Genomic DNA, 265,000 nt, shown 5'->3' with positions numbered 1-265,000 from the left:
ATATATATATATATATATATATATATATATATATATATCGGTATAATCTGTCCATATCACTCCATCAGTCGATTTATATTATTGAGTAACTACTTAATTTCAATCGAATTTTATATCGTAAACACTGTAGAACACGAATAAGAAGACAAGACGATAGTTTAGCTCTGAGTTTGGCAAATTGTGCTGAATCTCATTTGGAGCGTGCACGCGCACACAGTACGGTAATTGATTCAGTTTGTCTGTCTGGGGTCAAAACTACAATCTGAAAATCGTTCCGAACAGGAAACTTACTGTTTTTCGAGACGTAATGCAGGATATATCAAGATATCTGAAAAAGTTGTGGACGAGTGATGATAAAATGAGGTGTTTGAGTTGGTTCGGTGACAAGAACAAGCAGATTCTATCTTGGTTCAGATCCGGCTCATCATGGGGATACAAATCGTAAACTGTTCAACCTGGTGGAGGTATGCACTCTTGAACCCCCCCCCTCCCCCTCCATACTCTTGAACAGAGCATTGGAACTGCCAAAGCAATTTTTTCCTTGCCGATTTGGCACATCTTGGACGGGTCACCACTCCAACCATTTCTTGAAGCGCAGCTGTGTCACTGACGCTGTGCCCCTCTGCCAGTACACTGGTACACATTTCATCAACATCAGGAGAATAACAGGCTGAGTCAACCCCACCTGGTGTTAATTCAGCAGCCAGAAAGCAGGGCTCAAACTCAGGACCCCAGGATCCCTAACCACGAAGCCAACACCAGGCTTGGTATCCTGCTCTACCGAGTGCCGTTCTATTTTGTGCTGTTCTTGCAAGTCTCACTGTATGAGCATTTTTTTTTCTTGTTATCTCCTCCACTGAAGGTGAAGGAGGCTACGTTTTCACCCCTTTCTGTCTGTCTGTCTGTCTGTCTGTTTCTTTGTTTGTCCGCACAGAACTTTCGTGTTTTTCTCCACAAATGCTTGACGGATTGAGACGAAATTTTCACCATTGGTGCGGCGACTCATGTAGAATGTTTAAATGATAATTATGACGTCATAGGTTACGTGGTGTGGTAGCCATATTGGAAAAACGGAAAAACTTTGGACCTCTGTATCTCTGAAACCAAACCAAGGAAAAAAAATTGAAACGACACACGGCAAGTACTCATCATGTGGAATGTTGATTTTTATGACGTCATAGGTGCCCTCGTTATGACCTCATAATTGCATATGTTGAATGCCGCATCCGATCAGTATGAACATTTTTGAGGGTCATCGAGGGATAAAATGGTCCACAGAAAAAAAAATCATGATGTCATCGGTCATGTGATTCGGTAGCCATATTGTTTTTTTGGTTTTTTTTAAACCTTCAAAAATCTTCTCTGAAGTGGCTGAACAGATCGAGGCAAAACTCTACACGTATGACTGCCTGTCCATGAGGAAGAAAATGTTCACACATATGATGTCATTGGTCACATGGTTTGGCAGCCATATTGGATTTACCCTGAAACTTCACAGAAGTGTTCCCCAGGCCATAGGTGTACAAGTGGCACATAGCAAGTACTCATGGGGAATGAGTGTGGTAATTTTATGACGTCATCAGTGCCTTCATTATGACGTCATAATTGCATATGTAGAACGCTACATCCGATCGAACTTCCGGTTCTGGGTTTGGAGCGTCGGCAGGTCTCCCTCAGGGCTCTCTGCTGACGATCTCAAAGTTAAGTTTCCAGTCGTTATCTGTCCCATTTTAACTGTTTATTTTCTCACCTGCATGTCACTGTGTGTTTCTAGTTCGGTTTTGTTTCAAAAATCGTGCTATTTTGTGAGATTTCATCGACCTTGTCTTACCGGGTGCTTGAGGCCTACCCTTTGTTCCCCTCGGTGTACGATAGTGTTTATTTGTTTTTTCTCCCCATTACCTTCAATGGCTATCTTCCCCACTTTCCTGACATCCCCCATCCCTCCCAACTAATCACTCCATTTCTTGTCTTAAATAAAAAACAAACAAACAAAAAAAAACACTACCTTTCTCCTTGCACACTCACGAGTCTCGATTCTTCTTATTATTATTCTTCTTCATCCTCCTCTTCTTCTTCCTCCTGCCAGCACACCATCTTTGTTCTACTGAGCTCACCCTCTCTCGCCATTACCTTTACGATTTCTTCCGATCTACGACCTTCCATTCCCGAATCTTACCTGTTCTTCAAAAATACATCAAAAAATAATAATCTTGTGTCTAACTTGTAATCATAACCACGTGATCCGTTTATACCCCCTGCGTTTACCATTCACCATTCACCCCCTGCGTTTACCATAAATTCACCAATCACCTCACAATTTTTTCTACAACACTTCCATGACCTAATCTGTTGAAAACTCTCTCAAACAATAATAATAATAAAAAACTATCTCTTATAATGCTTCATCTTCCTCTTTCACACATGTGGTACTCTTTACTGTATCATAATGCACGACTCTTCTGCTATTTAAACAGACTGCTCTCAATTTGACCTTTTCTTCATTCCTTGCCTAAAAAATCCAACTGTTACAGCATTTCTTCTCTCCATTCTCTGAATTCGCCTTTATTGCATCCCTCAAGAAATGTGTATAATCGCATCTCTGACCGAAAACTTAAAAAAACCCCAGTTTGTTATGAATGTTCACTTTCCATCAACCATTCTTTTTTTCCAACTTCAATGCGAACTCACCCCTCTCACCCCTCACTCTCAAAGCAACCATCCCACTCTTCTCCCTCCAAGCCTCCCTCTCACCTCTCTCAAAAACTCCCCCCTCACCTTTCTCACACCATTCATCCCCTCACTCATCCTTCTCAAAGTTGCCCCTCCTCTCATCCACAAAGCTGCCTCCTTTCCACTGCCCTCTCACCTCCATCTCTTCACTGCACCTCCTCAAATCCTCAACTGCCTTCTTCCTTGTCTCTTGTCCCCCCCCTCTCCCCCAGCACCACAAAGCCTTTTCTCCTCCTCATCTGGCCCCTCCCCGAGCTATTCTGCAATCCCCCACACTCTTTCAATAATCCTCCTTACCTCCCCCCTCGTCCCTTGTCCTACCCTGCCCCTCCCCCCTGCACCCAAAGCCTCCTCCCCTCCCTCTTCATTAACAGTGTGGACCTCAAATATCCGGGGCCTTCACTCAAACCTTTCAGATCTTTCCATACAGGTTGCCACTGACAAACCAGACATAATCTGCCGAATAGAAACTTTCCTCCCCCAAGACGTGTGTGACTCCCAAGTATCTCTCCCCGGTTACTCCCTCCTCTGGTATGACAGACCTGAGCCTCGTTCTGGTGGAGGAGTTGCTCTCTTCATGAAAGACTCCATTCCTCACTCTCTGCCCTCACTCACTGTCCTCACTCCCCCACACCCTCAGGAATACCTCTGGAGCCTACGGATTCCCCTCCACTCCCACCTCATGTTTATATGTGTACTGTACCGTCCACCTAACAGTGATGACTCCATCTACACCTCACTATCCGAAAACATGGACCAACTTCTATCTTCTCATCCAAACTCTCTCTTCCTCATATATGGCAACTTCAATTGTCATCATCCCAGTTGGCTAGGTGTGCGTACCTCTCTCACCTGTCATGGCACTTCAGCAAAAGCTTTCTGTGACTCATTGGGACTGACTCAATCAGTCAACTTCCCGACCCGGACCTCAACCAATGGTACTCCATCTCTTCTGGATCTGATTTTGACAAATTTCCCTGACAATATCTGCTGCTCTTCCTCCACTCCAATCGGTTCTTCTGACCACGTCCTTGTCAAAGTGGACATCTCTATGGCTATTATCAGAGAACCACCTCACCGCCGTTGAGTCTGGCATTTCACTCAAGCCGACTGGCAGGGTCTCCAAGCAGCCCTCAAACTTATAGACTGGTCTCCTATCGCTACTTTCTCCAACATCAACTCCTCATGGGAATTCTTTCAAAGAAACTTGCTCTCCCTCATGCACACATTTATCCCCTCTCATCTTCAGTTGTCCAACCCTTCCTCCCGCCCTTGGTTCACTGAAGCTTTTGGGGAGGCAGTTGTCCTGAAACAACTTGCCTTTGCCTCATGGAAAGCAAACCAAACTGAGGGTTATCTCAGTTCCTTCCATAAAGCTCAGAACAAGTGTGTATCTACCCTCAGGAGAGCCAGAAAACAACATCTTTCTAATCTCAAGTCTGAACTCTCAAACCTCTGTCCCTCCTCAAATTCCTGGTGGCATCTAATCAAATCTGTTTCTGGTGTATGTTCCCCCTCCATCCCCTCCCTTACCTCAGATGGCCGCACTGCTGATACCGCACGTGATAAAGCTGAATGCCTAAACTCAGTGTTTGCAGCTAAATCTTGTGTCCAAAACCCATCACTTTCTCTACCCACCTTACCCAGTCGCACCCAACTGTCCCTGGACTCTGTGTCCTTTTCTCCTGATAAGGTGGAGAGTTTGCTGTCAAACCTCGACTCACATTCTGCAACTGGTCCACACGGCATCGGCCCACGTGTCCTAAAAACCTGCTCTTCTGCTCTTGCTCGCCCTCTCTCTGTTCTATTCACCCTCTCATTTGCCCAAGGCCATCTGCCATCTGCTTGGAAATCTGCTAACATCACTGCCCTGCATAAAAAATGTGCAAAAACAGATCCCTGCAACTACAGACCAACCAGCCTTCTCCCAATCATCAGCAAGGTTATGGAATCCATCATCGCTTCAGACATTAAATCCTTCCTCTTCTCCAATGGCTTGATTTCCGATCATCAATTTGGTTTCAGACCAGGTCACTCCACCCTGGATATGCTGCTTCTGCTCTCTCAACAATGGATGGAGGTCCTCAATGCCAGACAGGAAATCGGAGCCGTATCCCTGGACATATCACGTGCTTTTGACACACTCTGGCACCCTGCCCGGCTCACCAAACTCTCTTCCTATGGTATCCAAGGCCATCTCCACTCATGGCTCGCAGACTTCCTCTCCTGTCGCAGTCAACGTGTGGCCGTAAATGGAGTTCTTTCATCCCCTCTTCATGTCCAGGCTGGAGTTCCTCAAGGTAGCGTTCTGGGCCCTGTTCTTTTTCTGGTTTTCATCAATGATCTCTCTGACTCTCTGGAAAATCCTCTTTATCTCTTTGCTGATGACTCCACCCTCTGCTGTACCATCGGTCACCCTCAGACCAGCAAGCAGCAGCTTCTCTGCTCACTGCAGATCTGGATAAAATCAAAAACTGGTCCAACACGTGGAACATGTCTTTCAATCCGGACAAATCTCACACTCTCTCTATATCTCTCCGAAAGGACCGTTTAGAAAAACCCCCATCCACTTTCTCAACAATCCTCTGGAAGAAGTCCTTTCTTTCAAGCTTCTGGGTCTCACTATCTGCCATGACCTTTCCTGAGAAAGCCACATTTCAAACTTGCCTCCAAAGCCAGTCGCCGACTGGGAATCCTCTGTCATGCAAAGTCCTTCCTCGGCCCACCTGAGCTCCTGACCACTTACAAAGCTTTTGTCCGTAGCCTGATGGAGTACTGCTCTCCCCTCTGGGCTGGTGCTCCCGCCTCCCACCTTTCTCGGCTTCACGCTGTGGGAATCAAGGCATTTTGGATCATTGGCATCTCCCGCAATGAGGCTGAGTCTTTGGGCCTCTCACTTGATCACCGCAGGCTGGTCGGTGGTCTTTCTCTCTTCGACCATCTCCTCTCCAGGCCGCCCCCCCCCTGCTCTCTCTGCGATTTGTCCCCACTACATTTCCGCAGGGCGCTCAAGGTCCGCCAACAACCCCCTTCTGGCAAAACTACCAAAATCACGAATCACTGCTCACCTTCACTCTTTCATTCCACTTTTTTCCCACCTTTGGAATAAACTTCCTCACTCTATTCAATCCCATTTTTCCCTCCAGGCCTTCAAAACAGCTGTTCACCACCACCTCTTATCATCCCCCATCCAAATCCTCGATCTTTTCTACCCCCGATAATCCACCCAAGCCCACCTCCTTCAAATTCCCTGCTTTCCTTCCTGAAAGTCCCTGTAATGTCCATCTTCTATTCCCCATGTTCCCTGTCCCATCCCTCTCCCTTCCACAGATCTCCTCACGTCTCTGTTCCCCACTGTTTTGTCCTTCCCACTCCCACCCCTCTTGTCTCATGCCCCCCTTGCTGTGCGTTGTGTGTTAGCTCTCACATGAGCCTCAACAAGGTATACAAAAAAAATAAAAAAATTGAGGGTCATCTTGGAATAAATTGGTCCACAAAAATGTTTTGGATGACATCATCAGTCACGTGATTCGGCAGCCAGATTATTTTTTTAACCATCAAAAACATTCTCTGAAATTGCTGAAAAGATCGAGGCGAAACTTTACATATATGGCAGCCTATCCATGAGGGACAAAAGGGTCACACATCTGACATCATCGGTCACATGGTTTGGCAGCCATATTGGATTTACCCTAAAACTTATAAAAATACACCACTCAAAAAAAATCCTACCGAGGGTTTGCAATCTCTGATTGCTCTTTTTCTTGTTTCTTCATTTGTTACTTAGCAAAAAATTTTTTTGCCAAGTATGTTCTTCTGTTCCGTTAGTTTGTTTATCGGTCCACTCACCTACAGCCCAAACCGCTCAGCCGGTTATTCTAAATCTTTCACAGATTGGAGGCACCGTCCCTGCGACCGTCAATCCACAAAGTTTGGTGAGGTCAACATCGGCCAAAAGGTCAATATATGCCAAATTTCTGAAATTGTCAATTTTCATCCGATTGACTTGAAATTTGAAGAGGAGTTGAATATTTGGTCATTGAATTCAACCACCAATTATTTTTGAGGTCAAAATCGGCAAAAAGGTCAACATAGCTCAAAGTTCAACAACTTTGGTCAGGTCAGGTATGGGAGCATGCGCCAGAGCAGCGCGTCGCTGCATCCACTTTCCGCCGGCACTCCAGGGGCCTCCATCTGGCCATCCCCCAGGCAGATGCCTGGCCCATCCCCATCTCCTTGAGATGCCGGTCAACCTGCTGCAACCACGAGGCACGTTGTCGGCCCATTGGCCTCCTCCACTCAGGAGACTCTCGCTGAGAGAATCTGGTGAGCAGGATCAGCATCAGGAAAACGAGCCACATGTCCATACAGCCGCAGCTGATGCTTACGGACTATGCAGGTAACGCATCACGTCTGAGTCTCAGCAACCGCTCGTTGGACAAAAAGTCCGACCAGCGATAGCCAAGGATTCTCCGAAGAAACATGGTACCAAAGGAATTAAGTATCCGTCTCAGATCCTTGGTCAGAGTCCAAGTCTCGCATCCATAGAGAAAGACTGGAAACACCAAGGTCCGGAAGACTCGGACTTTCGTCCTCCCGCACAGGTACCGGCAGCGCCACACCCCATTATCCAGTGAATCCACGACTCCCCAGGCCCGACCCAGATGTCTATTGACCTCTGACTCACAGCCAGCAGAGACATGAATATCACTGCCAAGGTAATTGAATCTCTCCATTACCTCAACATCCTCACCACAAACATGCACAGACAGGACAGCAGCATCCAAGATGTCATTGAAAGCCTGGATCTTAGTTTTGATCCAGGATACCCGTAATCCCAGTGGCTCCGACTCCTCATTCAGGACCTCAAGGGCCTCCAAAAGGTTATCTAAAGTCTCCGCAAAGATGACTGCATCATCTGCGAAATCAAGGTCAGAGATCTTGACATTCCCAAACGATGCATCGCAGCTTGATCTCTCTGACATCCTCCCTAGAATCCAGTCCATACAAGTGCTGAAAAGTGTGGGGGCAAGTACACACCCCCGACAAACTCCAGTAACAACTGAAAATAAGTCAGAGATGGTACCACCACATCTCACAGCACTCTCAGTACCAGAGTAGAGTTCAAACATCAGATCGACTAGTTTTGGTGGCACCCCACGAAGACCTAGAATCCCCCAGAGGGCATCCTGATTCACTGAAACAAACGCTTTACAGAGATCAACATAAACTGCAAGCAGCCCCTGCCGAAACTCTCGTCTGCGTTCGGTGAGGACACGAATAGCAAGGATACAGTCAATCCTTGACTTCTTTGGTGTAAAGCCTGACTGCTCTGGACGCTGGTGCTCAAGCAGATGGTGGCGAACCCTATCAAGAATTATCTGAGCAAAGACCTTGCCCGGCAATGAGCGCAGCATCACCCCTCGGTAGTTGTTGCAGTCTTGGCGATCACCCTTCCCTTTCCAGAGAGGGACAACAAGGCCCCTCTTCCAGTCAGTTGGGATGATGCCTGTGTTCCAGGCAGAGCACAGAACTGCAGGCAATGACACGAGTGCAGCATTTACACCAGCCTTGAGAAGTTCAGCATGGATGCCACAGATCCCTGGAGCTTTACGCTATTTCAACTGGTTCACCGCAGCCCGTGTTTCCACAAACGAAGGTGCACCACAGTTGATTGGAGGGTCAACAACAGGGATTGTAACACCCCTGACGTCCAACTCGACAGCTGGTGGATCAGCCTGGTACAACCGCTCAAAGTAACCAGCCCAGCGGGCCTATACTTTGGACTGCTCTGTCAAGAGCCTACCACCCTCTGCTCTAACTGCAGTACACCGAGGGATGGGCTTCGATGAATGCAATGCGCGAATTCCCCTGTAAGCAGGACGAGAATCACTTGACTACAGGTGATGCTCTACCCCCTCACAGATTCCTCGCACATAGGCCTCCTTGTCTACCCTCAGTGCACGTACAGTTTTACGCCTCAGCTCCCTGAACAGCTCAGCTCTGCCATTCAGCCTAGCCCTCTGACTCTGGTCAATGGTATCCAGTCTCCCTTGAGAGACAAAATTCTTCTTTGCCCTCCGGTGAGTTCCAAGACATCCACCGACCACTTCAAGGACGGTGGTCTTGAAAGCACTCCAAAACTCTTCAGGACCTCCAAAAGCACGCAGACTCCCCAAATCTCCACTCGGCTTGTTCGCAAACTTCTCAGCTACCCTCTCATCCTTGAGCTTGCCAACATCCAGCCTAGGCTGGGATGGTACCATTCTCCTGGATTTAAGGTGCAGCTTTAGAGTTGCTACAACAAGCCGGTGGCCAGTATTGAGGAACTGAGCACTCCGGTCGACGCTACAGTTCTGGATCATCCTCCAGCGACCATAAACGAGGACATGGTCAATCTCCTTTGCCATACCACCAGCGTTGGAATACCAAGTCCAGTGATGAGCCTGTGGGCGCTGAAACCATGAACCGGCCCCCCCAAAGTCCATGACTTCTTGCAAAGTCAAGGAACTTGGTGCTATTCTGGTTCATAGTTCCTGACCCATGGGGACCAACACACACCTCATAACCGTCCCTATCAGTTCCAGTCGATGCATTGAAATCCCCCAAGACTAGAAGTGTATCTCGTCTGGGGCACTGATCAACCACAGACTTGAGCGTGGCATAGAATGTGTCCTTCACGGTAAGATCACTCGCCTCAGTCGGAGCATAAACAGAGACCAGGGAAATGACACCTCAGGAGTGACGAATCCTTAATCTCATAATACCCTCGTTGACCGGTGTTACCTCAATTATCTTTGGAGTTAGCTTCTTGGACACAGCTACAGCAACTTCTTGGGAATGGTAACTATCAGAGCGACCAGACCTATAGTAGGTGTTACCACCCACATGAATTCGCCGCAATCCGGTCTCCGAACCTCAGAGAGAGCTGCAATACCGATGTCCAAACGCTTGAGCTCAGATGATAACAGAGACAGGTGATCATCCTGTCTTAGGGATAGGACATTCCAGGCACCCACCCGAAGGGACCGCCTCAGGTTAACCCATGGAGACTGCCATCTGGTGGACGACACCTCAGCACCACTCTGACACACTTTTCCGCAATCTGACCTGGGGATGTTACCCCATGGTTTCCCTCCTATCATCAAAGATTGGGGGGTCCCAAAGTCTTTGCCCCAATCCCATCATCCGGTGAGCTGCCCTGCGAAGGGAAGCCGCACAGGAGGTACTCCCCACGGATTGGGTTTTCAGATTTCTTTGCGTTTTTGTGTTTTGCAGAATGAAGGGTTTTATGGTGGCCGGAGTGCAAATCCTGCCACCAACCTCCTGATGAGAAGTAACCCAACTGCAGGAGGACGTCCGCAGACACAGTTGGGCACTAGATATGGATGGCCGTTGACTCACAAGGAGCTCCTTCAACCTTTGACAGGTTTTGTTTTTAATCCTGCTGGGTGTCCATGTCCAAACACCCTCCTCACCAGAAAACCTGGTGGGGGAGACGGTTTAGTCGCCGACAACCCGACCATGGAACAGGTTAGTACAGGTTTACATGATACCTGTAGCAAGTCACAGATCTAATCTGGCCTGACCTGACTGACGCTTTGGTGGAGTTTCTAAAATCCTCCATTTTCATCCCATTGACTTGAAATTTGAACAGGATTTGCATATCAGGTCACTGAATTCAATGCACAAGTATTTTTGAGGTTGGCATTGGCAAAAAAGTTCACATCGGCCAAATTTCTAAAATTGTCAATTTTCATCTGATTGACTTGAAATTTATGCTTGGTGTTTGCTTAATGGTTCAGGTGGCGGGCTTGGGATCCTAGGATCCTGAGTTAAAATCCCACTCAGCTGTTGAATTAATACCAGGTGGGGTTAACTCGACCTGTCATCCTTCCGAGGTCGGAAAAATGAGTGCCAGCATGCTGGTATCCTGTGTCGGAGTGGCGACCCGTCCAGGATTGTGCCCAATAGTCAAGGAGACTGCTTCGGCAGCACCAACGCTCTGCACAGAGTATTGTCCCAATGGATGGAATGGATGGACTTGAAATTTGAAGAGGATTTGTGTATTTGGTCATTGAATTCAACCACTAATTATTTTTTAAGGTCAAATTTGTTTCATGGATTTCGCAAATAATCGTGCTATGTATGACATCTTTCTTGTTTGTTTGGTTGTCCGTCCTCTCGCCTGCAGCCCAAACCACTCAGCTGATCGTTCTGAAACTTTCGCAGATTGTAGGCACTGTCCCTGCGATGGCCCGTGACAAAGGTTCATAAAAAAAAATCAGTCGACGCGTTTTGACATGACGTTGCAAAAACATAAAACACCTTATGGGTGATAACTCCAGGACCGAAAGTTGTATTGACTTCCAGTTGATGCCAAAAATGTTCCTCGTTCAATTTCCAGCAACTTTCTAATTTGAACTTGTGACCTAAACCGAACAGATTTCCTAAGCGTATGGACTTGATAGTTTGCCTGTCAACGTCATAACGTTGAAAACACATTATCTCGGCAACTAAGGGTTTCTGGAGCAAAAATGACGACATTTTCGACCCTCGAGATTGGTTTGGTACTGTGAAGAGATGATTTTATGTCCCCTTGCTATTATCTGTTTGTCACACGATTTTTGTAGGGAACAGAGACATCAGGAGATCTGTGGAAGGGAGAGGGATGGAGCGGGGAACACGGGGTATACAAGATGGACATTACAGGGACTTTCAGGAAGGAAAGCAGGGAATGTGAAGGAGGTGGGTTTGGGGTGGATTAACGGGGGTAGAAAAGATTGAGGATTTGGATGGGGGATGAAAAGAGGTGGTGGTGAACAGCTGTTTTGAAGGCCTGGAGGGAAGAATAATGGGGGAAGAACAGCAGGAAAAAGGGGAAACACAAATAGCAGGGTTGAGGGAGAAGGTAGACGGAGACAGACAAACAAAGTATGCAGGTAATGATGAGGGTTGGAGAATGCAAACGGTGGACAAGATGGATAAATAAGCAAAATTTTGGGAGGGGGGGGGGTGGTTTAACTGGTGGAGAAAATATCATGGTTTCGATGGGAGATGACCTGACGTGGTGGTGAACAGCTGTTTTGAAGACCGGGAGAGAATAATGGGATTGAAGAGAGTGTAAAAAGAGAGGACTAAATAAGTGGAGGTGAGCAGTGATGCTGGATTTAGGCAGTTTCACTAGGAGGGGGTTGCTGATGGACTCTGTGCATCCTGTAGATACTTGGTGGGGAGGTGGGGGGGGTGGACAGAGTACAGAGAGGGCAGAGGGTGCAAGACCAGAAATGAGGCGGAAGAAGACAGAAAGACCAGCGACCTGTCGGTGATGGCGTAGTGATAAGCCCATAGACTCATCTTCATCGTGAGAGATTCGAATGATCTTGAAAGCCTTGGTTTCCACGGTGTGAAGCTGAGCAAAATGTGAGGCAGGGGAGCCAGCCCAGAGGGGAGAGCAGTACTCCATACAGTTGTGGATGAAAGCCTTGTGGGTGGATAGGAGCTCAGGTGTGCCAAGGAAGGACTTTGCACGATGAAAGATGCCCATTCGGCTGGAGGCCAACTTTGAAATGTGGCTTGCCCAAGAGAGATCATGGCCGAGAGTAAGACCGAAGAGTTTGAGTGACTGAACCTCTTTGAAAGGGTTGTTGAAAGTAGATGGGGGAGGGGGGTTTGCGGAACGGTCTTTTTGGGGGGAGGGGGGAGAGAGAGAGAGAGAGAGAGAGAGAGAGAGAGAGAGAGAGAGAGAGAGAGAGAGAGAGAGAGAGAGAGACAGACAGACAGACAGACAGACAGACAGACAGACAGACAGACAGACAGACAGACAGACAGACAGACAGACAGACAGACAGACAGACAGACAGACAGACAGACAGACAGACAGACTTCTCAGGATTGAAAGACATGTTCCAAGTGTTTGACCAGATTGTGATTTTGTCAAGATCTGAGGAGAGGGAAGAGGCTGCTGTCTGTCTGTCAGAAGGTTGAGAGATGTCACGGCAGAGAGTGGAGTCATCAGCAAAGAGATATAAGGCTTTTCCAGAGAGTCAGTGAGATCACTGATGAAGATTAGGAATAATATGGGGACTAGAACATTACCTTGGGTTATTCGAGCCTTGACAGGGAGAGAAGAAAGGTTTCCATTGAGATGCACATGCTGGCTACGAGACTGGAGGAGGTCAGGAATCTAAGAGTGGAGTTGGCCTTGGATTCCACATCCAGACAGTTTGAAGAGCAAGGCAGGATGCCAGATTGTGTTGAAAGCTCAAGATATGTCCACAGAGACGGCCCTGACCTCATGACTGATGTTGAGGGCCTCCATCCATTGTTGCCTGGTGTTGGCTTAATGGTTAGGATGATGGGCATGGGATCCCAGGATCCTGAGTTCAAATCACACTCAGCTGTTGGATGAATACCAGGTGGGGGTTGACTCTGCCTGTCATCCTGCTGAGGTCGGCAAAATGAGTGTCAGATTGCTAATATCCTGTGTCGGAGTGGTGACCCATCCAGGATTGTGCCCAAGAGCCCAGGAGACTGCTTAGGCAGTCACCAACGCTCCGCACAGAGTATGGTCCCAATGGATGGATGGATCCATTGTTGGGAGAGTAGAAGCAGTATGTCCAAGGTAGAGTGACAAGGTCTGACTCTAAATTGATGATCTGAAACGAGGTTGTTGGAGAAAAGGAATGATTTTATGTCAACCGTGATGATGGATTTCAAGACCTTGCTGATGATTGGAAGTAAGCTAATTGGTCTGTAGTTTAGGTGGATCCATTTTTGCACCTCTTTTATGTAATGCTGTGACGTTGGCCGATTTCGAAGGGGATGGAAAATGGCCTACGGTAAATGACAGGCTGAAAAGGGCAGAGAGAGGAAGTGCAAGAGCAGCAGAGCAGATTTTTAGGACACGTGAGCTGATGCCATCCTGTCCAGTTGCAGCGTCAGAGTCGAGGGTTGCCACAAGCTTTTCTACCTTCTCAGGTTTAAAAGACACAGAATCCAGGAGCAGTTGGGTACAATTGAGACGGGCGGGGACAGAGAGAGGGGTTCGGGATTCAAGATTTTGAAGCAAACACAGAATTGAGGCATTCGGCCTCCTCATGAGCAGAGTCAGCTGCGGTGCCATTTGAAGTGAGGGAAGGGATGGAAGGGGAGAATGCTCTGGAGACAGACTTGACAAGGCACCACCAGGTTTTAGAGGAGGGAGACAAGTTTGAAAGTTCATTCTTGAGGTTGGACAGATGTTGTTTTCTGGCTCTCCTGAGGGTAGACACACACTTGTTGTGGGCTTGGGGAATGATCTGAAGTTGCCTTCGGTTGGATTTGCCTTCCAGGAGGAGGATGCAAGTTGTTTTATGGCAACTCCGTCAGCACAGGATTCAGAGTACCAAAAGCGGGAGGATGGGTAAGTTAACTGAAGACGAGAGGGGATGAATCTGTGCATAAGAGAGAATAGGTTTGTGAATAAGAATTCCCAGGCTGAATCAATATCAGAGGCCTTCAATATAGGAGACCAGTCCTGAAGTGTGATGGCTGCTGGTAGTCCGTAACAGTTTGCCTGAGTGAGCTGCCAGACTCGCCAGCACTGAGGATGCCCACTGAGAATATTCAGAGAGATGTTGACCTTCACGAGCACATGATCAGATCAGCCAATTGTGGCAGGGGATGAACAAGATGCATTGGCAGGGAAGTTGGTCATCACCAAATCCAGAAGGGAAGCTTTTCCATTGGGAAAATTTACGGATTGAGTCAGTTCCATGGAGTCAAAGAAGTCTTTTGCAGAAGTACCATCATTGGTGAGAGATACTAACACCCAGCCAATTAGAACCCTAACACCCTTTAATACCCCTATGACCCTCTTGACCCCAAAGACTCTTTTAGCCAATTTTGACCCTTCAGACCCCTAATAGCCTTTAAGACCCCTAAAACCTTTGAAGACCCTCAAGACTTTTTAATCCCTTCATACCCCTAACACTCTTTAAGATCCTTAAGACCTCTAAGACCCTTTCAAACCCTAAGACCCTCAAGACCCTTAAGACCCCCTAAGACACTTTAGAACCCCGCTACGCTCTTTAGAATCCCTGGACCTCTTAGACCCTTTAGAACCCCGAAGAGGTTAGACTCCTTTCTACCCTTTAGACCTTCACACCTTTCAGACCTTTTAATACCATGTAGACCCCTTTGACCTTTAGACCCTTTTTATATGTTTTAAGGACCCTGTACACCACATCAGACAATTCCAACCATTTAGACTGACCTTAAGTTACACCCTAGAGACCGTACTGGCACCTTTTCCCTCTGTTCTTGCTCTGGTTCTAATTACCTCTGCCACCGAAGGTGGAGAGAGGTTAAGTTTTCATCCCTGTTTGTCTGTTTGTCTGTTTGTCTAGAATTTAAGTGATTCTTCACCATTGAGAGATGGGGCCAAAAACAATATACAGCAACATATCCCAAAAGGTTGTGGACGGCTTCAGATGAAACTAGGTAGACAGGTCAGGTGTGTGACGAGGAGGAATTGGTTAGATTTTGGTGAAGATCCAAATCCGGATCTGGATCCAATAAACTATTTTAAAAACTATTTTTTATTAATTTATTTATACCAAGTCGAGGTTCGTGTAAGCGCTATTACACAGAAACATATAACAAGGCAGGAAGCAAGAGGGGTGGAGGAGGGAAGCACAAAATAGTGCGGAACAGAGACAATGGGATATCTGTGGAAGGGAGAGGGATGGCGCGGGGTACACGAGGTAACAAGATGGTACTACAGGGACTTTCAGGAAGGAAAACAGGGAATTTGAAGGAGATGGGTTTGGGGTGGATGAACGGGGGTAGTAAAGATCAAGATTTGGGATGGGATAAGATATGAGATAGTGGTGAACAGCTGTTTTGAACGCCTGGAGGGAGGAGGGCGGAGGAGCTCCTTGTGAGTCAACGTCCATCCATATCTAGTGCCCAACTGTGTCTATGGGTGTCCTATAATTGGGTTACTTTTTTTTTTTAGGAGGTTGGTGGCAGGATTTGCACTCTCGCCACTGTAAATCCCTACACTCCACAAAACACAAGAAAAATGCAAAGAAAATTAAAAACCCACTCTTTAGAAGTATCTCCTGTGCAGCTACCCTCTGCAGGGCAGCTCACCAGATGACAGGATTGGAGCAAAGCCTTTGAGACCCCCAATCTTTGATGATAGGAGGAAAAACTGGGGTAACCTTCAAGGGTCAGATTGCAGGAGTGTGTGCAGGGGTGGTGCTCAGGTGTCATCCACCAGACGGCGATCTTCTTGGGTTAACCTGAGGCGGTCCCATCGGGTGGGTGCCTAGAATGTCCTGTTCCTAAGAGAGGATGATCATCTGTCTCTGCTATCACCTGAGCTCAAGCCTTTGAACATTGCAGCACTCTCTGAGGTTCGGAGACCGGATTGCAGCGAGATCTTGGCGGGTGGTTACACCTATTATTGGTCTGGTCACTCTGATGGTTACCATACCCAAGGAGTTCTTGTAGCTGTGTCCAAGAAGCTGACTCCAATGAGAATTAGGTAACACCGGTCAACGAGCGTATTATGAGACGAAGGATTCGTCACTCCTTGGGTGTTGTTTATCTGGTCCCTGTATATGCTCCAATTGAGGCGAGTGATCTCACTATGAAGGACGCATTCTGTGCCACGCTGAAATATGTGGTTGATCAGTGCCTCAGGTGAGATACTCTTCTCGTCTTGGGGGATTTCAATGCATCGACTGGAATTGATGGGGATGGCTATGAGACATGTGTTGGTCCCCATGGGTCTAGAACTATGAACTAGAATAGCACTAAGTTCCTTGACTTTGCAAGAAGTCACAGATTTGGGTGGCTGGTTCATGGTTTCAGCACCCACAGGCTCATCGCTGGACTTGGTATTCCAACGCTGGCGGTGTGGCAAAGGAGATTGACCATGTGCTCATTGATGGTCACTGGAGGATGATCCAGAACTGCAGGATCTACCGGAGTGCTCAGTTCCTCAATACTGACCGGCTTGTTGTAGCAACTCTGAAGTTGCAGCTAAAATCCAGGAGAATGGCACCATCCTAGGCTGGATGTTGGCAAGCTCAAGGATGAGAAGGTAGCTGAGGAGTTTGTGAACATGCTGAGTGGAGATTTGGGGGGTCTGGGTGCTTTGGGGAATCCTGAAGAGTTGTGGAGCGCCTTCAAGTCCACCATCCTTGATGTTGCCGGTGGCTGTCATGGAACTCAATGTGGGGTGAAGACGAATTTTGTTTTTTTCTCAAGGGACACTGGATACCATTGACCGGAGTCACAGGGCCAGGCTGAATGTCAGAGCTGAGCTGTTCAGGGAGTTGAGGCGTAAAACTGTATGTGCGCTGAGGGTGGACAAGGAGGCCTATGTGTGGGGAATCTGTGAGGGGGTAGAGCATCACCTGTGGTAAAGTGATTTTCGTCCTGCTTACAAGGGAATTCACGCATTACGTTCCTCCAAGCCCATCCCTCAGTGTACTCCAGTTAGAGCAGAGTGTGGTGGGCTCTTGACAGAGGAGACCGAAGTGAAGGCCTGGGCCGGTTACTTTGAGCGGTTGTACCATGCTGATCCACCAGCTGTTGAGTTGGATGTCCGAGGTGTTACTGCGCCTATTGCTGACCGTCCAATCAACTGTGATCCACCTTCGTTTGTGGAAACACAGGCTGCGGTGAACCGTTTAAATGGAGTAAAGCTCGTGGGATCTGTGGTATCCACGCTGAACTTAAGGCTGGTGGAAATTCTGTACTCATGTTGTTGCATGTAAGACCCCTAAGACCATGTAAGACCATGTAAGATCAGTTCTGTGCTCTGCCTGGAACACAGGAATCACCCCAACTGACTGGAAGAGGGACCTTGTTGTCCCTCTCTGGAAAGGGAAGGGTGATCGCCAAGACTGCAACAACTACTACTGCTCTCAGTGCCAGACAAGGTCTTTGCTCGGATAAATCTTTATGGGGTTTGCCACCATCTGCTTGAGCACCAGCGTCCAGAGCAGTCAGGCTTTACACCAAAGAGGTCAACAATAGATGGTATCCTTGCCCTCCGGGTCCTCACCGAACACAGACAAGAGTTTCGGCAGGGGCTCACGGCCCCCCCCTCCCCCACCTTCCTTCGTGTACAGCCTTTTTCGCTGCTGGTTGCAGCATTGGTGAGGGGCACTGCAATGCCGCTGATGCATTACTAGTACACTAGTGCTTATTTTGCCAACCTCAGAAGGATGACAGGCTAAGTTAACCCCCTGGTGTTAATCCAGCAGACAACAGCGCTCAAACTCGGGACCCTAGCATCGCAAGCGACCACCCTAACCGCTAAGCCAATGCCAGGCTGGCAGGGGCTGCTTGCAGCCCATGTTAATCTCTGCAAAGTGTTCAATTCAGTGAATCGGGATGCCATGTGGAGGATTCTTGTTCTTCGTGGGGTGCCAACAAAACTGATCAATGTGATGTCTGAACTATACTCTGGTACTGTGAGTGCTGTGAGATGTGGTGGTACCATCTCTGACTTATTTCGTTGTTACTGGAGTTCGTCAGGGGTGTGTACTTGTTCCCACACTTTTCAGCACCTGTATGGACTGGATTCTGGGGAGGACGTCAGAGAGATCAAGCTGCGATGCATCGTTTGGGAATGTCAAGATCTCTGACCTTGATTTTGCAGATGATGCAGTCATCTTTGTGGAAACTGGATATCCTTTTGGGGGCCATTGAGGTGCTGAATGAGGAGTCGGAGCCACTGGGACTACAGGTTCGCTGGCTCAAAACTAAGATCCAGGCTTTCATTGACATCTTGGATGCTGCTATCTTGTCTGTATCTGTTTGTGGTGAGGATGTTGAAGTCAGGGAGAGATTCACTTACCTTGGCAGTGATATTCATGTCTCTGCTGGCTGTGAGTCAGAGGTCAACAGACATCTGCATCGGGCCTGGGGAGTCATGGATTCACTGTATCATGGGGTGTGGCGCTGCCGGTACCTGTGCGGGAGGACGAAAGTCCGAGTCTTCATGTCCTTGATGCTTCTAGTCTTGCTCTATGGATGTGAGACTTTAACTCTGATCAGGGATTTGAGATGCAGACTTAATTCCTTTGGTGCCAGGTCTCTTCGGAGAATCCTTGGCTATCGCTGGTCGGATTTTGTGTCCAACGAGCGGTTGCTGAGAGACTCAAATGAGATTTGTTACCTGTATAGTCCGTGAGCATCAGCTGCGGCTTTATGGACATGTGGCTCGTTTTCCTGATGCTGATACTGCTCACCTGATTCTCTCAGCGATGGAGCTCTGTGATTGGAGGAGGCCAATGGGTTGACCTTGTGCCTCATGGTTGCAGCAGGTTGATCAGCACCTCAAGGAGATGGGCATGGGCCAGGCATCTGCAGGTTGATCAGCATCTCAAGGAGATGGGCATGGGCCACGGCATCTGCCTGGGGGATGGTGAAACGGAGGCACCTGGAGTACCGACGTGAAGTGGATGCAGAGACGTGCTGCTGCAGCGCATGCTTCCATACCTGACCTGACCTGAGGGAGGAGTGGGATTGAAGAGTATGGGAGTTTGGTCCAGAGGTGGGGAAAAAGAGGAATGAAAGAGTGAAAGTGAGCAGCAATTCCTAATTTTGGCAGTTTCACGAGAAGGGGGTTTTTGGCGGACCTTGAGCACCCTGAGGAAATTTAAGGGAGACAGATCACAGACAGAGCAGTGGGGGGGGGGGGGCAAGGCTGATGAGGAGACAGGAGAAGACAGATTCTTCACCATTTAGAGATGGAGCCAAAATTATAAATAGCATGATATTTCAAAAGTTTGTGGACGAACTGTGACAAAACTAGGTGGATGAGTTGGTTAGGTGACAACAATAAGCCGATTAGATTTTGGTTTACGTCTGGATCCAGATCCGGCCGATCAATGGGATACAAAACCAAAACTGTTCAGCCTGACGGAGGTATGCCCTCTACCGAGTGTCATTCGAGTTTTCTCTTTGCTTCTGTCTCCCTCTCTGTTTTACCCCTGGCTTTGATCACCATTTTCCGCACTGCGCCCTGCACGCCTGCGAGATTGGTCCTCATGATTTTCATTCTGGCCATCAGTCCGGTGTTTCTTGCATCAATTTTTGTCAGCAGCTCCGTTCACATTTTGTCCGCCTTGGCCTGGCTTGCATTAATTTTGTTGCCTAGCTTAGCCACCAGCTTTGCTTGGCTCGCACTCATGTCCTGTCTCAGCCTGTCACCACAAACCCTCATTTCTGCTATAATCTGTGCCACGATAGCGATTATATCAGGGCTATCCGTCTGCGGCTGCAGTGACCGTGGCCTACTTCATGTGGGAGTTTCCGGATTACCAGGTGCCTTGGAAGACTCCACCGCACCCTCTCATGGTCTTTCCACCTCAATGTCAATTTGTGTTGCGATGGTGTCTTGCCAGCTTTGCCCCTCCTCGTTCTGCTCATCCTGGCTCAGCATTGTGGTGGTTGGTTATAAAAAAACAAAAATTCTAACATGCAGCTCTGCAATTTTGGTTTGAGGTGCAAGAATTTGCATCTGAGGTTCAAATCCCACTCCTGACACCAATTGTAACAGCCGCGGCCGGTTCCGGTTACCCAGCTCGAGTTCCGCAGATCATGTTAAAATGACCACAACCGTCAGCAAATTCCACAGCCCCGAGCAAGTTCCCGTACCCGTTTGTCACGTTACAATACTCGTTGGGACCGTGTAATTAACCAAGTGATGTGACCTTCCTAATCTGGCCAAGCAATTGCATGCTGTGAACACCCTGAGCTGGATTGAGATGGCTTATCTAACGACACTGAAATCACCAAATGAAAACAATTGAGATCATCTCAACAAGCAGAATCCAACCGTGAGACCTGGTTCATTTGTTTAACAATTAAATGGCATGGGAGAAGGATTACGTGAATCAACTAGAATGGCACTCGGTCGAGCGCGTACTTCCACCAGGCTGAACAGTTTACATTTTGTATCCCACTGATAAGCGAGATCTGGATCCGGACCTCCAAATCTAATCGGCTTGTCACCTGCCCAACTCATCCACCAAATTTCATCCGAATCCGTCTACAAATTTTTGAGATATCATGTTACATATCATTTTTGGCGCTATCTCACAATGGTGAAGAATCACTTGTGTAATTACAAAAAACTCTCATATCCGGATTTGGATCCTCACCAAGATCGAATTAATGAGTCCTCGTCATACACCCAACGTGTCCACCAAGTTTCGTTTGAATCCGTGCATAACTTTTTGAGATATCATGTATCGTTTTTGGCCTTATCTCTCAATGGTGAAGAATCACTTAAAAAAAATTATAGGATTCGGATCTTCACCAAAATCTCATCATTTCAACCTTGTATCACACCAAACTGGTATTCCAAATTTGCCGGAATCCATCCACAACTTTGAAATATCCTGCATACAGACAAACAGATAGACAGGGGTGAAAACATAACCTCCACCCACCTTAAGTGGCAGAGGTAATACCAAGCAGTATGCAATAAACAAATATAAATTAATCAGTAAATTGTAGACCCGTTATAACCCTGACTTACCGCCCTCAAATAAATCAAACGTTGCAGATTTCTTAACGGTTCTTATCTTACGGCCCATTCGTGCACTCAAGAAGAATACAGTGCAGGGAAACCAGGACAGTAGTGCACAAACGACAATGCCGAAAGGTTGCTTTAAACCCAGAGGCAAGCTGTGCAGGAGTCCTGGAGCAGTGTTCAACGTATCGGTCAATCTCACAAGTAAACATCTCTCTCTCTCTCTCTCTCTCTCTCTCTCTCTCTCTCTCTCTCTCTTTCTCTCTCTCTCTCTCTCTCTCTCTCTCTCTCTCTCTCTCTCTCTCTCTCTCTCTCTCGTGCAGCGGCAAACGAACAACTGCACGCGAGGTCACTACCGATCTGGCCTTGTGCTGGGCTAGGTATGCTTCTGTGGTGAGGCTAATGCCAGCTGTTTCGATGCAGATTCGCCACACTTGCACATTATTATGGCTTGAGCTGCAAAGCTCTCGTGTGCACTTTGTAAAGACATGTAAATGGAGGAAAAGAACATTAGAAACGCACAGCCAGAGGTTTGAATAGGGGAGGTCAAATCAGTTGGATAGGAAAAACAAACATCTCACTTTACATACGCAACACATATCTATTGCACAAATAATATTGATATGGTTCTGCGAACTGTCACTCCCCCAGCAATGGCAACCACCAAACAGCAGATCCCGAGGGAGATTATTTCTTATTGAGAGTTCCAGAGAGTCCTTTCCTTATGTTACAAAGGGGATATGCATTCTGTGGGATTAGTGAGGTTTTTCCCCACTTTCTCACCATTTTTCTATATTTTAATTTAACACCATATTCAAACGGCGAACCACCTCATTAGCATATGCCGCCAAAACCCCATTCAAATTGCGTGCCAGAACTCAACCACCATTCCACTTTCAACCATGCTGTCAGCACAAGACAACAATTACCTCCACACCAGAAAACCAACTACCTGGCATTGCCAAGTTTTCCTCACACGCCATCTACTTCAGCATCAACCATCGCTCTACCACTGTGGTGACATTCTAAAAACACCACTCCAACCACCATCTCAACCATTCGCCTTTGATAGATGACATCAACCACCATCGCGCGTGCTCGGGGTGCCGCTTTGCCCCCGCTCGGAGCACCACGATGAACCAAGCTTGCTGCCGTCTAGCGCAAGTTTGCGCTGGCATTTCTGTTCCTCCCTGTTGGTGGCAACCATCGCGTTGCCCTGGGAACCATCCGCGACCCTGCATGTTTATTCGGGAGATCGTCCCCGTGGCTTATTTCAAAGACGAATGGAGCCATTTCCGGTCCGACGGCTTTGCAGAGCGGGTGACCTTAACACACAGGCTAAGTCTGGGCCACTGAACACAGCGCGCTCGGAACATGGGGAGCAGACAATGGTTGCCATGCGGCACGGTTACGTCTGCCTGGGGACACTGGGCTCCGCCCCGCTCGGAGCATATAAAAGAGTGTTCCAGGAGGATTCAAACAGTTATTTCAGACATTTCAGAGAAGGTTTCATGAGGTTCATTCAGGAGATATTTCAGAGGTTTTCTTTGAAGTTCTTTTCGGCCTGATTATGGGTGCACTTTCTGATGGTGGGTTCAAGGTGAAGCGCCACGGGACGAAGTGGAACAATAACCCGGCCAAACACCGACACCCTTTTATCCCAGTCCCCTCTCCCTTACCTTTCCTCAGCATAGGAAAGCGTCGGGCTCGCTCGCCCGTGCTGCATGAGCGTGGAGGAAGCCAAAGCCTCAAACTTTCTCTTATCTCTAAATCTACCCTTCTGTAGAGTGATTCTGATAGTGCCTATTTTGTTAGCATAATTAACATTGTTTGTTAGTATTAGTATCGGGTTATCTCTGCACTGTCTTCTTTTGCTTACTGTATATCTTTTGCCGCAACTCAACAATTTTGCATGTCCCTGCTGTACGAATGGCTGTTCATAAACCCCTGTTTTAAATGTACCACATGCTTTTCCTTGTCCTTTCTTTAAATAAATGTCTTTTGTTATTGAAAGTCAAGTAGTTCGTCACGTCTTTTCCTTCATTGGTTCGACACAGTGTACAAGTATAGTTAGACGGGAAGTTGTACCCCATTTGATTTGCTCTCTTAGCCGGTGCTGCACCCATTTGTTCCACTTGGCAGAAGTTCACCAGGTGTGGTGCCGAGGGTGTGGCCTCTAGTTAGGTTGTCGTGCCAATATAAAGGTATTGCAGAAACATTGAAGCATAATCCTGCTAGGCCAGTAGTCCAAGTCAAGCAGCTATGGCTGTGGAAGAACTACAGCCCTTTGGACCGTGGAGTTGTCTGTGGTCAACGGCCTCAGGGCTGGGTGTTCAGGAGAAACTCGAGTGCTTCCCCTCGTGGAGAACCACAAACTCTGGGCCATAACAGTACGTTACGATTATCTAAACAATACTAAGAAATAACCATCGTTGTACTAAAAAGCTTTATTAACGCCTCAAGACCATTTCCACAACACAAGCACTCCAACAGCATGGATTACTCGGCACTGCTTAACAACATGGCGGTAAGCAATGCGATCGTGGTGCCCGAGCAAATGCTCTCCGTGTCCGAGCCATCGTTTTTGGTTTTATCTATCCTCTTCTGACAACTTTCCCAAACTAATTTATTGTGTCCGCAGCGACTACAGAGTACAAGGAGGAGGGAAAGAAAGAGAAATAAATGGGAAGTCAGTAGGAGGAACCCTCTTCCAAGCTTATCTATGGACCCTATGCTGTGAGTTTTGGGGAGGGAGGGGGGTTAAAAAAATTTTGTCGGGGTGTTAATTTCGCTCTAAATTCGTTTTCTCTGCAACCGCTTGAGCGATTGACATGAAACTTTCAACTTAGGAGTTCCTACCAATGGATAATTTTTTTAAACAAAGTTACATGATGGCAGGAGGGGAAACGTGGCTGGTGTTCCAAAAAGTCTGTTTTCTGCAGGCATGGGTTGCAAGGTGTTTCACATATCAGCAATAAACTGCCTCGACCTCGTTTCACTCAACCTTAGACAAATTAAAAGTTCAAATGCAAACCTTTAAAAAAAAACTGCAAAGTAGGTCATTCCAGGCCATCATTCCAGGTGTCGGTTCATGGAGGTAAGCAACTGTGGGAATCGAACCAACACTTTCAACAAAGAAAGAAAGAAGCAAGTCCTTTACACCAAAACAATCAGCTCGTTCAAATTCTCTGCCACTGGACTAATTGATGGAACCCCCATCTGCATTCAAATTGGGTTTTTCGATCTGCACAAATGTTTAAATCCGGACATTATCCATGACCCGGTGTCTCCACGTCGGTTGGAAAGAGGATCGTTTCATGTCCATAATAAATCGGTATCATGTCATAAATAAATCGTGTCCATAAAACATTTCCCATTGAATCCGCACATGTCGATCACGTTTCATCTTATCTGTATTGTATGCTCCATATTTCACGCAGTTGATGATGATGAACATTTTCTCGCAGATCAATTTGTGAAATCTCCTTTACAGCCGACGACTACTTCTTTATACGTCCGCTGATAAAGTCGCCGGAGGCGTTATGTTTACGGGTGGCCGTACGTACATGCGTCCGTCCGCACGAATTTTTTTTCCCGTTTTCTCTGTAACCGCTTAACCGATTGACACGAAATTTTCACCATCGGTGCGACTACTCATGTAAAATGTTTCAATGATAGTCATCATGTCATAAGTCACGCGGTGTGGCAGCCATGTTGAAAAATATACCCATCAAAGATGGGGAATCCCCCACCATTGAAACATTTTTTTCAAGATGGCCGCCCCAGTCGGCCATCTTGGATTCGGCCACGCCCAAAATCAATAGGGTTCTTCCTTTTCAGGTGGTACATGTGTAACCCAAATTTCAAATCGATATGGCGAACAGTTTATGAGTTATCGCACTCACAGCTATAAATGTTGACGCTCAGCCAGCCAGCCGGACGGACGGACGGACGGACGACCCGGGTGACAACAATATCCCCCTTCCGCCACGTGGCGGGGGATAAAAAAGGAAAAACTTTGGACCTCTGTATCACTTGGCACGTGTGATGTACTCCCCATGGGAAACAAGTGTGATTTTTTTTCAAAATTTTTTTGAAGAGAGAGTGAGAGATGGAGAAAGAGATGGAGGAAGAAATGGAGAAAGAGTGAGAGATGAAGAAAGAGAAAGAGTGAGAGAGTTAGAGAAAGAGAAAGAGAAAGAGTGAGAAAGATGGAGAGTGGGAGAGTGAGAGTGAGAGATGGAGAAAGAGATGGAGGAAGAAATGGAGAAAGAGTGAGAGTGAGAGTGAGAGATGAAGAAAGAGAAAGAGTGAGAGATGAAGAAAGAGAAAGAGTGAGAGAGTGAGAGTGAGAGATGAAGAAAGAGAAAGAGTGAGAGAGTTAGAGAAAGAGAAAGAGAAAGAGTGAGAAAGAGATGGAGAGTGGGAGAGTGAGAGTGAGAGATGGAGAAACTTTTGACTTTCCTGTCCTTTTATTACAAAAGTATAAAAAAAAAACATTTTATAAAGGAGAAACATTTTTCATCAGGACACAAAGGTTACATTTTCAAAAATACAAGGTTACATAATGTGTAAACAAAAGTGATCAGTCTGTTATCAAAAGACCATTTTGAACAGTACAATGTGCATCATTTAAAGCCCACACACTTTTAAAAACGCACATTTTGTTTATGGATGTGTAGAAAGAAAATTTCATTTTAATACGGCCAAAAACAAGTCCGTTAAACAAAGCCAGAAGGTTATCAGCTCACCCTGAAATATTTTCAATTTTCGTTTTCCTTGTGCAATATATTGACTTCTTTGCTGTGACGATGAGAAAATTGGCCAAAATCACTTCCAGTGGATGTGTTTTGGTGTCGAAGCCAAAAATAAAAACTTTTAAAGTGAAGTTCAGAGAAAGCTTGGAGCACAATTCACAAAGCAAACCAAACAAAGGGATCGAGCGTGCACGTTCAAAATAAGCATGTGACAAGGTCTCGAGAGTTCCACAGCAGGGACATTGGTCGGGTAGAAAAAACATGCAGGAGTTTGTTGGTAGGTAATACCCAATGTGCCAACCTCCAAGACAGGTCGGCAGTTTTCTTTGAGAGAGAGACAGACAGAGACAGAGAGAGAGAGAGAGAGAGAGAGAGAGAGAGAGAGAGAGAGAGAGAGAGAGAGAGAGAGAGAGAGAGAGAGAGAGTGAGAGGGAGTGAGAGAGAGTGAGAGAGAGTGAGAGACAGTGAGAGAGAGTGAGAGAGAGAGAGAGAGACAGAGAGAGAGAGAGAGAGACAGAGAGACAGAGGAGAGACAGAGAGACAGAGAGACAGAGAGACAGAGAGACAGAGAGACACAGAGACAGAGAGAGAGAGAGAGAGAGACAGAGAGAGACAGAGAGAGAGACAGAGACAGAGACAGAGAGAGAGAGAGAGAGACAGAGAGAGAGAGAGAGAGAGAGAGAGAGAGAGAGAGAGAGAGAGAGAGAGAGAGAGAGAGAGAGAGAGAGAGAGAGAGAGAGAGAGAGAGAGAGAGAGATAAGGGGGGTGGAAAACATCACGCTTTCGATGATCTGAGATGGTGGTGGACAGTTGCGGTGAAGACCTGGAGGGAAGAATAAGGTTTAAGAGAATGTGGAAGTTGTTTTCAGAGGTGGGAAAATAAACAAGCCGTGATTGTGGATTTTTGGGAGTTTGATCGTAGACCGTGTGAACCCTGCAAAAACCTGGGAGGGACAAAGCACGGAAAGAGCAGAGGGTGCAAGACCAGAAAAGAGGTGTTCGAAGACAGAGAGACCACCGACCTGTCTGCGATGGCGTCGTGATGGACCCATAGACTCAGCTTCAGCGCGGGAGATTCCAATGATCTTGAAAAGCCTAGTTTCCATGGCGTCAAGCTGAGCAAGATGTGAGGCGGGGGAGCCAGCCCAGAGGGGAGAGCAGTACTCCATCGAGTTGCGGATGAAGGCTTTGTCAGTGGATGAGGGTTCAGGTGTGCTAAGGAAGGACTTTGTACGACGGAGGATGTCCGGTCGGTGACTAGCTTTGGAGCCAAACTTAGAAATGTATTTTTCCCAAGGGGGAGACCCAAAAGTTTGAATGACTGAACTTCCTCAAGAGGATTGCAGAGAGAGAGTAGATAGGTGTGGGAGGGTTTTCCCTGACTGACCGACCTTTCCACTGCTCATAACGGCCCTCATTGTTCTCACCTTCTCGAAGGGTCGGCGAGGAACGTTTTTGACCCGAGTCTTTCACGAAGCGGCTGGTCAGGCCTGAAGTTTGATTGAAGATGATTGCGGAGGGAATTTGTAAAAAAAAATTTCATTGTGCGGGATAGCTCAACTGCACTTAACAAAAGACACCATGGGATCTTTAACGTCCACCAACTAATAGCTAGCAGACGGGACACCTGTCTTAATACGTCCGTCTGTCCGAGGCGATGGTACACTTTGCATAGCAAAGCAAAACAGCAATCCGATTACCTTCGAGTCGCCACTCAGGAATCGAACCCAGGACTCAGTCAAAGCGAAGAATGCACGACCTCTCCGCCGGACCCCCTTCCAGCTGATTCTCTACTTTATAGGTGTAATCTCGGGGAACAGAAACATTTTTGGGGATAATTAACGGTTTCCTATGGTTCTGGATATGACCGGTCTTCGTAGCCAACCTATTGTTCTTTACAACAAGGAATTTATTAATTTATTAATTTATTTATTTTGAAAGAAGCATTTCATGAATTCCTGGCAGGTTTCACTTGCAATTTAGATTCCCTAAAAAGCTACAGTTCATGGAGTAGCGGCGGTTGTACGTTGCACAAACTGAACATCATCCCTTAAGTTCTTGACCCGGTTACCTGGCGTATACACTCCACTTCAGCATGACTTCGGTCACCTGGCGTATTACATGAATAATAATCACATCAAGTTGACATATTACTAATTGCATACTAAGCCTTGCCAGGGAATTTCCCATTCGTTATTGACCACCGAAAGGTGTCCCGTATTGAGCTTGCACCTTGACTGTCATCGTCACAAATAAACGGCGACAACACACAATCACCAACGTCATAGTGAAGCCACTTCGTCAATACACGAGTAAGAAAAATAAACGGTTTTCTCAAACGTTCACCCTCTTTCCGCTCTACATTCTGGCTCTGCCCATCCCTCCCGTCAAAGCAGCTACATAAAAAGGGCTGGCTGCAGAGACCCGAACATACGAGGATCTCCACGGGCCACGACTACCGGGGAAACACTCGACAAGGAACGTACCACTGACGACCGGAGAACCCCTTTCTGGAGCAAGTGCAAAGCGTCAAGTGCGCCAGGTATGTCTGTGTGTTCATAATTTGGGGGGGGGAGGGGGGGCACAGGTGGATAAAAATGTGTGCCAAAGCATTGCATCGTTGTCTGTTGTGAATATCGATTCGAAGTAGACGGAGTAGTGGATGTAAAAACTTTTTTCCAAATATTGCAAACAGGTAGCGAGGTACACCGGTAAATCGGAATCCGCCAGGTTTTGCAACTTGTGCCCAATTAACCTTGCGAGTCCGGTACAGGGTGGTGCACAAGTTGCGCGCTTGTACCTTTCGAGTGGTCCACCTGACTCGAAACTGCAGGATTGCTGCTTCGCAGGTAGGGAGGGTATTTACCGTTGCACCATCCAGAAGGTACGCCGTACCCGTCGCGGTGTACGTTAAGCCTCCTCTACCGGCGTTAGTTGGTGGATGTTAAATATCCCACGGTCTCCATCGTAATGAGTGAGCGAGTTATCACCGGCACACTGAACGAATTGCAATACCTGCGAAGGACGTCGGTCCTAGGGCCATCCAGTTCGTGAAAGGCTTGGACCAAAAGCTTTCTCCGACCGACTCCGCACTGTGCTGTGTGCGATTAATTGGAGCCATGAAAGTAGTAGTAGTAGTAGTAGTAGTAGTAGTAGTAGTAGTAGTAGTAGTAGTAGTAGTAGTCCAAAATCACCTTGGCTAGGCAAACAGTGACTCGGGCAAAAAAAAGTCATGTGCACGTACAAGTCAGGTAATCCGAATGTAGGAAGCAGGAGATACATTTCCACATTGAAATAAATATTAAACTTGCATCGAATGTGTGATGATAATTACCTCCTCTACTGAAGATGGAGGAGGTGATGTTTTCACCCCCTCTCTGTCTGTCTGTCTGTCTGTTTGTGTACAGGATATCTCAAAAAGTTTTGAACGGATCCGGATGAAATTTTGTGGACAGGTTGTGTGTGCGACAAGGACGAACTGATTCGATTTTGATCCGGATCCGACTACTAGAATATTTTTTAAGTGACTGGTCACCGTTGAGAGATAGCGGTCAAAAAACGATATATAGCACGATATGTCAACAAGTTGTGGACGGATTCGGACGAAACTCGGTGGACACGTTGGGTGTGTGACAAGGAACTAATGGATTCAATTTTGGTGAAGATCCGAATCCGGATCTGATAATTGCTTAATTTTCTAAGTGATTCGTCACCATTGAGAGGTTGGCCTTAAACCGATGTATGGCATGATATCTCAAAAATGTATTGGGTCTGACTTGTTCTCGTGGATCAGGCATTGTGGGGTAGAGGTATGCGCTCTACCGCGTAACCTTCTAGTTACAATTGCATTTGTCCATTCAGACACACAGGTAGGTAGGTATAGGTATCCGAAGTAGAAATTCCTTGTCTTATAATGCATTTTTAAAACAACATATTGCATATTTAAGAGCAATCTATTTATTATGTACGCAGAATTCCTCACTCGCCCTGCCCCCCCCCTTACCACTACACTCCAATAACCTTTCTTTTTATCTCTCCTCTCCTCCTCCTTTTCACAATTTTATTTTTCAACATTCTATCCCTCTAACCTCAATGGAGTCCATCATGAATAGATGCCACCCCAACAAGTTGGTGCATAAAATTGATCCTGAATTAACCTCATATTATTAAATTAATTTGAACCTTTCTAAATTGCTGGGAGGTTTTTTTTTGTGCACGTGGTCGAGGTTCATGGCATTTCACACTTCTTTTTTTTCTCTTGGTAGTTTCCCATTATATTGATTGACTAACCTTGTTGCTTCCCGGTCCACAGGTTACACTGAAATGACGACCCTTTTGCTGTCTTCCTCTCTCGCTTTCTTCATCCTCGTCTCTCCGATTTTTGCTCGACCTCCAGCATCCGTGGGTTTGACCTCTGAGCTCGCCATGACCTCTTCACGGGAAGCTAGTGGAGCTGGTGACCTTGAAAAGGAGTTGCTGGCCACCATGTTGTTTCACCCAAGTTACCGCAGGAGCCATTTTGTGAGGTGTGTTTCATGTACCTTTCGGTTTCTCCGTTTCTCTCTATCCATGGCGATGATGATATTTGCCCGTTTTCAATCTTGATTGCGAGATAGAGGAAGACTCCAATGTGAGGCGTATTCGCTAGCATGTCGAAGGGTTGAAGAATAACATTTGTAAAGAGAGATGCATTGTCCATGGTCCATGGAACGTTTGTTGAGTGAGTAAAGGGAGATGCATTGTCCATGGTCCATGGAACGTTTGTTGAGTGAGTAAAGGGAGATGAATTGTCCATGGTCCATGGAACGTTTGTTGAGTGAGTAAAGGGGGATGAATTGTCCATGGTCCATGGAACGTTTGTTGAGTGAGTAAAGGGAGATGCATTGTCCATGGTCCATGGAACGTTTGTTGAGTGAGTAAAGGGAGATGCATTGTCCATGTTCCATGGAACGTTTGTTGAGTGAGTAAAGGGAGATGCATTGTCCATGGTCCATGGAACGTTTGTTGAGTGAGTAAAGGGGGATGAATTGTCCATGGTCCATGGAACGTTTGTTGAGTGAGTAAAGGGAGATGAATTGTCCATGTTCCATGGAACGTTTGTTGAGTGAGTAAAGGGAGATGCATTGTCCATGGTCCATGGAACGTTTGTTGAGTGAGTAAAGGGAGATGCATTGTCCATGGTCCATGGAACGTTTGTTGAGTGAGTAAAGGGAGATGCATTGTCCATGTTCCATGGAACGTTTGTTGAGTGAATAAAGGGAGATGAATTGTCCATGGTCCATGGAACGTTTGTTGAGTGAGTAAAGGGAGATGCATTGTCCATGGTCCATGGAACGTTTGTTGAGTGAGTAAAGGGAGATGCATTGTCCATGTTCCATGAACGTTTGTTGAGTGAGTAAAGGGAGATGCATTGTCCATGTTCCATGGAACGTTTGTTGAGTGAGTAAAGGGAGATGCATTGTCCATGGTCCATGGAACGTTTGTTGAGTGAGTAAAGGGAGATGAATTGTCCATGGTCCACGGGTGCTGACCCGGTGCCTGATCTCATCACCCAGGAGGCGTGCTGTTGCGGAGCCACATCTCCTGCGCGCTCGTACCCGAGCAATGCATGATCATGCGAGGAGGCTCTGGCTGCAAGAGATGATGCGGAAAATCCACACCGGATCTCGGTTTCCCGTCTTCACGACTCCCAGCTCTTAACCTTTTATATGTTTTTTTAATCACCCCATCTCTGACTGATACCCATCCCTTTGGTCCAATCTCTCCCAGATTTCCCAAACTCAACATTTCCTGCGATATATACATACACACACAGTCGAGGCTCATGGAAGAGAATGAAGGAAGGGGGTGACAAACAACTTGGAGGGGCGTTAAGTGGGATAATTATATGAACATTGGACTTGTATTGAAAGGAGGAGGTTGGTGCAGCCACGGGGAGGAACAGAAGTCTACATGAGATGGTGTTCTGTAACCCCAAAGCACTGGACGTGGGGAGAAGAGAGAGTGTTGTTGGACAGACACAGCGAGGTGATTCCATGAGTGTGATCATAAAAATGAACGGGTGGTGGAGGGAGGGGGACAAAGAGATGCAGGACTTTGGAAGGTTGACCAGGAGGGGATTGTTGGATGGGATGCGTTCCTTCTGGAAAATTTGGGCACGGGAAGAGGACCGCAGCAAAGGGCAGAGTGAGGAGCGATAGAATGACGACTGGTCCACTCTGAATGACATCTACCAACTTGGGTTATTTTGGGGGGTTTTTTGGTCCCTTGTATGGTGGCACGTTTTTCATGTACCACTGCAGACACGTCGCTGGAAGACGTATGCACTCTTGAGTTATGCACTTCACTCCGTTCCGAACAGAGTTCTGCACTGCTAAAGTTTACTTATCACACGGAGTACTATTATTTATTGTATTATTTATTTAAATATTTAATGCTTTCTGGGTTGTTATTTTTTTTTCCTTATTATTTATTTGCTGTCCTTTAAAACGGCCAACCACTTGGCCTGCTGGCCAGTATGATGTAACGGTCGAAGTACCATGATGGTGAGAAGAGAAGATTTTCATCTGGGTTCAATACTCAGGAAGAAAGTTGTTACAAGGTGAATTGTTGTCTGAATTATTTATTACTGATTCTATTATTTCTATTTGTGGAATGAGTGAAATAAAAGTTCAAAACTCTGAGAACTCCCGTTGCGTCAATCGGTCTGGATGAAGACTTTTTGACCTCCATCCATGGTCTTCAAACTGAAAATTTAGCCGAGCGGTTCTCAAACTCACCTGAACTGTTTACATTTCAGTGAACAGCTGAAAATGAGAGCACTCCGAGAAAAGTCCAAGGAAACTTGGAAGAAAAGGCAATTTGGCCCACCGTTCTTGTGCCGTATTCACCTGCAAGCACTCCGATAAAATGCAGACATTCCAGTGACGGCATGCTTTGAGATGCGCCACCACCTTCTTGCACTGAGTAAAACGCCAGTGGTTTTTATTTATTTTAAGTGCGGAGTCGTTGGGTTGAACTTGAACCCACACTGTTCAGGTGAATTGTGAACAAGCTACCAACAGAGATATTAGAAACTGATTTTTTTTTTCTCTTCAAGAGTCAGGCTCATGGAAGAGGAAGCTTGAACTGCCAGGCGAATAGCAGAGCAACAATTTGGCACAACCAGCAAGTGAATAAACGGACAGGAAAAGAAGAGAGGGAGGAGAGAGGAAACACTGAAACCAACAAGTAAGGGATTTGAGTGAAATATAAGGTTAGGATTGGTTAATGGGGGTAATAAGGATCATGGTTAAGGATGGGAGATGAGGTGGTGGTGCGTTGCCTGGTTGAAGCCCTGGGTGGGGGGGGGGGGGAGAAGGAACTACCTTCCAGGGGTGTTCTCTCGACGGGAGAAGCAAAGAATAAAAAAGAAAAGAGTTAAGGTGTGCACTCAGCCAGGATTTTTGGAGTTTAACCAGGATGGGGCTATTGGAAGAATGCGTGAATCCTGTAGTCGTTGAAGGGTCGGAGTACGGAGAGAGCAGAGGGAACAATATTGGAGAATAGAGAGTTAAAAAGAGAGAGACCACCGACCTGCCTGCGATGACGAAGCAACAGATCTTGTGCTTTGGCCTCATCATGAGACATTCCAATAATTTTGAAAGTTTCAGAGTTCACAGAATCTAGCAGAGACGGATGCGATGCTGGTGTGCCAGCCTGTAGGGGAGAGCAGTACTCCATTGAGCTATGGACAAAGGTCTTGTAAACAGTGATTAGGTTTGATGTTCCAAGGAAAGTGTTGGATTGCAGGAGGATGCCCAGTCTGTGGCTCACTTTAGAGGCCATTTTTGTTTTGTGGTTGGCCTAGGAAAGGTTATGATAGATGGTGAGGCCAACGGGTTCAAGGAGTCATTGGGGGCAAACAAAACAAGCATCCAATTATAACCACCCATGACCCATGTGGGCTTTCACTGACGATGATGACACAACAACGATAAGGGAGTTACAAATTCAAGACGGCAAAGACCATCCAGGCAGTGTAGTTTACACGTCGCATGAAGAGGTCTTTGTCATTCAACAAATTCAATCACGTGGGACAACCAAAAGGTTAACTCCATGATGCAAAACCTCAGTTCCTATCAAGCGACTTGGTTTAATTACAGTTGTAAATGAGACTTAAAGCTACCAGGGAAATGGAACACATGACGATGATTTTCCTGAAAGAAAGACCACGGTTTTGGATGGTGGAGATTTAAGATGTCTTGTGTTGTGTGTTAAAGGTTAGCGTCACGTGATGCGGAGAGACAAGTCGCTGTGCAGGGAAAATTCTCTGCTGAAAAACTGTTCACGAGCAGGTCGTGGATATCATGACGTCCCACTACTTGAGGTCAGTGATAAATTATAATGATGAATGTATCGTTAACTGCTGCAGCGAATATTGTTTCATGCAGTCTTTGTCGCTGGTACATTTTCCTTCCTTATTTCATCCCCCACTACACCCAATGAGGCAGTGGAGGTCTAAGAGTCCTCTGCATCAATGGCATCTCTGGAAAGGAGACCGAGTCTCAGGGTCTGCTTCTCGTTCAACATGGGGGCAGGTTGGTGATGGGCTTGCAAGATAGCCTAGAGGTGCACACACTTGCCTCTGAGTTGTCTCGCCTTGGTTTGAATCCCAATGCAGCTATAAAACATCATCTGGATGTATTGCAGACAGCGCAAGGTATCAATGTATGTGCTGTTCCTCAAAAGGACGTTAAACTGGGTGTTGTCTGCCAGCATTTGTTGGTGGATGTTAAAGATTCCAGGTTGTCCTTTTCTCAGTGTAGATGAGTTATTGCCTACACCTTGAACAAATTACAAATTATTGCTCTAACTTACAGGGGGCACTGCATCAGAGGCGATTACAACCAAAGGCCTGCGCCGCCAATGAAAGAAGAGGAAGGGTGCAGGGTGCAGGGTGACCTTGCAGTTTTTAACCAGCTCTATTCTGCTCTTGCTTCTGTGTCACTTCTCTGCCTCTTTTATGACCAGCTCGATCTTTAACGTCCACCAACGAATGGTGGCAGATCATCACCAACCTGCAGAGCACGATACTTGCAAAATCCAAAAAACACATTTAACCTCAAAAATAATTGGTGGTTGAATTCAATGACCAAATATGCAACTCCTCTTCAAATTTCAATTGAATTGGATGAAAACTGACAATTTTAGAAATTCGGCCTATATTGACCTTTTGGTCCATGTTGACCTCAAAAATAATTGGTTGATTGAATTCGGTGACCTGAAATTTAAATCCTCTTCAAATTTACAGTCAATCAGATTAAAATTGAGGATTTTAGAAATACCGCCTAAATTGTTGACCATGGGCCTATGTTGACCTTTTGACCTCAAAAACAATAGGCTTCTTCCTTATGACAAACCCTTCCATGTGGTGAAGTTTCGTGAAGATCAATTTAACATTGTGACCTGTAGGCGATAAACAGACAGACAGACAAGCCGGTAGGCGGCAATGGGTCGCCGAGCATGGAAACTATAAGATATAGAGCAAAATGGATGTCATATAGCGGATAGGGAATCACCTTAAGATTATGCATATCAAATCTCATCCAGTTCCATCCACTGATAACGACTCGGTATCCATTTGAATGAAAAGTACGGAAAATGCAGTTTTAAATCGGAAATCCCCAAAGTTCGAGGGGGTGCTGTGGGTGAACAAAAATCCGGCTTGATCGTTTGTGCAAAATGTATTCCAGACGATTAGTGTGTATTTTCATGACCATCAGACCATAACCCTAGGAGGAGTAGCATTTGGCGCGAAGGCACCTCCAGCTCTCGCATATTATTGATTTTTGCACTAATTGACCTTAGACCCCTGACATAAGCGAAATCGGTCAATATGTCCTGAGGCAAAGTTGTGGTACTCATTGAGTACCATGAACCTGCAAAGTTTCATTCGTATCGATGCACTCACCTGATCGCTAGGGGGCCTTCAATTTTCGCCAATTTTCGCGCATACCCTAATTGTAGGGGGCGCTGCGGGTAAAGTATTCCATATATCACAAAAACCGGAATATATTTGATAGAGCATCACCTGTAGATCATTCGTGCCAAATTTCATAACCCTACGTGGGATAATGGCTTTTGGAATTGATTTCACGTGAACGGTACCGATTTTGAAGGTTTTTCGGTTGTTGCTAGGGAACCAAAGTGGCCAGAGCAACCATCACAATTCCCGAAGCACTAGGTCATAAGATGTACCTACCACCCGAGTTTGGTCAAAATCGGCCCAAGTTTACTACCAATTATGCTGATGACAAACAAACAAACATCCAAACAAGCCGGTAGGCGGACATGGGTAGTCGACTACCCAATAGAACCTGACGCGGTGGGCCCGTTCGATGGGGAATGATCTGAGGATTAAGCACAAGAAAATTCATGATTCTAGCTTCAAGGGTTAATGCTGCAGATTGTTTTTTTCGTGAAAATACCCCCACATTTAGAGGTCTTTTGGCCGTTGCTAGGCAACGGAGGGGTCCATAGCAACGGTTCTTTCTCACACATAACTAGGACATACCATGAACCTACCATACCAGTTTCATGTATATCTGACTCAGTTTCTGAGATATAACGAACTTCGTTTTTTATTGTTTTCGACCAGGGTTCATTCAAAGTCTATCTTCGCTGACAGTTTTCATAGGATCCGGCTGGAAATTTTTGACAATATGGCTGAATGTACTGCCCACAGTTGCTCGTGGCCTGATTTTTGATTTTCGAAAAAATTAATTTTTTATGATTTTTCAAAAATTTCAAAGTCCCGTTGCTAGGCAACGGTGGTGTCCATAGCAACAGTTCTCATTTGCACACAACGAGGTCATGGTATGAACCTACCAACCAAGTTTCATCGAAATCGCCATTGTATTAACGGAGCACTGGACCAAACAGACATACAGACAAGCCGGTAGGTGGACATGGGTAGTCGCCTACCCAATAAAACCTGACGCGATGGGCCCATTCGATGGGGAATGACCTGAGGATTAAGCACAAGAAAATTCATGATTCTAGCTACAAGGGTTAATGCTGCAGATTGTTTTTTCGTTAAAATACCCCCACATTTAGAGGTTTTTTGGCCGTTGCTAGGCAACGGAGGGGTCCATAGCAACGGTTCTTTCTCACACATAACTTGGACATACCATGAACCTATCATACTAGTTTCATGTATATCTGACTCATAGTCTCTGAGATATAACGAACTTCGTTTTTTTATTGTTTTCGACCAGGGTTCATTCAAAGTCTATCTTCTCTGACAGTTTTCATAAGATCCGGCTGGAAATTTTTGACAATATGGCTGAATGTCCTGCCCACAGTTTCTCGTGGCCCGATTTTTGAAAAAAAATTTTTTTTTTGTGATTCTTCAAAAATTTCAAAGTCCCGTTGCTTGGCAACGGTGGTGTCCATATCAACGGTTCTCATTTGCACACAACGAGGTCATGGTATGAACGTACCAACCAAGTTTCATCGAAATCGCCATTGTATTAACTGAAATCGCCATTTTAAATACTGATAATAAGGGTGGTACAAATCTCAAAAAAAAAATTAGATCGACTACCCAACAAACATATTTGACGGAAAGATTGATAAGGGTAGAACAAATTTCAAAAATTAAAAAAAAAACTTTTTTATTCGACTGGATCGACAACCCAACATATCGACGGAAATACTGATAAGGGTAGATCAAAAAAAATTTCGACTGGATCGACTACCCAACAAACATATCGACGGAAATACTGATAATAAGGGGAGAACAAATCTCAAAAAAAAAAAAAAAAAATTTTTCGAGAGAGACGACCCAACAAACATCCAAACAAACAGACAAGCCGGTAGGCGGACATGGGTAGTCGACTACCCAATAGAACCTGACGCGATGGGCCCGTTCGATGGGGAATGACCTGAGGATTAAGCACAAGAAAATTCATGATTCCAGCTTCAAGGGTTAATGCTGCAAATTGTTTTTTCGTTAAAATACCCCCACATTTAGAGGTTCTTCGGCCGTTGCTAGGCAAAGGAGGGGTCCATAGCAACGGTTCTTTCTCACACATAACTCGGACATACAATGAACCAACCATACCAGTTTCTTGTATATCTGACTCATAGTCTCTGAGATATAACGAACTTCGTTTTTTCATTATTTTCGACCAGGGTTCTTTCAAAGTCTATCTTCTCCGACAGTTTTCATAGGATCCAGCTGGAAATTTTTGACAATATTGCTGAATGTACTGCCCACAGTTGCTCATGGCCCGATTTTTGATTTTCGAAAAAATAATTTTTTTCATGATTTTTCAAAAATTTCAAAGTCCCGTTGCTAGGCAACAGTGGTGTCCATAGCAACAGTTCTCATTTGCACACAACACGGTCATGGTATGAACCGACCAACAAAGTTTCATCGAAATCGCCATTGTATTAACGGAGCACTGGATCGAACAGAGGGACAGACAAACATAGACGCAAAAAGTGATAATAAGGGTAGAACAAATTTCAAAAAAATTTTTTTTTTTTCGACTGGATCGACTACCCAACAGACAAACAAGCCGGTAGGCAGACATGGGTAGTCGCCTACCCTATAGAACCTGACGCGATGGGCCCGTTCGATGGGGGAATGACCTGAGGATTATGCACAAGAAAATTCATGATTCTGGCTTCAAGGGTTAATGCTGCAGATTGTTTTTTCGTTAAAATACCCCCACATTTTGAGGTTTTTTGACCGTGCGCTAGGCAACGGAGGGTCCATAGCAACGGTTCTTTCTCACACATAACTAGGACATACCATGAACCTACCATTCCAGTTTCATGTATATCTGACTCATCGTTTCTGAGATATAACGAACTTCGTTTTTTTTATTGTTTTCGACCAGGGTTCATTCAAAGTCTATCTTCTCCGACAATTTTCATCGGATCCGGCTGGAAATCTTTGACAATATGGCTGAATGTACTGCCCACAGTCGCACGTGGCCCGATTTTTGATTTTCGAAAAAATTAATTTTTTTATGATTTTTCAAAAATTTCAAAGTCCCGTTGCTAGGCAACGGTGGTGTCCATAGCAACGGGTCTCATTTGCACACAACTCGGTCATGGTATGAACCAACCAACCAAGTATCATCGAAATCGCCATTGTATTAATGGAGCACTGGACCAAACAGAGGGACAGACAGACAGACAAACATATCGACGGAAATACTGATAATAAGGGTAGAACAAATTTCAAGAATTTTTTTTTTTGAAAAAAAAACATTTTTTTGGACGAGATCGACATCCCAACAGACAGACAGACAGACAAAAAAAATTCAAAGTCCCGTTGCTAGGCAACGGTGGTGTCCATAGCAACGGTTCTCATTTGCAAACAACTAGGTCATGGTCTGAACCTACCAAGAAAGTTTCATCGAAATCGCCATTGTATTAACGGAACACTGGGTCGAACAGAGGGACAGACAAACATATCGACGGAAAAAGTGATAATAAGGGTATAACAAACTTCAAAAAAAATTTTTTTTGAAAAGAATGTTTTTTCGACAACATCGACTACCCAACAGACAAGCTGGTTGGCGGACGTGGGTAGTCGGCCGTTGCTAGGCAAGGGAGGGGTCCATAGCAACGGTTCTTTCTCACACATAACTAGGACATACCCTGAACCTATCATACCAGTTTCATGTATATCTGACTCATCGTCTCTGAGATATAACGAACTTCGTTTTTTTATTGTTTTCGACCAGGGTTCATTCAAAGTTTATCTTCTCCGACAGTTTTCATCGGATCCGGCTGGAAATTTTTGACAATATGGCTGAATGTACTGCCCACAGTCGATCGTGGCCCGATTTTTGATTTTCGAAAAAATTAATTTTTTATGATTTTTCAAAAATTTCAAAGTCCCGTTGCTAGGCAACGGTGGTGTCCATAGCAACGGGTCTCATTTGCACACAACTCGGTCATGGTATGAACCCACCAACCAAGTATCATCGAAATCGCCATTGTATTAATGGAGCACTGGACCAAACAGAGGGGCAGACAGACAGAAAAACATATCGACGGAAATACTGATAATAAGGGTAGAACAAATTTCAAGAATTTTTTTTTTGACGAGATCGACTACCCAACAGACAGACAGACAGACAAAAAAATTTCAAAGTCCCGTTGCTAGGCAACGGTGGTGTCCATAGCAACGGTTCTGATTTGCATACAACTAGGTCATGGTATAAACCTACCAACCAAGTTTCATCGAAATCGCCATTGTATTAACTGAAATCGCCATTTTAAATACTGATAATAAGGGTAGAACAAATCTCAAAAAAAATAATTATCGACTCAATCGACTACCCAACAGACAGACAGACAGACAAACATATCGATGGAAATACTGATAATAAGGGTAGATAAAAAAAAAATTTTGACTCGATCGACTACCCAACAGAATTACTGACAATAAGGGTCACCTATTTCGACGACCCAACAGAAAGGGGTGAAAACATAACCTCCTTCACCTTTGGTGGCAGAGGTAATAAGGCAGCTCAGCTTATGTGTCTTTCCTATAAACCAAATGATTATAAAATATGTAGAACAGGTTTGATAAAGTACAGGTTACATAAACAGTTGCTAATGTGCACCCTGCTTAAAATAACTGTGCAGGAAGTAATATTTTGTGGGAAATAAAGAGAAGAGTTACGTGAAAGAGCAACAGGTAGTTGTAGTTGGTGAGCAAGCCTAGTGTTGGCCTCAAGGTTAAGGTGGCTGGTTTAAGATATGAGGGTCTTGAGTTCAAGTCCCTGTTAACCGTTGAATTAACACCAGCTGGGGTTGACTCAGCTTGTCATCCTTCTGAGGTTGGCAAAATGAGTACAGTACCAGTGTTCCTTCCCAAGGAACCTTGGGAGGGGGATTGGGTACGAATTTGGCAATGGGGTTAGTGGGATATAGGAGACGAGACGTAGCGACGAATTGTAAAAAGAGGGGGGCTGGGGTAGTGCATATGTGAAAGACGAATGGGTGCGGACGAGTAGAGCCAACCTCGAGCTCTCTCTCCCGCACCACCACCACTGCCCCAGGTATGTGCACACCAGGGCGGCTGACCATGTTGGTCGGACCTGGTGTTTGGCATTACCTGGATTACTTTTTTTTCTTTTCGTACTCTTGCTGTTTGCCTCTTCCGCTTTGTCTCGCCACTGCCCCAGGACCATCAAGACTGTTCTACGTCAAGACATCACTCACCTCACTTCACCATTTGCTCAGAGACTGTGTTCCACCCACACCTGTTGTGTGGACTGCTACTCGCTGCAGCCTCATGCCAGGTGACACCGTTCCAGTTATCATGATGGTTTTGTTTGTTTTGTTTTGTTGAATTGCATTTACTGTAACAGCATGCCACCACACTTATGGACTTCCCCTTTGTTGCAGCCCCTTTGCACCAGCTCATACCAGCACATTCCAGCTTTATACCAGCTCATACCAGTCACATACCAGGCTCATGCCAGTTTGCTTCACTTGTTTTGCCACGTATCCCCATGGCCATGAACTGCACAAACACAGCTCTGTGGAGGAAGTGGCTCAATCCTTGTTGCTGCTTCTTGGTCATTTTTGTTTAGAAGGCCACAACGTTTATGGCGGTATGCCGGTCACTGGCCTGCCGGTTTATTTTGTTCGGTGTACTGGTGAAGAGCATGAAGGTGGCAAGAATCGGCAGGTGTTCTCCCCCCCCCTCTACAATTTTTCTTCTGCATTTCTCCAGGTCCTGGGTCAGAAATTGTATATAGTTGTATAGTGTCAATTATTAAAGCCCACCGGTTGTGTGTTGTAGTTTCAAAATTTCCGGCAATTTCGGTGTAGCATAAGGTTGTCTGTGTGAGTCAGTTAGGGAGTTCCCAACACTTCAGGTGGGACATATCTAGTTTAAATTGTCGCACACACTGAAGGGTAGAGTTAAAACGTACGAGGTAGGGAGTAACTTCACCTGCATGTCACACGGTAGTGCTAATTGCAATGTTGTAATTAAAAAAAAAAAATTGAACCGATGGCGCCAGCTGATGGACGACTCGGGATGAGTCTGGGATAGGGAAAGGGGTAGTGTTACGGATTTCAGAATCCGGTCTGATGAATGCATCCACACATCCAGGTCCTCAGACAGTTATTTCCTTAAATGCATGTTCAGATTAGCCCCATCCCCATGTCTAATGGGATCTTAAATTTGATGCGTTGAGAAGGGTAAAGGATAGATCCCCTCTCTTATGGGAAGCTTTTTTTCTTTACGACAGACACGTTCACACACATTTCTTTCACGAGCTCTGAAGCCCGCCCTCATTTTTCCTCAGCAACATTTCTTTCACGAGCTCCGACGCCCGCCTTTTTGGAGAGCGCACGGGTCGTCATGGTAACCGTGCCCCAGTGGGGTGGGGTGAGCTTTGGGCGGACGGCACCCTGTGGAGACGGGCCGGGGATATAAAAACGAGCGAGAGAAAGCGTGAGGTACGTTCTGTGAGGAGAGACATTCTGAGATATAAAAAAGTGAGGAAAAAGCGAAAGAGGGACGTTCTGTGAGGAGAGACGTTCTGAGATATAAAAAAACGAGTGAAAGAGGGACGTTCTCTGAGGAGAAAAAGTCCAGAGAGGAAAAAGCAAAGGGTGAGAGAAGCGACCAATAAGCGGGTGTTGAACCAGCGCCGGAGAGACAATTCGCCCTTCCCGTGCTTCGGCAAGTGAGCGTGTGGCGCGCGTGTGGGTGTGAGCAGCGCCGCCAACAAGTGAGGCTCCGGTCGATCACCAACAACACCAGGGTCTAAACCCGCAACGGATGATCTCGGTGCCCTCCAGACATCGACTGGTGTTCAAGGCTGCCCCGCGAGAGGGTGCACGGCCAAGCTGGGTGCTGGCGACGGACGTGACACACACGCACCCATTTTCAGGACGTTTTCACTTCACGGACGATTTTCTGGTGAGCGAGACGATTTTCTCCCCCTCTCCTCCCCCTGAATAATCTGTTGGGTACCCTTGTCTGTGTTTAGCTGTAAGTAATTCAACCCCTGATAAGCATCTGCTCTTTGTCTGTTTCCTGACATTTTTATTGATTTTGCTTTGAAATTCTTTATTTACCTCAGCAAGTAAAAAGTTCTTTTTATTTATTTATTTTATTATTAATAAATTATATTTATCGATTTCCAACCTGTCCGTGTTTGTCCTTTCCTTCTATTGGTCTAGCATTGTTCGAACCGAGATAGACTGGGAGGTAATTACCACAGATTTGACCAAAAAATCGTCGGCACACACCAGCGGTTAAAACGTTCGGCCGCCCTAATTAAAATCTAATCAGATAATATTGGTGCTTTGCCGAGGTCGCGCTCCCCACTCTGGTAACCACGTGACCTCCAGTTAAATGGAATAATTAGATGGCGGACACTGGAACTCGTGGTTGACTGGGTGGCGTTCGTGGTTTTAAAACAACCCACCGTAATATAACGTAAATTGTGAGCGGTGGCCCCAGGTCCGGCTCTACCGAGGACAACCGGGGATTAATCACCCTGAGTGACAAGCTGGTGTCTCGATATCCGTGGCGGCAACAATATATATATATATATATATATATATATATATATATATATATATATATATTGTTGTGGGCTGGGGGTTGGTGGCGAGAACGACCACTCAGTGAGGAAAGCTTGCGTCGTCTCCCACCAAACTCCCCAGAATTGTCGGCCGTCGCTGGGATAACTCCGCAAGCCGGCGGGTCGTTTAACCGACCGTGGACGCCAGTATCTCAACCGCGTAGCGTAGGGTTTATTTGTCTATAACCAATTTACCTAATTAACTACGTGATTTTGACTACCAGGGAAACCACGCCCTCGGCATGTCTTGCTCGAACCCGGTCACTCTACCGACTGCGGTAGAGTTCCAACTACCGACTACCAATTCCGGTTCGGGTGCAGCTGAGCAGAAACTGCCAAAGCCGTGCTGGCTGGAATGAACGGATGACCTGGGATAAAACCCCGCCTAAACTCATCCGAACCATGCTGGACCAATTCAAGGGGGGATGGAAACGAACTGGGAACATTTATAACAAGTTTTATTTACAGTAAATGAAGACACAAAGCAAGACTTAACGTGAATATGCAAGAAGTATTCACAATGATCCAAAAAGACTTATTCAGTTATACTTAAAGACGGGCCCACACGCAGACAAACACACAAATGAAAAGAAACTCAGAGTTCTTTATTGAACCCTCGCAGCTGAGGAGAGAGACAAGCTGGGGGTCAGAGTTCGGTGGTGTACCTGACCATCGTAGGAAGGGCGTGCTCCGCGATGCAGCACCTGACAAAGGTCGTTGGTCTGGTCCCCAGTCGCACGTAAGGACTCGTGGTTTGTGGCGGAGCTCGGGTGGTGAACAACTGGGGTCCACGGAGGGAGGTCTGGGTCGCTCTGTCCTTCCTTAAAACTCCCCGTAGCAGCCACCATGAAACAAAACTGACTGCTTAGAGCCACCGTGAAAGCAAACTCGACCGGACCCTTTTTCAGAGAGTCTCGGAGATTTATTGGCCTCTCTCCACGGGGAGGGGCTCTTAGCGAAAACGCACCTCGCTGTCCGCCTCTGATTGGACAGGGTCCTCCGGCCCACCTTGCCGGGGCGGGGCCTCTGCCCCTGCCAGGAGACCCCAGTTACTCCTCCACGTGGCTTCGCTCTCGACGAGTAACAGTGTCAGCGCCGCCGCGAAGATCATCATACAAGAGTTACAAGGTCCGTGGGAGCCGAGAACTGGAACCGCGAGACCCCCTCTCGGCAGGTCAAGGCACGAGCAGCCAGCGGATGGTGATGGAGCGTGATGGGCCGAAGGAGTCATGCAAATGTGATGGTTTATTAGATGTAATAACCTAACTAAAAGAAATCGCAATGCATGCCTTTGATTCTCCCACGAGACAAAAGGAAGGGGACCTGACTACACACATACTTAACGACATAACTGACTTTTGGGACATCTGTATGTTGAATGCTTATGGTTTCCAGATCCATAACAATATAAACATATATATATATATATATATATATATATATATATATATATATATATATATATATATATATATATATATATATATATATATATATATATATATATATATATACATAAATACGGTACATACATATGTGTGTATACATATACATAAATGTAACTCCTATTTATATACATAAATGTATACATATATACATATGTATAATACCTGGTGTTAGCGCAGTGGTTAGGGCAGCGGCTTGGGACCCAAAAGGTCCTGAGTTCAAGCCCCGTTGGGCCACTGAATTAATATACACCGGGGGGTTGACTCAGCCTGTCATCCTTCCGAGGTTGGCGAAATGAGTACCAGTGTACTGGGCCCGGTGTATGCCCCGGTTAGAATAGGTGTACCATATCCCTGTGTGACGTATGAGGCGATCAGGGTTGCGTCAGGAAGGGCCTCCGGCATAAAAACCTATGCCAAATCATTATGCGGACAATAAAACGGATTTCCATACCACATCGGTCGAGGCTTGGGTTACCAACGACCACCACCGGTACCGTTGGTCAGCAGGGTACTGGTGGAAATTGTGCTACTGCTGGGCGAAGGAGGAGAAGGAGATGGGGAAGGCAGGTCCAGAGGCAGTGGGAGAGGGGGAAGGGTAGAAGTGTGAAGGTGAGAGTTGGAACTCTGAATGTTGGGACGATGACTGGCAAAGGGCGAGAGTTGGCTGATATGATGGAGAGAAGAAAGGTGGACATACTGTGTGTACAAGAGACCAAGTGGATGGGGAGTAAGGCGAGGAGCATTGGAGGTGGTTTCAAACTGTTCTACCATGGTGTGGATGGGAGGAGAAATGGTGTCGGGGTAATCCTGAAGGAGGATTATGTCAAGAGGGTATTGGAGGTGAGGAGAATGTCGGACCGAGTGATGAGTGTGAAGTTGGAAATTGAAGGGGTGATGATGAATGTCATCAGTGCATATGCCCCACATATGGGGTGTGAGATGGAGTATAAAGAAGATTTCTGGATTGAGTTAGATGAAGTGGTGGAGAGTGTATCCAAGGATGAAAGAGTGGTGATTGGAGCAGATTTCAATGGGCATGTTGGGGAAGGGAATAAAGAGGATGAGGAGGTGATGGGTAGGTACGGTCTCAACGAGAGGAATGTGGAAGGGCAAATGTTGGTAGATTTTGCAAAAAGAATGGAAATGGCAGTGGTAAATATGTATTTCAAGAAGAAGGAGGAACACAAGGTGACATACAAGAGTGGAGGAAAGTGCACACAGGTGGATTACATCTTAAGCAGGAGATGCAACCTGAAAGAGATTAGAGACTGTAAGGTGGTGGCAGGGGAGAGTGTAGCTCGACAGCATCGATTGGTGGTCTGTAGGATGATTTTGGAGGTGAGGTTGAGGAAGAGAGTGAGGGCTGAACCAAGGACCAGATGGTGGAAGCTGAAGGAGGAAGACTGTTGCGTGGAATTTAGGGAGGAGGTGAGACAGGTGTTGGATGGTGGTAAAGATGGGTGGGATGATTGGGCAACTACAGCAGAAGTGGTGAGGGAGATTGTCCAGATGTCACACCAAGTACCTTCCGAGCTGAGGAAGGAAGATAAGGAGACTTTGTGGTGGAACGAGGAAGTACAGGAAAGTATAAGGAAGAAGGGGTTGGCAAAAAAGAAGTGGGATAGCCAGAGAGATGAAGACAGTAGGCAGGAGTACAAGGAGTGGTGTCGAAAGGCAAAGAGAGAGGTGGCAAAGGCCAAGGAAAAGGCATATGACGAGCTGTATGAGAAGTTGGATACAAAAGAAGGGGAAAAGGATTTATACCGATTGGCAAGACAGAGGGACCGAGCTGGGAAGGATGTGCTGCAGGTTAGGGTGATAAAGGACGCAAATGGGAATGTGCTGACGAGCGAGGAGAGTGTGTTGAGAAGGTGGATGGAGTACTTTGAGGAGCTGATGAATGAAGAAAATGAGAGAGAGAAGGTTGGAAGAGGTGGAGATAGTGAATCAGGAAGTGGGGTGGATCAGTCAGGATGAAGTGAGGACTGCTATGAAGAGGATGAAAAGTGGAAAGGCGGTTGGCCCAGATGGTATACTAGTGGAGGCATGGAAGTGCTTAGGAGAGATGGCAGTGGAGTTTTTAACCAGATTGGTTAATAAAATCTTCGAAAGTGAGAGGATGCCGGAGGAGTGGAGATTAAGTGTACTGGTTCCGATTTTTAAGAACAAGGGTGATGTGCAGAGCTGTGGAAATTACAGAGGGATAAAGTTGTTAAGCCACACCATGAAGTTGTGGGAAAGAGTAGTGGAAGCTCGGTTGAGAGGAGAGGTGACGATTTGTGAGCAGCAATATGGGTTTATGCCAGGAAAGAGCACCACTGATGCGATGTTTGCTTTGAGAATGTTGATGGAGAAGTATAGGGAAGGCCAGAAGGAGTTACATTGTGTGTTTGTGGATTTAGAGAAAGCTTATGATAGGGTGCCAAGAGAGGAGTTGTGGTATTGTATGAGGAAGTCGGGAGTGGTGGAGAAGTATGTGAGGATAGTGCAGGATATGTATGAGGACAGTGTGACAGCGGTGAGGTGTGCGGTAGGAATGACGGACCGGTTTAAGGTTAAAGTGGGATTGCACCAAGGATCGACTCTGAGCCCTTTCCTGTTTGCAATGGTGATGGACAGGTTGACGGACGAGATCAGACTGGAGTCTCCATGGACTATGATGTTCGTGGATGACATCATGATCTGTATGGAGAGTAGGGAGCAGGCTGAGGCGAGCCTCGAGAGGTGGAGGTACGCACTGGAGAGAAGGGGAATGATAGTCAGTAGGAGTAAGATGGAGTACATGTGCGTAAATGAGAGGGAGGGTGGTGGTATGGTGCGGTTGCCAGGAGTTGAGGTGGGGAAGGTGGATGGGTTTAAACACTTGGGATCAACTGTCCAAAGTAACGGAGAGTGTGGTAGAGAAGTGAAAAAGAGAGTGCAGGCAGGATGGAGTGGGTGGAGAAGAGTTGCAGGAGTGATTTGTGACAGAAGGGTAGCTGCAAGAGTGAAGGGGAAAGTATATAAGACGGTAGTGAGACCAGCTATGTTGTATGGTTTGGAGGTGGTGGCACTAACAATAAGACAGGAAGTGGAGCTGGAGGTGGCAGAGTTAAAGATGCTGCGATTCTCGTTGGGAGTGACGAGGATGGACAGGATAAGGAATGAGTATATTAGAGGGACAGCGCAGGAAGGATGGTTTGGAGACAAAGTGAGAGAGGCGAGATTGAGATGGTTTGGACATGTGCACAGGAGGGAAGCGGAGGATATCGGGAGAAGGATGCTGAGGATGGAGCCGCCAGGTAGGAGGAGAAGAGGAAGGCCAAAGAAGAGGTTCATGGATGCGGTGAGGGCGGACATGCGGGTGGTTGGAGTGTCAATGGAAGATGTGGAGGAAAGAGTGAAATGGAGACGGATGATCCGCTGTGGCGACGCCTAACGGGAGCAGCCGAAAGAAGAAGAAGAAGAAATATATATATATATATATATATATATATATATATATATATATATATATATATATATATATATATATATATATATATATATATATATATATATATATATATATATATATATATATGTATATATACATTTACATATATATCCATAAAAACATATATATGTACATATCTTCTTCTTCTTCTTCTTCTTCTTTCGGCTGCTCCCGTTTGGGGTCGCCACAGCGGATCATCCATATGATCCGCATAGTGATTTGGCACATGTTTTACGCCGGATGCCCTTCCTGACAACCCTGGTCACCTCTTACGACACAGGGATATGGTACACCTATTTTTAACCGAGGTATACACCGGCCCAGTACAATGGTACTCATTTTGCCAACCTCGGAAGGAAGACAGGATGAGTCAACCCCCTGGTGTATTAATTCAGTGGCCGAACGGGGCTTGAACTCAGGACCTTTTGGATACCAAGCCGCTGCCCAAGCCACTGTGCCAACACCAGGATATATATATATGTACATATATAAATACATAAATACAGAAATATAGACATATATATATATATATATATATATATATATATATATATATATATATATACATACACATATATTGTTGTGGTTTCCGCCGCGTTCGGCGTGCGGATGACCGTTCTTGCCAAATCGCGGTCGCGCGCCCACCGAAGGCCGCAATCCAGTCGTGACGTTCCGGACTAACCCCGAAATCCAGTCATGGATGCCTTAACGCATCATAAACTAGCCAATTATTCTGTCCACGTGCTACAGGGTCGATCGCCGAATTATCGATGTACCTAATTATTCACGCGGACAGAAATACCGGGAGTTTATACTTCGACGGGACCTGCACGAAAACGAGCCGCTTAAGCGGCTCGTTCCGTATGCAAAGCCGAGCGGTTATAAATCGCCAAATCCTGTCGGACAAAATGATCACTTTTATCGGCCTTAAAAGCCAGTTAATATCCCGAGCGCACCATGGCAGTCAATACAGGAAGGGACGCAACGAGCAGGTTCACGTTCAACAATGGCGGATTTATTTTTTACACTCAGCACGTAAGCAGTCAATGGGGGAATGGGGACAAGACACGAGCAAAGGTCTACAGCCAAGTTCTATTCGGAATGTACAAGCATGTACTTACTCACAATTCTACTTAAAGACAAGGCACCACAGACTTTAATACAAAAACCCAAGAAAGAAAAGACATGAGCTCGTAAGCCTTTAATAATCTTCAGAGCTGGGATGACCGAAAGGCTCCGAGAGGCCGGGCAGGTTACCTCGCCACCCTGGTGGCGACTCGATGGGCTTTTGTTCGGCGACCCTGGGTATTTGTTTCTTGCTGGCTCGTTGCCAACGCAGCAGCGGTTGTAATGGTGGCTTGGTTGGTCCAGGGCCTGGCAGCGCGCCCGAGTTTCCACGGCCGTCTCCCCGACTTGGTTGGTCAAGGGCCTGCCAGCACGCCCGACTTTCCACGGCCGCCTTCCTAATGACTCCAACGAACTCAACTCCACCGACCAACAACTCTGACCAACTACTCTCCCCAACTCAACTGCTCTCCAACCACCAACCGACTGCCCTTAGCTCAACTGCTCTGCCACCAACTGCTCTGCCACCAACTGCTCGACAGTTTCACCACCAACTGCGTTCTTGGCGTCCCAACGCGGCTTTTTATCGGGTCCGGGGCGATCGCCCTCCCTTCCCGGCGCGCGGGGGAAAATCCTAGGAGTGATCGTGGTTGCATCTTTTTTAGTAACCGCCATCCTTGTTTTCGCCGTTCTGAGAGACCCGCCCCAACCGTCCATCCTGTTTTGTCCCAGAAAATCGGGGCGGGAGTTGTCGAGTTGTTCTTTTTGTTTGTAGAGGAAGGTCGTTCTTCTGGTTATGTTTGTGGAGATTCCGTGGTTGTAGACTTTGTGGCGTTGTGGTGGAGGTGGTGTGGTTGTGGAGATGTTGTTTGTTTGAAATAAAAGATAGAACAGAATAACGGCTAACTCAAAGATTCACAGCCCGGCACACGAATAAATCCCTTTATACATCGGTGGGGAAATCTAACCTGGAACACATACTTATCGAAATAACTGATCTCTGGGGAACCTGAATGGTGGTTTGCGAATTTCCACAACCGTAACAATATATACATATACACACACACACACACACACACACACACACACACACACACACACACACACACACACACACACACACACGTATACATGTATATATGTTGCGAGGCTGGGACGTCGGCCGCGGTCCATCCGCTGGATGGAGCTGCAAGTCGGCTCGACCGATCGCACGGAATTCAGATCGTTGCCCCGGATAAGTCCGGAGTCGACGGGTCCTTGTTTTGGACCGTGAAGGGTCAATGTCTCCACCACGTGGTACAGGATTATTTGCCAAATCTTCAAAATACCTAGAGACCACGTGGCGATGTACCGAGTCTTCACACCCTCGACAGAACTTGTACAGAAACGAGCCGCTTAGCGCGCTCGTTCCGTGTGCGATTCCGAGCGGTTTAATCGCCGAGAACCGTCGGTCCGATCATCCTGTTACAACGGCAATGGCCTGGCTAATTTTCCAACATGCAGCACGCGAAACCAATGAAGGAATGGACACGAACGAGCTGAAACATTCAACAATCGGGGATGAGGGGAGCACAAAAGGGCAGAGCTAAACCGAATATTAATAAGCACGTATGTACAGCAAGGCACTTAACAATTCATTACTTACTATTCTGGCACCACACACACACACACGCACACACCCAAAAGAATCGGACCCACAGTGGTCTTTATTAAGGCCTCCAGCTCGGATGGAGAGGCGAACTGAAGACCAGGACCTGCCTCGGACCTGTCCACCTCGTGTGGTCTTCGAGCTGACGAGCGACCCGGTCCAGCGTCATGAAGCGGTCCGCAGAACCAGGCGTCAGCGAGACGCCTCCGATCCATGCGATGCAGTCAGCACTAAAAACCAGACTGTACGTGCTTCGAGCCCACTGACGCAAGCATTCGTTGCTCCTTTTTCGTTTTCGGGCGCGCCCTGTCTCCGCGTGGCCTGTGCCTATTGGTCGAGAGCCACCGCGATGCTCCTCCCCGCACTCCGCCCACCATGACGTCAGCCAGAGCGAGGTGAAGGAAGTGAAGTGAAGGCGAGGGCGATGCGGTGTGGTCGGCGTTGATGGGGGTGGTGTAAAAAATAAACGAAAAGAAAACCTGACTATTAAGTAACTCCACAGCGCATGAACATTTCTTCACCCATTAGACCAGGGACGGGAGCTATCTATAAAACACGAACTTACAAATATAACTGATCTAAAGGACCTGAATGCTGAGTTTGATCATTGCTTCCAGATTCGCAACATATACACACGTTTTATTTATATTTATATATGTAGTTATAGATATATTTACACGTACATAATTTATATATTTGGATGCGGACACTCACACACAGACAGGGGCATTGTAATAATCTCGCATCCCCTTCAGGGCAAGACTAACAATCTACTGTACGTGATGCATTTGTCTTCCGATTTTCGGCTCCGATTTACCGGATCTCATCATATCTCAAAAGAGAGACCCGGGAAATTCTGATTGTTGAAGGATGGGTCCGAGTTTTGAGCATAGTCTCTGAGCTATCTGATCCGGGATCTGCTCTGTTGTGGAAATGAATGAGACTGAAATTAATTAAATCTTAAATTAATCAATTAATTAATTTAATTACTCAGATTTAAAACAGCAGAGGTGCTGTACGTACGTAGGAGCTGCTGTCCCTTTGATGCGGTTGAAACACCACCTCGAACATGTTGTGCATTAGGGTGCCTCATAATAGGGGGTAAAAAAAAAAAAGTATGAATATTCATGCTCCCTGGGTGTGCTTTTGTTCCATTTGACAGTAGAAACATACACACCAAATATGAAGCAGATTGGAGGATGTTTAGGGGTTCCTCAAGTTGGCACAATATTGTTGAAATTTGCCAAACTGTAACTGACAACTTGCCGTCGAATATGCACAACGCAGTACACTTCACAATTAATATGGTTGTTTGATATTTTCAAAAGCCACAGCAGTCATATCGGATGAAAGAACAGTTTTTCCAAGGAGACCCAGATGAGATTTTTGACATTGCAATGCAAAATGCCCTCTCCATAATGGACATAATTGTGCCAACTTGAGGAACCCCTAAATATCATGGAATTTTGTTCATTTTTGACCTATAAGTTCTTATGGGATATTGGAACAAAGGCAAAATCAGGGAGCAGCAAAAATCAAACTTTCATTTTTTTTGGAACACCCTAATGTGCATTCATTACCCGAAGTGAAAAGCGGGTTTAAGCAATTGCTTCACTTTGTCTGTCTGTCTGTCTGTCTGTCTGTCTGTCCACAAACTTGAGTTTATTTATGATCGAGAAAAAAATTAATTTCAATTCAATGTTATATTTTATTTTGAACACAAACCAAACATGAATCGGAAAACAAACCAGTTGTTTATCAATACGTACTTTGGTTCCGAATTCGTCCCGATCGCACATGCATAGAGAGGAGTGAGTTTTTTATATCCTCGTGGAGGATCTCTAAATCTTACTCACGTTGTTGTTCTTCATCTTCTTCTTGTGGACTTTTTTGTTTCACAGCCCACAATTTTCATCGAAACTTCCTGAAACTTGGCACATATATGTAAAAATACCCTGCGCAGACAGTAACCATCTCCGATTTTGAAAATTCCTCCTAGAAAAAAAAGTTATGACGTCAAAATATCTCCGCTAATGGAAATCGCCTAAAAATTATCTCCGAAACTAGGCAAGCTTTTTGAATTCTGTTTGCGGGAATCGAACAGAGCGTTAGTAGAGATGAATTACCGCACATATGATACATCACTATGACGTCATATCAATTTTTATGACGTCATTCCTATTTTTTTACATTTTTTGTTTCACAACCCAGAGTTTTCATCGGATCTTCGTGAAACTTGCCATGTATATTCAGAAAGCCCACGCGCAGGCAGTAACCATCTCCGATTTTGGAAATTCTTCCTAGAAAAAAAGTTGACGTCATAATACCGCCGCTAATGGAAATCGCCTTTACCATTATCTCCGAAACTGGGCAAGCTGTTTGAATTTTGTTTGCGGGAATCAAGCCGGGCATTAGCACAGATAATTTATCGCAAACTTGATTCATCACAATGGCGTCATATTCGTTTCATGACGTCATCATTAAGAGGACGAGGATCTTAGCTCATTTGAGCTTGTTTTTTCTCAAGACTGCGTGCGGAGAGGTGTTTATAAACTCTCTAGTTTGATGGATGTTCATGATCCCATGGTACCTCTTCTTTATGTAAAACAAAAAAAGATAACGCCATTGTACACACTGGAACCCTGAATCAGGGTCCCTGATACAATTCCCTCCAAATAGACAAAATGTTACTTAATTACTACAATTGATATGCAGATGCTGCAGTACTTTTAGTTCATGGTTAACAGTGGGATTTCATTGCACGGAGAAGATGAAACTGATGGATTTTTTTGCATCGTGTGTGGATACAGCACAGGCATGAATGGGCCAAACGACCTCCTAGTGTGCTCAAGTTTATTTGCACTTCATTGTATTCCTTTTGTAGTTTCGGGAGGTCACAACCCAATAAATAAACAAACCACAATTTGAAAACAGCTCACTCCAAGTTACCCAAGTGTCACACCCAAAGGATACAAAGAGAAACCTAGAGTGGGTTTTTATGAAAAGGAAAAGCCCCGTGCGGAGAGGCATGTAGCAGAGCAAAGACATTGATCTTTTGGCGAGATGTAGTGGTGTTGTCAGACTGTTGGAAGGAGAGGTTAAAGGCAACAAAGCTCGAGGTAGACCAATCATCACTTGGATGGATGATATAAAACTAAACTTTGCGGAATGCTTGAGTTTGAACGGCTGCAGGTCCGTGGCAGAACAACCTCCTCGATGGTGATGACACCTGACCTGACTTGACCTGACCTGAGTCATCAGAATCAAGTTAGATGATAGAAACCCCAAAAAAATGTTATCTTCGGTGTGAATGCCGTCAATGCACAGACATGTAGTATTAGATAAATTTACGTGATGTATAATTTGAAGAATGAATGACAGTATAATTCATGATACAATGCCCAATATTACCTCAACCTGCTCATATTCCCCCACTTTATCCCACACAAGGTGTGATTCAAACAAATATGTCAAAGGCCATATTATAGAAAACATGGTGTTACGTGCACAGCGAGGGCTGGGAACCTTCTCTGTGTAATTTTGTGCATAAATGTTTATAAAGACAAAATGTCACGTCCTGCATACCGTCTGTGTGTTAGGAGGTTGGGTTTTCTTTATTTATTTAACTGGAAGGGCCATGGTGTCCCGTGAACCTAGAATTCCCTCACCTCCCTGTCCCTTCATTTCCTGATTATGGATGTCTTCCAATTCTTCCCCACTCGAGATGGGCGGTGTCCCAGAGGCCAAAACCCCACGGGTTGGGTATCGGCATGGGTCTATGGGTGAAACATTTTGCAGCACACGATGCTGCGGGGCATGATGCAGCTGGGGGCTTTGAAGGGCTGAGTGGGGGAAGGTGTTCACTTTCTTCCTCGGGTCCCTCATACAGGAGGGAGTCCAGAATGCAGCACCACTTGAAGTTAAAGTCACTGGATTTGACTGATGTGGCAGTAGTAAGGCACAGGGAGCATTAGGAACCCTCTATGTGTAATTTTGTGCGTAACTGTTTATAGGCGAGATTAAAAAGGCCGGATCATCATCTCCCATCAGCATCATCAACAACAAGATGGCATTACCTTCTTCACCAAGACCTCCTTTATCATTCTCACTCACTCACATATCACTTCTCCTCACTCACAGGCTCGTTTGTTCTTTTGCTTCCCACAATCCCCCAAAAAACCCAGTTTTGTTCACACTTATGGCAATATCTGGGGTTTCATTACGAGTCACCATTAACCCTTTCAACCCTAGCAGCCGTTTTACCGGCCGCTAGTCAAACCTCCGTACACCTGACCAGCCCGATTTTTCTCCAGGGAGTCCAAGGTAGAAGAGCCGAAAGTTCAAGGAGCTCAGGGTTTAGACTATTAGAGGGTTAAGTATGTGTTTTGTGTCGTCTGTCAGTTAGTCCCGTTGTCATCTATGCATCATGTCGATACATCTAGTGCAGGGGTTCTTAACCTTTTGATGATTCCAGACCCCCAATGGATTGCCCAACATGGTCCCATACCCCCTTCGCTTGACTGTCGAAATCATCATCATCACCAGTCCTATTAGTTGACAGTATGAATTCTAAAGATGTCAATAGCTTGAATTTATTTTAGATATGGATAGCTCGGAATAGAACATGAAAGGCAATCATAAGCATTTATCATATATATTTACAAAAAAATATTTTGTTCAAAAAAACCTGTTCAGCAACATTTAAAACATGTGAAACGTGTTTCCACAACCCTTCCGTGGATCAATGGACTGGTGTAGGTATTGCTACACAAAACGGCATTTTCACAGAGCATTCTGTGTGAGATTCGTTCAAAAAAAACGAGATCCGCTTTTCCAGTGACTCGAGTTGTGCTAAGGCCTAAGTCACATTTGCCACGGCGGCCGTGGGGTCTCCAAAATCTGCGGCCACTCCACGGTCACACAATGTAGCAGTCACATGTTTTTATTTTTCGGAGAGCCGCTCGGGGTATTTAGAAATTGTGGAGACCGAAAACGTGGGGGTGCCATACGGTCTTTGATTTGATGTCGCACGGTGACCTTAGGGTGTCCCTGCGGCGGCCATAGAATTTTCAAGGCAGACGCAAGGTGGCCTCAAGGTGCCCGAAAGGCGACCGCAGGGGGGCCCAAAGGCGAACGTGCAGCCAGACGGACGGTAACGAGTGGGTATATATACCAGTTCTTTTTTTACTGAAATAAAAATATAACAGTTCGGAATATACCAGTACAGTCGTGCCCCCAGAATCCGAATTTAATTCGTTCCAGGAGGCTGTTCGGATTGCAAAAAGTTCGATTCCCAAACTTTTCCTAATAAGAAATAATGGAGTGAATTAATCTGTTCCTGGACCCCAAGAAAACCCACTTTCAACTGAAATTCCCCATGTTTAAGGTAAAATAACATGAGTAAATGACCTTCGGTGGCGGTGTATTGTATGGAAACTGGTACAATCACCAATGCAAAGGTCCACACAGGCTCGAGCTCCGGCCTGGGTTCCGATCGCTCGCGCACTCTGCGAGCGCGCTGCCCCCAGGGCAGCTCATCAAACATGATGCCCCCAGAACCACAATCACTTTCATCAAACGCATCGGGCTGAGGTAATCATGGATAATCCAAATTACAACCGGTTTTTCTGTGAAATTAAATCCTTGCCCGACAGTCCGTCACACCACGTGATCGGATTGCTTTTTTGTTATTAATTAAAACACAAGATGAGTAAAAAAAACAAAAAAACAGCACAAATCAAGGTGAAAACACGAGGTAAAGTAGCGATCGACACAAGAGAGATGCTTTCACGAGGACTTCCACCGACGAACTGAATGAACAAAACGCGAAGATGCGGCTCGAACAGGTGGGGGAGACACGTGAACAAACATGAACGCTTCGTTGTGTTCGGATTTTTAAAATGTATTCGGTTTTAGGGGCAAAATTTATTTTTCATTGATAAGAGACGACGGCAGCCGCACGAATAACGCAAGCCCACCGTACGCCCTATGTACGGTCGACGTGGACACAACTACGTCACAACTACGGCATGTCGAATTGCTACGGCCAACGTAGAAATGAAAAAAGTTATAACTCCGCGTTATAATTCCACGGAGACCCCTACGGCCTGTACAAGATAGCCATACGCCCAAGAGCCACCTCAGAAACTCTGCGGCCGCCGCACGTTTCTGTCAATTCAGAGGGCGTACGGCCGCCGTATCCTCGCCGTAGAGCAAATGTGACTTAGGCCTAACCAAGATGGCGGCCCGGCGGCGACTCGTCACACGGCTTGTGCTTCTTCGATTTCTTTTACAATTCATGAAAACGAATCGTGATTAGAAGTAAACTGATCAAATACTCCATTCTGCAGTTGTACATTTATATTCGCCTCGATCCACATCACATCGACCGTACCTTGGTAACTGTTGCTTGGTAACCGTTGCGCGTGCTTAATGGGCCTCAGGCTTCTGACGTTGAAGTTCGTTGGAAGGAAACTGGTGTTTCATTTAATTTAATTTTTACCTTCCCGGATGTTCCATGGATAATTATTTAATCGAAAGGATAATTCCCGAAGGATTAATGACATAATTTAAATACTCTCCAGAAATAACATTTAATGGAGGTGAGTTGTGACATCACCACAACCAACGAATTAAAATGTATTAATTATGGACAAGTAATTAGTTTAAGAATGTGGGAACCTTGTAGTGTCGTGGCCGAGGTGCGAGCAGGCAGAAACGAGCTGGAGGGTAACACAACTCCGCTTTATTGTCTCGAACGAGAGGGTGGGCGTAGGATGCTCGTAGCTCCGCTTTATTACACACTCGATGCACTTTACAGGCACACGACCTACAAGACACTACTAATGATACCACATGCTGCTACGGACGCTACTGGTGCTGCAAGTCCCTAGTGGGCGCGAACAGCTATATGCATTGCAGACACGTGACCACCATCACAACTCCTCCACGCCCCCACAACGCTCTACGCATTGTGCTTTGCACGCGTATGCCAATCCGCCACACTCCTCCCTCCTAAAAGTATGATTATAAAATGACAATTATAATGAGAAGCATAATTGGCAAAGCATACTACGACATAAAAAGCAAAGAGGAACAAAACGACATCAACCATGTAAAATCCTCCCAGTACCACCGAACCCTGGGGTGATGGACGGCCGTGAATCAAACCCAGACAAGACGGCCCAAAAGAAAAAACGTGCTTCATCCGCACGGTGCGAGTGAGTTGCACTCAAAATGCAGTAGACTGTAGAAGCGCCCCCAGGCGGCCCATGCTTACACGCCTCCCGGCGAGGTCGAGGTGACACCCGAAGCGAACCTCCCCCGGCACCATCAAATGCCCCCGGTCGACATGTTGGCACATCTCCCTCAGACAGGACCGAATCAGGTAAACACCCCGAGTCTGCAAGCCCCGCAGGCACCAGCGCGGCTGACCTTGGCGATATCAGGGGTGGGGGTGACGCTGAACAGCGAACCGGCTCCGGCTCCCCGCCATCAACTCGAACCAGGCAATTAGCCGGCTCTATTACCAGCCGTCCCACACCAAACCCGCGCAACATCGCCCCTGCCACCGACCCCTTAGGTCGCGGCAACTCCAGCCGAGACCTCAACGCACGTCCATACAGACGAACAGCGTTGACTGGATACATATCAGGGTTATACAACAGCAAAAACATCGTCTGCGCAGAGGCAAACTTCTCTTTACATACAGCGCGTTCCCACAGTATAATGTTAACACATGAGAGTGCAGCGAACTGCGGACTGTCATCGAAAACTGAGATCTGGAAAATCTCTTTATTCGCAACGATTGTCCGCGAGCTCTTCACATCATAGACAGCATTGATCCCAATCAAACACATTATGCTCACACGCGGACTGTCGGTATTTGCTTTCATAACGCCAAGCTGAATCACTCGTGCCGCGAGAATCAAACACACAACAATTAACAATTTATGAACCACGCTGCGCGCACGCCTCCTGGTTGTCACGACGTTGAGGCGATTTGCGTGCAGGTCCCCATCTGAACGTCGAAGAGGACACCATCGATGGTCGCGTTCCGCGAACTTCTTGAATGCGACCGGTTCGCTCCAATCCCCCGTTGAAATCACCTGAACGACACGGGCGTGCACTGTATCATGAGCGCAACGCAAGAGCGAGAGTGCGTCGCAGCTGGCATGGTCCCCGTTGCTGCGGAACCGTATACCGTAGTTGCAGGAAGCAATGAACGGAAACCCATGTTGCATCGCCGCGGCCCCTGCCGCCGGGACCTTGCCCTCGGGTCTCGAGGGAGGCCCGGGCCCAAACGGAGGTATGGGGCCCGAAGGAGACACAGGTGCACCTGGAGGTACGAACTCCGAAAAAGGAACCTCCCCCCACTGACACTCTAATCGGCTCAGCACTGGACGTCCAAGGCCACTGGCTGGCGCCGTCCCGTCTAGTTGAATGCGGGCCAACAAGCTCCGACCCAAAAGGGCGAGCCCTCCCCTCGCACCACGAACAGCGAGAACTTGACCCGCTGACCTTGATGGGCGACCAAGACGTGTGCCCTGCCAACTGCTGGCAGCGCTTCACTGGTATACGTGTGCAATACGAGGGTAGACCCGAAAAAGGCGTAGACCGGGGAGTGCACGAGCAGTGCGCTCGCTTATGATCGACACCGCCGCTCCGGTGTCAACATGAAACACGATCGGCGTTCCATCCACAAAACCTTGCCCAGGCTGCAGGACTCGACCCGGGGCGTAAAAGTGTACGTCATGCACAAAACACCGTACCGGCAGTAGGTCTCGACCCGGGACGTAGGGGTCACTTCGCACACCGCCATCGATGACCGTTATGATGGCCATTGACTCTTGGCACACACACCGTAGATGTCCCTGAGTGTTCAGACCGCCGTCCGACTGACCGCGTTGCAACGTTCGGTCACGACCCGCACTGAAGACTGTGCATGCGGCCGTGGGCGCTTGGTACACCAAGCGGACCTCCGGATCACCTGTCGTGCTCTGGCCATCGAGGCTACGGACATCCCTCAGAGTCTGTGCGATGGCCGATGCCGCTTCTGAGTTGAATGTAATGTCCTCGTCCTTTAGCCGTGGCATTGCAGAAACCATTTCCGAGGCTTGCAAATCAGAAATAAAACGATCTCCGAGCCCGGCCCGCCGTTCACGCGACGTGAATTCGCAGGCGACGGCGAGATGTCTCACCCGTGCAGCGAAACTCGCGATGCGCTTCCCTGGGCTCCTCGCCAGGTGATCGAACTCGTACCGCGCGAGCTGCGCTGATTCTCCCGGTTCTTCGTGCGCCCGACAATCTAATTGTCCCAGCAACGACTCAAAGTCAATGCCGAGGAAAACAGGCACTCCGCACACGTCGATCCGAAACATCCTCGTCACCAAATGTAGTGTCGTGGCAGAGGTGCGAGCAGGCAGACACGAGCTGGAGGGTAACACAACTCTGCTTTATTGTCTCGAGCGAGAGTGTGGGCGTAGGATGCCCGTAGCTCCGCTTTATTCCGCACTCGATGCGGATGCACTCTACAGGCACACGACCTACAAGACACTACTAATGATACCACATGCTGCTACGGACGCTACTGGTGCTACAAGTCCCTAGTGGGCGCGAACAGCTATATGCATTGCAGACACGTGACTACCATCACAACTCCTCCACACCCCCACAACGCTCCCCGCATTGTGCTTTGCACGCGTATGCCAATACGCCACAAACCTCACCGTGGGGAGTGTGTAGGCTTATGTGTTACAACTGGACAATCATCCATCCACAAGGCCGAGATCCACGGTTCCTCATGTACAACAGCCATAAGTAACGGGGGGATCGAGACCCACACGTGACCACACCCGCTTCTCTAGAATCTGCCCGCTCAGACCACTCGGCCACCCATCCCCACAGATTTAAACCGAGTGTTTTATCCCTCTTCACCCTCAGGGAACGGAGATTCCACTCGCACACCATCGTCACGACATATAACCATATTGTTGTGGTTTCTCACCACTCCGGCGTGGGAGTGACCGCTTTTAACTAATTCGCGGCCGCGCGCGCCGCCCACCGGACGGGCAAACCGAGTTGCAGCTTTCGGATCAACGCCGAAATCCAGCGACGGGTGTGTTTTTAACCACACCGTAAATCGGCCAACTCTTCTGTCCACGCGCGACGGGGTCCGATTGCCGAATTGTCGATGTACCGAAGTATGCGCGCAGACAGAAATGCCGGGGATTAAATAATTTACCTGATTAAACACCTCAACGGGACCTGCTTGGAAATGAGCCGCTTAAACAGCTCGCTGCGTTTGCGATTTGCCGAGCGGTGTATTATCACGAGGGCCCGTTGGACCCGATTATCTTATCGGCTATAAACAGCCAGCTAATATTCCGTACGTAATTACAGCAGCTCAATGGAGGAAGGGGACACGAGCAGGTGACATTCAAACAAGGACATTTATTTGTCACACGCATGCAGTCATGCAGTCAACGAAGCAATGCAGGTATTCCAAGCACGTATGCAATGCAATGGATGGGGGGTAGGGACAAGACACGAGTAAACAAAGACCTACAGCCGTTTGGATATTTATTATTTACATGCACTTAACAGTTCTACTTAGTGGACACGGCGCCACAACTTTCATACAAAGAAAAACCCAGGAAAGGAAAGGGCAGAACAGGACCCGTAGGCATTTAATGTTCGCGGAGCTGTGGAGACCGCAAGAGCTCCGAGAGGCCGTGCTGGTTACCTGCCACCCCTCGTGGTGACTCGCTGAGCGACCCTCGATGTTTCGCCGTAAACACGGCAGCTCGGTTGGTCCAGGCCCCGCCGTTCGGCCTGATCGATCGGGCCTATCCGACGACGCTTCAGAGGAACGAACAGGCCTTGCTCTTTTACGAGTTGATACTCTTTTAAAAGCCCGCCCGCTCCTCAGCATTGCTCGGACCGTCTCGGGGCCGGCTGGTGACTTCTCTCTGGCTGTGTCCACCGACCAACAGTTTGGCAAGGTACTGCAGGCTTGGCTGCTCCAACGACCCCGACTGCCCTCCACTGGACTCGAACCTTGGCGCTCTCCACCCCGACTCCAGACAGACTGCTCACAGACTGCTCGCTGGCGTTCCACGCGCCTTTTTTATGGGGTCCGTGGGTGGGGTTGATCTTTCACCTCTCACCCCTCACCCCCCGCTGGCTCCGCCCCTTTTGGTATTTTGATCCGATCTCGTCGCGAAATGCGGAGAAAGCGGACGTGGCAGAGATCATCAGCTCCCGCCCCAACGAGGGAGTCCCCGCATCGGTCGGCGGAGATGCCGCTCATCCGCGGGATGCCGTTGCTGGCAAAAAGATGGTGGCGTTTGTGGAGATGAAGGTGAGGCGATGTTGTTCGTTTGTGGAGATTTTGTTGAGGAGATGTCGTGGTTGGCGCTGTGGTGGGGATGGCGTGGTTGTTGAGATGCGGTTGTGGTTGTTGAAGTAGTGGTTGTGGTTGTTTAAGTAGTGGTTGTGGTTGTTGAGATGCGGTTGTTCCAAAATAAAGATAGCAAAAGAATAATGGCTGACTCAAAGATCACAGCCCGGTTACACGAATAATTTCCTTTAGACATCGGTGGGGAATCTTATCTGAACACACACTTATCAAGATAACTGATCTCTGGGAAACCTGAATGGTGTTCTGTGAATTTCCACAACCATAACAATATTTTTTTAACACTTTTAACCCCCATGGGACGTGGATTTCACACTCATACACCACTCATCACATCATATAACCACATTTTAAACACCAAGGAACGTGGATTTCACTCAAATACCACTCATCATGTCATATAACCACATTTTAAACACCAAGGAACGTGGATTTCACTTAAATACCACTCAACACGTCATATAACCACATTTGAACCCTTTAAGCCCTCAGGGAACGTGGTTTTCAGTCGGCCACCACTCATGACATCATTTAACCACATTTTTCACCATTTTATCCATGAGGGGATGTGGATTTCATTCGTACACCACTCATCACGTCATATAACCACATATTTAACCATTTTAACCCCCATGGGATGTGGATAATTTCAAAAGCTGAAGTCCGTTTATTTAAAGTTTATTCAAAAGTAATAAACTGCAGCAATAAAGACAGGTAATAGTAATATATCCTCCGATCTAAACCAAAACCTGGTGAGATGATGCTCAGGAAGGCGATTGGTTTGGGTTTAACCTTCCTCTGTTAAACATCACAGTGGGTCCCCGAGGGCAAAGCCCCGGATTATGGGGAGTGTTGTACAAGGGTTGGTGAGTTCACTGTCATATTCTGTGAAGCTACCGCTACGTGCATGCGCAGTGTGCGCCTCCCTGGATAATAAACGTGGAGCTTCGACTTTTGTGGTGTCTGGCCTTTCACCCCGCAATCCTTCGGATACGCCACAATTGGCGATGAGTTTACTGCTTTGCCAAGTCGGCTTTGCTCACTATGGCATCCGTGAGGATTCTGGTGGAGTACCAGCCGGATGAGGACTGGGAAGTCTTTGCTGATCGATTGGGACAATAATTCATCGGTAACAAGATGGCGGCGGCAGAAGATGCTGATCGTCGCCGGGCCGTTCTGCTCACAGTGTGTGGTAAAACAACATATGCCTTGATGAAGGATCTGGTTACTCCCGATAAACCGAAGGACAAAACATTCAATGAACTGATCGAGATTGTGGCCAAACACCACAAGCCGAAACCTGGAAAAATCGTGTCCCGGTACAAGTTATACACTCATGGAAGGAAGGGAGGTCAGTCAGTGTCCGAGTTTGTTGCTGACCTTCGCAGATTGGCTGAACATTGTAAATTCGGTGCCACGTTGGATGAGATGTTGAGAGATGTTTTCATTATTGGCATCAATAACGAGACGATCCTCCAGAAATTGTTGGTTGTTCCCGATCTCGATCTGACTAAAGCTGTGTCAATCGCAACTACCTGCATGACTGCGGATGAGGGGCTGCGTGTTATCAGCGGCAGAGAGCGAGACTCCCAGCCGAGTTCATACAATGATGTGAACAAACTGAACTCATCATCATCATCAGCTGTGAAACCCAGCGATCCTCAATTTCACAGATCTGCTCAACACATCACCTCGTTTCGTAATGTGAGCTCATCTGTGCCAAAGCAGAGCAGTGGATCGTCGGGTTCTCCAACAGGTAAACCGTGTTGGCGTTGTGGGTGCAGGCATTTACCCCACCTGTATCGTTTCAAACATTGCTCCTGTTCGAACTGTGGGAAACTTGGCCATCTATGCAAGATGTGTCGCCAGACATCCCAACACGGTACGAATCGCCACATGATCGGTTTGGCCACGCCAGTGACCGGTGGTGAAGCAATACCTCCTACTTCAAAGGAGCATGATTTGCTCAGTTTGTCGGATAAAAGCAAACCCCTTGTGGTGGATGTCAGAGTGAATGACATTGCCGTGGAGATGGAGCTGGACACCGGGACCAGCCAGTCAATCACGAGTTCTGAAATTTTCAATAGGCTGTTCAGCCAGGAGACAGTGAGACCGGTACTCAGACCGGTGAACGCCGTTGCGAACTTCCACCAATGAACTGATACCTGTGATTGGTAGTGCGGAGGTGAAGGTCACCTACAATGATTTGTCACGGAAACTACCCTTGTGGATCATTCAGGGAAATGGGCCGACATTGTTTGGGCATAATTGGCTTGAATTCATCAAACTTGATTGGCCTGTGATCAAATTCATGGCTTGTGATGTTAATCACAATACCATTTTTGACAAATACCCCTCATTGTTTGGAGGTGGTGGTGTCGGCACCTTTAAAGGTGTTAAAGCCAAAATCTATGTGGATGAGAGTGCTAAGCCAATCTTTTGTAAAGCGAGGTCTGTACCTCACATGATGCGTCCAAAGATCGAGGCAGAGCTCCACCGCCTGCAGATGGAAGGGGTTATCAGTCCTGTTGAGCTCAGTGATTGGGCATGTCCAATTGTTCCTGTATTAAAGTCAGGTGGTAGTGTTCGGATTTGTGGTGATTACAAAACAACAATCAACAGGTATTCCAAACAGGAACATTATCCTCTGTCCAAGGCAGATGATTTGTTCGCTACGCTTTCTGGTGGAAAGAAGTTTAGCCGCCTGGATTTGGAATCTGCTAATACTCAGATATTGCTTGATGTGGACTCCAAGAAGTATACATGTTGTAACACTCACAAGGGGTTGTTTGTTTATAACCGCTGTCCTTTCGGAATCAAATTAGCAGCTGCTCTATTTCAACGCAATATGGAGAATCTGCTGAAAGCAATTCCAAATGTAGTCGTGTATCAAGATGATGTGTTGATCACCTGCCGCAATGATGCTGAACATTTGTGTAACCTTGAGGCAGTTCTCAAACGTCTTGTTGAAGCCGGTGTTAAGGTGAAACGTGACAAATGTCGATTTATGTTTCCCCAAGTGGAATTTCTCAGTCGTATTGTCAGTGCTGATGGCATCAGGCCGAGCACATCCAAGACGGAAGCAATCAAGGATGCTCGGACTCCTGCGAATACGACCGAGCTCAAAGCTTTCCTGGGTATGTTGAACTATTACTGTAACTTTATTCCGAATCTGAGCACCGTCCTTGAGCCTCTCCACAAACTCCTTCGTAAAGGTGTTGAATGGCGATGGTGTACGCAGTGTAGTAAGGCGTTTGCTGAGGTAAAACGGTTGCTGTGTTCATCTAAAGTGTTGGTGTACTACGGTACTGCTAAACCATTGGTTCTCAGCTGTGATGCCTCGTCTTATGGCATTGGCTGTGTGTTACAGCAACGTAATGACGGTATACTACGGCCTGTAGCCTATGCATCACGCACTTTGTCAGCAGCGGAGCCGAACTTCTCCATGGTTGAAAAAGAAGCTCTCGCATGAATTTTTGGTGTAACAAAGATGCATCAGTATCTCTTCTGTCGACAATTTGAACTTGTAACCGACCACAAACCATTGCAATCCCTGTTCAATGAGAGTAAGGGAATTAACCCACAGGCCTCTGCACGCATTCAGCATTGGGCTGAGAAGTTTGCAGCCTATGACTATTCTCTAGTGCAGGGGTTCTTAACCTTTTGATGATTCCAGACCCCCAATGGATTGCCCAACATGGTCCCATACCCCCTTCGCTTGACTGTCGAAATCATCATCATCACCAGTCCTATTAGTTGACAGTATGGATTCCAAAGATGTCAATAGCTTGAATTTATTTTAGATATGGATAGCTCGGAATAGAACATGAAAGGCAATCATAAGCATTTATCATATATATTTACAAAAAAATTAATAAAAAATAACTGAGAAATTACAAATATACAAACAGCTACAAGTATTTTACAATATAACTTTGATTCACCTATTTCAGATTATAAATCAGCAACTTTACTTCTAATAGTTGAGTTTTATTACACAAAAGAAAAAAACAAACTTGAATGTGCAAGTTTTTCAATATCTCGACTACATAACACACACTCTTACTAATCTAGTGAGATATTTGATGTTGTTTTTGTGCAATCAAAATATGGAATCGGGGTACAGTTACTGACAATGCTACTCGCATGTCATCTGATACATCAAGTCGATTTCTCCATTTTGATTTCAGATTTAATAATGCAGAGAATCCTGTTTCACAAAGGTACGTAGTTGTGAAGGGAACCAAAACATTCATTGCCCTCATAGCCAAGTTTGGGTAAGCTGCGATTTGCTCACACAAAAACTGCTTGACATCCATCCCAGCCCTTTCAAAATCAGCTTTCTTTCTTGGGTCTTCTTGGAAGTCAATGAAATCATCCTTTGCTGAATCGTTGTCACTCAATCTCGATATATCAAACGAGAAAGGGTTTTGGATCCAAACAGATTCGATGCTAAGATCATCAATATCTGAGAAGTAACCTTCAAAATTTGTTCATAGGACTTCCAAATGGTTCTTGACTTCTTGAAGTATTTCTGCAGGCAATGATTTACCATCTCCAATAAGAATATTGTCAAGGATTGGAAAGTTTGCCAGGTTTCCGCTTTCAACACGGCGACTCCAAATAGGTAATTTCCTTGTAAATGCGACAACTTTTCCCCTGGCTTGAATAATGTCCACATGCCTTCCTTGCATTGACATGTTCAATTCATTGAGGAGACTAAAAATATCAGCCAAATATCCCAGGCTAACAATAAAATGTTCATCTTCAAAATGATTTGCTAGTGGGGGATTGTTGATGCTTGAGGAATTCGAAAATTTCATCCCGAATTTCCACTACACGTTTGATACAATAATACAATCCACTACACTACAATACACATTTCCACTACATTATTTATTTCCACTACAATAATACACCATGTTCCGCTCCAATCTCATCACAGAATTTTTGAAATAGCCGATGATTCAATGCACGTCCACGAATAAAGTTGACTGTTTGCACAACTATTCCCATCACTTCTTTAAGTTTCTTTGGCAATGTTTTGGATGCCAAAGCTTGGCGATGCAGAACACAGTGTGTGGTGAGCACATGTGGAGCTTTCTCCTTGACCATTGCAACAAATCCAGATTTTTTGCCAATCATGGCAGGAGCTCCATCCGTACAAATAGACCCAATCAAATCCCATCCTAACTCATGGCGATCCAAGAACGATTGGATCAGCTTGAATACATCAACTTCTTTGGTTGTTGTTTCGAGTCGTTCACAAAATAAAAACTTTTCCTTTTATGTTCTTTTCCTGTGCGTAGCGTACAAATACAAGCAATTGACTGTGGTTTGAAACGTCAGTTGATTCATCAATCTGCATGCTGATTTTTGCAGGACCCTGTTTAATGTCGCTGACAACTTGGGTTGTTTTGTCCAGACTCATGTCTTTAATTCTCTGGCGTACAGTGTCGTTGGACAAGGGCACCTGACTCAATTGCTTCACGGCATCCTCTCCCAGCACAATTTTAGCCATCTCCAGTGCACAGGGCTTCACTGGGGTCTCTCCGATCGTTTGGGGCTTCTTTTCTTTGGCAATCATGTGCGAAACTTTGTAGGAGGCTTCCAGAAGAGGTTTCCCAGGAGCAGCAAACCCATATGATGAAAGAGTTGCTTTCTGATCATAACAAACTCTTTTCAACTTAAAAGTATCAATCGATGTGCCAACATGATTACTGTGCTTGCTTTCGAGATGTTCTCTCAGTCCTGATTGCTTCAAATTTCCATTGCTCATTACCAAATTGCAAATCATGCATTGGGGTCTTTCAGTTCCATCTCGTTCTGTCATACAGGTGAAGCCAAAACCAACATATGAATCATTCCACTTCCGTTTTTTGACAGACATTTTGCAACAAATCTGTGAAAGAAAAATACAAAAACTGTTAAACGCAAACCGGTAATAAAAATTCAAATAATACATGATTTTCTTATGGAACAACAGTATCCGAGAAATATTATTTTTTTTAAATAGTATTAAAAATAAGTAATACATTTGTGTCATTCCTAAAACAGTTAATTGGTACCAGAACCATGTCACGTTAGGAAAACCAGTGCTAGCAGCATCATTAATTAAAATGGGCTTCAATGAGAAAAATGCAAAATGATATTAAGACCCCCATGAAAATCACCTCCCCTTGCCACCAATAAGCCTACCAACCCATAGCCATGTTATACTTACCACATCTTATAATCATAATTATGCTTATGATAAATATAGCCTACACTTAAAATGGCTAAATATGCATCCAAATATGTACTATAAACTGCAAAAATTATGCATTTAAAAATAAATATATATTGGATTAAGTACCAGTACAAGTAACTTAGGAAAATAAGTATTTGAGCTAAGAAAAAACAAAGGCTAAAGGCCAATCATTTGCACATAAGGGAATGCATAATTATCCTATGCCTAATAATATTTAAACATCTAATACTCAATCTTAGGCATAGAAGAGACAATGCATGCAGAAGAAATATAAAGACACTCACGAGAAAAATGTGAAGAAGGGATGGACGGAGAGAGAGCAGTCTAACCCCGACCACGCCTACAGCTCTACTGTCAAATTCAAAACACGGGGAAGAGTCGAAAGACGTTCGTGTCAGGGTTGCCAAATATCATTTACTTTTAGAAAGATAATTATTTGTTTCTGCTTATTTCGTTCATGAAAATTAAGAGCAGATCTTAATGTGTGGTTTTAAAATATTTAATAACAGTGCTAGTTATAATCTAACATTCTAACCAACTATAAATTAATAAATCAAATATATACAAATATTCAGAGATCGAGTCCCATACCCCCAGCATTTAGTTCCCAGTACCCCCAAGGGGTATGGATACCCCGGGTTAAGAACCCCTGATCTAGTGGTATATTAAGTGGCGTTGAGTAATTGATTATTCCCATCATAAGTTATTTTGAATACATCTGTCAATTTATCAACACAGGGATATCATCTTGTTTGCCAGAGGCAGAAACTAGTTAGGTAACATAACAGTGAGCTGGGTGCGATGTCATGCCTGGTGTTGGCTCAATGGTTAGGGTGGCGGGCTTGGGATCCTATGATCCCGAGTTCAAACCCCACTTGGCTGTTGAATTAATACCAGGTGGGGTTGACACGGCCTGTCATCCTTCCGAGGTCGGCAAAATGAGTGCCAGCATGCTGGTCTACTGTGTTGGAGTGGCGACCCGTCCAGGATTGTGTCCAATAGCCAAGGAGTCTGCTTCGGCAGCACCAACACTGCACAGAGTATGGTCGCAGTGGCTGGATGGATGGATGGGTGCGATGTCACACCCAGTGGTCTCATTGGCAAATCACCATTCAGCTGTTCCTTGGGCTATGGGGGAGGTGGAGCTTCTGTGGGTACCTGAGAGTGTGTGGGACAAGCACCATACGTGCCTTTTTTCGTGCGAGCCCCGTAGCCATGACAATATTGCCTTGTTTCCTGAAAAATCGATACACTTGCTCCATTTACCTTGTAATGAATGATTGGATTCATGGAAATATCACAATAAGGTTGCATTTAGTGAAGGGTGTACAATTTTTTTTTTACCTTTTTGTGCTGTATTCATAAATAATCTAGGTTAAAGAGAGGGGACCAGTTTAACTCTCGATGCAGATGACATTAAGCCTAGACCTTAAGCAAAGAGCTTGCGAAAAGAAAGGTAAAGAGGTGCAAGAAAGTTTGGACTCTTCAGGGGAATGGGCCAATAAGTAGCAGGTAAACTGTAAGGTAATTAGGTGTCATGTAGTTTTATATGGTTCCACATGTAGGGTGATTCATCAATGTGTGTGCCACCCCTTGAATGGATGTTAAACAGGCGTGCCATCTGCCGGCATTAGTTTTTGTACGTTTAAGATCCCACGGTGTCCTTCCCGAAGAGTAGGTAAGCTATCACCAGTCAGGCAAACACCATGAGCAAATTACAAATTCCTTCCACAACTACTGCTGTTAAGGCAACGGCAAACCACCCGGTATAACCCTTGCAAGAAATTGCTGCGGCACAACCGACACTCTGTAACAGAATCGGAAAATAAAAATGTGATATCGATAATTATCTTAATCAATACATTTTGCACCTGGTGTTTTTTTAGTTGTGAAGGTGAAGGTGAAGGTGGTGGGTTGGAGATTTTAGGGCATTGAGTTCAAGCCCCGTCAGCCACTGGATTAACACCAGGTGGGGTTGACTCAGCCTGTCATCCTTCTGAGGACGATGAAATGAGTACCGGTGAACTGGTAATCGGGGCATTGCATCAGTGGTGCCCCCAACAGTGGCGATGCACTGTTGATCATTGCCAGTTGAAAGCATGAAATCATGCCACTACAATAAGTGGAAGTATATAAAATATATATATATATATATATATATATATATATATATATATATATATTCCTTTTGTGGCACAGAGAGAACATGTCCAGAACGATTTAGGAGTTAGGTACAGAAAAGAAAATTAATTATTGAAGTTGTCAGTTTCATGCCAATCTCCAATGTAATCTTAAAACATTTCTTCACATCCCTACAAAACCTCCATTCAAATGTACAAATCTTCACAGAACAGAATCCTGCATGTAGTTCCAGCTTTTACCATGAAAGGTATTAATTTATGACATATTTATGATGAGAATGGAGGATAGAAATTAGAAAGTAATGCAGGGTAGTTGAGGAAGATTGAGCACACAAGAAAAATATGATTGGCATGAGATGGGAGTAAGGAAGAGAAAAGGGTATATGTATGTACGTCGTATGTATGCCATTGGCACCCTCTGGCTGTAATGGAGAGCATCAGCTGCAGATTATGTCTCACATGGTAAAACCGTATTAATCTTCAGAGAACAACTATCCATCTTCCATCCGGACGATTGTTCTGGCCAATACAAACCAAACAAGAAAAAGAACAATCAGAGATTACAGACCCTCGCCAGGACTTGTTGTGTGTTATGTTTTTGTGTGGTGTTTGTGTACTGGTGTGTTATGTAATTAATAAGAGACATAACTAGAACTGCCACTTTGTAACTGCTGGCAGCGATGACCACGTATCAAGACGTCCCGCTTTGATGCAACCCTGCTTTAATCGGACACCTGACACCGACCCATGATGTTCATTATTATTCAATTGAATTCAGAATGGGATTAAAATAAATTCAATTCAAATCAAATGGAAGATCAAATAGGAACAGTCCTGCATTGGAGTAATCATAAGGAACCCGAACAAGCAAAAAGCAAAGATGAAGTCATCAGGAGGAACCTGGATAGGATTCACATTTCAGCTGCTACTCTTCTACCCTCAAACCCATCCAGGTACAGCCAAGTGAGCCTTCTTCAATTTTTTTTTTAAATATATATCAAATAATTCTGGCTGCCAGACCATGCATCCGATCAGGTTGAAATAAAAAAATATATTCCCATCACCACGACATCATAATTGTGGTTTCATGTCAATTGATGAAGCGGTTCAAGAGAAAATTTTTTTTTAAGAGTTTCGCTCAATCCAATATGGCTGCCAGACCATGTGATTTAATTATTCGTGAATACCCTGGTATCCCCAAGGCTTGGGGAACATTTGTTTGAAGTTTCCCTTCAATCTGTCCAGCAATTCTGGAGAAGAAGATTTTATAGATTTTAGGGTAAATCCACTCTGGCTGCCAAACCATGTGACCTATGACATCATATGTGTAAACCTTTTGTTCCTCATGGATAGGCAGTCATACGTGTAAAGTTTCACCTCGATCTGTTCAGCCACTTCAGAGAAGATTTTTGAAGGTTTAAAAAAAAAAAAAAATTAAAAAAGGCTGCCGAATCACGTGACGATGACGTCATCAATTGTTTTTTCTTTGGACCATTTTATCCCTCGATGACCCTCAAAATTTTTCATACTGAGCATATGCAGCATTCTACATCAGCAATTATGACGTCATAATTAAGGCACCTTTGACGTCATTTTTTTTTTAAAATCACATTTAATCGCCATGAAAAGTACTTGCCATGTGCCAAGTTTCAATTTTTTCGTTCATGCGGTTTCAGAGATACAGAGATCCAAATTTTTCCCGTTTTTCCAGCATGGCTGCCACACCACGTGACCTATGATGTCATATTAAGCAATAAAATATTCTACATGAGTAGTCGCGACAAACTATGCTGAAAATTTCATCTCAATCCGACACTTGGCAAAACCGAACAAAGTCGAATGGCACTTGGTGGAGCGCACACTTCTGCCAGGCTGAACAGCTGATGTTTTGAACCCCACTGATGAGCTGCATCTGAAACAAGATCTAATCAGCTTGTTCTTGTTACTGAACCAACTCATCCATCTCGTTTTGTCATAACTCATCCACAGCTTTATCATATATATATATATATATATATATATATATATATATATATATATATATATATATATACATACACATATACATACTCAGTGTACTGGTCCCGGTGTATGCCCCAGTTAGAATAGGTGTACCATATCCCTGTGTGTCGTAAGAGGCGACCCGGGTTGGCATCAGGAAGGGCATCTGGCCATAAAACATTGCCTCAAGAAAAAGCCAAACCCCTGCACAGCAGGGAAAAATGGCTGTAAAAACGGTCATTTTTTTTTTACACATATACATACTCACACAAATAGCCTGGTGTTGGCGCAGTGGTTAGGGCAGCGGCTTGGGATCCAAAAGGTCCTGAGTTCAAGCCCCGTTGGGCCACTGAATTAATACACCAGGGGGTTGACTCAGCCTGTCATCCTTCCGAGGTCGGCGAAATGAGTACCAGTGTACTGGGCCGGTGCATACCCCGGTTAAAATAGGTGTACCATATCCCTGTGTCGTAAGAGGCGACCAGGGTTGCGTCAGGAAGGGCATCCGGCGTAAAACATGTGCCAAATCACTATGCGGATCATATGGATAATCCGCTGTGGCGACCCCGAACGGGAGCAGCCGAAAGAAGAAGAAGAAGACATACTCACACAAGTTTTTGGGCCTGTCTATCAATCTTAGAAATTAGGCCTGTGTTGAACTTTTGACCTTAAAAATAATTGGTGGTTGAATCCATTGACCTGATGTGCAAATCTTCAAATTTCAAGTCAATCAAATGAAAATTGAGGATTTTAAAAAGTGCACCTAAGTTGTTAACCTTTGATCGATGTTGACCTTTTGGCACATGCTGACCTCAAAAATAATTGGTGATTGTATTCAGTGAGCCGATATGAAAATCCTGTTCAAATTGAGTCAATCGGATGAAAATTGACAGTTATTGAAACTTTGGCCGATGTTGACCTTTTGGTCTATATATTGACGTCAAAAATAGTTGGTGGTTGAATTCAGTGACCTGAAATATAAATCCTCTTTAAATTTCAAGTCAATCATATGGAAATTAACAATTTTAGAAATTTGGCCCACGTTGACCTTTTGGCCTATGTTGACCTTTTGACTGATATTGACCTCAAAATAATAGGTGGTTGAATTTAGTGACCTGATGTGTAAGTCCTCTTCAAATTTCAAGTCAGTTGGCTGAAAATTGACAATTTTAGAAATTAGGCCTATGTTGACCTTTTGACCGATGTTGACCTCAAAAATATTTGTTGCTTGAATTCAGGAAGCCGATATGCAAATGATCTTCAAATTTCAAGTCAATTGGATGGAAATTGACAATTTTAGAAACAATTTTAGAATTTTGGTCCATCCTGACCTTTTGGCCCATGTTGACCTTTTTTTTTTTTACCTACGTTGACCTCAAAAATTATGGTTGAATTCAAATTATGGCTCTTCAAATTTGAAGTCAATCGGATTAAAATTGAAGTTAAAAAAAAATTGAAAAAGCACTTGACCTTTGGCCTATGAAGACCTTTTGATCTTTTGACCTCAAAAATAAATATGATTCTGTCCGACCACCAACTCCACCATTTGGTTAAGTTTCGAGAAGATCCGTTTTAAATTGTGACCTGTCGGTAATTAAAGGTGAGTGAAGAGACAAACAAACAAATGAAACTGATCAACATACTTGTCAAATTTTTTTTTTTGACAAGTAACAGACAGACAGACAAACAGACCCAAATGCAATACCCTCCACTTCGGTGAGGGTAAAAAAACAAACAGAAGGCATGTGCCATCGGGTGAAGATGAAGATCAAAATGTGTGGAACATGACGAAACACTCCCGATCTTGGCTACCCGATCTTCAACGGAAGCGAATCCTGCATATGTGGAGTACATCTCCACCCGATGGCACTTGCCTTCAGGTTTTTTGGTTTGCATTGGCAGGAACAATCGTCTGGGTGGCAGACAGGCTTTTGGTCTTTACAGATTATGCCGTTTTACTGTGCAAGACATAATCTGCGGCTGATGCTCTCCATCACAACCAGAGGGTACTAATGGCATTTAAACGATAACTGTGCTGGGGCGTCGCCAGGCTGAGGCAGACGAGGCAGTTTCATCGTCACTCATTTCCTGAAATATGATCTGGCCTGAGCCCTCTGGCCATCTGAGCTCCCTGGGGAGTTAACTATCAAAGCTACCTGGCAGTCCTCTGAATACTCATCTCCACTCCTATCACAATACCTAATTAGGAAAATATCCCCCTAATATTACACAGTATAATAAAATTATCCGTATGTTTACTTTGTTATTGCGCTATGCGCACCATCACATCAACCAAGTTCACCTCTTTTCGCCTCATCGCTTTTGGACCTCTGGCTACGCCCTTGCTGTGGTCGTCACTGGTTTGATATTTATGAGGTGTGCCATTCTGACGAGGGAAAAATAAGCCAGAAATCCAGAAAGGCATCCGTTTGATGTTTAACCAATGATGACCTTAAATATCTGTCTTTTGACATGAATGGCCAGGCATTTTGGGGGCCTTGAGGTGCTGAATGAGGAGTTGGAGCCACTGGGATTACGGGTTTCCTCGGTCAAAACTAAAATCTAGGCTTTCAATGACATCTAGGATGTTGCTATCCTGTCTGGACATGTTTGTGGCGAGGATGTTGAGGTCAAGGAGAGATTCACTTCCCTTGGCAGTGATATTCATGTCTCTGCTGACTGTGAACCAGAGGCCAACAGACGTCTGGATCAGGCCTGGGGAGTCATGGATTCACTGGATCATGGGGTGTGGTGCTGTCGGTACCTGTGCAGGAGGATGAAAGTCTGAGTCCTCAGGTCCTTGGTGCTTCCAGTCTTGCTCTACGGATGTGAGACTTGGACTCTGACCAGGGATCTGAGATGGAGATTTCATTCCTTTGGTACCAGATCTCTTCGGAGAATTCTTGGCTATCGCCGGTCAGACTTTGTGTCCAACGAGCGGTTGCTGAGAGAGACTCAAATGAGATTTGTTACCTGCATAGTCTGTGAGCATCAGCTGCGGCTGTATGGACATGTGGCTCATTTTCCTGACACTGATTCTGCTCAACAGATTCTCTCAGTGAGGGAGCCTCGTGAGAGAAGGAGGCCAATGGGCCGACCACGTGCGTCGTGGATGCAGCAGGTTGATCAGCATCTCAAGGAGATGGGGATGGGCCAGGCATCTGCCTGGAGGATGGTGAGACGGAGGCACCTGGAGTACTGGCGGAAAGTGGATGCAGCAACGCGCTGCTCCGGCACATGTTCTCACACCTGATATGACCTGGCCAGGCTGAAGCCTCCGATTTGGAGGCGACGCTTTGTTCTGTTCATGTATGGACTCATGCCCATTGGAGATCGGGTGGGAGCACTTCGTTATGCTCCATACCTTTTGACTGTGTATATGTCTGGAGGGGTGGGGGGAATTGGGGTCAGGGGTCATGGCAAGTTAAAAAAATGAGTAGATTCCTTATTGTGTCACGATATGCAAAACACACCTTCCATGTAACCTGGATTTTAATGGACACTAGATGACCCGTGAACCCGTTGGGTTCCAGTTGTGACAGCGGCTGATAATAAAATCATTTCAAAAAAATGAAAGAAAAAAAAGATAGCTCCAGCGAACTATACCGTGGAGGTTGTTTCCATTGATCAAATTCTCCCGAAGAGTACTTGACTGAATCAGGAATTGATTTTTTAATAATTTTTTCGTTGCCCGATTTGAATGAAACTTGATACTGCGCAACGCAAGTGAATGGTGAGTAAAGTGGGCTGAAAATTTTTGCGCTATCGTGTACCGTTTTGGCTGTATTTCGGGAACATACATACATACATTCATACATATACAAGATGAGAGGTTTAGTAATATATAGAAGATATATCAGTGTAAAACAACAGGATGGTGCGGAGGTAGTGTATCTACTTTTGAGATTAGTCTGCATTTTGATTCCCGATCTGAGTATAAACTGTCAAATTGGTGCTTCGCAAGCAGGAAGTTGCATCTCAAAGTTTTCCTTCTGTTGGATGGACGTTATCCGTCTGCTGGATATCCTGCCACCTCCCCCCTCCCCTCCTGCCCCCGAATTACAAATTCCCACCCAAATAGCCTTCAATCAAACGTCAGGGCTAACCAGCCTGTTCCTGAAAGACTTGGGCACAAAAGTCTCCCCCAGCCGACCACACAATAATCTTGGCATTCGGATCATTAATGAAGGAGTATTAGGACCAGAGTAGGAGATCATGGCACACATTTGATCATCTATTATCAAGCAATAGTAGAAACATTGAGAGAGAAAAAATATTCTTCTTCTTAAATTGCACAGGTGTGTCTCATAGGGTCACCAAATCAAGGATCCAGTCTGGTTTCAAATGAAGGTTCTTTCAGTACAGTAATTCAGCCAAGAACGATTCGTTTATTGAACTCTCTGAAATGTTGATCTGGAGATGCATAATAACTACAACATCTGATAAAACAAGACAGCAAAGGACAACATTTGTTGAGTTTAAACTTAATCGAGCCAACGGCAACAGTCACAGGTAATGTTACCTCGGTGAAACGACAACAGTCACAGGTAATGTTACCTCGGTGAAACGACAACAGTCACAGGTAATGTTACCGAGGTGAAACGACAACAGTCACAGGTAATGTTACCTCGGTGAAACAACAACAGTCACAGGTAATGTTACCTCGGTGAAACGACAACAGTCACAGGTAATGTTACCTCGGTGAAACGACAACAGTCACAGGTAATGTTACCTCGGTGAAACGACAACAGTCACAGGTAATGTTACCTCGGTGAAACGACAACAGTCACAGGTAATGTTACCTCGGTGAAACGACAACAGTCACAGGTAATGTTACCTCGGTGAAACGGTAACAGTCACAGGTAATGTTACCTCGGTGAAACGACAACAGTCACAGGTAATGTTACCTCGGTGAAACGACAACAGTCACAGGTAATGTTACCTCGGTGAAACGGCAACAGTCACAGGTAATGTTACCTCGGTGAAACGACAACAGTTACAGGTAATGTTACCTCGGTGAAACGACAACAGTCACAGGTAATGTTACCTCGGTGAAACGACAACAGTCACAGGTAATGTTACCTCGGTGAAACGACAACAGTCACAGGTAATGTTACCTCGGTGAAACGACAACAGTCTAGGGGAATGTTACCGAGGTGAAACTACAACAGTCACAGGTAATGTTACCTCGGTGAAACGACAACAGTTACAGGTAATGTTACCTCGGTGAAACGACAACAGTCACAGGTAATGTTACCGAGGTGAAACGACAACAGTCACAAGTAATGTTACCTCAGTGAAACGACAACAGTCACAAGTAATGTTACCTCGGTGAAACGACAACAGTTACAGGTAATGTTACCTCGGTGAAACGACAACAGTCACAGGTAATGTTACCTCGGTGAAACGACAACAGTCACAGGTAATGTTACCGAGGTGAAACGACAACAGTTACATGTAATGTTACCTCGGTGAAACGACAACAGTTACAGGTAATGTTACCTTGGTGAAACGACAACAGTCACAGGTAATGTTACCGAGGTGAAACTACAACAGTCACAGGTAATGTTACCTTGGTGAAACGACAACAGTCACAGGTAATGTTACCGAGGTGAAACGACAACAGTCACAGGTAATGTTACCTTGGTGAAATGACAACAGTCACAGGTAATGTTACCTTGGTGAAATGACAACAGTCACAGGTAATGTTACCTCAGTGAAACGACAACAGTCACAGGTAATGTTACCTCGGTGAAACGACAACAGTCACAGGTAATGTTACCTCGGTGAAACGGCAACAGTCACAGGTAATGTTACCTTGGTGAAACGACAACAGCTACAGGTAATGTTACCTCGGTGAAACGACAACAGTCACAGGTAATGTTACCTCGGTGAAACGACAACAGTCACAGGTAATGTTACCTCGGTGAAACGACAACAGTCACAAGTAATGTTACCGAGGTGAAACGACAACAGTCACATGTAATGTTACCGAGGTGAAACGACAACAGTTACAGGTAATGTTACCGAGGTGAAACGACAACAGTCACAGGTAATGTTACCTTGGTGAAACGACAACAGTTACAGGTAATGTTACCGAGGTGAAAGGACAACAGTCACAGGTAATGTTACCGAGGTGAAACGACAACAGTCACAAGTAATGTTACCGAGGTGAAACGACAACAGTCACATGTAATGTTACCGAGGTGAAACGACAACAGTTACAGGTAATGTTACCTCGGTGAAACGACAACAGTCACAGGTAATGTTACCTCGGTGAAACGACAACAGTCACATGTAATGTTACCTCGGTGAAACGACAACAGTCACAGGTAATGTTACCTCGGTGAAACGACAACAGTCACAAGTAATGTTACCTCGGTGAAACGACAACAGTCACAAGTAATGTTACCGAGGTGAAACGACAACAGTCGCAAGTAATGTTACCGAGGTGAAACGACAACAGTCACAAGTAATGTTACCTCGGTGAAACGACAACAGTCACAAGTAATGTTACCGAGGTGAAACGACAACAGTCGCAAGTAATGTTACCGAGGTGAAACGACAACAGTCACAAGTAATGTTACCGAGGTGAAACGACAACAGTCACATGTAATGTTGCCGAGGTGAAACGACAACAGTCACAGGTAATGTTACCGAGGTGAAACGACAACAGTCACAGGTAATGCTACCTCGGTGAAACGACAACAGTCACAGGTAATGTTACCGAGGTGAAACGACAACAGTCACAGGTAATGTTACCTCGGTGAAACGGCAACAGTCACAGGTAATGTTACCTCGGTGAAACGACAACAGTCACAGGTAATGTTACCTCAGTGAAACGACAACAGTCACAGGTAATGTTACCTCGGTGAAACGACAACAGTCACAGGTAATGTTACCTCGGTGAAACGGCAACAGTCACAGGTAATGTTACCTTGGTGAAACGACAACAGCTACAGGTAATGTTACCTCGGTGAAACGACAACAGTCACAGGTAATGTTACCTCGGTGAAACGACAACAGTCACAGGTAATGTTACCTCGGTGAAACGACAACAGTCACAGGTAATGCTACCTCGGTGAAACGACAACAGTCACAAGTAATGTTACCGAGGTGAAACGACAACAGTTACAGGTAATGTTACCGAGGTGAAACGACAACAGTCACAGGTAATGTTACCTTGGTGAAACGACAACAGTTACAGGTAATGTTACCGAGGTGAAACGACAACAGTCACAGGTAATGTTACCGAGGTGAAACGACAACAGTCACAAGTAATGTTACCGAGGTGAAACGACAACAGTCACATGTAATGTTACCGAGGTGAAACGACAACAGTTACAGGTAATGTTACCTCGGTGAAACGACAACAGTCACAGGTAATGTTACCTCGGTGAAACGACAACAGTCACATGTAATGTTACCTCGGTGAAACGACAACAGTCACAGGTAATGTTACCTCGGTGAAACGACAACAGTCACAAGTAATGTTACCTCGGTGAAACGACAACAGTCACAAGTAATGTTACCGAGGTGAAACGACAACAGTCGCAAGTAATGTTACCGAGGTGAAACGACAACAGTCACAAGTAATGTTACCTCGGTGAAACGACAACAGTCACAAGTAATGTTACCGAGGTGAAACGACAACAGTCGCAAGTAATGTTACCGAGGTGAAACGACAACAGTCACAAGTAATGTTACCGAGGTGAAACGACAACAGTCACATGTAATGTTGCCGAGGTGAAACGACAACAGTCACAGGTAATGTTACCGAGGTGAAACGACAACAGTCACAGGTAATGTTACCGAGGTGAAACGACAACAGTCACAAGTAATGTTACCGAGGTGAAACGACAACAGTCACATGTAATGTTGCCGAGGTGAAACGACAACAGTCACAGGTAATGTTACCGAGGTGAAACGACAACAGTCACAGGTAATGTTACCGAGGTGAAACGACAACAGTCGCAAGTAATGTTACCGAGGTGAAACGACAACAGTCACAAGTAATGTTACCGAGGTGAAACGACAACAGTCACAGGTAATGTTACCGAGGTGAAACGACAACAGTCACAGGTAATGTTACCGAGGTGAAACGACAACAGTCACAGGTAATGTTACTGAGGTGAAACGACAACAGTCACAAGTAATGTTACCGAGGTGAAACGACAACAGTCACATGTAATGTTGCCGAGGTGAAACGACAACAGTCACAGGTAATGTTACCGAGGTGAAACGACAACAGTCACAGGTAATGTTACCGAGGTGAAACGACAACAGTCACAAGTAATGTTACCGAGGTGAAACGACAACAGTCACATGTAATGTTGCCGAGGTGAAACGACAACAGTCACAGGTAATGTTACCGAGGTGAAACGACAACAGTCACAGGTAATGTTACTGAGGTGAAACGACAACAGTCACAAGTAATGTTACCGAGGTGAAACGACAACAGTCACATGTAATGTTGCCGAGGTGAAACGACAACAGTCACAGGTAATGTTACCGAGGTGAAACGACAACAGTCACAGGTAATGTTACCGAGGTGAAACGACAACAGTCACAAGTAATGTTACCGAGGTGAAACGACAACAGTCACATGTAATGTTGCCGAGGTGAAACGACAACAGTCACAGGTAATGTTACCGAGGTGAAACGACAACAGTCACAGGTAATGTTACTGAGGTGAAACGACAACAGTCACAAGTAATGTTACCGAGGTGAAACGACAACAGTCACATGTAATGTTGCCGAGGTGAAACGACAACAGTCACAGGTAATGTTACCGAGGTGAAACGACAACAGTCACAGGTAATGTTACCGAGGTGAAACGACAACAGTCGCAAGTAATGTTACCGAGGTGAAACGACAACAGTCACAAGTAATGTTACCGAGGTGAAACGACAACAGTCACATGTAATGTTGCCGAGGTGAAACGACAACAGTCACAAGTAATGTTACCGAGGTGAAACGACAACAGTCACAAGTAATGTTACCGAGGTGAAACGACAACAGTCACATGTAATGTTGCCGAGGTGAAACGACAACAGTCACAAGTAATGTTACCGAGGTGAAACGACAACAGTCACAAGTAATGTTACCGAGGTGAAACGACAACAGTCACATGTAATGTTACCGAGGTGAAACGACAACAGTCACAAGTAATGTTACCGAGGTGAAACGACAACAGTCACAAGTAATGTTACCGAGGTGAAACGACAACAGTCACAGGTAATGTTACCGAGGTGAAACGACAACAGTCGCAAGTAATGTTACCGAGGTGAAACGACAACAGTCACAAGTAATGTTACCGAGGTGAAACAACAACAGTCACATGTGATGTTGCCGAGGTGAAACGACAACAGTCACAGGTAATGTTACCGAGGTGAAACGACAACAGTCGCAAGTAATGTTACCGAGGTGAAACGACAACAGTCACAGGTAATGTTACCGAGGTGAAACGACAACAGTCACAGGTAATGTTACCGAGGTGAAACGACAACAGTCGCAAGTAATGTTACCGAGGTGAAACGACAACAGTCACAGGTAATGCTACCTCAGTGAAACGACAACAGTCACAAGTAATGTTACCGAGGTGAAACGACAACAGTCACAAGTAATGTTACCGAGGTGAAACGACAACAGTCACATGTAATGTTACCGAGGTGAAAGACCATCGAGGATCATGAATACAATCTCATAAGCCAATCATTTATTTAGAAAGAAAGATCTCTCCAGGCCATTACTACCAAAAACAATGTAGTGTCAAGGTGGCGTCAACAACATTCATGGACAATACAATTTCCCTGTTGAGAAACATCCTTTTTTTTTTTTCTTCCTCTTTTTAATTTTTTTTAAAGAAAATGTTTTTTAAAAATCTAAACCTTATGACGAAGCTAAACAAGTGCACTTTAACCTCAGGAGCACATGGTAAAGCTTGTCGAAACAATACATGTGCACCTTGACCTCCCAAGACCAAAATGCTTGGTAGTGTTACCACTAATTATCACAACGTTAAACACATGTATTTCCATCCGAAAGACCAAAGGACACGATCATACAGAGTGTGTCAAACCAGTACACCTGTGATCTTGGCCATTAGAGCCAAAACTCATGGTCACACAACAGGTGCTTGTCGTTTCCACCCGAATATTTCATCATCAGGACAGAAACGGTGACCTTGGAAAGTTTATTTTTAAAAAATACCCTTAACCACAAATCAAAAATATTTTAAAAATTCTGATAAAGACAGAAATAACTAGAAGGGTATTCGGTGGAGCGCATACCTCTGCCACGTAATGCCTGATCCACGAGAACATATTGGGCCCAATACATTTTTGAAATATCGTGCCATACAGTAAGTACGACGTCGTTTTCGGCCCTATCCATCAATGGTGAAAAATCACTTTAAAAATTAAATAATTATAGTATCCAGATCTGGATTCGGATATTCGCCACAATCGATTCAATTCTTCCTAGCTACACACCCAACATGTCCACCAAGTTTCATCCAAATCTGTCAACAACTTTTTGAGATACCGTGCTATATATCATTTTTGGCCCTATCTCTCATTGGTGAAGAATCACTAAAAAATTCTAGTAATCGGATCCAGATCTGGATTTTCACCAAAATCTAATCAGTTCTTCCTTGTTACATCCAACCTGTCCCCAAAATTTCATCCGGATCCGTCCACAACTTTTTGAGATACCGTGCTATATATCATTTTTGGCCCTATCTCTCATTGGTGAAGAATCACTAAAAAATTCTAGTAATCGGATCCAGATCTGGATTTTCACCAAAATCTAATCAGTTCTTCCTTGTTACATCCAACCTGTCCCCAAAATTTCATCCGGATCCATCCACAACTTTTTGAGATATCCTGCACACAAACAAACAGACAGACAAATAAACAGACAGAAAGGGGGTGAAAACATAACCTCCTTCACCTTCGGTGGCGGAGGTAATAATATAGAAAGAAAAGGGAAGTTGGCAAATTATTAGTGGAATGGAAGAATAAGAAGAGGAAGAATAATAATAATATTTTTAATAAAGAGGAAGAACCAGCAAATAAAAAATGTTTTATGGTTCGTGTTTCGAATAACAAGCGAATTAACAAGAGAGGTCGATTTACATATTCCCAGCGTTACCAACTGCAGATTGCTGAAGATTACGTCCAAGGTACCACGAGTACGTGGAAACTGGGAAGTCCATGGGATTCAGTGCAGGCACACCTAAAGTGGCCAAGGTAAATCACTGAAGTCCACCGGTCCACCAAGGCCTGCGTCAGCCTCCAACAGGCTCATGATGACTGCCATGGCTGCCTCATCACTGCTTGGACTGCTTGCTCCACCGGCTATGAGGTCTTCTAAAGGAGGACGATCAGGGCCTAATGGATAGATCGGGGGCAACAAAGAGTGGTTTGGGATGTAAAGGTAGAGAAGAAAAAAATGGTGGGTAATGGATAAAGAGAGTCTGGGGGGGGGAGTTCAAGCAAAGGGAAAAGGTGACAAAGAGGAGGAACATGAACGATGACGTGACAGAAAGAGAGAAATTTGAAACAAACTTACTCAGGCTGCTGTGGTATGCCTCCGTGTTGGGGCTTTGGGCAAGTTGGGACAACGAGTCGAGTGTCACTGTGCTTCCCTGAAATGAAAAGAAAACAGAAGGTGATAAAACAGGGAAACGGTGAAAGAAAAAGAAAATTTCGTCTCCTCTCCTGCATTCCATTCAGTGCTCATTCTTCCCTCGAGCTTCTGTCGTTTTACAATTTTTAGCTCACCTGGACTTTAGTCAGGTGAGCTTGTGCGATTGGGCAGTGTCCGTCGGTGAGTGAGTGCGTGAGTCAGTCTGTAAACACTTCAGTCGTTAATTATCGCTTGAACCAAACACATGATTTTGATGAAACTTGGCCACAAGCTTCATATCTGATGCCGAATGAAGGTTTATTGACCGCATCAAAATCTGCACTCATTATGGGGATTTATGAGGGTGGGGATTGAACCCCCAAAATAGGTATTTGCTCTCTTCTCCGAAACTACACATATGATTTTGATGAAACTTGACCACAACCTCAATCACCTGTGATGTACCAAAGTTTATCGACCGCATCAAAATCTGTGCTTATTGAAGGGGTCTACAGGGGGCTGGGAGTGGGGGGTGGTTTGACCCTCCAAAATAGGTATTTGCTCTCTTCTCCGAAACTACACATACGATTTTGATGAAACTTGACCACAACCTTCATCACCCGTGATGTACCAAAGTTTGTTCACGGCATTAAAACAAAAAAAAAAAAATCAGGATGTTTGGGGGTTTGAGTGACTGTTGCTGTTGATCCAGGTGAGCTTCAGGATGGTTCTATTTTTAATCGTGACAATGGATTTTGGGTGTTATAATTTACGATTCTTACCTGAACTCCTCACTCTGTCTGATTGGCTTAATGAATAATAATCCAATTGTGGACAAGCTGGCAAAATGGCCGAGAGGTATGCCCACTCGCCTCTAAGCTATCTCGCCTGGGTTCGAATCTTGGCCCAGCTACAAACTGTCATCCCAGTGCCTCACACATAGGGTGATTCATCAATATGTGTTGTCCCTTCGGACGGACGTTAAATCGCCTGGGCGTCCTGTCTGCTGGCATTATTTGGTGGACAATAAAGATCAAATTCACCAGACCATGCAAAAATTCCAAATTCCCACCATAACCAGCAGAGGGCATCAGCAGCACAGCCATGCCCTCAGCCAATAATGCTGCCCTACAGCCTTGTGCTGCATTTGAATGAAGAAGTTGGTGGATGTTGAAGATCCCATGGTGTCCCTCAACAAGAGTAAGGGAGTCATCCTGAATAAATTTAAACAGACTCGGTGGTGTCATGGTTAGAGCGTCTGCTCCAATCTTGGCTGAGCTATACCAAAGAGTAAAAAAAAAATATGGCGCGAGTCGCTTCCTTGCTTGAGGGTCAGCATTTAAAAGGATAGAATATGGACAAACAAACATTGGTCGGCATTCGTAGCACTGGCTTTGATGGTCCTTGTCCTCATGGCCTCCTCTTGCATTGAAGTTCCTTGTACTTGTATTATATTTATAAATTACCAATTCCTGCCTGGACGGTGACCTGGTCTTCCTGTACTCTGCAGGACACCACCTCCACTGTCTTGTAGTTTGGTTGTTGTCAGGTTCCTCGACTCAGATTTTGTATCCTTTGTAGCATTGGACTACACTCAGACTCAGATGGCTGAGGGCTCAGACTCTCAGAGTACTGGAAGGTAAGACTAAGTGAAAGAAACAAACAAAGGACATCCAGACACACCTCAGTGAGAGTACAGAGGTTTTGGGGAGGTAAACAATGGAGAGAATTAGTGTAACAATACAGAACTCATGGATAAAGAAGGGAGTTGGGCATTAGTGAGGAGAACGTCTCATGGCTAGGTGTGGGAGAGGACATTACGTGTCAATGGGCCATCATTTGTAAAGAACGAATAGAAGGTGACAAGAGGACACACTCAGGAAACTGATTTCACAGATGGGGAAAGAGGGGAATACAAAAATAGTGGAGGTGAGTCCAAAGCTTCGACCCGGGGAGGGTAACAAGATATTGGTTTCTGGTTGAAAGTTTGCAAGTTAAAGGAGTTGGTTGTGGTAAAACCCCCCAACCCTAACTGCCAAGAAGACGGCTTGGAAATAAATAAATAAACAAATGCTGGACTGCCTTCTACAGACTGCGTAGAGCAAAAATGACAAAAAGAACATTAACAAATTAAAATATGAGCCAAATCGGTGATTTCTTTGTTTTCATTAACTTCAGGATGCACACTTGTCCCACCTTGTGAGGTTCCGATGGTGTCACTTCTGGAGGAGGAGTCAACTGCAAGGGTGAGGAACCACAACTCGATGGCGAAGAGCGATTCCTGGAAATCGATAAAATGGAAGAAAAAAAATGTTTTTTTGAAAAATTATCCACAAAATTATCCACACAATACCTGTAAATGCAGCAGGACAACACCTGGTGGTCGGGTACCACCATCTCAGCAGCTGAATTAAGAATTTCAGATGTGGGAACACCACGGGCAGGTTCCTTCGCAAGAGAATAAATGGGATAGGTAGGTGTAGGTTTCGGAATGGGGATGTTAAGTTGGATCAAGTCAACATGGAGAATTGGAGTCAGTAGGCTGGCAGGATAGCCTTGAGGTGTGCCCAATCAACTTTAAGCTGTCTAGCCTAGGTTTGAATCCCGATTCGGCTATGAACTGTCATCCTGGTGTTTCACATGCAGGGCGATTCATCAACGTGTGTGCCATTCTTCAGATGGACGTTAAACCGGGTGTCCCATCTGCCACCGTTAGTTGATGTTAAGGATCTCACGCTGTCCTTCATTAAGAGCGGGGCCAGTTACCACCGGCTCCCTGAACAAATTACAAATTCCTACCCTGACTACTACTGGGAAAGCAAAGGCAAACCACCCAGTGTAATCCTTGCTGTGAGGCTGTGGTGGATTGGAGCTCCAGAGGGAGTAGTAGCAGCACGAGTAGTAAAAGTAGTAGTAGTATTGGGGTCAGTATATGCAGAATATCACTTGATCGATAAGAGTAAGTTAATGTGGTGTGGATTTGCTGAGGTGTGAATTACATTCTCGACATTTCGGACCAGCTCGCCTGCGGGGTTGGTGGAGCATCGGACGTGCATACATGTTTCAGACTGATTGGCCATTATCAGCACAGAGCGGATGCACCAATACCCTGAGGAGTGGTATCTGCTTTGTCAAGCCAAAATGAAGCTGGAAGAGCAATGACGCTCTTTAGTGTAAAATTATTGGTAGTTTGATGGAGTGTGTATTGTTAACAAAGTATGTACTCCACCACTCCGAAGGTAATGTCTACTTTGTCGGTTGTTTGCTTTATCCTCCAGTTGCTAAGGCTCATGGAAGAGCTGTCGCTTAAACACAAATCATACACTCATGTGCAGACAACACAGGACAAACAAAGCCCTTGACCTTAGGGGAAGGTACTTCCCACAACACACTGGGTGCTAGCGACACCGTGTAGAGGTGATACCTCTCTCCGCAAGGCACTTTTAGGAAGAAATCTCCCTCACCAAGGGATGACAGCCCACAGGGTTTGCGCGTACTCTATCCCCTAAATGCTGCAAAACCTATCTTTGATTAATTGAAATGTTTCTCAAATCATTACCTTATAAACACAGCAGTTTCCATCAGGTTTGTCCTTTCATGTCCATTGTTTTGTGAATACAAATACCGGTATATGTGTCACCGCGTGTCAGGTGCTCCCCTACTCAATACTTGAAGGGTCATTCAAATTGATAAACGTATCTCACACCACCAACACTGCGGCAGATGCTTTGCTCGAGATTTGTTTTCACAATTCCTATCCATGGTTTGTGTGCATCGTTACTATCATTGGGCACGAGAATATGCTAAGGTGACCATCGAGATACTTGTCCAACACACACAAAAAAAAACTTTGATCAGTCAATTGTTTTCTCCTTCTTTAGAACATGTCCCAAAGTATGCGATCAGCAGCTCGTCGAGTATGTAAAGTTGGTCCGAGTCTTTCATGAACTGGTTGACCAGGCCCGATGCTGGACTAGAACTGGTTGGGTGCAGTAATTTGGAACTCGTTCAGGGTACCGGTAGCAACTTGTCCACGATTCATCAAAATACTTTACTGTCCACCAACTAATAGCAGAAGAGACAGTTTTAACCTCCCATCTGACAAATTCATACATTAAGGCCTTGCCTGAAAAGTACCAACCCGAGAGTTTATAGTCGGGTCGAGAATCAAACCCTCAGCTCAAAGGAAAGTTGAATATCTCTGCACCTTCCTGAAAGGATGATCAGACCTTTGTCTGGTGGCTGGGGGTTAAGGGGGAGGGTGTGTGGGAGACTTGAGTCTCAACTTTGGGTGATTGGAATTTTTGAGCACTGGTAAGGATCAAGGCGGGGAGTGGTTGAGGTAGAGTTCGAGCTATTACCGTTGTGTTGTTTCCAAAAACTCTTCTGCAATGATTCGTCCAATCTTTCCAGCTCCCAGGCGTGTACCAGCAGCTCCGCTGGGCACCCCGACTGAACCACGGCGGCAAGTCGTTCCTGCTCCACACAATACGCAGTAACATATATCTCACATCAGCACTCTCCTTTGATTGTCAGACCTAAACCTGAAGGCTGCAGGCATTTATTTATTCTGGTGTTCTGCTTGAAGGAAGGTTCAGTACTGCTGAAGCAGTTTCTTGGCAACAGTTATCCTGGATCATTTGCCATTGCCTTCCACCAGAAGTTAGGGCAGGAATTTGTAATTTGCTATGGTGCCGGTGATAGCTCACCGACTCTTCGCGAAGGACACCGTGAAATCTTTAACGTTCACCAACTCATGTCGGCAGATGGGACATCCAGGTTAACGTCCATCCGAGGAACGGCACAGACATTGATAAATTCTCCTGCCTGTGAAACACCATGATGACAGTTTATAGCTGGGTCGGGATTCTAACCCAGGCTTGAAGGCTGAGAGGCGAGTGTGCGTACCTCAAGGTCACCCTGCCAGCCCCTATAGGCACTGTGGCTTCTCAAACTACAACAAGGTCAAAATGGTGTTGCAACTCCTCCAGCCTTCACGATTCCTCCAGGATCCAACACCGTTAGGATATCAGGCTTGTACTCCAAACAACTGTCTTAGATACATGCTTTCATTCAAATTCTACACAACTCCTGCGGCTTCCGGTTCTAAGGCACTTCTGGTTCCCCTAAGTTCCCTACTGCCCCCCCCCCCAACTTACCTGGGGCGATCTTTGCTGCCACTGTACGACTGCCAGCTGTTCCCTGATAACACAAAAAAAAAAACATTTCAATCAGGTGACCTGCTATTTTTACAATTCAATTTGAGCACAAAAGAGCTTAGCTCCTTAGGTGAACAAAAGATGATTCTCCAGAATGTCCAAGACAAGGAAGCTTTGTGCCACGTTTACCTGCTGGTTTGGAAGCGGACCCGAAATGAATGCCATCAACGCTGAAAAGTACACGGCAATGTAAACTCGTCCTCAAAGTCGAATTATTATCATTTTTTTTGAAAATCCTCGTCAGTGATTATGTTTCAAAATCATATCGGGGTTGATGAATCTTTGAAAACTTTGTGGCAAAATGGTGTTTTGGATGTTTTTGTTTTATTTATTTATTTATTTATAAAACATCGAGGCTCATGGAGTAGCGAGAACGAAGAATGGATGAGGATTTCATAGAACAAAAGGAAGAGTAGAAAGAGAGGGGGCAAACACACCAACAGTGTGGTTGAGGGACAAAGTAGAGGGAGACTTGGACAAATAAGGGGTGTGGGTAAGAATGAGGGGTAGAGGAGGTTGCATGGGGTGCACAAGAATGATACAGAGAGAAGCAAACTCTCAGCAAGGAAAAATTGGAAACTTGGAAAGAGGCTGGCTTGGGAAGGGTTAACGGGGGGGGGGGGGGGAGAAAAGATCATGGTTTTGGATTGGGGATCATCTGATATGGTGGTGAACAGCTGTCGAGAAGACCTGGAGGGAAGAATGAGATTGAAGAGAATGTGGAAGTTGGTACAACAGATGGGAAAAAAGAGGAATGAATGACGAGAGGTGAGCAGTGATTATGGATTCTGGAAGTTTCACCAGAAGAGCTGCTGGTGGATCACATGCACCCTGCCGAAACTTCGGTTTGGGGGGGAGGGGAGGTAGAGCACGGAGAGAGCAGAGGGTGCAAGACCAGAAAGGAGGTGGTTGAAGACAGATAGACCACCGATCTAACTGTGATGTGAAAGTAAATCAGGTTCTTCTTTGGTTTCTTGGCCTGGCAGGATGGCCAAGGCCGAGGTACACACACTCACTTCTAACCTGTTGAGTGCAGGTTCAAATCCTGTCCCAGCTATAAAGTCTCATCCTGGTGTTTCACAGGCAGGGAGATTCATCAATGTAAGTGTGTGTGTGTGTGTGTGTGTGTGTGTGTGTGTGTGTGTGTGTGTGTGTGTGTGTGTGTGTGTGTGTGTGTGTGTGTGTGTGTGTGTGTGTGTGTGTGTGTCATCCCTTGGATGGAAATTAAACTGGATGTCTCACCTGCCAGCATTATTTGGTGGACGCTAAAGAGTAGGTGACCTACCACCGGTAACATGAACAAATTCCAAATTCAATGGGAAGGCAATGGCAAACCACCGAGTATAACCCTTGCTCAGGAAGCTGTTTCTGTGGCCACGATGCTCTGTGAAGAGTGTGGTACATGAGAGAGAGAGAGAGAGAGAGAGAGAGAGAGAGAGAGAGAGAGAGAGAGAGAGAGAGAGAGAGAGAGAGAGAGAGAGAGAGAGAGAGAGAGAGAGAGAGAGACAGAGAGAGAGAGAGAGACAGAGAGAGAGAGACAGAGACACAGAGACAGACAGAGAGAGAGACAGACACAGAGACAGAGACAGAGAGAGACAGAGACAGAGACAGAGACAGAGACAGAGACAGAGACAGAGACAGAGACAGAGAGAGAGAGAGAGAGAGAGAGAGAGAGAGAGAGAGAGAGAGAGAGAGAGAGAGAGAGATAGAGATAGAGATAGAGATAGAGATAGAGATAGAGATAGAGATAGAGATAGAGATAGAGATAGAGATAGAGATAGAGATAGAGATAGAGATAGAGATAGAGATGGAGATAGAGTGAGAGATAGAGTGAGAGATAGAGTGAGAGATAGAGTGAGAGATAGAGTGAGAGATAGAGTGAGAGATAGAGAGATAAAGAGAGAGAGAGAGAGAGAGAGAGAGAGAGAGAGAGAGAGAGAGAGAGAGAGAGAGAGAGAGAGAGCTCATTAACACGAATGCCAATGATAAAAAGCAAGTTTGGTTTCGTCTCTACATTATTGACTGAAGATCCATGTTTGAACTTCACTGCAGTACGATCACAAATGACGTGGAGAAGCATGAGGGTGACGAACACAATTATCTCATTTAATATTTTGTTTGAGTGTTCTATATTTTTCGACAGTTCATTTACAAACCCAAACTCTCCTCCGTGAGCAAGTGATGTCACCTCGTATTTTCCGGATCATAAAATAATCCATTTTATCGTTAACAAAGCTCGACAACAATGACAATCATTGTATTCCGCAGAACGCTGAATCATCTGCTGGCAGGCTACTTCCTTTGTCCAAACATCGATACATTCGTGTGTGTTTTTCCTGATTTGTTTGAAAATCCCTCGGTGTCGCTAGCTACCCCCGATAACTGCCGACTCTGAATTTGTTTCCACCGATTGTGATGATTTAAACACGTAGGACATCAAAACATTCTGATCCTCATCCGTTCTTCCTCCAACTGTCCCTCTGTCATGTTCCTCCACCCTGCTGTTGCTATGTTTGCCTTACACCTCCTCCTTCGGGTTCTGTTTTGTGTTCTTGCTCCGAGCATTTCATGAGCCTCGACTTTGCAAACAAGTTTTTTTTTTTTTAAATGAAGGTCCTTAACTACTCTGCTAATTCTGAAAAGTTCGATGGACCAATTCTGTCAATCTCTGTTCAATGTACTGTACACTGATGTCTTCCAGAAATGAACTCCTAAATTATTATCCAAATTATTGTTGCTTCTAGATAATGAAAAAGAAGATGAAGGCAGTTATACTCTTCATGAAACAAATGAAGTTGAATGAACTTGCAAACAACTCATAAGGTTGGAGTATCAAGGAAGTGATTTTCGTTTCACCTGAAAAACCCTCATTCCCTAAACACCAAGAAAACGTCTCGCAGTCTAAAATGGACGATTACGCGAAGAAGACCTCAACCTTGAGGAAAGTGTCTCAACAGGTGTAAGTGTGTTGGGCACGGGTTCATCACCCAACTCTCACACAAGGTAGATCCACATCCACATACAATGCGAGCAACACCAAGCCTGGTGTTGGCTTAGTGGCTCGGGTGGCTGGCTTGGGATCTTGGGGTCCTGAGTTTGAGTCCCAGTCTTTTTACCAGTTCAATTAACAACAGGGTGGGGTTGACTCAGCCTGTCATCCTTCTGAGGTCGGCAAAATGAGTAACAATGTATCGTAATCGGGGCACTGCATCATCGGCATAGCCGTGCCCTCAGCCAATGATGCTACCTGCAGCCATGTGCTGCATACGAAGGAGGAGGGAGGAGGAGCAATACCTATATCAATTTCCAGGCATATACAGTATATCATCATCATCATCATCATCATCATGAGTTTCACTGCTCCACAGCAAGTCTCCTAGCATCCCCTGATGAGGGTAGCACTGCCAAAGCAGCTTCCTACGCAATGAAATACAATTGGTGGTTTGCCATTGCATTCTTTCGTGGAATTCCAGCTTACAATAAACAGATTATAATGTCGAGGCTCAGCAAGTTGAGCCAGGCCAGAACTGGTACCTCCCTTTATACAAAATAAATCCCTGTATCCAATATCAATCCATCGGTATAAATAAAATAAACAAGTATACATTGACATCGGTTGGTATCTACATTGACTGTAAGATTCGGTACGGAGTATTAAACGCATATAATAGATGCGTTCAGGGCAGATTTGGCCTTTAGGGCAGATTTGGTTGTTCTTTGGTGGTCAGCTGCTTGATTCTCACCTGTGGAGATGAAGTTGTGGGTTGTTCCACAGGTAGAGGGATGGGCCCAGATTGAGGTGTGATAGAGGAAGAGACCTCAGATGGGCTGGGCAAGTAAAAGGAGAGGAAAGACATCGAAGCAAAAGTGGGTGAATGAATAAGTGAGGGAATGAAAACATGAACGAGCAAATGAATACAAGTAAAGTAATCTGAGATGAGGCAAAGAGTGAAAGCAAGATGAAGAAAACAATTGCGGATCATTTGAGGAAACCGAGTATTCGAAAGGTAAGAGTAATGTAGTTACCCAATGAGAGTATGCGTACACACAAGATACTCCACTTCTTTGGTCCAAGGATTAACAAAACTGAGCCATGTCCCCCTGAGAGTCCGGAAGCCTCCGTCCCTTGCGCGCAACCTCACAGGCTTTCCGACGACCTTCTCTCTTGACTGCAGCACTAAAAGGGAAGAGTGGATGAGGGACGGAGGTCTGGATAATTCATTCAGCTTCCACGGAAAGTAAAACAACAACTCTAATTTTTTTTAAAAACGTAAACACATATAAACTTGTTCACACAGCCACGCCTGACAATACGTGCCTTTCTCTCCAACATGAGAGCCAACTGAATGAGTACAGGTGAGTGATACCAAAGTATATTTGAACAGACTAGTTGAGATTCAGTGATTTATTTTGTCCGCGTTGATAGAATTAATCCACGTCAAGATAATTGTTACACGGGTTGGAAAAATTGCTGTTTCTGAATCTATTTACAAATGGTGAGTGTATCGATGGATGGGTTGGAGGATCGCTTGAGGACGGGCGCTTTGCGCTGTGCCGCGCTTTGAGAGGGTGTAGGGCAGCCCGGAATCATGGCGGAACCCAATCCTTATCCCTGTGTCGTAAGAGGCGACCAGGGTTGCGTCAGGAAGGGCATCCGGCGTAAAACCTGTGCCAAATCAGTATGCGGATCATAACGGATGATCCGCTGTGGCGACCCCTAACGGGAGCAGCCGAAAGAAGAACAACAACAGTGTATCGATGGATGGCCCACCAAATGATGATGGCTTGATCTTCTTTGCAGCTTGGTATGCATTCTGCAAGTGATTGTTATGCCCTATATAGCCTCACATCGATACATCAAGAGAATCTTGTACTAAAACTAGTCCATGCATTTTGTTCAGACTGCTGTGTTTCAACAACCAGACTTGGTGGGGTAAATTGTTGGAGTGTCTGCTCTGGGTTTGAGAGGTCGATGGTTCAAACCTGGCCGAGTAATACAAAATCGTTGCTTTGTGGGCCACCATGTACTGTATAGATGAATAAAAAGTGGGCACATGACCCAAATGATGCACTGCCTTCACAAAGCTGTTCCTTCAACAATTCTAGCAGATTCCAGCAACAGATGAGATTCTGAATCTTCGACTGATAAGATATTAGACTGATTCGATTAGAATAGATTCTGCTAGAAACAAAAATCAGGTGATGAATCAAGCCAGGAATCAGGTGTCTGGAAACACCACCACCATCACCACAAACAACAACAACACAGAATAGGAGTCAGTCAGTGTGCCGCTTAGCCACAGATTACCATCTATCTTCTAATCTCTATCTCTATCTCTATCTCTATCTCTATCTCTATCTCTATCTCTATCTCTATCTCTATCTCTATCTCTATCTCTCTCTCTCTCTCTCTCTCTCCTGTTCATTCATCCAACCTCTTAATTTTCCTCCCCTTTGTTTATACACCATCCCACAGTCACTCTGTTACCCTTATACCGTCCATCCTGATGTCTTTCCACGAGTCAAGGTTTTGCATACAACAAAAGCTTGAAGGTACATTCTGGAATTGCAGAGCAGTCACTCGGGTCCTTTGAGCTCAGCAAATCACTCCGTAGTTTTAAATTCATGTCAATGGCTCACCTTGGCGATGAATATCGGTCAACAAACTCAAATCATCTTGGTGGCAAAATTCATAGCATGACGAACCAAGTAGTTCCTGAGGAAGATAACCCAGGAGTGCTGTCGACCTGAGGAATTACACATATGGACGAATGAGACAGGAAGGAGGAAGAGAGGAACAAACACCATACAGAAAGAGCTGAAAACAATCTACTGGAATATAAGTGCGAGAACATTTCTCATGAAGAGTAATAAAAAGGTGAACACATTGCACTCTTGGTGGCTCGGTATTCGAGCAAATTCACTATCAATCAGAGATAGATCTGAGCTGTCCAGCGGAGATATTCGAGAAAAAGAAAGACAAAGAACGTTGTTAAGGGGGGGGAAAAAAAAATGTTCAACCTACCTCTGATCTACAAAAATGAACTTTCCATCAACGGCATGCCTGGTTACGAACTCCGTTGGTCGCACACGTACGCCTCCGGGACCCCCGGAATCTGGAAACTCGAGCCCGGCGCAGCCTGGAGGAGGGTGCAGTTGTGCAATGGCCACCAAACAACTGAGAGTCCAGGCATCTGCGTCCGGCTCAGATGCTACGTTTCCCTGTGCAGGTGGCCAACTCTTCAGGTAACCCGTACAGTGGATGGTGCAGTAGTTACGACGCTCTGTTGTGCACGGCATATCATCACATGTAAAATATGCATTTATTATTATAATAATTATTATTATTTTCATTATCCGTGTAAGTAAGTGAGATGTTGCGCGTGACATCATTCCTTCGTAAGTGCAATTCCGCGTCCGCCATGTTGAGAAGGCGGTATATGTGGTGCGCGTTACTAAATTACAATATCATTTTACATTGTTACACAGATGAAACTCCGATCTACATACCTGTCCATGAAACCTGTGTTTATCTTCTCCCTTGTAACATTTAGCTCTATCATGATCCCTAATAACTGTATTAAACATGATGCTATATACAATACCAACGGTTCATCGTACCTTTTTTCTTGGAAGTGTTCGAGACAAAATCTTTTTCTTCAATCTTAATGGATGTGGGAGGCAGTTGAGGTGCAGGAAGAGGTGATGGTGGTGGACCAAGCATTAATGAACTGGAAGCTGGTGGGCAAGCACTTGATGAGGCAGAAGTTGACGGGCCAAGAGTTGGTGTTCCCGATGCTGGAGAACCGGTGACTGGAGAGAGAGGTAGTGGGGGGCCAGGTACTAAGATGCCAGGAGCTGGGGGGCCAGGATTCCTACCACATTTCATACGGCAAAAGAAAGATCGACGAGCACCAGGTGAGAGACGGCCAGGACCAAGTGGAAGATCATTATGAACAGGAAGTCCAGCTGTGGTGGATGGTCGACAAAACAAGGCAAAACAAACAGGGTAACCAACTCAATAGTCATTTCAATGGCAGCACAATCCACTGCTGATGTATGTTCTTTCTGAACAATTCTCCGGCTTCATCTCACCGCCGCCACCGAAAGGCGACAATCTGTGGTGGTTCTGCATTGCGGATAACTTTCAAAACTGAAACAAAATAGCCTTTGTGACCCATATGGCATCCAATAAATGCGTAATCCTTTTTCTGTATTTATTCTTTCAATTTACTTTTTGCGTCTATCAACCTCTCCCTTGGGGCTCCATCAGACGCAGACAGCTGTTCCTTGACCTTCCCAATATCCTTAGGGTGTAGAAAGTCAAACAGGCTCTGTCCGATCAATTCCCCCTGATGGAGACACATGTTGGGGGAAGTAAATACCAGGTCCTGTAGATGCAGGTACAGAGATCAAAATACACATTCATTAAACTCAAGAGAAATATGAAATGCACAAAAGCATCCAAGAAGAAGTATCCACAAAGGGTAATGCACTGCTTTGTGAAATGGGGTACATCGCTTCTCTCTATATTATCAGATTCATTTCCCCCCTTTCAAAGCGTCAACAAGACTTGTCATACTCTCCATAGAATCCAAGGAATGTCAACGTTCCTTATTATCCAATAATGTCACCTGGAGCTTCTTATGAACTTTCACCACTTTTGTCTGTCTTGGGCCCATGATCCAATTTTATTCCAGGTCACCTTCATTCCTTTCATTCCTTCTCAACAGTGCATCACCAGGTCTCTCTTGGACGTCCAACCCTTCTCTTCTCGTCGGTCAGATGCCCATCATATTGCTCTTTTCGGGATATCTTGATTCTCCATGCGCAACACGTGACCAATCCATCTCCACCTCCGAATTTTGATCTCTTCCTTGATGTTTTTCCTCCCTGTTAAACTTTCAACGTCTTTCTCATTATGAGCCATGTCAGGCCAGAAGATTCTCAAGATTTTTATATGCCTGCTGTAGATGAAAGACTCCAGATTGCATGCTATTACTTTGGTGATGTTCCAAGATTCCCATCCAAATAGGAGGACTGATCACGTCGCTGTCAAAGATCGTCAGCTTCGTCTTGGTGTTATAATTGTTTGATTTCCAAATTTCCTTTAGCTTCATGAATGCACCCCTTTCCTTTTGAATCATTTAAGTACATCTGCACCCCCCCCACCCCTTTTCCTGTTATCGTTACCGTGGACTACATTACGTTGACAAGTCGTGGTATAAGCAATGATACATCACTATTTCTGAGACATCATCAACAGGTCGATAGATAGAAAGATGGACATCACGGTACATGATGTCGCATCCTGTAATCACCCCTAACCCAGAAGGAAACCCGGAATGGAATCCCACACCTGCCCTTCCTCTTTCAAAGTTAAAGGATACAATGTATAGTGTCTGTGTCATACGATGTCCTCTGTCGAAGAGCAATGACGAGGTTGCTCATATGTGTATGTATATATATATATATATATATATATATATAGTTACAAATTTGGAATTCGATTGCACACAACATACAGGTTCCTTTAGTCAGCTATGTCGATAAGTGCTTGTTCCCTAGATAGCTCACCTTCCATTGTTTAAATGTTCAGAAATCGATTAGATGCGCTGCGGATCGATTTAATAGTTAGGGAACGAACAATGGAGACGTCCCTCCCCCTCTTCTGCAAAGAGGAAGAAGAACCCTGCCGTCCCGTGATTCATGATGTCAACAACTCCCTCCCACCCGTGGTTGAGCGGGGGGGGGGGGTGGATCACGAGGGCATGAGTCACGCCGGGCGTGGGGGAGGGGGGCGGAGAAGGATAAGGACGAGATCCTTTCTTTTTTCTTGAGTAGTAAGCTTTTTGCTTCGGCAGAGAGTAGTCGCTCAGCAGACCTTCGGGTCCTGCTTTGCTTGGGTTAGGGTTGAGGCCTTCGGAAGCTTTTTCTTCGGCTGGCTCAGTGAGCTTCGGCTGAGGCCTGGCTCGGGAGAAAGCTTTTTGGAGGCTTTTTGCTTTGGTGGTTCAGTGAGCTTCGGCTTCTGCTTGGCTCGGGAGAGCTTTTTGCTTCGAGCTGCTTTGTTTGGAAGAGAGTTGAGCTGGTCGCTTGGCTCGAGCTGCAAGTGGTGGCTTCTTCTTCTTCTTCTTGGTTCGTGGAGCTCTTTGTTCTCCATCTTGGTTCCCGGCTTGGTGCGACTCATCGACCTCTTCTTGGAGGTGGTTCCTCGGGGAAGCGATGCATCGATGGGAAGGATCGGCGCCTCGTCTCACCAGCAAGTGTTGAGAAGCGCGGGAGGATTCGCGGGAGCTCAGGAAAGATCGCGATTCACGGCGATTGGATCCAGCTCGCTCTCGCTGGAGTCAGGGGCGGAACAACTTGAAGACCACACGAGGTGGAGAGGTTCGAGATAGGCTCTGGGTTTCAGCTCACCTGTCCTCCGAGCTGGAGCTCGTTATTAAAGGCCTCCGCCACCATTTCTTGGGTGTGTGCGTACGTGTGTCCGTGGGCCCATCTAATAAGTAGGAAATTGTTAAGTGCTTTGTGTGCTGTAAATGTTTGCATCGCATTTCGTAAAGTCGGTATAGTTCTGCTCTTACGTGCTTCCCTAGTTCCCCATTATTATTAATAAATACCCCAATTGTTAAATGTTTTCAGGTCGTCGCGTCGATTCTTTCATTGACTGAGTATTTCGTGTGTTGGTAGTTAGAAAGCCGTTGGTTTGCCGTAAAAGGGGGACATTTGGATTGACAGTTCTCGGCGAATAAGCCGCTCGGAATCGCGCACGGGACAGGCTCGCCTCAGCGGTTTGTTCCGTACGAGATCCGTCGACGGTGGAATACCCCGGTAGTTGGATCACGTGGGTATGCAGGTACATTGAAGATTGGCAATCGACCCTACCCCACGTGATCTGCCCATTGGCGTATTTCGGTTCTTGTACAAGGACCCGTCGCTCGGAGTTATCCGAGCGGCGATCTATATTCCGGGCGATTGGTCGGGCCGACTCAACTTGCGGCTCCGTTCAGAGCGGTCGGTTCGCGGACGACGCCCCATCGCTGTAACAATATATATATATATATATATATATATATATATATATATATATATATATATATATATATATATATATATATCTTCTTCTTCTTCTTCTTCTTCTTCCGGCTGCTCCCGTTCGGGGTCGCCACAGCGGATCATCCGTATGATCCGCATAGTGATTTGGCACATGTTTTACGCCGGATGCCCTTCCTGACGCAACCCTGGTCGCCTCTTACAACGCAGGGATATGTAACAATATATATATATACACATATTATATATATATATATATATATATATATATATATATACATATACATATTATATATACAGTATATATACATATTTATACAGTATATATATATATATATATACATATACATATTTATACAGTATATATATATATATATATATATATATATAGATATATATATATATATATACATATACATATTTATACAGTATATATATATATATATATATATATATATATATATATATATATATATATATATATATATATATATATATATATATATTGTAGTTTTGCCAGGACGTCATCCGCAACACGACCGCCCGATGGAGCCGCGAGTCAGTCCGGCTCGATCTCCCGGAATTTCAGATTGCTGGCGCGGAGAAGTCCGGGATCGACGGGTCCTGGTTATTTTGGACCGAAATACGCCAATGGGTAGACCACGTGAGGTAGGGTCGATTGCCAACTTCAATTTACCTAAGTACCCACGTAGTCCAGCTACTGGGGAATTTCACCCTCGACGGAACTCGTACGGAGACGAGCCGCTAGCGAGCCCGTTCCGTGTGCAATGCCAAGCAGTTTTAATCGCCAAGTTCCGCCAGCCCGATTATCTTGTTACCCCAGAACACAGCTGCCAGCTAATCCCTCACACGCACAACACGCTCAGTCAATGGAGAAATGACACAACGAGCTGAGTACATTTAACAAACGGGGATTTATTTATATAATTGGTGGGGAATGAGGGAAGCACATAAGAGCAGAAATATACCGAATATCAGAAATGCAATTATATTTACAGCACAGGCACTTATACAATTTCACTACTTGTCAGACTGGCGCGACAAACAGACACACGAACACCCAGACAGAATTATTGGACCCTGAGGGTCTTTATTGTGGCTCTCCAGCCGAGGAGGACAGTCCGGCTGTGAGCCAGGGGCGGCAGGCTACCTGACCGCGAACGCGCGGCTGGACGTCCTCGTCTCTCCGGGGTCCTCGTCTTTCCGTACCCTTGTCGAACCGGCACGGCTGAACCCAAGCACGAGGGACCCCTTGAGGGCTGCTGTGGACCACGGAGCCAGGCGGAGAGCGGTGACGAGAGCTAGGGAACCAGGATCACTCGAACAAAGAGAGACCTCAAGCCGTCGCGGACTCCGCCTCTTATCAGCCCCCTCCCGTGCCGACGACGACACCTCTCCTTCTCACTCACCTTTCCATTGGACAGGAAACCGTGCGATTCCCTGTCCACCCCCCCCCCCAATTGAACAGGCGCGTGGCAGGCGGGGCGCTCCCACCCGCTGCACGCTAATTGGTCAAGGGCCGCCGCGTGGCCCCTCCCCGAGCTCTGCCTTCTCCACACCAGACGACCTTCTGCGCATGCGCCCTCGTCATTCCTCTCATTCGCCAAAACGGGTGGCAAACCCTGTGATTGGCCAGGTGGAGGAAGCGAATGAAGGCGAGGGCGATGCGGTGTGGTCGGTGGTGCAAAAACAAACTAAAAGAAAACCTGACTATTAAAATAACTTCACAGCGCAGGAACATTTAATTACGTGTTAGAGGAGGGAAAGTACTATCTATAAAACACGTACTTACCAAGATAACTAATCTATAGGACCTGAATGTCTGTGTGCTTATGGCTTCCAGATTCGCAACACTATATATGATCAAGGAACTACGTGATTTCAATTTAATTTTATACTTTGAACACTGCAGAATACAAATCAGAAAGTGAACCTGCAGTTTAGCAGGACTTAAACTCTGAATTTAGCAGATCAATTGGAATCTCATCCCAAGCACACATGCACAGAGAGGAGTGAGGTAATTGTTTTGGTCTGTCTGCATGTCTGACAGTCAAACAAAATTGAAAATCATTCCAGACAATGTGAATGATTATGAGTTGGTGCTGCGGAAGTTCACAGATTACTGCAGATCAAGGAAAAACGTTGAGTATGAGAGGTATCATTTTTGGAAATGTGACCAGGAGGAGGGTGAGACGATCGACCAATGGCTCGTTGAACTCAGATCGCAAGTAGCCATGTGCGAGTTCGGACCTCAAGAAGAACTCATGATTCGAGATAAGATTGTGTTTGGTGTGCGAGACGAGAGTTCGAAGGAGAGACTTCTTTGGGAAGGTGAGGTCAAACTGCAGAAAGCTTTGGACATATGCCATGCCGCCGAATCAATCAGGCAGCAGCTTGACGGCATAAAGGGTGCCAAGCAAGTCTATGCAGTGGATAAAGAGAGGCAACAACAACACACCAACTTTCGCTTGCTACCTTGACAATTGCAATGCCTGAGCACTCCATAACACCCACCAACGTGATTCTCACTGCTTTTGGTGATGGCAAGATTCAGCCATTGGGTCCAACAGTCATTCCCTGCAAGCACAAAGAGCAGGACAGGAGAATCAAATTCTATGTAACTGAGAAAACCACTGTTCCCATACTTGGGCCAAACGCATGTGAGAAGCTGGGCCTTATCAAGCGTATAGATTCACTGCATGCTCCACTGACCAAGGAGAGGATGCTCGAGCAGAACACACGTGTGTTCACAGACACTGGTCAGTACAAGCAGGAGTGCAAAATTGAGCTGAATCCAGAGGTCACGCCGACTGTTCAGCCAGCCAGACGCGTTCCCTATGCAAAGTATGAGAAGCTGAAAGACACTCTGGAGCAGCTGGAGAAACGTGGTATGGTGGCCAAGGTCGACAAGCCCACCGACTGGGTTAGTAACCTCGTAATCAGTGAAAAAAAATATGGCCACATGAGAATCTGCCGAGACCCCGTTGAACCGTGCAATCAAGCAAGACAGATACACAATGCCTACACCAAGTGATGTACAGAGACAACTGAACAACAAGAAGGTGTTCACAGTGATTGACAAGGCTGACGGGTACTGGCATGTGAAGCGGACAGAGAAGTCCTCCGACCTGTACACATTCAATACACCCTGGGGAAGGATGACATTCTGCCGCATGCCTTTTGGCATCCTGTCAGCAAGTGAAATCATTCACAAGAGAAACCAGGAAGCCTTAAGCGACATTCCGGGTGTGCAGGTTATCGCCGACGACATGATCATTGCCGCTGAAACCATGGAAGAACATGACCAAATATTGCACAAGGTTATGCAGAGAGCTCGCCAACAACAGGTGAAGTTCAACAGGACCAAGGTGCAGTTCCGAGTGCCCGAAGTGCTGTACATGGGCAACATCATCACTCCAGAGGGACAGGCACCAGACAAGTCCAAGATCCGAGGAATTGCTGACATGCCTACACCAGAAGACAAGCCAGAACTTCAGTGCCTGTTGGGCATGGTCAAATACCTAGCGCAATATATACTGAACGAGTCGGAGACCACGGCACCGCTCCGTGCACTGCTCAAGAAAAACGCAGCCTGGAGCTTAGAAGCGGAACAAACACAAAGTCTCAACAAGGTCAAAGCAGCATTGGCAACAGAACCCGTTCTGAGATTTAACGACGTCTCGAAGCCGGTGACAATCTAAGCAGATGCTAGCCAGAGTGGGTTTGGTTGTTGTCTGCTCCAGGAGAGTTGGCCAGTTCACTACGCGTCAACGTCCATGACGGATACTGAAAAGAACTATGCGCAGATCGAAAAGGGAATTGTTGGCAATCTGCTACACACGCCACAAATTCCATCAGTGTGTGTACCGAAAGCCAGTGAATGTGCAGACGGATCACCGCCCTCCAGAGGCAATTTTAAGGAAACCCCTGGGCATCACGACTCTGCGACTGCAGAGAATGCTTTTGAGATTACAGCGCTATGAACTAGATGTGAAGCATGTCCCGGGTAAGTACATGTATGTAGCTGACACACTGAGTCGTGCATACTTAACTGGTGACCAATCAGACGACCGGATGGAGGATGACATCAAAGTCATGGTTCACTGCCTGGTGCGTGACATGCCGGTGAGTGCCATGAGACAAGACCAGATCCGAGCTGCAGCTGCTGAGGACTCTGATCTCCAGATGTTAAGGCAGGCAGCCATGATGGAATGGCCAAAAATGAAGCATAGTGCTCCGAGCGTCCTCCAAGACTACTGGCCGGTCCAAGATGAGGTACACATAGCTGATGGACTGCTGTGTGTTGGTGACCGCATTGTGATCCTGAGCTCACTGAAGAGTGAGATGCTGGCTCTGCTACATGAGATTCACATGGCAGCTGAGAAAACGAAAGCCAGGGCCGCTGGTGCTCTGCACTTCTGGAGTTCCGAATCACCCCTGTCACAGGTACATCACAGATCTTAATGAGCAGGACTCTGAGATCCAAGATACCAGTCACCAAGCAGCTGCTTGACAGCAAGTCACCAAGCAGTCACCAAGCAGCAATAGTAGATCCAAGAGCACAGTTGATGCAACAGAAGCTGAAACAGAGAGTCTATCATGAGAGATCGGCAAGATCGCCGGCTAACCTGCAGCCGGGTGACACTATTCGCATCAGGAGGAAGAACACCTGGCAGCCAGCCATCGTCACCAAAGTGGATTCGCACCCCAGATCATATTAGGTTGACAACGGCATCGGGAGTGGATTACGCAGGAACAGACGTCATCTGTGAAGAACGAATGAGCCACCACCAGTTCTCATGATCCCTGAAGATGACATCATGACCCCTCGTGAGCAAGAACGTGCCGCGATGAGCAATATGAGCAATACCCCTCATGAAGACATAAACAGTGGATCGGGTATGCCACAACCAGCTCCACCTGTGGGAGAACATTACACATTACACACCCGACTGCACGCACACTGCAACACACATGCGTCCAACTGTGCAGCATACTAGATGAGGACGTGAGATTGTTCAGCCTCACAAGTATGAATATTTTGTTTGTTAAATCCATAAACTTCTTGTGAACTGGTGTTGATGACCATTGCAGACTTGTACTGATATACCTGACATACGAAGTTGGTTAAACTTTCACTCAAACTTGGTTTCTGGTGGCACTGGAAGCCAACAAGTTGTTTAACATGTTGCTAAAGTTTTGCGGACACTGATTGTTCAGGTGACAACACTTTGACAATGTTTGATCTCACTCTTCATGAAAAAGGGAGGTGGAACAGAATGTATATAGTGTTCCTTATGTGAGCCAATAAATGAAGCGTCACTTCTGCTTGAGCCAGAGACGTGTCCATGGTCGATGCTGTCACACGTTCCTGAGTCAAATTCATGCCCATCCATCCATCCATTGGGACCATACTCCATACAGAGCGTTGTTGCTGCCAAAGAAGTCTCCTGTGCGATTGGACACAATCCTGGACGGGTCATCACTCTGATGCAGGAAACTCAAATGGATCAATCATCACAGCAAGCTGGAACTCACTTTGCCAACCTCAGAAGGATGACAGGTTGAGTCAACCCCACCTGGTATTAATTCAATGGCAAAGCAGGATTTGAACTTCGGACGCAAGGATCCCAAGCACACCACCCAAACCATTAAACCAACACCAAGAAGATTCATGCCCCCCCCTCCCCCTGGAGGTTAAAAGGGTTAAACACGCAGTTACATGACGTGGGGAGTGGTGATGAGTGGTGATGAGTGGTCCAAACCATGCTCGCTGAGGGTTATATGAATTAAATATGAGGTTTTGTGATGCGGGAATGGTGTTGGCATAAAATCCATGCCCCCTGGGGGTAAAAGGGTTAAATATGTGGTTATATTGTTGCAGAAATGGGCCCTTAGTGGTTTATTAAATATAGTATTAGCCAAGATCCCCTTTTAAATGCATGTTTAGCCAGGTTGTTTGGTAATCGGACATTACATGTGTGTCGGGAGGTGTAGCAGGCTGTCCAGTGTTCGTACAGTGGTGGTGTACCGGGAGGCGCCTTGCTTCTTTTTCCTTCCCCCCTTCTAACTAGCCCTGCCCAGCGCTCTGAGAGTGTCGGTCGGCGAGACGTGTCAGCAGCCCATTGGTGGAGAGCGGCTGCGGACTCGAGGGATGGACCAATCACATATCCCCGAAGGGTTCCAAAAAGAGCAAGCCCCAAGAAAGGCAAGGGAGGAACTGTATGAGGTCTGCCTTCTGCTGTATGTGAGGCTCCTGGTGTTGGTCGGCGATCTGCTTCGAGAGGGACGGCTGTGTGAGTCTGCGATCTGCTTCGTGGAAAAGGCCCGCCCCGAAAGGCAAGGGGAATGGCTTGTGTGAGTCGGCGATCGGCTTTGTGGAGAGTGGTTTTGGCCAGCTGTTCCTCCTCGGCCATGGACCCAGCCTGCGGAGCTCAAGACCCCGATTTGGCCTAGTCTGGTGAACAGGTCAGGCCTGGATTTTTATACTGGACCTTGTGAGAAACCAGCTGGAACATACTGTAGATCTTCCTCTTTTCTGCCGTCGATCTTACGGGGGCTGAACGCGCCGAGGCTGCGTGCGCAAGCGGTGCCGGGAGATGGAGAACGAGCGCCATCTTGCCACGCGGCGTGCTCGAGCTTGGGCGCTCGAATCAGTTGACATCGGTTTCTCACGAGCCGCATTCGTGCCTTTGACACTTTCCCCTCATCCATGAGGCATCATCAAGCACTCTGTGTCTTGTCTGCATGTTATCTAGGGTTTATCTCGCTAGGGCCCCCTTCGAATCCCGTATCCGTAGCTCCCTAGTTAAGAGTGGATTATAGATTAATTATAACGTTCGTGAATGCTTTGCTTGTGTCGTGTTTCCCCGATGTGTCCCCAATAAATCTGGCTGATTCATATGAAAGTTTCCGCCTGGAGTTTATTCGTGCTACGCTGAGGAACAATCGCTCGATTTGTATATAAAACCAAAAATGGTTACGGACTGGCAGACTTCGCTCAGTCTCTGACAAACCCAGTCTGTAACCGGGGTCTGTTTCCCCAACTGGCAAGGCACAGGTGTACTTTGGTATTGTGATCCGAGGCACGTGACCAGAGGCCTGTGCCGAACCAGCCGGCGTTATAACCCCTGAGACGGCGGTGCTGTTAAGTGACGCCGAATCTTCAACATTTGGCTGTCAAGAGTAGGGTGCGAATCCTGCCACCGTTGAATCCATAACAATATGATGTGACGAGTGGTGTACGAGTGAAATCCACATTCCCTGGTGGTTTATGGGGTTAAATATGTGGTTATCTGACGTGATGAGTGGTGCATGAGTGAAATCCTCATTCCCTGAGGGTTAAGAGGGATAAAACCCTCAATTTAAACCTGTGGGGATGGGTGGCCGAGTGGTCCGAGCGGGCAGTTTTCACGGCCAGATTCCAGAGAAGCGGATGTGGTCCCGTGTGACGTGTCGCCGCCATCTTGGTTAGCACAACTGGAGTCACTGAAAAAGCAGATCTCGTTGTTTTTGAACGACTCTCACACGGAATGCTCTGTGAAAATACCGTTTTGTACAGCAATACCTACACCGGTCCAATGATGTACGGAAGGGTTGTGGAAACACGTTTCACAGATCGTTACCTCCTCCACCGAAGGTGTGCGGAGGTTATGTTTTCCCTCCTTGTCATGTATCTGATTGTCAACAAAATATCTCAAAAAGTTATGGACGGATTCGGCCGAAATTTGGTGACCAGGTTGGGTATGTGACAAGGACAAAGTGATTATATTTCGGTGAAGATCCGGATCCGACGACTCGATTTTTTTAAAAGTGATTCTTCACCATTGACAGCGACAAAAATGATATATAGCACAATATCTCAAAAGGTTGTGGACAGGTTCGGACGAAACTTGATGGACGAGTTGTTTATATGACGAGAACAAGCTGATGAGATTTTCGTTGTGGTCCGAATCCAGATCCAGCCTTTAAGTGTGATCCAAAACGTAAACTAATCAGCCTGGTGGAGGTTTTATGTCTGGTGTTGGCTTATTGTTGAGGGTGGTGGGTTTGTGATCCCCAAATCCTGAGTTAAAATCCCACTCAGCTGTTGAATTAATACCAGGTGGGGTTGACTGCCTGTGATCCTTCTGAAGTCGGCAAAATGAGTGCCAGCTTGGTGGAGGTTTTGGGTTCGTGTCCCAGTCGCCCTTGCATAAATCTCGCCTTGTTTGCCGTAAATGCGGAACTCGCTGGAGTCAGGACAGGTACCGGAGGATTGGAGAGTAGTAAATGTAACACCATTTTTTCAGAAAGGATCCAGTGAAGAATTTTGAAACTGTGGACCTGTTGTTTGACTTCAGTTACGGGGAAGGTGTTTGAGACGTGAATTGGGGACCGGATGAAGAACCAGTTAAATAAATACAAACCAATTAAAGGTAGTCAGCATGGGTTTACCACAAGTAGGTCTTGTTCAACAAATCTTTTGGAGTTCTATGAAGCAGCGTCTGATTGGGTGGATGAGGGAGAGGCAGTGGACATCGTATATCTAGACTTTCAGAAGGTATAAATAGCAAACAGCACGGAAATCCGGTGTTATCAAATGCATTCTGATTTGACACTCATAAAAAGAAACCACATGACCTTTGTAAAGCAAACCCGGTTCATATAAAATCACCAATTACTTGAGAAACATTCACGAGGACAAAGGAAAACAGGATCGCTCACACACTGCTGAAGTTATAAGTCAAAACCTCCATCACTCATCATCATCATAAGATAGGGGATTAAACTTTGCCACCACGGTGCCCGTAACCAAGCATGTAGCCATGCACACACACCCACGGAGAGTCCCTTTACAGATCCAAATATACCCATATGTACCTCGACCTTGTAGCAACTGCTGACTGTACATCCCGATCGGGTCATGAACTGTGCCGCTATCGACTGTAGGATGCTCGGCAAGTGATTTCAGCACTCAAGCACGCACTCCAATTAAATGGTTGAAAAGGAACGGCTGGCTTGGCAAGCGATAGCAAGCTGATTGGTCATGGCACATACCCACAAAAAAACTAAACATCGCCGATTTCTTCATATTTTCAGATTTTACTCCACATTTCAAGTTATTTAATCCATGTGATCTGATCCTCCAAACTCAAGTTATATTTCGATTATGTACTTCAATTAGACCGTGAGAGTCAATCGTGGAAAATCACATCATATAATGTATGAAATCGCTCCAAGCTCCTAATTTCAAAACTGTAGCACTTGCCAAAGTGATGTATATAACGATTCGAAGGTATGTCGATCAGGCATTTGATGAAAAACGTTTTGATGAAACATGGCTTTTTATGAAAAAAAAAAACAAACAGTGAAGAAAAAGTGAAAAAGTGAAAAACTAGAACGGGCACTCATAGAGCGCATACCTTCGCCGCCACTACTTTTTTTGTTCTTGGTATGAGTGTGGGGAACTGGTTTCATATGAATGGTCTTATGACACAAACCACATATCTATAATGTCATGACCCCCCCCCGACTTTCAGGGGCTACGGACTAAACAACAATCAACTCACGTCGTTTTGGCGAGTCTTCACTCGCAAGCTCAGTGAATACAACGTTTCAACAAGAGAAGGTAATCTCGTTTGATGCTGGTTTCATGCAAATCGAATAAGAATTGACTGAGTTATGCCGAAAACCGCATATTTTTCAAGGGCGTGACCCCCCCCCCCAACATTTTACCCCAACCGGTGACATGTGTTATGACGTAATTGTCACAAGATTGGGCATTAAATTCTGAACATTTTGGTGCTGGGTTCATGTAAAGCGGACAAGAATTGACCGCGTTATGACAAAAACCGCATATTTTTCAAGGTTGTGACCCCCCTGACCTTTGACCCCTAACCGGTAACAAGAGTATGGGCGTCATTGTGTCATATTGCATATCACAAGATGAGGCGTTGAATTCTGAACATTTTGGCGTTAGTTGCATGCAAATTGAATAAAAATTGACCGTGTTATCGTAAAAAGACGATTTTGACCTTTTTGTGACCTTGACCTTGACCTTTGACCCGAACGATCCCAAAATCTAATGGAATGCTTCCTGGCTAATAACCAATCATCCCACAAAATTTCATGTAATTCGGTTTAATACTTTTTGAGTTATACGAATCACAAGATTACAAATAAATAAATAAATAAATAAATAAATACACGCCGACCAAAACATAACCTTTCGCAGAATGCGAAGGTAACAAGTCTGAAGACGACGATGGTTCACGAGCGGTATTTGACGATGTAGATTGTTTCAGAAGTCAAGGATGAGACAATGTGATAATTTTTGACCAAGTTATAAAAATGATCAACATGATGTGGTATGAGTGACAGGTTATTAGCTGCAAAATGTCGAAAACCCGGTTTCGTTCAACAACTTTCAAAATTTGACCTTTGCATAACCTTTAAAGGTCACAAAACAATGTTGTGGACATTAAAATAAGGAAACAGGATACGTGCTATAGCTTAATGGAGTTAGTTCATCGAAGAAGGTCGAAAACCCGGTTTGATTCCCACAACTTTGAAAATTTGACCTTTGTTGCCTTTAAAGATCAAAGGTCAAGGATTATGACCTTTGGTGCAAAACTTCCTCTGGAACATTCCAGGAACAATATAACGTCATATAGGCTATATGGCATTTCGCACTCCTCAGATTATCCATACTTTGATGAAATCAGCGTAAAAACAAACTTGAAGGGGGCGCCACGGGCAAGGTGTTCGAGATAGAGCAAAATGGTTTCAAGACTTTAGGTGGGGAATGACCAAGATTATGCATAAAAAAATATTGTCATCGTAGCTCTCGAAGTTTGGGCGGTCGTATGATTTTTCTGTCAAAATTCGCAATTTTCTAAGTTCGTGACCTTGACCTTGGGACGAAAATGAAAAATCGGACAACGACAAGTTTTAGATAATTCATTTTGCTGTTCAAATACAGAAGAACCCATTCCATTCAGTCAATTCCCTTGGAGAAGATAGATTTTTAATCTGACTACCCCCTAAAAATGGCTATTTTTTGGGCGTGGCTCCGCCCACAATGGATTCATCCAGGAAAACACAACCAGACATTGATATCGAACACATAACCAAGTTTCATCAAGATCGGATCAAAGTCCACAGAGTTATGCTCTGGACAGAAAGACACACAGACACACAGACACACACAGACGTAACGAATATTGTGGTCACTCTGGCTGGCGCTCGTGAACCAATACATTTTGAGTGCTTTATCGTTAATAAACCGTTGCGGCCTGTTCCAATTCAAGGCATTGTTCAACAGGCCGAACAAAATGGCAAATTAAGATCCGAGCGAGGTCACCGAGGATGTGCTTGAAGACCCCATTGAGAGCGAGGTGTCCGAGGATGCGCCTGATAAAGGTTAAAATTAAATAAGGCCATTAATAATCTTCAAAAGGGGTGTTTTAATTAACTCAAACACACAAATTTTACTCATTCACTCCCTTGGAGTTCCGTTTGTGTGCATGTGAAGTTTCAGGCCGCTAGGTTTCATGGTTTTTGAGTTATGGAGGAGACACACATACAGATACTGAATGACTGACTGACACACTAACATTTTATTATTGTAGATGTATGTATGAATGCACGTATGCTCTGTCTCTGTGTTTGTATGTTACCAGCGGAGTATCGCTTGTGTGTACATATTCATGTCTGTGCACCAGGGCCATTGATTACATGAGAATACCCCGTGCGTGTACACTTTCGGCTTGCTCAGTGAGACGTGTAAAAATTATATATATATATATATATATATATATATATATATATATATATATATATATATATATATATATATATATATATATCATGAGAATAATCCTGGATGAGCCCTTGAGTGGTGGAGGCCCCGGGGCACGTGTTGGGTGATGAAGGCCCCGGGGCACGTGTCCCAGTTCCATCCATCCATCCATTGGGACCAGACTCTGTGCAGAGCGTTCGTGCTGCCTAAGCAGTCTCCTGTGCTATTGGGCACCATCCTGCACGGGTCGCCACTCCAACACAGGATAGCAGTAAGCTGGTACTCATTTTGCTGACCTCACAAAGATGACAGGCAGAGTCAACCCCACCTGGTATTAATTCAACAGCACTCAGGGAGATTTGCACTCAGGATCCTTGGATCCCAAACCCAACACCCTCACCATTAAGCCAACACCAGGCAGAGTGTCCCAGTTTCCCTTGCGTAAATCCGGCCTGGAGGACAGTCCACGCATTGATGTTTTGGCCTGGGTGTGAAATACCAGGATTACAGTTTATACCTGTATCGGGATTCGAACCTTCTCAGACACTTCTTCTTCGAAAGTTTAAATAATTCTTCTTCTTCTTCTTCTTCTTCTTCTTTCGCACCCAAGCTGCACAGCTCAGAGGCGAGTATTCATACCTACCTCGAAGCTATCCTGCCAGTCCCACAAAATCATTTATAATGTAGTCAGTGTCATGGCACAATACCTACAAGTTACATTCCAATATTTTTCACTCGGTCTATCTGTTCCCACTCAAACTAAGGCCATATTGGCTGTGAGAGTCGAGGTGACCCAACACGTCTTTTCCAGTGCTCAAAATCATGGTGGTCGCTGTCAAGTTTGAGAAAAAAATTCCCTTTGTCATCGCTTCGCAGTGGACTTGTAAAAACCGTCAAAAGTTTGTCTCGTACATTTAAGCAGAAACGCTGTTCTTTGCCTTTATGTGTCATTCAATCGGTTTTGGCCTGTTGGGCATTCCCATCTGAGCATGTAGCTCATGGTCCAGAGATACCAAGTACAAATCACGCATACTGTGTTTACTTGTATTTTTGTCTCCTGGAGCCCTTGTAATTCAAGGAAGAGTCCACTGATGCCGTTTAGTGTTCTTACCCTGCTGGTGATGGAGGTATAAGCTCCACCAAGAGCTTTGGATCGCTGAAAATAAAACAGAACCCCCCCCAGATCATACCATGCACAAGGTACCAAACTTTACAAATCTAAAACGACAGCAGGTGCATTTTCATGTGCTGGCGAAGGAAGCGAACATCGCTTCGCCGATACCAACTTTCCGAGCAATGAAAACAGATAATTTCACCCGTGTTCTGCAGTCAGTTCCCTGATCCGTTGAAGGTTCCCTTTCGCTTTCACAAAGACCTTCAGAGGGCAATGTTTGCAATGCTTGACATCATTTTTCAAACTCATCCCTGTGGATTAGGGGAAGTCCATGGAATGCATCACTGCATTGAAAGTTGTTTCTATCAAAAGTTCAGGATAAACGGTTATGAATGCAGGCTCAACCATGATGTTTTGTCCATCATTGTTGTAATGTAGACCTGATCATTGTTCTCACGGAGACCTGATCATTGTTCTAATGTAGACCTGATCATTGCTCTCACGGAGACCTGATCGTTGTTCTCACGGAGACCTGATTATTATTCTGATGGAGACCTCATTGGCCCTCGCAACTAAATCAACCCTCAGGAGTAACTTATGTCGGCGTTTCATATAAATTAGTTTTCATGCCGTTTGTTTGTAATTCGAAGACGGTGTGAATCACGCGATGTGTAATTGTGTTATTATGCAGATTCATTGACCCACATAATTGTGTTATTTATTCCACAGATTGAATGTCCACACATAATTGCGATATTATTGTGACAACCACGCCAGCGTTTACTTTTGGCGAGAATAATAAACGTAAGAGAGGCAAACCTGAGTGTAGTTGAGAATACTGCAAACAGATTTCGATACAAACAGGATCTTTCCACGATCGCATCCCACCACAAATAAAAAGCCATCTGCTGCCTGAAAAGGAGAAACAGAGAGAGAGAGAGAGAGAGAGAGAGAGAGAGAGAGAGAGAGAGAGAGAGAGAGAGAGAGAGAGAGAGAGAGAGAGAGAGAGAGAGAGAGAGAGAGAGAGAGAGAGAGAGAGAGAGAGAGAGAGAGAGAGAGAGAGAGAGAGAGAGAGAGAGAGAGAGAGAGAGAGAGAGAGAGAGAGAGAGAGAGAGAGAGAGAGAGAGAGAGAGAGAGAGAGAGAGAGAGAGAGAGAGAGAGAGAGAGAGAGAGAGAGAGAGAGAGAGAGAGAGAGAGAGAGAGAGAGAGAGAGAGAGAGAGAGAGAGAGAGAGAGAGAGAGAGAGAGAGAGAGAGAGAGAGAGAGAGAGAGAGAGAGAGAGAGAGAGAGAGAGAGAGAGAGAGAGAGAGAGAGAGAGAGAGAGAGAGAGAGAGAGAGAGAGAGAGAGAGAGAGAGAGAGAGAGAGAGAGAGAGAGAGAGAGAGAGAGAGAGAGATGGCAAAGCATATTTCAAACCAGAATTCGGAGCAACAAATACATAAATAACTAAATAAACAAGGGGAGAGGGAAGAGGAGTACAAAATAAATCAAGTAGGGGGTACTTTGGGAATCACACTAAAATACACAATATGGTGTCTGTCTGTCTGTCTGTCTGTCTGTCTGTCCTTGGGCCTGGCGATATATCGATATACCCGTCACAGAGATATAATTTTTCATATCGATATACCGAAAAAAATTGATATGAAAAAAAATCCGGTAGATCACCAACAAATCAAAGAAAGGTGTTTACAATGTTTAAATACCGTTCATGATTTAAAAAGCTTTGATGCACTCGGCGTCTCAGCTAAACATGGAACAAGAACAGTGGAATGTACGACGTCGAAATGTAACAGGTAGTAGGTAGAGTACGTTTTAACTTTTAACGCTCAGCATCCGAGCAATCGTGTTTTTCTTTGCCCTCATGGCTGGTTTTAAAGCAATTGCCAATTGGTTATTGTTTATATGAATCAGATGTGCTTTGGAAATCCCATGCCGAGTCAGTGATCTGTAATTACGGTATGAAAGCGATACCGGTACGGAGATGGCGATGGATTCCGACCTGTGCCGATTACCAAAACTGATCTCGATTTTAAAACAAAACCATTTTTAAAACTAGAAGGGCACTCGGGAGAGCGCATACCACCGCCCTGTAATGCCTGATCCACGAGAACATATCTGGCGCAATACATTTTTGAGATATCGTGCTATAAATCATTGTTGGCCCCATCTCTCAACAGTGAAAAATCACATAAGAAATTCTCGTAGTCGGATCCGGATCCGGATCTTCACCAAAATTGAATCATTTCTTCCTTGTCACACACCCAAAACGGCCACCAAGTTTTGTCCGAATCCGTGCACAACTTTTTGAGATATCGTGCTATATATCATTTTTGATCCCTATCTCTCAATGGTGAAGAATCACTGAAAAATTCTCGTTGTCAGATTCGGATCTGGGTCTTCACCAAAATCTAATTAATTCTTCCTCGTCACACACCGAATCTGTCCACCAAATTTCATCCGGATCCGTTCACATCTTTTTGAGATATCCTGCACACAAACAGACAAACACACAGAAAGGGATGAAAACAACCTCCTTCGCCTTTGGTGGTGGAGGTCACAACTTGAAGTTGGAAGTGAGATAACAGTTCTCATCGTGGGGACAAAAAAAAGCCCCGTGTCGGAATACTTTGAAAAATTACCGTGTGTCAATGATGTGTACGTCATATTTGAATACGTAATGGACCATTGAACCATTGCATGTTTTTGGAACCTGCATTAAATTATTTCATTTTATTACTATTATTAATAATAACTAGCAAATACCAACCGTCGCTTCGCTGACGGGAATACGAAAGGGGTGGGGGAGAAAAGACGGGGGGGGGAGATGGAGAGAGTGGTGGGGAAGATAGATGGGAGAGAGTGAAGAGGTGGGTGAAGGGGAAAAGAGCGAGGAGTTTGGGAGTGAGGAGGGGTAGAGGAAGACCCCAAAGAGCGAGGTGGCCGAGGATGCGCCTAATAAAGGATATAATTAAATAATGCCATTAATTATCTTCAAAATGGGTGTTTTAATTAACCCAATACCCCAATTTTCAGTCATACACTTCCTTGGAGTTTTCTTCGTATGCATGCAAAGTTTCAGGCTGCTCGGTTTTATGGTTTTGGAGTTATGGAGGAGACACACACTGACCATGATACATTTGGTCGTTATTTATCCAATCTCAACCAAACTTAACAGGAAGACGAAGGGTCTCATGATGAAGGTTGAAGAGACTTCATTTGCCTCCTAAAAAGCCCGGTGTTGGCTTAGTGGTTGGGGTGGTGGCTTGGGGACTCAAGGGTCCTGAGTTCGAGCCACGTCGGCCGCTGAATTGACACCAGGGGGTTGACTCAGCCTGTCATCCTTCTGAGGTCGGTGAAATGAGCACCACCGTGCTCTAGTAATAGGGGCACTGCATCAGCAGCATAGCCGTTCCCATAACCAACGATGCAATCAGCAGCTGAAACAGCTGTACATGAAGGGATTTGCCTCCTTCCCTCAGGGGTTTTTCTGCCTTGGACGAAATCCGTATTAAGGTGTATATCTGTAAAGATGGCTATTCGTGGCATGTTTTTTTCCAAGGCCTCTTCTCAAAACAAAATTAATAACAACACTAATGATAATAGCATAATAAATAATTGCAAAACAATATTAATACAAATAATATGCCGTGTTAACATGTATAAAGAGCTTATCATGGCGTTTCGAGCCTATATCTACTGTAATCTACATGTGTGCCTTTGAGAGGATAATAACATGATCCTTCCTGCCGCTCCCATAGGGAAGAAGTGTGCTCGTAAGATCAAAAAAAAAAGGAAAATGAGGGATGTGAAAGGACAGTAAACTGGGTGAATTGGAATGTGGAAGTCAGCAATATTGTGGAAACCATGAATAAGGAGGCTTCTATTGATTAGATCATACTTTGAGTGGGAGAGAAGAGGTGGTGAAATTGATAGGATCAGGAAAAGAAAGAGAAGGGAGCATGATGGCAGAGAGAAAGTAGGGTACAGGAGTGTGGGAGCGGTGGGGAGAGAAGGGAAAGACGTTTTTAGAGTTATGGGGAGGGTTGTGTATGTGGCATGGGTCAGACATTCCGCCATATTTGCGTACATAATAACTAGATGGCTCAAAGATGGAAAAAAAAAAGACAGACTTTGGAGTACGTTACCCTGAGGATAAGATGTTTCAGCTCTTCATCTGACAGAAAAGAAGGTTTGTAATTCACTTCGATGTACGCTGCACTCACACCTGCGAGAGAGATTTTCACAAAACAATCAATCCTCAAATTGTTTGAAAAAAAATTTTTTTTTTAATTTTGTTCTTAATACAGTGAAAACCATCATGGCTGAAATTTTTGTCAAAAAAAAAATTTGATATATTTATATATTTGTGTCTGTTTTTGACAGGATCTGTTTTAACGCATTCTTGGGTACACCTGTTCATGAAATGTGGAGTTTTGCTGCAATTTTGCTGCAATTTTGCTGCATTTGAGCCATTACTCAATTCCATATGGATTATTCCCATACCAGTATATCAAAGGTAGAGTATGACGACCGCAAATAAAAGTTTCATGATCACCACTTTTGTCGGTTTTAAACTAGTGTGATGCTTTCTGATTGGGGTTAGAAGAGAGGGAACCACTTTTTAGTTATTACCAACAGAAATAAGATGTTTTTTGTTTTTTTTAAATGTCAGCTTGAAACAACCTAACTATCTATTGTCACGTGACCAGGGTAAAAGTAGCTTGGGGGACATTCAGAAGGTTAAGTCATGTCGTCGAAGGAGGATACAGTGAAACCTTGCCTCGATGGCAAGTACCACATGATTTAACGGTTCAGATTACCAAAACAAATGAGGAGGATAAAACTGTCAATTAAAGGAAAGACTGTGTTACAATGTGTGGATTACAAAATTTTTTTAAGTCTTTATCACAATCACAACAATCCCCACGTAAAACTCAGGTTTCAACAGCAATTAAAACATTACAACATTCATTAATTTTATCATGTATGAACCATATCCCTCGATGCATACCATTGAACTCTGGGTCGCAGGTCAAAGGATCCTTTTGTAGTAGAGAATGAGATAATCGCGACTCAACTACTCAACATTGATGCTACTCAACACTACTGGATCTTGGAGAATTGAACAAGGAATTAAGGGAGGAATAAAAGAAAAAGAGAAGCAGACAAAGAGAAGGAGGAAGACTGTTGCTGGTGGATAGGTGGTACAATGAGTGAAAGCGGCAATGGCCTTGCCGATAAGATGGCACGGATAATCCGACCAAAGGAGGTTGTTAAGCAACAAAAAGCATCGGTCACTCTGTCGACTGGTGTGGGACAAAGGTGAAACCAGGTAGTATCAGTGCAGTGACTGCTTGGGGCAGGAACACAGAAGTGCAAGGTGTTTCAGAAGGTATGAATCAACCAAGATGGTGGCACCCAGATGAACACTTGTACTGCGAGGCAGAGACAAAAAACTAAGCCCCACCTCCACATGATGATTCAGCAGCTATCATACCTTGGTGTGTGCATATGCACCATTGAAGCCATTGTGGAGCATAAAGGGAAACCATGATTACCACCGTCAGCATCCACTCCAGCGATGGATCCCAAACAGGTAAACACACTCGTTCCAATCCTGCTGTACATGCACGGATTCAAAATGCTCTCTTTCCTCACAAAGTCCTTCCTTGGCAGACCTGCACTCTTATCCACCTCCAAGGCTTTCATCCACAGCTTGATAGAGTACTGCTCTCCTCTCTGAGCTGGCGCTCCTACCTCACACCTTGCTCAACTTGACACCGTGAAAAACAAGGCCTTCAAGATCATTGGAATCTCCCACAATGAAGCTCATTCTATGGGTCTATCACTTTCACATCGCAGACAGGTCAGTGGTTTCTCTGTCTTCTTCCGCATCATTTCTGGTCTTGCACACTCTGCCCTCTCCAGGTTTCATTTCCCCCCCCCATGCTTTTGCAGGGCGTACATGGTCCACCAGCACCCCCCCCCCCCCACCCGCCTCCCCCAGGCAAAAATGGTATAGTTTCAGCTATGGTATGTGAGAGTACAACTCTCATATACCATAGTTGGCAACAAGTCCAACAAAAGTAGTCTGTAGCTGTAGAGAATCACTATACGCAAGGAATGCTAATTTTGCCTGGGAATTTATACCTTCACTTCCTCGCGTATTCCTCAGACAGCTTGAGTATCTAGAATCACCGGCTTTCCATTCTTGTCCACCATAAAGGCCCTGTCACACCTTGACGATTTAGCCAGCGTATGCCGACGTATGAAAAATTTGTCTAAAACGCTGGCACACGTCGAATACGTTATGGGTAAGTTTTGTATACGTTAAGAGCACGCTGGCATACATCGTAGTACGCTAGCATACGTCGTAGTACGCCGAGCTCGTCGACAAATTTTAACATGCTTGAAATTTTTCGACGTATGCCAGCGTATGACTCACACGTTCCGCATATGCTGGCCATAAGTTGTAAGCACGTTACGCGGTCCTTGACACACAACACATGTTACTTGTAAGTTACTCATAAGTCGAAACACGTCGAGGTAATGGTTAGCGTCAGTGTTCCAGACTCCATTGTTTTTTTTTTTTTGTTTTTTTTTTTCTTCGGCATGATGGTGATGTTGACACTTCGATTTCTAGTGCGGTTATAATATAATATAATTAATAGGCTGCCGCTCAACGATTTAAATCATAACCGCACCAGAAATCGAAGTGTCAACATCACCGTCATGCCGAAGAAAAAAAAACCATGGAGTCTGGAACACTGACTGGTTCTTCCTGTGTGAACCCCATTTTTATATACCAATTCCCCTAACCTAAACGCTGCCAATACGCCATTATACGGTAGCTGTAAGTTAGTAACACGTTCAGTAAGTTCTGTGGTCGTCCGGAAGATGTCAAATACATCTACATACGTCAATATGCATTGGAGATACGTAACTCATAGGTTCAAAGCACGTTACTCATAGGTTAGAAATAAGTTTCGGGTACGCTAAACATTACCTCGACGTGTTTCGACTTATGAGTAACTTCCAAGTAACGTGTGTCGACGCGTGTCAACGATCGCGTAACGTGCCTACAACTTATGGCCAGCGTATGCAGAACGTGTGCGTCATGCGTTGGCATACGTCGAAAAATTTTCAACATGCTGAAAATTTGTCGAAGTACTCGGCGTACTACGTCGTAGGCCAGCGTGCTTCAGCGTGCTCTTAACTTATACAAAACTTACCCATAACGTATTCGACGTGTGCCAGCGTATTCGGCAAATTTTTCATACGTCGGCATACAGTGGCTAAAACGTCAAGGTGTGACAGCGGCTTGATACTTCGATGTCTAGTGGGGTTATAATTTGAATCGTCGAGCCGCAGCCTATTAATAGGCTACGCCACGTGATCGTCGGCGATACGCTGCCGCGCTATGAATAAGTTAGACTATCGTTGGGCATAGGTTGTGAACGCTGATAACACGATCAGCATTCGTTGATATAAGTAATCTATATGTTATCGAAACGTTCTGTTGTTGTTGTGGTTCGTCTTTTGGCTGCTCCCGTCAGGGTCGCCACAGCGGATCATCCATTATGATCCGCATACTGATTTGGCATAGGTTTTACGCCGGATGCCCTTCCTGACGCAACCCTGGCCGCCTCTTACGACACAGGGATAAGGATTGGGTTTCGCCATGATTCCGGGCTGCCCTACACCCTCTCATCGTGCAGCCCAGTGCAGAGTCCCATCCTCAAGCGATCCTCCAACCCAAGCCTCCGAGTAGCCGGATTACAGGCGCACGCCACTACACCCGGTCATGTTATCAAAACGTTCTGTGTACGTTACTAATATATTATGCATACGTCCAACTCGTTATGAATACGTCCAAAACTGTGAAAAAAAAACATCAATAGTTCAGCGTACGCCAGCGTTTTACATACATTTTGATACCTTGCCATACGCTGGCTAAAACGTCAAGGTGTGACAGGGCTTTAATATCTGGTTTTCGGATCCCTGCTGGTGTGGGGATCCTCGGTTCCTCGACGGCCATGAACCCACGCTGTCGCAGTCGATCGCAGACGGAGCATGAGACCGTGTCATGTCACATGACTATCACACCGTCGGTCCTCACACCTGCCTGGGATATGTGGTTAAGAGACTCTTTCGCTCAACAACCTGCATCACACCATCCCTCGTTTCCTGGTCCCCTTGTACCATGGCTCAACCTCGATCTGGTGGGGAGCAAATTGCCCCTCACCTTCACCGAGTCAATAAAAGCCCTACCGGACTGGAGCCGCGATCGACTCAGTACCCAGCCGTTTGGCTCTGGTACTTTGTTCGCCTCTAGTAGGCCTCGCCCATCAACAGATCTGTCTAATAGTCTGGCCGAGATGGCGGTCGCATGTTTGGTAGATCTGTGGCGTCCTCCACTGTAATTCAGGTTGTACGTGTTCCGGGTCCTCACCTCATCTCCCAGTTTCATTCCAATGACAGCCCTTACGTAAGGGTTGGCAGACTGTTTGAGCCCTCACAACCGTCTCTCATGCAGGATGGGAATGGTCACTGTGAACTGGGGCAAGCACAGTCCGCCATCAGCTGGTTGGACGTGAAAGTATGCCACAGGGCTATCCTTAGGCGTCCTCAGCCACAACCTAACATGATGGCGCATTTGCACATCCAAGCTGTGCAGAGTCCCTCTTCTGGCTACTCCCAAGACAAGCCCGTGCTGAAGTTTGGGCAGAAGGTGATTTCTCAGGATAAACATTCCTTGCTGAGGCTTCAGCGGTGCTCATCTTAAATTCCTCAGTCCATCCTCGAGAGTGGCACCATGGGATGGCACAGCACCCTGGGGCTGGAACTGAATTCCCAGATATCTTAACTGGCTCGCTGCGTCCAGCATGCTCAGGTTCCGCTGTCCGAGATGAAATACTTCAGAAGTATCTATCATGTACCACTTCGCCTTTGCGTCCATGGCAACCACGAGAGTCACAGACTTCCCGCATTCAACGCCAGACCCGCTGCAGTCGGACAATCTTGCACCACATCCAAAGACCGTTGGGGCCCAGATGAAGTCCGTGCACACAAGACAAGGTCATCGGCAAATGCCAGAGCTAGCACCAATGTTTCCCCAAGTCTTGCCCCCACTCCCTCTCGGATGTTTCTTATCACCTCATCCAACACAGAGTTGAACAAGATGGGGGAGAGGGGATCACCTTGTTTGACTCCGTGGGTCATCAAAATTGGTAAATCACGACAGCAGTCCAAGTATGTCATGCAACCATTGTACGACTGCTCGATGTATTAAAGGAGGGGTAGCGGAGCACCCATCCTGGTAGCCACACGGAGCAACACACCATGGTTAACAGAGTCAAAAGCCTTGGAAACATCCAACACACCGAGTAATAAAGATTGGAGGTTCTGGGTGGCATCCCGAAGGATGGTGTCGAGAAGCATCACGTTCTCGGCGCACACATCACCTTTCCTAAAAAGCCCGCTGCGCCAGATGCACCTCAAAAGCAGATGAACACCATCTGGCGATGATTTTATGGTGCAGACGCATGAGGAAACTACTAATCATGATTCGTCAGAACTCAGGAGCACTCTTCAGGTCATCAACCTTTGGGATAAGTACCATTCTGTGTTGTTTAAGACACAGTGGTAAGTACCCCGCAAGCAGCCACAGATTGAACATCTTGCTCAAGCAGCTGTTTGGTATGGATCGGATCAGCCGAAAGCTGATACAGTCCATGCTGGGTGCGCCATTCTTCAACAAGATCTTTTCCCTCACCACATTCTGGGATGTGATTGGTCGCACCAGCTGCCACAATGTCGTGGTGTTGTCCTGATGTTCAGCAGCCACTTCTGATTCCCTTTCAAAAATGCCTTTCCAGAAGCCTTTCCATAAACGTATGAGTGCCTCCCAGAGTCAAGAGATTCAAATGTCTTCCAATGTTCTCTTACCGCGCAAAGAACGTAGATGTTGCACGGCCATTCGGAGCACAGTGAGCTTGTCCAGACGCCTGGCCATTGCACTGCACGTCGGCACCATCGCTGCCAGCTCCTCAATTAGCCCATTCATCTTGTCTCTCCTTCTCTTCTCAATCTGGCTGTGTGCCTCCCTGGGTGTGGCACACAAAAATGAAAGTAAGACTGCTGATTGGCTGTACCAGGCCATAAATGAGAAGATACAATTAATTGATCAGGTCATTTGCAAGAAAATAATAAAAAGAAGACACTGAGGATTCAGAACAGAGATCAGATGTGACGTCATCATTGAACTGGGATGTAAAGGAACCAAAAATTGCAATGCTTTGTTACTCTGCAGTTAAACGCCAAAGAGGTAAATGAAAGAGGAAGCAAATAGACACCTAAGTGAATGGTGATACAAAGTATGTCTTAAACCTTTGAGCTGTAGTAACCGATTGACCAGCCACGATTCAAACCTCCATATACCCGAGCGACTGGTTTACCGGCTGCTATTCAAACCTCCATATACTCGAGCGATTGGTTTACCGGCGCGATTCAAACCTCCATATACTCGAGCGATTGGTTTACCGGCCATTATTCAAACCTCCATACACCCGAGCGACTGGTTTTCCGGCCATTATTCAAACCTCCATATAATCGAGCGATTGGTTTACCGGCCATTATTCAAACCTCCATATACCGAGCGACTGGTTTTCCGGCCACCATTCAAACCTCCATATACCCGAGCGACTGGTTTACCAGCCATTATTCAAACTTCCAGATACTCGAGTGACTGGTTTACCGGCCATTATTCAAACCTCCATATACCCCAGCGACTGATTTACCGGCCATTATTCAATCCTTCATATACTCGAGCGACTGGTTTACCAGCCACTAGTCAAACCTCCATATACTAGAGTGACTGGTTTACCGGCCATTATTCAATCCTCCATGTACTCGAGCGACTGGTTTACCGGCCATTATTCAATCCTCCATATACTCGAGCGACTGGTTTACCGGCCACTATTCAAACCTCCATATACGAGAGCGACTGGTTTACCGGCCACGATTCAAACCTCCATATACCCTAGCGACTGATTTACCGGCCACTATTCAAACCTCCATATACAAGAGCAACTGGTTTACCGGCCACTAGTCAAACCTCCATATACTAGAGTGACTGGTTTTCCGGCCATTATTCAAACCTCCATATAATCGAGCGATTGGTTTACCGGCCATTATTCAAACCTCCATATACCCGAGCGACTGGTTTTCCGGCCACCATTCAAACCTCCATATACCCGAGCGACTGGTTTACCAGCCATTATTCAAACCTCCATATACCCTAGCGACTGGTTTACCGGCCATTATTCAAACCTCCATATACCCCAGCGACTGATTTACCGGCCATTATTCAATCCTCCATATACTCGAGCGACTGGTTTACCGGCCACTATTCAAACATCCATATACCCTAGTGACTGGTTTACCGGCCATTATTCAATCCTCCATGTACTCGAGCGACTGGTTTACCGGCCATTATTCAAACCTCCATATACTCGAGCAACTGGTTTACCGGCCACGATTCAAACCTCCATATACCCGAGCGACTGGTTTACCAGCCATTATTCAAACCTCCATATACCCTAGCGACTGATTTACCGGCCACTATTCAAACCTCCATATACAAGAGCAACTGGTTTACCGGCCATTATTCAAACCTCCATATACCCGAGCGACTGGTTTACCGGCCATTATTCAAACCTCCATATACCCTAGCGACTGATATACCGGCCACTATTCAATCCTCCATATACTCGAGCGACTGGTTTACCAGCCACGATTCAAACCTCCATATACCCTAGTGACTGGTTTACCGGCCATTATTCAAACCTCCATATACAAGAGCGACTGGTTTACCGGCCATTATTCAAACCTCCATATACTAGAGCGACTGGTTTAAGGGCCATTATTCAAACCTCCATATACAAGAGCGACTGGTTTACCGGCCATTATTCAAACCTCCATATACTAGAGCGACTGGTTTACCGGCCATTATTAAAACCTCCATATACTAGAGCGACTGGTTTACCGGCCATTATTCAAACCTCCATATACTAGAGCGACTGGTTTACCGGCCATTATTCAATCCTCCATCTACTCGAGCGACTGGTTTACCGGCCATTATTCAATCCTCCATATACTCGAGCGACTGGTTTACCGGCCACTATTCAAACCTCCATATACGAGAGCGACTGGTTTACCGGCCACGATTCAAACCTCCATATACCCTAGCGACTGATTTACCGTCCACTATTCAAACCTCCATATACAAGAGCAACTGGTTTACCGGCCACTAGTCAAACCTCCATATACTAGAGTGACTGGTTTACCGGCCATTATTCAATCCTCCATGTACTCGAGCGACTGGTTTACCGGCCATTATTCAAACCTCCATATACTAGAGCGACTGGTTTACCGGCCATTATTCAAACCTCCATATACTAGAGCAACTGGTTTACCGGCCATTATTCAATCCTCCATATACTCGAGCGACTGGTTTACCGGCCACTAGTCAAACCTCCATATACTAGAGCGACTGGTTTATCGGCCATTATTCAATCCTCCATATACCCAAGCAGTAAGAGTTTTCTCCAGGAAGCCAATGTGGGGGAGGCAAAAATCCAAGGAGCTCAGGGTTCAAAAGATTAATGTGGAAATAAATTAAGAGATAATTTTGAATATTTTTTATCATGACTAGTTAGCCATTCCTACCTATCATATCAATTATGAATTTTATCAAAAGAAAGCAAATTGTACTTCACAAACGTATTGCATGTTTATCTGTGAATCTCAATTTGGATGTAAAATGAAGTAAAATACACGAACATGGATCTTTTATAACAACATGTAATTGTTGTTGCTGTCGTTGTGGCTGTGGTTGTTCTTGTTTGTGTCCTCCTTGTGCTGTTATATATATATATATATATATATATATATATATATATATATATATATATATATATATATATATATATATATATATATATATATATATATATATATATATATTATCCCTGTGTCGTAAGAGGCGACCAGGGTTGCGTCAGGAAGGGCATCCGGCGTAAAACATGTGCCAAATCACTATGCGGATCATACGGATGATTCGCTGTGGCGACCCCTAACGGGAGCAGCCGAAAGAAGAAGAAGATATATATATAGATATATATATAGATATATATATATATATATATATATATATATATATATATATATATATATATATATATATATATATATATTTCTATTGCCTCGAGCTATCACTATATATAATATTGTGTGCTCCTTCCGTGTCCGTCACACTTGTATCTAAACTCTGAAGGCTTCCTGCTATCGTACTCTTGGAATTGCTGCGTTAAAGCTCCAGATTCCACTTCCTCTTCTTCTTCTTCCAGCACAAAAAGATGGGCTTTCAACACGAGATGCATGATGCCTGCACAATCCCAGATGAAAACCGCTCAGTACAGGTCAAAGGTTTTTAACCAAGCCTTGCCTGTTGGGCAGCTGTACTAGTAGGTCGAGCTTTCATTTTCAGAGACGGAGTGCAAATACGAATCACCTGGTTGCAAAAATGTCATCTCCCTATTCTTTCCACCCCCACCACTCCCCTCCCCCAAACCCTAATTCGATAAACTGCCAAAATAGTTGGCTAGTCGTGGTTTAATTCCTGACAGAAAAGGATGAGACGAGAAGCTTTACTCCTGGTTCTCTGCCGCATCATAGAGTATGCCATCAATGGAGATATTAAGCTGACTGTCCATTGTGCTCGGACCAACCTGTGGATGTGAGCAATTCTATTATGCGATACTAAAAGGGTAAGCCATTGTGTGCTGATATCCGGGACAAATTTTAAATTGCTTTGAAACTGCTATTGACCCCACCCCAACCAAACAAGTGTTACTCTATTACCCCGTGTACGTAAAGCGAAAAGCGGAGTTAAGCAATTGTTTCATGTCCGTCCGTTTGTCTGTCAGTAAACGTCAGTTTGTGATTGAGGAATAACGAATTTAAGTTGAATGTTATATTTTAAATTGTAAAGCAAACCTGTAGTTTAACAGTACTTTGGCTCTGAATTTGTCCCGATCGCACATGTGTATTGATTTACTCTGCCTGCCTGCCTGGCAGTGAAACAAAATTGAAAATCATTCCAAACAGGAAACTTACCGTTTTTAAGGACGTCATAAAGGACACAAACAACAGGCACGAAGAACTAACGTAACGTGTTAGATCGGGAGGCGTAATCGACGCCGCGTCACCGGTGGTAAAGTGGCGATAAAATCCGTACTTTATTTATTTATTCAAATTTTTTGATCTTTATTTATAAATACTTGAACACTGGAGAACACAAACTGCCTTCTTGTCACCGTTCCGTTTCGCAGTACTTGGACATGTCAAAGAAGGTGGTGTATAAGGATGGTCTAAAAGACTGCTTCAATAGTGCTAAACTTCCTGAATTTTTCAGTAATACCTCACTTAACGCTGCCTCATAGAACGCCGATTCATTATAGAGCTCTTTGTTCTGGAGAGAAATTTTCTGAAAAAAAAATCAAAAAATGAAGAAAATCCATAACCAGCAGCGCCCACCGAGTAAACGCATCCGCCGCTATTGTTGTACTGTATACAAACACTCTGAGCCAATTAACGCTGTTTACTCCACCTTTATTTTGTAGTATGATGATCCTCCTCCCACATCATCTCCCACCACTGCCATGTACGAGATGTAGGAGAAGAGTAGGAGTGATGGTACTTATTATTTTTATTGATTTTGTCCATATTTTTTGTTTTCATGAATACTTGCCGATGTAATTTGTAAAATAATGTGTTTAAAATCTGTATTGTAATTACTGCTATTACTAATACCCCCAATGAAGCCCTTGATCATCATATACCGCTGCTGGGAACGCAGCTCCCTATAAACAATGGCTTGATGACCCATCTTAGCACATTTTCGATTAACATTCTCTTCTCCAGGAACACACCCTGAGCTTAGAAAGGTATTGCTGTGTGTGGTAATTCCAAATCGAGCATTATAGGTTGAAAAGCATAAAATGGATCACACTTTGTGATGATTTCTGGATTGTAAAAGATAGAGGAGGGTGAAAAGTCTAATCGATCAATTGGAATAAAGTGCTTTAAGAACTTAGAGGAATTGAGCTGCAGGTAGAAGAAGGGGAAGAAATGCATGAAGTCCTCTCCTTCTTGCATACAGCAACTTGGCTGCCAGGTAGCTATCATTTTGTTGAGGAGCAACTGTGCTGCTGATGCTGTGCCCGTATACCAGTACGCTGGTACTCATTTCACTGACCTCACAAGGATGACAGGCTGAGTAGATGACCACCTGGTGTTAATCAGCAGCCAACGGGGCTCAAGCTCGGGACCCTAAGATCCCAAGCCAGCCACCCTAACCACGAAGCCAACACCAGAGTTATGCATGAAGTGAAGGTATTAAACTGGGCATGTGGATGAGCAGGTGAGAAGTCATCTACATTCCATGTAAGCAATATTGCAAAAACCTTCACAGCCCCGATCTCCCCTTCCCCCTTCCTTTTATGTTGATTTCTGACCCTCATTTTTATCCCCTTCTCCCTTCCACCCCTTCCACCCCTCGTCCCAACCACCCACCTCCTCTCCTCCCCTCCCTCGCATGTAACCCTTCTTTTCCTTTTCCCATTTTTACAAAGATCATGCAATAGTTGAAAAAAGAGGAAAACTTTTTGCAAAGAAGACGAACTATAATGTACAATAACTTGAATGCAATGGATGCAAAGCCAATGATGGGACAAAACAGAGCACAGAGACAAGCTGTGTTACTTGGAATATTTGGGCCTCATCTGCTGGTTCCCATCGATTCTGTCGAGAGAGAGAGAGAGAGAGAGAGAGAGAGAGAGAGAGAGAGAGAGAGAGAGAGAGAGAGAGAGAGAGAGAGAGAGAGAGAGAAAGAGAGAAAGAGAGAAAGAGAGAAAGAGAGAAAGAGAGAAAGAGAGAAAGAGAGAAAGAAAGAGAGAAAGAGAGAAAGAGAGAAAGAGAGAAAGAAAGAGAGAAAGAGAGAAAGAGAGAAACAGAGAAAGAGAGAAAGAGAGAAAGAGAGAAAGAGAGAAAGAGAGAAAGAGAGAAAGAGAAAAAGAGAGAAAGAGAGAAAGAGAGAAAGAAAGAGAGAGAGACAGAGAGAGAGATACAGAGAGAGAGAGAGGCAGAGAGAGAGAGAGAGAGAGAGAGAGAGAGAGAGAGAGAGAGAGAGAGAGAGAGAGGGGGGTGGGGGGTGGAGAGACATACATCGATTTAGAGCATCAGGCAGATATAAGTTAATATAAAAACGAACAAGGAAAAGGAAAACCATGAGAGGATGGGAATAAAAAAAAAGTGGAAATTAGGAATCTTGGTGGATAATCGACAAATAAAGAAAGAATTTTCTGCAAACCGAGTTTTACGAGTTGTATGAATCTCACTTGAAAGTTAGGTGCATGATGGAGTCATTTGTATGATCAGGTACAAAAGTACAAAATGAATAGATCAACATCGAAGGACAAGTGTTTCATGATTTAACTCTGTCTAGCAAAACAAAACATCCGGTACAATTTAGAAACACCACCATTCCATCAGTTTGTTCAAATTGATACGACTACTGTAAAGAGTGAAAAAGAAAAACTCTACGGATGAAAAAAAACAAAACATCGAACAGATCCTTACTTGTTGTCATCATCATCATCATCATCATCATCGTCATCATCATCATAATCATCTCCTTCCATGTAGTCCCTGTGAAGAACAGTTTGTCCATTTTAGATGTTTCCTCGAAAATTCCGAAGGTCCAGCAGATTGTATGGTTGCAGCAAGTTGATAGGCATCTCAAGGAGATGGGGATGGGACAAGCATCTGCCTGGAGAATGGCCAGATGGAGGCCCCTGGAGTACCGATGGAAAGTGGACGCAGGAACGCGCTGCTCCGGCGCATGCTCCCATACCTGACCTCACCTTACCCCGTGCAAGTGAAGTGAAAAGTGGGGTTATATTAAGCAATTGGTCCACTTCTGTCTGTCTGTCTGTCTGTGTGTCTACAATATCAGTTTATGATCCAGGAACAACTTAATTTCAATTGAATGTTATATTTTGAACAATTGGAACATAAATCAGAAAACGAACCTGTAGTTTAGCAGTACTTTGTCTCTGAATTCGTCCTGACCGCACACGTGCAGAGAAGAGTGAGATTGTGTGTGTGTGTGTGTGTGTGTGTGTGTGTGTGTGTGTGTGTGTGTGTGTGTGTGTGTGTGTGTGTGTGTGTGTGTGTGTGTGTGTGTGTGTGTGTGTCTGCCTGACTCGCAGTCAAAAAAAATTGAAAGTAATTCCAAAAAAGAAACTTACTGTTTTTAGGGAAGACATAAAGGAAACAAACAACAGGCATGAAGAACTAATGTAACGCGTTGAATAAGGTGGTGTGAAAAGATGCTGCATCAACATTGGTAAACTTCTGAATTTTTTTTCTGCAACCTTTAAAATCTCTATTTTATTAAAATTAAATTATATACTTGAACGCTGCAGAATACAAAACGCCTTTTTAGCACTTTCAAAACCCTTTTATTTAGCAGTGCTTGGACAAAATATTACGGCATTTTATGTCATCAAGACCAATCAAATTTGCCGCTCACGACCCCGCCCATTTTGTTCAATTGTATTTTTCCTCTCGTTATATTATTATTATTATTATTATTATTATTATTATTATTATTATTATATTTATCTCAAGACTGCATGGGGTAAGGTGTTCTATGAACTCTAATTATTAAGTTGCGCTATCCTGAATCCGTATAAGTAGCTGTATCCATTAAGAGGATAGACAATCGGTGATCAAGAGAGCACAACTACACGTAGTTTAGAACTTTCACCATGAGTGAAATTCCATGAATGCGAACGGAATTTATTTAAAGAATTGCTATCTTAGTACAAAAAAGAAAAAAGAAAGAAAGATAAACATTGTTATATAGCCAGATCTGGTGAAGTTTTGTTGTCGGAGAAGGAATGCACATGCAGTTGCTCGGTGAAGCCAATTCACCCTTCCTGCAGAACACCCATTACAAAGGTCCACCACCCCTCCCCTCTTTCTCTCTGCCCCATCATGACCTGTAGTGATAGCCTGACAGCAAGCTGGTAAGAGCTGGAAACAAGGTCAAAAGAACCACACCCATGAAGCCAAGTTGGACCTTTGAAAGAGTGACTCGGATATATAAATGCATGCCAGAGAATGGACAAACAGATTTAGGGAGACTGAGTAGAGGGGAGCAGAGAACAACAGTGACCAGTGTGAAGGGTATTGATGGAGAGCGAGCCCGAACGAAGGAGACCCCAATGGCACCTGAAGTTAGGGGCATGAGCAAGTAAATTGAGGACAAGCGGCATTTCCTCCATACTGACAACGAATCCATGCTCTTGTCACACCGACAACTGTGGTTGCCTGGCACCGAGCACTTCGATACATCACGCAGAGAAATTGTGACCCAAACTTCTTCAATCTTTCCCCCTTGACATGTCCTCCTGTAGGATATTCAGTCCACATCTGCAGGATGTGTATTGTGGTAAAGAGCTACAAATAAAGAATGAAGCTCCAAAAGTCTATCTCGTTTTTGTGTGTCCACACCACTGATGTATTCTCTGTGTTTAAAACCCTTAGAGCAGTTATTTATTCGATTCATGATTATATACATTGGAATGATTATTATCGTCTGTGCGATACTTATGTATCAAACAACCTGTGTGATTCAAAGCAATTTAAATGTCTCATGGTGGTTGATTGATGATCTGATTGATCTCGGTGCCATTTATTACCAGGGTTGTAGTGTATGCCTTGTTTAATAAAGTAATTTGTATTATTGTAACTGGGCTGGCTACGTCCTTTAACCTGCGCACATCTGTGTCTTTCTGCTACAAGATTGCCCATCGTGCAAGGTCATTTTTATGATCACAATTGCAAGGATGAACCCACCGAGATGCTCTTGTGATTGGTATTGCAAGGAATGGGACACTTGGGACCATCGGGGCCATTGTGCATGCTTTTTCGATATCGTCAATTTGACCGCCAAGACCGTAGAGCACCCCTTGCTCATGGCAAAGCCAGTATGGATAGATTGAGCCAGCAATTGCCTAAAATTAACATTTAGTTCCACTAATCTGTGCCCTTTAACTTTCAAGCTAACAATAAAGATAAAGTTTCAATTTGTATTTATCAAATTGTTTTGATTGTTATGCTTTTGTGTTTGTGGTGGCGCACCCGCCTTTGAGCCATCTAGTCTGCATTCTCTTCCTGACCCGGCTATGACCAGTCAAGCCCGGTGCTTCACAGGCAGGGTGTTGAATTAAGGGACCACACCATCCTTCACAGGAACATTGAGCCAAGGGTTGCATCAGCTAGCATTCACTGGTGGAAAGACATGCTGCCTTTTAAAAAGGATCAGCCATTAGGTGCCATCCTAAATTGCTCCCCTAACCAACAGCACTGTACAACAGAGTGGGGGCCGACAAAGGATTGGTTTTCAGCAAAGAAAGGTTCACAGCTTGCTGAATTCATCCCGATACACCATAAAGGAGTTTGGGACTTTGATGATTAGCAATGTGTACATATTGTGGAGTTGCAAGTAATCATCACTGCTCTCAATATTTAAAAAAAAAAAAGTTAACTAAAAGTGCACACACTATAATTACAATCATTGTCCCCACCAAGTTTATTTTTTAACACAGAAAACTACGAAAGCTTTGTAAATTCACTTTCAATCCTGCAAAGAAATATATAATCCTCATTGCTTTGTTACGGGTTTACTCAAAATAATCAATGACACAGTACTCACATTTTCCCTCCAACTCATGGGCAGTTAATTGCCTTTTTCATGTCAAAACATTTACTTCGGGTGCACAATCGAGTTTGTACTTACACAAAGAAGTCCAGGCTGTGAAAAAGGAGATGGGAAGGTGAAAATACAATTACTTTGGCATTCAGAAGCAACCTTACGATGCATCAATCCAAGCCTAGGATGGCAAACACAAGGTCGATAAATGTTTTTCTTTGCAAGTTGGGAGGTAGCCATGATTGTTCGCACCAAACATCACATTGCATACCAAGAGGGCAACAAACCTTTGAGAGCATTTTTTTTTTTAGACCTTGATGACGAATGGTCGTCTTTGAACAGAACAATATTCATCAACAGGACAGTGTATGTTTTATCCCGGCATACCGCCATGCTTCAAAGCAACTCCATGTTGACCTTGTGTGGGATAAAGGCTTCGACAAGGGCACACAACTTTATTCATGGCTGATGATGATGTCACTTCCTAATACTGAGAGAGTTGTCCTTCACTTTCTCCATTGAAACTTTTGAAGATCACATTGTTTCTCTCATGTGTCTAGACAGCCTCTGTATCGAAGTGACATCGTCTCATAACTGTGACTTAAAACTGCATTATTATTGACGACTTGGGAAATTTAAGGAGTCGCATCTTTAAACTCTCATCAGGAGCTGAGGGAAGAAGTAGTGGGATTTTGCAACTCGATTGACGAGGAATTCATGCCACAGAGTGCTGAATCATTTGATTGGTGGCTTAAAGGAATTCCACAAGCAAAGTGGTAACACCTCAAAAGTTTTGTTCACCACAAAGCAATATATATATATATATATAAATATATATATATATATATATATGTATATATAAATATATAGATACATATATACAAATACATCTATATATATATATATATATATATACATATACATATTGTTGCGAATTCGCGCCCGCCGGCGTGCGAACGGCCACGTAACTCGAATCGCGGCACGTCGCCCACCGGATGGACTATTCTGTCGTGACCCGATCGGACTAACGCCGGGATTTAGTCAAGGGTGGGCCTTTCGGCCTCACCACGATCGTGCCAATCGGCCCCCCACGTGGGATAGGGTTGTTCGCCAAATTCGACCGACCTAAGTACCCACGCGGAGGGTAGACCGGGCGATCGCACCTCGCCGCAGGTCGACTCCGGACACGGGCCACTTAAGTGACCCGTTCCGTACTATCGGGATAACCGAGCGGTGTTATCGTCGGCCTCGACGGTTCCGATTAATTATCGGGCGTATTAAGAGCACTACCAACCCTTTACGTGAAGCAAGATGGAGATTCAATTAAAGAAAAGACGAAGCGAAACGGGAAAACAAGTTCAACATAAGGCACATTTATTCCGCGGCACACGGAGAGCACACATATACAATTACAACAATTATGCACCAAAAGCAGATATAACAAAAGAAACACAACAATGCAGATCTACTAACGACTACACGAGCACACGGCAACACTTACACAGTTTTACTTTACAGACGGCGCCAACAACACATTTACTCAAAAGCAAAAGAAAAGGGCCACCCTCAAAGACAAGGGGACAGACGGGGCCTGTGGGCCGTGAGACCGGGTGGATCCTACCCGTGTCTTGTGATGAGCCGCAAATGTGGCGGCGCGGCGGCGCCCCGACTCCGCGCTCCTTCGCGGGTTTCGTTGGCACTGCTTGGAGTGGGGTGGGAACGGGGCCCCCCTTTTCGCACTATCTCAGCGCGGGGAGGAAAAAGGGGGGAATTGTTGATGCTCTGGGGAAAGAGGATAGCTGGCTTGCTTGGGTCCCGCGACGAGTGACTCCACTGCGAGCTCGTCGCCGACCGCCGTCTTCCTTTCCTCGGACCCGAACTATCCGGTCCCCTCCACAATTCTCCTCAGCCAACTGCAGCAAATCACCTCGACCGCGCTCCAGGCTTCCTCTCTCTGCAGCTCCCCGACAGACTCCGAACCCCGACAGACTCCGACCTCCGACAGACTGACTCTCCTCCAGACCCGACTTGACTCTTCTCAAAACTGACTGCCGCTGCCACACTCTGCTCTCCAAAACTGACTGCTCCGAGCCCGACTCGACCCTGCGCTCCGCACTTTATAGGCCGGCAGGAGAACCCATATGCAAATTTCTGGATCAGAACGAGCTCGGGGTGGAGCCACGCTCGCCCATTGGACGGAGAAAAAGGGGCGCGAGTCTCCCCTGATCCTTGAATTTGCATATCCCGATTCTACTCCGACGTGCCTGGAGGCGGGGCCAAACCGTGCCGCGCTTGCTGATTGGATGGATCAGAAGTGGGCGTGTATCATTCCTGATCCGAATTCTCGTCGGAAAGGCCGCGCTTTGCACCCGCGGCTCGGCGCGCGTCCCGCACGAGGCCAGGACAGCCTGACGCTCGGTGCCCACAAGCGGTGCGGGAATGGCCGCAGAAGGAGGAGAGGTGAAGGTGGTGGAGGGTTTATTGTGGCGGTTTATGGCCATGGCGACGTTTGGAATGGCGGTGATGCGATGTTTGCGGGAGCGAGTTGTGAAGGTAAAGGTCGTGGCTGTTGGCGTTGTTGTTGTTGTGAAGCGGCGTTGCGGTTGGTGGTTGTTGTGTGATGGCGGTTGAGACGTGGTTGGTTCAAAATAAAGATAGAACAGAAAAACGGCTATCTTAAAGGGTCGCAGCCCGAATGAATCACATTTATTCCCTCTAAACAACGGGTTTGGGGCTAACTACACATGTACTTACAGAGATATCTCACCTACGGGACCTGAATGGTGGTTTGCGAATTTCCTCAACCGCAACAATATACATATATATATATATATATATATATATATATATATATATATATATATATATATATATATATATACATATACATATACATATACATATATATACATATATATATATATATATATATATATATATATATATACATACATACATACATACATACATACATACATACATATACATATATATATATATATATATATATATATATATATACATATATACATACATACATACACACACATGAGCCTCGTGTTGGCGCAGTGATTAGGGCAGTGGCTTGGGACCCAAAAGGTCCCGAGTTCAAGCCCCGTTGGGACACTGAATTAATATATGTTTATATATATATATATATATATATATATATATATATATATATATATATATATATATATATATATATATGTATATATATATATATATATATATATATATATATATATATATATATATATATGTATAGTGTTGCGGTTGTGGAAATTCGCAAACCACCATTCAGGTCCCGTAGGTGAGATATCTCTGTAAGTACATGTGAAGTTAGCCCAAACCCGTTGTTTGGTGGGAATAAATGTGATTAATTCGGGCTGCGACCCTTTGAGATAGCCGTTTTTCTGTTCTATCTTTATTTTCAACCAACCACGTCTCAACCGCCATCACACAACAACCACAAACCACAACTCCGCTTCACAACAACAACGCCAACAGCCACGATCTTTACCTTCACAACTCGCTCCCGCAAACATCGCATCACCGCCATTCCGAACGGCACCATGGCCAGAAACCACCACCATAAATCCTCCACCACCTTCACCTCTCTCCTTCTGCGGCCCTTCCCGCACCAGCTGTGAGCACCGAGCGTCAGGCTGTCCTGGGCTCGTACGGGACGCGCGCCGAGCCGCGAGTGCAAAATGCGGCCTTTCCGAGGAGAATTCGGATCAGGAATGCTACACGCCCACTTCTGATCCGTCCAATCAGCAAGTGCGGGGCGGTTTGGCCCCGCCTCCAGGCACGTCTGTGTGGAATCGAGATATGCAAATTCTAGGATCAGGGGAGATTCACGCCCCTTTTCCTCCATCCAATGGGCGAGCGTGGCTCCACCCCCGAGCTCGTTCTGATCCAGAAATTTGCATATGGGTTCTCCTGCCGGCCTATAAAGCGCCGAGCGCAGGGCGAATCAGAGCCTTGGAGTCGGCCTTGGAAGAGCGCAGATTGTTTTGGGCAGAGTCGGTTTGGGCAGAGTCGGCCTTGGAAGAGCAGAGAGTGGCAGAAAAGGCAGAGTCGGCCTTGGGAGAGCGGAGAGTGGCAGAAGAGCAGAGTCGGTTTGGGCAGAGTCGGCCTTGGAAGAGCGGAGAGTGGCAGAAAAGGCAGAGTCGGCCTTGGAAGAGCGGAGAGTGGCAGAAGAGCAGAGTCGGTTTTGGCAGAGTCAGCCTTGGAAGAGCAGAGAGTGGCAGAAAAGGCAGAGTCGGCCTTGGAAGAGCAGAGAGTGGCAGAAAAGGCAGAGTCGGCCTTGGAAGAGCGGAGAGTGGCAGAAGAGCAGAGTCGGTTTGGGCAGAGTCGGCCTTGGAAGAGCGGAGAGTGGCAGAAAAGGCAGAGTCGGCCTTGGAAGAGCGGAGAGTGGCAGAAAGGCAGAGTCGGTTTGGGCAGAGTCGGCCTTGGAAGAGCGGAGAGTGGCAGAAGAGCGGAGAGAGTTTTGGGCAGAGGCAGTTTGGAGCGCGGAGTGGAGTCGGGAGGTGAGGGCGTCCCCGTGGTTTTCGGCAGTCGGCTGAGGAGAATTGGGGGAAGAGACCGAGGATCTCGGGTCCGAGGAAAGGAAGACGGCGGTCGGCGACGAGGTCGCGGTGGAATCGCTCGTCACGGGACCCAAGCAAGCCAGCTATACTCTTTCCCCAGAGCATCAACAATTTCCCCCCCCCTTTTCCCCCGCGCTGAGATAGTGCGAAAAAGGGGGCCCCGTTCCCACCCCACTCCAAGCAGTGCCAATGAAACCTGCGGAGGAGCACGAAGTCGGGGCACCGCCGCGCTGCCACATTTGCGGCTCATCACAAAGACGTGGGTAGGATCCACCCGGTCTCGCGGACCTGACCACTCTTTCAGGTCCCGCGCAAATATTGGCCCACAGGCCCCATCTGCCCCCTTCTCTTTGAGGGTGGCCTTTTCTTTTGTTTCTGTGTAAACGTGTGTGTGTGGCGCCAGTCTGGTGAAGTAAAACCGTTAAGTGTTGCCGTGTGTCGGTCTTAGTCGGTCTTAGTCGGTAGTATCTCTGTGTCGTTGTTTCTTTTGTTACATTTGCTTTTTGTGCATAATTGTTTTAATTGTATATGTGTGCTCTCCGTGTGCCGCGGAATAAATGTGCATCATGTTGAACTGTTTTCCCGTTTCGCTTCGTCTTTTCCTCTATTGAATCCCCATCTTGCTTCACGTAAAGGGTTGGTAGTGGGCTGAATACGCCCGATAATTAATCGAACCGTCGAGGTCGACGATAACACCGCTCGGTTATTCTGATAGTACGGAACGGGTCGCTTAAGTGGCCCGTGTCCGAAGTCGACCTGCGGCGAGGTGCGATCGCCCGGTCTACCCTCCGCGTGGGTACTTAGGTAGGTCGAATTCGGCGAGCAACCCTATCCCACGCGGGGGCTGATTGGCTCGATCGCAGTGAGACCGAAAGGTCCACCCGTGACTGGTTCCCGGCGTTAGTCCGAGAGGGTCACGACTGGATTGTCCGTCCGGTGGGCGACGTGCCGCGATTCGAGTTACGTGGCCGTCAGCACGCCGGCGGGCGCGAATCCGCAACACTGGTGTCAGGAGTGGGATACAAATTCATCGCCCTCCTCGCGGCACTGGTATTGGAGAACAGGAAAACGGGCTCTCCTGTCTCCGGCTAAATTCACGGGAATCGGTCCAGGGGTGAGAGAAGCGACCCCCGATTCCCTCCAAATTACGAGCGAGCAAATTAACCCTTTAAGAGAAGCAAGATGGCGTCTCAAGGCGAGCGGGAGCCGGGGGTATTAGAAATGTATATGTGTAGTAATGTAGAATCCATGGTCCAGGATGGAATCCCTGAGCAGGAAATGTTGATTGTGCAGGAACACGGACTCGCCCAACTGAACCCAGAGCCCGAAATGGGTGCGGCAGTGTATGACACCTCCCCCCCCCTCTCCACCAAAACCCTTCCCCAACCCTTGCCGAAACGGCTCAGCTGAGTGCATCCGACATGGCCCAGCTATGCGCCATGCTGGCGGCAATGAACGAAAAGATGAATGCGAAAATGATCGAAAAGATGGATGCGAATATGAAAAACGAAATGAAAGACATGAACAAGCAAATGAATGAAGTGAAAACGACGATGGATGCGAATACACAAAAGATGGATGCGAATACACAAAAGATGGATGCGAATACACAACAAATGAACAAAAAGATGGATACAAATACAAATGAAGTGAAAACGACGATGGATGCGAATACACAGCAAATGAGGGAAGAAATGAAAGAGCTACGGGGTGAGACGCAGAACATGGGCCGATGCCTGCAGGCGGGCATGAAGGCCGTGACCAGGGAGCTGGGAATGGCGACTCCACGTGTGGGAGCAGGCGAGCTGGAAGGGGGTGCAACGGCTGACAGGCCCGCGGTGGAGGCGGGTGAAAAAATAATTCGGGGGGCGTGTTGGGCGAGGGTCGTGACAGAGGAATCGACGGTGACCAAAAGGGAAAAATTAAATGGGGAGACCAAAACGTGTGAGACGAGACACGAGGTGACGACAACGGAAATAATAGTGGAGACAAGGGAGGTAAAGGGTGAAGAGTTGGCAGTGACGGTAGCTGGGAAGGGAACGATAGAGGAGAGACTGCACGGTGAAGACGGGGTAAGTGACGCACACACACACACGGAGGTAGTGGAGGATAATGGGGGTGAGCTCGCGGAGCGTGTGGAGACCCAGTGCGAGCACCTGGATGGCCTCCAGGAACGAGGGGAGGGAGTATGCCCCCTTGAGGCGAGTCACGACCAGGTGAGTTCGGTCGTGCTTTGCGAGGTTGAGGGGAGGAGTGCTGTGGACAGGTGCACGGAGAGCTTGGGGGGTATAGAGGCCCCGGAGACCCTTGTGGGGACACGAATCCCCAGTGTGGTTGTCCCTGTGTGTGTGGTGCAAGGTGTGAGTGCGACCCCGTGTGTGAGTGGTGTGGTGGCGATGTTGCCAGAGTACGTGCTTCCCAGCACGCCGTGTGTGGATGAGTGTCGCCGTGTGTGTGAGTGAGGCACCGCGGGTGTGTTCCCCCGCGTGTGTGAGTGAGGCACGGTGTGTGGATGAGGCACAGCGGTTGAGTGCCCCCGCGTGTGTGAGTGAGGCACGGTGTGTGGATGAGGCACAGCGGTTGAGTTCCCCCGCGTGTATGAGTGAGGCACGGTGTGTGGATGAGGCACCGCGGTTGAGTTCCCCCGCGTGTGTGGATGAGGCACGGAGTGCGAGTGAGGCACCGCGGGTGAGTGCCCCCGCACGCGTGAGTGAACGGCCGTGTGCAAGGTCGCTGTGTGCAAGGGAGACCGTGTGTGTGAGAGAGCGGTATGAGAGGGAGATGTCGGTTGGCATGCGGGAGCACGCAGCCGCATCTCCCGGTGTGAATGTGATGGAGTGGACTGTGTGCGTCGTAACACGCAGGTGTGCGTGGGTGGAATGGAGACGGAGACGGCGACAGAGGAGAGAAAGCCGAGTCGCGGCTGTAGTTGTTTCGGGGACCGTGCCGGGTTCACCCAACAGTGAGCACGCGGTTCGTGCTGTGCAACGCACGAGACCACCACGTGCTCGCTTGCGAGGGTGAAGTCCCGGTCCGGAAACGCCAGCGGTGGATTTGCCGATCCCGCGGACGGACAAAGTTTAGGCAGGATAATGGATTTGGACCGGACGGGTTCTCCACGCGATCGTGTGTGTGAAGCTCCAACGGGCAAAGCACATGTGTTCGCGTGGGGAACCCCTCGAGACGTGGGGCTTGTTTTTTTTTTATGCGCACGGTGACGCCATGGCTGCACGTGTGGTTGGAATCCGGCAGGAGGGATATCTCTGCCGGATGGTACCGTCCAAGGAGGGACGAGGAACACGTGCAGCTGCATGACGTCACGGGCAGGTGCAAAGTGCGCGAGTTGCCGCGCTGGTGATGCGCATGAAAAAAAAAAAAAAAGCAAGCCTCACTTTCGGGTGCACAGGATTCCTGGGCAAGGGGTGGAAGACCCCCTTACCCGGGGCACAGGATGGAAACTAGTTAGGGGGAAGGGTTAGCTTAGTTAGACCGACTTCATGGGGCAGGGGTAAGTCCTCATGGAGTCCGTGGAATGGATTAGGTAGAGGGATTTAGTGAGCTTTAGGTTGGGAAATAAAATGAATTTTTGAGTTATGAGGACATGGACAGACTTTGGATGTGTAGAGATGACGTAGTTTAGCTACGTAGTGTTAAAAGGAACGTGCTATAGTATAAGGGACGACGTGGGAGCACGAGTTAGTTAGGGGATGTAGTTAGAAGGATGGCAGAGTTCAGTGGTGTGTGTGTTGAAGAGTTGGTGAGTGAAGTGGAAGCATGTGCTTGGTGAGTGAGTGAGGCCAGCGGGTCTGTGTGTGTGGAGTGAATGGGGAATGCATGGTGCGATGAGTGATTGGGGGGAGGAGTGACTCCCGCCCAAGGGACCCCGGGGTCAGAGTAAAGTGAGTTAGCTGGGTTAGTTAAATTGAAAAATGGAGGTAGTTTTGTTGTTGGTGGGAAAGTAGGCTCGAGACCCATTTGGAGAGGTGCAGGAGCCCTGTTGACGGGCTTGGGAGCGTGGCTGCGAAAGGTGAGTATCGCTGAGTGGGTACCCCGGGCACCAGGCTAGTCGGCCGCGGTAGGCCAAGGGCCCATGGGGGGCCGGGATAGAGTAGTGGGCATGGGTGCGCCTGCTTGGTGCGGGGGCCCGGGGCGCCATTAGCCGCGTGGGCAGTGTTGTGGGCACGGGTGACCCTCGGAAAGGGGCCTGGGAGGCCGGCCTGCCACGTGTGCGTTTCAGGGGAGGTGCCATGGGGGGCACTCCCCGGTGTTAGGGAGCTGGTAGGCTCGGAGGCAGTGTAGTGCCCGGGGGTGCCATAGCGGGAGATTCGGCAGAGGGTCGTGCCTGCCAAAGGGAGCCACGTGTCCCAGCCAGGAGACCGTGTGAGGGCACGGAGAGAAAATTGGGGGGCGAGGCCCGAAATTGTGAGGACACCAACACAGGCGACGGGAATCTGGGTTGTTAGAACCAATAGTTTAAGCGAAAGGCGCTTGTTGAAAGCCCCGGGGTAGTTTAATGGTTAAATGGTTAGGGTAGATTAGGAGATGTACCCCTCCGCACCATCCATCCCCTCGCTGTCGTTGTGGGCCGCTGGACCCACTTTGGTTATAGATCGCTGAACTCTGGGGAGGCCATCCTGAGGCTTTGTTGGGCCTCGACACAGGACGCTAGCTCTCCCTTGTTCCCCTCCGGGAAGGGAACGTAGGGGTTGGGAGTAGGCTAGGTGACAGGATAGGTTAGCCGAACAAGGACGATAAAGGGGGTTAGGGGACGATTTATAGTGGGGGAGTAAAAATAAAAACAACAAAAAAAAATTAAGTTGGGGCTAAATTGGGGTTTGACAAATTAAGGGAGTGGGTATGAACAGTGACAGGCAAAGGCGATAGGTGGGAGGGAGACAGGTAGGTAGGTCCGAGCCCGCCTTCCAAGTGGCCAGCACCACCGCACTCCCTCCACCAACCTCCATTGAACGACAAAGGCTGGCCAACTTCATCGGCTGGCCGTGTTTTGCTTCAAGGCGGAGGCCGGCCAACTTCGTCTGCAGCTGCTGTGCTGCAAGGCCTGTGCCGGCTGGATCGTCTGCAGCTGCTGTGCTGCAAGGCCTGTGCCGGCCAGTTCATCTGCTGGCTGTTTTTCTTCAAGGCCTGTGCCGGCCAGCTCATCTGCCGGCTGTGTTTGCCTGCAACGGCCTGGTTCTGTGGGCTGAGTTTGCCTGCAGCGGCCTTCTTCTGCGGGCTGTGTTTGCCTGCTACCTTTGCCATGCCATGCCCACTGCCCACGTTCACCAGCCCCGTTCAATTTTTGCTTTGCCCCCCCCCCTGTTCATTTCCATGTGCGCCAGGATCCGCAAGGCAACAGTTTGCAAGCTGCGAGAACTGCCCTGTTGGCAGCTACAACACGGGCCTGCAGTGGCGGCCCGTGCACCGTGTTTGTGTTCATGCATCCATTCGTTGTGCTCATTGCGTGTGCCACTTGAGCTGGCACGGAGACTGCGTTTGTGCAGCCCATGCACCGTTGTGGTTCACTGCGTTCAGTTCGAAAGGGAAGGCCTTGGACTGCGTGTGAGCAGCCAGCCACGTTCCCTGTCACCTGCATTGTTTGAGCCAGAGACTGCATGCGGGCAGCCTGGCTCCCTGCTAACTGCTTTTCTTTTGCAGAGTTCAATGATCCTGGGCCATGGTTTAGTGTAAAATTTGTAAGTTAAGGTTAAGATGTACTGTAAATATGAGTGCGCCCCCGGCATGTTTGTCTTAGCGCCGGCAATTTTATTTAAGTCGTCCGTGTGAGTGAGTTTGTTTAGATAGTTACGCAGCCCTCAGGTTATTTATTTTGGGGACACGAATACCATGAATGTCGCACTCAGGGATCCGTAGGTAAAATGTACTAGGGGAAAACTACACATGATGGCACACGAAAATTTGACGACTCGGGACGAGTCTGTAAAAAGGGGAGGGGGTAGTGTTGTGGTTACCAAATTCGCAAACCACCATTCAGGTCCCTTAGGTGAGGTATCTCGGTAAGTACATGTGTAGTTAGGCCCAAACCCGTTGTCTAGTGGGAATACATGTCATTTATGCGAGCTGCGACTCTTCAGGATAGCCGTTTTTCTTTTACTATCTTTATTTTGGACCAACCGCCATGATTACCACCACAATCACAACATCAACCACCAACCACAACGCCGCTTCACCACAACCGCCACGACCTTCCCGTCACACCTCGCAACCGTAGCATCGCCACCGTTCTTGCCCCGCTGTGGGTGCCGGTGTTGGACTCGTGCAGGGCGCGCGTTGAACAGCGTGTACAAAATCACGGATTTTGTGCTTCAAAAACGGATCAAAAACGACACACGCCCACTTTTTGCCGTCCAATCGGTGAGCGAGGGGCGATTTGGCCCCGCCTCCAGGACGATCGATATATGCAAATTTATGGATCAAAAAGCCTTCACGCCCACTTTTTCTCGGGCCAATGGGGAGCGAGGTAAAAGGTCAAAGGGAGGGGGTCAAAGGCGAAGCTACGGGGGGATTAAAAGGACCGTGTTCGTCAGTCAGAAGAGAGTCGGAGAGTCCAGAGGCGGAGAGGCGGAGAGTAGGAGAGTCCAGAGGCGGAGAGTAGGAGAGTCGAGAGGCGGAGAGTAGGAGAGTCGAGAGGCGGAGAGTAGGAGAGTCAGGAGAGTCCAGAGGAGGAGAAGAAGTGAGAAGGGAGTCCAGAGGCGGAGAGTAGGAGAGTCGGAAACAGAGAGTCAAGACTTCGCGGGCGGTGGAGCTGCTCGTCGTGTGCGTTGGAGTCGGAACGGAGGGGACGGAGCTGTGGGAAGGCGGCGACACCAGACGAGGGGGTGCTCGCGTCGTGCAGGGAGCTGCACCCGAGGGAGGCCGACATCGCGACCTGGCCGAGGTGGAGACGCTCGTCGCGGGATAATAAAGATCCTCTATACCCCGAGCATCAGCAACCCCCTCCTGTTTCCCCCCGCGCTGAGATAGTGCGACCAAGGGGGCCCCTTTCCCACCCCCTACCAGACACTGTCCGCGAGGCCCGCGGAGTTGAGGCGCCATCGCCGCTCCTCGTCTCATCACCAGACGGGTAGGCGCGACCCGGTCTCGGCCTCAGGCCCGCCTCATCCTTGAGGGTATTTCTTTTCCTTGGTTTTGGGTATGTGTTGTCGGCGCCGTCTGTGAAGTAGAATTGTATAAGTGTTGCCGTGTGCTCGGTAGTCGGTATTAGCTCTGCATTGTGTTTTCGCTTTTACATTTGCTTTTTGTGTAAAATGCATTGTGTCTTTTCTGTGTGCTTTTGGTGGAATTGAATGTGCGCTTTCCGTTCATCGCGAATAAATGTGCTTTTGTATTGAACTGTTCTCCCGCTTCGCTTCGTCTTTTCCTCTATTGAATCCCCATCTTGCTTCACGTAAAGGGTTGGTAGTGGGCTGAATACGCCCGATAATTAATCGAACCGTCGAGGTCGACGATAACACCGCTCGGTTATTCTGATAGTACGGAACGGGTCGCTTAAGTGGCCCGTGTCCGAAGTCGACCTGCGGCGAGGTGCGATCGCCCGGTCTACCCTCCGCGTGGGTACTTAGGTAGGTCAAATTCGGCGAGCAACCCTATCCCACGCGGGGCTGATTGGCTCGATCGCGGTGAGACCGAAAGGTCCACCCGTGACTGGTTCCCGGCGTTAGTCCGAGAGGGTCACGACTGGATTGTCCGTCCGGTGGGCGACGTGCCGCGATTCGAGTTACGTGGCCGTCAGCACGCCGGCGGGCGCGAATACCGCAACAATATATATATATATATATATATATATATATATATATATATATATATATATATATATATATATATATATATATATATATATATATATCGCTTTGCTGATGGATTTAATCAAAAGACGACGCATTGTACTTCACAAACATTCTATTCTATTCACTCCATCATTTTCCCGAAGTCATCTTCCAGATGCTTGGAAGTTCACACCACCTTCATCAATCATCCTTGCTGCTTATATATGGTGGGAGCAAAAATCATTTCCACTTCACTGCGGAGCTCGGTTTTGGATGCTTTGGTTAAAATGAGTGAAATGAAACATTTTGAAAATTTCGAATTATTCTCACTCAGGTTTCAGTATCACCATAAAGCATATTATCAAGTTATTTAAACTTTCTTTTTCAAGATGATTTGTAATACCGTCTACCACTGGGTGGCGCTATACGATACACATTTTCCTTGAGAGAATTGGGGTCTTCCCCCCAACCTGAACCCCCTCCCCCAAATATGCCACCTCAACAGAAACCATACTTGGGGCACTCTTCGGGAACATGAAAAATTTGGTTGGATTTAGTTCAGCATTTGTTGAGTTTTTGAAGCATATACAAACAAACAAACAAACAAACAAACACGAATTGAACTTTACATTTTAGACATCAAAAGTTTGGCATTCTTCCGTCATGTGACATGTGTTGGCTGAACAATGAGAATTGATATTTTAATGGGATTTATGCTTTATTAATGATTTTATTCGAATCAGAAAACGAATGTTTTACAAACAAAGAAAAGTAACCATAAGCTTCAGCCAAGAGCTCTTTCGCAACCGAGTTGAGACTTTTATCCAATGTTGAGGATTGTCATCAGATTGTTAGCTTGTAAACAGGAATCTGTTTTCGTACCTGCAATCCGAAGGCTGTCCTTTTCTCTTGCGTGAAAATTCAGAGGGAAGAGCAGGTAGTAGAGATGGAGGAAAGGAGGGAGGAATTGAAGGTTGGAACGTGCAAGAGTTGGATGGAATCAAATCTTCGATCGCAGATGCAATATCCATTATCTGATCTGCCATGGAGCTATCTGGAGTAACAGAGAGGAGAAATTGATAGTTCTGGGTTTGGGGGGGGGGGGGAGGAGGTGACTCTGGAGTGAGAGATAGACAACGTAAGAGGAAGGTGTGAAGGAAAAGGAGATAGTATTTAAAAAGAGGGATGTAGGGAGTTTGAGAAACTGCACAGAGCAGGGTGTGGTGTGTAATTAGTGACGAGTTAGGACAGGATCAGAGAAGGGCAGAGATTATTTTTCATGCAAAGATTATTAGAGTGAGAAATGGGGTTAAGGTAAAGACAGGTCACATGAACTGAAGTCAGGGAAGATTGGATTTGCTCTCCAATTCATACTTTTAGGATCAATGCTTACGTGTGGATAAAAATACACAAACATTTGACAAACAAGTAACATATAAACCAACAGATTAAATACAGACAAGATCACTCGAATGTGAGTGTTCTCTACAACAGATGATGTAAAATGTTTTTTTTTTAATTGAAGACCAGCAAATACCACCCGTCGCTTCGCTGACAGGAATACGAAAGTGGGGGGGGGGGGGAGAAAAAGATGGGGGAGAGAAAGAGAGGGGTAGGGGAGAGAGAAAGGAGGACAGTGATGAGATATTGGGGGAAAGAGAGAGGAGGGAGGGGGAGCAAGGAGCGAGAGACAGGAGGGGTTGGGGAAGGGAAGACAGTGTGAGGTGAGAAGAGGGGAAGCCAGACATGTGGTGGAGCGTTAATTACGATTTATACCGTCTCATCAAAATGATTCTGCATTGAATAACAGTGAAGATTGAAACAAAATAATGTCTGAAGTCTATTTTCTACTGGTCATACGATAAATACCGCCTGGAGACAAACTTCGTTCAACACACTCAGAGACAAACACCACCAGGAGATAAACACTGCCTGGACATGTCTGGAGACAAGCACCATCTGAACATAATTACCGCCCGGACACATCCGGAGAGAGGAGAGAGGAGAGAGGAGAGAGGAGAGAGGAGAGAGGAGAGAGGAGAGAGGAGAGAGGAGAGAGGAGAGAGGAGAGAGAGAGAGAGAGAGAGAGAGGAGAGAGGAGAGAGGAGAGAGAGAGAGAGGAGAGGAGAGAGAGAGAGAGGAGAGGAGAGGAGAGGAGAGGAGAGGAGAGGAGAGGAGAGGAGAGGAGAGAGGAGAGAGGAGAGGAGAGGAGAGGAGAGAGAGAGAGAGAGAGAGGTGGGGGGAGGTGAGTTGGTAGAGAGAAAATGTTATGCTTTATGAACAACACAGAACACAGTATTAGTGCTTGGCCGATATTGGCAATTTTTCAGAAATCGGCAGGTCGGAGTCAATGTGATCACTGACTACAGTACGTACTGTATACAACCCAAAACCTTGGGTAGCTTTAACCCTTGTTTTGGGGGAATTTCTAAAAACAAGTTAGAAATTCAATGTTGCATTGTAGACATTTCAGGGAGATGTACATAAACAGTCATCTTTATAAACAGCTAACAATCGTCATGTGATGGGTCAAAACGAACCAGAATTAGATTTGTGTCTTTTATTATATAAATGTTAATAAATTTTAAAACGTATACGTCTCGGCGAAACAAGATAATAATGACAAAGTGTTAATGTCAAGAAGGAGGTGGAGGATTTTAAATGTTAAGTTTGGAAAAGGTGACAATATTGAAAGATAAAACAATGTCCACAATGCAAATCAACAGACATAATCAAGCAAAACGGATTTCATCTAGTGGCCTCCACCAGATGTGGAATAACACCTTTATCTTCCTGTTTTATGACTTTCAACATTTCCCTTCAATGATATCTAAATTTCAGTGTGCAAGTAATGTGTATAATAGATAATTTATGAGGATGTACTCTTTTATATGTAAACATCAATATATATATATATATATATATATATATATATATATATATATATATATATATATATATGTTGTTGTTCGTCTTTCGGCTGCTCCCGTTAGGGGTCGCCACAGCGGATCATCCGTTATGATCCGCATACTGATTTGGCATATGTTTTACGCCGGATGCCCTTCCTGACGCAACCCTGGTCGCCTCTTACGACACAGGGATAAGGATTGGGTTTCGCCATGATTCCGGGCTGCCCTACACCCTCTCATAGCGCGGCCCAGTGCAGAGCTCCCGTCTTCAAGCGATCCTCCAACCCAAGCCTCCGAGTAGCCAGATTACAGGCACACACCACTACGCCCGGTCATATATGTATATGTATATATATGTATATATATGTATATATATGTATATATATGTATATGTATATATATGTATATATATGTATATATATGTATATATATATATATATATATATATATATATATATATATATATATATATATATATTTATTTCTTCTTCTTCTTTCGGCTGTTCCCGTTAGGGGTCGCCACAGCGGATCATCCGTATGATCCGCATAGTGATTTGGCACAGGTTTTACACCGGATGCCCTTCCTGACGCAACCCTGGTCGCATCTTACGACACAGGGATATGGTACACCTATTTTAACCGGGGCATACACCGGGCCCAGTACACTGGTACTGACTTCACCGACCTCGGAAGGATGACAGGCTGAGTCAACCTCCTGGTGTGTATTAATTCAAGCGGCCAACGGGGCTTGAACTCAGGACCTTTTGGATCCCAAGCCACTACCCTAACCACTACGCCAACACCAGGCTTTTATATATATATATATATATATATATATATATATATATATATATATATATATATATATATATATATATATATATATATATATATATATATATATATATATATATATATATATATATATATATATATATATATACATACATACATACATATATATATATATATATATATACATACATACATACATACATACATACATACATACATACATACATACATACATACATATATATATATACATACATATATATATATACATATATATACCGGGCGTAGTGGCGTGCGCCTGTAATCCGGCTACTCGGAGGCTTGGGTTGGAGGATCGCTTGAGGACGTGTGCTCTGCCCTTGGCCGCGCTATGAGAGGGTGTAGGGCAGCCCAGAATCATGGCGAAACCCAATCCTTATTCCGTGTGTCGTAAGAAGTGATCAGGGTTGCGTCAGGAAGGGCATCCGGCGTAAAACCTGTGCCAAATCAGTATGCGGATCATAACGGATGATCCGCTGTGGCGACCCCTAACGGGAGCAGTTGAAAGAAGAACATATATATGTATATATATATATATATACATATATATATATATATATATATATATATATACATACACACACACACACACACACACACACACACACACACACACACACACACACACACACACACACACACCATGTGGTACAGCTTGCCAGCTGAACTCTTCTTTCTTTCTTTTTTTGAGTTCTATGTATCATTTTTCAATCCGATTCCGATCTATTGTGTTCTCGAGTTTGTATCGTTTGGATTTGTGCAATCCAGTTTGCCTTTCCTCTCGTCCGTCTCAGTCGGTGTCCTTTGCCACATATGTTAATCTACGTCATTTGTATCGTCTTTCCTATCTTTTATGTTATTTCATGAAAGGCTTGGGGGAGGGAATCCAGAGATCGATTATGATAATAATAGTATGGACCGTGTGTTGGAATAGGTGAGAATTACCCTGTATTGGGGATCTGATAGGTGTAAGTCGTGTGCAATATGTGCACTGAGGGGGCAGCGATTGTAAATAATAGAGCTGAATAAGGTGACGTTGTGTTGTGTAAAGCCTCCTGTACAAGCGAAGGCAGGTGCACAATGGCACACAGGGAAGCGCTACATGGTTTTAATGGGACACATCACAGGCCGCTTGGCAAGAGGACAGCAGGCCACAGTGGCGAAGTGAGCTGTAGAGCCCTGAAGAGGGGTGGAACACTTTTGCGAGGGACTGCGCCACAAGGCAGAATGGCACAGAAGATGGCGCCACCTACAAACATGTGGCCAATGATGGGACTCGCTGCTGGCTGGAAAGGCAGTCCCTTTGTGGCATAAAGGTCAAGCCCATGCATGTGCATGGCAGACTGCATTTGAGACCAAAAGAGAAAACATCCCCTTTTCTGCTTGGCTGCCTCTCTCGTCTACTGGCCTCCTCATCGCCATTCCCTCGTCTCCTGGCCTCTTTCATCACCATTCTCCAGACCGAACTGCACTTTGCCCTGTGCCATGCCAGCCTGCATGACACCAGCCCAAGACCAGTTCATGTCTGCCTAAAGTCCTCACCTCCTCCCTTCGTTGTGTGAATCTGGTATTGTCGGCACCATAGCGGGTTATTTATTTCCTTTGTACATAAGATCGTGTTTGCTCTCCCCTTTCTTTCCGGTCTCTGTCGACCGCCAGATCCATTCCGTATTTATTGATAGTCCTGTCCTTCCTTATCTCCCGTGTTTCTTTTAAAGCAAATATTTATTTAACTATTTGAAACATCTTCCCACCTTTTGCCTCCATATGTACAACCCTTTGTCAGTTTCGGCTTTCTTTGAACTTTCCTTGTGGGATTGTAATGGTAATAGTAATTCTGAACGCAGAAAACATTTTTTCGGTCATTCGCAGAGGTCTCAGACCGGCGGCTCAGAGCCCCTGCGTTAGCTGGGCCTCTGACGCAACAATATATACTGTATATTCTTTTATTTATATAATTACCTTTTCATGCATTACCTTTACATATGGGATCGTGATGTGCTGCTTGAGATCCAACCATGTTAACATTAGCTATCACAGCCAATCTATTTCTCTGAGCCAATTACAAGCTTTGCTGAAGACGCCAACGCTTGAGGATAATCCATTCCATGCTGGTGATGGTGGATGAGACAGAAATGTGTCCATGGATTGGTTCACAAGTGATTGGCTGGCATTGCTAAAAAAAAAAATATATTGGCTGCTTGATATGCGACCGCAGTGTGGCAGATGAAGCTGCTTCCTTGCAGTGGGTGTCCGTCTTTCACAAGCTCCACAGACTACAGCTTAAGCCAGAAGCACCTTTTTAACTGCAAAAAGAAACTTCTGCTTGTGTTTTTGAGAATAAAAGTTTTATATTATGAAAGATTTGGGAGTAATTGAATATTTAGACAAGATGTAAAAGGACAGTTTCGTGCAGCATGTAGTGTGCATCTGAACGGACACACACACTCAAACTATCTCCCAACAAGCCAGACAACATGTTGGCAAGAGGCGATGATGGAGTTACAGAAAGTAATTATTTAATATCATGAAAAAGAGCTTTTCCATCCATCTTCACTGACTATTCCGGAATACCTGAATCTTCTCCAATAATATCACGATGACAATTATTATTTGAACCATTTTGACAAATATGATGACATACAAGTTATAAACTAGTCTCACTCAGTTTACCCATACATTCACAGCCTGAAGTTATAGTACCAAGTACCTCGTTTGGTTTCCATGCACACTGTATTGCTCAGCTTACTGTACACATGATTGATTGACTCAATATCCCATCCATGGCATCAGTGCTGCCCAAGCATTGCCGAGGAAGTCTCATGGTAAGGAATACACCAGGTGGTTTGCCATTGCCTTCCCAGCAGTAGTCAGGGAAGGATTTGGAATTTAGTCAGAACTCCAGCACGTAATACCCTAACCCTTTGTCAAAGACACAATAGGATCTTGAACGTCCCACACCAATCAATACTGGCAGACAAGATGTCGGCTTAACGTCCCATCTGACGGATGGTGCGCTCATTGATGCGACGCCCTGTCTGTGAGGCACCATGGTGACCGGTTTGTAATCAGGTCAGGAATCGAACCCACGCTCGACACCTGAAAGACAAGTCCACGACCTCCGAGCTACGTGTCTGTGAGCTGAACTGAACGTGCAAGGGAGGTTTGTGACTGTTACGTTCGCAATGCTGATTGTTCACCATAAAAACAAAATCACACACGAAGCTCCTGGAGTGCTAGAAAATATATATATATATATATATATATATATATATATATATATATATATATATATATATATATATATATATATATATACATTCAATTGGAATACACTTGGTTAAGAGGAAATTGAAAAATATGACCCTTCTGAAAATGGATTTCGTCATTCCAGGATTGTATATTTGAATAATTATTCTCCCTTCTCTCCCCACCAGCTCCCCCCCCCCTCGCCACCTCCACACACACGTACATGTACACACACAACGGAGGTGGATAGTTTGAGACCCAGTAGTCTCTGTTCCATCTCGTGAAACTCAGCCACGTGTGGAGATAGCAGTCAACAACAGCACTTGTACGTGCACGCGCGCACACACCGTATGGAACACACACACACACACACACACACACACACACCTTACATACCTAACATATACACACACAGTACATGTACACACAAACACACACACACACCATACATACCTTACATGTACACACACAGTACATGTACACACACACACCATACATACCTTACATGTACATGTACACACACAGTACATGTACACACAAACACACACACCGTACATACCTTACACACACACACACACACACACACACACACACACACACACACACACACACACAGTACATGTACACACACACAGTACATACCTTACATATACACACACAGTACATGTACACACACACACACCGTACATACCTTACATGTACATACACACACAGTACATGTACACACAAACACACACACCGTACATACAGTACATGTACACACACCTTACATGTACACACACACAGTACATGTACACACAAACACACACCGTACATACCTTACATATACACACACACACACCTTACATGTACACACACACACCATACATACCTTACATATACACACACACACACCTTACATGTACACACACACACCATACATACCTTACATATACACACACAGTACATGTACACACAAACACACCGTACATACCTTACATGTACACACACACACACACACACACACACACCGTACATATACACACACACAGTACATGTACACACAAACACACCGTACATACCTTACATGTACACACACTCACGTTACATGAACACAAACACACCTTACATGTACACACATACACCTTACATACCTTACATGTACACACACATCTTACATGTACACACACACACACCGTACATGTACACACACACACCGTACATACCTTACATGTACACACACACCGTACATACCTTACATGTACACACACCTTACATGTACACACACACACACACCGTACATACCTTACATGTACACACACACCGTACATACCTTACATGTACACACACCTTACATGTACACACACACACACCGTACATACCTTACATGTACACACACACACCGTACATACCTTACATGTACACACACACCGTACATACCTTACATGTACACACACCTTACATGTACACACACACACACACACCGTACATACCTTACATGTACACACACCTTACATACCTTACATGTACACACACACACACACACACACACACACACACACACACACACACACACACACACACACCTTACATTACACACACACACGTTTGTATGTTTCTCCTTCAAACATGGTTCTTGTACCTTTGATGAATGTAACAGAGCAGGCATTGTTCCTCAAGGCGGTTAAACAACGAGTACTCAGTGCACTCTGTTCAAAGGTTCAGGTGGTAATGTTCACGCCCAAACCACAAGCCTGCACTTTGATTATCCCCACCGTTTGGTTCCCGACGAGAGCCGAGATTCCACGAAACTCGAATCACAAATAATCCATTTTCTCTTCTCACCGGAGTGGGGAAAAATATAAATAAAAATAAAAATAAATTTTTTTTAAAATAAATAAATAAATAAACGTGAAAGTTCAAAAAGATATTAAAAAGTCATCACACCGCTAATTAAGGTTTAATTAAACACTTTAATGACACAGTAGCACCAAAGTAATAGTAAATATCGAATTATCTATACTAGTGTTAACAAATCACAATTCCTATGGGTATCCTATTAATGATCCTATTAATGATCCCATGAGACATATTTTGGGGATTACATATTATCCCCCCCTCCCCCCCGTGGACGGCACAGAGACACAACTGCCGTGTAATGGTGGTTTAATCCCGAACCTGTTCCAGAGCACAAGAACTCACCTGCGAGTCCGAGGAAAGGAGGAGGAGGGGTGGTGGCAGCACGGGGTGAAGGAGATGAAAAGGTGTGCGGGCGTTCCAGGAGGTGGTGAGAAGGTCGGAGAGGACATCTGTGGACAATGTGATGTCGAGGAAGGTACAGGTACAGCTGGGGACCTGAGAGAGGAATCACGAGGATTGAGAGGTGAGAATATAAATATATAAATATATAAATATATAAATATATAAATATATAAATATATAAATATATAAATATATATATATATATATATATATATATATATATATATATATATAATGAAGAAGAAGAAGGGGGGCTAGATTGTGTAAGGTGAGAGGCGGTGTCGAGGTGACTGGGAGGGGAAAACAGCCAATGAGAATAGTGACAGCACCAGAGGTTGAGGGTGATGGAAAAGCAGGTGAATGAGGATAGATTGTGGAATTGAGGAAGTCGGTGTGGGGAGGTTGGCAGTGGCAGCAAAAAGAATATGGGAAAGGAGGCACAACACGATCAGGGTGATGGGATGAGAATGAAAGGCTCGGAATTCTCAAGAGAGAGAGAGCCTCAAGGAGGAGACGGGGGTCAAGGTGTGATGAGAAGGAACATGGGGGAGACACGGGGGAGTGGACAGACAGACGGGCTGGACAGCCGCTCCCGTGTCCCACTGACCTACTTTCGAGCTCGTATTTACCGTTTTATCTGCGCATCTGAAAAGTATTATTCCTTGCAGACAGCGCCGTCTGCAGGACAGCTCCGTCTTGTCCGCTGAGAGTGTTCCCTTTGCCATGTCATGTCCCTTTTTCTTGGCATCGGAGTGGTGGAAGTGCCGGCTCAAACCAGCCTGCCTATAAGGGAGCCACAAAAATGTGGCCCAATGGGATGAATGGCGCTCGACTTGTTTGTCTTTCCCATCGAAGTCCATCACTCAAGGTGTCGACAATCCGCGGGTTCAAATCCTGCGGTGGCCATGCACTTACCTGCACAGTGTGCTGTACCATCAATGTGTTAATTTCTCCCTTAATTGCTGTTTTCTATAAATACTTTGCAATTAAAAGTACAATATCGGATGACTTCTTTAACCCATCTCAGTATTTCTCATCTTATGAGGTCAGCCCGAGGGGGTGGGGGAGGGGGAGCTTTAATTGGCCCCAAGTCTTTCACCAACAGGCCGGCCAGATGTAATCTGGTGAGGATGGCGGCGACAAGTCACCGACTCTTCAGGCTAAGACGCCGTGGGATCTTTTGCGTCCAACGACTGATGCTGGCAGATTGCACACCCGGCTTAACGTCCATCTGAGGGTCTGCACGCTCAGTGATGCATTACCCTGCCAGCGACTCACCAATCGGACAGTAACCCAGACAACGATGCTCGACTGTACCTGCTGAACCGATACACAATCCTCTCGGACTTGTTGTGTACTTTTCATCGGTGCCAATTTGTTAGTACTTTTACATCATGAACTTTGTTACATTTACTTGTCCAACCAATGGCAGCAGTGTAGGTGTGGTTTTAAAAATAAATCTGGATTCTAACCAATCATTTTGCCCCACACTACTATCGGGCTCTTGGACCTCCCCCTCGAGGGACGAGTGGAGAGGGAGGCTTTAACGTGAGTATGAGGATGCTTCGCTGTCCAGCAGCACACGATCTACACCATCGCGGAAATGATTCATGGACTTGAGTTTCACTGGAGTTAAACTAAAGTTCACTGCAGTTTACGCGAGTTAAACCCCCATTCTTAGCGCTATATTCAGTGGTGCATTTCCTCTCTTCACTCACGCAGTTTCGTACCAGGTGTCTTCTGTTCGCGGCCCGATGCTCCAGTAGCGCTTTTGCTCTCTGCACCCGCAGAGCTTCATACCATGTTCCGCGTCACGGCTCCATCTTCAGTGGGTTTTCACTCCCTTCAACCGTGGAACTACAATCATGGAACCCTTTGTGATGAGCAGCTTATTCCCACGGCAACTGGTCATTCATAACGCTCAAGTCACCGAATGGATCATATTATTTTATCGACACCACCCTGAATTGGTCCACAGGTGAGAGCCCCATTTCTTGCTTCTTATTGAACGTGTGAGAGTATTCACCCGCACTCAAGCTCAACAGCTTATGGGACAACACTCAGACTGGACGAAGTCATCGACCTTTCGATAACTCCATTTTCTACACACTCGTATAAAAGACAGTGCTGTATAATGGTGTCTCTTGCAGTGCTTGTTCTGTACACGATTTGCATAAAATCTCCTCCATGAGCCCCATGAGCACAAACTGCACCATAAATGACAATTATACTTTCGAGGGAGAGTTTAGCAATTATCATTTGTCAGTTGTTTTGTTCGATATAATTAAATAAATAATGATGGTGTCACCTTTAAATGTCAGGATGCCAGCTCAAGTGTGAGATCACCTAGTTGTTAAAATATCTGGTTTTTGTGTGTTTAAAAACACCGAATTAACGACACTGTATTACAAAGACTGTGGACGTGACCTTTACAAGCGATGTTGCGCTTTCATTGGAAATCGATCTTTGATTGTACAATGATGTACAACTTGCACATGCACTCCGCAACGTCATCTTGTTTGTCTTTCTGCTCGTTGTTTCACAATGTCTGAATAACTCAGAGGATTTGAAAACGTTTGCTTTTGAAAGAGAGACTTAACTAATGGATGAACACGTCACAGTCATGGCATGTCACCGCTGGTTGTGAGAGTGTTGAGAATTTTTTCCTGAATATTTGGTTCAGGGGATTTTGAGATCAGATGGAGACCAGACATACAGGGACAGAGAGAGGACAAAGGGGAAAAGCTTGAGAATAAATAAGAGAGTCAACACAGTGGTACCTCACACAGTCACATCAAGGTATGGGATGGTCTTCATGTGGGAAGGTGGTCTTCATGGGGGAAGGTGGTCTCCATGGGGGAAGGTGGTCTTCGTGTGGGAAGGCAGTCTTCATGTGGGAAGGCGGTCTTCTTCTTCTTGTGTATGGCAGCTTGGCTGCCGGGTAGCTATAATTTTGTTTGGATGCAGCTGTGCCGCTGATGCTGTGCCCCTACACAAGTACGCTGGTACTCATTTTGCTGACCTCGGAAGAATGACAGGCTGAGTCAACCCCACCTGGTATTAATTCAGCAGCCAACGTGGCTCAAACTCAGGACCTTACAATCCTTAGCCAGCCACCCTAACCACTAAGCCGACACCAGGCTTATGGGAAGGTGGTAGCAGTATGGAACAGTAGATAGGTTTAAATGGAATTGGATAAGTACCAAGGAGCAATGGTGATACCTTAAGGTAGACTGGAATTGAATTTGGTGATCATTGTGTGCTTGTTGTATCGTCTAGATATCTTGAGATATTGATTCTCCAGTTGTTCTCAAGCGTACTTCATATCGTTTGTGTTGATGCAACCCACAGCTAATTGAACCCCATTCTCCCATTTCAACAAAATCCCAATATCATGTATTGTGATTGTTGATGGACCTCTTCGCCCCTTCCCTCCACCCGCTGTCCTCTCCCTGCCATTGAGTGGATGTCAGGTTTGGGTGATTTTATGGTGTGAGTGGGGTTGGTGTCTTGGGAGGTGAGTGCACTCATTGATTGGGTTGGGTTGGGGATGTGGATGTGGCACAAGCATGATGGGCCTATTGGCTCATCCTGTCTTGATATTTCCTGGTATTTTCTTGTGCAGTATATTGTTGCCTTCAGCCGATTGGAACCCACAATTTCCGGGACATCAAATTCAGGAACCACAACTGCACTTGTATTTTGTTTTTCCTTGAGTTTTCTATTTAATTTTTTTATTAACTCCTTTTCCTAGGTCGAAAAATTTGAAAGCAGAGATCATTCATTGGCTTAGGAAACCCATCTAAAATGATCTGTGGACAGGAAAAAGCATGGCAGTTGGTGAGACAGAAGATCAGGAGCTGTGACATGTAGGATCATCACCTCGATTCATGATCTGTTCAGCCATCTGTGCTAATATGTGTCGACCTTACTTACTCATCTCGTTCCATCACACCAATCTCGTTCCCACGCACACTCAAATCATGGGTGTGGGGTGGACAAGATGAATACAGAAGGAAACTCTAAGGAGGGGAAAAAAGTGAAAATTTGAAAGAAGGGCTTGGGGTGTGTTGATGAGGGGAGAAAGTATCATGGTTTTGGATTGGGGATGATCTGAGATGGTGGTGAACAGCTGTCTTCAAGATCTGGAGGGAAGAATGAGATTGAAGAGAATGTGGAAGTAGGTTCCACAGGTGGGAAAAACGAATGAAGGCAATGGATTTTTTTTTAATGAGTAGTTAGTAGAAAACACTTGCTCTAACAATAAGGAGTTGTAGCAGCAGCAATGGGAAAAGGCATCAGTTTGAAATTGACAGCTCATCCAAGATCTCATGAAGGAGCACTCAGGCTTTGACCGACAGAGGCGCCATTCATGTGATACCTTACCTGTCGACGGCCAGCTAATTAGGGTCACATGCACTCAGCGCACACTCAGATTACTGCCGAGCATTACAGTGAGTGTGCGCTGCCTAACAAAGCAAATTATTGGGGTAGAACGTCCCGTCTAACTATACTTGTGCGCTGCATCGGACCACTAAAGGAAAAGACAACCGAGACAGATTGGAAATAGCAACAAATAATTATTTATTACAAATACACAAACAAGCAATCATTTAAAAACAAGTATTTATCAGCAAGAAATCAAAAAGGTACATGAGAGCAGATTTAACCAAAACACGTGTTCTTCTTAGCAATGAATGTAATGAATGAATGGAGAAAATGAAAGCAGTCTTTCCTTCTCTCCCTCATCTCACACAAATATGCAGGAGAATGTGAAGGAAAATGGATGGGGAACATGGGAAGTGGTGATGGGGACACTTAGCCGCGTTCCTAGGGTGCCGAGACCCAGTCGGCGAGTCCTCTCCGGTGTCTCAGATATGCGAGTTCAATGTGCAACTCTCCGTCCTCCACCTTAGCTTCTGGTGCCCAGACCCAGCAGGTGAATTCTCTCTGGCATCCCAGATATATGAGCTATTTTGGCGGCTCGCCATCCTCCACCTCGGATTCTTCCTACTCAGGCCCCCCTCGATGAGGTGCCGCCATTCACCCTCCTCGCCCTTCGTGGCTGACAGGATCGAGAGGGCAGGATGACGTTCGTGGAAGGAGTGTTGTTTTTCCGCAGAAGCTCGACACCAACTGCTCGTGAAACTTTCCTTTCTTTCACCCCCTCACACGTTTTATTCCTCCCATCATGAGTCTTCTGCTCATGTGACCTTGTCCCATTCACTTTTTTGCCTTTCTGCTTCTTCTTTATATCAGCTATATTGGCTCTTCGATTCTCCTACAAGTCAGTCAGTCAGTCTGTCTGTCTGTCTGTCTGTCTGTCTGTCTGTCTCTCTCTCTCTCTCTCTCTCTCTCATTAGTCTGCACGTGATGGGGGTGGGTCCACGGCATAATTTCTGGGAAATGCCTCGCCATTCCGAGGGAACTTTCAACGAAGCCCCTCCATTTACGCGCCCAAGGCCACGACGGAAGCCCCCACCCTCCATTTACGTGCCCAAGGCCACGACGGAAGGCCCCGCCCCCTCCCTCGCACAAAAATTCACTCACTGAACCACACTTGCGAGAAGTGCAGTTCTTCGCAGGCCATAATGAACACCAAGTGTCGTGAACATGCATGCGATAATGGGCTTAGTCTCATGCAATGAAAGTAATCCAATTGGCCTGATGGGTTAACGACCACAGACGGGTCGAACATGCCCAATGAAGTAACGTACGAATGGAGGGAAAATGGAAATGGATTCTGCCAGACCGAGGGATGACCAAACGGCTGCGGGATTGAAGGTAATACTGGTGGGGGTGAAGGAGGGATTGTTGAAAGGATGTTTGATGAAGGGGAGGTAATTGGCAGATTGAGAGAGAGAGGGGGAAATGGACCGATGGTGTGAAGGAGGGATGATTGAAAGTAACAGAGGGGGAGGGGGAACGACATTCAATGGGTCAAATACAGTCTATCCAATGCATTCCCTCTGAACAGCCCTTTGACAAGGGACCAAGGACTATCAAAACAAAGACTAATTAAATAACTGATCCTCGGGTCAGGAACGTACATGTCCAATTATGCTCTCCCCCTGGGGTGGGTTTTCCAAAACCATAACAATGTTGTTGGGGGTGAGGGGATATGCGCACCTTTGGGGTTTTTTCTTTCCTTTTAGTGTACGTATGTTGCTTGTGGCACTGAACTCTAACGACTGCAATCCAGGGTCATGAATGAACCTTCAGGTTGGCTACCACTCAAATGGATCTTTGTCAGTTGGTGACTTGGTGTCTGTGACTTCAGAGTGACATTACAAATGACCACATAAACAGCATGACATTTTTGAAACATGCATTTCAAATAAAGATACAAAGTAAAATGAGTAAGTTCACCATTACATACAATGTCCAACTCCGATTCCCCGCATTGAGTTGTTTCCGCCGCCCAGTGACCCAGTCCTGCCGGCACAACTCACGCGTCTTCACCTCGTCTACTATGGCTGTTGAACGATTATCTTGTCGCGTTGTTCTCTATTGTACGCTGGCCCGTTCACAAGGATGATTCAAGAGCTCAAAGGGATTCTTTCCCAAGACACAATCTTAATGAGTTTTAATCAACCTGATTGTAATCGGCTCCACGTGTTAACAACTGCTCTGGACGTTAACACCTTGTTCACTCATCGGAGTTAAATCATGCGTGGGGATGATCAAAATGCACTTCTTGTCACATGTCACCCATCTCTGTACACCTCCCTCTCACGGGTTTATATAGTATCGCAAAACAATCCCGTGCCTTCCTGCAAATTCTCGTCCATTCTGGAAGTTTCGCCTGAGAACGTTCCAGCACCTTCATGAATCTCACCAGGCAGTTTACAGTGCAATCAAAATTAGCTCATTACATCGAGCAGTTTATATTGTTGCAAATCTGGAAGCCATTTGCACACAGACAGACAGCAGTCCCAAAGCTTAGTTATTTCGATAAGTATGTGTTTATAGTTAGAATCCATCCCCTATGTCTAATGGGAATTTTGTGTGTGCGCTGTGAGTTATTTTATAGTCAGGTTTTATACATCTACTGCAACAACAACAACAACAACAACAACGGCACCGTCCCTCACTAAAACCGGTCGCCATTGCCCACGTGTTTTTGGCTGAAGGCATGGGCGGAGCCCCCATCGCCTCAGCTCGAGGCTCCACCCCGAGGAAGCGCATGGAACGTTTCCTCCAGCCAATGAGAGAAGGGCGAGCATCGCACGCACACCCCGGCCAATGGGAGGCCAGCGTGCCGAAAGCTACTACGGAGCCTCTTCGGGGGGGGGCGGGCCTCCGAGACGCCTCGACACCCCCCCCCCGACGCCTCCTCCAATCAGGAGGCTGACCACCTCAGGGGTGGCCCCGTCCAGCCAGATGGGATGTTTGCCCCTTGTCCAATCCGGAGGCGAGTGGCTCAGAGCGGTTCTCTCAACCCGCAAGGGGAGGGGAAAGATAAGAGGAGGTGGCGAGCCGTCGAGAGGAAAAGAGAAGGTTCGCCCTGCCGTGAAAGAAGTAAAAAGAGAAGAAGCCTCGTCTTGACTGCTGGTGCTCTCGTATACCCTCGGGTGCTCGTCTCGTCTGGTCCGTTCCCATGCTGGCTGGCGTCCGTTGCGTCGTTCCTGGTCCCTGGTGCTTGGTGCTGCGTTGTTGGCGGCGGATTCAAGTCCCGTGACCGGACAAGCTCGACCAGACCGCACGAGGCGGACAGGTACAAGAATAGGCCCCTGCCCTCAGCTCGCCTTTCCCTCTTGAGCTGAAGGGTCAAATAAAGTCTGCGGCCAACACCATCGTTCTGGGAGAGGATGCCCTGAAGCAATTGAGTCAGGTGCCCTTGTCCAACGACGCTGTACGCCACAGAATTAAAGACATGAGTCAGGACATAACAACCCAAGTTGTCAGTGAGATTAAACAGAGTCCTGCAAAAATCAGCATGCAGATTGATGAATCAACTGACGTTTCAAACCACAGTCAATTGCTTGTATTTGTACGCTACGCACATGAAAAGAACATCAAGGAAGAGTTTTTATTTTGTGAACGACTCGAAACAACAACCAAAGAAATTGATGTATTCAAGCTGATCCAATCGTTCTTGGATCGCCATGAGTGAGGATGGGATTTGATTGGGTCTATTTGTAAGGATGGAGCTCCTGCCATGATTGGCAAAAAATCTGGATTTGTTGCTATGGTCAAGGAGAAAGCTCCACATGTGCTCACCACACACTGTGTTCTGCATCGCCAAGCTTTGGCATCCAAAACATTGCCAAAGAAACTTAAAGAAGTGATGGGAATAGTTGTACAAACAGTCAACTTTATTCGTGGACGTGCATTGAATCATCGGCTATTTCAAAAATTCTGTGATGAGATTGGAGCGGAACATAGTGTATTATTGTACCACACAGAGGTACGTTGACCGAGTCGTGGCCGTGTTTTCAAACGTGTAGTGGAAATTCGGGATGAAATTATCGAATTCCTCAAGCATCAACAATCCCCCCAAGCAAATCATTTAAGATGAACATTTTATTGTTAAGGCCCAGTCACACCTTGACGTTTTAGCCAGCTTATGCCGATTTTTGGAAAATTTGTGTAAAATGCTGGTACACGTCGAATACGTTATGGGTAAGTTTTGATAACATTGAGAGCACGCTGAAAAACACTGCCATGCGTCGTTGTACGCTGGCTTTAAACGTTGTACTTTTCGGTTGTCCTCAAAGTTTCCATGCTTGAAATTTTAAGACTTATGCCAGCGTATGACTCGCACGTTCCGCATAACGCTGGCCATAAGTTGTAGCCATGTTACGCGATTGTTTACACACGTCGACACACGTTACTTGTAAGTTACTCATAAGTCGAAACACGTCGAGGTAATGTCTAGCGTACCCGAAACTTATTTCTAACCTATGAGTAACGTGTTGTAGGCACGTTACGCGATCGTTGACACACGTTATTTGTAAGGTACTCACAAGTCGAAACACGTCAAGGTAATGGTTAGCGTCAGTGTTCCAGACTCCCTGGGGTTTTGTTTTTTTCTTCGTCTTCGGTATGACGGTGATGTCGACACTTCGATTTCTAGTGCGGTTATAATATAATATAATTAAAAGGCTGCCGCTCAACGATTTAAATCATAACCGCATTAGAAATCGAAGTGTCGACATCACCGTCATACCGAAGAAAAAATAAAATAAAAAAAATATAAAAACAGGGAGTCTGGAACACTGACGCCAACCATTACCTTGAATGTTTCGACTTATGAGCACCTTACAAGTAACTTTTGTCGACGTGTGCCAACGTTTGCATATAGTGCGTACAACTTATTCCCATCGCATGCGGAACGTGTGTCATACGGCAAGTACGTCGTAAAATGTTTAACACGTTTATAATTACAAGACGTATTCCACTTAATACGACATATGATAGCGTACTTTAGCATTTTATTCACGCATACCAAACTTACCCATGCCGTATTCGACATTCGCCAGCGTTTTAGACGCATTTTTCAGATGTCGGCATACGCTGGCAAGATCGCCAAGGTGTGACTGCGATGTTGACACTTCCATTTCCGTGGCGGTTATGATTTGAATCGTTGTGCGGCAGCCTTTTAATAAGCTACGTCACGTCATCGTCGGCGATGCGTGCAGCGCGCTATGCATAAGTTAGACTATCGTTGGGCATAGGTTGGGAAGGCCGACAACAGGCTCAGGAATTCGTTGGTATAAGTTAGCTATAACACAACGAAACGTTCTGTGTCCGTTACTAATATGTTATGCATACGTCCGAATCTATAAAAAAAACATCAAAAGTTCAACGTGAGCCAGCGTTTTACATACATTTTAATACGTTGCCATTGCTGGCTAAAACGTCAAGGTGTGACTGGGCCTTTAGCCTGGGATATTTGGCTGATATTTTTCGTCTCCTCAATGAATTGAACATGTCAATGCAAGGAAGGCATGTGGACATTATTCAAGCCAGGGGAAAAGTTGTCGCATTTACAAGGAAATTACCTATTTGGAGTCGCCGTGTTGAAAGCGGAAACCTGGCAAACTTTCCAATCCTTGACAATATTCTAATTGGAGATGGTAAATCATTGCCTGCAGAAATACTTCAAGAAGTCAAGAACCATTTGGAAGTCCAATGAACAAATTCTGAAGGTTACTTCTCAGATATTGATGATCTTAGCATCGAATCTGTTTCGATCCAAAACCCTTTCTCGTTTGACATATCGAGATTGAGTGACAACGATTCAGCAAAGGATGATTTCATTGACTTCCAAGAAGACCCAAGAAAGAAAGCTGATTTTGAAAGGGCTGGGATGGATGTCAAGCAGTTTTGGTGTGAGCAAATCGCAGCTTACCCAAACTTGGCTATGAGGGCAATGAATGTTTTGGTTCCCTTCACAACTACGTACCTTTGTGAAACAGGATTCTCTGCATTATTAAATCTGAAATGAAGTGGAGAAATCGACTTGAAGTATCAGATGACATGCGAGTAGCATTGTCAGTAACTGTACCCCGATTCCATATTTTGATTGCACAAAAACAACATCAAATATCTCACTAGATTAGTAAGAGTGTGTGTTATGTAGTCGAGATATTGAAAAACTTGCACATTCAAGTTTGTTTTCTTCTTTTGTGTAATAAAACTCAACTCTCTTCTTCTTCTTTCGGCTGCTCCCGTTTGGGGTCGCCACAGCGGATCATCTGTATGATTCACATCGTGATTTGGCACATGTTTTACGCCGGATGCCCTTCCTGACGCAACCCTGGTCACCTCTTACGACACAGGGATATGGTACACCTATTTTAACCGGGGTATACACCTGCCCAGTAAACTGGTACTCATTTCACCGACCTCGAAAAGATGACAGGCTGAGTCAACCCCCTGGTGTATTAATTCAGTGGCCCAACGGGGCTTGAACTCAGGACCTTTTGGATCCCAAGCCGCTGCCCTAACCACTGCGCCAACACCAGGCTTGTGTAATAAAACTCAACTACAAGAAATAAAGTTGCTGATTCATAATCTGAAATAGGTGAATCAAAGTTATATTGTAAAGGCCCTGTCACACCTGGACGATTTAGCTAACGTACGCCTGACGTATGCAAAATTGGGCTAAAACGCCGGCACACGTCGAATACGTTCTGGGTAAGTTTGTATACGTTAAGAACATGCTGGCATACGTCATAGTATGCTGGCATACGTCGTAGAACGCTGGCAAACGTCGTAGTTCGTCGAGCTGTTAGACAAATTTTCCATGCTTGAAATTTCCCGACGTATGCCAGCGTATGACTCACACGTTCCGCATAATGCTGGCCATAAGTTGTAGGCACGTTACGCGATCGTTGACACACGTTACTCATAAGTCGAAACACGTCGAGGTAATGTTTAGCGTACCCGAAACTTATTTCTATCCTATGAGTAACGCGTTGTTGGCACGTTACGCGATCGTTGACACACGTTACTTGTAAGGTACTCATAAGTCGAAACACGTCAAGGTAATGGTTTGCGTCAGTGTTCCAGACTGCCTGGTTTTTTTTTTAATTTTTTTTTCTTCGGTATGACGGTCATGTTGACACTTCGATTTCTAGTGCGGTTATAACATAATATAATTAAAAGGCTTCCGCTCAACGATTTAAATCATAACCGTCATACCGAAAAAAAAAAGAAAAAAAAAAGGGGAGTCTGGAACACTGACGCTAACCATTACATTGACGTGTTTCGACTTATGAGTACCTTACAAGTAACGTGTGTCGACGTGTATCAACGATCGCGTAGCGTGCCTACAACTTATGCCAGCGGATGTGGAATGTGTGTCATACGTCGAGTACGTCGAGAAATTTTCAACATGCTGAAAATTTCTCGACGTACTCGGCGTACAATGACGTATGCCAGTGTACTACGACGTATGCCAGCGTGCTATTAACGTATACAAAACTTACCCATAACGTATTTGACGTATGCCAGCTTGGTTCGGCTAATTTTTCATACGTCGGCATACATTGGCTAAAACATCAAGGTGTGACAGTGGCTTCACACTTCGATGTCTCGTGCGGTTATGATTTGAATCGTCGAGGCGCAGCCAATTAATAGCCTACGCCACGTGATTGTCGGCAATACGCTGCCGCTCGCTATGCATAAGTTAGACTATCGTTGGGCATAGGTTGTGAACGCCGACAACACGCTCAGCATTCGTTGGTATAAGTTATCTATATGTGATTAAATAGTTCTGTGTACATTACTAATACGTTATGCATACGTCCAACACGTTATTATACGCCCAAATTTTTTTTTTAAAACATCAATAGTTCAGCGTACGCCAGCGTTTTACATACATGTTGATACGTTGCCATACGTTGGCTAAAACTTCAAGGTGTGACAGCGGCTTTAGATAATTGTAGCTGTTTGTAATTTCTCGGTTTTTTGTTTTTTTTGTAAATATATATGATAAATGCTTATCATTGCCTTTCATGTTCTATTCCTAGCTATCCATATCTAAAATAAATTCCAGCTATTGACATCTTTGGAATTCATACTGTCAACTAATTGGACTGGTGATGATGATGATTTTGACAGTCAAGTGAAGGGGGTATGGGATCATGTTGGGCAATCCATTGGGGGTCTGGAATCATCAAAAGGTTAAGAACCCCTGCACTAGAGTACTCATAGGCTACAAACTTCTCAGCCCAATGCTGAATGCGTGCAGAGGCCTGTGGGTTAATTCCCTTACTCTCATTGAACAGGGATTGCAATGGTTTGTGGTCGGTTACAAGTTCAAATTGTCGACAGAAGAGATACTGATGCATCTTTGTTACACCAAAAATTCATGCGAGAGCTTCTTTTTCAACCATGGAGAAGTTACGCTCCGCTGCTGACAAAGTGCGTGATGCATAGGCTACAGGCCGTAGTATACCGTCATTACGTTGCTGTAACACACAGCCAATGCCATAAGACGAGGCATCACAGCTGAGAACCAATGGTTTAGCAGTATCGTAGTACACCAACACTTTGGATGTACACAGTAACCGTTTTGCCTCAGCAAACGCCTTACGACACTGCGTACACCATCGCCATTCAACACCTTTACGAAGGAGTTTGTGGAGAGGCTCAAGGATGGTGCTCAGATTCGGAAGAAACAGTAATAGTTCAACATACCCAGGAAAGCTTTGAGCTCGGTCATGTTCGCAGGAGTCGGAGCATCCTTGATAGCTTCCGTCTTGGATGTGGTGGGCCTGATGCCATCAGCACTGACAATACGACTGAGAAATTCCACTTGGGGTAACATAAATCGACATTTGTCGTGTTTCACCTTAACACCGGCTTCAACAAGACATTTGAGAACCGCCGCAAGGTTACACAAATGTTCAGCATGATTGCGGCAGGTGATCAACACATCATCTTGAAACACTACTACATTTGGAATTGCTTTCAGCAGATTCTCCATATTGCGTTGAAATAGAGCAGCGGCTGATTTGATTCCGAAAGGACAGCGGTTATAAACAAACAACCCCTTGTGAGTGTTACAACATGTATACTTCTTGGAGTCCACATCAAGCAATATCTGAGTATTAGCAGATTCCAAATCCAGGCGGCTAAACTTCTTTCCACCAGAAAGCGTACCGAACAAATCATCTGCCTTGGACAGAGGATAATGTTCCTGTTTGGAATACCTGTTGATTGTTGTTTTGTAATCACCACAAATCCGAACACTACCACCTGACTTTAATACAGGAACAATTGGACATGCCCAATCACTGAGCTCAACAGGACTGATAACACCTTCCATCTGCAGGCGGTGGAGCTCTGCCTCGATCTTTGGACGCATCATGTGAGGTACAGACCTCGCTTTGCAAAAGATTGGCTTAGCACTCTCATCCACATAGATTTTGGCTTTAACAGCTTTCAAGGTGCCGACACCACCACCTCCAAACAATGAGGGGTATTTGTCAAAAATGGTATTGTGATTAACATCACAAGCCATCAATTTGATCACAGGCCAATCGAGTTTGATGAATTCAAACCAATTACGCCCAAACAATGTCAGCCCATTTCCCTGAATGATCCACAAGGGTAGTTTCCGTGACACATCATTGGAGGTGACCTTCACCTCTGCACTACCAATCACAGGTATCAGTTCATCGGTGTAAGTTTGCAACTTGGCATTCACCGGTTTGAGTACTGGCCTTGCTGTCTCCTGGCTGAACAGCCTATTGAAAGTTGCAGAACTCATGATTGACTGGCTGGCCCCGGTGTCCTGCTCCATCTCCACGGCAATGTCATTCACCCTGACATCCACCACAAGGGGTTTGCTTTCATCCGACAAACTGAGCAAATCATGCTCCTTTGAAGCAGGGGTTATTGCTTCACCACCGGTCACTGACGTGGCCAAACCGATCATGTGGTGATTCGTACCGTGTTGGGATGTCTGGCGACACATCTTACATAGATGGCTAAGTTTCCCACAGTTCGAACAGGAGCAATGTTTGAAACGACACAGGTGGGGTAAATGCCTGCACCGACAATGCCAACACAGTTTACCTGTTGGAGAACCCGACGATCCACTGCTCTGCTTTGGCACAGATGAGCTCACATTACGAAACGAGGTGATGTGTTGAGCAGATCTGTGAAATTGAGGATCGCTGGGTTTCACAGCTGATGATGATGATGAGTTCAGTTTGTTAACATCATTGTATGAACTCCGCTGGGAGTCTCGCTCTCTGCCGCTGATAACACGCAGCCCCTCATCCGCAGTCAAGCAGGTAGTTGCGATTGACACAGCTTTAGTCAGATAGAGATCGGGAACAACCAACAATTTCCGGAGGATCGTCTCGTTATTGATGCCAATAACGAAAACATCTCTCAACATCTCATCCAACGTGGCACCGAATTTACAACGTTCAGCCAATCTGCGAAGGTCAGCAACAAACTCGGACACCGACTGACCTCCCTTTCTTCCATGAGTGTAGAACTTGTACCGGGACACGATTTTCCCGGGTTTCGGCTTGTGGTGTCTGGCCACAATCTCGATCAGTTCATTGAATGTTTTGTCCTTCGGTTTATCGGGAGTAACCAGATCCTTCATCAGGACATATGTTGTTTTGCCACACACTGTGAGCAGAACGGCCCGGCGACGATCAGCATCTTCCACCACCACCATCCTGTTCGTGATGAAGTATTGTCCCAATCGATCAGCAAAGTCTTCCCAGTCCTCATCCGGCTGGTACTCCACCAGAATCCCTACGGACGCCATAGTGAGCAATGCCGACTTGGCAAAGCAGTAAACTCGTCGCCAATTGTGGATTGTAAACGCGTTGCGATCCGAAGGATTGCAGGGTGAAAGGCCAGACATCACAAAAGTCGAAACTCCACGTTTATTACCGAGGGAGGCACACACTGCGCATGCGCGTGGCGGTAGCTTCACAGAACATGACACTAACCAACCCTTGTACAATACTCCCCATAATCCGGGGCTTGGTGACAGTGAACTAACCAACCGTTGTACAACACTCCCCATAATCCGGGGCTTGGTGACAATGAACTAACCAACCCTTGTACAACACTCCCCATAATCCGGGGCTTGGTGACAATGAACTAACCAACCCTTGTACAACACTCCCCATACTCCGGGGCTTGGTGACAATGAACTAACCAACCCTTGTACAACACTCCCCATAATCCGGGGCTTGGTGACAATGAACTATCCAACCCTTGTACAACACTCCCCATAATCCGGGGCTTGGTGACAATGAACTATCCAACCCTTGTACAATACTCCCCATAATCCGGGGCTTGGTGACAATGAACTATCCAACCCTTGTACAACACTCCCCATAATCCGGGGCTTGGTGACAATGAACTAACCAACCCTTATACAACACTCCCCATAATCCGGGGCTTGGTGACAATGAACTAACCAACCCTTGTACAACACTCCCCATAATCCGGGGCTTGGTGACAATGAACTAACCAACCCTTGTACAACACTCCCCATAATCCGGGGCTTGGTGACAATGAACTAACCAACCCTTGTACAACACTCCCCATACTCCGGGGCTTGGTGACAATGAACTAACCAACCCTTGTACAACACTCCCCATAATCCGGGGCTTGGTGACAATGAACTATCCAACCCTTGTACAACACTCCCCATAATCCGGGGCTTGGTGACAATGAACTAACCAACCCTTGTACAACACTCCCCATAATCCGGGGCTTGGTGACAATGAACTAACCAACCCTTGTACAACACTCCCCATAATCCGGGGCTTGGTGACAATGAACAAACCAACCCTTGCACAACACTCCCCATAATCCGGGGCTTGGTGACAATGAACTCACCAACCCTTGTACAACACTCCCCATAATCCGGGGCTTGGTGACAATGAACTAACCAACCCTTGTACAACACTCCCCATAATCCGGGGCTTGGTGACAATGAACTAACCAACCCTTGTACAACACTCCCCATAATCCGGGGCTTGGTGACAATGAACTAACCAACCCTTGTACAACACTCCCCATAATCCAGGGCTTGGCCTTCGGGGACCCACTGTGATGTTTAACAGCGGAAGGTTAAACCCAAGCCAATCGCCTTCCTGAGCATCATCTCACCAGGTTTTGGTTTAGATTGGAGGATATATTACTATTACCTGTCTTTATTGCTGCAGTTTATTACTTTTGAATAAACTTTAATTAAACGGACTTCAGCTTTTGAAATTATCCACATCCCCGGGTGGTTAAAAGGGTTTAAAATGTGGTTATACGATATGATGAGTGGTGCGTGAGTGAAATCCTCGTTCCCTGACGGTTAAGAGGGATAAAACCCTCAATTTAAACCTGTGGGGATGGGTGACCGAGTGGTCTGAGTGGGCAATTGCACGGTCAGATTCTAGAGAAGCGGATGTGGTCCCGTGTGGGGCTCGATCCCCCCCCCCCCGTTACATATGGCTGTTGTACATGAGGAATATTGAGAAGAACTTGGCCTTGCGGATGATTGTCCAGTCCAGTCCAGATGAAGAACTCCAGGTCTTGGCCTTGTGGATGATTGTCCAGTTGTAACACATAAGCTTACACACTCCCCACGGTGAGGTTCCCACATTTTAAACTAATTACTTGTAGACTGTGGGCCATAGGGTGGATACATATTTGTTTTTTTAATTTCATGACCTGAACCTAGGGATTGGGCAAGAAGGGTGTGGGATGAAGCCTTATGACCCCCAAAACATCCTATTTTTTTCCACAAGCGATATTGTGGTACGTTACCGAGAACCACTGCCCCAAAACACCAGTAGACACCAGGTGTATGTTACATTTGAAAAAGCCATTTACACAGTAAAAAAAAAAAAACAACACAAACTATATGATGTCATGTTCACATTGGTCATGGCAGCAATATTTATTAATTCAGACCCCAAAAAAGTAGTAAAAATGAATGAAATGGATGCAATAATAGAGAAATATCAGTACGTACATGTTAACACAGAAATGTCAGATTGCCAGTCAACATGGTAAACGCCCAAAAATAATGTTGGGTTCCCCCTGAGATTTCCTTTTTCTTTAATTTATCTGTATCACCTCGGCCCCTCTGCCCATGCATAAATATTGGACAGTCCATTCAACATCTGTCAGGCTACGTACAAATACTGTACACAGAATAATTTGTTCCTTCTAAATACAGGACCTACTTTAAGAAAATAAACAGACATTATAATTGTTGCGGCATTTACTTGGTATTCCCCCCCTAGTTCCAGTAACTGTAACTCAGATGTATGCTGAGTTACAGGGAAGTGTATTCATATCTGCTGCACAAACAAGAAATAGCACCAAACATGGGAGGTTTGTTGGGCTCCAATGCTTTAGCTGGGAAACAGTGAAGAGGGTTTAGTGGGCGGTCGTGGATAATTATAATCCCACAGCACGTTCCGATTCACACCTCATGATGTTTGAGATAAACATGACAGATCACCTCAATATTGCCTGGCAGACTTGGAAAAATTGTACTCAGAAAACAATCCAATTTTTCATCCCTTGAATTTGGTATGTTGAAATGCACTCTCTTGTGGTGCTTCTAAACTGTGTAGAGAAGATCTACAGCATCTTTCAGATGATTACACAAGAGGTATGTGTATTATTTTTGATGCTTGAACTCTTCACTTCTTAAAATAAATGTACAGCGGATGTCTATGTACTGATAATGGAGGACTCGAGATCCATCAAGAAAATGTCAGTCCAGTTAAAAGATGTCTCGACGTCGAGTTATGATTCCTTCCCCCACTTCCTCAGACTTCCTTTTAAAAATGTATTTGTTTCATACCTCCTTGCATAAATATTGGACGGTTCCTTCAAGTTCAAAATCGTTCAAGACTACACACAAAATAATTTTACGTTAAATATACCTCACAAAAAAAAAATAATAAAAAATAAACCTAAGTTTTGAAGCATTGTCATGATTTATTATTCAAGTTATTCAACCTACCAGTATTGGCTGTATTTTGTTTTCTCTTTTTCATGCTGCTTCGCACCTTGCTCACTCGTTGTTTGTCGGTAAATCGTGAATAACACACTTGATGAAACGCTTCATCTTTCGGTGTAGCTATAGCCGGTATTGGTACCGTACTGTTGCCATGTTCGTCGAATTCGTCAGCGTGGTTCTTCATGAAATTTCTCGCAATTTCAGCTTGATCACCTTCTAAATTCTGCCACCAAAGAACAAATTGCAAATATCGCGGCCATGTTCTGTCAGTAAAAAGTATTAAACTTGATCTTTTAGCCGGATAAATGCGTCGTCGTCGTCGTCGTCGTCGTCGTCGTCGTCGTCGTCGTCGTCGTCGTCGTCGTCGTCGTCGTCGTCGTCGTCGTCGTCGTCGTCGTCGTCGTCGTCGTCGTCGTCGTCGTCGTCGTCGTCGTCGTCGTCACTAGCAGCCATATTGTTTACTCGCAACCAGACAATGTTTGTAGCGCGATCCTCATTGGTCAATACTGTACATCGAAATGCGTTTGAGGCTAAACAGAGATTTTGTGAATAAAATTCTAAATTTCAACATTATATCACAGGCTAACGTACAAGAATCTCACTTGTGACAAGTCATGAACATTATTTCATTTTTTTTTTTTTATATTATCATACCAATTTCACGCCCACCAGATTTTCAGGTCATGAAATGAAAAATCGGAACACTTGGCCCTCTATTGTCCATAATTAATACATTTTAATTCGTTGGTTGTGGTGACGTCACAACTCGCCGCCATTAAATGTTATTTCTGGAGAGTATTTAAATTATCTTATTAATCCTTTGGGAATTATCCTTTCGATTAAATAATCCATGGAACATCCGGGAAGGTAAAAATTAAATTAAACACCAGTTTCCTTCCAACGAACTTAACGTCAGAAGCCTGAGGCCCATTAAGCACGCGCAACGGTTACCAAGCAACAGTTACCAAGGTACGGTCGATGTGATGTGGATCGAGGCGAATATAAATGTACAACTGCAGAATAGAGTATCTGAGCATTTTACTTCTAATCACGATTCGTTTTCATTGAATTGTAAAAGACATCGAAGAAGCACAACCCGCGTGACGTGTCGCCGCCGTGCCGCCATATTGCTTAGCACAACCCATGTGACGTGTCGCTGCCGTGCCGCCATCTTGGTTAGCACAACTCGAGTCACTGGAAAAACGGATGTCGTTGTTTTTGAACGAATCTCACACGGAATGCTCTGAGAAAATACCGTTTTGTACAACAATACCTACACCGGTCCAATGATGTACGGAAGGGTTGTGGAAACTGTAGTGTCGTGGTAGAGATGCTTAGCAGGCAGACACGAGCGGAGGAACAGTCGAGCCGGGCTGTGTTGCACAAGCGGGAGTGCGGGCGTACTTTGCCCGCAGCTCTCCTTTATTACGCACTCAATACACACACAAGCCGTGGCGACTACGGCATCCACTACGACGCCTCAGGCGGCGCGCACTCCTTATATCCCTGGCAGACACGATGATCACGCCGACCACTCCCCCCCCCCCCCCATCATGCCCTGCCCCGCAGGCCCGCAGGCTATACCACACTCCTCCCTCCTAAAACTATGAATATTAAATGATCATCATCATAATAAGCATAAACAGCACGAAATACCACGGTATAAAGCAGACAAGGTACAAAAAAGAAGCAGCATAGTATAAAAGCACATCACATCATATAACGTGTCGATGCGAGCGAGTGAAGCAGCAACGGCCAGGTTCCGAAGACGGAGTTGCACAAAGCACCTACCAAACTCTGACCGCGTTACCGATATGAAGCAGCAAGGCGAGAAGCACAGCAGCACTACGCAGCAAAAACGCCCCCAGGCGGCTCACGCTTACATGGCCTTTGGCGAGGTCGCGGCGACCTCCCGAGCAAACCTCCCCCGGCACCATCAAACGCCTCCGGCCAACAAGGCGGCACATCTCCCCCAGCCAGACCTGAAGCAGATAAACATTCCGAGGCCGGAAGCCCGCTGTCTGGAAGGCGTGGCGCCAGCGCCAGACCCGATTGACCTTGGGTGAGGGCGCTGAACAGCGCCGCTGGCTGGATGCAACCAATGCCCCACAACAACCCACGCACCACAATCAGTTGAGATTCCAACGCACGTCCAAACGGCCTCGAGAGAGAACAGAGAGCCGCGCCCCAGGCGCCAGGCACGTCTGACCTTGCCGAAACCAGAGGTGGGGGTAACGCTGAACAGCGCACCAGCTCCGGCTCCGAGTCGATCTCCGAGACCCACACGGCAGTTAGACGGTAGCAACTCCATTCAAACCACACTTCAACCACAGGCTCGTCATAAATCAATAAGAATATCGTTGGTACAATTGCAAACTCATTTTCTCGTACAGCGCGTTCTTTCGATAAAATCCCTGCACATGACAAAGCAACCACCTGCGGCCCGGGGAAATGGGAGGCCAACAAAACCTCTTTATTTGCCACCATCGCTCCCAAAGCCTCCACCTCATATCGATCATAATGCAAATCCCATCGAATGATCTCAACCAATTCTATTCTCACACAGGAACTGTCGGCATTTATTTCAATACCATTAAACCGCATCACTCGAGCAAGGCAAAACAAATATGCAATGAACAGCAGCCCATAACCCACATCACGAGTCCGTCTCTTGGTTGTCGACTCGATGTTGCAACCCGTGACTTCCTTGAACGCGACCGGCTCGCCGCAACTCGCCGTTGAAGCTGCCCGAACAACACAGGCGCACCTCGCACCATGAACGCAGCCGAAGCGCGAGAGCTCATCGCGAGAGCTGGCACGGCTCCCGTTGCTTCCGCACCGCATATCACCGTTGCAGGCAGCAACGAACGGCCGCTCCCGTTGCATCAATGCAGCTCCCGCCGCCAGAACCTCGCCCTCGGAAATCGAAGAAAGCAACGAAGGAAGCACCGGCGCACCTGGAGGTACGAACTGGAGATCCAGACCGAGGTGCGTCAGCCAGTCCCGACCCAAAAGGGCGGGCCCCTCCCGGGCCCCTCCCCTCGCACCACGAACACCGAGAGTAGGGCGCTTCGACCCCGGTAGAGGCCCGAGCCGTCGGCCACCGCACGCGGTGCAACCGCTTCGCCGGTGTACGTGTGCAATGCGAGGGCAGCACGAGTGGACTCAACTCGACACCCGATCAGTGCCCCGATCACTTCGACCCCCACTGGCATCGGACCTGTCACCGTCGGACCAACTGAAACCAGGCTCAACACGGGCAGCATCAGTGCCCCGGTCATCTCAACCTCCCCTGCCACTGATCTTGTCACCTCCGGACCAATTGAAGGCAGGTTTAATATCGGCAGTATCTCCCGTTCCGGGTCGCTGGGATCTCTGTGCCCAGGCTGCAAAACTCGATCCGGGGCGTTACCGTGTACGCCATGCACCGGACACCGTACTGGCAGTAGGTCTCGACCCGGGACGGAAGGATCGCTTCGCACACCGCCATCTATGACTGTTATGATGGGCGATGACTCCCGGCACACACACCGTAGATGCCCCCGAGTGCTCAGACTGCCGTCCGAGTGATTGCATTGCAACGCTCGCCCACGACCCGCGCCGCAGACCGTGCGCGCGGCCGTGCGCGCCTGGCACATCGCGCTGACCTCCGGAACATCTGCTGCGCACCGACCATCGAGACCCCGGACATTCCTCAGAGCTTGCGCGACGTCCAACGCCGCGCCCGAGCCGAAGTGCGTGTCCTCGTTCTTTAGCCGTGGCCTTGCAGAAATCAATCCCCCGATTTGTCGTGCCTCAATAAAACGAACACCGAGCGCGGCCATTGCCCACTCGACGTGGCCGAAGTCGACTCCGACGAAGGCGGGCACGCGTCCGTGCGCCGTGCCCCGACTTCCTGTCATGCCTGAGCTGGCCGCGCTGGCGAGCCTCCTGGCTCCGGAGCCTGCGCGCGCGGCGAGCGAACCGGCGATACGCTCTTCGCGATGCGTCCTCCTCCGGAACCTCGAACCGCGCGGGGCGCGCTGAGTCACTCGCTGCCGCTCCGAACCCAGCCAACTGATCACGCCGATCCGAACATCCTTGCCGAAAACAGGCATAAGTCCGTATTCAACCATCCTCGTCAGCCAACTGTAGTGTCGTGGTAGGGATGCTTAGCAGGCAGACACGAGCGGAGGAACAGTCGAGCCGGGCTGTGTTGCACAAGCGAGAGTGCGGGCGTACTTTGCCCGCAGCTCTCCTTTATTACGCACTCAATACACACACAAGCCGTGGCGACTACGGCATCCACTACGACGCCTCAGGCGGCGCGCACTCCTTATATCCCTGGCAGACACGATGATCACGCCGACCACTCCCCCCCCCCATCATGCCCTGCCCCGCAGGCCCGCAGGCTATACCACAGAAACACGTTTCACACGTCGTTTTAAACGTTGCTGAACAGGTGTCGTCTCACTTGACCGTAAAACATCACTTCAGTGTCGCAGCTTTCATCACCGGCATCGTGTCACCACACACGAAAACTGCAGGCCTCGAGCGGCTTGCTATCGCTTGCCAGGCGACTCGTTCCGTATCAACCGCTTTCCATGCCGCCAGGTAAGAGGACAAAGCGGTTTCGACGTGCTTCGTCACGTTTCACAAAGATGGCCGCCGTTGTCGGACACAAAACGATACTCCAACCAATGAAATGTTCAGAGACCAAGCTGCACTCCCCCGTGTCCCTTGTTATTGCGAACTCATATTATTAATGAAACTTGCATTAAATCCTCCATTGGCTGAGAGTGCGACCCTGCCGCTGATGGGATGCCCTGAAAACCAGTGTACTGGTCCTCATTTCGCCAACCATGGAAGGATGACAGACTGAGTAAACCCCATCTGATGTACCAGCATGACAGCCAAATAGCAGCCTGAATAAAGAGCCAAACACCTGCCTGAGAGGCAAGTACCAGCCGGAATAAAGAGCCAAGAACCAGTCTGAATAACCACTTCTGGTACACACCACTCCCTCCCCAAATACCCCACACTTCCACTCGCCTCAGACACACCTAACCCCCACCCACCCCTGCCATACCTACCCTCACCACACGATACACCCAACCTCTCCCCTCATTCTGTACCCCCCAAACTTCCCTCCGAAACATATCACCCCCCACTCCCTCTCTCTGGGAGCACCCAACCCCATTCATGTGCACCAACATCCACCCTCTGGTGCACGACCAAGCCCTTTCCCCCATCCTGTACATGACCGCCTCCCTTCCAGAGAAAGTGAACAAAACCAAGAGAATACGTTATTGTGACACAAATGCACTCTGAGATTCTGGAAGCATACAACCAAAGCCCAGAATTGAATCCCATTGGGAATCTGTGGAAAGACTTGAAGGCAGCTCACCGGATGACGAGATTGGGGCAAAGCCTTCGGGACCCCCATTATTTGATGGTAGGAGGGAAACCACGGGGTAACCTTCCCAGGTCAGAATGCAGTAATGTGTGTCGTGGTGGTGCTGAGATGTCGTCCACCAGACGGCAGTCTCCTTGGGTTAACCTGAGGTGGTCCATTTGGGTGGGTACCTGGAATGTCTTATCCCAAAGAGAGGATGATCACCTGTCTCCATTATCGTCTGATCTCAAGCGTTTGAACAACGGTATTGCAGCACTCTCTGAGGTTCAGAGACCGGATTGGGGCGAGATCATGATGGGTGGTTACACCTACTGTTGGTCTGGTCGCTCTGATGGTTACCATGCCCAAGGAGTTCCTGCAGCTGTGTCCAATAAGCTGACTCCAATAATACTTGAGGTAACACCGCTCAACGAGCGTATTATGAGACGAAGGATTTGTCACTCCTTGGGTGTCGTTTCCCTGGTCTCTGTATGTGCTCCAACTGGGGCGAGTGATCTCACTATGAAGGACGCATTCTGTGCCACGCTCAAATATGTGGTTGATCAGTGCCTCAGGTGAGATACTCTTCTCGTCTTGCGCGATTTCAATGCATCGACTGGAATTGATGGGGATGGCTATGAGACATGTGTTGGTCCCCACATGGGTCTGGAACTGTAAACCAGAATAGCACTAGGTTCCTTGACTTTGCAAGAAGTCATGGACTTAGGGTGGCCGGTTCATGGTTTAAGTGCCCACAGGCTCATCGCTGGACTTGGTATTCCAACGCTGGTGGTATGGCAAAGGAGATTGACCATGTGCTCGTTGATGATTGCTGGAGGATGCTCCAGAACTGCAAGGGCTACCGGAGTGCTCAATTCCTCAATACCGACCACAGGCTTGTTGTAGCAACTCTGAAGTTGCAGCTTAACTCCAGGAGAATGGTACGATCCCAGCCTTGGCTGGATGTTGGCAAGCTCAAGAATGAGAGGGTAGCTGAGGAGTTTGTGAACAAGCTGAGTGGAGATTTGGGGGTCTGGGTGCTTTGAGGGATCCTGAAGAGTTGTGGAGTGCCTTCAAGACCACCCTCCTTGATGTTGCCGGTAGATGTCTTAGAACTCACCATAGGGCAAAGAATAATCTTGTCTCTCAAGGGACCCTGGATACCATTGACCAGAGTCGCAGGGTCAGGCTGAATGGCAGAGCTGAGCTGTTCAGAGAGCTGAGGTGTAAAACTGTACGTGCACTAAGGGTGGACAAGGAGGCTTATGTGTGAGGAATCTGTTAGAGGGTAGAGCATCACCTGTGGACAGGTGATGGACAGGACACTGAAGTCCATCGATTTTGATGGACAGGACACCTAGTCCTGCTTATAGGGGAATCGCGCATTGCGTTCATTCAAGCCCATCCCTCGGTGTACTGCAGTTAAAGCAGAGGGTGGTAGGCTCTTGACAGAGGAGTCCGAAGTGAAGGCCCGCTGGGCCAGTTACTTTTAGTGGCTGTACTAGGCTGATCCACCAGCTATCGAGTTGGGTGTCATGGGTGTTACTTCCCTGATTGCTGACCCTCCAATCAACTGTGGTCCACCTTCATTTGTGGAAACACAGCCTGCGGTGAACCTCATGAAACGGGGTCAAGCTCCTGGGATTTGTGGCATCCATGCTGAACTTCTCAACGCTGGTGGAAATGCTGTACTCGTGTCATTGCATGCAGTTCTGTGCTCTGCCTGGAACGGAGGCGTCATCCCAACTGACTGGAAGAGGGGCCTTGTTGTCCCTCTCTGGAAAGGGAAGGGTGATCGCCAAGACTGCAACAACTACCGAGGGGTGACGCTGCTCTCAGTGCCGGGCAAGGTCTTTGCTTGGATAATTCTGGATTGGGTTTGCCACCATCTGCTTGAGCACCAGCATCCAGAGCGGTCAGGCTTTACACCAAAGAGATCAACGATTGACCGTATCCTTGCTCTTTGGGTCCTCACCGAACGCAGACGAGAGTTTCGGCAGGAGCTACTTGCAGCCTATGTTGATCCCTGTAAAGTGTTTGATTCAGTGAATCGGGATGCCCTCTGGATGATTCTTGGTCTTCGTGGGGTGCCATCAAAACTGATCAATCTGATGTCTGAACTATACTCTGGCACTGAGAGTGCTGTGAGATGTGGTGGTACCATCTCTGACTTATTTCCAGTTGTTACTGGAGTTCATCAGGGGTGTGTACTGGCCCCCACACTTTTCAGCACTTGTCTGGACTGGATTCTGGGGAGGATGTCAGAGAGATCAAGCTGCGGTGCATCGTTTGGGAATGTCAAGATCTCTGACCTTTATTTCGCAGATGAGACTTGTGGATTTCGCAGATTGCGGAGACTCTGGATATCTTTTTGGGGGCCCTTGAAGTTCTAAATGAGGAGTGAGAGCCGCTGGGATTACAGGTTTCTGGATCAAAACTAAGATCCAGGCTTTCAATGACATCTTGGATGCTGCTATCCTGTCTAGACCTGTTTGTGGTGAGCATGTTGAGGTCACGGAGAGATTCACTTCCCTTGGCAGTGATATTCATGTCTCTGCTGGCTGTGAGCCAGAGGTCAACAGACGTCTCGGTCAGGCCTGGGGAGTTGTGGATTCACTGGATCATGGGGTGTGGCGCTGCCGGTACCTGTATGGGAGGACGAAAGGCTGAGTCTTCAGTTCCTTGGTGCTTCCATTCTTGCTCTATGGATGTGAGCCTTGGACTCTGCCCAGGGATCTGAGATGGAGACTTACGTCCTTTGGCACCAGGTTTCTTTGGATAATCCTTGGCTATCTATCGCTGGTCGGACTTTGTGTCCAATGAGCGGTTACTGAGAGAGACTCAAATGAGATTTGCTTCCTGCATAGTCCATGAGCATCAGCTGTGGCTCTATGGACATGTGGCTCGTTTTCCTGACGCTGATCCTGCTCACCATATTCTCTCAGTGAGGGAGCCTCGTGAGTGGAGGAGGCCAATGGGCCAACCCTATTCCTCGTGGTTGCAGCAGGTTGATCAGCATATGAAGGAGATGGGGATGGGCCAGGCATCTGCCTGGGGAGTGTCCAGACAGAAGCCTCTGGAGTACCGGCGTAAAGTGGACGCAGCGATGCGCTACTCCGGCGCATGCTTCCATACCTGACCTGCCACAGGACAGCGGATAAAAACGAAGTGGTTTAGCGGTAGAGAGATTAGAAAGAGGAAGGCCAATGTGGGCTGGTATCAGTCTTAGGCTAATTTGGTTTTCAAAAGTGCTTGGTCATGTGATATAGAAGTTGGGAGTCATGAGTAGCTGGCGGCTCATGACAATTGAGAATGGTTGGAAGAGCGGGATACTGAAGGCCAGCAGCAGATGCAGGGAAGGGCAAAAAGGCCCAGTATTAATGGGGTAATTCCATTTCCATGCAGCTATATTTGGGCACACGAGGCCCACGTTGGGCATGGTTTTTGAGCTGGAAGGTAAGCTGGAAACAGTCATATGAAGAGAGTCTTGATGAGAAGGAACAGAAATAGAACAATCATTAACAGTGTTCGCAATTGCCGAGATATCCTGCATGTCTACTTCAGGCACAGACATTGGCACCATGATCCCATTGGTTTCCAGTTCAAACACGGATTTCACGGAACCATGCCGAGAGGTTGGAGCATTTCAGATGGATGTGAGTGAAATAATACTCTGTTTTACCTTTCACTATAGTGTACCTGACCTTGCTTCTTAATCTTTTCCATTTCTGAATATCTTCATGGTAAAATGTTGTTTGCCGTTTGTGGATTAATACCTTGATTTCAGGGATTATTCATACTTTGTCACATGAATGCAACTTCACTTTGCGAATTGGAAAATACGATTCAATTTTCAATAGAAAGCAAAGTGCATCTGGCACGTGTATACATGGCACATATATTCGGCACGTGCGTGTAACAGGCTTAACTAGAATGGAACTCGGTAGAGCGGATACCTCCCCCAGTTTGAACAAACCCCTACTCTGTGGATTTGAAAATGTTTTCTTGCGTCTCCATTTGAGGATTCCGAGACGATTCCAAACGGTGTGAAATATGATGGGGTTACTACTAGGTGTATATTTGATACAGGATAGGATTCTTCACCATTGTGAGATTGGGCCAAAAACGATATATACATCCATCCATTGGGACCATACTCTGTGCAGGGCGTTGGTGCTGGCCTAAGCAGTCTCCTTGGCTATTGCACACAATCCTGGACGGGTCCGCCACTCCGACACAGGATTCCAGCAAGTTGGCACTCATTTTGCCGACCTCGGAAGGATGATAGGCAAAGTCAACCTCACCTGGTATTAATTCAACAGCAGAGTGGGATTTGAAGTCAGGATCCTAGGATCCCAAGCAAATACCCTTTGGTTGGTGGCGTGTTCGGGTATTTGACAAGGACAATGATTAAATTTTAGTTCACGTCTGAATCCAGATCCTGCCTATCAGTGGGATACAAAAAGTGAACTAATCAGCCAGGCGGAGGTATGCGCTCTACCGAGTGCCCTTCCAGTTAGTCAGTTCCGAAGGAAGTGACTTATAAAATGTGGGTCCATGGAAGAGGGGGTGGAGTGCCCATGGAAGAGGGGGTGGGGAGTGAAGAGGGGTGCCCTTTCCAACCAAGGAGATGATACGTCCGTCCGACTATCCACAATCAATCTTTCGATTATTATTCTGCAACCTGTGGTCAGAATGACTTGAAACTCGGAGGGATGATACTTGGGGAGATGCCGCAGAACCTCCCGCAATAAAATTTCAGATTTGTCACTAATTGACTTAGTTAATTAGTCGAATCAATTAATCTTCAAAGTCCTAAAACTCGTAGACTATTCATAGTTTTTGCTTTTGGTTCGGTATAATAGTTCTATGGAATAATGTCTACAGCTTGTCTGAGCGTTTTTTCCGAATTTTTGTCCAGGAGGAAAGATAATGAGTCTTAATGAGGATGAAGTTCATTAGGGCCATAATAAAAACAATGAATGTGTCCAATATCGATGAAGTCGGAACTGACCAGGGCCCACGGGCCGTATTTTTTAATATCTAAATCTAAATTCCTTCCGTACAAGGTGAGGGTACCTCTGCGAGTATATAATAGGCGAATGCTGCCTGTCTTTCTGTCCCACCCTGAAATATGGGAACACTCCTCAGAGAGAAAAAGTTATTAAGTAAAGTTGTGTTAAATGAATCCAAACCTCCAGGAAGATTACAAATTTTTCAATCAGATGAAAAATTGAACCTGGGTAGTATATAAGGCAGCAGACAGCTGCCTCGATCACTCCTGAATTTAGTTTTTTCTTTGAAGAAAAGTGCAGCGACATCTTTGGTGTTAATAAATATGATGATTTTGTAATTTCACACTGCTCTGCAGATCTATCGATATAATAAAACTGTTGCGGGCCGGCGGTCCGGTGGCGAGAAACGACCACTAGGTGGGGGAGTTACGTCGTCTCCCACTGGACTCCCGGAATTGTAGGCCGTCGCTCACGGATAATTCCGTGAGGCGGTGGGCCGCTTAACCGACCGTGGACGCCAATAACTCAACCGTGTGGCGTAGGGTCTTTTTGTCTTGAACCAATTTACCTAATTAACCACGCGGTTTTGACTAGCAGGGAACCATACCCTCGATACGCCTTGCCCGATCCGGATTACTCTACCAACCACCTTTCCGGATCGGATGCAGCCAAGCGGAACTACCAAGGATGTACCGGCTAGAATGAACAGAATATCGGGAATAAAGACCCGGCTAAAACTCAGATCCAAAACATGCTGGACCAATGGAGGAAAGGACAGAAACGAACTGGAAACATTTCTGCAATAATTTATTTACAATCAACTTAAAAAAGAAGGACACAGATCAGACTTACGCGGGAATAAAACAGGCAAGATTTACAATGATCAGATAAAAACACTTTTGCAATTCTACTTAAAGACGGTGCCACACACTCAGATGCGCACTCAGACTAAAATAAACCCAGATGTATGGCAAAGGACCCCCGCAGCCAGAAAGGGAGGTGAGCTGAGGTCGCAGTTCTTTCAGGTACCTGAACGTTGGAGAGAAGGGATGCTTCGTGGTGCAGCACCTGTCAATGGTCGTGCGGCTCGGTCCACGGCCGCACGCGTGGAGACCGTGTCTGCGAAGGAGCCCAGGTCGAGTAGGGCGGAGTCCGAGGTGGGGATCAGGGCTGCAGACAGGACCCAACAAGAGACCCAGTCAAGGTCGGGTCGAGGTCCTCCCAGCTCTCTCACACTCAAAACGAACGACCCCCAAAGAGTGCAACCACTCTACGACCTTCTTCCTTTCTTTCGCTACCTGCCGCAATATGACGAACTGCCATGTGAAGCCAAAGTGAAGCCTGTGTGAAGGCCTGCCTTGCTCCTGTGTGAAGCCAAAGACATCTTCAGATCGGTCATATTCACAATTTCCATGCCCTCCCAATAAGTTTTCCGTTCAGTGTCAAATGACCAAAGGGAATGTTAAAAGGATCATCAAATATCAAAAGGTTGGTACTGAATGGCGTCACGGGACTTGTCAAGGTATCGGCTTCATGCTTCAGAACTCCGATAAGTGCAGTTGGAATCTATCCGAGCTATATAACCGTGATGTATAATACGGGTGTTCCAAAAAGACCTGGACAACTTTTGTTGTTAATATATTTAGAGCCACAAATGAAACAACAATACCCTTTAGTTTACGTGATACGGAATGATCATAAAGTTTTGTGCACACCATCGATACACTTCAATGTGAGCTCCGTTTGTCACGTGCAGGACATCAAGGCGGTACATGAGTTCTTGCCATGTTCGGCTCAGCTTGTTTGTGTCCACCAGTACGCACGCATGCAGGTGTGATCCGAGAACGAAGGTCCTGCAGGTGTGCAACCTTGATGTTGGAGACAACATCTTTGATAAAGATAAAAAAACACCCTCGAGTCCCGTTGGCTGTGCAATTTACACCAGGTGGGGTTGACTCAGCTTGCCATCTTTCCCAGGTCAGTGAAATGAGTACCATTGCACTGGTATGGGGGCACAGCATCCACGGCACAGCTGCGCTTCCAATAAATGATAGCTACCCAGCAGTAAGGCTGCCTTACTGAGAACAAAATAAATGCAATTAAAATAATCAAATCGAGTAATTGAATTTTGATGTATCAGCCGGGTTGCTGCTTTATGTCTTCCCACGGACGAAAGGGATGTAAAATTAGAAAAGAACAAGGACAAATGTGTCCTAAAGGTTTTGTCTTCACCAGAAGAAGAAGAACAAGAACAAGAAGAGGAAGAAGAAGAAAAAAACAAACAAAAACAACAACTTCCGATATTTCGTCACGTGCCTTGATTAAGCCAATAGCGAGACCCGTCATCGTGTATTTACGAAATTACAATACCTTAAATGGAATAATCTTTAAATAGTAACGTGAACTCTGGGAAACTTGAAAGCAAATGTCCGAATATATTTAAAAGTTAATAATAGACGCTCTCAAAAGGCACCGTCAATGCGAGGATGTGTACAGGTGTTTAGTATTTAAGGAGATCAGGATCCTGTATATAAAACAGCCGTGTCCGAAAGGTTTTAGAAGAAGAAGAAGAAGAAGAAGAAGAAGAAGAAGAAGAAGAAGAAGAAGAAGAAGAAGAAGAAGAAGAAGAAGAAGAAGAAGAAGAAGAAGAAGAAGAAGAAGAAGAAGAAGAAGACCAACACCAACAAGACCCCGAGCTCTCTTCGAGCCACGTTCGCTACGCGAGACGCGGCTAATAAAATAACAACAACACCAACGCGCATCGTTTATTTATTTTTTTTGTGCACGACAGCGTCACGTGGTGCTCCTTGCTGACTGTCGTGTTTCGAGCAATGGCGTTGGGGGCGGTGCTCTTGGCCGTGCGTGAGGGACCGGAGGATGCGGTCGGCGCTGCTCTGCAGGATTTCTGCTCCAAAGTGCGGCCGCCATTGTTCTTTAATGTGTTCATTTGTTGGTATTTTTTGCTGCACTTGATGTGATGTGATGATGATGGGTTCTATCGGCGGTGACGATCGGTAATGTCGGCTGGTTTTTCTCTTTCTGTTCTCTCCTGGAGCCCAAGTCTTCTTGTGCTTCTATGGTGCTGGGATGATAAAAACCGAAACCTCAGGATGTAAAAACGTGCCGCCATGTATCATAATTAACGACCTCACGTGACGACATAATCGGATGTTTTCTTCAAAAAGCAATCGTCATTGGTCGTCCTGATTGAATGTTTTTTGTCGAAATGTGTGACCGGAAGTTGATGTTAACATCCCAACTTTCCCCTGAATCAGAATGTCGAGCTTGTCATAATCGTTTTAACCACTAATCACTGACTCTTCTCCCTTCCCCATCCTCGTCCACCTCTTCCCTTTTCCAACCACCACCCCACCACCTCTTCCCTTTTCCAACCACCACCCCACCACCTCTTCCCTTTTCCAACCACCACCCCACCACCTCTTCCCTTTTCCAACCACCACCCCACCACCTCTTCCCTTTTCCAACCACCACCCCACCACCTCTTCCCTTTTCCAACCACCACCCCACCACCTCTTCCCTTTTCCAACCACCACCCCACCACCTCTTCCCTTTTCCAACCACCACCCCACCCCCTCTTCCCTTTTCCAACCACCACCCCACCACCTCTTCCCTTTTCCAACCACCACCCCACCACCTCTTCCCTTTTCCAACCACCACCCCACCCCCTCTTCCCTTTTCCAACCACCACTCCACCCCCTCTTCCCTTTTCCAACCACCACTCCAACCCCTTCTTCCCTTTTCCATCCACGACCCCACCCCCTTTGTCCTTTGTCAACCATCACTCCACCGCCTCTTCCCTTTTCCAACCACCACTCCAACCCCTCTTCCCCTTTTCAACCACGATCCTACCCCTTCTTCCCTTTTCCATCCACGACCCCACCCCCTTTGCCCTTTGTCAACCATCACTCCACCGCCTCTTCCCTTTTCCAACCACCACCCCACCACCTCTTCCCTTTTCCAACCACCACCCCACCACCTCTTCCCTTTTCCAACCACCACCCCACCACCTCTTCCCTTTTCCAACCACCACCCCACCACCTCTTCCCTTATCCTACCACCACCCCACCACCTCTTCCCTTTTCCAACCACCACCCCACCACCTCTTCCCTTTTCCAACCACCACCCCACCACCTCTTCCCTTTTCCAACCACCACCCCACCACCTCTTCCCTTTTCCAACCACCACCCCACCACCTCTTCCCTTTTCCAACCACCACCCCACCACCTCTTCCCTTTTCCAACCACCACCCCACCACCTCTTCCCTTTTCCAACCACCACCCCACCACCTCTTCCCTTTTCCAACCACCACCCCACCACCTCTTCCCTTTTCCAACCACCACCCCACCACCTCTTCCCTTTTCCAACCACCACCCCACCACCTCTTCCCTTTTCCAACCACCACCCCACCACCTCCTCCCTTTTCCAACCCCCACCCCACCACCTCTTCCCTTTTCCAACCACCACCCCACCACCTCTTCCCTTTTCCAACCACCACCCCACCACCTCTTCCCTTTTCCAACCACCACCCCACCACCTCTTCCCTTTTCCAACCACCACCCCACCACCTCTTCCCTTTTCCAACCACCACCCCACCACCTCTTCCCTTTTCCAACCACCACCCCACCACCTCTTCCCTTTTCCAACCACCACCCCACCACCTCTTCCCTTTTCCAACCACCACCCCACCACCTCTTCCCTTTTCCAACCACCACCCCACCACCTCTTCCCTTTTCCAACCACCACCCCACCACCTCTTCCCTTTTCCAACCACCACCCCACCACCTCTTCCCTTTTCCAACCACCACCCCACCCCCTCTTCCCTTTTCCAACCACCACCCCACCACCTCTTCCCTTTTCCACCCACCACCCCACCACCTCTTCCCTTTTCCAACCACCACCCCACCCCCTCTTCCCTTTTCCAACCACCACTCTACCCCTCTTCCCTTTTCCAACCACCACTCCACCCCCTCTTCCCTTTTCCAACCACCACTCCACCCCCTCTTCCCTTTTCCAACCACCACTCCACCCCCTCTTCCCTTTTCCAACCACCACTCCACCCCTCTTCCCTTTTCCAACCACCACTCCAACCCCTTCTTCCCTTTTCCATCCACGACCCCACCCCCTTTGTCCTTTGTCAACCATCACTCCACCGCCTCTTCCCTTTTCCAACCACCACTCCAACCCCTCTTCCCCTTTTCAACCACGATCCTACCCCTTCTTCCCTTTTCCATCCACGACCCCACCCCCTTTGCCCTTTGTCAACCATCACTCCACCGCCTCTTCCCTTTTCCAACCACCACCCCACCACCTCTTCCCTTTTCCAACCACCACCCCACCACCTCTTCCCCTTTCCTACCACCACCCCACCCCCTCTCCCCTTTTCCAACCACCACTCTACCCCTCTTCCCTTTTCCAACCACCACTCCACCCCCTCTTCCCTTTTCCAACCACCACTCCACCCCTCTTCCCTTTTTCCAACCACCACTCCACCCCTCTTCCCTTTTCCAACCACCACTCCACCCTCTTCCTTTTTCCAACCACCCCACCCCTTCTTCCCTTTTCCAACCACCACCCCACCCCTTCTTCCCTTTTCCAACCACCACTCCACCCCCTCTTCCCTTTTCCAACCACCACTCCACCCCCTCTTCCCTTTTCCAACCACCACTCCACCCCCTCTTCCCTTTTCCAACCACCACTCCACCCCTTCTTCCCTTTTCCATCCACGACCCCACCCCCTTTGTCCTTTGTCAACCATCACTCCACCGCCTCTTCCCTTTTCCAACCACCACTCCAACCCCTCTTCCCCTTTTCAACCACGATCCTACCCCTTCTTCCCTTTTCCATCCACGACCCCACCCCCTTTGCCCTTTGTCAACCATCACTCCACCGCCTCTTCCCTTTTCCAACCACCACCCCACCCCCTCTTCCCTTTTCCAACCACCACTCTACCCCTCTTCCCTTTTCCAACCACCTCTCCACCCCCTCTTCCCTTTTCCAACCACCACTCCACCCTCTTCCCTTTTCCAACCACCACTCCACACTCTTCCCCTTTTCAACCACCACTCCACCCCCTCTTCCCTTTTCCAACCACCACCCCACCACCTCTTCCCTTTTCCAACCACCACCCCACCACCTCTTCCCTTTTCCAACTACCACCCCACCGCCTCTTCCCTTTTCCAACCACCACCCCACCCCCTCTTCCCTTTTCCAACCACCACTCTACCCCTCTTACCTTTTCCAACCACCACTCCACCCCCTCTTCCCTTTTCCAACCACCACTCCACCACCTCTTCCCTCTTCCAACCACCACTCCATCACATCTTCCCTTTTTCAACCACCACCCCACCTCCTCTTCTCTTCTCTCCCCCCCTGCCCCCGCTCCACCTGCTACTCCATGGAGCACAGCTACCTCACCCATTTTCCGCTGTTGTCCCTCCCCCCCCCCTTTCCACTTCTAATTCATCAATCACATATTTTGTTATCCAATTGGTTTTCTCTCTCCCTTTTCCAATTTCCTGCCCACCCTTAGCACGCAGAGACTTTCAAATTCGATCTTGAGGATGGAGAGGAAGGAAAGGTTCGTGCTGAGAACATTCATTTTGCCCATCATTTAACTCATGCTGTGACACGCACTTGTTTTTATTTCTCACAATCTCAAAAACAGAATGATGATGTGATATACGTGACCATGATACGTTTCTTTTTGTTTGGGGGGGGGGGGGTGGAGGGTCAAATGTTTCCAATCAAAAAATATTTTTGAGAAAAGCACGTGTTTAGCTCCGCCACTGAAGAAGGTGGTTATGTTTTCACCCCTCTCTGTCTGTCTGTCTGTTTGTTGTCTGTTTGTGTCCAGGATATCTCAAAAAATTGTGGGCAGATCTGGATGAAATTTTGTGGGCAGGTTGGGTGTGTGACAAGACCAAACTGATTTGATTTTGGTGAAGATCCGGCTCCGACTACGAGAATTTTCTCAGTGATTCTTCACCATTGAGAGAAAGGGCCAAAAATGATATATAGCAGGGTATCTCAAAAAGATGTGGACAGATTCGGACAAAACTTGGTGGACATGTTGGGTGTGTGACAAGGGAGAATTTGTTCAATTTTTGTGAAGATCCGAATCTGAGTCTTTTTAAATGATTCTTCACCACTGAGAGATGGGGCCAAAAACGATATCGTACTGTATAGCATGATATTTCAAAAATATATTTGGCACGATGTGTTCTCGTGGATCAGACATTACGTGGTGGTGGTATGCACTCTACCGAGTGCCCTTCTAGTTAACCTCCGCCATCTTCGAAGATGGATGGAGGTTAATGTTTTCACCCCTTTCTGTTTGTTTGTTTGTGAACAGTATTACGGAAAAACTCCTCGACGGATTTCAACGAAACTTGGTGAGGGGGGGGGCGGTTAGGTATGGTCCAAGAATCATGGCATTAAATTTTGGACTTTAAAAAATTTGGACATTAAATTGTTAGATTGTTAATTGTTAGAGAAAATTGTTAGAGAAAAAAAAATTTTTTTTTTGCATTTCTACATGTTTTAAGTGATTTCCAACCCCCCCCCAAAAAAATTGTCACCCCCCCCCCAAAAAAGGATTTTTTTTTTTTTGCATTTCTACATGTTTTAAGTGATGTCCAACCCCCTCCCCCAAAAAAAAAATAGAGAATTTTTTTTGCATTTCTACGTTTTAAGTGATTTCCAACCCCCCCCCCCAAAAAAAATTGTTAGAGAATTTTTTTTTTGCATTTCTACATGTTTTAAGTGATTTCCAACCCCCCCAAAAAATTTTAGAGAATTTTTTTTTTTGCATTTCTACATGTTTTAAGTGATTTCCAACCCCCCCCAAAAATTGTTAGAGAAATTATTTTTTTTGGCATTTCTACATGTTTTAAGTGATTTCCAACCCCTCCCTCCCCCCAACAAAAAAAAAATAGAGAATTTCTTTTTGCATTTCTACATGTTTTAAGTGATTTCCAAACCCCCCCCAAAAAGGATTTTTTTTTTTGCATTTCTACATGTTTTAAGTGATTTCCAACCCCCCCAAAAATTGTTACCCCCCTCCAAAAAAAAAATTGTTAGAGAAATATTTTTTTTTTCCATTTCTGCATGTTTTAAGTGATTTCCATCCCCCTCAAAAAATTTAGAGAAAAAAATTTTTTTTTTGTATTTCTACATATTTTAAGTGATTTCCAACCCCCCAAAAAAATTGTTAGACAATTCTTTTTTTTGCATTTCTACAATTTTAAGTGATTGCCACCCCCCCCCCCCCAAAAAAAGGATTTTTTTTTGCATTTCTACATGTTTTAAGTGATGTCCAACCCTCTCCCTCCAAAAAAAAATAGAGAATTTTTTTTGCATTTCTACGTTTTAAGTGATTTCCAACCCCCCCCCCCCCAAAAATTGTTAGAGAATTTTTTTTTTGCATTTCTACATGTTTTAAGTGATTTCCAAACCCCCCCCCCAAAAAAAAATTGTTAGAGAATTTTTTTTTTGCATTTCTACATGTTTTAAGTGATTTCCAACCCCTCCCCAAAAAAATTGTCACCCCCCCAAAAAGGATTTTTTTTTTGCATTTCTACATGTTTTAAGTGATGTCCAACCCCCTCCCCCAAAAAAAAAAATAGAGAATTTTTTTTGCATTTCTACGTTTTAAGTGATTTCCAACCCCCCCCAAAAAAAAATTGTTAGAGAATTGTTTTTTTTGCATTTGTACATGTTTTAAGTGATTTCCAACCCCCCCCTCAAAAAAAAAAATTTAGAGAATTTTTTTTTTTGCATTTCTACATGTTTTAAGTGATTTCCAACCCCCCCCAAAAATTGTTAGAGAAATTTTTTTTTTTGGCATTTCTACATGTTTTAAGTGATTTCCAACCCCTCCCTCCCCCCAACAAAAAAATAGAGAATTTTTTTTTGCATTTCTACATGTTTTAAGTGATTTCCAAACCCCCCCCAAAAAGGATTTTTTTTTTGCATTTCTACATGTTTTAAGTGATTTCCAACCCCCCAAAAATTGTTACCCCTCCAAAAAAAATTGTTAGAGAAAAAAACATTTTATTTTTTGCATTTCTACATGTTTTAAGTGATTTCCAACCCCCCCAAAAAATTTAGAGAAAAAAATTTTTTTTTTTTGCATTTCTACATGTTTTAAGTGATTTCCAACCCCCCCCAAAAAAAATTGTTAGACAATTCTTTTTTTTTGCATTTCTACATGTTTTAAGTGATTTCCAACCCCCCCCCAAAAAAAAGGATTTTTTTTTGCATTTCTACATCTTTTAAGTGATTTCCAACCCCCCAAAAAAAATTGGTAGAGATAAAATTTTTTGCAACTTTTTTTTCAACAAAATTTTGATTTTTTTTTTTTTTTTGCATTTCTACATGTTTTAAGTGATTTCCACACCCCCCCCCCCCCAAAAAAAAAAATGTTGGAGAAAAGAACTATAACTGTCAGCACTGTTGACATCATATTTAATGAATAAGATATAAGGTTCACTTGAGTGACCCAGCAGTATTGGCGGCGGAGGTTTTGCACTCTCCCGAGTGCTCCCCCTCCAGTTATTAAACTGTGGTCATAAACCTGGCTAATAGAATTGTGAGTGTGATCTAATTGTTGGATTCATACAACATCGTTTGAAACCACCCCCTCCCTCCAATATCCTCCCTGAATCACAACCCACCTCATCCCCACTCCACGACCACCAGCAACTGGTATCTGCCCTTTTGGACCATCTGTCAGCTCCACCACCATGCTCCCCCCTCGTGATTCCTTGTCTTTCCACTGCTCGCCTGCTCTCCCGTGATCCCCTCGTTGGAGACAAGCTGGGCAGCCTCGAAGCTCTGAAGATCCTGTCTCAGCATGCGGGCATTTTGGAACAGGAGGTAATGGGGTGACTTGCGTGAGACCCGGAATGAATGATGAAGTAAATAAATGTGGGAATTATTATATTATAATTCAATTCACCGACCCAGAAATTAATTTTGACATTTTCAGTGACGCTGCACGTGACTTTGCACAACTTGGTTTAACTTTACCGATTTAAAGTAAATTGTGAAGTCGTTCGCAGACCTGCGATTCAGTCCGCGGTTTGGGAATGAATAACATTTTTGAAAAGAAGCGATCGTAGGAATATTGAGAGTTCTGAATCTTGTTTGTTTGTTTGTTTGTTTTGTTTATCTCCATTATAGCCTCAAGAACCAGCAACATCGACAGAAGCTCTGAAATGTTTGTGTAATGTGGTTTTCAACTGTGGATCCACGCAGGTCAATGCGGTTGAGATGAAGATGGAGATTGGTTTACTGTCCCGTCTCGAATCATCATGCCATCTGTGTGACGATACCAGGTACTCTTTTTGTCAATACGGTTTTCTGTAAAAGTAAATGTATATGTCAACATGGCAGTGGCCATTTTGGACTCTGTCTCCATCACGTCATCTCTTCTATTAGTGGTGGCATTGTTTTGTATGGAGCCTGTGGCTGCTAATTGCATCATTGCTGGGAGTGCGGCTGTGCCACTGATGCAGCGCCCCATTTCCTGTAAGCTGGTACTCATTTCATCAGTCTCAGAAGGATGACAGGCTGAGTCAACCCACCTGGTGTTAGTTATTTAACAGAATGACGGGGGCTCAAACTCAAGACCCTAATATCTTGAGGCAACCACCTTAACTGTTCAGCCAACACCAGGCTTTATTGGTGTGAATCCATTCGATTATTTCTGCCATTACCCCCCCCCCCCCACTCCTCTCTCTTTGGTTGTGGACCCGCTGTTCAGAGAGGTTCTGTGATTGAAGGGTCGTGACCTCGATGATGGACAGTTTCCAGCTGATTATCCTGATGGCTGTTGGATCAGGCAGTCAGGAAGTGAAAGGGATTATTTAGCCTTTATCTCCTCTCCTTTCTCACCCCCAAAAAAACCTTATTTCCTTCATCTTTTTACTTGTGGGATTGCAGGTCGACGTGTATGGTGAAAGTTCTGTTTGCTTGCAATCATCTTCATCGACCATGCACTGCTTCCACTTTGTTTCGTCATTTTTACTCTTCCGTCATATTGTTTCACATGTGGCCAAGCCTCTGCTTGTGCTCTGGTGCTTCACCTGTGCTCAGTGCCATCTAAGAAGACTGTAGTGCAGGGTTGTAGTGCTGTGATTTTTTTTTAAAAATTCTTCTTCTTCCAATGTTAACATCATTAACCTGCACTTTTGAAGCGAAAAGCTGGATTAAGCAATTGGTTATCTGTCCGCAAACCTGATGCTCATGATCTCGGAACAACTTCATTTCGATTGAATGTTATATTGTGAACACGAATCGGAAAATGAACCAGTTCTTTTGCTCTGAATTCGTCTCGATCGTGTGTACGCAGAGAGGACTGTGTTGGGTAAGGTGTTCTATGAACTGTAGTTGTGGAAATGATGGCGATCCCTGCTGTGTTAATAGTCACTATGGGTGTTTCCCAAAAATATCTAGGACACTATGGGATTTGTGGATTTGCCCTCAGCCCTGATCTGACATGGGACATAACCAGTGTACTTTATTTCTACCCTTCCTTTCTCACCCCCCCCCCCTTCACTTTTGCCTTATCACGCAGGTAAGTTGCTGAACCATTCTCTTGTTGCACCCCTTTCTGCCTTCCCATTTTGCACCATTTTCTGGTATCAATTTATTTTATAAACTTAAAAAAAAAAAAAATCCTCATCATTTGTTTTATTAACGACCTTTGGTACATATGAAGCTCCACATTTCTGTAAACGAATTTATTTTCTTATTTTTTTTAATTTTTTTTAATCGTTCTCTTTAATTTCCTATTGTGATTGTTTTTTTTTTTTCTGTTCACTCTAGCTTTTATCGCCTCCGTCTGCTGTTCCTTCTCACGGCTTTGAGCATTCCTTGTCGGCGTTCGGCTGCCAGTTCACGAGCCATCCCAATCCTTTTGCTCTCACTTTCTCGCTCATTGAGAGAGCCGGGAGAGCCGGTGGGGCTCAACTCTGAGTCGCAGCTTGCAATCCTCTCCCGCCTTCCGGCCGAGATGGTGATGGAAATGTTGAAGGTTTTGTTCAACATTACTTTTGATATTCTTCGTGGAGATGTGGATGAGGTAAAGAGGTTGATCGATTAAAAAATAAATCCTTCTCTTTTCTCTTTTCTCTTTTCTCTTTTCTCTTTTCTCTTTTCTCTCTTCTCTCTTCTCTCTTCTCTCTTCTCTCTTCTCTCTTCTCTCTTCTCTCTTCTCTCTTCTCTTCTCTCTCTCTCTCTCTCTCTCTCTCTCTCTCTCTTCTCTCTTCTCTCTTCTCTCTTCTCTCTTCTCTCTTCTCTCTTCTCTCTTCTCTCTTCTCTCTTCTCTCTTCTCTCTTCTCTCTTCTCTCTTCTCTCTTCTCTCTTCTCTTCTCTCTTCTCTCTTCTCTCTTCTCTCTTCTCTCTTCTCTCTTCTCTCTTCTCTCTTCTCTCTTCTCTCTTCTCTCTTCTCTCTTCTCTCTTCTCTCTTCTCTCTTCTCTCTTCTCTCTTCTCTCTTCTCTCTTTTCTCTTCTCTGTCATATGTTTGACAATCCTTTATGCTCTGGTATTTCTAAGCACGCTACTCAAATCAAATAAGACTAGAGCGACATCGATGGTACGTCGTCGCAAATCGCCACGCTTCCCACCTAAAGCAAAGTTGAACATTACACAAAGTTCCACCAGGAATGAAATTATGAGTTGAAAATTTTTTTTCCCCAGTTTCGACCCCTGTGACCTTAATTCTTCATGTCCTGCAGTCAAATACAGTACAATAAATCGATCCTTATTTCATGTGTCCTCCAATGTTGATTGTATATACAAAGTTTTGTGTTAAAATGTACCCGTAATTGCATTTTTTTAAAAATTATTATCATTATTATTATCTTATGGATACATAGTCTTGGCTCGCGGAAGAGCTAGTGCACTGAATGGATCAGGACATGGCAGGATGCAAAAGGAGAGAGAAGAGGGAAGAAGGAAGAAGAGCATCAACAGCAGAGTTTAAGGCCAAGATGGAAAGAGAAGGCAACTCCAAGGAAGGAAAATTTGGAAGGATGAGGGATTGGGGTGAGTTGGGGGAAGGGATTAACGAGGGGAGATCATTGTTTTGGATTGGGGACTATCTGAGATGCTGGTGAACAGCTGTCTTGAAGACCTGAAGGAAAGAATGAGATTGAAGAGAATGTGGAGGTTGGTTCCACAAGCAAGGGGGGAGGGGGTGGAAAGAGGAACGAAGGAGTGGAGGTGAGCATTGATCCTGGATTTAGGAGTTTCACCAGAAGGGGGTTGATGGTGGACCATGTGTGCCCTGCAGAAACCTGGAGTGGACAAATGTTGCTTGCCCAAGAAAGATCCTGGCTGATACTGAGACCCAGGAGTTTGAATGACTGAACTTCCTCAAGACGATTGTTAAAGTATGTCGGATGGTTTTCCAAGCGATCCTTTTGAAGAGAGCTAGTGAGATTTGACAAGATTGAAAGATGTATTCCAAGTATTTGACTATCTTGTGATTTTTGTCAAGGGATGAATCGAAGGAAGAGGCTTGCAGCCTGTCTGAAGGATGAGGGATGTCACGACAGAGGGTGGAGTCTTCAACAAATAACTAAAGGGCATTTTCCAGAGAGTCAGGGATATCATTGATGAAAATCAGAAATAGGACTGGGCCCAAAACATTGCCAAGGCGGCACTCCAGCCTTGGCAGGGAGAGAATAAGAAGGGATTACATTGAGAGCTACTCATTGGTGATGAGAGTTGAGGAAGTCAGTTCGCCATGAGTGGAGCTTATCTTTGATGTCATGGGCAGACAGTTTGGAGAGCAAGACAGGATGGATGCCAGACAATCAAAAGCATGAGATGTGTCCAGAGAGACGGCCCTGATCTTATGTCTGACATTGAGGGCTTCCATCCATTGTTGGGTGAGTAGAAGTACCATGTCCAAGGTGGAGTGACTAGGTCTGAATCCAAAAAATGATGCTGTTCTTGCATCTTCATGTCATGGGTTTATCCTTGCTACCAAGTTTGGTGAATTTGTCCAACCCTTAAGGAGGAGATAGCATGACAGATAGACAGACAGACAGACGGACGGACGGGTTACAATATCCCTCCACTTTTTTTCTTTTCTTCAAAAATCATGGGAATGGGAAGTGAATGGGTCACCTCTTGATGCCAATGCTTCCATGTCATTTTTTGCAGGCCTTGATTATCACTTTTGCTTGGGATTTGAAAAAGCATGGCAGTTGTGGAGAAGAATGTATGAGGGGTAGTGGGTGGGGGTGTTATTCAGGAAACCCTGACGTGTGTCTGCATCTGCAGGAAGGCATGGAACAGTGCAGCCAGCTGGTTTCACTTTTACGGACATGCTTGCTAACCAAAGCTGATAATGAGGAGCGGACAGATGAAATGCATGGGTGAGAAAGGCTGCTACTGTGCTCTCCAAAAGTTTGCCTGCTTAGATGAAGAGAGCCAGGACTAAGCACAGTGGATTTGTGCTTTGCAGTCATGCTGTGAATCTTTTGACAAACCTGCCACCTGCCAGTCTGGCTGGTTTGGCTCCACCAGCTCCCACACCGCCATCAACATCTCCATTGTTTGAATACAACGGGCGTGATATGGATGTTTTTGAGGTCCTCTTGGCTTTTATGGAGATTCGGCTGGATAGGGTAAGACCGTTCCCGCCTTCAATGTTTCTGTTATGCCACGAACCCCTCCCTTCCCCCACCGTCCTTTCCTTCATGCATCTCATCTTGCATCTCACGTTTATTTCAGGGTGAGAAGCTGAGAGAAGGTTTGACGCCCGTGTTGGCAGTTCTAACTGAGGCGTCTCGTGCCCATAAGGATATTCGACGACCTCTCCGTGCCAGGGTAAGCTCAATGGTTCTCCTTCGTGCAAGCTTCTTACTGTCCTGGCCACACTGCCACTTTAGTGGTCTAGTTTTTGTCCTGTTGGGATAAATACATTTGTAATGGGTGGTGTTAGTTTGGGGAAGCCTGGTGTTGGCTTAGTGGTTAGGGTGGTGGCTTGGGATCCCAGGGTCCTGAGTTCAAGCCCCGTTGGCTGCTGAATTAACACCAGGGGGTTGACTCAGCCTGTCATCCTTCCGAGGTCGTCGAAATGAGTACCAGTGTACTGGTCCCGGTGTATGCCCCAGTTAGAATAGGTGTACCATATCCCTGTGTGTCGTAAGAGGCGACCAGGGTTGGCGTCAGGAAGGGCATCCGGCCATAAAACATTGCCTCAAGAAAAAGCCCAACCCCTGCACAGCAGGGAAAAATGGCTGTAAAAACGGTGTTAGTTTGGGGGTTTATATGCGTTGCTACAGTGCATTTGGCTGGTGCAGTGCTGGCTTTGTTTTGGTTTTTTTTGTCGCGTGAGCACGGGTTGACATCGTCTACAAAATGGTGAGAAAGCTAAGCTAAGCCATGCCATGGAGGCAGATGCAGGGAAACATTGCCCCTCGGTGGATGCCTACTTACCTGATCAGGTAACCGATTGATTGACTCCAAGTGAGTAGATGTGTTCATGTCTGGTAATTGAGTGTTTTTGTTTTTTTTAGCTCAGTTTTTGCAAAGGGAAAAACTTTACAACTCAGTTGTATCGTCTCCAGTTTACTTCCCCCTCATTTCCCCATCATATACATGTCTGGCTGGTTTGAGACATTCTCTTCTCTGACTTTTAATGTTTGAGACATCTTGAGGTTTTATAACTGTTTTACTCTAACTTATTTTCCAGCATTACTGTAATGAAAGAAAGGCAAAGTATATGAATGAAATGAACTCTCCAAGAGTAAACATGTTCATATGAAAAGAAGCAAGAGTGTGAACGAACCGAGTTTGGTTGAACATTGTTTTACACATCCAGGCTACGATTTCCGAGGAGTATTTTTCTTCTTTAAAGCTCAATTTTTGTGACCGTGCAAGCTGAGTTTGCAAAGTTTGCTTATGTCATATGCATATGCATATATATATATATATATATATATATATATATATATATATATATATATATATATATATATATATATATATATATATATATATATATATATATACACGCACATCAGCGGACACTCCCACGCTCCAGGTGGGACTGCCCTTCTCAATCCACCATCGGTGGGCAATGTGCTGCGGCACAGTCTTGGAAATGCACTTTATAATTTTAGTCATTTTTGAAAGATTTTTACGGATCACAACATATTGTTACGTTTGAGGGGGGGGTATGCATTCAAAGGGTAATTAGGATGTTTAATTAGGTATGCCATGCTGTTCGAGTTTACCAGGATCTCGATGTAATAAGTAGCAATTCAGTGGTGATAAGTTGTCCAGTAAATGTTCATTTCTTCAAGGGGGGAAATGATAATTGTCACGTAATTAGATAGGGACATGGGATAGGGTAAGTGTGTCTGCGTAAACCCCTTTTGGTATTCTCTGGAGGCTGGCCGTGACGTCACAGGACAGTGCAGCGGATGGCTCCGCCCCGTGATCACGATTGGCAGAAGGCGACGGCGGTGGGCCAATAAACAGCTCAATTGGAAGTGACGAGGACAGGAGGATAAAAAGGTTCTGTTCGGGGTCGAAAAGGAAGAGGAAGAAGATCGGGACAAAAACGATCGTGTTTTTTTGGTGTGGAGGCTGTTGCGCGGAGAGCGTCCTTGTTGTTGTGCTGATTCGATCGTGTTCTTCATCGTGTCTTGGAGCCTTGCTGAGCCTCGTGCCTCACCTTGGTTGGCTCTGGGGTTCTGCTGACTCGGAGTACGGGATCGAACGGCGGGCGGACCTGCCTCCCTCTCCTGCTCGCAACTTGGCGCCAGAACTAGTTCCCTGGCGGCTGTGAGCGGACTTGGGCCAAGACCAGGAGGTCGACAGCACCACGGTTTCTCCTGCCCCCCTGACGAGAGCAAGGCCAGCTCATCCGACGCCGATCCAGGGACAGTTGCGTCCACACCACGGTCCAGCCTGACCACCAGAAATAGCTACGTTGTGTGTGTGTGTGTGTGTGCGTGTGCGTGTGCGTGTGCGTGTGCGTGTGCGTGTGCGTGCGTGCGTGCGCGCGCGCGCGCGCTTGGCGCCTTAGAGGGTTTGAGATCTGTATATTCATTGGAATTGTCTGTTTTTCCCCACGCCCGATCCCACACCATCCCGTCGAATCGCCCCGGATCCCTTTTCTTGCCGAGTCTTGTTATTTCTGGTTAATAGTAAAAACGAATAAACATCATCAACTCAGTGAAAAGTGACTCGTGCCACCTTCCTCGTCCCGTTTGCAGTAGAGCGATTAGAACCGCCATGTTTGGGTTATAAATAAATAAACCGCCTCCATCGTTTCGGCTCATTCTACGTTGGCGGGACTGTTCAAGTCCCGTGGACGTCACAATATTATCATCCTCCTTATCACAAGATAAAGGAAGATGGTTTGTACTACTGGCTTCCACCACTATCTGTGGTTTCAGGATGTGTTGGATATTGAAAATCGGTTGAGTTATATTGGCCTCATACTGGTTACCTTTTGCCTCCAGGCTGGCGGCAGCACTGCCTGACCCCACATTCCAATATACACTTTATATTGGCCTTTGGTAGCCTTAAAACTATGTCAAGGCAAACTTGTGGTAGCTGAAACCTTGCCCAGGTTCTGAAGTACCGACACCCAAAATTTGAGGCCTTTCGGTGCTATGGTTTGTCCGTCAAAGAGTAACTAACAAACAAACACTTGAAATGACTTACAAGATCTGTAATTTAATTGATTTTAATATCTCAGGTCCTCCCTCCGTTGCGTGATGTGCGGACCCGTCCGGAGGTGGGACAGACCGTAAGAAATAAACTTGTTCGATTGATGACCCACATGGACTCCCACGTGAAGCGGTGTGCTGCTGAATTTCTCTTTGCTCTCTGCAGGGATAATGGTAAGGTGGGTTGAAGGTAACATAACTTTAACTTGTGTATCATATGAAGAAAAAAAAATACAAATTCAAATTTGTTGTCATCTGTTAAATCTCGTTAAATGTCCAGCAATTGCGGGAGAAATTTGTGCTGGATCTGGATCCTGTGTCGTGCCTGATGTGATTCCCAATACAAAGTGAATGAGAATTTAATAATTTAATAATGACGACAGCACATAATGATATCCTGCACGTTAGTGAATTGTTTTAATAGGTTGTGGCACACAGGATAGCCAGCTATATCTGATTGTTGGTATCCTTGCTTTACTGCACCATTGTAGTTTGACATTGTTGTTGATATGTAAATGAATGTTCAATGTACTTGATCAATGCAAGGTTGTTTGGACAGAGTATGTCTTGTGGTTATCTTTGTGACCAGTGTCCCGGTTTGTGAAGTACACTGGTTATGGTAACGCAGCTGGCTTATTGGCTGCTCGGGGCCTCCTGGCCGGAGGAAAGGGAGATGGACAGGATGACAGCACAGATGAGGATTCGGACACTGAAGAGTATTTGGAGGCCCGGGACAGGTGATACAGTATTATGTGTGTGTGCTTCCTAATTCTTTTCTTTTTTTCCTCCTTTCTTGATTTGCTATTTTTGACCTTCACCTGTGTGCATGCGTCTCTTAATCTCACTTGCCACTCGGGCCTTTTATTTATTTTAATCCAGCAACTGATCCTCCACTTACTCTTGTTCTGTCACTTGCCTGTTTTATTAGTGCACCAGGAACGTAGTTCCGGTGAGCTTATGGGATGGCATGTCGTCCGTCTGTCCATAAACACTTGAAACTTCTCTGATACTACACATCCATTTTCGATGAAACTTGACCACAACCTTCATCACTTGTGATGTACTAAAGTTTGTTCATGCCATTTAAAAAAAATCCATGTCTAAGGAGGTTTGTGGGGGGGATTGCCCCCCAAAATCGGTATTTGCTTCCTTCTCCAAAACCACACACACTATTTTGATGAATCTTGACCACAACCTTCATCAACCATGATGTACCTAAGTTTGTTCACTCAATTACGAAAAAAAAGTCGGGGTCTAAGGTGGTTTATGGGGGGGGGGGCTGCCCTCCAAAATACAGGGTGGCCATAAAGTCTGGAAATGTAGGCGAATATACATTATAAATGGTTTATTGACATAACATTACAACACATGATATTGTTATGGATTCAGCGGTGGCGGGATTCGCACCCGAGTCTTGACCCCAGAGTTAAGGTCAGTTAACAGCACCGCCGTCTCCGGGGTTATAACGCCGGCTGGTTCGGCACAATTCTCGGGTTACGCGCCTCAGATCACGATACCAAAATACACCTGTGCCTTGCCAGCTGGGGGAATAGACCCCGGTTACAGACTGGTTTTATCAGAGACCAAGTAAATTCTTCCAGTCTGTAACCATTTTGGTTTTATATATGAATCGAGCGAATTGTTTCTCAGCATGGCACGAATAATTCAACGCGGCAAATCTCGTATAACTCAGCCAGATTTATTGGGGACACATCGGGGAACACAACACAACACAAGCAAAGCATTCACGACAATGTTATAATTAATCGATAACCTGTTCTTAACTAGGGAGCTACGGGTTTCGAAGGGAACCCAAGTGAGATAAATCTTAGACAACATGCAGACAAGACACAGAGTACTTGGTGATGCTTCATGGACGAGAGGAAAAGTGTCAAAGGCACGAATGCAGCTCGTGACAAGCCGATGTCAACGGATTCAAGCACCCGGCTCGAACACGCCACGTGGCAAAATGGCGCTCGTCCTCCTTTTGTCGCACCACCCACACACGCAGCCTCAGCGCGTTCAACCCCCGTAAGGTCGACGGCACAAGACTAAAGATCTATGGTATGCTCCAGCTGGCTTTCCACAGGGTCCAGTATACAAGTCCGGGCCTGGCCTGTTCACCAGGTTAGGCCAAATCGGTGTGTTGGGCTCTGCAGGCGGATCAATGGGACCACAAGACATGTCGGGCCGTGCCGTGAGTAGGGACAGTCAGAGGCTCCGTCACTGGGCTCCGGATGAACCCGTCGAGGACCTCCTCATGAACGTCGATCACCAACTCCCACTAGTCGTTTCTCCTGCCTCTTTCACGAAGCAGATCACAGACAGACACAACCGTCCCTGACACAGCAGATCACGACTCCCACTACTCGTTTCTTCCTTGCCTTCCTGGGGCTCGCTCTTCTCACGAAAGCCGATCCCAGACTCTACTCTAGCAGCCTCTTATCCAGCAGAAGGCAGACTCTCACAGTCGTTTTTCATCCAACAGAAGGCAGACTCGACAAAGCAGGCAGTCCCTCTTACTGCCGATCGCTCGTATCATGGCTCAGGCAGTTCCTCTTAATGCCGATCCGGCGCTCTCAGTCCCACCTTCGCCTTTTCGGCGCTCGCTTCTCTAGGCCACACCCTCTCAGCCGACTGCTCCTCCCGGAGCACTGGGCGGAGACTCTTTCGGAGAGGGGGACGAAGAAGAAGAACCTCTCGGTACACCACCACTGCACGAACAATCAACAGCCTCGTACACATCCCGACACACATGTAACGTCCAATTACCGAACAACCTGGCTAAACATGCATTTAATGGGGGATCTGGGCTAATCCTATATTTAATAACACACTAAGGGCCATTTCCGCAACAATATGTTCAATGACATTACATGACATGTTCAATGTGTTGTCCCTCCATGAGAAATGCACAGTTCAATGCGCTGTGTAAAATAGCAATGAACGCGGTGCATTAATGGAGCATTTCCATCAATCCCTGCATGTGCATCCGTGATGCGTTGCCTCAGATGATTCGGGTCTCTGATTTTCACTGAATAAACCTGCGCCTTCAAAATACTCCAGAAGAAGGAATCAAGGGGGTTCAGATCTGGCGAGCGTGCAGCTCACTGCACAGGGACACGTCGTCCAATCCAGTTCGGGAAATTATCATCCAACCATTCCCTCACCACTCTGGCGTAATGGGGTGCTGCGCCATCCTGTTGGAACCACTCCGGGTGACCTTCCCCTAGCCCGTCAAGTGCGGGCATTAATTGGTCAAGTAACATCTCGGTCAGATACGTCTCGCCAGTTACGTTATCTTCAAAGAAAAACAGTCCCAAGACGTGCTCGCCACAGGCCACACCACACCACACATCACCTTCACCGCTCCTTGTTGTTTAGAAGGGGAGATCCAGTGCGGATTGCCTTGTGACCAGAACCGCATGTTTTGCTTTTTCACCTCCCTATTCACATAAAAATTAGCTTCGTCGCTGAACAGCACACGGTCTTCGGTAAAGCAGGCGTTATTGTCCAGGCGATCCGAGAACCATGCACACATTTCCACACGATGGTCAGGATCTTCCTCGAATAACTTTTGAAGAACTTGCATCTTGTACGGGTGAAAGTTATGCGCCTTGAGAATCTTTTGGACAGTACTGCGAGGTACCCCCAGTTCCATAGATGTCCGGCGAGTTTACTTCTTCGGGCTGGCTATGACCTTCGCTATGACAGTTTCCTTCACCTTGTCGGATACGGATGGTCGGCCAGAACAGAGTTTGTCCAATACACTGTCTGTATCCTTGAATTTTTGAACCAGCTTCCCCACTGTACTATGGAAGACAGCAGCTCTTCTGGAATGACGCGTTTAAATGCTCTGCTATCAGTCGATATGACCAGCCCGCGCATCCACTCAGCAGTATCATCTCAATGCGTTCGTCTTTCGTCAATGACATCTTCAAACTGTAACAGAATGACATAATATTATCTGTTTCCAGACTTTATAGCCACCCTGTGTAGGTATTTGCTGTAACATTGGTTCATTGGTGCATTTTACTGATTCCATTCCACGGTAACTTCCTCCGCAGTATTATTCTACCAGGTGAGTGCTCAGGGGTATTGCCCCTATTTTTTTTATTATTCCCCTCTGGTATTTCTGCAGGATTAATCCAGTAACAGGAAGAGTTGAAGAGTTGACCTCTGACCCCTTTGCTGGTTTGACTGAGGAACAGAAGGAGGAGGAGGCCAGCAAGCTGGCAGATATGATTGATAAACTATCTCGGTAAGTTGACTTCTCCTTCTTGCTGTTGGTTGCTTATTTTGTTGGGATATTTGTCTTCTTCGTTCATGCTTGTCATGTTTAATGGTGATATTCGAAGGAAGCGGGCTTCAGCTGTATTTTGTGCATTGTGTTTGGCCTTTTGAACCTGAATCTAGCTTCATCCAATCACTTATACTCTCGATTGAACAATGAACCACGGCACGTTTCTTCTGACCGATTCCCATTTGAATATGTAATTGGACATTAAGATGATGTATGAGTGGAACCAGTAATTCTCGCCGTTTACTTATTTCGACCTGTCTCCATTTATGAACCCATGTCATCATTAGATTATCTTGCTTTCTGACGCTACCAATTTGGACTGCCTCTGTGTTTTGCCTTTAATTGCTGAATCGTCGCCGACTTTCGTTACCTCTTTATTCGTGAAATTTGGGCTTTCATTTAACACCTTTTAAATTCTTCATTCCTATGTGAATTATTATGCCATTCTTTATTTAGACCCTGGTACATGGAGGTTCATGGTGTAGCTATTGCTTAAAAATAAAATTAATGCTTTCTCATCCTGGAGATCGGTTGCGTTCACAAGTCGTCATTTTGTCCTTTTTATTTTATTCCATAACCTGGAAACAATGGAGCTTACCTTGGAGGTTTGGGGTGGAGGGCAACGCTGCTGTGCTTAAGGCAGGGAGTAGACTACAGCAGAGTGTGTTGTGTGTGATGTTGGAAATGGATGTAGACCAGAGTGTAGAAGCAGAAAATAACGTGTTGGATATCTGTCGATACACTCGTAACACATCTGCTTACATCGACTTCAGACATTTAATAACTAAATAATATACAGTACTACAAAATAACTAGGTTTAATCTCTGAGAGTATCTTTCACCTCCTCGGAGCCAAAACCCTAACTAATGTATACTAGTGGGGTATGCTTGCATATTGTGTAAGTATGTTGTAAGTTTGTAAGTGACCCATTGTCTTGGGTCACTCACATGCATTCTTTTCATTTATTTATATTTTAATTTACAGATGCTTTCTGACACCACTAAAAATCATAAAACCGTCAGAAAGCATCTGTAAATGAAAAAATAAATAAATGAAAAAAATGCAGATGAGCGACCTGAGACAATGGGGAAGCATGGTAATTTTGCACACCGATGGACATCGAAGCCGATACACCAGGAAAAATCACAAAACCGTGTCGTCTTCGATGTCCATCGGTGTGCAAAATTACCATGCTTCCCCATTGTCTCGGGCCACTCACCTGCATTTTTTTCATTTATATTTTCATTTACGGATGCTCTTATGATTCTGTGATTTAAAAAAAAAATTGTTTTTTTAATTTTTTTCCCGGTGTTCCAGCTTTGATGTCCGTCGGCACACAAAATTTCAGCTTTTCTTTTCTATTTCTAAGGTCAAAGTAATTTTTTTTTTTTTTTTTTAAGTCACTGAAGTTGGAAATCTTTAATATCAGTGAGTCAGTCAGTGAATCAGTGGTTAGAAAGAGCTTTATTTTAGATTTTTATATGCATATACAGTCATGCGCCACTTAACGACGGGGTTACGTTCTGAGAAACGCGTCGTTAAGCGATGTCGTCGTTGTGCGAACATCATTTTTTTTTTTTCGTTTTCGAACATCGTACTTACACAAAACTACACACTTAGGCTATATAGTGTAGCCTATTGCTCCTCGGATACAAACCTGTACAGCATGTTACTGTACTGAATACTGTCGGCAATTGTAACACGCATCCAAGAGAGACGGATGACAAGTTAGTTTTACCTTTGTGCTGTTAATGACGGCCACCGGTGTTGTTAGCAGCAGCTTACAATCTCCTCTCACATCGATTATAGAAAGGTGAATAAATAGCGTTTGGATTTTATAAATACGTAATCATTGCATCGATGTTATAATTTATAAATGAAGAAACGAGCTCCTGTCAATTGAGATATATATTTTCGGAACAGTGCGATTATTTTAACAACATGAAAAGCTTCACCAAAAAGAAATTTGTGTTTTAATTTCGACTGTAACAACGATTTATTCGCGGAATTCTTCAATTCAAAGGTAATTTACTTGCAAGAAGGTAAACGTGGAAACATTGGTTCAGTTTGAAAGCCGATTTCCTTGAATCCCGATTTAGCACGATCCTGTTTTTTTGGCGATGACATTTTATGGACCTCAACGATCGCATTATAACAGGGCCACACTGTCGTTTATTATCATTATGAAGTATTATGTACTGTACAGCGTACATAATTGTACATGCTATTTTTATACGACTGGCAGCGCTACATCGACATCACTCGGCGATAGGAATTTTTCAGCTACATTTTTTTTTCATTTTTTTTTTTCCCAAAGCTGGCAGATCCGTCGTATATGCGATCCGTTGTTGCCCGGAACGTCGTTAAGCGGCGCATGACTGTACATATACGTAAAGGTCTGTCTTGGCCTGAGGAAGCCGGCTGTGAAGCTCGTGAAATGTCGCCGAGACTGGATCTGCTCTTGCTTATTGCTCAAATTAGTGGAGTAGATGTAGTTTTACTTGTGGTTGGAAGCACCTTCTTCTTCTTTAAAAATGTATTATCCCAACTGCGACAGTCTTATACTATCATATATATATATATATATATATATATATATATATATATATATATATATATATATATATATATATATATATATATATATATATATATATATATATATATATATATATATTTAAACCAGACCCACAGCCTTCCATGAATGCCCTGCATTGCATTTAAGATACCTTTATAACGTTTTGTTTTATTGTTCTGTAATTGTTTTTCAGCAAATTGTGTGTATTTTAGCTTGTACTAAGCAAAAAAAAAAAAACCTTGTTCATGCAAAATCGGTTATTTGCCTAAAACAAGCATTTTTCACACATGAGCTTCTTTTTTCCTTTTTTTCATTTCAGGCAGAGGATCTTCCAACCCATGTCTGTGGGCTCAGATGGGAAGTTGCAGCCTTTACGAAGAGAGGACTATGATGATGAAGTAGATGAGGGAGAGGAGTGAGAGGTGTTGGAATAATTAGTACCGAATTGTTTTGGGAGTTGAGAATGAGAATGCAGGGTGAGACACGAGACGAAGATGGACCAAACAACTTTCTCTTTTTTTTTTGTCTTGTTTTTTAAATATCATCCTTAAATGTATGAAAAGTACTTGCAACACAATGTTTAAAGCAACCCGTACAAACTGCATCCATGTATTTTACTGCTCATTGATCTTGGCACTAATTGTTTGAATGTTTTGATTGTGACTCCAAATTGACCATGTTAATGACTTTTGTTCCAAAAGAGCTCCTCCAGTGCACGTTTTGTTTAGCAGGGTCTCGAGAGCAAATTAAGTTTTCAAAGGTTTGTTGCAGATCTGCCGACTAGTACACAAAATTTATTATCACATCATACCTCTACACAAACGGTGTATTGTATACAGCACTTTGATAATATACAATCGTACATCAACCTGTGAAAATTGTACAGGTTGTACAGCAGATAAAACTAGAAGGGTACGCGGTAGAACGCGTACCCCCACCAGGCTCAACAGTTTACGGCCCACTAAGTCAGATCTGCATTCGGACCTGAACCAAAATCTAATTGGCTTGTTCTTGTCACCCAACCAACTGTGCATTGTTATAACCCATCCAAAACTTTTTGACATATCATTTTTGGCCCCATCTTTCATTGGTGAAGAATCAATTTTTTAAAATTTAATTATCTGATCTGGATCTTCATCAAAATCAAATCCATTCATTCTTGTCAAACACACCCAACCTGTCCACAAAGTTTTATTTATTTAGTTTTTTTTTTTTTTTTGCCTGAATCTGTCCACGTTTTGAGATCCTGCTCACAAACATACAAGCAGGGGTGAATACATAACCTCCCACCACCAAAGGTGGTGGAGGTTATAAGTTTTGCTTTTCTTTGTGGTTGTTCTGGCCCCTTTCCACCCAAATATGGCTTTTATCAGAACCAAATTCGCTTCTTGTCATTGGCCTTGTTGGGCATGCTTCGCTAATTGCAGACGGAGCAAGAACATTTTGAAAACTTCCGTCTGCAAAAGGATTGTGACGTTTTTGTTAACAGTCAATTCTTTGAGGCATCGTAAATACCGTGAATGTTTTTCAAAAACTCTGCGCAAGGTGTCCGATATGATGGTTGTGATTACATGGTCAACTGTATTAATTCGTGCGATTAAAAACTTTCTTTTTGTAATGTTTTCATGAAATGTATTTGAACAGAAAAAGAAGAGGGGGTGGGGGTGGGTGTAAGTAGGTCTGTTATCATGATGTTATAATGATATTTGTGAAGATTACCTGCGAATGCAGTTTTTGTGAATTGTGCAATGTGTAATAAAGTAACTTTATTCATTTTGTTAGCCTGTTGTCAAAAAGCCAAACCAATGTAAAGTTTTTCTTTCTTCATTGATTTTAAATTCAAAGCAGACTCTGAGAAATGAATAATCTGGTCCACCGATATGAATGAATATTTCTAACGAGGATTGTGCATTGAAAGAAAGTCGTTTGGTGCATGTCTTGTAATGTCCCCAAATAAGATGGAGATTGCTTTTCCAATTCCACCACACTTCAGTGGTGATGTTTATCCACCTCCCTTGGAGCTATTCATTCATTTCAATTTCAACCACCCCTGCTGATGGCACCATGCACCACCGGACTATATTGTTTGTGGCTTGATGTTGCAATGCAGCATGGTGTGGTGTTTCAAAATCACGGCTTTGGTATTCTTAATTCTCACGATGATGTAACATTTTGTTGGAAATCATAAATTTACTTTTTCGACTATCTCTGTTGGTAATTACGACAGAATTTGACTGTCCCCACTTTATGGAGGTACCGATGGTGGATGAAGGTTATGTTTTCATCCCTGTTTATTCTGTGAGCACATCTCAAGAAGGTAATGGATGAAACTTGGGTAGGTGGGTATGTGACAATTGATTAGATTTTGACGAAGATCCGGATCCAATTTTTTTTTTTATTATTTTAGCAAGTGAATCTTCATAAGCGATGTATAGCATATTTGAAAAAAGTTGTGGATGAGTTGGTTTTTCGACAAGAACAAACCGATTCGATTGATACAAAACGTAAACTGTTCAGTCTGGCAGAGGTACATCTTCTTCCAAATGCCCTTCTCGTTTAAAGATGTGATAACACGGATTGCACATGTAGAACCAATTTACCATTTGAATGGATGTATAGGTGGAATTGATTCTTAAAACCGACCATGCTTTCAATCCTTGTGTTGGCTTAAGGGTTAGGGTGGTGGGTTTAAGATCCGAGGATCCTGAGTTCAAATCTCATTCTGCTGTTCAATTAATACCAGGTGGGGTTGACTCTGCCCATCATCCTTCTGAGATTGGCAAAATGAGTACCAGCTTGCTGGTATCCTGTGTCGGAGTGGTGACCTGTTCAGGATTGTGTCCAATAGCCGAGGAGACTGATTAGGCAGCACCAACGCTCTGCACAGAGTATGGTCTCCCAATCATGGATGGATACTTTCAATAAACCTTGAGCTGATGACGTACACAAGGAGCTGATGACGTAGCAGGTCATTTGGCCCGTCGTGCTCGAGCTCCGTCAACATCATTAATTCAACCGATCAGTTTCAGGTGAATGTGAAAGGCCTAAATAATCATAATGTTGATTCTTCACTGTGATAACTAGTGAATCATATTTTGTGTACATTATGTATTAGCGAACGCAGTGAGCTTCATACTTAACGCGTGCACGTGAGAGAATAGGAAACAACAACAACACAATACCCCTGGCTATTTGGAATCCGTGTCATTGGATATGACCTTTTGCTTCCGGTTGTTGTTAAACGCTGTGCAGTGTATAAACACGATTGGGTTTTATTTCTATCTTGTGAATATCACTTAACGCGTGCACCTGAGAGAATAGGAAACAACAAAAACAACACAATACCCTGGCAATTGTGAATCCGTGTCGTTGGCTATGACCGTTTTGCTTCCGTTTTTGTTTTGTTTCTGGTTTTTTTTTTGTTTCCGGTTTTTGTCATGGGGAATGATGCATGCCGGGAGATCATGACCGGAAGTGTTTATTTATTTATTCAATTATTTTTTCCCCAAAGTTAATTCTATACTTCCGAAAGTGATTTATTTTCATTACAGGAAGTGTTTAGTATTTAACATTACCGGGAGTGATTTTGAAACTCTTTCCGGAACTTTTAATTTCTTTTATTCTTGACCAGAAGTGATCGTTTATTTATTTATTCAATTATTTTTTTCCCAAAGTTAATTTTAATAAAGATATCTCCCGCATCATCAAAAAATAATTTTTAATCGTGATTTAAATTATTTGATCGCTGATCCCGAATCCAGGCCGAAGTAACCGGAAATTGCGTCAAAACCATCAGCTGTGCGGCGCTTACATGTACCACGGTATAGTTGGCAAGTATACAGTTGTGAACAAGTTTTATTTAAAGTCAGAAGCGAATGTAAGAAGAATTCTACGTTCGCTTCTCGGCTTTGCCTATTCCATATTAATAACAGCAATGCAATTATTTATCCGAGGATTCACTGAGCGTGCACTTCCGGTACTGCGGACCGTTATTCAGGGTGATTGAAAAAAAATCAGGTGAAATCTTCAACCCGACTGCTAATTCGACTTTTATTTTGATATAAAAGGCTTTTCACGATGTATTGAAAGCGAGAGAAGAACCTTCAGAGTGTAGGCTTTATTCCATTTGATTGAAGCCGCTTCTACGGGCACATCAGGGAATACAGGTGCAGCAAGGAGTACATAAGCAGTAAGGTATACATGTGCAATTAATCACCGCAAAATAAATCAGCATAAGCACGGAGTCCGATATACTCTCAATTCTCACCATTCAACGAGCACCAAGTGAACCGCCGCCGTAAACGACAATGCCCCTGGGACAATCACCCCGTCCGTGCGGAGACTTGGCTTTATCCATCCCGTGCTCGAGCCGCGCGACATGTGATCACACGTCACGACCTTCAATTCACCACATTCTCCCCGTCTTTAAAATATAACTAGAGGCCCAACTAACGCACCATGATTACTTCAGCACTATAGGAGTATACATTTCAAGCAACGCGAACTATCTAAACTACAGAAGCATACATGCCAAGCAGTGAGGATTATTTTGCGTTGTAGGAGCATGGTAATGAGCATCGATATATTATGTAACGAGCATATAGGAGCATGAGCATCGAGGATGCCGATAATCCCCTTTACAGATCGAGTCGGCGAGGGGGTTTTCTCCGTCGACCTCTCCGGGAGTAGATGGCAGTTTCACTTGAGGGAGGCTTCCGATCCTCTTGGTGAGCCTCGACTCGTGCCGGGGATGACTCCTCGATCGCTCTCGGGTGGAACGCGGAAGCTCCGTCGCCACCGTTCCCGGGTGGAGTTCCTGGGGGGGATGTCAGAGGGAGGAGTGCCAGATGGTGGTGTACCTGCGGGAGGAGTACCTGAGGGAGCCAAATGGCGAACCGACACAGTGGTCTCCCTGCCATCAGGGAGCCTGACATGAGCATACTCTGGATTAGTATCGATGAGTTCGACCCCCTCCACCATGGGTTCATACTTGCTTTGTCGTACCGGGCGTTTCATGAACACTGTTCCAGGATGGGTTAGCCAGTTGGGCACCGATTGGCCGTCAACATAACGTCGCTGGTGAGTAAACATTCGTTCGTGAGGAGTTGCATTGGTGGACGTGCAGAGCAAAGAGCGTATGGAATTCAGAGCGTCAAGAAGGGTAACCTCCCATTGCCCGGGGCCCAGTCCTCTTGATTTCAACGCCAGAGTTACGGCTTTCCAAGTGACTCCGTTATACCGTTCCACCTGCCCATTACACTGTGGGTTGTAACCCGTCGTTCGACTAGTTGCTATGCCGTGCTCTAATAGGAATTGTTTTAGCCTGGCCGACATGAAACACGGCCCTCTGTCTGAATGTATGTACGAAGGTTTCCCAAACATAGCGAAGAGGTCAGAGAGACATCTCACGACAGTGCCCGAGGTCATATCCGAGCACGGAAATGCGAAAGGAAACCTTGAGTATTCATCAACAACAGTGAATATGTATCTGTTGTCTGTCTCGGTCGGCAGGGGCCCTTTGAAGTCGATATTTAGTCTCTCGAAGGGAGAAGTGGCCTTGATCAACCTGCCAGATGCCGCGCCATAGAATCTGGGTTTTAGTTCAGCACAAACAGGGCATGAAGCATTCATTTGTTTAATATCTTCGATAGAATAGGGAAGGTTTTGTCTGCGCACGAAATGTGCCATTCTGGTTACCCCTGGGTGGCAAAGAGACACATGTAGGTCTTGCAAAGCCCGACTGATTGTCGTCGAACAGTAGACCCGAGAGAAGGTATCTGCAGCAGGGTTTTCTCTCCCGGGCCGGTAAACAATGTCATAACTATAGCAAGCTTGGTCTATCCGCCATCTCATAATTTTTTCATTTTTAATTTTCCCGTTATTTTTCCCATCAAACATGAATGCAACGGATCGCTGGTCCGTGACGAGCGTGAAGTGGTTTCCTAGTAAATAATGTCTCCATTTACGTAGGGCTTCGACAATAGCGTACGCTTCCTTCTCTATCGCTGAGTGTCTCTGCTCGCTTCCAGAGAGAGTTCTCGAGAAGAACGCGACGGGTCGCCCAGACTGATTGAGCGTCGCAGCTATCGCGTGATCAGAAGCATCCGTTTCCACCACGAAGGGCACCGTGCTGTCGATCGATAAAACCACGGAATTACTGATATCATCTTTGAGGCTGTGGAAAGCTTTTACAACAGCGGCATCTGGTGGGAAGTTTTTGCAATGCACTAGGGGATGTATTTTCTCGGAGTATTGGGAAATCCATCTCGCGTAGTAAGCGAACATGCCGATCACCCGGCGCATTGTCTGCAGGTCCTGAGGTGGGGGTAGTTCACGAAGTGGGCGCAATCGTTCAGGATCGGGCTTAATCGTGCCGTCGGCTATTGTGGAGCCGAGAAGGTCAATTGACCTTGCCGAGAATACGCATTTCTCGTAGTTGAGGGTCAGATTATATTTTCTAGCAATGCTCAAGAATCTGTCCAGATTCATGTCATGTTCCCCCTGATCCCTACCGCACACTGTGACATTGTCCACGTAAACAAAAGTGTCTTTGAGGTTTTTATCTGAGATGATGTCGTCCATAACCCATTGGAAGCAAGCTGCTCCATTCGTGACACCGAACGGAATCCTCCTGAATTGGTAGAGGCGTCTACCTGCCTGGAACGCGGTGTAAGGTTTGTCTTCCTCTCGGATGGGAATTTGATGATAGGCGCTTCGCAAATCAATGGTGCTGAATATTTTATAATTGGCCACGCGTTCGACCATCTCGTCTATGCGCGGCAAAGGGTAGGCATCGAGTTGGGTGAAACGATTGACCGTTTGAGAGTAATCGACAACCATTCGTTTCTTATGGTTCTGGTTGGCGGTGACCAACACCTGTGCGCGCCATGGCGAATCGCTCGGTTCTATAATTCCTTCTTCCAGTAATCGCTTGGTCTCTGAAGTGATGAAGTTCATATCAGCAGTGGTATATCGTCGCGATTTGATCGCTATCGGTTTACAGACCGGCGACAAGTTAGCAAACAGCAGGGGGGACGTTACCTCTGCGGTGGTCAGAGCATTTAAAATTAGACGAGGTTTGCTTCCTCCAAAGGGTATTTCGACGCTCGTGTGCTGCTTGAGGACATTATGACCCAGAATTACGTCTGCGCATAAATCACGAAGCACCAGTACCCTTACATCCCGATGCGTGTACCCTTTAACGTCCAATTCAACATTGCAGTACCCTCGTATGCGGGACTGTAGTGATGTGGCGGCCATGCCAAATGTGGGAAAATGTGGGAAATGTGGGAAACCATGCCAAATGTGACGTGGATTTCTACCCTCGAACCACGTCGTGATCGAAAGGATTCTTGATTGTTGAGGGATCTTGACCTCCTCGAGGATTCAACGTCTAGCCGACTCAGTGTTGCATGTATCGGGATAAAATAAACCACAGAAGTCCAGTAATAATCAATGTCCACAAGGAGTTCTTTCTTCTGTACCATTTATTTGCTCTCTCTCAGATCATTCTCCCCCTCCCCATATATCCATTCCATTTTATAAGCAGAGAGGCCTTTGATCGCAAAAACAGAATGCACAGCTTATCAGCCCGGTCACCTTGTACTTTCAGAAACCCAAGCAATGTCCAAAGTGTCAAAGAAAGACAAGATTATAAGTAGGTGGTAGGCCTTAACAACTAAATAGTAGAACAGTAGAGGAAAAACACAAACACTTTGACCTACTCAGACTGAGGCAGATGTTTCTTGTCTAGAGAGTAATAATTTCCCCAACACTCCCCCCTTGTTGCCTAATAAGGCAACACTAGTTAAGTTTATCGATATATATTTTCTCTTCACTTGGAAATGCATTCTCTCTTGCGTTTGAGTGTGCCCATTTTCTTGGGTAGTCACATCCCCCCTTTTCCCCATCGTAGAGCTCAGTCCCTTAGCCTTTCCTGTCCCGCAAGCCAGGTGGCTTCATGTGGTTGTACAGCTTCGGACCTGGTTGAGGTTCCGGTAGGCCCCTAGGCCGATAGAAGATAAGGCTACCCGTTGGGCTGCACAGCTGATTTTCGACAACCTATTTCGGGAACAAAGCAGATGAGCAAGAGTGGATTGACAATTCCCGTGAATATTGAACACATTCATTTGCGCTACTTATGGATTTCCAAGTTCAGGTTCTATCTCAAAAGAGTCGTAGGACTCGGTCTCAAAACCAGGGTATGAGGGTGGTGCTTGGGCCACCATCACCTTTTTAGCAGTATTCCTCTTTAGACAAGAAACAATCAATGCCGGCATTGTAATTGTTGCACATCTAACAAGCACCACTACAATGATGATCCACAATAACCCAACGGAAATCCAATGCAATAGGGTAGTTCCCCAGCCTCCAAAAATCCCTTCAAACCAGGAATAAAGCCTATCTTCCGTGAAATAATTGTGATACTTGGCTCCTTCTTGCTTAATCTTGTCAGCTATGTTCGTGATTTTCTCCGAGTTATCAGGGATATAAGTACAACACTCAGAGTTAATTACAGCACACGTTCCTCCTTGAGCCGCGAGAATGAGGTCGAGCGCAACTCGGTTTTGCATTGAAACTGCACGCAGGGCGACGACCTCCGAGTTGATATCAATCATGCCTAGAGCAGTTTTATTTGCCAATAATTCAAGCGAAGCAGCTAACTCTGCCAATCCCACAGACGTTTGTCCAACACCGTAGTGAGGGATTAGAATCATGAAGAACAGTTCAGTTGACGTGAAACCCCGTTTATCCCGTTTCAAATGCTCAAAAGGTGACTTAGATAACAGGCGCATATGTGGCAAAATGAATGACAAGAAACAAGATCCACTCCAATTAACTGGAAGCCATGGGTATGCTCGATTTCCACACACCAAATAGGTATTATTTAAAGCGACTTGTGGTCCCATCGTGTGATTTTCATAAACATAATGACTGCATTCAGAATTCCCTAATCTTCTTTCTCCCCATGCCTCTTGTACCAAGCATAGTTCGGGTTTTTCTGTCGCCCGTTCAACCATAAAATGTGGAGGCATCTTACTTAAATTAAAATTTGGCCAAAACCAGTTACTGAAATTTCGTTGTCGGAGGCAATTTCCATTTCCATTGGTAACGATGTGGTCGTCAAGGTTATTATCTTGTTTATCCCAGTTTCTTTCCTTTGCCCAGTACCCACACCATTCACTCAGATTGGATGGTATAGCCAGAAGCGGTATCCCAGTAACTGCTGAATGAGGTATCTTAGTACAAACCCAGCAATTGGTTTTATTAAAAGCTTTCGCGTGTTTACGAGAAAGAGCCAGATAAGTGTTTATTCCATGTGGTGAACCCACTTTGCTCGTTAAGCTTCTTCGGTCTCTGAATGCCCTAGGCTTAGTTTGGTGGGCAGTCTGACAGGCCCATCTCCAAAGAACATGCAAATAACGTTGATCACAGACAGTACTTATCGGTTTAACAGACCAAGTACACATTGCACCACCTGCATTTAGTAGTACAAATAATCCTGCAATGGAAAGAATCATTAAAGTTATCAGGAAGCAATGTTCTCCTCGGGTTCTTTTCTGCCGTGTGCCAGTTTGCAGTGTGTGGCATGGATCCATGTTGCTCTTCCTTTACACTTCACAGCTGTATGGGTAGTTAGCAGTATTTGAAATGGCCCACACCAACGTGCCTGAAGAGAGTTCTTCCGTTTGTAAATTTTCACATAAACAAAGTCTCCGGGTTTGAAGTTGTGATGATCAGTTGTGGCTGGTTCTGGCAGAGCTTGTTTCACCTGTGCATAAAAAGTTCTTACAGCATGATTCAGAGAGATACAGAACGTAAGCAACGTGTCGTCCATTTGCTGCACGTTCATGTCTTTTATAGTCAAAGGAGGTGAGTTCGGTAATCTCATTGGTCTTCCCATCAGAATCTCTCATAGATCTCTGCGGTAGATCTCATAGTCATGAGAGTAATTGGCAGAGCATCTGGCCATTTTAATCCAGTTTGTTCACAAATCTTGGCCAGTTTATTCTTCAGGAATCCATTTTGCCTCTCTACTGCCCCCGCAGATTGCGGACGATGCGGGCAGTCGAAATGTTGCTTGATTTGCAATATGCGACACAATTCTTTCACCACTTCGGCTGTGAAATGAGTACCTTGGTCACTGGAGATCCTACAAGGTATTCCAAACCTACAGATGAAATCCTTCATCAACAGTTTAACCACAGTAATGGCATCTGCTTTCCGACAAGGGTAAGCCTCAACCCATTTGGTGAACAAATCGACGATGACTAACGCAAATTCAAAACCGCAGCATTTTGGTAACTGGACAAAATCCATCTGGATATGAACAAAAGGTCCGAATGGAATTGGATGACCCCCTGGGGCCATCTCCACCCCGCTTGCTGGGTTATGTTTTTGGCAAATATGACATGTCTTACAATACTGTTCTGCAATTGGACTAAAGCCCGGGGCAAACCACTGTCTCCCAATTGAAGCACTCATGCCGCCTTTGCTAGTATGCCCGGCCCCATGTGCCAATCGGGCGAGCCAAGGTAATAGAGCTCTTGGTGCCACCACACGACCATCAGATGATCTCCATAATTTGGATTCATTTTCGAATTCACATCCAGCCAGTATCCACAAATCTCGTTCTTTAGCACTGACAGCTGTCTGCAAAGTGTTTATATCGTCAATGGTCGGCGTTGCCTCTTGTCTCAATACACATTGTGATATTAAAAGAGCTCTGGTGTGGGCAGCAGATTTTGCAGCTGCATCTGCCCTGGCATTTCCCCGTGAGACGTCATCAGATCTCCCAGTGTGGGCGTCACATTTTACCACTGCAATTTGGTGAGGCAGAAGTATTGCTTCCAGTAGATTCACAATCCATGTTCCATTCCTCACCTGCGTACCTGATGATGTTATAAAACCCCTTTCGCGCCAGAGTGCTCCGAATTCGTGTACAGCACCAAAGGCATAGCCGGAGTCAGTGTAGATTGTCACTATTTGGCCTTTGGCTAAATGGCATGCACGAGTGAGGGCGAACAGTTCTGCCTGCTGCGCGGAACAGCTCTCAGCCAATCTCCCGCTTTCGATTACTTCGTGATCAGAGCAAACGGCGTAGCCTGTTAATAAACATCCATCAGGTGCACGCGATGATGAGCCGTCGACATATAGAACCAATTCAGAATTTTGGATTGGTGTGTCTCTCAAGTCAGGACGGGGTTGACACGTGTGGGCGATTATCTCTTCACAATTGTGAGGATCACCATCTTGTACTCCTGGCAACAAACTAGCAGGATTCAGCGGTGCGCATCTCCTAATCGTAATGTTCATGGGTGCTGTGAGTGAGAGTTCGTATGTTGTTGCTCTTGAAGCCGACAAATGCTGTGTTTTCGTTTTTAACAGTACAGCTGTGACTGCATGCGGTACCAGGAGAACCAAAGTGTTTCCCGCGACGAGCGCTTCGGTCGCCTGCACCGCGAGCGAAGCGGCTGCTACTGCCTTGAGACAAGGGGGGAATCCTTGCGCTACCGGATCCAATTTAGTACTATAATATGCAACAGGCCGTAATTTATTTCCGTGCTTCTGTGTCAGCACAGATTGTGCGAATCCCTGTCTCTCACACATGCATACAAATGGAAAGGTTTTTCATAGTTTGGTAAACCCAGAGCGGGAGCCGAAGAAAGAGCCTGTTTTAACGTTACAAAAGCCTTGTCTGCATTTTGTGTCCATGCAAGTGGGCTGGGCGCATTTGCCGAACCATTGTCCACCAGGGGGCGCACTAAGGCCGCATAATCTGGTATCCACTGTCTGCAATAGCCGGTCATTCCGAGGAAAGACCTCATCTGTTTAGCAGTAGTTGGCTTGGGCAGGTTTAATATTGCCGCTATATGTTCAGGGGAGATGCGTCTTGTATCTCCCTTCAGAATATGCCCCAAATATTTAACTTCTTCTTGGCAAAATTGCAATTTAGCTCTCGATGCTTTGTGTCCTTTCCTGGCTAAGGCCCTCAACAATGTCAATGTATCTCGTTCGCATGCGTCTTTTGACGCTGAACAGATCAGCAGGTCGTCAACATATTGAATCAGTGTGGATCCACAAGGGAAAACTACATCATCCAAGTCGTCTTTGAGGGCCCTCGAGAATAATGTTGGACTTTCACAATACCCCTGGGGCAATACAGTCCAAGTGTATTGCCTTCCCTGGTAGGTGACTGCAACCAGAAACTCTACTTCTTCGGCTATTGGTATACTAAAAAAGCTGAACAAAGATCCACAACACTAAAATAGGTAGTGTTACTTGGGATGCTTGATAGAATGGTAGTTGGATTTGCAATTACAGGAAAAGCTGGAATTACCGCATCATTCACTGCCCTCAAATCCTGTACGAATCTCCACGTTGGCTTTCCAGGTTTTCTCACAGGTAAGATCGGTGTATTACATTGACTAACAGTGGGAATAATTATCCCTTGTTTCAATAGCACTTCCACTACAGGAGCAATTCCTACCTCTGCTTCTGGAGACAAAGGGTATTGCGGTTTTCGAGGCAGTTTCTTTTTTGGATCTATAGTGATCTTGATTGGATTCATACTTTTAATTTGGCCGACATCGTTGGCATGTGTTGCCCACAGACAAGTCGGGACTTGTTCGAGTATTTCAGGTAATTTTCCTGACCCATTTAATTCTGAGAGATCGACCACCTCAAACACAGCTTTTGCTGATCCTTGACATTCTGTCCAACAGAATCCCTGTTCCCCGATCTTCCAAAGTCCGTTTACTTGGCTCGATTCCATCAAAGTCGCTTGTGATGCTTTTTTCAAAGAGGTTACCATGTGACCAATGTCCGTTTCTTGGTAACCTTCTGCAATCGCTAAAGTAACATGTGGTGTAACACTGGACGGTTGGTTCCACAATTTTAATTGTTCCTGCGTCAGATGCACCTCCAGGCCAATTCCTTGCTTCCCAATCCAAATTGTTCCCAACACTAAGTCAAAGGTCTGGTGTAATTTCGAGAGTGTTTCACTCGCATAGACGTTATCTTTTCCCTTGATGTTGCAATCTGCAATGCAATGTAGTCGAGTCTGTAAGTACCGTCTGACCATGCCGTGTTTACTCACCCAATCGAGCACCTCGGGTACGTTTCTCTCCAAATGTGATAAATATTCCTGCAAATGGTTAAATGCTTCACAATTAATCACAGTCCATTGATATACAAGATTTTCTGTATTTTCCTGTAATAAATTCATCATAGTTATGTGTGATTCGTGAGGTATTTCTAAATATACACCATCAGGGGTACACTTAATTGAACAATTCAGCTTGCATAACAGATCTCTCCCCAACAGATTAATTGGTGTATCAGTTGCCATCAAAAATGCATGGTTTGCAGACAATGGTCCAATTTCCACCCGGAGCTGCTCTGTCAGTGGAATCGTACTAGCAACTCCCGACATTCCCACTACTTTTACTCGTTCTCGCGATAACGGGGCGTCTGGGAAATCACTCCTTCTGAGCGCAGATTTGGTCGCTCCTGTGTCGACTAAGAAAGGAATCTCTTGGCCTTCAATTTTCAAAGTCAATTTTGGTTCGTCACATGGTTTCAAAGTCAGGAAGGGTAACTCAGACGAAGTCGCTTCTTTTCTTTGTCATAAAACGAATGGGTTTTGGCTTTGAAATGAACCTTGAGATGAAGGAGGAAGAAATGAGGGTGGAGGAGGAGGGAACGAGGCTGGAGGAGGAGGAGGAGGGAATTCGGTTTGAGGTGCAGTGGGTTGAAATGAACCAGCTTGCTCAAACTGTGTTCCCCATCTTTCCTGCTGTCTATAATATGGATTTTCATTCACTGGAGGCGTGGAGTGTCTGCGAGTTTCATCTCTGTATTGTGCCGCTGGTCTCTGTTCTACCGGTTCATACGAACTATAAGTTCGACTGTTTCTACGATTTCGGCATTCGTTAGCCCAGTGTCCTTGTTTTCCGCATGTATAACAGAAATCTCTGCGCTGGTCTCTGTATTTTGGTCTCTGACGGTAATTGGTTTGCCCTCGGTTTTGTGCATTATATCTCACATTCCTTTCCCCGGGGCATTCACCTTGACCTTGAACCTGGGATAGCATTAATGTTGATTCGTTTTCCTCGTCAGAACGATGTTTCAACAATGAATTACAATGCGTTACATATTCCATCAAGTCTTTCACTTCCTTTAATTCCCAACCAATACATACTCGCTTTATCTCATTTTGTAATTTGGCCGTCAAACCATTAAGGTAGACATGAGCAAATGGTACTCCCTCTTCCTTCAGTCCAGAGTGACATTGGTATACACCCCGAAAACGCTCTAAGAATTCCAATGGGTCCTCGCCAGCGCGTTGCCTGCACATCTGTATTTTTGCCCAGTCGGTCTTAAGTGTTACCACCTCTGTGACAGCGTCAATGAGGGTGTCAATATGTTCTTTGAGCTCCTCCCTGTCTCCAGGAGCTTCATCTGGCCATGCAGCGACCTGTTTCAATTGTCGGAGTAACCCCTCTGGTACCACTAATTTTAATAATATTTCCATGTCCATATATGTTGGCTGATGGCATGCCACCACCACGCGTAGTTCCGCCTGGAATTTTTTTGGGTTCTCCCGTATCTTCGGCATCTCATTTACGATGGCTTTTAATTCAGAGCCCCACGGACGATATATCGCTTGTACCTCCCTTGCACCCGGGTAATCTCGCAATGGAAACGCGCCAATGAGTGCCTCATCATCTCCGTCCTTCGCGGTCTCCGGCATTATTTTTTTTGATCGAGTTTGTATTTTACCCTTGTCAGCAAGAGGAACTTTATTTTTGCTTTGTGTTCTTGTTTCTTTCTTAATTACTCGCCTGGCTCCCCGTTGAGCCCCTCCTTGCCCTGTGGCATCATCTCCCTCTGTCTCTCCCGCTTCTTCGTCCTCGAGCGGTTGTGCTATCGGAACTGTGCACTCTGGCCATGTATCTGAGTCTTCTTCTTCATCCTCAAATCTGACAGCCACTGCTCGCTGTCTCTTGGTTTTATTTTCAAGTCTCACCGGCATTTGCTTCGTTAATTGGTCTAGCTGACCCTTCAGGTTTAACAACCGTGCCTTTTCGTCTCTGTCATGACATTCCTTCATCCAATTTATATAAACGCTCCAGTTCACCTGCTTCTGGACCTTTTTGTCACTATTTTTCACTTCCAGTACTTTTCTTAAATTGTCTAAACACTCGTGATCGAACGTTCCATTCTCAGGGAAGGGTAATCCACTATTTTTGGTCCAATTGCACCATTTCCCCATGTCTCTCACAGCTTCAGGCCCATACTTATCAAACATAATTCTTGCACATGTACCTCTCCGTGGTTTTTGAATACAATTTTCCTCGGTATACACATTTTCCTTCCTTTTACAATTTCTGTTTCCCATCTCTAAAATCACACAAATCACAACCGCTAAATTCACTCTAAAATCACAGAATAAAATAAATCGCACCCTCGGAGAACCCCCCCTGCTTACCTTCGCTCAAGCACTTGTCGTTCCTCCAGGCACTGCCTCCGGCAGATTAAGCACCTCCGGTCACGAGCGCCGCACAACGCCGATTCGAATCCGTGTCACTGGCACCAACTGGCAAGAGGATTTCTACCCTCGAACCGCGTCGTGATCGAAAGGATTCTTGATTGTTGAGGGATCTTGACCTCCTCGAGGATTCAACGTCTAGCCGACTCAGTGTTGCATGTATCGGGATAAAATAAACCACAGAAGTCCAGTAATAATCAATGTCCACAAGGAGTTCTTTCTTCTGTACCATTTATTTGCTCTCTCTCAGATCATTCTCCCCCTCCCCATATATCCATTCCATTTTATAAGCAGAGAGGGCCTTTGATCGCAAAAACAGAATGCACAGCTTATCAGCCCGGTCACCTTGTACTTTCAGAAACCCAAGCAATGTCCAAAGTGTCAAAGAAAGACAAGATTATAAGTAGGTGGTAGGCCTTAACAACTAAATAGTAGAACAGTAGAGGAAAAACACAAACACTTTGACCTACTCAGACTGAGGCAAAGGTTTCTTGTCTAGAGAGTAATAATTACCCCAACAATACCGTATTGTCTGTCGGGTGGATCTTCCATTTCCTGCCCTTTACTAGCGAGCTGTTGACGAAACTCTCAGAGCTACCGGTATCAATCAGTGCCTCAGCCATATGCCCGTTAATTCGTACATTGATGATAGCCTTGGAGAGACTCCCCGGTGAGGCTGCAGTTAGTTTCTTTTGTGAGTAGAGGGCCGCAGAAGTGGGTTTATTTCTCCTTAGAGTAGATTTACATACCCTGGCATAATGCCCTTTCTTGTCACAATTCATGCATGTGGCATCTCTGGCGGGGCATTTGTGGCGGAGGTGTCTTTTGTACCCACAAAAGAAGCATTTACCAACCGAAGGAGTTGCTGAGGAGTTTGACGAGGTCTGGGTATCCGATTCCTCGGGTTTTTCTCCATCCTCTGTGTCAGGGGTGCCCTGTGGGGTTCCTCGAGTTTCCACCGTAGCGGCGTTCATTAGCAGCATCGGTGTCCCAAATGACTCAGATTGCTGCTGAGCCGTATCCATCGCTCGAGCCTGGTCGGCTACCTCTTCAAGAGTGGGTTGCGCTTTCTCCAGTAAGCGTTGCCGTATGTGGGCTGACCTGAGCCCTTGGATGAACGCTTCTCGGGTCGCTTCATCTCGGTGTTCCTCGGCGGTTACGGCCTGGAAACTGCAGTCTTTTCCCAACTGCCTCAGAGCTTGCAGGAACTGATCGATTGTCTCCCCGGCTGCTTGCTTGCGTGTGTTGAGAAGATGTCGTATGTATACCTCGTTCTTGGGCTTCACGTAGAGCGCCCGCAGCACGTCGATCGCTGCTTCGTAAGTGTCACACTCCGAGAAGAGCCTGTACACGCCGGGCGAGACATGATTCACAAGGGCGGCAAATTTGTCGGCTCCCTCTTCGATGATGGTCAGATAGTGTGAGAAGGAACGGAACCAATGCGACCATATCATTTCTGAGTCAGTCGCGTTTGGGTCTGCGTCGAACCTCTCTGGTTTGTAGATCTTGTCCATCGTTGAATGAAGCGGCTTCAATCAAATGGAATAAATTGAAATGAAAGCGAGAGAAGAACCTTCAGAGTGTAGGCTTTATTCCATTTGATTGAAGCCGCTTCGACGGGCACATCAGGGAATACAGGCGCAGCAAGGAGTACATAAGCAGTAATGTATACACGTGCAATTAATCACCGCAAAATAAATCAGCATAAGCACGGAGTCCGATATACTCTCGATTCTCACCATTCAACGAGCACCAAGTGAACCGCCGCCGTAAATGACAATGCCCCTGGGACAATCACCCCGACCGCGCGGAGACTTGGCTTTATCTATTCCGTGCTCGAGCCGTGCGACATGTGATCACACGTCACGACCTTCAATTCACCACACACGATTTTTTTTTCCTCCCCCTCATACGTGAATAAATATGTTATTTTCTTGTTGGAATGGAATTATATGATTTAGGCGGTGTATGAATGGACTCCATTCGGTGGATATTCGGCTGTGCAATTTTTGTGTTTGACCTTTCGTCTTTCGACAATCCCACGAAAACGAGTCCACAGATCCTGTAAAATTTCCTACAACAATAAATTGATTTCTTTCTTTTTTTTGTAATATATATAGATTTTTTAATGTTGATTTTTTGTTCATGTTACATTTTTTTATTATCACATCGTCCTTTATTAATAACTTATCGACAGTCGGTATTAAATCACGACGCATTCATGTCCACGTAACTGTCATTAGGCGCTGTATATTCAATAACAATACGTACTTCAAAATTTTGTAACGGCAGTTATTTTTTTTTTAATCTAATTACATAATATTTGTTCGGAAATTGCACGCAATACAGTTTGCGTGCATTTTATTTTCGCCATTTCCTTTTCGAAGTTAAAAAAAAAAAATTTCAGTCAATACTAGGAGGAAGAAGAAGAGAAGAAGAGAAGAAGAAGAAGAAGAAGAAGAAGAAGAAGAAGAAGAAGAAGAAGAAGAAGAAGCCGCCTTAATATCGCACGCCAGCTTTACGCGCCATGTCGGCGGAGGATCAGGTGAGCGGCAATCGTCGCCTTTCGATTTGAGAGAAACGCACAATGAACAACGATGTTTGGAGCAAATATAATTACCTCAGGATCGAGATCGTTTTACCTCTTTAGCCGGAAGGTGCCATCTCGTGAGGAATCGTTGATGTTTATGCGCTTTTCATTGTTCTTCATTGACGCGGGGGGGGAAAAAAAAAAAAACTTTATAAATCAAAAACTGGATTCGTTTATTTCCTTGTTCAACTTCTCGCCATGTTCACGATGTCGTTTGTTCGATTTTGAGGTAGAATGATTAATATTTTTGGCGTTTAACTCCAATAGGCCTCGGCCTGTTCTCGACTAGTGTGCTCAGCACGATTTAACTGCTTGTAAAATATTGCGATACACGTTGTGTATTAAAACGTTTGAGAGATTATTTCGTTACTGGTACAACAGTTTGTTTTGCTTTCTGTTCAAACATGTTCGTTGGACTCTTGTGTCCCACATAAATAACACGTTCCCACAGGTTGGTGTGCGATGTACTCGGACCCGATTATTCAAAATGCTACAAAGTTGTGCGTTGGTTAATGGATTTGAAAGTAATGCTTATGGCGCCGAATTTGAACGAAGAAGGATTTGGAGGAAAGTCGTCCCTTGAGGAGGAAAGGTGGAGGTGAGAGGAATGAGGGTGGAAGGAGGAGATGATAGAGAATGAATAAATAAGGACGGAATGAAAGAGAATGTGGGTGAATGAGAGAAAATGAATGGGAGTAAGAATGTGAATGAGAGGGAGAGAATGAGTTGTGTGTATTTAAAAAAAAAAAAAAAAAAAAAAATTGGTTGTTATTACTATCATTATGTCATTGAAATTTTGTGCAATGACGTCTCTGACCATAACTATATGATCTCGAGCAACATTGTGGTTAGGCGTTTTTGGGGTTGTCAGATGACCCCACACAAGCCTGGTGTTGGCTTAGTGGTTAGGGTGGTGGCTTGGGATCCTAGGGTCCTGAGTTCAAGCCCCGTTGGTCCGCTGAATTAATATACACCAGGAGGTTGACTCAGCCTGTCATCCTTCCCAGGTCGGCGAAATGAGTACCAGTGCACTGGTAAGGGGGACACTGCATCAGCGGCATAGCCACGTCCCAACCAATGATGGAACCAGCTGCCACAGGCTGCGCTCAATAGAGAAAGAGGGGTGACCCCACGGTGCTTTCGTCTCGACACCACACCACTGCGGTTGCTATCAAATATTGAGCTAGAATCCTGCGTCGAAGTGGCGAATCCGTCCAGGATTGTACTCCTTGGCCAAAACGAAACTGCCTCGGCAGCCATATGCACCTCACGGCGTGAAATGAATGGTTTATTTACATTTATTATTGAGCTGAAATAAGATGGTGGTGCCTTATACAGTAACGGGTATGCGTTATATTGCACCGCTGCTCATACTTACAGAATGAGATGACGTGGTTGTGATCACGGTCGTAAAATAGAACCGTTGGGCTCTTGAAATGTCATCCAATGGCAGTAGGTTTGGTTCATGAATAAGCTTTAGTGATACTGCAAGAACACCACTGTGACATCCATCCTGCCATGATTTGACCATCAATACCCTCTCCACCTTGCACATAGAAGTGACAATGCCTGTCAAGACATTCTGGAGAATATGGTGATCAACATCGTCATCACGTGTCGTGTGGAACAGAGCTGTGTCATCAAGTCCCTTATGAAGGAGAACATCAGATCAACTGAAATTCACAGAATAATGTCTGCACAACTTGATGTACGCGTCTTTCATGTCGTTGAGTTTTGAACCGGGTTCAAAAATGGCTATGAATCGCTGAGCGATATATTTTTTTTAAATATTCTTGTGTGAAATTACCTGCTGTCTCTCAAGCAAAACATAAAACGTGTTCATCATTCATTACTTGAAGTCTAACAGGTTTAAATGGAAAGTAGGCAACAAAGGATGTCCTGTTTGATGCAAAGCAGAGGGAGGGTTTTTATAGTTATATATTTATTATAACAGTGATGTAAGACTCATGGAGGAGCTTGTACATGTATCACAGACATCAGTGATACTTTTACATCAATTACGAGGACATCATGACACAATGGACAAAAACAAATGGGATTTGATCTCGAGTTCTCTGTGTCATGAGCCATTGGAGTCGGATTTGGACAACACAAGACGCAAACCTTCTTGAACGAGATTGTAACATGATGGTATCTGCGTCCATTGTGAGCTGGCATGACCCAATCATGGCGAGCTAGCATAGAGTGTAGACATTTCTCATCCTCACTACTCATTTACGTTGAAGTTCAGCTCTCAATCTGAAAGCTTAAATGGCATTTGTGTTTTGAGATCTTAGCTATTTGATTTGCTTGGCATTTGTTGAATGTGGTACATGCTGTCTCAGGTCATGATTCAGGTGCTGTCTCAGGTGGTAAAATTCAACCGCTAGACTCTCGTGGAGATGGGTTTGAAGTTCAAAGTCATTCCCTTTCGAGTCCCGACTTAGTCAGCTTGTGATTTTTTTTCGTCTCTGAACCACTCGGAAATCATCGGGGTGGCATTGACTTACGAATGATGAAGATTGTCAGAGCATGTGTGCTGACCGCTGTTTACCTGTCCCAAAGATTTATATGCGGACAACGTCAAGGTGCTACCACATCAATGGGACAAGTGTGAATGAGGAGCTTGAGAACTTTGAAATTGGCTTCCACCTTATTCATTCAACTTCCTCATTGAAATCCATGCTAATTTAGCAACGCGTATGTATGAGGGGCGTTCAAAAGGTTCCACCAAAGTAGATACAATATTCCAAGACGTGCCAAATATATTTTTATTTTCAATATAAATGTACTTATATGTATTATGTAATAATTGTACACAAGCCTCGACTCTTGTGAGTATATCCTTCCTTTTGAACACACCTCGAAAGATCTCTGAACCTGATATTGATATTGGCTTCATCTTTCCGGTTCACTTACGTGGTCCTTCCAAACCCTCTGCTCATGTACAAGCCATGATGCTTTGTACCATGTTTGGCTGCAGACAGGTAGGTCCAACACCAGATAGTACTGTATATGTAAATGTTTACAAGCAGTTATAACGTTTAATGCCTCCTGAAATATCAGCAGAAACATTCAATTGAGAGTGAAATAAAGGAGACGATGAAAGGAAAATTGCATAAAATGGCAGTGAGGACAGGGGGTCGTTGGTCAGTAGCTACAGTGGCCTGCAAAAATATTCACCCCCTTCCAATAATTTAGGAGTGGGTGAATACTTTTGCTTTTTAATATTTTTGGTGAATTCCATTTGTGAATAATACCAAATAATTTGGAAATACTATATGTGAATACTTCTTTATTCTTGGAAGTGTACTACAGTGGCCTCCACATTTAGATGATTCACGAATGATGTAGAAACAATTTTGCCAAATGAACCTTTTTATTCGTAACTGAAGAGATCAAAATAGACACTGTTATAGTTGAAGGAGGTTGCATGTCACGAATACCTGCAAAAAACGTACAAATCAAAATTCACTTGTAAAAGTATTCAGCCCCTTTGGTCAGTACTTGGTGGAAACACCTTTTTCAGCAATGACTGCCATGAGTGTTTCTGGGTAGGTCTCCACCGGCTTTGCACAGTGAGGTGGTGAAATCTTTGCCCATTATTCATGTGAAAATTGCTCTAGTTCTGCCAAGTTTGATGGGGATCCTCGATGGACTGCAATCTTCAAGTCTCGCCATCGGTCTTCAATTGGGTTGAAGTCAGGACTTTGACTGGGCCAGTCAAGAACATTTATTTTCTTCTTATTCAGGCACTCTAGTGTGGCTTTAGCTTTGTGCTACGGATCATTGTCCTGCTGAAATGTGAATCTCCTACCCAGTTTCAGATTCATGGCTGACTCAAGCAGGTTTTCATCAAGGATTCTCCTGTACTTTTCACCATCATGACTCTACCACCACCATGCTTGACAGTAGGGATGGTGTTGACTGGGTGAAGTGCAGTGTTAGGCTTGTGCCAGATATAAAGCTTTGAATTTAGACCAAAAAGTTCAATTTTCGTCTCGTTTGATCACAAAACTTTTCTCCACATGCCTGCAGTATCCTTAAGATGCTTATTCACAAGCTCCATACGAGCTTTTAGATACGTCTTTTTCAGTAATGGCTTCTTTCTTGCCACCTGTCCATAGAGGCCAGTTTTGTGAAGGGAGCAGGATATTGTTGAGTGATGAATACTGACCCCCATCTCACTGACTGAACAACACACATACATGACTGATTGACACACATAGAGCTTTGCAGATGTTTAAATGTCATTGTTGGATTTACAGTGAGATTCCAAACCAGCTTCCTGCTTGTCTGGCTGCTGAGTTTGGATGGGTGACCTGATCAGGGTGGAGTCTGGGTGGTGTGATACTGTTACGGATTTGGAAACCTTTTGCACACAAACAGCCAGAGTCCCCATAGTTCAGTTATTTCGATAAGTATGTGTATAGTTAGAATCCATCCCCTATGTCTAATGGGAATTTTGTGTGTGTGCTGTGAGTTCTTTTATAGTCAGGTTTTATACATCTACAACAACAGCACCGTCCCTCATTCAACCCGGTCGCCATTGCCCACATGTTTTTGGCTGAGGGCGTGTGCAGAGCCTCCGTCGCTTTGGATCGAGGCTCCGCTCCGAGGAGCGGCATAGAGCGTTTCCTCCAGCCAATGAGCGAAGGGCGAGCATCGCACGCACGACCCAGCCAATCAGGGGGGTTGACCACCTCAGGGGCGGCCCGGCCCAGCCAGATGGAGTGTTCGGCCTGACTAATGAGGGCTGACCACGAGTCGCCCGACAACCCCTCGTCCAATCCGAAGGCGAGTCCCTCAGAGCGGTTCCCTCGACCCGTGGGGGAGGGGGGGATAAGAGGAGGTGGTGAGCGGTCGAGAAAGAAGGTTCACCCCGTCGTAAAGGAGAAAGAGAGGAAGCCTCGTCTTGCCTGCTGGCGTCTCGTCTGGTCCGTTCCCGTGCTGGCTGGCGTCCGTGGCGTCGTTCCTGGTCCCTGGTGATTGGTGCTGCGTTGTTGGCGGTGGGTTCGAGTCCCGCCACTGGACAAGCTCGAGCAGACCGCACGAGGCGGGCAGGTGCAAATAATGGCCGCGGCCACCATTTCTTTTTGGGTGTGTGTCTGTGGGCCCCGTCTTTACGTGGAATTGTGAAGTGCTTCTTGCTCATTGTAAATTGCCTGCATATTCGGATAACTCTTCTGTGTGTCTCCCTCCCGATTTAATGTAAAATAAACCCCCGTGTTAAATGTTCCAGCTTGTTTTCCGTGTTTTCTTTCATTGGCCTAGCATGGTTCGGGCTTGAGAAATAGTAAGGCCGTTGGTGCCGTAAGTTGTCATTGGGACCGGCGCGGCTCTGGTAACTCCGCTCGGTTACGCCGGATCCGAGTCGGTACCTGCGACTCGGTTCGGACACAGTCGGCCGACGGTGTGGTTTCCCCGGTAGCTAGACTGCGTGGTTATTTAGGTATATTGTAGATCGAGACAATTAACTACGCCACGCAGTAGAAATATTGGCATCCACGGTCCTTAAGTGACCCGTCGACTCTGGAGCTATCCGGGGTGACGACCTATAAATTCCAGGTGTTCGGTGGGAGACGGCTCTCCTGCTCCACCTTGTGGTCGTTGATCACCACCGAACCCTGGCCCACAACAAATTGGTGTCAAGAGCGGGTTCGAGCCCCTCCGCCCCCAGAGAAATTAACGGGATTCGGATCGGGTGTACGGAGCATCCCCCCCCCCATTCCCTCCAAATTAAGACCATTCTAAATTGTTCTCAGGACGCACCATGGCGGGCCAAGATGAGCTGGAGCAGGTGGGTGTAGAGATAATGGTAAAATAACCAGTGGCCCAGGACACCCCGATTCAAGAAAACTCAGAGGTAGTAAAGTAAAGTAATGCGCCCCGGCAAACAAACTCAGAGGTAGTAATGGGGGCGGTGGCGAATAACCCCCCCCCCACCCCACACTCAAATGTCCCTCCCGACCCTTGGCGGATCTGCGCCCGACTGAAGCGAATCGGCTTCGTCAGGGTCATTTGACATGGGCCGGCATGATGGACGAGAATGTTCCAACACTGATGGGTGATATACAAGCAATGAGGGGTGATTTACAAGCAAAAAATAACAGGATGTATGCAAATATGCAAAACTTGAAGGAAGAAATGAAAGGGGAAATGCAGAGCATGGGGTTGAACCTCCAGGCGGGCCAAGAGGCAATGAAGGCGGAATTGGAGGAGGTGAAAGTCAAAATGGCGGGGTGTACAATGTGGAACATCGGAGGCATGCACCGTACCCGGTGAGGTGTTTTAATTGTGGTCAGTTGGGCCACCTGCAGCGGCAGTGTAGGGCTCCGTGCTTGGGAAAGGCCCCGGCCCCCCCAGACCACCAACTCTGCCCCGTGCAAACCAGAATAGCCGCCCCCCCCCCCGCCAGTCCTAGGGAAACTAACGAGTGCCGAGCATATAGGGCCGTGTTCGGCAGACCCAGATGGGGAAGAGCCCTCAGAGCTGCGACAGGTCATTTATTGTGGCTAAATTGGCACTGGTAGTTGAACAATTAGGTGCAAAATTTCCGGCGTAAGGGTAGACGCCATTGTGGACACAGGAGCAAGCGCCACGATCATTAGCCCTGTGGTCCTTAATTCGAGTGTGGACGGGTGGGATGAGATCCACCGTCTGCAAAATCATAGTTTGCAGCTAGCTACCGGAGCAACGGACCCCATCATAGGGCGTGGTTTTGTGACCCTTAAATTGGGCACGGTTAAAAGGAGAATCGAGGTTTGGGTGGCGGAAGTGTGCGACCCATGCTAAATAGGGTAAGATGTGCTGACCGCCGGTGGTTGTAAAATCGACTTGGGCCAATGAGTCATGCAGTTGGGTGGTGAGGAATTGCCATTGGGGGGCATGAGCACGGATGAGAAGGTAGAGCTGGAGGCTCCCAACTCCGTGGTCATCCCTCCCCCCCCCCCCCCCCCGGGTGCCAAGGCAGTAATTCCGGCACGGTGGCGGGCACACCCAACCTGGCAGGGCTCCTGCGGCCTGGCCGAACTACTGGCGGGGCAATCGACCCCGGGTTTAGTCGTGGGCCACACCCGGGTAAATACCGACGGGCCTATCGTGCCCGTCAGGGTAATAAATGTAAGCACGGAACCAGGCACTATTAGACTGGGCACGAAGGTGGCAGATTGCACTCCAGTGGTATGAGTCGCAGAGCTGAGGGACGATAACATCGAGTTGGACCGGGTCCAGAGGTGGTCCACAGAGCCTGTTAAGAATTGGCCTGATCACATTTGCGAGATGGTAAATCGGAGTAGTGTAGATTTGGAGGACGCCCAGCGGGAGGCCTTACACAAACTGGTCAACCGACATGTAGAAATCTTCTCCTTGTTACCCGAGGATACTGGACGTACGGGCCTGGTGAAACATCAGATCCACACCGATGGGTCCCGGCCTGTCCGTCAGCCTGTCCCTTGGAGCAAGAGAGAGAGGAGGCTGATGAACAGGTCGGAAAGATACTCAATGCAGGTGTCATTGAACCCTTGCGAAGTCCTTGGATGTCACCGGTTGTGTTGGTCAAAAAGAAGGATGGGACCACGCGTTTCTGCATGGACTATCGCCAGCTTAACAACGTGACACTCAAAGACTCCTATCCCCGCCTAGAATTGACGATACCCTCGACGCTGTTTCAGGCTCTAAATGGTTTTCAACTTTGGACCTCAAGAGTGGGTATTGGTAGGTGGAGATGGATAATACGGGGAAAGAGAAAACGGCATTTTCTACAAGGAAGGGACGGTATCAGTTCACTGTGATGCCATTCGGTTTGTGCAACGCCCCCGCCACCTTTGAGCGATTGATGTGCTGCGTGTGCTGGGCGGCATGCCATGGCAATCATGCCTGGTGTACCTGGATGACGTCCTGGTACACGCTAAAACATTTTCCCAGGCCATAGCTAATTTGGACCAGTTGTTTGGGCGCCCCAGGCAGGGTTGAAGCTGAGCCTGGAGAAATGTACTTTGTTCGCGGAGGAAGTGGCCTATCTCAGACACGTGATGGGGTGAAAACTGACCCAGGTAAAATTACAGCGGTGGAGGAGTGGCCCGTACCTCGTAACGTCAAACAGGTACGGGTTTTTTTGGGCCTCTGCTCCTACTACCGGCGCTTTGTGGCAAAATTTGCGGACATAGCCAGACCCCTTCACCGGCTTACAGAGAAGGGGTCGAGGTTTAATTGGACAGGGGAATGCCATCAGGCCTTCCTCAAATTACAGGGGTGTTTGACATCCGCACCCGTTTTAGCATATCCCACCGATGACGGGATGTATACCCTGGACACGGATGCAAGCCAGGAAGGATTAGGTGCAGTCTTGTCCCGGACACAGGGGGGCGTGTAAAGAGTGATCGCGTATTATAGTCGGGCCATGAGTCGGCCCGAACAAAATTATTGCGTCACTCGCAAGGAACTATTGGCCATGCTGCCTGCCGTGAGCCATTTCCACCCGTACTTGTACGGGAGGAAATTTTTGGTTCGAATTGACCATTCCTTCTTGCATTGGCTCTTACGGTTCAAGGAACAGGAGGGCCAGATTGCAAGGTGGTTTGAAAAGTTGCAGCAGTACGATTTTAATGAGGCCCATAGAGCCAGTAAGGCTCATGGGAATGTCGATGCGCTCTCTCGACGCCCCTGTCTGGGGGGAAACTGTAAATAATGCACGAGGAGAGGGACCAATTGTCAGACACTTCCCAAAAGCTCCTAGCCTGTGCGGCCCGGGTGGTCGGCCCAATTTTGCCACTAACCGCGGATAAGGAATTTGGCGATTTGGCGTGGAGCACGGCCCAGCGGGAAGACCCTGTGATAGGGACCATGTACGAGTTGGTCTGGGTAAATAAGAGACCCAGTGGGGAGGAGGTCACCCCATTCGGAGCGCGAACAAAGGCGTACTGGGCTCAGTGGAAAACTCTAGAAATGAGGGACAACATCTTATGTCGCAATTGGGTGGAGATTCCCTCAGAGAGAACATCTTGGCTCCTAGTAGTCCCTGACCAATTTAAAACCAAAATTTTGGAACAAGTGCACGGTTCCCACCCCGGCGGCCATTTGGACAGGACCAAAACAACATCTCGGGTCCGCCGGCGGTTTTATTGGGTCAACATGGGGCATGATGTTCAGGACTAGTGTCGAGCATGCGACGCCTGTACTGCTCAAAAGGGAAAGAGGATGAGGGCCCCGCTTCAACTACATCAGGTTGGGGCCCCCCTTGAACGAGTGGCCATGGACATTTTGGGACCACTGCCCCCCACTCGCCAAGGTAACCGATACATCCTCATAATTATGGACTACTTCACTAAATGGCCGGAGGCCTATGCCCTTCCCAACCAAGAAGCCGGGGTTGTGGCACAGGCCTTCGTAGAAGGTTTTGTATGTCGGCAGGGAATTCCGGAGGAGCTGCACACCGACCAGGGGTGAAATTTTGAAAGCGAATTGCTAAAAGAAGTGTACAGTCTCCTGTCAATTCGAAAAACCCGGACAATGCCCTTAAGGCCACAATGTGACGGGATGGTGGAAAGGTTCAATAGAACCCTGATTCAACAATTGGCCCTCTTCACCACCTCCTGTCAGGTGATTGGGACGAACATCTCCCATATTTGTTGATGGCCTATCGTACGAGTCAGCATGGAGCCACCGCCTGTAGCCTGGCGCTGCTCATGTACAGGCGGGAGCTGCGATCCCCCGTCGATTTGCTGTGCGGCCCGACGCCTGAGCGACCCGACGGACCTCCAGGGAAGGGCTACGCATGTCAGTTGGAGGAAAGCATGGGAAAAATCCATGCCTTCGCTTGCCGCCAACTCCAATACGCAGGTGTGAAAATGAAGCGCAGGTACGACCACCGGAGCCAGGCGAGTGAGTACTCCCCGGGGACGAAGATTTGGTTCTTCAATCTCCGGAGGAGGAGGGGCAGATGCCCGAAACTCACCTCGCCCTGGCATGGCCCAGGGCTCGTCCTGGCGCAAATTCGTGACGTGGTCATAAAAATTAAGATGGGACTACGGGCCCTTCCCCGTATCGTCCACGCGGACTGCCTGAGACCCTATAAGGGCGACCTCACGCCCTCATGGATGGATTGGACCGGAGTAGCAGGAGCTAGGACCACTGCTCCTGCAGAAACTCAAGGCTTGTAGAGCCTTACTTCGAGCACACGATAGCCCGGCCAAGATCGGCCGGCACGGGTGACCCTCGGAAAGGGACCTGAAGCACCAAAATGCCATGTGGGCATGAAAAGAGGGCAATGCCAGGAAGGGCACCCCCCCCCCCCCATGTTCATAGGGAGCAGTTAACTTCGGAGACAGCTTCAGGGTTTGAGTAGTAGTTTGTAGTTTGAGTTCGGCAGACGGAAATCCCTGCCAAGTGAGCCAAGCTGCCCAGCCACGAAATCGTGCAAGGGCAGGAGAGAAAATTTGTGGGCAAGGCCCAAATTAATAATGGACACCGACACAGGCGACGGGAATCATGGTTTCTTGAACCGATAGTTTAAAGAGACAGGCGTGTTGAAAAGCCCCAGTTATAGTTTAAAGTGTAATAAATGCTGGGGTCGTTAGAAAAAAAATGTACCCCTTCATACCATCCATCCCTTCGCTCTCTGTAGGCCGCTGGACTCACTTTGGGAAGATTGCTGAACTCTGTGGAGGCTATTCTGAGGCTTCTTTGGGCCTCGAGGCAGGACACGTTAGTCTCTTCCTTAGTCCCCTCAGAAAGGATTTTAGGGGTTGGGAGTAGGTTAGGTTGACAGGATAGGTTTACAAGACAAAGACAGTGCAAGGGGGTTCGGGACAATCAATTATAAAAAAGGACTAAAAAGGGGCTAAATTTTGTTGTTTTCTTGTTGTACTATGGGAGTGGGTATGGACAAAGACAGGCAAAGGCGATAGGTTGTGGGGAGACAGTACGTTAGGTCCGAGTCTGTTTTCGGAGTGGCCGGCACCACCGCACTCCCTCCAGTACCTCACGGACCAGACCAGAGGCCGGCCAGCTACATATGCCGGCCTGTTTGTGCTGCACCTCATGGTCCGCATTAGCCAAGCCTTGCCTCGCCATGCCTTGTTGCCTGCCTTTGCCTTGACCCCATGTTGCATTTCCCCTGTGTCCACCATTTCACCATGTGTGCGAGGACCATCTCCTTCAGTGTGTTTTGCAAGGACTGCCCTGCAAGCAGCTACACCATGGGGACTGCAATTGTGCAGCCTGTGCGCCCATCTCTCTGTGTTTTGCACCAATGACTTTTTTTTCCTTCCATAGATCACAGGTCCTGGGCCATGGTTAGTGTAAATAGATAAGTTAGAATTGTAAATATTTTGCAACCCACCTGTGTGTCTGTCTTAGCGCCGGCAATCTTAGTTAAGTTGTCCGAGTGAGTCTGATAGTTTAGTTACGCAGCGCACTAGGTTATTTATTTTTTGGACACGTATAAAAATGACCCACTCAGGGATCCATAGGTAAATCGTACAAGGCGAAAACTTACACATGCATGCCACACGAAAATTTGACAACTCGGGACGAGTTTGTAAAAACAGGAGGGGATAGTGTTATGGATTTGGAAACCTTTTGCACACAAACAGCCAGAGTCCCCATAGTTAAGTTATTTCGATAAGTATGTGTATAGTTAGAATCCATCCCCAATGTCTAATGGGAATTTTGTGTGTGTGCTGTGAGTTATTTTATAGTCAGGTTTTATGGTGAACGTAGTGAGCTTCATACTCAACGCGTGCACATGAGAGAATAGGAAACAACACAATACCCTGGCAATTTGGAATTTGTGTCGTCGGCTATGACCCTTTTGTTTCCGGTTTTTGTCATGGGGAATGATGCGTACCGGGAGATCATGACCGGAAGTATTTATTTATTTATTCAATTATTTTTTTCCCAAAGTGAATTTTATACTTCCGAAAGTGATTTTTTTTTCATTGCAGGAAGTGTTTATTTAGTATTTAACATTACCGGGAGTGATTTTGAAACTCTTTCCGGAACTTTTAATTTATTTTATTCATGACCGGAAGTGTTTATTTATTCATTCATTCAATTATTTTTTCCCCAAAGTTAATTTTATTCTTCCGAAAGTGATTTTTTTTCATTACAGGAAGTGTTTATTTAGTATTTAACATTACCGGGAGTGATTTTGAAACTCTTTCCGGAACTTTTAATTTCTTTTATTCTTGACCAGAAGTGATTGTTTATTTATTTATTTATTCAATTTTTTTCCCCCCAAAGTTAATTTTAATAGCGAACGTAGTGAGCTTCATACTCAATGCGTGCACATGAGAGAATAGGAAACAACAACAACAACAACAACAACAACAACAACACAATACCCTGGCAATTTGGAATGCGTGTCATCGGCTATGATCCTTTTGCTTCCGGTTTTTGTCATGGGGAATGATGCGTCCCGGGAGATAAAGGCATCGTCCGAGACATGAAAGACCCAAATATCAGACATGGTGTATATTTCCTCCACTGATTTTAATAAAGATATCTCCCGCATCATCAAAAATTATTTTTAATTGTGATTTACATTATTTGATCGCTGATCCCGAATCCAGGCCGAATTAACTGGAAATTGCAGCATCGTCTGCTATGCACCTGACTGACCTCAGATCTGTCAAAATTATCAAATGTGCGGCGCTTACATGTACCACGGTATTGTTGGCAAGTATACAGTTGTGAACAAGTTATAGGTAAAGTCAGAAGCGAATGTAAGAAGAATTCTACATTCACTTCTTGGCTTTGCCTATTCCATATTATCACCGCTAATGGAAATCGCTCATACCATTATCTCCGAAACTAGGCAAGCTGTTTAATTTTGTTTGTGGGAATCAAGCCGGCGGGCATTAGCACAGATAATTTATCGCAATCCTGATACATCACAATGATGTCATATTCGTTTTTATGATGTCATCATGAAGAGGACGAGGAACTTAGCTCATTTGAGCTTGTTTTCCTTCAATCCAATATCGCCACCAAGTCCTGTGACCAATCAATTAATCGTCATCACCTGCCTCCTCCTACCCCACCCGAGTCCCTCTGGACACCCACCCCACCCCTTCTCCTTCCTCAGTTTGTTACCAAGTGTAATTGCTTGTGTTGTTTCACATTTCTTGCAGAGAGCTTGCCAAGTGGCTTAAGCACTCAAGCAAGCATGTACCTTCATTGGGCGGTCTATTTTCGACTGCTGCCACGATCATTGAAAATAAAACATGCATTGCCTTGTTTGAGTTACAATCAAAATGTACGTTGTTTTTCCTCAAAACAGTTCCCGTATTTAGGGATAGAAGATGCATTCTCTTCAGGAATGGTCTAATTATTGCGAACGTAGTGAGCTTCATACTCAACGCTTGCACATGAGAGAATAGGAAACAACAACACAATACCCTGGCAATTTGGAATCCCTGTCGACGGCTATGACCCTTTTGCTTCCGGTTTTTTTTTTTTTTTGCTTCCGGCTTTTGTCATGGGGAATGATGCATGCCGGGAGATAAAGGCATCGTCGGAGACATGAAAGACCCAAATATCAGACATGGTGTATATTTCCTCCACTGATTTTAATAAAGATATCTCCCGCATCATCAAAAAAAATTTTTTAATCGTGATTTACATTATTTGATCGCTGATCCTGAATCCAGGCCGAAGCAACCGGAAATTGCAGCATCGAATGTAAGAAGAATTCTAAGTTCGCTTCTAGGCTTTGCCTATTCCATATTACATCTACAACAACAACGGCACCGTCCCTCATTCAACCCGGTTGCCATTGCCCACGTGTTTTTGGCTGAGGGCGTGGGCAGAGCCTCCGTCGCTTCGGATCGAGACTCCACTCCGAGGAGGGGCAGAGAGCGTTTCCTCCAGCCAATGAGCGAAGGGCGAGCATCGCACGCGCGCCCCAGCCAATCAGGGGGGTTGACCACCTCAGGGGCGGTCCCTCCCAGCCAGATGTAGTGTTCGGCCCGACCAATGAGGACTGACCACGAGTCGCCCGACAACTCCTTGTCCAATCCGGAGGCGAGTCCCTCAGAGCGGTTCCCTCGACCCGCGGGGGAGGGAGAGGATAAGAGGAGGTGGCGAGCGGTCGAGAAAGAAGGTTCGCCCCGTCGTAAAGGAGAAAGAGAGGAAGCCTCGTCTTGCCTGCTGGCGTCTCGTCTGGTCCATTCCCGTGCTGGCTGGCGTCCGTGGCGCCATTCCTGGTCCCTGGTGCTTGGTGCTGCGTTGTTGGCGGCGGGTTCGACTCCCGCCACCAGACAAGCTCGAGCAGGCCGCACGAGGCAGGCAGGTGCAAATAATGGCCGCGGCCACCATTTCTGTGTGTGTGTATGTGTGTGTGTGTGTGTGTGTGTGTGTGTGTGTGTGTGTGTGTGTGTGTGTGTGTGTGTGTGTGTGTGTGTGTGTGTGTCCGTGGGCCCCGTCTTTAAGTGGAATTGTTAAGTGCTTCTCGCTCATTGTAAATTGCATATTCGGATAACTCTGCTCTGTGTCTCTCTCCCGATTAATGTAAAGTAAACCCCCGTGTTAAATGTTCCAGCTCGTTTTCCGTGTTTTCTTTCATTGGCCTAGCATGGTTCGGGCTTGAGAAATAGTAAGGCCGTTGGTGCCGTAAGTTGTCATTGGGACCAGCGCGGCTCTGGTAACTCCATTCAGTTATGCCGGATCCGAGTCGGTACTTGCGACTCGATTTGGACAGAGTCGGCCGCGGGTGTGGTTTCCCCGGTAGCTGGACTGCGTGATTATTTAGGTATATTGGAGATCGAGACAATTAACCCTATGCCACGCGGTTGAAATATTGGCGGCCACGGTCCTTAAGTGACCCGTCGACTCCGGAGTTATCCGGGGTGACGACCTATAAATTCCGGGTGTTCGGTGGGAGATGGCTCTACTGCTCCACCCAGTGGTCGTTTATCGCCACCGAACCCTGGCCCACAACAATGCGTCCTCCACTTCCAAATGATGGATTTCGCTGTACTCAAAGTGATAATGAGTGACTGAAATCTTCTTATATCCCCCTCCCGAACGGTGCTTCTCCACCACTTTATGTCTGACTTCTTTGGAAAGCTCCTTGGTCTTCGTGTTTGCCCTGTTGGTTGACCAAGTTGTATCTTAAAACTCCTTAGATAAGCTTAAGTGGGGAGATTAATTTTAAGTTAAACCACTGATTACATTCAGGTGAAACCGACTACATTTATTTTGTAACCTTTCAAACAAATAATTAGCTCCTGGAATGATTTAGGGTTCATTAGGAAAAGGGTTTGAATACTTATGTAACTGAGAGTCATCTGATTTTCTCTGTTAATCAAACTTATTCACATATAATCTAAATTTTTTAGCTTCATCACTTTGGAGTAGCTTGTGAAGACTATATGTTGTTTGATTTGAAAGCATCATGAAAAACACTCAGATGGGCATAAAAATGTGAAAACTTTGGGGGGGGGGATGAATACTTTTGCAAGCCACTGTGTATCCAATTACAGGTCTTCTTTACTTTATTCTAGGAAGTGCAGCGTAGCTGTGTAAGAGGTGAAATGAGCACTTGGGGTTGCATCATCAGTGTTTTCATCTCAGAAGGTGCCTTGTGGTGACTGTGATTAAGTATCCTATGCACTATCTTAGCTATCTACTTTGTACGAATTCCCTGTAGAAATAAAAGGGCCAGTACACCGAAGATTCTCTTTCTTTATACGTCACTTTTCATTGTTCTTTTCGAGCAGATTGCTTGTCTGTACCAAGCAAGTGACATTTAGATAAAATGGAGAACAGCACCAACTTCATTCACTTTGTCACACCGCTTAATGAACGCTACGACATGAGATTACTTTCAATACAAATTCATCACGGAAGTTATTACTATTTGCTGAAGAAGCACAATAAAAAGATGATTGATCGATCCCCAAAAACAGTATTCACTAGCTTTCTGTGCCATGGTGTGGGAACACAGTCTGGCCATATCCCATTTTGTTTTTCTGGTAAGCAGCTTCAATACAGCAAAATCTGGCATATGTCCTGGCATGTTCTAAGTGCTTATGCATGATTTAAAATTAAAATGTCAAAAAGCTTGTAGCTCAGGAAAAGGTCCATATGAGATTTAAAAATAAAAATAAGTTATCCGCACCCGTTTCCGAAGGGGCAGGAAAGGAAATTTTATCGATCTGTGTCGGTGAGTGAGAGTCTGCACGTAGATCTACTTTAATATAGATCGTACCTTCTCAGATCTACGCTGACCTGTGAGGCTACACATTGTTAAATGCTCAGTCTTACCACCTCTGCCACTGAAAGTAGATGGAGGTTATGTTTTCACCCCTATCTGTTTGGCTGTCTGTGAGCAGGATAACTCAAAAAGTTATGGACAGATTCAGACGAAACTTGGTAGACAGGTTGGGTGTGTGACAAGGACGAATTCATTCGATTTTAGTGACGATCTGGATCCGGATACAAGAATTTTTATTTTTTAAGTGATTCTTCTCTATCGAGAGATAGTGCTCAAAACAACATCGAGCATGATATTTGAAAAAGTTGTGGACAGATTCGGACAAAACTTGGTGGATGAGTTGGGTCGGTGATGATTACAAGTCAATTTGATTTTGGTTAAGGTCTGGATGCAGATCTGGCCTATAAGTGGGATCTAAAACGTAAACTGTTCAGCCTGATGGAGGTATGCTATCTACTGAGTGTTGTTTTAGTTTTAGTATGTGTCCCCTGGTCACGTTTCATGGAAAAGCTAAACGTTTTAGCACCAAATGCCTCCGAGTTTGGAATTTTGTAGCTCTAGAGTCTCGAGGTAGTCGCATCGCAAGGCCAATAAAATAATCTCATTTTGAAGTATCTGTTGCTTCAAAAGTATTTGAGAGTACTCACAAAAAGTGCTGTGCTGCTCGACAGCTTTGTATACATAACAAACCTTTAAGATATGAACACTATTTTTCCAGGATTTTCAACGTCAGTCAGGCCAAACCCTTCCAAACCTCAATGGTGACACATTAAAGGGGTATTAGAGCCTGTAGTATCTCCTAAAGTTCTCCTATATACCACTTTATTTCAATCTTAAACAGTTGAAAGCTTTAATGATGCCATAGATGAGTAGATTAAATTTCCAGACATGGTAGAGATATGTAATCCCTCGGATACAGCCTTATCTCATTGGGCCAATGTGTGTGGGACTCAGCATCCACGTGTCCTTCCTGCTTTATTTAACTGAAATATAAACCTCAAATTTACTTAAAGGAATGGATTGGATTTCAAATTAACATTCATTACATCAAACAAGTATTCTAAATCCAGCTGTTTGTTACCCATGCAACAAAGTTATTGTAGAATCACGATAACTATTTTAGTAATGACTTTTTTTGGTATTTTTTGATGATCGTACGTCTTTCATATCTTGATGCCATTGAGTGCAAGGCCCTCAAAATCGTTTGAATCCCCCACGATGAAGTTGAAATCTGAGCCTGTTGCTCCCACATCGCAGGCAAGATGGTGACTTGTCTGTCTTCTACCGGCTCCTTTCTGGCCTTGCACCCTCTGCTCTTTCTGCGATCCACCTCACTCCCTCCCCAAGCGCTATCCATTTTTATGCAGAGCGCGTGCTTTCTGCCAGTAACAATCTTCTGGTGAAAATCCTAAAATCAAGACTCCACTGCTCACCTCCACTCATTCGTTCCACTTTTTTCTCACCTGTGGAACCAGCGTCCTCAGTCTGTTCAATCTCATTCTTCCCTCCAGGACTTCACGCTCGTTGTGTACCTCATCCTCAGGTCATCCCCCATCCAAACGTATGATATTTTCTGCCTTCATTAACCCCCTCCTAACCTACCATTTCTTTTCCAGGTTGCTTTGTTTTCTCCTCTCTTCCTCTACCCTCCTTTCCATTACTTCTTCCATTGCTCTTTCATTCCCATCTTTCTCTTCCTGTTCTATCAGCCCTCACTGGTGTTTGAGCTTCTCTCCAGCTCATTCATCCCCTGTCTCTTCTTCCCCTCTCCTTCCTCCCCCCCTATTTTACGCTCATTCTTCCTCCAAGGAGCCTCCTGTCATGTCCCTCTACCCGACTATTGGTGTCGTTCCACTTTTTCTCTGTTCTGGTTGTGTTCTCTTCTTGGTTCTAGCTCTTCCACAAGGCTTGACTGCATATTAAAAACAAAGGATTTCGAATTCTTTCACTATCTAGATTATTCACGTGGTTTAATAAGAAATATAGAAATTCTCCATTTATATTGAAATGCACATGTAAATAACCACCAGACCACATCCACACCTTCATTCGATTACACGAGACAGATCCCTTTTTTCATTTTACAATTTACAACAGCTTTTCCCATGTTCCAGAATATGTGTCAAGGATATTAGCATTCAACGCAACCATTGTGATTCTGCCTTAGTGCCTGGATTGTGCCTTGATGGCTGTGTTGGCATCTCCTTAATGGAGGTTTGTCCATGTTTTGATGAATCATCATATTCAGGGTAAGCTTGGTTGAAAAATCTGTTTGCATTTTGGCACATTTGTTCTGAATATGTTTCACTGCATCCAAATTTGTTCACCAAACAAATGAAAGAGTACACAGTTTATAAAAGGTAAAATTACCAATTATAATACCACTTAAATCAGATCATGTCTAAATAATCACGCAAATCATTGAATATCCATTCCTAAACATGAATAATTTTTGCAGTACCTTTACGCAACCCCGAAGCGATGAGGTGTGTGTGTGTGTGTGTGTTTTGTGTGTGTGTGTGTGTGTGTGTGTGTGTGTGTGTGTGTGTGTGTGTGTGTGTGTGTGTGTGTGTGTGTGTGTGTGTGTGTGTGTGTGTGTGTGTGTGTGTGTGTGTTTTTCTCGGTCAAATCTGACCCAATGGGTCATGAAATGAGCATACCAACTTAACTGTCCTGCCCTTGTGTCTCACCATTAGGCTGAATATGTGCCGGAGAAGGTGAAGAAGGCAGAGAAGAAGTTGGAAGACAATGACTTTGATATCGACGCCTGGAGTATCCTCATCAGAGAGGCGCAGGTTTCTTTTGTTATTGTTGTTAATGTATGATAGTGGAAGATTCTTACATCCAGAGATGATGAAAAATTTTTTGATGCTTTTCTTAACTGCCAAATGTTCATTAAATCAGAAGCTTTTGTTGGAGGATTGACTTTTATAGCTAAATATTTTACTAACTGATCAGAGCAGTTGGTTTTTGCATGCTCTAGTGCTCTTGTTGCCATTTCTGTCAACTCGATTAATGGCTCAGGATACAAATGTTTTTTTTCACACTGGGCTTGGTTAGAAATGAAAGAAATTATCTCTCGTTACTCATCTCATAAAACATATTGATATGGCCTCTCATTACTCATCTCAATGGGTGATTGAGACGATCACATCTCGCTGAGCAGCTTATCGACCGAACCTCGCATGTGTCGCCCGCAGAACCAGCCAATAGACAGAGCACGGCGAACTTTCGAACGTCTTGTCACGCAATTCCCCAACTCCGGTCGCTATTGGAAGACATACATCGAAGCCGAGGTTATTTGCTCTCTTCATTCATTTTGTCTTCAAAAGTTCTTCCTGCTCTCCCTCATCACTCACCCTTTAAATTTTTTTTTTCTTACTCCCTCCCATAGACTTATCATTCATTATCTTTCTCCTTTTCTCCTCTCACTCCCCTGCCTTTCTCTTTTGTTCATGTTCTTCACCCTTGCACTTGATGTCTTTTCCCACCCCTGCTTTATTTGTTATACAGAGTTTCACTGGAGGGCATTGACATTTCCTTGACTCTGAATTGTATTTTTTTATTCATGTGTATATATATATATATATATATATATATATATATATATATATATATATATATATATATATATATATATTATATATGCTCTTTAGATTAAAAAAATAGCTGAGGAAGAAGTGGCAAGGGGTAGAGGAGAGAGCAAAGACGTTATCTGGGGATGGTGGTGAAAGTGGAATTTAGCTGGGAGTATTCAGTACATGTATTCTGAAGATCGTGAATAATGTATTCACACGTACAATGATGATGCTAGTAATGAATAACGATCTGTGGTTCATGATGAACATACACATATCAGTTTGAGAATAATTCAAACAACAGGTATGGATTGAAATGTTTCTCCTAATAGAAACGTTAAAGGTTAACATATTAAACCATGAAAACGGTTAATCTCCTGTGTGTGACTGAGATTTATGTGTGCATTGATCTCAATTTCTGAGTCTGTGTCCTCTTTCGCATCCTCTATGCATTAATTAATATTTCCTGAGTTACCCTGAGTATGAGCCCTGCTCACCAGGTTAACACAGCACCTTGATTTACCATTATACACATTACTTGACATTACCATTCGTGAACTTCAGTGGTTTTAGGCTTTCTTGTGTATAGGTATGCCAATATTCTGTAATTCATTTTAAACCTTCCATCCTCCCCACAAACCTGCCATCAACCCTCTCCCAGCATCTTTCCTCTATTTTTTTATGTTTGCTTCCATATATTACTTAAATGGACCTCCTTCCCATAAGCTTCATGCAAAATCCCAATGAATTCCATTCGGTTTCTGAATATGTTTCAAAATGGAAAGTATCGTGAAGTTTCGCATATTTTTTAAAAGTGAACCTGAACCGAAAAAGCCAAAATGAATTACAGTAATATCCCAGTTTATGTCGGGGATGCGTTCCTGAAAAGTGCAACGAATATTGAAATGGCGTAAATCAAAGCAATTGTTCTCATTTCAGTATTCATGGAATAAATTGGGGATGCATTCCTCACGTTTCTTTTTTCCTCATTTTTCTTTTCATCTGACATTACCCTTTTTTTGAGTAATGACAATTATATTCAAGTATAACTAAAATAAAAAACAATTACCAGACATTTAAATAAAAACAAACCTCTTCCGGAAGTGGTCGAAGTTGGCGGTACCTCTCCTTCTTCCTCCTTGTTAAACGAACGTCGGAATTTTTATCGATGGCATGCAATGTAGTCTGAGGCAAACTTCATAACCCGGCAAAATCAATGGCACGTTCACCAGAATCCATTCAACGAATAACATCTAATTTCACTTCTGAGTTTACACTTTTACCATGTCTCTTATCCAATCTACAGCACAGTACATTTCTTTATGTGTGAAGCAAAATACAGTAGTTCTTTCAGCGATTTTTTGCGATCTCCTAATTTGATACTTTAGCGATATAGTCTCGTGTCTTTATCAATCTTGTAAGTTCTGAAAACGTTCGAGAATAAAAGGTATGGCTTTTAAAACGATGTAAGTGTGACTTGATTTGACGCAAATATGATAATGGTATTAATAACATGACGATGTATTTGTGAAACGACTTAATAAAGGGAGACTTTAAGGGTACTACTGTATCTGTAAGTGAATATACAAAGTATATGGAGACTGTGGAACCGAAATCAGAATTCTTTCACTTTTAAATAGTTTGGCTGGAAATCCTTGCTGTCACATGACTTTCAGAGTACCTTGGCATGTTTGCTAAAGTCCCACAAAATATCACGTGTTGATTATATTGGCCTCATGGATTGTGCACATAACATACTCTATGACACCAGAATACAGCCAAATACACCCAGAATAGAGCTTGTTTTTCATACAAAACCCGCAATAAGTTCCTGTTGAAGATAGGACCTTGTCCAGTGAATTTGCTGTTCAGGAGGTAGACAAAATTGGACCTCCAGGCAAAAGAGGGCATCAAATAAAAAGTTTTCCTTTGGGGATTCTTCCTCCCAAGGGATTACATATATCCATAATTGATGCGTAATACCATGAGACAGAATGGTGGTGTTTCGCCATAATCTATGAAAGCTGCTGCAAAGACATTATTATTTTATCAATCTCTTTCACCGCATTTTCTTTCCAACCTTTTTACAGCAATACCAAACCGTTGTTGAGTTATAAAGCTAGTTTTCACCGGCTGATTGTTCTTGCGGACCTCCTTGTTTGTTTTCATCAGATACGTTTAACTCCTGTTCGATACATGCCGTGTTTTTCAGACGATAATGTCAGTTGAACCGGTCACTTAACAATCACAGCCATTGCCTCTACTTGATGCATGCCTGCTTCACAGCTTGGCATAACAACCGCTTGTGTCCTTTTTAAAAATATTATACATGGACATTTCCGTGGCGAAATATGGATTTTGATCCTGATCTTGAAGTTGCTGCTCACATGCCTCCCTTTGCCATCCGTAGCTTTGACCCCTGCAATACACTTTCTTATTGTACAATAACCCCATATATTTACATCCAGACCGGCCTGGAAAATAAGGTACTCGGTGTGCTATGAATGAGTGTTTGGGAGGTGAATGCTGGAGTGTGCATTGTGCTTCGCTGAAATGCTGATGATAATACGAGGGACAGTCAATAAAATGGCGATATACATTTGAGAATGTAATGTATATAGTTGTAGACGATATATGTTATATCTATGGGTAAGAGTCATGTTTGCCTTTTTAGATCTGGCAACATTGAGCGTATGACGTCAGTAGAGCAGTTCCAAGATGGTGGCTCCCTTAGAAGCATATACCAGGGAGGAGCAACGTTCTGTCATCCGTTTCTTGGGACTTGAGGGTGTGAATCCCAGTGAACTCCATCGCAGAATGAAAATGCAATATGGTGACGCATGTTTATCACTGCAGCAGGTGTACAACTGGGACAGGAAGTTTAAAAGTGGAGTTTTTTCAGTTTGGGTATGAGTTGTCTTGGCACCCTCCTTGCGGCCACTTTGTGGAACCCCAGCACGTTGTGTATGATATGGTGTGTTGAACCATGGCTGATGTTCAATTTGGAGCTTCATCCAGCTTAATGCAATGGTTTTCCCTTAGCACGCGCTTGACTCCTGCAACCATTTCTGGTGTGTCGGCTGTGTGAGGCCGGCCCGAGCGAGCAGCGTCTGCCACACTGGACACTCCACTTGTAAACTTCCTGTCCCAGTCGTACACCTGCTGCAGCGATAAACATGCATCACCATATTGCATTTTCATTCTGGGATGGAGTTCACTAGGATTCACATCCTCACTTCCCAAGAAACGGATGACAGAGCGTTGCTCCTCCCTGGTCCATGCTTCTCAGGGAGCCGCCATCTTGGAACTGCTCTACTGATGTCATACGCTCAATGTTGCCAGATCTAAAACAAGAAAAACATGACTCTTACCCAAAGATGTAACATATGTCGTCGACAACTGCACACATTACATTCTCGAATTTATATCCCTTTTTAAGGTTTCTTATTGACTGCCCCTCATATTTTATTTTTATACAAAGCAATCACAACCTCCCGAGCAACAAATATTCGTATATTCTGGCTCGGACATGTTATCCATCCATCCAAAAGTTTCAAAAAAGAAGGTACCATCTCATCCCATTTTTTTTACTCCATACACGCAAAGCGAAAAGCAAGGTTAAGCAATTGCTTCACCTTGTCTGTCTGTTGACAAATGTCAGCCTATAATCGAGGAACGATCTGTTTTAAATTGAATGTTATATTTTGAACACCAATTGGAATCTGAATCAGAACACGAATTTGCAGTTTAGCAGTACTTTGGCTCAGAATTTGGGAAATTGTACAGAATGTCGTCCCGATTGTGTATCCACAGAGAGGAGTAAAGCTAAAAAAAAATTTTAGTCCGTCTGCCTCTGGCAGTCAAAACAAAATTGAAAATCATTCTAAACAGGAAACTTGTCGTTTTTAGAGACATCACAAACAAACACAAACAACAGGCACGAATAACTAATGTAACGTGTTCAATAAAGTGGTGTAAAAACCAACCATTGCATCAACGGTGGTAAACTTCTGAAAATCCTTTTTCGACAACCTTTAAAAATGCTCGTTTTATTTCTATTGAATTATATACTTGAACACTGCAGAACAAAATCGCATTGTTGACACTTTCAAAAACCTTGCGTTTTGCAGTACTCGGACAAAATTTTACGGCATTTTATGTCATCTTGACCAAATCAAATTTGCCTCTCGCAGACCTCGCCCATGTCATTTTTTTCTCAAGACCGGGCAGGGTCATATTTTCTATGAACTCTCCAGTTTGCTTCTGTGTCGTTGATCTGGAGTCCGAAGGGAGAAATAAAAATCGCGGCCGCATGGGCATAATGGAAAATGATGGTGCTTCGGTTGTTTCAATGTAAAAGTTTTTTTTTTGTTTTCACACGTTGTGTGAAATTATAACAGAAATGTCTCGCAGTGCCATTGAATCGAAGGAACGCAAAATCTCAAATGTATCAAAACTTTTCCGCATCTTGCACCTCGACCTTTATTTTTATATTTTCACTCAACGTTACGGTGAGTACCATTTATTTGTTTATTTTAAATATGCATGTACATGAAAGTTGCCAGAAGCAACTTCCTTTTAGCGAATCTTCCATGAGTAGCCAATGTTGTACACTTCCTATTCGTTACAACTGGGAATCGAGTATTAGGAAAGAAGGAAGTGCCTGTCGTGAGGGTGGGATGGAAAGGCACCAAAATGTGCTGACTTGCTCCTTCAGCTGAATTGTGTTGCATTAACCGCCGTTGTGAGTTACTGGAGAGAAAAGGGAAATTGATGGCTGCTTGGATGAAATTTTCTTGCACCACTCAACGGAGGTTATTTTCAGCATTGTTTGCGCTAAACTGGATTGTATTAAAAATAACATTTTATGCCATCCGATAGAGACCCAACAGGATGGTGCAGAGGTGGTGCACTTGTCTCTGGGCTGCCTTGTCTGTGTATAATTTTCGACCCGAATATAAACTATTGAACTGGTGCTTCACAGATGGGGCAAGGTGCTGTCCCTTAGATGGACATTAGGCTGATGTTTTCATCTGCCTGCATTTGGTGGATGTTAAAACAGTCTGCTAGTTATCGCCAGCACCCTGAACAAACTCCAAACCCATGCCTGACTGACCGCTTGGAAGGCAATGGCAAACCACCCATCATAACCCTTGCAACAAAATTGCTTAAGCAATGCTGATGTGCTTTTTAATAGATTATAGACAGGAGGAGTAATATTGTTTTCACATTTTGCCTTAAAAAGTGATCAATTTAAGTACATATACCATGCTGTTAGTGATCTTGGAGGGCTGCCTATTTATTACATACACATGGGGTGGGAGCTAAATTGAGGAAATGAGTGGAAGAGGGGAAGGTTGGAAAAAGAGAATAATAGATCAAGACATCGACCAGAGGAACGTCCAGCGCACAACATTTGTATTTAAAGGGACAAGGTCTCAAATCAAAACCACATGTAAAGTTTAGTCTCATTCTTACCTTTAATGTTGAGAGTGCGATCAAATTATCCTTCTCACCCTTTGGATTGGATAGCATGGAAAAGATGATTCCATAAATTTTTCTTTTTTAATCTATTTTTTTTCACCACGCATCACCTGTTTACAATCTCGTTTCGGTGATTATAAATAACTCCTCCCCCATAATCTCCTTGTATTTGAAGCATGTGGACTGCTATGCAGTTTTGTTAGTTGAACATTGATGCATTTCCAAGTGACGATGAACAATCGTTCTTTCATGGAGGCTGCATCACAGTTTGCTTATACCTCCACCACTGAAGGTGAAGGAGGTTGTTTTCACCACTCTGTCTGTCTGTTTGTCTGTCTCTGTGCAGGAAATCTCAAATAGTTGTGGACAGATCCAGATCGAATTTGGTGGGCAAGTTGGGTGTGTGACAAGGACCAACTGATTAGATTCTGGTCAAGATCCAGATCTGGATCTGACAAACAAGAATTTTTTTTAAGTGATTCTTCACCATTGAGAGATAGGGCCAAAAACGATATATAGCTTGATATTTTTCAAAAATGTGTTGGGCCCAAAATGTTCTCGTGGATCAGCCATTACGTGACGGAGGTATACGCTCTACCGAGTGCCTTTCTCGTTGTGTGTTGATTACTTGAAGGAAGAAGCATTCTGGGTTTTGATCAGGGGTGTGTGGTCGGTCTCCACCAGGAATTTGAGAGGGACATTTTTGGTAGTTCTGATTATAAGCTGGATCCACACCTTGATCTCCAAACTTTCTGCTTATGTTATTCAAGGCCACCATCTCTCATGCACCACTGTCTTCCTCCACTCCCATATTCAGTGGGAAGTTCTTAATGGGATCCTCTCATCTCCCCCTGTCAAGGCTGGGGTGCCACAAGGCAGTCTTCAACCTAGCCTTGTTCCTAATCTTCATCAATGATCTTTCTGATTCCCTGGACAATCTTGTCTATCTCTTTGTTGATGATCCTACCCTCTGCGATATCATTTCTCATCTTTCTGACAAGCAGGCAGCAGCCTCTTCCCTCTCTGCAGATCTTGATATAATCAGGAGCTGGTCCAACACTTTGAAGATGTCTTTTTTTGGGGGGGGGGGGGGAGATTCTTTACTTGTATACATTGTCGAGGCTCGTATGAGAGCAAACACACACTGCACAACAAAGAGGGGAGGGGGCAGGAGAGGGAAGGACAAAACAGTGGGGAACAGAAACATTAGGAGATCTGTGGAAGGGAGAGGGACGGGGCGGGGAACACGAGGTATACAAAATGGACACCACAGAGACCTTCAGGACCTTGCACGACAGGGAACTTTAGGGAAGGAGGATAGGGAATTTGAAGGAGGTGGGTTTGGGGTGGATTAACGGGGGTGAAAAGATCGTGGTTTTGTATGGGGGAAGATAAGAGGTGGTGGTGAACAGCTGTTTTGAAGACCTCGAGGGAAGAATGGGGTTGAAGAGAGTGTGGGAGTTTATTCCAAAGGCGGGGAAAAAGAGGAATGAAAGAGTGAAGGTGAGCAGTGATTCGTGATTTTGGTAGTTTTACCAGAAGGGGGTTGCTGGCGCACCTTGAGCACTCTGCGGAAATATGGGGGGACATATCGCAGACAGAGCAAGGGGGGGGGGAGACTGGAGAGGAGACGGTAGAAGACAGAAAGACTACCGACCTGCCTGCGGTGAGAGAGTGAGAGGCCCAAAGGCTCAGCCTCACCGCGGGAGATACCAATGATCCTAGATGCCTTGGTTTCCACAGTGTGAAGCCGAGAAAGGTGAGAGGCAGGCGCACCAGCCAGAGTGGAGAGCAGTACTCCATCAGGCTGTGGACGAAAGCTTTGTATGTGGTCAGGAGCTCAGGTGGGCCGAGGAAGGACTTTGCAGAACGGAGGATGCCCAGTCGGCGACTGGCTTTGGAGGCCAGGTTAGAAATGTGGCTTTCCCAGGAAAGATCACGGCAGATAGTGAGACCCAGAAGCTTGAATGAAAGGACTTCTTCAAGAGGATTGTTGAGAAAGTCGATTGGGGGGGGGGTCCAAACGGTCCTTTCGGAGAGACAGAGAGAGAGTGTGAGATTTGTCAGGATTGAAAGGCATGTTCCACGTGTTGGACCAGTTTGTGATTTTGTCTAGATCTGTAGAGAGTGAAGAAGCTGCTTCTTGCCGGTCTGAGGGATGGCAGATGGAATGGCAGAGGGTGGAGTCATCAGCAAAGAGATAAAGAGGATTTTCCGGAAAGTCGGAGGGATCATTGATGAAAACAACAAAATGAACAGGGCCCAGAACGCTGCCTTGAGGATCTCCAGCCTGGATAGGAAGAGGGGATGAGAGAACTCCACTTAGGGCCACACGTTGGCTGCGACAGGAGAGAAAGTCTGTGAGCCATGAGTGGAGATGGCCTTGGATACCATTGGAAGACAGTTTGGTGAGCTGCTCAGGATGCCAGACCATGTCAGAAGCACACGATATGGCTCTGATTTTTCATGTCTGGCATTGACAACCTCCATCCATTGTTGGGACAGCAGAAGTAGCATCTCCAGGGTAGAGTGACCTGGTCTGAAACCAAATTGATGATGGGAAATCAAGCCATTGTTGAAGAGGAAGGATTTACTGTCTGAAGTGATAATAGATTCCATAACGTTGCTGATGATTGGGAGAAGGCTGATTGGTCTGGAGTTGCAGGGATCTGGTTTTACACCTTTTTATGCATAGCAGCAATGTTTGCTGATTTCCAAGCAGATGGCAGATGACCTTGAGCAAATGAGAGGGTGAATGGAACAGAGAGAGGGTGAGCAAGAGCAGAGAAGCATGTTTTTCGGATACGTGGGCTGATGCCGTCTGGACCGGTTGCAGAATCTGAGTCGAGGTTTGACAACAAGCTCTCCACCTTGTCAGGAGAAAAGGACACAGAGTCCAGGAATAGCTGGGTGCGACTGGGTAAGGTGGGTTACAGAAAGCGATGGGTTTCCAACACAAGTTTAGATGCAAACACGGAGTTTAGGCATTCAGCCTTTTCACGTGCGGTGTCAGCAATGCGGCCATTTGAGGTAAGGGGGCATGGAGGGTGAACATACACCAGAAACAGATTTAATTAGATGCCACCAGGATTTTGAGGAGGAAGAGAGGTTTGAAAATTCAGACTTGAGCTTAGAAAGATGTTGTTTTCTGGCTCTCCTGAGGGAAGACACACACTTGTTACGAGTTTTCTGGAAGGAACCGAGGTTACCCTCAGTTGGATTTGCTTTCCATGAGTCAAAGGAAAGTTGTTTCAGGACAATAGCCTCGGCACAAGCTTCAGTGAACCATGGGCGGGAGGAAGGGTAGGACAACTGAAGATGAGAGGGGATAAATCTGTGCATGAGAGAGCACAAATTTCTTTGAAAGAGTTCCCAGGACGAGTTGATGTTGGAGAAAGTAGCTATGGGAGACCAGTCTCGAAGTTTGATGACTGTCTTTCAATCCTGACTTATCTCCCACACACCCTTTCTCTCTGGAAGGACTGTCTGGCAAACCTGTCTATTTTGGTAAAGCTGATTGGTCCGGCCTAAAATCTGCTCTCTCCACTCAAGACTGGTCCATCAGTCCATCAGATCCTGACATTGACTGATCATGTAATTTATTCTACAACAAATTTTTCTTTTTCACAAGTTCATCCCATATCGCATTCAACTTTTTTTGGTCTATCATCTCAACCTATTGAGACAATCGCAAAAAAACAAGTAATATTCTCCTGGAAGGCAAACATTGCTGAGGTCAATCAGCCGTCTCTGCACAGCTCAGAATGATTGTGTCTCTGTCTTATGAAGAGCCAGGGCTCAACATCATGGCTTTCTGTGGACCCCCTGACAGCAGTGAATGGATTCATTGAACCACAAACAAGAGGTTAGAGCTGTCTCTGGATATCTCTCGAGCCTTTGACACCATCTTCAGCGTATCTCTCGAACCTCTTCATTTGATATTCAGGACCCCTGCTCAAGTGGTTGCCTTATTTCTTCTACGAGCAGAAACAGAGGGTGGCCCTTCATGGTCTTCTTTCCTGCGATGTTTCCCTTCAGACGGGTCCCTCAAAGCAGCATCTTAGAACCGACATTATGTTTAATCACTATCGGTGATCTGTCTGATTCGCTTAAAAACCAACTTTCCTATTTTTCCAATGAATCCACCCTGTACAAAACAATACATATCGCTTGTGAATGGTTGGCTGCTGCTGAAACCCTTTTTTCAGACCTGGACAAGCTGTTAGCTACCCTCTTCTCCCTGAGATTGTCAGCATCCAACCAAGGTGCCATTGTCATGGTTTTATGCTACAACTTCAGAGATGCTACAACAAGCCTGTGTTCGTTATTGAGGAACTGCGCACTCTGGCAGATCCTGCAGTTCTGGATCATCCTCCAGCAATCATCAACGAGCACGTGGTCAATCTCCTTTGCCACACCACCAGTGTTAGAATATCAAGTCCAGCGATGAGGCTGTGGGTGCTGAAACCATGAACCAGCCACCCTAAGTCCATGACTTCTTGCAAAGTCAAGGAACTTCGTGCTATTCTAATTCACAGTTCCAGACCCATGGGGACAAACACACGTCTCATCGGCGTCCTTGGCATCAAATGCATCCTTCACGGTGAGATCACTCGCCTCAGTCGGAGCATATACAGAGACCAGGGAAACAACACCCAAGGAGTGACGAATCCTGAGTCTCATAATATGCTCGTTGACCGGTGTTACCTCTGTTATCATTGGAGTCAGCTTATTGGACACAGCTACAGCAACTCCTTGGGCATGGTAACCATCAGATTGACCAGACCAATAGAAGCTGTAACCACCCGCCATGATCTCGCCGCAATCCGGTCTCCAAACCTCAGAGAGTGCTACAATACCGATGTTCAAACACTTGAGCTCAGATGATAACGGAGACAGGTGATCATCCTCTCTTTGGGATAGGACATTCCAGGCACCCACCCGAAGGGACCGCCTCAGGTTAACCCAAGGAGACCGCCGTCTGGTGGACGACACCTCAGCACCATCCCAACACAGACGACCGCAATCTAACCCGGGAAGGCTACCCCGTGGTTTTCCTCCTATCATCAAAGATTGGGGGTCGCGAAGGCTTTGCCATAATCCCGTCATCCTGTAAGATGCCCTGCAGAGGTGAGCTGCCTTCCAAGTCTTTCCGCAGATTCTCATTGGGATTCAATTCTTGGTTTGGGCTGTATGCTTGGGGTCATTGTGCTGTTGGAATGTAAATCTTCGCCACAGTCTCAGGTCTTTTGTACTCTTAAGCAGGTTCTCCTCAAGGATTTTCCTGCATTTGGCTCTATTTATTGTTCCCTCTATCCTTACAAGTCTTCCAGTCCCTGCCACTGAAAAGCATCCCCATAGCATGATGCTGCCACCACCATGATTCATGGTAGGAATAATTCTGTTGGATGGGTGATGAGGTGTGCTTGGTTTCTGCCAGACGTAGTGCTTTGCATTCAGGCCAAAGAGTTCATATTTCATCTCATCAGACCACAGAATATATTACAGTAGTTCTTTCCCCATGCTTTCCAGTGCTGTGAGGCGTTTTGAATGATCAGCAGTAGGTACGTTTTTGCTTCATCCACATAACCCTGGTTATTTAATTTTTCCTATACAGAGCTATCACTTGCCGACACGCCGCCCAAATAAAGGTATGTGTCAGAAGAATGTGTTGCATGTTTGCAACAAGATCGCCTTTAGGGCAGGTACTCTGCTAGTTTTCTTAATTAACACTTTCTCCATAAATGTTGATAATCAAGGTCATATGGTGGTCTGAAAAAAAATGGCAGTCATTGGATCGTGAGTTGCGGGCAGTCGTTAAGGGTTGCACACCACCTGCCATAATTTTGATATCCTGATTTTTTTTGGGGGGGGGGGAGGGACATATCCATGATGATTGCTTTGTGATCACAGACATCTTGTTTGATATTTTGTTTTTCTCAATTCCCCACTTGCAAGGTCCACTCCCACCTCCATTCTACTCTAATTTGAGCTCTCCATCTTTGCAGGTCACGTGAAGGCCATTTAATGTTTTTTGTGCAGATTTGTTTGGTTGTTTGTTTATTTGTTTATTTATTTATTGCATTTTTCCTCTTCGCTCCGCACAGGCACGTCTGGTGACATTGGATCTCTCCATTGAATGCATATTTTCTTGGGATTAAATTGGGAATTTGGTCGGCTGTTTCCATCATTTCTGAGGATCAGTTGTACCGCTGATGCTCTGACCCCTTTCATTAAGCTTGAAGTTATTTGGACAGGCTACTACAACAGGATCACCTAGTGTTTTGGCAAAATGTATGGAGGCATGATAAGCAGAACCAAATGCCTTGGCCATTCATTGTGTGCTGCCTGCCAGTACTCTGGGAAAGAAATTGAGGCCTGTAACTTTTGAGCAGTGCAGTACAAAACAATTTGTTGTTTCTTTATTTGTTATAAAATAAGTGTAAACGTGATCATTGATTGAGGAGCTAGTGCACAATAAGGGTAGACTTTAATTCGGCTATTATTGTATCCTTAATAAATTGATCATCTTTTGAATCATACTCAAAAGTTTACTTGTGTCATGGCTCATGGAAGAGAGGAACAAGAGGACAATGCATGAACATGCAAACGCGAGAGGACAAGGTGAGTACATGGGACAGAGTGTTGGAAAAATCGAGTTCTTGTGTAGGAATGTTGGACGACATTTAATTAATTTGAGTGAGCTGCAATCTTAAAACTGGAGGGAAGAGCATTGCAGATGGGCACAGAAGAATGATTCCACCGCAAATTGAGAGATAAAGGACAAAGCGTCAATTTTGGAGAAGTTGTTGGATGAGAATGTTTATCATGGTTGAGCTGGCGAGGACGTAAAACCAGGTAAGAGGTCGTAGATGATACAAAGGCCAACAATCTGTCTGCATTGAGAGATCAGTCGACCCTGTGCCTCTGCTTTTTGATGACTGATGCCACTGATTCTCACAGCTTTGGACTCCAGATTATCTAGGAGTTGGAGGTGCCAGCCAACCATACAGAGCAATGGAGGAAGGATTACGAAATGGTCTTTTGTACCTTTGAAAAGAATGAAGCTTCTTCCTGCCTCGCATAGAGTTGGATACTTGAGGGCCATAACTTTGGCTACATTAGTCCAAAACAAAAAAACGACCTGGAGGCCACAAAGCCATTACAGGGATGAGAGGAAATGATGCCATCACCAATGACTTGCTGTTTGTGTGTCTGGAAGAGACAGGTGTGCAGGAAATCTCAAATGAGTTTTGTAACCAAGGCTTCCATTTTTTTCTATTTTGTTTTTTTACCTGCAGTCTCTCATCACCAACCATTTTCACATATTGTTGCTATTTCCTGTAGACATTTGCTTCCTGTTGCCAGTTAAAACAATGCCCATTGATTTTGAAGCATTCTTTTGAGTTAACGGGTTTCGCATTTCGTAATCCTTCCTCCCTCCACCCCCATGTATGTCAGGACCATACCGAATTCCCACCATAGGTCTGTTAAATTTTTGGCAATCCGTATGCAAAGTACAAACTCTTACTCATACTTGCTGAAATCAATAAGTTTCCCCACTCTACTCTCCCACCCACACCACTTTAATACACAGTCGTTTAGAAATCTGCTTTTCTTTGCTACTTCCTTCATTTGATGTGAGCAAATGTAATTACATAGGATGGAGTTTTAATTCTGATTGCCATTCGATTAACACATGGATGTCTGGAACAGGCTGTCTCGATTAACTAACCCAGTGAGCCTGCTGTATGCTATCCTGAGTCTGGTACCATATTATAAATGGGGAAATCCATGTGGCATTCAAAACAAACCAGTTTGACGAAACTGAACACCTTTTCTGTGGGATGCCATAGGCACAACACTGAAAGTTTGATAGCGATGCAAATTAATCGAGCCCGTGAAATCCTGCCTGGGATAATATAATTAGAATAAAAGAGTTTGGGAGTTTTCAAGGGGAAGGGTTGAAGTAAACAAGTTGAAACATAGAGAGGGAGGGAGAGAGAGAGAGAGAGAGAGAGAGAGAGAGAGAGAGAGAGAGAGAGAGAGAGAGAAAACAAAAACATCTGGATGGAGAATGAAAATGAGAAAAGGTGTTAAACACGTCGTTTTTCAATCTCATTTGACGCTAATATCTAATGCGATAAAACTCTATAATTACGCAATACTCGATCATTAACGAATGAATTCAAGTCTTCGTGTCCCTGCTCTTCCTTCTAGATCAAGCACAAGAACTATGATAAGGTGGAAAAGGTAAGATATTCTGTGCCTTACATTTGTGGATCACATTGCATGCAAAAGTTTCTTAAATGAGGAAAGGTGAGGGATGAAGTTGAAGGAGTGGGGATGAGAGAGATGTGCAAAATTCTGGGGAAGTTAGCTTGCAGTAATATGTTGTAAACAGATATAAAGGATTTTAGAGAATGTGTTGAGGAGGTGAACATAAGAACAACTCAAAGTGATTGAAATATATTATGGGAAGCAGAAGAAATGCAAGTCGAGATTGTTGACGTGCAATAAATTTGAAGGATTTTGGAGTGAAGGATGAGGAAGCTTTGAAATGTGAAAAGTGGTTTATGTTTCAGATAAAAGGCATGACTTGGTTGTGGGTTGGGTTGAATGTTCGAGGATATTGCAAAGAGACCTAATACCTGTGAAGAGGTACATTGAGTCCAAGCATAATAGTGCCGAGGGAAATGAGCAATAGAGGTGGAGGAGATTGGGTAGTCATAATTTTTGCGATGAATCAAAATAAGATTGTTTCCAGAACTCGTTTTAAAATGTTTGCAGCTATTTCAACGATGCCTCATGAAAGTTCTTCATATTGACCTGTGGAAATGCTACCTTTCATATGTAAGAGACACAAAGGGCAAGCTCTCCAGCTTCAAGTATGTCCAACTAGCTGCTCTACTTGTGTCTATCTCTCGCTTGGTTTCAATGTCTGCGTGTTGTTTTTTATTTTATTTTTGATGTTACTTTTGCTTCAACATTTAAAATATTGGGTCTTTATTGTTCTTTTATCCAATATGTGTGCTTTTGAATGATAGCCTGAACTTTGGAAGCGTGTCCATATAAACACTTTGCATTCCGCTTCTCAATGAAAAGCGTGACATAAGAAGGTGATTGATTGATTTAATTTAATAATTTTCCTGTGTGTGTGTGTGTGTGTGTGTGTGTGTGTGTGTGTGTGTGTGTGTGTGTGTGTGTGTGTGTGTTTGTGTGTGTGTGTGTGTGTGTGTGTGTGTGTGTGTGTGTGTGTGTGTGTGTGTGTGTGTGTGTGTGTGTGTGTGTGTGTGTGTGTGTGTGTGTGTGTGTGTGTGTCACACACTGTATATTTCTATCTTTGCAATAATGTTCTTATTTATCCATCATGCATTCCATTAAATGTTGTTGTGTTTTTTCACCCGCAGAGAGAAGATGGCTCAAGCTTATGACTTTGCTTTGGACAAAATTGGAATGGACATCATGTCTTACCCTGTAAGTGTCTCATTCCCACTGACAGTTTCCAAGTTTTCTTTTTCAGGCACTGGATTATACAATATGGATCTTGTGTGGCAAATACATTGGAACCAGAAAACTTTATGTTACAAAGCATTAAGTTTTGTTCTGTTTTTCTCCTCAGATTTGGGTCGATTATATCAACTTCCTCAAGGGCGTGTGAGTTAATCCATGTGACAGCTATTCTCTTCTTTCTCCATTCTCTTTTGCTCCAGTCCATCCCACTTTGTCCAGACCAAAGTGCTAGGCTGGCTTTGCTACAGTTTGGTGTGAGTACTGTGCTTCTGTGTGGGTGCAGGGAGGCGGTGGGTTCATATGCTGAGAACCAGAGGATAACAGCAGTGCGGAGAGTGTATCAGCGTGGTTGTGTTAACCCCATGATTAACATTGAACAGTTATGGAGAGATTATAGCAAATATGAAGAGGTACTTCACACTGCTTGCACACTCATGATTAATCCTACCCAGTTGCCTTGCTGTCAGTTGTCCTGTATCACTTGCTTTATGCGGTGTCTTTCAGGGGATCAATATACACCTCGCAAAAAAGATGATTGAAGATCGAAGCCGAGATTACATCAATGCGCGACGCGTGGCAAAGGTGATTCAGGGTGAAAAGTAGTGTAACTTGACCTACGGTGCATTCAGAAAGTAGTCACAACTCTTGACTTTTTCACAATTTTTCTTGTTACACCCTGAATTTAAAATGGATTAAATTGAGATTTTTTTTGTCACTGATCTACATTATACCTCATGTCAGTGGAATAAAAACAAATTTTTACAAATGAATTAAAAATGAAAAGCTGAAATATCTTGTATCAATAAGTATTCAACCTCTTTGCTATGACACTCCAAATTGAGCTCAGGTGCATACATTTTTCTTTGATCATCCTTGAGATGTCTCAACAACTTGATTAGAGTCCACCTGTGGCCAATTCAATGGATTGTACATGATTTAGAAAGAAACACACCTTTCTGCAAAAGATCATACAGTTTACAGTGCATGTCAGAGCAGAAACTCCACCATGAACTCCAAGGAACTGTCCATAGAATTTCGAGATAAAATTGTGAAGAGGCATAGATCTGGGGAAGGGTATAAAACAATTTCTGGAGTGTTGAAAATTCCCAAGAGTACAGTGAGCTCCATCATGAGGGAATGGAAAGAATATGAAACTACCCAGACAGACATTTCCGAGAGCTGGCCGTCTGACCAAACTGAGCAACCGCGCAAAAAAAATCTCCCGCGATGAGGCTGAGTCTTTGGGCCTCTCACTTTCTCACCGCAGGCTGGTCGGTGGTCTTTCTGTCTTCTACTGTCTCCTCTCCAGCCTCACCCCCCTGCTCTTTCTGCGATTTGTCCCCACCACATTTCTGCAGGGCGCTCAAGGTCCGCCAACAACCCCCTTCTGGTAAAACTACCAAAATCACGATTCACTGCTCACCTTCACTCTTTCATTCCTCTTTTTTCCCGCCTTTGGAATAAACTCCTTCACTCTGTTCAATCCCATTCTTCCCTCCAGGCCTTCAAAAAAGCTGTTCACAACCAACTCTTATCATCCCCCATCCAAATCCTCGATCTTTTCTACCCCTGTTAATCCACCCCAAACCCACCTCCTTCAAATTCCCTGCTTTCCTTCCTGAAAGTCCCTGTAGTGTCCATCTTGTATTCCCCATGTTCCCGTCCCATCCCTCTCCCTTCCACAGATCTAATGTCTCTGTTCCCCACTGTTTTGTCCTTCCTACTCCCGCCCTTCTTGTCTCATGCTCCCCTTGCTGTGCGTTGTGTGTTGGCTCTCATACGAGCCTTGACAAGGTATACCAAAAAAAAAGAAAAAGAACTTTGGTCAGAGAGGTGACCAAAAATCCAATGACCACTCACAGAACTAGAGTTCCTTGGCTGAGATGGGAGAACCTGCCGGAAGGACAACAATCTCTGTAGCACTTCATAAATCTGGGCTTTATGGGGGAGTGGCCAGATGGAAGCCACTCCTGAGAAAAAGGCACATGACAGCACACCTAGAGTTTGCGAAAAGGCATGTGAAAGACTCTAAGAGCATGAAGCAAAAGATTCTGTGGTCTGATGAGACGAAAATTGAACTCTTTGGCCTGAATGTAAAACGCTACGTCTGGTGGAAAACGAGCACAGTTCATCAGTCATCACCCATCAAACACCATCCTCCCTACTGTGAAGCATGGTGGTGGCATCATCATGCTATGGGGATGCTTTTCAGTGGCAGGGACTGGGAGACTTGTAAGGATCGAGGGAACAACGAATGAAGCCAAATGCAGTCAGTCAAGAGACTGGCTTTGCCATGGAAGTCACTTGATCCCATGCAGTGTGGCATGGAGCTCCATCTTCCATCAACAGTGTTGCTTTTTACCATATGACCAGTGTTGAAGACAGGGAGACGTCCATCCTCAAGGATAGCAATGTGTGTCGTAGTGTTGATGTTGCCAACACATTCCACAAGCTTTGACCGACCAGTGCTCCAGATTGCTCCCCACACCATCACTGAAAAACCACCGTGTTTGACAGTTGGCTGCAATCGGTTAAAAGAAAACTCTTGACTGTGCAGTCTCCAGACCCATATACGTCCACCGTCACAAAATTGAGCAAACTGGAACTCATCTGAAAAAATTACAGTTTGCCAAAACTCCAAGGGTGTGTTGGCCATCTCATCAGCCCACTTCTTTCTCCTTTGAATGTTGGTTGGTCTAAGAAGAGGTTTTCTCTGAGTTGCTCTCCCATAGTAGCCCAGCTGATGAAGGGACTGCACGGCAGTTGTTGAGCCGAGTTGGATCTCCTCTGCAACATCTGCTGCCTTGCAAAGGGGAGTTTTCTCAATGGACCGCTTGACAGCTCGAAGACACCTTTCTGAGGGCCAATATCGACCAGAATGGGAAGCACTGCTATGGTTTTCCAGAGGACCTGGGTTTGATTCCTGCTCTGGGCATGTAATTTTATATATATATATATATATATATATATATATATATATATATATATATATATATATATATATATATATATATTGTCGAGATCCCGGCTGTTAATATCTTCCAGCACGGAATACTGACGTTATGTCCGAGCTTCAAGCAGTCCACGTGTGGACAAAGAGAACAACTAAACACACCACTGTGTTTCAAAATCGGCCTCGAGGGGTAGGCTCGATATTTTCTTGGCTCGATCTCAAAAATGGCTGGTAACAGAATGGATTACACAGCACAAAAAACCTGCCAGAACTCTTAGCAACAAGAGTTCTAAAAACAGGTCGACAACTCACAGCTCCGCTCGACGATAGCCGGGAATAACGATCACACTCGTCCCGATTTAACTCGATCCTTTTAAACGGAGCTCTCAACGATCAGCGCGACTGTGCTGTCGAGTCTTGAAAATCACTTGAAAAATCGCTTTTAAAACATGCGATTTGGAGCGCTCGATATATTTTTCCACTCGCGATCTTAGAGCCACGTCTGTTGCCAGCAATGGCGCCCCAGCTCTCACGCGGTCCGTCCACCAAGTCCGACTCACCAACCAATCCCTGGGAGCCTGAAAAGGGTCACGTGATGTGGTGGGTGGGACACTAAATTTGGTGAGAACATGGTTTTTCTCACAATATACATTGATGAGCGAAAACATTATGACCATCTGCTTAATATGCTGTTGGTCCTCCGTGTGCCGCCAAAACAGCGCCGACCCGCCGAGGCATGGACTCTACAAGACCCCTGAAGGTGTCCTGTGGTATCTGGTACCAAAACAGCAGCAGATCCTTCAAGTCCTGTAAGTTGTGAGGTGGAGCCGCCGTGGATCGGACTTGTCACTCCAGCACATCCCACAGATGCTCAATCGGATTGAGATCTGGAGAATTTGGAGGCCAGGGAAACACTGTGAACACTTCATCATGTTCCTCAAACCATTCCCGAACAATGTGTGCAGTGTGGCAGGGCGCATTATCCTGCTGAAAGAGGCCACTGCCATCAGGGAATACCATTGCCACGAAGGGATGTACCTGGTCTGCAACGATGTTTATGTCGGTGACGTGTCAAATTGACGTCCACATGAATGGCCGGACCCAGGGTTTCCCAGCAGAACATTGCCCAGAGCATCACACTCCCTCCACCGGCTTGTCGTCTTCCCACAGTGCATCCTGGTGCCATCACTTCCCCAGGTAAACGGCGCACACTTACACGGCCATCCACGTGATCTAAAAGAAAAACGGGACTCATCAGACCAGGCGAC

The 265,000-nt window shown here is 45.5% G+C and overlaps 5 protein-coding genes across 15 annotated transcripts in view; 3 read left to right on the top strand and 2 right to left on the bottom strand.

Moving 5' to 3' along the window:
- The first annotated feature begins 28,348 nt into the window (after positions 1-28,348).
- LOC147013428 (uncharacterized) lies at positions 28,349-32,713 on the top strand. The gene is made up of 3 exons (XM_085853489.1): positions 28,349-28,579; positions 30,350-30,563; positions 31,593-32,713. The coding sequence occupies exons 2-3, from the start codon at positions 30,361-30,363 to the stop codon at positions 31,735-31,737; spliced, it is 348 nt and encodes a 115-aa protein (XP_085709615.1). The 5' UTR covers positions 28,349-28,579; positions 30,350-30,360; the 3' UTR covers positions 31,738-32,713.
- Positions 32,714-66,364: 33,651 nt separating this feature from the next.
- On the bottom strand, positions 66,365-173,421 carry BMAL1 (basic helix-loop-helix ARNT like 1). 9 transcript variants are annotated; one of them, XR_015051334.1, is made up of 21 exons: positions 172,851-173,417; positions 154,319-154,471; positions 146,028-146,199; positions 132,854-132,868; positions 129,625-129,693; positions 128,749-128,787; positions 122,872-123,029; positions 117,069-117,148; positions 113,745-113,837; positions 97,190-97,307; positions 96,577-96,924; positions 95,981-96,239; positions 95,596-95,702; positions 93,982-94,132; positions 93,699-93,783; positions 89,896-89,938; positions 89,098-89,212; positions 86,933-87,017; positions 84,680-84,755; positions 84,260-84,498; positions 66,365-68,615 (listed from the first exon to the last, which is right to left on the bottom strand). XR_015051334.1 is itself a non-coding variant. In XM_085855245.1 (20 exons), exons 1-20 carry the CDS (start codon positions 173,029-173,031, stop codon positions 84,344-84,346), a joined length of 2,502 nt encoding a protein of 833 aa, XP_085711371.1. In that variant the 5' UTR covers positions 173,032-173,417; the 3' UTR covers positions 84,137-84,343. The 9 variants fall into 9 exon arrangements, 7 of the variants coding, with proteins under 7 accessions (XP_085711371.1, XP_085711373.1, XP_085711372.1 ...); XR_015051333.1 differs by lacking the exon at positions 66,365-68,615 and adding an exon at positions 82,926-83,991; XM_085855245.1 differs by lacking the exon at positions 66,365-68,615 and having other exon boundaries at positions 84,137-84,498.
- A 12,444-nt stretch (positions 173,422-185,865) lies between these two features.
- On the top strand, positions 185,866-209,615 carry RIC8A (RIC8 guanine nucleotide exchange factor A). 2 transcript variants are annotated; one of them, XM_085855255.1, is made up of 12 exons: positions 185,866-186,151; positions 189,787-189,834; positions 192,957-193,133; positions 193,515-193,594; positions 195,087-195,342; positions 197,554-197,648; positions 197,738-197,900; positions 198,007-198,102; positions 200,990-201,134; positions 201,550-201,697; positions 205,102-205,221; positions 208,162-209,615. In XM_085855255.1, exons 1-12 carry the CDS (start codon positions 186,068-186,070, stop codon positions 208,259-208,261), a joined length of 1,512 nt encoding a protein of 503 aa, XP_085711381.1. In that variant the 5' UTR covers positions 185,866-186,067; the 3' UTR covers positions 208,262-209,615. The 2 variants fall into 2 exon arrangements, with proteins under 2 accessions (XP_085711381.1, XP_085711379.1); XM_085855253.1 differs by having other exon boundaries at positions 185,870-186,151; positions 193,440-193,594.
- An 11,854-nt stretch (positions 209,616-221,469) lies between these two features.
- LOC147013425 (uncharacterized) lies at positions 221,470-225,242 on the bottom strand. Its single transcript, XM_085853484.1, has 2 exons — positions 225,135-225,242; positions 221,470-224,739 (listed from the first exon to the last, which is right to left on the bottom strand). The coding sequence occupies exon 2, from the start codon at positions 223,243-223,245 to the stop codon at positions 221,470-221,472; it is 1,776 nt and encodes a 591-aa protein (XP_085709610.1). The 5' UTR covers positions 223,246-224,739; positions 225,135-225,242.
- Positions 225,243-225,803: 561 nt separating this feature from the next.
- The window catches only part of CSTF3 (cleavage stimulation factor subunit 3), a 65,108-nt gene continuing 25,911 nt past the window's right edge, over positions 225,804-265,000 (top strand). For both annotated transcript variants that reach the window (XM_085855244.1, XM_085855243.1), the window contains exons 1-9: positions 225,804-225,940; positions 244,901-244,999; positions 245,405-245,500; positions 259,487-259,519; positions 260,057-260,154; positions 260,677-260,743; positions 260,889-260,923; positions 261,063-261,189; positions 261,284-261,361. In XM_085855244.1, the coding sequence (XP_085711370.1) occupies positions 225,923-225,940; positions 244,901-244,999; positions 245,405-245,500; positions 259,487-259,519; positions 260,057-260,154; positions 260,677-260,743; positions 260,889-260,923; positions 261,063-261,189; positions 261,284-261,361 (651 nt within the window). In that variant the 5' untranslated portion in view covers positions 225,804-225,922. The remainder of the gene's footprint in view (positions 225,941-244,900; positions 245,000-245,404; positions 245,501-259,486; positions 259,520-260,056; positions 260,155-260,676; positions 260,744-260,888; positions 260,924-261,062; positions 261,190-261,283; positions 261,362-265,000) is intronic.

Source organism: Eptatretus burgeri, chromosome 14 (assembly GCF_056783735.1).
Source record: "Eptatretus burgeri isolate ZD-2024b chromosome 14, Ebu_testis_v1, whole genome shotgun sequence".
NCBI lineage: Eukaryota > Metazoa > Chordata > Myxini > Myxiniformes > Myxinidae > Eptatretus > Eptatretus burgeri.
This window is presented reverse-complemented; position numbering and strand designations above follow the sequence as displayed.

Coding starts and splice junctions, on each gene's coding strand:
- LOC147013428 (XM_085853489.1), top strand. CDS start 30,361: ATGACGACCCTTTTGCTGTCTTCCTCTCTCGCTTTCTTCATCCTCGTC. Junction 30,564..31,592: donor CGCAGGAGCCATTTTGTGAG/GTGTGTTTCATG, acceptor CTCATCACCCAG/GAGGCGTGCTGTTGCGGAGC.
- BMAL1 (XM_085855245.1), bottom strand. CDS start 173,031: ATGAAGAACCACGCTGACGAATTCGACGAACATGGCAACAGTACGGTA. Junction 95,703..95,980: donor TTCATTTTTGTAGATCAGAG/GTAGGTTGAACA, acceptor GTAATTCCTCAG/GTCGACAGCACTCCTGGGTT. Junction 87,018..89,097: donor TTTTTGGAAACAACACAACG/GTAATAGCTCGA, acceptor ATCGATTTCCAG/GAATCGCTCTTCGCCATCGA.
- RIC8A (XM_085855253.1), top strand. CDS start 186,068: ATGGCGTTGGGGGCGGTGCTCTTGGCCGTGCGTGAGGGACCGGAGGAT. Junction 197,649..197,737: donor CGGACAGATGAAATGCATGG/GTGAGAAAGGCT, acceptor TGTGCTTTGCAG/TCATGCTGTGAATCTTTTGA. Junction 201,135..201,549: donor TGCTCTCTGCAGGGATAATG/GTAAGGTGGGTT, acceptor CTTTGTGACCAG/TGTCCCGGTTTGTGAAGTAC.
- LOC147013425 (XM_085853484.1), bottom strand. CDS start 223,245: ATGGGAAACAGAAATTGTAAAAGGAAGGAAAATGTGTATACCGAGGAA.